This window comes from Canis lupus, chromosome 10, assembly GCF_048164855.1.
Source record: "Canis lupus baileyi chromosome 10, mCanLup2.hap1, whole genome shotgun sequence".
Taxonomy (NCBI): domain Eukaryota; kingdom Metazoa; phylum Chordata; class Mammalia; order Carnivora; family Canidae; genus Canis; species Canis lupus.
In genome coordinates, this window is record NC_132847.1 from 73,229,988 (window position 1) to 73,518,345 (window position 288,358).

Genomic DNA, 288,358 nt, shown 5'->3' on the forward strand with positions numbered 1-288,358 from the left:
CTGTCCAGGGGGAGGTAGAGTCAGACGCGGCCCTCGGGGCCTCAGTCGCTCCGGCCCGTGGGAAAGCCTTTGTCCTGGGTTGGGGGGACACCCTTCTCTGAGAGCCTCCTGCAGACACTGCCTCTGTCGGGTGGTTGGAGCATCCCCGAGGCACCAGCTGCGCGGCCTGGGATGCAGGGAATGCTCAACGAACGCACCCAGGGCTTCCCTTCTCCGGGGCCCCTTGGGGAATACGGTTTGTCTATGCCGCTCCACTGTCTGTCCACTGCCGACAGCCGCCTGTCTGTCCGGGGGCCTGGGGCGCTTAACACCACACCAGCCTTGAGCCGGGACGACGAGGTGAGAGGTGCAGCTGGCGCCTGGTCCCTTCGGTGACCAGCTGCTGAGCAGATGCGGAGCGGCCGTTGGGGGCGGTGGAGGCAGGGATGCTGCAGGTGGCAGCGGGCAGTCCCCGTCTGGTAGGCTTCCCGTCCCCCCAGCCAGTAAGACAAAGTGGGAAGAAGTCCAGAAACCTGTGCCCAGGCCACTCCTTAGCAGTGGGGCCTGGGGGCCGGTCCCTGAGCCCCTGCTACCTGCCAGGCCCCGAAGGGCAGCGGCATGAAAACCCAACCCAAACAGAACATGTGATCCAGGCTCAGGAGTGATCCAGGCTCATGAGTGATCCAGGCTTAGGAGCGATCCAGGCTCAGGAGCGATCCAGGCTCAGGAGCAATCCAGGCTCAGGAGAGCCCAAACTAAGCAGCGTGTATGGGGCCCAACAGGGAAGAGCGGTGGGGTGGGCACGGTCCTGACCGCCGGCAAGGGGCCGTGGGCGGCCAGAGAGCTACCGGCAAGCAGGGCCACCTGGGTGGAGGACCTCCTCGAGGCCAGCATTCCTCAAGGTGCTGGAAGCGATGACCTCACTGACTCGGATTATCAGATAGCACCGAAGGCGCAGAGCAGCAAGCAAGCGAGTCCAGGCTCATGCAAACCCAGGGGTCTCGGGCGCGAGAGCCGAGCGAGGCTGCAGCTAGCCTCTACCCCTTGCCGTGCCCCCACCTACAGCTAGGAGATAGAACAGATTACGATTTGGAAAAGATTTTCTGAAACGTCTGCCATGGCTTTGTTCCTGGGCTTGGTCATCCGGCCTGGTGAAACGAGGGCAATGCAGATTCTTGCCTCAGGACATCACAATGGGATACAGAAAAGAGATGCAACGAGTAGCGAGTAGCGAGTGATTGGCGCATAACAAGCCCGCAATAAGCCATACCTATTACTGTGTTTATTTTCCATAATAAAAGGATGGGCGACATAAAGAAGAGAAAGGGCTGGAAAGGGGAGCAGATTGAGAAGGACCTTTTTTAGGAAACGGCGAAGCCCTTTGCTCCAGGGAGAGACGAGGTCAGAGCTCTCTCTCTGTCACTTAGGGGATGAAGTGCTGGATGGATCGGAGGGAGGGAGGCCCGAGCCAGAGGCCAGCGAGCAGGGCGTGCCGAGGCCTTGCCTTCACTGCTCCACCGAGCGTCCGGGACACCTGGTCTTGTGACAGAAGGAACTGAAAGATCACGAGACCTGGACACCTTGGCTCCTTTTATCTCCATCCTGTAAAGCATGGAGTGAGACCTTCAGGGCCGCAAAACAATCTGCTCTTTTTGGGAGAAAGTGGCAGCCGTGTCTCCTGCGGTCTGACCCAACAATGTGGGCTCTGCTCATTCGTCTCAATGGCTCAAGCACTAGATACATAGAGAACCTGGGTGACAACAGGCGGAAGGTAATTTAATTTAAACAAAAGCCCCAAGTGGAAGAGACAGGAGGCCCTTCTGAATGGGAATGCCGAACGCGCATGGCTTTGTTTTTATTATTTTTGTATCCCGTGGCAAAGGCTCAATCTTGTTATGTCTCCAGTTGCATTTGGCTAAACACCGCGGGGAAGAGAGACACAATCTAGGCCAGTGGTTTTGCAAAGAAAGAAACCTTTCTGAAGAGAGAAAACAAAACAAAACAGGCCTCTTAGTCCCTTGGAGGGTTGGAAAGAGGAGAGTAGGATTATTGGTAATTCCCGTCCTATCATTCACTTCCTATGAGCCGACAAGTCATTCTCTCCCAGATCCTCTAGACCTGGCCCAGAATATATTAGCCAGAGGACAGTGGGGAGGCCTGCTCAGACTAGAGTAAGTGCTGGTGCATATTGTGTGCGTGTACGTGTACGCATGGGTGTGTTATGTGTGCCTGCTTCCAACTCCCCTTTTTTTCTTCCTAAATATTCTCTTTACATCCCCTGCCTATGACTGCTGTCACCTGTTCTTTTATTTGTCTGGGATTTAATCCCATGCCTTGAGGTGCCTGAGATTTGGAAACGGGCCAGCCTGGGTCTGAGTTCCGACTTTTAGCACTTTCTGCTTGGGGGGCCTTGAGACAGCCACACAGCCTCCCTTAACCTCAGTTTGTCCCCACATGAAGTGGGAATAAGGATGATTACATTCTCAGGTTAGGGTGGGAATGGAGTTAGACGGTAGAGGTGGAATGGGGGCACGTCATAAGGGCTATATGAGCACTAGAGCCCCTCTCAATGACTGCACGGACCCCTTGCTCTTCTGGTCTTAAAATCCTCCCACCCCACTGGGCCATGGATTCCCCTGTGTATACAGAGCCCATGCAAGGGAGGCTACTTGCCTCCAGTATGGTCCCCTTTCACCCACCCACCCCACCACTCCATGCGTGACAGGTCTAAGGCTTATCTCTTTTCATGCCCCTTCCTACAATATGGAGCCTCACCATTTCCCAAAACCAATTTCCACCTCCTCAAAACCTTTCTATCCTTCATGGTCCAGATAAAACTCCCTTTTTCTTGGCAAGCCTTCTCTGAGCTGAATAGCTCCCATTGTTTGTCGCTACACTGGACTCCAGTAGGATTTCTGGCCTACAGGCTCCCATGGGTATTTCCCGGGCTCTCCCAAGATGCCAGGCTGTGTGCTGACTTCTACTCTACACGGACTCCACCTCACCCTGAGAAAGAAAGTTAAGGTGACAAGTGGCCATCGAAGCGGGGTGGGGAGAGAATGGGGGGGCAGACAGATGTGGATTCAGCACAAGCCAGAGCTGTCTCAGGAACCAGACCTAACCAGAGTTGGATTGAGCTTCCCTGCAAGCAGTGGCTTCCCCAATGGTGCTCTACTGTGATTGTCAGTGGCCCCAAATGCTGGTGCAGCGGCTGGTGCAAGAGAAGCGTCCAGGGTGGAGCTGCGCTGGCAGCTGGATATGAAGCTCTAGCTTCGGTTTATAGATACAGAGCTGGCATGTACCCAGTGGTCACCAACCCCAGCTGTTCACTAAAGTCTCCTGGGGAGAGGCTGCTTTGGAAAAGTGAGGGACTCATGGGCCCCAACTCCTAAGGACTTAACAAGACTTTTCTAAGAATAGGAAGTACATTTTTTAAAAGCTACCTAGGCAAACAAGGCTTTTCTAAGAATAGGAAGTACATTTTTTAAAAGCTACCTAGGCAACTCTGATAATAAGCAGACTTGAGAAACACTGATAGAACCCAACCAGTTGAGCCCATAGGAAAGAAGCTAAGAACTCCCCAATGTGTCGTATTCCCTTCTAGCTCTAAGAGGAGTTTAAGCATCTCCTATATGTTGGGGTCCAATATTTCAGCACTTGAAAGATTAATTTCAACTACTGCCCTAGAATGATCAGAAGAAGAAGGAACACTGTTTCCTCTAACTCTTACCATGTCGATTCTTTTTTTTTTTTTTTTTTTTTTGAGAGAGAGAAAGAGAGAGAGAGCATGCATGAGCAGGAGGGAGGAACAGAAGGAGAGGGAGAGAGAAAGAGAATCTTATTTATTTATTTTAAATTCAATCTAATTAACATATAGTATATCATTAGTTTCAGAGATACAATTTAGTGATTCATTAGGTGCATTTAACACCCTCCTTAATGCCCATCATCCAGTTACTCCATCCCCCTACTCCCCTCCCCTCCAGTACCCCTCAGTCTGTTTCCTATAGTTGAGTCTCTTATAGTTTGTCTTCCTCTCTGTTTTTGTCTTATTTTTCCTTCATTTCCCCTATGTTCATCTATTTTGTTTCCTAAACTTCACATTAGAGTGAAATCATAAGATATTTGTCTTTCTCTGATTTATTTTGCTTAGCATAAGACCCTTTGTTTCCATCCACGTCATTGCAAATGGCAAGATCTCATTCTTTTTGATGTCTGGGTAGCAATCCATTATATACATCTTTGGATATATATATAGGAGATGTGTATGTATGTACACACACACACACACACACACACACACAACCCACCTCTTTATCCATTTATCTGTTGATGGGCATCTGGGCTCTTTCTATAGTTTGGCTATTGTGGACGTTGCTGCTATAGACATTGGGGTGCAGATTCCCCTTAAAATCACTATGTTTGTATCTTTTGTATAAATACCTAAGATTGCTGGGGGGGGAGGGTAGCACTATTTTTGACCCTTTGATGAACCTCCATACTGTTTTCCACAGTGGCTGCACCTGTTTGCATTCCCACCAATAGTGTCAGAGGAGTCCCTTTTCTCACATCCTCCTCAATGTCTGTTGTTTCCTGAGTTGTTCATTTCAGCCATTCTGACCAGTGTGAGGTGATATCTTGCTACGTTTTTTTGTTTGTTTTTTAAAGATCTTTAAAAATATATACATAGATAGCCTTTTATTGGAGTTCGATTTGCCAACATATAGTCTAACACCCAGTGTTCATCCCATCAAGTGCCCTCCTCAGTGCCCGTCACCCAGTCACCCTGTTCCCCACCCACCTCCTCTTCCACTACCCCTTGTTCATTTCCCAGAGTTAGGAGTCTGTCATGTTTTGTCATCCTTTCTGATTTTTCCCACTCATTTTCTCTCCTTTCCCCTATAATCCCTTTAACTATTTTTTATATTCCCCGTATGAGTGACACCATATAATGATTGTCATTGCGGTTTTGATTTCTATTTCCCTAATGCTGAGTGATGTTGAGCATTTTTTCATGTCTGTTGGCCATTTGTATGTCTTCTTTGGAGAAATGTCTGTTCTGGTCTTCTTCCCATTTCTTGACTGGATTTTTGGTTTTGGGGTGTTGAGTTTGATTAGTTCTTTACAGATTTTGGATACTAGCCCTTTATCTGATAAGACATTTGCAAATATCTTCTCCCATTCTGTAGGCTGCCTTTCAGTTTTATTGACTGTTTGCTGTGCAAAAGCTTTTTATCTTGAGGAACTTCTAATAGTTCAATAGCTTTGTTTTCCTGGTCTTTGAAGATGTGTCTAGCAAGAAGTTGCTGCAGCTGAGGTTAAAGAGGTTGCTGCCTGGGTTGTCCTCTAGAATTTTGAGAATTCCTATCTCCCATTTAGGTCTTTCATCCATTTTCAATCTATTTTTATGCATTGTATAAGAAAGTGGTCCAGTTTTATTCTTCTGCATGTGGCTGTCCAATTTTCCCAGTGCCATTTCTTGAAGAGACTGTCTTTTTTCCATTAGATATTCTTTCCTGCTTTGTTGAAGATGAGTTGACCATGGAGTTTAAGGTCCATTCCTGGGTTCTTTATTCTGTCCCATTGATCTGTGTATCTGTTTTTGTGCCAGTACCACACTGTCTTGATGACCACAGCTTTGTAATATAGCTTGAAGTCCAGAGTTGTGATGCCACCAGCTCTGGTTTTCTTTTTCAACATTCTTCTGGCTATTTGGGGTCTTTTCTGGTTCCATACAAATTTTAGGATTGTTTTTTCCAGCTCCGTGAAAAGTGTTCATGGTATTTTGATAGGGAATTTATTGAAATCCCTACCAGGATTGCTCTTGGAACCATAGACATTTTAACAATATTTGTTCTTCCAATCCATGAGCATGAAATGATTTTCCATTTCTTTGTATCTTCTTCAAGGTCTTTCCTAAGTGTTCTATAGTTTTCAGAGTTCAGATCCTTTACCTCTTTGGTTAGATTTATTCCTAGGTATCTTATGGTTTTTGGTGCAATTATAAATGGGATCCGTTCTTTGATTTCTCTTTCTTCTGCCTCATTGTTAGTGTACAGAAATGTGACTGACTTCTGCGCATTGATTTGATATCCTGCACTTCGCTGAATTCTTGTATCAGTTCTAGTAATTTTTTTGTAGTGCCTTTTGGGTTTTCTACATTTATCATGTCATCTACAAAGAGTAGGTTTGACTTCTTCTCTGCCAATTTGGATGCCTTTTATTTATTTTCATTGTCTGATTGCTGAGGCTAGAACTACCAGTAAGATATTGAATAACAGTGATGAGAGTGGACATCCCTGTTGTGTTCCTGACCTTAGGGGAAAAGCTCTCAGTTTTTCCCCATCGAGAAGGATGATATTCACTGTGGGTTTTTCATAAATTGCTTTTACGATATATATATATATATATATATATATATATATATATATACACACACACACACATATACATATATGTATATGTATATAAAAGCATATAAATTGCTTTTATGATGTATATATATACATATACATATATACAATATATATATATATATATATATTGCTCTTATGATATTGAGGTGGGTTCCTTCTATCCTTACACTACAGAGTTTTTATCAAGAAAGGATGCTGTATTTTGTAAAGTGGTTTTTCTGCATCCATTGAGAGGATCATATGGTTCTTGCCCCTTTTTTTTATTAATATGGTATCACATTAATTGATCTGCAGGTATTGAGCTATCCTTGCAGCCTAAGAATAAATCCCACTTGGTCACAGTGAATAATCCTTTTAATGTACCACTGTTGGATCCTATTAACTAGTATCTTGGTGAGAACTTTTGCATTCGTGTTCATCAAGGATATTGGTCTGTAATTCTCCTTTATGGTGGGTTTTTTCCTCTGGTTTAGGATCAAGGTAATGCTGGCAGAGAGAGAGAGAATCTTAACCAGGTCCTGCACTCAGCGTGAACCTGGATGTGGAGCTTGATCTCATGACCCCAAATTATGACTTGAGCTGAAATTAGGAGTTGGACCCTTAACTTGCTAAGCCACCCAGGCACCCCTTTTATCATGTCTATTCTTGCTTACACATACATTCTACCCACTTTCCAGGCCCAATTTGTGGTTCAGTATAGTCCTAGAGCCAGCGTTTGGTGAGTGATCGCTGTGTCCCAGGCACTGTGTGATAGCTTGACCTGCACTGCTTTGTGGAGTTCTATTGATGACCTCTGAGGTGCATTGTTATTACCCTCACTTTACAAATGAACCTTCAACAGAGAAGTTAATTAACTGGTTTATAAGATCCCATGGCTAGTAAGTGGCAAAGCCAGACTTTAAATCCTGGAGGCATTTATTCCAGAAGCTACCCTCATAAATATCACTACTACACTTCAGTAGTTTAACATATGTGTCTGAATATCTGTAATTTGATTCCAATTTTAAACATGAAGCTTCGTAGGTCATACTTAGCCACTTCCCAAAGCCTTGTTCTTCCCTAAGATAGTTAAAATCTTCTTCCAAATAAATCTGCTTTACTGTTTCAAAAAAAAAAAAATCATTTTGCTTCTCCAAATGTATTTGTGTGTGTGTGTGTTTTAGGGAAAGGCAAACTCATTAAAAAAACATTATGTTTGTCCTTTCCTATTATATAACTGAGATCATGCATCTTCCTACCCACATAGTGAATATTTATTGGTGTGCTAGCGAAAGTTTAACAACCAGTTCTCCAGGGACAGGAGAGGGGGAGTAGAAAACCTTGATAGTGTTGACTGATTTCTGTGGTGTAAATATTTCCATTGTGTCTAATTTCAAGATACCAACATGATGTCACTAAACACACAATTAGGAAGAGATGTTTATGACTAGTTCTCAGTAACCAAATTATCACAAATGGTAGCATTTTCCACCTCCGGCCTTTAAAGTATCTGTTCTTGCTCACGCACAAATCATATCAATTTTCAGGTATGATTTCTGGGTAACTAAAATCATGGAAAGGGACATTTCCAGAGTGTTCTCTGTGTTCCAAGAACTATGCATATCGCTTGAGATGATTACCATTGGTTGAATTTTGACATCAAAGAGTATGTTAAATAGAATTTCTAGACTTATGTTGCCCTTCTCTAGTGACCAGTGTATAACCAACCAGTCCTCATGGACACAGGTTATGGGTAAAGCAGCATGTCTGGACGTAGGCACACTCTCGATTCTGTCCTGGCTCTAGCATGACTGAAGGTATGACCTTAGTCAAGACACGTGATCTCTACGGGATCTGGAATACATGGCTAAATGTGCTGACAATGTAGGAGAACTAAATGATAGACCATATGTAAAACACTGGGTACGTTACAGAGGATCAGTAAATGTTAGCTACCGACCCTCGCTCCTTTCATGAATCATTTATATTTTCTGCATCTGCATCGCCTTCTTTCTCATTGTCTTCTGGCAAAAATGATCTCTGCTTGTTGTTCACTCAGAGCCCACATGCTCTGTTTTCTGTTTGTAGTACGCGTCTCCTACTCTGAGTTGTGCTTCCTCTGTATTTGTGTGATTTTGTTTTCATCCTCCAAGACTTCCTTTCTAAGCCTCTTAGCTTTTCTTTTTTGTGTTACTCTTTTTTTTTTTCTCAGACTGTAACTTCCTCAGCCATGCCTTTCTCCTCCTACTGGGACTGTGCGCTTCGTCACCGGTGGGACCCGTAGTCTCAACACTCTGCTTCTTCCTCCATTAATTTCTCACCATACCCCTCCCCACTTCTTCTCTGTGGATTTCAGACAAAGCCGTCTTTACTGATGTGTGTTCTGTCAGCTTCTCTAGACAAGAGCAGCCTTCACTGTCCTCTTTATTTCTTGCATCTTGTACATCCTTTGCTCCTACTTCCCCCTCCCCTGCTGGACTCCCAAGTGCTTCCTCTGCCTCAACCTGAAATCCACTGTCTTTTTCTTTTTTCGTTCCCAAAGGACTCCAAATCCCTCTTCCATCAGCCCATTGTTTGTCTTTCCTTTTCATTTTTCCCTGAAACTCCTCTGGCTGGGTAGTTTTCCCTTTCATGATGCAAAGGACACAGGGCCAATTTGCATTGATGTATCTGTTTTGCATCATAAAGGTAACACTCCTTTTGTGGGTTTGAGTAGCTGGATTCTTGTCACTAACTTGAGGTGGGGGGGTGGGTATTGTTCCTGTCTCTACACTGAAATCTCTTTAATAAATCCCTGCACAGAATGACAGTTTAGGTAGCGGAAAGAACACGGACGGACCCAGGCCTCCTTTCAGATTCAACTTGTCACAACTGTGTAATCCTGAACAAGAATTCATCTCCCTAGTCCCGTCTCTCCACATCAGTAAGATAGGGAAGCAGCACAGTATAGGGTTTAAGAATAAGGTTTTGTAGATTGACAGATCATTGCCCAATTACTGGTCCATCTCGCCAGCTATGCACTCCTTAGGTTCACCCACTTCCTCATGATGGCAAGCATTTCTTTGAAGGTGAAATATGACATCTATGAAAATAGGTAAATCTCAGAAATGAAGGGAGGATTCAATAAAATCCTGTGTGCAAAATACTTAACCCATTGCCTAGGCCATTGGTAGCACTCAGCACTGGGCTTTATTATTATTGGGATACTTTCACCTCTCTCACAAGTGACGCGGCCCCTCACGCGTGTCTGGTTTTGCACTTGCTATCCTGTTTACCTGGAATGTCCTCTCACTTCTTCCTTGAAATATCCTCCATGACTTTTTTTTCATCTTTTGCAAAGCCTTCTTCAATCACTCCATTGCTCTAAACAGAACCAGTCATTCCCCACTATGTGTTCTCAGAGCACTTTGTGCATGGTCTGTTTGTAGGTCCAATCGTGTTATTTTGCAGCTTACAGTTTACTCACAGGTATATTCCCTACACATTGTTCCAGATCATGAACTTCTAGAGCACTCTAGAGACTATGAGCTTCTGCACTGTGTCTTATCTTTTATTCTGTTTCCCAGTACTAGACACAATGCCTGACAAAAAATACGTCCTCAATACACATTTGTTAATAACTGGAAGAATAGATGCCTACAAATGGTAGGTTATTCATTATTGAGTTTGTGATGAGTAAAAGAATGAAGACAAGGATCCAGTTTCCCAGTGTCTATAATTATGCCACAAGGCTGGGGTGGAGTCATAGGCCATGCAGGCGTCCTGGCCCCAGTGTGGAGGAGCAGGTCAGATTTGGTCCAGTAGGTTGAGTGATTTGCTGCTGAGGCCCTGAACTACTGATCTAGAGCCTTTACCATTTCTATAGACCAGGCACAGACTCGTTCCTAAGCGTGGAGTAGGGTTGGAGCTTGGGTATAGGGGTTAAACGGCCCCAGCCCAGAAGAGAAGAGTGATATAGGGCAGGAAGACAAGCAAGTCACTAGAGTAATCTGATTTATTTGGATGTCTCAAGTAGTAATTCCCAGACAATTTAGAGTTTTGACACCTTATCATTTTTATTTCTTTAAACTTATACTATTTTCTTATACTTATAAAAATGGTACAGAAAACAATGCTAAAGTATAATGAGACCTTTTAGAAAAACAGCAGTGAACTAAAATTACCATGCCTCCCAATCCCCCATTCTTCACTGACACTTCCGTGAATAAGACCAACGTCTTTTGACTATAATGTGTCAGGCACAAGCCACTGATTGGTTATGTTTCTGGGAACAGGGTTTAATCTACACCACAGGATGGTTCAACTATTTGCTTAATAAGCATTTATTGAACACAAAGTCTGATGTAGACACCATGCAACAAATCAAGAATAATAAAAAGTGATGGCCTGGAAGACAGTCCTGAATGAAAAGTCAAGGGCTTGGAATTCAAGGCTGTGACTCCACCCCTTCTTAGCTTTGTAATGCAGGACAAGTCAGAAGGACTCCCCAGATCTCAGTTTCTGCATCTCAGAAACATTCAAGATATGAGCTTTCCTTTCCTCCAACCCCTTCTGACAGATTTGTTGTAAAGATCAAGTGAACTAGTATATTAAAGAGCTTTGAAAAATGAGAAGTGATAAGAAATAACGAAGAATGACATTCAGCAGTGTTTTTTTTTTTTTTTTTCCTCCCCATCAAGTAACATCAACTTCATTCTGAGGAAATCAGTAGAAACCAAATGTGAGACTGGAAAATGAAAGCTGGTACAACAGCCCTAAGACAGTCCCCCAAGTTCTGACTCTGGTACAAATTAGCTGCGTAACATAGTCCTTGCCTGGACCTCGATGACCATATCTTATAAAATGAGGTGTCCAGACCAGAGGGGCTCTAAAGACCTTTCTAACTCTGACAGTTTTCTTCTTGAGTCTACGAAAATGGCTGCCATCTGCCTGAATTTGGCAGTAAGTTGGGTTGATAACTGTACTCGCCTAGACAGGGAAGATGAGAGGACATGACTGAATTCTTTAGGCCTAGGAACACTGATGCACTGGTATGTGGAAGGCTCAAGAAGGCAGAGTTGTCCCAAGTCTCATGTCAGAGGAGGACAGCATGACGTCTGGGGCCCTAGAACATATGCCTTCATGGGTCCCTTCCTACATAAATAAATAAGAAATGAACAGTATGTTTTATGACTGTATTGGGATAAAGATGACTATAGCCCAGGATCAGTTATGTATTCTTATTTTGATATAAGAAGAGTAAAAGTTTTAGTAGCCCTAAAAAATTGTCATGGACCCTAGATACCATTCCTATCGTGTTTAGTGGATATGTTGGCCTTGCTGGGTTCTCTACAAAGTGGTGGTGCATTTTACTCAAAGAACAGGCCGACTGCCAGCCAGCTGAAGCTTGGCTTCCTTCTACCATAGGGAGTTTCAACTTTGGCACTTTTGACATTTGTACTGGATAATTCTTCTCTGTGGAGGGCTTCTCCTGTGCTTGGTAGGACATTGAAGAGCAACCCGGGCCTCTACCCACTAGACCCTAATAGCATACTTGCCCCAACTGTAGCAACCAAAAATGACCCCAGGCGTTCCCAAGTGCTTCCTTCAAGGTAAAGTCATCCCCAGTGGAGAACCACTGTTGTAGAAAGTTCTCTCCAGACGATGCTACCTTTGGCTAATAGCTATGATCTATCTTCTTGGGAAATGCCCTCCTTTATCACTCTTGGAGAAAGATAAAGTCCTTATGTGGATCTCTAAGACTCTGCTCCTGCCCCCTCCACCCCTCTGACTTTCTTCTTGCTATTCCTGTCTTCCACGTGATTCCACGGTCCTGGCTGTGTCCCGGATCTGCCAGACACAATGCCGCAGGGCCTCTGAAATGGTTCTCCCCATGGACTATGCTCCCCCCAGATTATCCACCTGGTGAGCTCTATTACCTTCTTCACTTCTTTGTTTAAATACTGCCTTCTACATGAGGCCTATCCTGGCCGCCCTTTATCAATTACAGCCCCATTCCCTGTCATCCCTCTTCCCTTTTTCTCTCTCTCTGCTTCTGTCTCTGTCTCTATATATACATATCGTTTTTCCCTATAGCTTATCACCTTGTCACATACTGCAGTGGAGCCTGGAACAACACAGGGGTTAGGGGCACCAACCCCCTGCACAGTCGGAAATCCACATGGAACTTTTGACCCCCTCAAAATTTATTATTTTTTTATTTTTATTTATTTATGATAGTCACAGAGAGAGAGAGAGAAGCAGAGACACAGGCAGAGGGAGAAGCAGGCTCCATGCAGGGAGCACGACGTGGGATTCGATCCCGGGTCTCCAGGATCGCGCCCTGGGCCAAAGGCAGGCGCCAAACCGCTGCGCCACCCAGGGATCCCGACCCCCTCAAAATTTAACGAATAGTCTACTGTTGGCCAGAAGTTTTACTTGTAACACAGTCAATTAATGCACATTTCGCATTAATGTCATATGTCTTACATACTGTATTCTTGCAATAACGTGAGCAAGAGAAAAGAGTATAAGAAAATCCCAGAAAGAAAGAGAAAATACATTTATAGTACTGTAGCGTATTTATTGAAAAAATATGTAAACCTGTGTTGTTCAGGAATCGACTGTATAAAATTCATGTTATTTAATTATTTACTACATTTATCATCCATTTGTCTTTGTCCCTGGACTAGAAATATAAAATCTAAAACAGGAACAGACATGCTGGTTTCGTCTGCTGCTGCGGACAACTGCTACATAGTAGGTGTTCAATAAATATGCATTGGGTTGAATTAAAAAGAAAATCGAAGTAGCCCCCTCTGTCTTGGAGGAGGCTCCTGGGAAGTCCCCTTCCTTTTTCGACACCTAATCCACATCTCTGTCTCCCTTGCTGTGTGACAGGTCCTCCTCTGGGGGAGCTGGGGCCTCCTCCTCAAGTGTCCCCCCCACCCTCCTCTGCTCTGGGGCTGTGGGCTCCCCTCCAGCCCCCGGGCCTCCTGAAGCAGCCTTCTGGGGCGGCTGCACCCTCAGGGGCCTGAAAGGCCGGCCTTCACTTCTGGTGGCCCCTGTCCACACCCTCCCCCGGGAAGGAGGGGCTACAGGAGCCTTGCAGACGCCGGAGCCTGCTGAGCCTGCAGCACAGCGGTGCCCAGGGACACAAGGAGCCGCAGCTGTGCATGTGCAGCATCAGTTGCTAGGGGAGGCCTGGAGGTGGGGGGTGGCCAGGGACAGGGCCGGGAAGCCACCGCCTCCGGGCCGCCGCTCACCGGGACACGGCCCTGGCTGACCCAGTTTGGAGCCACAGCGCCTGACGCAGCACTGCCATCCGAGACTTTAATAACTCGGTGACAGACAGAGCGGGTTTGACGCAGACTGGAGCTGACAGCGCAGCAGAGGGAAGGCTGTGCTTGTCGTGGGGAAGCCGCCCAAGGTGACCGCGACCTTCGCCGCCCGGCCCCGCTGGGCGCTGACAGTGGCCGCAGCCCAACTGGTCAGCCTGTCCCTTCTGCCAGACGAGCGTTCCTGCTGCACCTGCCTCCATCGCCCACCCCCAGCCCTACCTGGCCACTGGGCCACTGCGTGGTATTAAAGCCCCTCCGGCCCCCCTCCCCTCCCCAGCTCACCACCAGTTTTGAATGATCCTCAAAAAGCCGATCAGTTGGGGATCCCTGGGGGCTCAGCGGTGGAGCATCTGCCTTCAGCCCAGGGCGTGACCCCGGGGTCCTGGGATCGAGTCCCGAGTCGGGCTCCCTGCATGGAGCCTGCTTCTCCCTCTGCCTGGGTCTCTACCTCTCTCTCTGTGTCTCTCATGAATAAATAAATAAAATCTTAAAAAAAAAAAAAAAAAAAGAAAGCCCATCGGTGATCCCGTAACCTTCGACATCAAACCTTTCCCAGGCTCCCCGTCCTCTAGGAACACAGACCGTTCCCCATGCTTACTCTCTGAGCTACACGGTTAGCTTCTTGCACTCCTCTCTGCATACTTCTTGACACCTCTCGGCGCCACAGGCTCCCTCCCCCAAAACCTAGTTTTATTTTTGTGATTTATTGGATATACACCACACTTTTCATTCCTTAATGTCCTGAAGTATATGATTATTCCATGTGCACTTGGGTGCTCCCTGTGCTGGGGGTCTCACTACCTCACATGACAGCCGTTTCTAATACTGAACTTTAAATATACTTGAAAACTTTTTAATACTTTAAAACTCTGTGAGCCTTTTCCTATGAGACGCAAACTGCGCTCTACAACTTGTCGTTCGCTGTCCCTGTGCCTACTTTCGGGGGTGCCAGAGAATATGTTCTGTCTGAGAACTCCTTTCTGAGGAGGGAAGTCCGTGAAACACATCTTCTGAGCTGCCGATCTGTACCAGAGCACAGATCTGTACCAGGGGGTCCTGTACCCATTTTTCACCAGCTAACATCTTGCGCATCCCAAGCCCCTGCATTGCACCCCTCTGCACCTTCCTCCTATGTCCAGGATCCCTCTTAGAAGCAAGAGGGGGAGAGTCGTACAGGGTGCATTTAAAGACAATAGTAACAATTAGCAACAATAATTAGCAACAGTTCTTGGCCTACAGAAATGGATGTTGTGACCTAAGTTGTGCAATTTGAATGATTCATTCTAGTATTCATTCATTCATTCATTCATTCACTCGATCTCTATATTTCTATGGAGTAATAACGGTCCATGAAATAAAACACAGTCCCCATCCTCCAGCGTTTCCTGGTCTGGAGGGCAAGGGGGCAAGGGAGGGGGCGATCATCATGTAAGCTGCACTTACACTCAGTGTAAGGAGAACAGGGTAGGGGGTGTTATGCGAGCATCCAGGAGGGGCCCTTACCCAGGATGGGGACCCTGGGGGAGGCCAAGGGATTGAGGAAAGCACTGCCCAGAAATCACGTTGGGTCCACACGGAGACAAGGAAGGTCATAGGTGTTAGAGTAGAAGGGCGGGAGTGAGCAAGGACATTCCAGGTGGCGTGAACAGCAAGAGAAGAGCAGGGATAAGACATCAGGGAGCATTCCGTGACCTTGAGGGGCCTTGGGATTCCCTGACGGGCCGCGTGGATTAAGAGGTTAATTCCTACATCCAGATTGCAGCTCAAATGGAGCTCGGGAAGCGAAAGATTACTGGGGCTCGAAGTAGTCAGGACAGTCTCCCTGGAGGTGAAGGGTCCGAGGTGGGCCCCAGGAAGAGAGGACGAGAGATGAGTATCTGTATGCAAATACGTCCGCACATATACATCTGCTTCATATGCATTTAAACCTTAAATTGACTTTCACTTGCCTTCCACTTTGGTTTCCATGGTAACCCTGGCCACTTATATTTCTTTTAACCTCCTTTTCTTTGTTTCAGGATGAGGAGAGCTGCGTGAGGGTTAACCAGTCAGGGGAAGACAGGAGATTTTAAAGCAATTATTTGGATTTTTTTTTTTTTAAGAAAACCGCCAACTTTGCAATTTAATGCAAACTGTGTCTGGTATATTTGCCCTGAAGGATGCTGTAGGGAGAAACAGGAGCCAGAATCCTTTTCGTCCCCTCCTCCCTGACTTCTATTATTACCGTGCACTTACTGCTAATACAGCATCTAAACTTGCAATCTTGGTAACTATGGCAATAAAATGGGTGAGACTCCCTTCCATTATGACTTGAATTGTTAGGGCTTTGCCAAGAGCACGTGCGTTTGCACAGAAGAGGGGGTGTCGCACTCTAGGGAAAACAGTTTTCTCCCACTCTCTGCAGGGAGTTGGAGACTGTTGTCTATCAGTCCACGTTTACATGAAGAATTATCACCATGCCTGTGTCAGAGGATGCAGGCCCCATACTGACGCGGTGCAGTGTACATCCGGAGCGCACACAGCCCCCCTGTGCACAGCCTGTAGAGCCAGGGAGCCAGGGCTGCCCCGAGCCTGGAAGAGATCACCAGCCAGAAACTAGAAGGACTTGATCCAGGCGCCAGAAAATTTTCTCTGTAAAGGGCCAAACAGTAAGTATCTCCGGTTTTGTGGGCCACACTACCTTGGCTACAACTATTGAACCCTGCCCTTGAACGGCTGCCCCAAAGCAGCTGCTGGCGAAAGGTAAATAATAAATGAACAGTCGCGCTCTGATGCAATTTTACTTGTGGCCACCGAAATCCCCATTTCAGATACTTTTCACAGGTCACGAAGTATTCTTCTTCTCTTGATCTTTTTTCTCCCCCCTATTATTTAAAAATGCAGATCAAACAGAAGCACACCTGTGAGAACAGGGCCTGGGAACTTTCAAGAGCCATCTCATTGCAGTGATCCAAGGTCTGCAAGAATTCATTGGGCAAGGTCCTAACACACCCCAGCTCCCCGCCCGATGCTCCTAATGTCTGGCTTGCCTTCCACCTAGACCTAAAATGACCTAAGTGCACACAGTTACCGACCGTCTTAGGGCTCAGTCCCCAGCTGAGGCCCTGGAAGAGCCTGGAGCATCCGGGGCAGCCTCTGCTTCCTTTGGCCTGTGCTGATGCTGAGGGATTAGCGCCAAAGGCCACAGGCTTCCTTCACAGGCCAGCTAGTCTCAACGCGCCCAACTGCATCCCCTCTAGGTCCTTTGAACAGAGGTTCTGGGAACCTGAGATGCTCAGGAGGGAGAGGAGAATGCTCCAGTGCTCCTGGGGGGGGGAGATGGTCACTGGCTTCTAATCTCCCAGGAGCCAGGGGACTTTAATTATCCGGGATACTCCTGGAGGGAAAAACTAGGAACAGTGAGTGGAATTTTCGAGGCATTTTCTCTCTTACAGGTCTTACTCTAGGCTGCTACATAAATACACCTTGTGCCACAGGCAGCTGTGATATAGTGGGGGGGCGGGGAGCTGGAGAGGTCTCGGGTCCTGGATTCAGGGCTTAGCCTCTGTGACTGTGATGCTCCCTCCCTTCCAGCTGGAACGAAGTGGCTCCCTGGCAGTGGGGAATGTAAAGTCCAGCAACAGCTGGCCTCCATTCTCTTGTGTGACCTTGGGAGCCCCCCGGGTGGGGGATGCTTTCCCTGGGCCTTCTCTCCCCATCTGTGTCCCGGGAGCAGCAGTCATCTGCAGCAAGAGACCACCGACCATCGCCCTTTCTGCTCTGCTCCCAAGGAATAGGCACATCTGTTTGTTGGATCCATTACTTTGCAAACTTTTAAGGGATATTTTCCCCTCCCTGCCGGGCCCTAGGAGATTAGGGCAGCTCTTCCTTTGGAAAGAACATTAGCCAGGCCCTGTGCTAAGCAAATGCATTCAGCTTCTCCCTATCTGATTTCTCTTTTTCTCATTTGTCAGCAAAGGAGAAACCTCCCAGCTATTAATCAAACTCCTGGCTGTGGATAGCTTTAATTGCAGAAACCACTGCTGGATGAGGGATGCTCAACTTTTCCAAAGAAAGCCGTCTGCCTAGTGCAGAAGAGAAACAATTAATTACCTGCTCCTCCTGTCCCCAACAGAGATGCAGATGAACTAACAATATTGCTGCTGGCATCAGGTCCTCCCTTCCCCAGGTGGAGGCAAGCTAATGCAAACTCAGACAACACTCATGAAAGTGTAATGCCCAAGTAGAGGTTTAGCTAGAAGGCTCTGGTGGGACCAAAGTTTTGCCTCTCCCTGGCGTCTGTACTTGAAGACGGATACAGACAAGCTCTGGGTCTTCTTGAAGAGAGTGATTGGGGACGTCGGCATGCTTGAAAATCATATCCTCCGAGGAAGGATCTAGTGTGTCGGGGATATTGAATTCGGAGAAGAAAAAATTAAGGTGGAGGGTAAGGGGGGGTGCAACTTAAAAAAATAATAGCCGGGCAAAGAGAGATCAGACTAAATTTGTATAGTCCAGTAGACAGACTGGAATTGTGGGTGGCATTTACGGTTTCACGTAAGAAGAAGCCCGTGTGCTTCTGGAAAGATCTGTCCCCCAAAGGTACTCAGGTTCTCCTCTCTCTAGGTGTGTAAGAACCATTAAGGGCGCGCTAAGACAATTCTTGTCTAGTTTAGGAGGTGTAGGCGGTAACCATCCTGGCTAGGTGACCACCCCGCCCTTGGGTCTTGCTTTACTAGTGCTTTTGTGTTTCACCTCCAAGTTTTCAGTGTTACAGACAACACAGAAGGAAGGGGGTGGGGATGGAGGGAGAGCTGCACCCAAGGTCACAGTCTGTTTGAAGCAAAGGCTTGCACTCGAGAACTGGGGGCTAATGTTGGAATTTCTTTATTATTATTATTATTATTATTATTATTATTATTTTTAATAATAAATTTATTTTTTTATTGGTGTTCAATTTGCCAACATACAGAATAACACCCAGTGCTCATCCGGTCAAGTGCCCCCCTCAGTGCCCGTCACCCATTCACCCCCACCCCCCGCCCTCCTCCCCTTCCTTTTTGAACTCGGCCCCAGTAACTTCTTGCAAGATACATCCACGAAGGCAAAAGAAACAAAAGCAAAAATGAACTATTGGGACTTCATCAAGATAAGAAGCTTTTGCACAGCAAAGGACACAGTCAACAAAACTCAAAGACAACCTACAGAATGGGAGAAGCTATTTGCAAATGACGTATCAGATAAAGGGCTAGTTTCCAAGATCTATAAAGAACTTATTAAAACCAACACCAAAGAAACAAACAATACAATCATGAAATGGGCAAAAGACGTGAACAGAAATCTCACAGAGGAAGACATACACATGGCCAACACGCACATGAGAAAATGCTCTGCATCACTGGCCATCAGGGAAATACAAATCAAAACCACGATGAGATACCACCTCATACCAGTGAGAATGGGGCAAATTAACAAGGCAGGAAACCACAAATGTTGGAGGGGATGTGCAGAAAGGGGAACCCTCCTGCACTGTTGGTGGGAATGTGACCTGGTGCAGCCACTCTGGAAAACTGTGTGGAGGTTCCTCAAAGAGTTAAAAGTGGAATTTCTTTTTAAATCGATTTCCACACAGACATGGATCTGGTGTTCTCTTCGAAGCTGGTGCTGGAACTCCGCTGGTTTTCTCCACATCCCCAACACGCAGCCGCTGCCGGGACCCGGGAGCTGCTTAAGGCCTGGTGGAAAACCTTTGGAGGCCGATTCAAACTGGCACTTCTGCTGTGAGTGCCGGTGGCTCTGTGACACAGTTATGAGAAGAATGAACCTGAGGCCCCGGGAGCTCAGCGGCGAGCACCTGCCTCGGCTCAGGGCATGACCCCAGGGTCCCCAGATCAGAGTCCCGCATCAGGCTCCCCTGCTTCTCCCTCTGCCAGTGTCTCTGCCTCTCTGTGTGTGTCTTTCATGAATAAATAACTAAAATCTTAAAAAAAAGAATGAACGTGACATTGACTGACCTGGGTCTAGAGCTTAGTTCTTTGTTTAGTACGTAAGTGAACTCAGGCAGAAATTCCCAGTGCCTCAGTTTCCCCATCTGTGAAACACGAGTGTCTTCATACACTGTGTCTGCGTAGAGGTGCCCGTGTCTTTAAAATACTAGCTCGGATCCTCTCGCAGTCAGGGTTGTCTTTACTCCTTCAGTGCGTTCCTCTGTCTGGTTACAGGCCTGCAGGCAGAGTGGCTGGTGAAAAGCTCCCCCCGCCCCCGCGTGTCCGAATCCAGGCCTTTGCACCAAGCCTGTGAGTTGGGTAGAGTGCCCCAAGCCTCTGAGCTTTGTTTTCCAGTCTGTGATGGAAGCAAAGTGCAACCTGTGTTGGAAGAGTCATCAGTGACGCTGGGGAAGTGCTTAGCAGGGAGCCTCGTAGGGGCTGCATCATTCTCATATTTAGTTGAGAATCTGCAAAACTACCAAGGAGGAAGAGGAAATGCTCGGCTGACTCTTAGAAGGTGGTGGTTTTCCCTCCTCAGTCGCCTGGGCTGGGTTTCCCTCAGTTCCAGGTCAGCTAGAGGCGCCACCTTCCCCAAGGTCAGGCTCAGGGCTCTGGGTGGGGAGGGTGATGGGGGGAGGTGGGGTGATGGGGGGAGTGGGGGTGAAGGGGTGTGGGGGTGATGGGGGGAGTGGGGGGATGATGGGGGTGGGGGGTGATGGGGGATGTGGGGATGATGGGGTGTGGGGGTGATGGGGGAGTGGGGGGTGATGGGGGGTGGGGGTGATGGGGGATGTGGGGGTGATGGGGTGTGGGGGTGATGGAGTGGGGGGATGATGGGTGGGGGTATGTTGGGGGATGTGGGGGTGATGGGGGTGGGGGGATGATGGGGGGTGGGGGGTTATGGGGGAGTGGGGGGATGATGGGTGATGGGGGATGTGGGGGTGAAGGGGGCGGGGCGGGGTGGGCGTGGGGGGTCCCAGGCAGCCCCTCAGGCTCTCAGCATCTTCAGTCGCTTGAGCTATTATTCTTCCCCACCACACCCCCCTCCTTTTTCTTTCTTTACTTGAAGTATTTTTCAGCGTGTTTGGGGGGTTTTAACATTATTTCTAAAAATCTTGCTGTGCTTTCTTCTCGTGCGTCTATCAGGCTTTCTCAACAGCTTCAAACGGAAAACTTTGAAGTCAGTGAACTTAAAAGGAGAACTGGCAACCGCGCCCGTGGCCCGCAGTCCCCAGGGCCGCCCGCAGTAACCGCGCCAGCTCGGCCGCGCCGCCGGGCCAGGGCGCTGCTCCCCCTCCGGGATGCGCGGGCGGGGGGCTGGGGGCACCGGGGGGCACCGGGGGGCCCGGGGGCAGGAGACGGCGGGGGCCAGCCTGGGGCGCAGGGACCCCCCCCGGGATGCGCGGGGGCCCGGGGGCCCGGGAGGGGGGACGGGGGGACGGGACCTGGGGATCAGGGCGGCGAGCGCGGGGCGGGGCGGGGGGGACCGGGCAGCCCGAGGGTTCCCGCTGGCGCCCGGAGCCCCCGTGAGGCCGGCGTCGCGCAGGGTCCCCGTGAGCCGCGGGCCTGGGAAGGACCCCGCCCCCTGCACCCCCTGCACCCCGCCCCCTGCACCCCCTGCACCCCCGCCCCTCCGCTCCCCGGAGAAGGCGGCGGCTCGGGCTCGCTGGGGGCATAAAGGCCCCGAGACTGAGGACTGGGGGCGCTGCTCTGGGCGCGTCCATCCCCGTAGTAGCGCAGGTCGCGGCCCGGCTCCCCGCGCTGGGGGAGGGGGAGGGGGCGGGGGGGGGGAGGGAGATGCTGCTGGAAGCCAGAGTCGCTCCTCCAGCTCTGGGATAGGAGCCCGCCCTCCCTTCCCCCTCTCCCTCTCCCTCCCTCTCCTCTCCCCCTCTCCCCCCTCTCTCCCCACCCTCTCCCTCTCCCTCTCCCTCTCCCTCTCCCTCTCCCTCTCCCCCTCCCCCTCCCTCTCCCTCCTCCCTCTCTCTCCCCCTCTCCCTCTCTTTCCCCATCTCTCCTCCCCTCTCTCCCTCTCCTTCTCTCCTTCTCTCCCTCTCTCCCTCCCCCCTCCCTCCCCCCTCACTCAGTGACTCCGTCTGACCTGGGGACTCCCGGGGGAAGAAAGAACCCCCGGATAGGAGCGGAGTTCCGACCCGGTTCGGGCCTGCAAGGGGGCTGGGACCCGAGAAGAGGGGGCTACGGGCCCTTGCGTCGCGGGTGCGGGTGCCCGGAGGGGGGTCCGCGCCGGGAGGGGCAGGGCACGGGGGGGGGGGGGGCGGGGGGCGGTGAAGGGGGGGCGCTGGGCCCAGGGGAGCCCGCCTCGCCCTCAGCTCCGGAAGGCCGACCTCTGCCTGGGCTTGCTCCGGTTTCGGTTTCTTCCTTGCCCCACAGATGCTTTTGTTTTCTTTTTTAAAATTTTACTTATTTTTTTCACGAGAGACCCCGAGAGAGGCCGAGACCCAGGCCTAGGGAGAAGCAGGCTCCCTGCAGGGCTGGCTTGGACTCGATCCCGGGACCCAGGGGTCACCACCTGAGCCCAAGGCAGATGCCCAAGGGCTGAGCCCCCCAGGGCTCCCCAGAGCTGAATTTTCCACAGACCCGGCCCGGCCCGGCCCGCACTTCGCTGTGCAGCGGCACCTCCCGGTGCCGTCCTTAGTAGGATTCTTTTTTTTTTTTTTTTTTTTTTTTTTCTTAGTAGGATTCTGATAAGTGCTTTCCCACCCCCAACTCTGCAAAGTCCTCCCCGTCTGGGTGCAGGCAACTGTTGGCTTTAGGGCCCTGGTTCCACCTCCAGGACCCCCGGAGCCGTCACCCACATCATACTGAGCCTGCAACAAAACCTCAGGACTCCTTGGGTGAATGGATGTGGGCCTGGAGGGGCGGCCCAGGGGGGCCTTCCCAGAGCCGCAGCCCTCCAGGACAGGCCTGTTCTGCCCTCCAGGGAGAGAGAGAACCGAGAGACCCCCGTGAACTCCCAAGGCGACCCGGCGAGTGGGGAAGCCAGAGCCCAGCAGGTGGGTCTTCTGACCACGTGGATGCTCCGTCCACACCTGGTGACTCGGTGCCCTCCGAGTCCCCACACCTCTCCGCGGCGCCTTCCCGAGTAGAACTGCATCTCTTACGCCCCCCGCCCCAAGTTCAGGTGCCCCACGCCTTCTGGGCTGTGACAGGCACCGCTCAGCGCCCTGTGATGGTCCTTCCCGTGCTCACGCACAGCACCCAAGGTGCTGGCCGCCCAGACCTTATTCCCTTTGCTGGGAGGAAACTGAATTACTGATGTGGGCACGGGGGTCTGCGTTCCAGAAGGACCCAGACACCCAGGGTCTTTGTGTCTCCCTGGCCCAGCAGAGAAAAGCTAAATTGCATTTGAAAGCCCTACAAGGGGGACGTTAATTGAGGCATAAAAGCGTGTGTCTTTGACCTTCCCAGGACCTGTGGTTCTCCCCTTATCTGGGGCCTGTTCCTGCTGACACGGGTCGGGTCGCAGCCTCCTGCTTTGCACCGTCACCGAGGCTCCGGCTCCGGGTCTCCCTGCTCCACAGTGGGCCTGTGCGCTCAGCTCGCCAGTGTTTCTGTGAGCATTTCTGAGCCTCCTTCCTGGGACTCCCCAGCCCCGGAATAATTTCTCATATCTGTCCCAAGTCCCAGTCTCAACGACAGGACTCGCTGACTTCACGGTGGGATTTGGGGATTTTGTAGGAAGCCGTGTCCACTCACTCACTCACTCACTCACTCATTTGTTCACTTTTAATTTCTCAGTCCCTCACTCATCCGTGCACTTCTCCAGGCTTTCACTTACGTTTTGGTCCCATTTCCAGGCATTTGTTGATTGAGCCAAAGAGGACTGACTACGTGTGACATAAGTTGGATCGAGTCACTGTGGAAGCGTAAGGACTCCTGCATGCACGGAGCTGTTTGAGTTAGTGAAAATGGCTGGAGGGAGCTCGTGCAGTGGCCTAAAATCCCTGTAACGTTGCATTTTCCAGAAAAGTGTTCATCCAGGGTTGTTTGAAGGTCTAGGGCTATATTTAGTGAGCAAGTCAGCTCAGTTAAAAGTTAGTTTTGGGAGTGAAAGAAAGACCTGAGTTCAGACGTCAGCTTTGCCACTTACCAGTGATAGGACTCTGGGCTAGGTACTTAAACTGCTCTGAGCCTCACTGTCTTCATTTTTATTTTATTTTATTTTATTTTATTTTATTTTATTTTATTTTATTTTATATTTTATTTTATTTTATTTATTTTATTTTATTTTATTTTATTTTTTAATTAATTTAGCTGTCTTTATTTTTAGTATTTTTTTCATTTTCAGTGAATTTACTTATTTATTTTTTTATTGTTCAATTTGCCAACATATAGCATAACACCCAGTGCTCATCCCATCAAGTGCCCCCCTCAGTGCCCGTCACCCAGTCACCCCCACCCCCCGCCCTCCTCCCCTTCCACCACCCCTTCCTTGTTCGTTTCCCAGAGTTAGGAGTCTCTTATGTTCTGTGTCCCTCTCTGATATTTCCCACTCATTTTCTCTCCTTTCCCCTTTATTCCCTTTCACTATTTTTTATATTCCCCAAATGAATGAGACCATATAATGTTTGTCCTTCTCCTATTGACTTACCTCACTCAGCATAATACCCTCCAGGTCCATCCACATCGAAGCAAATGGTGCGTATTTGCCATTTCTAATGGCTGAGGAATATTCCATTGTATACATAAACCACATCTCCTTTATCCATTCATCTTTTGATGGACACCGAGGCTCCTTCCATAGTTTGGCTATTGTGGCCATCGCTGCTAGAAACATCGGGGTGCAGGTGTCCCGGCGTTTCACTGCATCTGTATCTTTGGGGTAAATCCCCAACAGTGCAATTGCTGGGTCGTAGGGCAGGTCTATTTTTAACTCTTTGAGGAACCTCCACACAGTTTTCCAGAGTGGCTGCACCAGGTCACATTCCCACCAACAGTGCAGGAGGGTTCCCCTTTCTGCACATCCCCTCCAACATTTGTGGTTTCCTGCCTTGTTAATTTTCCCCATTCTCACTGGTGTGAGGTGGGATCTCATCGTGGTTTTGATTTGTATTTCCCTGATGGCCAGTGATGCAGAGCATTTTCTCATGTGCATGTTGGCCATGTCTATGTCTTCCTCTGTGAGATTTCTGTTCATGTCTTTTGCCCATTTCATGATGGATTGTTTGTTTCTTTGCTGTTGTGTTTAAGAAGTTCTTTATAGATCTTGGAAACTAGCCCTTTATCTGATACGTCATTTGCAAATATCTCCTCCCATCCTGTAGGTTGTCTTGTAGTTTTGCTGACTGTATCCTTTGCTGTGCAGCAACTTCTTATCTTGATGAAGTCCCAATAGTTCATTTTTGCTTTTGTTTCTTTTGCCTTCGTGGATGTATCTTGCCAGAAGTTACTGTGGCCGAGTTCAAAAAGGGTGTTGCCTGTGCTCTCCTCTAGGATTTTGATGGAATCTTGTCTCACATTTAGATCTTTCATCCATTTTGAGTTTATCTTTGTGTCTGGTGCAAGAGAGTGGTCTAGTTTCATTCTTCTGCATGTGGATGTCCAATTTTCCCAGCACCATTTATTGAAGAGACTGTCTTTATTTTTAAAAGAGAGGTCCTGATATCTACCTGGGAAAAGAGAAGACGTGTGGACGTACCCACACGGATCCTGGCACACCACCGTTGGCGCTGGCATTATTACTACTGCCCACGATGAAGGCGGGTTTGGACCACCAGACAGCATTGCTGATGGGTCCCTGTGTCCTCTGCGGAATCACAGATACTCTGATGGTCTCATAAGAAACAAGCTGAAAAATGGGCCTTCCTTGAGGAAGCCGGCAGCATAGAATAAAATGAAACCGCTGATGCTTTAGACTTTCCTTTCACCACCTCCTGGGGGGCGGGGGGAAGGACTGGAGGCCCCTGTGTGTGGGACAGCAGGAGTGACATCAGGGAGAGTGAGAGACACAGGCGAAAAGTGGGCACGATGGCAGCAACACGGCCAGCTCAGGAATGCCTGAACTTCCCTGCCTCCATCTGGGGATGCCTCCCCTGTTGAAAGCACCCATCCATTCCTGTATCTATTTGCAACACGGTTCTGTTTGGCGTGCTAAGTTCTGGATGGGTTTCTGAAGAGCCACTGCCACTGCACTTCTAAGGTAGTCTTCATATGATTGTTCTCTTTTTCCCACCTTGCCTTGCAGTGGCTTTGCTCTATTCAGAGCACCTCTTGCTCGGAAATCCCATAGTAAAACAGATATGGGGTCTGTTGCAGTTGAAATTGGGGTCAGCTTATGGAGCCTGTCCGTTCAGCGCCCCCCTGGCCCTGTCCTGTCCTCCCATCCTAGGTAGGCTTGCGGGGGTTCTGGAGCACCCCTTTAGTTTAGGGACTGAAGATTCAAGACCTCACGTGGCTATTGCCAATGTGCAACCCTGTTTTACCAGAGGATGAAATAATAACCATTTGCACCAACATGCTCAAAACCCAGGATGGGGAAATTTATCAATTCCATAAACAGGCCAGTTTTGATGGCAAGAGTGGGATACAGGGTGGTGGTGGCAGAGGGAAGGCCTGGGGGGGATGTGTTCACACCTCTTACATCACGGAGTCGTCAGAGCAGCCTGCGAGGTCAGGGGAGCAACCTGGTCACTAGCAAGGCACCCCTTGTGACTCTGGGGAGTCCCTCGGCTGAGAAGTGGCCAGGCTGAGATTGGAGTTCAGGTCCTCTGACTGTCTTTCCCGTGGGCACTGCGGGGCTTCCCAGGTCTCTTCCCTCACCTCGAGTGCTGTGTCAGCTGCCCCTTTTGCATCGAGCGTGGGGAAGGGTGAGTGACCCCGAGAATGTACCGCGCACCCACCCAAACGGCCACTTGCCTTTCCCTTTCTGCTTATCATCCCTTTATCGTCATCAGTGGCTGATAGATCTCTGGGTGTTTCAGGGAGATAAATGATCCCTCAGATCTCCCAATAGAGATGTCTCCTCTTGGGAGAAAAGCTTACAACATCCCTCCTAGATGCCAGTGGCCAGAGGATCCAGAGGCTGCGCCCTCCCCCTCCCTCAGCCTTCACGGGCCAGGCTGACCTAGACAGAGCAGAGGGCGGCCGAAGGGAGGACCTGGGGACTCAGGGGCAGCACCTTCCTGGCCACCTACAACTAAGGTGAGTGCCGGGAAGAAGAGGGATTCACCTCCCGAAGCCAATCTCCGTCTCTTTCCTTTGAATCTTCCCCTTCAAGTGAGAAAAGAGGCTGTACCAGGATTTGGGGACAGTTAGGGTTCCCCTGTAGTCAACTGGGCCAGCCAGTCCCTCCAAGTGTGTGTAAACGTGCACAGGGTGGAATGGAGTTTCTCACTTGGGCTTGGAAGGACGTGGAAACCCTGAGGAGAAGGAGCCACCCGTGATGGAAGTGCTCCTTGTGTCTCATTTGACCCTCACAATGATCCTCTCAGGCGAGACAGAGATAATCACCCCATTCTACAGAGGGGGGACCCGAGGCTCAAAATGGCCATGTGCCTTGCCTGAAAGCAAGGTGGCGGAGCCAACACTTCTATGTAATTCTCCCGACTTGAAAGTAGGAATATTGCTAAACTCACCAAAGCTTAATTTTGGAGAGTATTTATCTCCATGGTGATGCCACTGAGTGTGCCCAGGATGGAGTTTGGAGGTCAAGTTGCTCACATGTTATTTCAGTGAAATCGTAATTGGACACTCCTTTTAGAAGGAATAAGAGCATTTCTTCTCAAGTTAACAGCCTCGTTTCCAACACTTGGTGTCAGTTTAATAAAGAAAAACACCGCAAGACGATACAAGTATTTTGGGAAAGACCATGGCCATGTTTACGCAGAGCAAAACTTAAAATTCTCAGGGACACCTAAGATGGCAAAATTTCCTGGGGCACTAGTATCTTCTACGACAATCTTCTGATAGTGAGGAGGATCTCAGTAAGCTAAAGGGTGGGCTGGGAATGGAGGAAGGATATGGGAGAAGAGCGAAGGGGTCTCATGGTGAGGAATGGGGCTCACCAAGCTCAGCTGCCACTTCCTAACCACTTTGCAGGAGTGTATTCTGTTAGCGTGGTGCGGCCTGAGTTCTGGAAGAATTAAAGGCCCTTAGCCCCTCTCTTGTCCAGTCCCACCTGTAGACACCAGCTCCAGATTAGTCTCGAAGGATGGCTCTGGGCACAGCGCTAATGGCCCTGCTCGGACACACTCGTTGCCACCCCACCGCCCATGCCCGCTGGATAAAGTCAGAGCATCCTAGCCAAGGATTGAAGGCACCGGACATCTCGGCCCTAATGAACCTTTCCACCATTAACTCCTAGACCTGACATTCTTCCTCATGAGAAGCTGCTTTGTGTATTTCCCCTTCCCTTTCCAGCTTTCGCCCCTTTTACACCCCGTCATTCTTTTCTCCAGATTACCAGATCCTAGTCCGCCCTTGTGTTTGCCTCCACTCTCCAAACACCTGGGGCTACTGGAGGCCCACCTATAGCCTCAACCTCAGCCTATTTGATGCATCACAAAACACAGAGATGCGCAGCAGAGACTAAGTCAATCTGCATCTGACTAGGTTACTGAGCTGTTGGGCTCCTGCATATTCCTAAGGGGGAGAGGCGCTGACCTAGGGCTCCAGGTAGCATCCCTGAGGCCCTGTCTAAATGAGCACTGGGTGTTATTCTGTTGGCAAATTGAACACCAATAAAAAATAAATTTATTATTAAAAAAAGAAACAGTAAAAAAAAATTTAAAAATAAAAAATAAAATAAATAAATTACCTGCACGACGTGGCAATCCTTCAGGACTGATTTTTGCTTGGTGTCCTTTGGTCCTGCCTCCTCTTTTCACTGGACTAGGATTCCTTTTCTGGAACACCAACTGCTGACTGGTTGGTAACAACTACCTGTGAGGTTTTCCCATACTGACTTCTCTTTGAACACCTCGTAGCTGAGCAGGACACTCTACCTCTGCACCCTGCCTCTCAATAAGGTTCATCATTTGGGTTTCCAACCCCTGGGTGGCTGCTAAGTCTCTGGATTCAGTAAGCCTTCCTGCTGGATTGGGATCTTGCTCACTTATCATCAGCCCAAATGCCGTCTCTTCCAGGAAGCCTCCTCTGACCTCCTCAGTTTCGGATGATTCTTCCTCTACCTCCTTGACAGAACTACCTTCCTGAAGTATGATTATGTGTGGTGGTGGGGTGGTCAACACTTGCAGAGGAAATGAAGGGTCCTACCTGTATAGTCAATTCCCATGGTACAAACATACCCCCTATGGCTGATTTCAAACCACCACCCTCCACCCTCGTTGGAACAGGTGTGTGCAACGGGCTCTTGCCAGCCAGCATGAACCGTCCCTAGCAAACTCTTGTTCCGTGTGTCCTGTTGTCTTTCTGTCCCCACTTGTGTTACAGCCACTCGATTTCTCTGATTCTTGAGCAGGACACGCTCTCCCACAGCTCTGGGCATTTGCAAATGCTGTTCCTCTCCCAGTCACGTTCTCTTGGTCCAGTGCCCCAAGCCCTTACCCTGTAGCTGCCTCACTTGCCCTAAGGCTCTAAGAGGCAGGGCTCAGTATGGTGTTCAGCTCCCCACCATATCCCCAGCCCCTAGCTCTGGGACGGACTCATAGTAAACTCTCAAAGCATGCCTGTTGACTATCCTATCATCTCTTACTGGATGACAACTTTTATCAGCATATTTCCTCTGAAGGATGGGTAGGCTTTTCCTTGATAAGTATTAGACATCAAGTGAACAACTGGATTTTCCTTTTTGCTTCAGCAGAAGGGATGCTCAAGCTGATTTTGCTGCTTAAATGTAAACATCTTTATATGCTAGCTAGCTCGACACTGCATGTCTAGCTCCAGTATGGTTTTTACATTAGTCTGGTCCTTTTATTTCGCTTTTATTTGTCAGTTTTTAAAAATTTCATTGCAGGCATTTTTGAAAGCTGCCTCAAATTTGCTGGGTTACAAAGTAGGATATAGACAGACATAACTCCTCGCTATAGTTTATTTGATCATTGAGCAGACACCCTTGCTCTGCCCTGAAGCAAGATCTCACACCACGCCTGGCAATGGGAAGGAGCAGAGAGAAAGGGTTGGGACTTGGGCTTTGGAATCATAGGGATCCGTGTTAGAGTCCTAGTTTGTCACCAGTTTGCAAAGTGACACCCGACAGGTTAATTGGCCTCTCTGATTTAAAGTTTCTTTATCTGTTACTTGGATGCAATAATGTATTCCTTACAGGGTGGTTATGGAGATTAAATTAAATAATGTGTGTAAAGTGCTTAGTACAGTTCCTAGCCCTTGGTGAGTGCTCCACAAATGATAGGTATAATTACAAATCCTGCTATTGAGAAAGACATGAGTCGTGGAAGAACCATAGCAGGGGTTTGGCAAAGGCCTGTTTATTTGCTGCAGCCCCTTCTGTCTTCCCCCATCCTTCTGATGCTACCCCTTCCCCCCCCACCACCTGTCTCTGAACATCACACACACACAAAAATACCGGTGTTTAGTCTCTGATTTGCTAAGAGTGCATCACTAATTCCCTCAGGGATAGTGCCTGGTTTAAATCCCCCCACTTTCATTTGCTGGGAGAGAAACTTTAATTCAGCACACTGAAGAAAATGCAGTTTGGTACATTTCATCAATTTATTGCCACCTCAATTTGCTCAATTTGTGCAGAGAAGGAGAGGTAAAGGCATGGAAGGCAAGCTATAGAATGTTTAAGATTATCCAGGACCCAAATAGAGGCTCATTCAAGTCGGCTGATTTCAGTAGCAACACCTGCACATCTGTCCCTCCTCCCACTGACTGGCATGTGTGGCTTCCACTTGTCTACCTGGCACACAGTGTCGGCCTATTGGGGTCCTAGAAAATGACACACGGTGGGCCCATTCTGTGGCTTTCCCAACCAACTATTTTGGCTGAATTCTACAAAGCTCCTGTGATCTCCTCAGACTCCCCTGTGAGTTTGCTGTGTGTTTATTCTCAGCGTCAGTCATCGAACACGAATGGAGGACCTGGTCTACGCAGGGTGCCGTCATAGGCAACATCTCACTCATCAGTGATGCGTATCAGACTTTTATTCCAAATGCATTGATTTTCCTACAGTCCTTTAAAATGCCTGGGCTGCCCACGCTAACTTGCCTTTGGTTGTATCTTCCCCGTAGCTCGGAATGACTCCCATCCTCCTCCAAGAACAAAATCAAGACTTAGTCATTTTAGGTCCAATCGAGCCAACAATTAGGAATGACCTTTTTTTTTTTTTTTTCATTATTCCATCGATTCTTTCAGAGGATGTATGTTGTCTTGCTGTGCCACCTCTCTCACTGTAGAGCTATCCTATCTATACCATCTATTGCCGTGACAATCGCTTGACTCGGAAGGTCTTCGTGGGGTGTCAGAGCCCAGGCACAAACAGTTCACAAGTGGGGCCTGCAGTTTTGGGGTAATTTGGGAGCATGAATGGAACATGATCAGCCAACGGTGGGGGGAGAACTGGCATGTGGGATGGATGGCCTGGAGTCAGCTTCTGATTCAGATGCAGCAGTCAGGGCCAGCTAGGGGTAGACACCAGACTGTGAGGACCTGCCCAATGCCTGGCTAAGTCTCTGTGGTGGAGGAAATGGACACAAATAAGGGACAGTGCTCAGCAGTTCTGGAAGAATCGGTGTGGATAATGTCCCACTGTCATAGAAGCTCTCTGATGTTCTGTGATCGACCTCCTAACCACCCCCCCAAACCTCCTACACCCTTCCTTCCTTCATTCCTTGTTATTCTGTGAGGTGCTGTGCTCTTGAACCCGCATCTGCCAATACTGAGATTGCTGGGCCATATCTTGAGCCTGGCAAGGCCATTCAAGTTTCCGTGGAATAAAATCATGACTGTATGGGGACGACAACCGCCTCCATCACCATCATCTTACTCAGCTTTGGCCGAGTCATTCTTTTTTGTTGTATTCCTGAATTTCACTTTCCTCATTTTAAAACGTGTACATATGAATATAAAACATTTGACGGGGGATCCCTGGGTGGTGCAGCGGTTTGGCACCTGCCTTTGGCCCAGGGCGCGATCCTGGAGACCCGGGATCGAATCCCACGTCGGGCTCCCGGTGCATGGAGCCTGCTTCTCCCTCTGCCTATGTCTCTGCCTCTCTCTCTGTGTCTCTGTGACTATCATAAATAAATAAAAATTAAAAAATAAATAAAATAAAAAAATAATAAAACATTTGACGGGAACACAAGTGACGGCTAACAGCAGTTGACTCTGGAGAGAATACTCGAGGACCTGCAAAAATGTAGAATCACTTCCCTGGCTATTGCCTTTTAAATGGTTTGCATTTTAGCCTATTCTCACATTTGTGTAGTATCTCCTTCTATGTCCATGTACGGATACGCACACATGCATACGTGCATATGGGATTTTATCAGACTATAGTTACCACCTGTTATGTTCCAAATATTTAGTGTATAGTACGTTGACGCGTCAAAGGATTTGCTTCCCCAGTAAACAGTGGCTCTCAGAGAGAAAGGATGGAGTCTCGGTCCCCGTGTCATCTGGGTTTCTCTGCAGCCTCACACAGGAGCTGGCATATGGCAAGTGTTAAATAGACATTCTTATCAAATTACTTTTATAAGTATGTCCATCTGTAGAATAAAACGTTGGGCGAGACAGTAACCTTCTGAGATGGGCCTGCACAGCTTGGGAATCTGTATCACTCATGTACCACAAGGGTCTTCGCTCCCTGCGGCAAGATCACGCATCTCCGACTATCTTGTGCCGTAGCGCAGGCCGTCGGGGGGCACGGTTGGGGCGGCCAGAGCCACTCGGGCACCAGCAGCAGTCATGGTCAATCTAGATCCCGGGGAGAGACTCTTCTCTAGGTCTTCCAATGTTTGCTCTGGGTCAGGGCTTCTACGTGTCTGCAGCCAAAGATCAAGGCAAAACTCGGGGGTGGTATCTTGTTCCTGAAGAAGGCAGGTGGTAAGGGTGGAAGGTGTAGACTTCAGGGGAATTCGGATACACCAAGCCTTCCCTTGAGGCACAGAGTGGGAGTTGGTGCCGTGGGGGGCGACTTCCTCCTGAGCGCCAGGCTGTCAGCTTCCAGGCCTTTTTCTGGTGACATCTGCTCTAGCAGCCGGGAGCTGGGTCACAAGCTTCCTTCCTCTGCTGATTCCGTGTCGTGCAGTCCGGAGGCGATGAGGAAGAAGAACGAGGGAGGGAGAGTGTTGTGTACACAGAGTTTAAGTGATGTCTTCGGGGCTTGGGAAAAAATGTAATTCTGTTTGAGCAGTTTGCTGGCAGTTTTGCAACTCATCCCCCTGAATTAGGGACCGAATGAAGTCATTAGGCCCTAATCAAAAGCAGCTAATCAGGAATCAGTGGGAGATCTACCAATTAATCGCGGCTGGAACCCAACGAGCTGAAGTACCCAAGGCTGGATGGATAGAAGTAATGAAATTAGGTATCCGTGCCACGCAACGCCGCGCAACTTCAAGAACCAGTTATGAGCTGCTCGGCCCTTCCTGCCATATAAGACATAGAGTCTCAGTGCCAAAGCAGGGACGGTGGGAGGCAGCTTCGGAGCTTGCCCTGAGATTTTCAGAGGCCGAGATGTGTCAACAGGAAGCAGGAGGATATGAAAAAGGAGATGGGCATGGATTTTTGTAGGTGTGCTAGCACAGTAACGACGTGGTATGAGGGACGTAACGCTACGGTTCGACCATCATGTGTGAGCATTTACATAACGTACACCCAGGTTCTTTGTTGGTACGCCATCCTCTCCATCCAGCCTGTGAAGATGCAGCTTGTTGCAGAGGAGTCTCTCATCCCATAACCAGCGTTGCGTGCGCGTGCTGCTAAACACATAATTATGGATTCGTTTAATTGATTCTGGGTGGAGCAAGGATCTGGACTGAGGCTTTTCAATTCCAATCGCCACACGCGTCCTCCTGGACCACAGAGGCCGAAGGATTCAGTGCCCCGATTTAATCAAAATAAAAGTTATTACCTGCTGGCAGTTCCTGACTCAGAAACGTCCAAGTACTTTGAATCACAGCTTTCAGGGATCTTACAAAATAGACAGTCGAGTCTAAGCCTCTAAATCACAGGTGGAGAGACCAGGGCCAGAGAGTGATGGGAACCTGTCCCCAGGTCCCCCAGCCTATCTGTGGCAAAGGCAGGCCTAGCACTGAGGTCCTGACTCTGGGTTCAAGCCATTTCCCTCAGCATCCGGTGATGATGATGCTTTCGTCATTCATGACCATTCCCTCTCCTACGTGGAATTTCTTTGTCCTCTGTGATTTCCAGAGCTCTTAGTCTGTCTAGATTGGGAGCAATTTAAGATTTGCATAAGTGTTCCTGGAGCCCATGCTGGTGGCCAGGGCAGTGAGTCTGGGCCATGAGGCAGGTGGGAGCCACCCCAGTCTCCATTTCCCATTTAGCAGGAACGGCCGTGCGGCTCATAACTGGTTCTTGGACTCGGGCAGCGTTGCGTGGCACGGATACCTAATTTCATTACTTTATCCATCCAGCCTCGGGTACTTCAGCCCGTTGGGTTCCTGCATTGGGAGGTCCGTGTTAAAAACAAGACAGAACCTGTTTGTGTTGGGGAGATTTGTGAGGTGATGGGCATCTGGGGGAAGTCTGGGCTCTAAGATGAAGTGAGGGACAGCGGTGGTGGGAGGAGAGCTCTGGGGTCAGAAGTGTGTGCGTGACCATGCATGGGCGTACTGTGTCATAGCCTTTACGCGGTTTTGTGTTTAAAAGTAGATGCTTGATTTTGTCATAATTTAAAAAAACACATTCATGATGATGTCTGAGTATGTGTACATGTGAGGGGGTCATTTAAGCACAAACATTTATGTGTTTCTGTGGGGTGTGTATGGACTCCTGGAAGGTGCCATTTTTATAGGGTATGTGGGGGGGTGTTAGTATGCATATCTACGTGCATTTTTTTTTTCACTTTCCCTTGCATGTCATTTTCTTGGATTTCCGTCTCCCATGTTTGTGGGTCTGAGAGCCTGTTATTGTCCATGGGAATGGGTGTTTCCTTGGCGTGAGGAGGATTTAGGCAAAGATTTGAAAGTACACATTTAGGACGCCTGGGTGGCTCAGCGGTTGAGCACCTGCCTTTGGCTCCAGGCATGACCCCGGGGTCCTGGGATCGAGTCCCGCATCGGGCTCCCTGCAGGGAACCTTCTTCTCCCTCTGCCTGAGTCTCTGCCTCTCTGTGTATGTCTCTCATGAATAAATAAATACAATATTTAAAAAAAACAACAAAGAAAGAAAGTACACATTCCAAATTTGAGGGCATCCATGCATTCCAGTGAGTGTGTACATTTTAGAATGGTTGGATAACTTTAATGTGTTTGCGGGGAACGGGGCAATCAGTGTGTTGGTATGTACATGTTTTCATGTGTGTCTGTGAATGGTACATTTTTTGAGTGTGTTTACAGTTAAGGGGATTGCATGATTGACCATCCATATGGGACATGTTTGAGAATTAAATGTGGTTTGTGTGTGTGTGTGTGTATTTGATAATTATGCCTGGACACCAGGGAAAATCCGTGACTGGTACAGGCAATCGGGATATATTGACATTCCAGTGTGTGTGTGTATGTGTGGGCTTGTGTGTGTGTGTGTGTGAGAGAGAGAGAGAGAAAGTATGTCTCTGAATGAATGTTTGTATTTAATTTTGTGTTACTGGTGTCCAGAATTTATAAGAATAGAAGTCACTAAATTATTTAGGTCTTTCTCAGGCTGTGGGCTTATAATAGAGGCATTAATAGAATTAACAGGTAAGAGGAGGTCAGCCCCAGGGAGATATGTGTTTTTTTTTTTTTTAAAAAACCAGATCAATGAACTGAGAAAAGAGGCCATACATATCTTGTGGTGACAAGAATGCACATGGTTTAAAAAAAAAAATGAGCACAGTCAGTAAGGACAAGAAATGTGAACTATATTGTGCTGGAAAGTGTCTTTCATGTACAACATCCGCTTTGCTGTGTCCTCTTTATGCCTCCTGCCTTGTTCCCCATGAGTAACTCCAGCTTGTGATGGCCAAGATAGCTGAGACCTTTTATCCTCTTACCTCGACAGTTTGGAAAAATAGCTCAGTGTGACCTCCCTCATGTAAGAGACAGAGAGGCTGGAGAGAGTCCGCTGCTTCATTTCAGGTGATTCAGAAAAGAAGTCCCAGGGATGCTCCTGGCATTCTCACTTATTTTCAGAGAGTGCTGCCCCAGAGTCCCTGGTTTTGTACATGCACCCCCTGGGGCTGGGAAATCTACTTGCTTAGTTCTCACGGGCCTTGCGGGGTGTAGCGGAGTGGTCGGAGAGTGCCTTGCCTTCTACTTGACCACATTGGTGCGGTAGTTTCTCAGCAGCTCCATGCCCACCGATTGCAATTATGCAATCGCCTTAACTGTAAACACACTCAAAGGATGACCCCCTCACCCCGTCATCCTTTCCAAACTCTCATATCAGTAGAGTATCTGCGATTGCTGCCTAATGTTATAATAGCAGCAGTTGCACCAGGTGTGTGTGTGTGGGGGGGCGGTTAAAGATGGCTGCAAATTCTTTGTCATCCTCCCACTGACAGGTGGAGTTTCACTGCCTCTCTAGGAATCTGGGCCAGCCTTAGTGACTTCTTTGGCCAAGAGAATATGTCAGATGTGATTTTCTGCAACCTCTGCTGCGTCTGTCTCATAAGAGCCTTATGGCTTCTGCTCAGATCTCTTGCCTCCCTGGGAAACAAGTGGCAACTCTACAAGAAGCCGAAGCCCCTGGAGAGGCCACTCTGATCTATCGGGTCTTTGTAGGCATTCTGGTCAGTGGTCCAGCTCCGCGGCAATCTGATGGCTAGCATCCTTTCCCTATGCAAACACTATCCCGGCCCAGATGCCAGGCATATGAGCGAAGAAGCCGTTCTGGAAGTGGACGTTCCAGTCAATGCCACAGGGGTCAGAGAAGGATGACCCAGCTGAGCTCTTCTTGGAATCCTGACACACAGAGTACAATGGTTGGGAGCACTGTGTTTGGGAGTCGTTTCCTCCACAACAATAGACCATTGAGATACCAGTGCTAGAAGACCTGTTAGACATTGAGCCATTGCCCCTTGGTCGGAGAATGTTCCCAGGAATATGTGTGCACTTTTTTTTTAAATTTATTTTTTATTGGTGTTCAATTTGCCAACATATAGAATAATACCCAGTGCTCATCCCATCAAGTGCCCCTCCCCGTGCCCGTCACCTAGTCACCCACACCCTCCGCCCACCGCCCTTTCTACCACCCCTTGTTCGTTTCCCAGAGTGAGGCACTTTTTCATGGTATCTTCACAATGATCAAATGAGTTTGGAGCTTTTATTATTCCCATTAAACATATGACGAAGTTGAGGTGAGGAAACTGCCCTAAATCACATAACTACTGTTTGGCAGAGGTGCCTTCAGTCTAGGACCTTTTCTTAACCACCTTCCTCCTTCATACTGATGTTAGCGTATAGCAAGACATTCTTGGTTTTGCTTGGAATAATCGTCCTAATCACCCCACTCCAACTGACAACTTCCTTCTGATCCTTCATGGTCTAGCTCTATAACCGTAGCTGTTTTGCACCCAAATCCAAGCAGGTTTCCCACAGCAGGTACACAGGCACTAAACTACCTTGCATTAACGGCATGAAAACAAACAAGATACTCAACTTCCCTGAGGCTCCTTTTTCTGATGTGTAAGATTGGTTACAATGGCTTTCTTATAGGTTGGTTGCAAAGATTAAACGTTGTGAGAGATGCTAAAATGTGTCATACACGGAAGAACGGGATGCACACACTAACCTTTGATAACTAACTGCTATCAAAGCTGAGCTGCAGGCCTCCAGGATGAACCATTAGTCGATCACTTTTCACTGCATGTGCCTGGGTATACAGAGTCGTCCAAGGCACCAGTTGTGTCCCATGGAGGTCATATTTCCGTGGGGCAGAAGACAAATTAAAAAAAAAAAAAAACAATATGGTAATGAGAATAATGTCAGGGTAGAGGGGGCCAAAGAGTCTTAGAACTCAGAAAGAGGCCCTTAATCCCTTTGGGGTAGCATGTCATGAAAGAGATCTCAGAGGTGAAATGAGCCCTCTGTGATGAGAAGGAATTAGTGAGGTTGAGAGAGAGAGGGAGGCATTCCAGATAAGAATAAGCTTGAGCAAATATTTGAAGGAATCCAAGAGGAAGATGTGTGTGTGTGGGGGGGTCCCTCCAAGTAGCTTGGTACCCTAGGATTCAGGTGAAGGTGACCTGGGGTAGAGACACATGAGAGACAGGGAGATCTTTGAATTCCAAACTGAGGACTTTATGCGAAGGTCAGTGGGGAGCTGGCAAGGGATTGAGGACAAGGAATGCAGATGAATTGGTCTGCATTTTAGAACCATTAACTTGGGGACCATTTTGGAATGGGGCAAGACAGGGGGTGGAGAGGCTGACATCGAGGATTTTGCAATATAGATCTTTCTCAACTTGTGATTAGGTTATATCCTAATGAACTCATCCTAAATTGAAAATATCCTAGTCAAACATGCATTTACTACACCTAACCTATCACACGTCCTAGCTCAGCCTACCACACCTTACACGTGCTCAGAACACTCAGAGTTGCTTAGAGTAGGGCAAAATCATCTAACCCAGAGCCCGTTTCATAACAAGTGTTGAGCATCTCATGTATTTATTGAGTAATGTACTGAGGGTGAGGAACGGAATGGCTGTGTCAGTACAGAACGGGCGTAAGTGTATCGGTTGTTCACCCTCATGACTGCCTGACTGCCTGGGAGCTGTAGCTTGATACCACTGCCCAGCATCGTGAGATGAGATATCACTGCCCAGTATCACACCACATATCACCAGCCTGAGAAAAGATCAAAATTCAGAAAGTGGTTTCTACAGAATATGGGTTGCTCTTGCATCATTGTAAAATCTAAAAATTTTAAGTCAAAACATCGTAAGTTGGGGGCCGTCTTCACTCTTGAAAAAGAGGTGGTGGTAGAGTAATCCAGGGGCATGGCAGTGGGCATTGGAGAGATGCCAACACAAGGGAGAGGAGGAAGCCTGGTGAGTGATTGCCTAAGAGGGATGGAGTCGGGGGAGGAGCCTGAGTTAGTGCCCTGGCTTCTGACTTGTGTGACTTAGTCCATGGTGCCATGCAGTAATGAGAAGGAGGAAGAGTCTCTTCCCACCCCTTGGGGCGGGACTGTTCCGGTGGGGAGGACAATGGGTCCCGTGGTCCCCTCTGTGGGAGTCGTAGGCCCACAGGAGCATGGATCCAAGCAGGTCATTACAGCACATCAACGTCCGTGATGAAAACGGAACTCTAATTGTGCCAGCCCCGCTCTGGCATACTAAGTGTGGTTTTTAACATAATGCACTGCTGGAGTGAAGTTGTCAGAAAAGCAGGGGGGCGGAGGATGTAATCTGCGAGACTTCAAAGAAAAGAAGATTGAAGCCATTTTATGTGGCTGGAAATGAGTCATTTGTCAGCAAAGCCAACCTGCTGTCAGCCCCACAGGGAGAGACGGCTGGGCACCCTGGGGGGAGGGCTGGTGAAGGTGTCAGCCTCCAGTCACCAGAGGCCATGTGCGGGGTAAGAAGTGTCAGTCACATCACATCCCTGTGCTGACCCGGGTCAGAGGGAAAGCAAGGTCATGTCAGAGCATTTAGCATCGTAACCGAGGAACCTTTTAACCTGCCTCTGTCAGGAAAACCTGATGTGCTCAGCATTATCAAAGACAGTTCAGAGCTTTCATCCCCAGGAGACCTGCACTTTCCAGAACAGTGAGAGGGCAACACTTTTAGGAAAAAGAAGCTAAGAGGTAAGAGTGGATTGGTGGCAGCAGGAAGGAGAGACTTCTGAGCAAGGGCCTGCCTAAGGTCACTGAGAGAACACTACACAGGTGCTACCCCTTTCTCTCCATCCGGCCTTGGGGGCTCGGCAAGGGCAGGGCCTGTGCGTCCCAAGGGCTTGGAAGTCATTCCAGTGACGGGATGACCTCTAGAGGCAGGACTCCTGCTTCCCAAGCTGCTCCATTCCCTGTTAGCCCCTCCCGTTAGGCCCCTCATCTGTCCCCACCGCGCAGGCAGCTCCTCCAAGGTGCCCTTCCTGCTCCCCGCTCCTCCGTGCTGACCCGCCTGCCTCCCTCAACCACTGGGATCGTTTCAAACTCAAGGGGAATCTTCGCTCCCTACGTCTCTACAGCCCGAACGGTGTCGATCCCAAGCCAGACACCTGCTCCCCCTTCTCGGCACTCTAGCTGCAAATGCCCTCTGGAGTTCCCTGAACACAGAGTTCCCTGAACACACGGAGCTTGGTCTCTCTCGAGATCTTTGCACAGACTAGTCTCTCTCCTTGGGTCCTGTCTATCCATCCTTCAGCTCAGCTTAAATAGAGCTTCTCTAGAAAGATACTGACTCTCACATTACATCACCCTTCACCCCCAAGACAGACAGGCTTTCTCTCCCACAATATCTTATTTTGGGGAGGGGGGACATTTTTGATTATTTCGTTGCTGTTATGGTTTATATTCTGAGATCCCTTATGGACTCTGAATTCCGAAAGAGCAGCGATAATGCTGGTGTTATTTGCCACTGCATCCACATGCCTGGAACAGTGCTTAATATAAATGTTCCACAAATACTTGTAGGATGAATGAATGAATTAATTAATAAATGAATAAACTAGTTCTTCAATAATTCTGGTGGGCAGAAAATTCCAGGATGCCATGCACCAGGCAATATCACAGAAGTACCAAAATTCTCTATAGGCAGAGACAAGCAAAAGCTCAAGGAATCTTATCAGTCACTTTTCTGCCACTTTATGCTCTGCTCCCCATTCACACGTTCTTGGCCAGAGTGGTTTTGAGGAACTGAAGTCATAGAACACTTTCCATTAGACCCGTGGTTCTCAAAATCTCCCAGGAGAGCTTATTAAAACACAGAGCACTGGGCCTCACCCCCAGTGTTTCTGACTCAGTAGGTTTAGTGTGGGATTTGAAAATACTCATTTCTAAAAAGTTCCCAGGTGATATTGGTGCCGCTGGTCCAGGAAACACACGTTTAAAAAGAGTACATGGACAGGCCCACAAACCCTAGGGGCAAGGGCTCTACTCTTCACATTTACTATTGAGACCTACACATGCTGTGATAGAAATAAATATATATTTTCCATTGTATATGCTCGCAAGTATTTGTTGACTAACTGGAAGACTCTGAGTGGGCACCCGTGTCCATCACCTGGCTCTGTCCCGGGGCCACTCTTCTCCTCTTACCCATCTCTATTCCATGTCAGATGATCAACATTCCCACAACCTCCTGTTCCCACCAACCGTCTGAGTTCCTCAAGGTAACTTTTATGTTCTACTCATCTTCCCAGAGAAACGATCTACTTGTGTGTTTTTGGTTTCAAATAAGGCCCTGATGACACTTGATAAGCCTCTCAAGTTACAATGCAACGAGTAATGGCAGACCAACCTATTACTTCTCCAAAGAGACCTTTTATCCTAATATCTGATAGAACATTTGTATCCGAAGAACACTGATTAATGGTGGTGGTCAATCTGTGCAATCATAGCTTGCAGCTTGAAATAAGCCTTCACACACACTATTTAAAATGTTTTATTTAGTGAGCCTTTTTAATATAGCATTACAAAGATTGTGGGGCAGGCAATGATAAGACAGCTTAATAGTAGAAATTGCTTCTTTGTACTTTAGAAACATCCACATGGATGATATTAAATGGTGTGCTAGTTATAACAGAATCTTATCCATCCTACAAGGATCTTTATTGAGAAAATATTTAGATATGGTAGGTAAAATTACCACTTGCATCTGAAAGAAAAAAATGCATCCATATACATATAGGTATGGATACGGGTAAAGATGTGTATGTGTGCATTTTTGGGTCGCGAAATCCTAAAACTCCAGTTTTTCTTATCTCACCTCAATGACTTCATATGAATTAAGTTTTATTCTATGAAATGGAACCTATTACAACTTGCATTATCTGTTCTCATACATATTAGATTGTGCCTCTTGCCTCGCACTCATTAAATGAGTATTTAGTAACATTTCTGAAGAACGACTTCTGTTAGATCAAGCTAGAAGCCACTGGGGACTTAAAAGTCTTTTTTTTTTTTTTTTTTTTTTTTTTTTAATGGCAAAGCATCACAATCCCTGAGCAATTTACCAGGTTGATATAATTTGGAGTCACTTCTATGCCTTCCTGTAGATCTACCCTAAGTCTCTAGCTGAACAGAGTTAGAAATTGATGAAATGTTCTACGTGGTGTCACATATACACACAAAGTTCAATTTTAGCCCTGATACTCTCATCTACAGGCTTGGTTCTACTTGAGGAAAATCAAATATTTTCTTTCCTTTTGAGCCAGATAGGTACTTCTGACAATAAGAAATGAGGAAGAAAACTAATGCGCCGAGTACATGCTATATATCGAGTGCTCTTTGTATGTCAGTAATGATCCTCACACCAACCCCAGGAGATAGATACCATTATTCCTTCTAAGCAGATTAGGCAAAGTGTAGGGAAAAAAGAAAAGGAAATGCCTAGGAGTGAAATCATATACCTGAGGTCACACATGAAGCAAATGGTAGAGAACAAATTCACAAAGAGATTCATGTGTCACTAAAAACATGTGGTATGTTTGAGCAGGGTCACTGACTACAGTAGAACCTCTTATGGTGGCTGCATGTCAGCTTTGACAATAACAACCAAGAAACAAGAGAGAAGGGTCAGAAACAGTCGTTTATTTATTTAACTCCAAGGAGACCATGCAGTATCTTTCTTCCTCATTAAATTTCAAGGTAAGGATTCTATGCCACTTTTCTGAGACTTTTCTTTAATCCTCTTCTTCTTTCTTGTATCTGGCTTGGAGAATCAAATTCAGTCCCTCTAACCCACATGTCCTCTGATTCTACCCACAGAAGTAATGTTCTTCATTCAATTATTCTAGAATCCTGTGCTTTTCATCTAGCACTTAACATTTTGCAACTTCACTTATACCTGTTGATTGCCCAGGGTTGAGGGAAGAGATGTGGGAGACTGAAATTCTGGATTGGATCAGGGACATTAGTGTGTCCAATCTGTGATTTCCTTCCAAAGATGAATGATCAAAGGGAAGGGGGAGGAAGGATCGGGGATGACTTAATTGGTATTTCCAACCGATTCTCTTTGAAGCTCAAATTCTCCCCTGTTAAACAAGAATTAAATTACCTCACAGGGCTAATATAAGGAACCAATGAGATAATATAAGGGAGGGTTTGTTTGTTAGTTTAATCCAATTGCTAGTATTGCTATTAGGACAACAATAAAAACTGCAACATAACTTCATAAATCCATAAACCACCTAGAAAAAATGTCTCCAGGCTGAAACTCTTCAGAAGACTGCCCACAAATATCACATACGCTTTTCCTGTTATATTTATTCCTAAATTCTTAGTAAAGTCTAACTTAGTTATACATCTTAGTCTTTTAGAATCAGTGGAGATTTTAACAAGGGTCAGACCATTTTTAATAGATTTTATAGTCAGGAAGGATTGTTACCAGTGGGGAACAGGAAAAAGGTGGCTTAAACTATCCAGGAAATCAGACATTATTCAAGAGTTAGATAAAATCTATTTAGCTGTATCCAACTTCTTGCCAAGAATACACACATCATTCTTATTTATATTCAGTTCTTCCTATCTCCGTAAATTTGCATTTACTAAAATGGCATTTAAAAATGAACACAGTCAAAAAAAATGAAAAATAAAAATGAACACAATCTAAGCCCCTATTTCCCCAACATAGGGAATCTGAAAACATCAGCAGGCTAGTAGTTCTTAGTTTTCCCATTTGTAAAATTAGGAAGTTGGACTAGATGCGGAATAGAGAGACGAGAGACGTGGCAAGGTGGTCCCACATTGTCCAACTCCTTGCCCATGGCTGACACCACTAATGGATTACAACACCTTTGCATGAGGCTAGGAAGTAGCCTCAGGATCATTCTCTCTACTGCTTCCTGCAGCTGCTATCAACCAATTGGAACACTGCCATTGTAGGATTAGATGCTTTCTAAGATTTTATTTTTTAACTCTGACATTTTCAGTATATATAAATGCAATGAGTTTGTCTCACTCCTAAAATTCATTTTGTTAAAAAATAATCTGTTCCTATTCTCTGGAAGGTGATGACAACTTTCAGTTGGTATTTCTCATTCAGTTGTCTGTCTTCTCTGTTCCCCACTCCCTGAATGGTACCGGTGTCTCTCAGCAGGAGATGCCAAGTAAATGAAACCGCCCAGCAGGAAACCCTGTTTGGCAATTCTAACAAGGCTTGAAGAATTGGCTTCCTCATTAGAAACAACAAAAGTTTCCTATCTGGTGAACATGCAAGTTCTGGGCATGATCTCATGGGCACTCTACCTGAACAAAATATTGAAGCAAAAAGAATACAAATGAAAAACAAATACTTGGTAATGATGGGATCCGTCATTCACCTTGACTACAAGAGATAAAAATTCCATTTTCTTGCAATGCATTATCTGGATTTAACAGACTTTAGCCCTAGGAGTAGAATGACTTCACCTTCTGCATGGGGATTACCACTTGATGAGCTCCTACTATGACCTAGGTCCCTCATGTGTATTATTTCATTTAAATCACAAGAATACTAGTTAAGATCTATTAAACCTTTGCTATGTGTCAGGGACTGTTCTAAGCACTTTCCTTGAATCAACTCACTTAGCAGCTACAAGAACGCTATAGAGTAGGTGTTACTAGGGTCTTTAAATGAGGAAAAAGAAGCAAAGGGAGGCTAAGCAACTTGTCCAAAGTCATAGAGTAGTAAATGGTATAGCTTAGAAGAGAATCTGTAAAGTCTGGCTACAGATTCTGAGCTTGTAACCACTGCATTACCCTACCTGATGATGTTCCAAACGGTTGGCTGTTAAGCTAGTTTTCTTATGGGTAGAGGAAACGTAAGAGCCTCTTGCCTCTCGCCAGAAAGTGGTATAGCAGGGCCAGCACTTTTCATCTGTTGTCTATTTAATCCTTAATACCACCCCACATCAATCATAGATGGGAGCATTTCCCCATTTAACAGATGAAGAAACAGAGTTTCTTGCTGGATTATAACTTGCCAGGATCACACAGCTAGTGAATGCCAGAGCCAGGCCCTGAACAAGGCAGCCAAACTCAAGATGCACATGATTCCAGTTCTCTGGGAGCTGACAATCAGATCTAAAAGAAGGAACAGTATAAAGATGAAAAAAAAAATGTCTTCCAGGCCTGGTGGACCAGAGATAACATGGGACAGTAGGAACAGAGGGCGAGGGGCTCAGAGACAGATCAGAGTGGTGGGAGCAGTTTCAAGAATGAGAAGGAACAGTTCAGTGGCTCAATTGGTTAGGTGTCTGCCTTCTGCTCAGGTCATGATCTCAGAGTCCTGGGATCGAGGCCCAGGTCATACTCCCTGCAGTGGGAACTCTGCTGCTCCCTCTCCCTCTGTCCTCCCCACTGCTCATGTGCACTCCCTCTCTCTCTCTCAAATAAATAAATAAAAAATACATACATACTTCTTAAAAAAAGAATAAGTGAAGAGTAGATTAAGGGGTTTTCAAAGTGAGACAATTGTCAATATCTATTGGAGGTGGTTGGTTCTTTTATGGTTGTGAATCATAGTTAAGGATGGGTAATATGGAAATGGGCACCTACTAGTCAATCTATAAGGTGATAATTATTGATTAATAAAGGAAAGGAAAGTTGGTGAAAGACCTGTTTGTTCCATATCTGCTTAATAACTATTTCATCAAATGCAATAAAAATTGTGTCTGAGCCTTACTTTAGAGCCCAGACAGATCCTAGAATTCACTTTTTCCTAACGAACTCATCCTCCTTCCCGTATACCTGCCTCTCTGCCTCACTTTAGTACCTCAGAGTACTCTTGGAACTACTTTCTAGCCCTTAACGGAATTCTGTTCTTTAAGCAGGGCTTTTAGAAATTGTGATCCCTAGTTTATTTTCATTCCATTTCAGCCTTTTGACTTCTCGGCGGTAAATTGCTCTTAACTTCATTCTTGCCATGTCCCCCCAACCTCATTTGTCATAATTGGATTTATGCTTCTCCTCCACTTTGAGATTTGTGGATATATCTCTGTGTGTGTGTATTTCCACAAATAGAATGTATACATATATAGGTTACATGCACACGTTCATTGCTTACTCACAGTTTTGGGGTTTGGGGGTTGTTGGGTTTTGTTTCCCAATCATAAACAATGTTTCTATTCTACTTCCATCCTCTAGAGAAGACCGATAAAATTTGACTCATGAAAAGAGAGAGAGAGGAAAAAAAAATCCAGGAGGCGAAAGTAATATGGGGAGAAAATGAAAGAGATTTAGTGCAGCTATCAACCGACCGTTGCGCTGTCTTTAAGAGTCTGTTGAAACAACATAATAAAAGGTAATAAAGTTTGGATTTATAGCCTACCTGGTGGAAACGGCTGCCTGTTTGTATCTTGCCCACTCACAGCCCACCGTGGGTCTTTGTCTTGAGGTCTTTTCCCCTGGACAGTCACCGCCTCACCTGGGACTTAAGAGGCATAAGGCAACCCTGAGAACGTCCAAATCAGATTGGCAGGTGAATTAAACATCTTTCTGGCTCCTTCCATTCTTCCATTTCCTTCTTTTTTCTGGGATTTAGTGCCCAGCTTTTTTCTTTTTTTTTTTTTTTTTTTTTTGCCTTTAAAAAAATTTTTTTTAAGATGTATTTGGTTTGGTTTGCCTAGGAATGCCCTCAGTGATTCACTCAAATAGGCAAAGGGAACTTTGAACTTGAAAATGGTTATGTGAGCTCCCAAAGGATGAAGGGCTTATTGCTTCCCCTTCAAGTTCAAATCAATTTCCATGAACTTCTAAATCAGCACTAATCAGTCTCTTGAGAGGACAGTGCTACATATTCCCCAGGTAGTTTGGGAAAATCAAAGATCAGGACAAGAGAAAGGATGATGTCTGCCCACAATGTGCTGGACCACATTCCAGGAGGCAACCGGAACAGAGGATGGTCCCGAGTCTATAGTGCTCGCTGGTACTTAGCAGGTGATCAGAAGACAAAGTTCATTCATTCATTCACTAATATTTATCTACAAACAGCATCTGCTTTGCGCCAGCCCTTGTGCCCAGCCAATGACAGGGATACACACGTGAATAAGACCAGAGCTCTCTCTGGAAGATTCCAGACTAGGGAAAGAGATGCCCCCTTTGACGCAAAGTTATAAATGCTGTGTTAAAGTCCATAATGTTGGTATTTATGTTCAGGGTTCAGAAGGTGCAAAAGGGAGGTAGGGACCAAGCTAATCCTAATTGTCTTGGAAGGTTTCAGGACACAGCTGACCCTTGATCCTCGATTCGAGTATTTGCTTGAATAGATAAATAAATTAATACATTGAAAGAACAGGGTGGAAAGAGGAGTCAGAAGTTACAAGTTCAAGATCTAAACACCATTTCCTGTGAGATGTTGCGTAAGTCTCGCCCCAGCCCCGAGTTTTGGTTTCCCCATTTATGCACTGAGATTTTTGTCTGTCTCTTAAGTTCAATTCCACCTCTAAATTCTAAATTACATCCAGCAAGGTAAAGGAATATAAACACTTCTCCAAATCTGAGTTCTTGTAGCAGGTCCAACATCTCTCTCCTGTTTCTCTAGAAAACAAGCCCCATGCTCTTCACACTGTATGTTTAGTCACTCCTCGTTTATAAACTTGGTCTAGCTGGGTGTCTGAGTCTATGATTCTTTGCAAAAGGGAAGTCACAGACACCATGGTCTGTTCCCCACCCATGGTGGTGATTGAGACCAAGAGGGAAGCTAAGAAATTCTGGGACGAAAATGGAAATGGGGCTCCCGTGAGAGGCAGGGTGGAGGGACGCCAGCAACAAAGCACTGAGCCCCTGGAAAAGAGACCTCATTACTAAAGTATGAGTCACGGTAATAGTCTGAATAAATCCCCATAAAGTCAGGGCTAATGGTGTCTGCTGGAGCCCTCATCGTGCCATAAACACAGAGCCAAGGCTGTGCTAATTGTCAGACCCAATCAGAAGGGCTGGGGAGCATGAAATGACGGATTAGTTCGGGGGGTGGGTGAGCCCCAAGCCTCTCGAGGGAGCCTGGCTCTGCCTCCTGTCTGGCTAGGGCTCCTGTGTGGGAGAAGCCTGGCCTCTTTCCCTTCCTCTTCTTCCTGTTCCTTCTGTTTGTTCCCTTTTTTCCCCTCCCTGCTTCTCCTTTCTTCTTTTCCTTCGCTTATCCAAGCTTGGCAGCAAGTAACCTGGGATTTGCTGGACCAGATGACTGAGCCCCCTGCCTCATCATTATCTTCAAAATGCTTTTGCGATTTGATTTGATTCTCACAATGACCTTCTGATGAAAATATTTAAAGGAAATCAAAGTTCAAAACAGCTAAATGACAGGCCAAGGTTGCACAGCTACTAAGTAGAAGATTTGGGATTGCATTCCGAATATGTTTGAAGTCCGGTTCCCCACACAGGATTTGAAACCGGGGTGTGTCCAGAACGCCAGTTGTGGCTCCCTGACAACCTTACAGGGTCAGATGTATCCTCCAGAGACTAAGGGAAAAGCTGTAGCAGCAAGCCTGTCTGCCCCCCTTCCCCTCCCCAGTGCTGATTTATTTACCAAGCGCTGAGCGATCCTCACATGCTTGACCACCCCTCGGTGTTGAGGATGCAGAACCAAGTGACTCTCCCCATGGAGCTCACATTCACAGGTGGGCGCCAGCCAATAATGAACAAGTAATGAAGTACGTATATGATACAACGAGCTCGGATCCTGGTGTCAGTGGTTACGGGGGAATGTATTGGGGAAACACTGGAAATTGTGACAGTTTGGGTTTCCACAAGATCTTCATATAAGCCTCTCTCTCTCTCTCTTTCTCTCTGTGCTTTAGTCTGAACCTGATTTTGCCTGACTTTCTCAATATAGGGTATACCATTAACCCACAAAAGTCTCCTCAAATTCTTATGCCAAATGCCCTCTAAAGCCAATTCTGGTTACTACGCAGAGACGCAAGAGGCCACTGCTGGAGGGCAATGGGCTGTGGCTGCCATCACGCTCTGTCTGGATTTCAGCCTGCCCCGAGCCTCCCAAATTGAGTTGTTTTGTTCTGTTTTCTCCCACTTAGCTCTGTCCCCTTTTCTGCCTATAGCTGGGCTGTGCTGCACAGGCTCAGTTGCCTGTTAATGGGCAGTAGCATCTGGGACCTTACCATCTGGCAAAAACTGCCAGCTTTTAGTCTCAAGAACTTTCCAATGGCTGGTGCTGCTGTTTGATGTTAGGGGAGGATAATTCTCCATGCCCCCTTGCTTGGTGTAGAAGATGGCCCAGAGACGGTGAAGGAAGCACCTGATGGCTGCCTCTGTGACTCTAACCATCTTTTATTCCAGATCTAGAATGCAAACCTCTCCCTCCTTCCAAGTCCTTAACAAATGGCATCTTGTCCTTGGAGACAGACTTCTTTAGTAACAGTGGTCCACCAGTCTCCTGAAGTCTTAAGGCAGAATCTGCCGGGGCCAATCAGGCCTAGAGTCACGTTCCTGCTTCCACCATGTAGCAGCCACACAACATGAACCTTAAGTATTTGTCACAGTGGTATCTGCCATCCTACACGGCAGTATGACCTTGACATTTTCCCATTGCAAACTAGAGTCTAATTTCTAAATTAATCCACACTTGCCTTATAGACACTTAGAAGAAGGTGGAAGGGACATTGCGTGACTTTGATGCTAAGTCAGTGGAACCCAGCTGCCACCAGAGGCCGCAGCCACCCGGAGAGGCCACGTGTAGGTGTCTCCGAATGGACAGTCCTAGCTGCACCCAGCCACGGCTCACCCCAGCTCAGGCTCCAGGCTGTAGGGCAAGAAATCTCTTGACGATTCCGGCCTCTAGCCATGTGAGTCTTCTTCATGGCCTGGATACCTTATAGCAGAGGCAAGCTCTCCCTGCTGTATCCTGTCCTAATGTCCGGCCCACAGAAACCGTGAGCGTAATAAAATGGCTTTATGGCACTGGAGTGGCCTGGCAGGCAGTCGTAGAGACCTGGAGCGCTGTTTCTGTTCTTAAATTGGTGAGTTGGGGTGAGACCGCCAACTGTACAGTGGCGGAAAACATAAATGAAATAATACACGAGGAGTACTGTCAATGTTGACATTTAGAAGACAGTTAACAAATAGAAGCCCCCACCTCTTTTTGACTATAGCGTTTGCAAATGTCCACATAGCTTATTAGAACGTTTGCTTCCCTTCAGCAGGGGCTGAATCATATACAAACTGGAGGCCCTATATCACCTGCTATGCATGTGTCATGTATTGAACATTTTTAAGAAAAAAAAATTTGAGAACTTTAAGAAATTTTAAAAGTTTAAAAATTTTATGAAAAATTTTAAGAAAAAAATATTTGTTGGATAAACAGATGAGTAAGTAAAAAGGAAGAACACTGGATGCACAGTTAGAAACGTTAGCTATCAGCTGTGAAATCTTGGCTAATGCCCCTCCCCCTGGGGATTATTTTCCTTAGTCGTACAATGAAAACGCTGTGGTCAGCCGAGGAACACCTGGCAACTTTTCGCAAATGCTTCAGGAGCTGCTGTGGGGAAGAAGAGCAGATTTCTCCGACTGTCAAGTGGGGTAGTCAAGGCCCTGGATGGAACACGTAGGCGTGAAATGATAAAGAACGAGGTAAGGAGTTGGACATGCTCGGAGGTTGAAGATGTCTTCTGAGCCAGCGAATGTCTTGCCCCAAGACGCGTTAGCGTGGAAACTGTAAGTTTTCTAATGGCTCTGCTTAGAGGAAGGGAGTGCTGGGTTGGGTGGATCCCATCCGCTATGCTCCTGTCTGTAATGCCACTGGATCACTCCTACCAGCGCCAGGGGTGCCCAAATTTGCAAATGTTCTTTTGACCTTCTGGTCTTTTCTATGGTTCCTAGGCCCGTGGGTCTGGACTGGTGTAGAGGGGCTCTGGCTGGCACTGCAGCCTGAGTCTGGGTCACCTGGGGAGAGTCTGGCTTGTTTATTTCAGTGATTCAGGGGAAGGGAGTAGGAGTGGAGAAGTCGGGGGAGGAATATTGATCAGGGACTGAATGTTAAGTGCACTTCCTGAGATGATTACAGGCCATGATTAATGGTCTGTAGGAGCTCACCAGGGGAGCCCTAAGTGTAGAGTACTGGAAAAACCTCTGGGAAGTGTGGGTTCAGACACTGATCTATGGGGGCCACAGAGGCCAGGAATTAGGTTTGCTATTCTTCATAGGAGCATCTACATTAATCTGGTGAGAATGGGTTATGCTGCATTAATAGCCAATTTTCAAAGGTTTTAGAATTAACACCACTAAAGTTTAATTCTCACTTATATAAAGTCCATGCGTCTCGTGAGGGCAGTAGCTCAGCTACCCAGGCAGCTCTGGTTTTTGTGACTCTCTTTTCTCAACATGAAGCCTCAATAGGGGAAGAAGGGAGCAAGAGATTTGGACAGGGAAGGGGGGATGCCAAAGGAACTTGCAGCCCCAGCAATTAACACCCGGACTTCTCTTCCCAGATCATTGGCGAGATCTGGTCACCCGGCCCCTCCTCACTATAAAAAGCCGGGAAGGGTGGTCCTTCCATGTATCCAGAAGGAAAGGAGGCCCACGTATCTGTGAGCACTAATAGTTTCTAATAAAGGAGGAGAGAGAATGAGAAAGGAGAGGACATCTGAAAAGTATCTGAGGGACTAGGACCAAAGAAAAGTAAGTAATGTCATTGAATTTCAATTTCCTCAGAGAGATGATCACGCCCACCCCACGAAGGACATTGTGAAGATGAAATGAGAAAATGCACAGAACCTTAACCCCAATCCTCTGTCAATGACAAGGCATTGAAAGAAAAGGAGTATTGTTTTTATAATTGGTGGTTGTATTACCACAAATGCCTGATTTTATGGGGGTATAAAAGACTATCTGATACAGCTTTCTCTCCAGGACAAGAATTTCTAGGACAGTAGAAGATCCTAAACACGACTATCAGAGTCCGCTGGGAAATTACAAACACGCACAGTTTGATGCAGTAGGACTGAGGCAGCTATTTGCCCCTGTCCCTATTTGGGGGGGCCCAGCTTTTACATGAGCCCAAGAGAAGGCACCCAGTAAGAAACAGGCAGGATGGCTGGACATTTTCAAAATGCATAGGCCAGATGCAATAAATCTGACGCTGCTTTTCGGAAACCGCACGCTAAAAATAGTCATGGTTTTCCTGGATGTGGTGTTATTTTGATGTTGGTCTTTGTGACCTATCTGTTTCTGCATCTCTGCTGTGGTCCAGTCTTTTTTTTTTTTTTTTTAACCTCCTTTCACCATCTATGTCTTGAGCATTCAGAGCCCTATCAGAAACATTCATGCTGTCTTTCATTGATGCTTTGAATCACATCTCCCTTTATTTATTCATCCATTTATCCTTCCCTTTCTTTCCACAAAGCCATCCAGTCTTTTAGTTAGAAAACACACATTTATCAGGCACCTAGTTTTCTCTGGACACTGTGTTGGGCACCAGAGACTCTAAGGGAAGAACACTGTGTAGTAGGGATACAGAAACCAAACACATAATTAGATAAAATAGCCTGAGAATAGGTGGGTGATAGAAGGCTTCTTGGAGGAGACAGCAGTTGGACTAATTCTTGAAGGAGATTTAGTTCGAGTGAGGAAGATGCAGAGAACATTCCAGGTGCACATGATAAAGAAGCCAAGTGTAGGAGAGCCTGGCATGCTTGCAGACCTGCAGGCATTCTAGGATGCTCTTGTTGAAGGAGTGCCTGACGCATGGAGGCAACTGACCTATCCCGGTGGCCGTAGGTAAACGATTTCATCTCAACCTCACAAATTTATTGTAAAAATTAAAAATGATCAATGAGTCTATCACGGTACCTGACACCCAATAGGTGCTAGAAAAATACTATTCTTAACTTTCATTTCTTTACCATTGCCTTGTTTGCCTTCCTAATCCCAGAGTGCCCACCAGAAAGTAGCTATTCAATAGTTTTTCCTTTTTTTTTTTTTTTTTTTTTTTAGATTTTATTCACCTATCTGAGAGACAGAGAGAGCATGAGCAAGGGGAGGAGCAGAGGAAGAAGCAGACTCCCTGCTGAGTGGGGAGCCAGAGGTGGCGCTGGATCCCAGGACCCTGAGATCATGACCTGAGCCAAAGGCAGACACTTAACCCACTGAGCACCCCCACCCCACACACTTTTTTTTTTTTAAGATTTTAATATAGCTTCCTTAAATTTAATTTAATAGCTTGACACCTGGTTACAGTTTTCACTTCCTTTTCTTTCTATGAACCACCGAGGGGCACAAAGAGAGCAGCGTCCTCTCAAAGCCTCCCTATCCTTCTCTGCTTGGGGAGTAGTTCCTACCACCACTATTGCATTCTGTCTCTCTGCCTCTGTGCAAATCTCATCTCACATAAATCCTATAATTAGAGGCTCCCACCCCCTTTGCTGGAGATGCATCTGTTGCCCTAGATTTGCACCCATTTGATTGTGGAGAGATAATCACAGGGGCTGCTACAACCTACAGCTTGGCAAAGACAGAAAGAAACGAAATAAATGTTTGGTTTCAGGAGTAGGGATCCCCGTCTTACATCAGACCTCTACTTCCTTTTTGCCTGCACACTTGAGTTCAAGGCATGGAATCTTGTTTCTTCGTTTGTTTTTCAAAAGCCATGTAAATTAGGCAAGCGGTAGAAATACGCTTTTTTTTTTCTTTAGATTGATAAAGATTGTGAAGCTCAGAGAGATAAAACATGTGACTTCAGTCATGGTTTTATTGCTTCCATGGGGGAAAACAAGAGAGAGTTAAAAAAAAATGGATTATTCTCTTGAAATTATCTGCTTTTGATGTATGTGTGTAAACCTATATATTATTAATTCAAATTAAAATTTAATATGTTAGGAACATATACATATTGAAAAAATCTATAAAACACAGGGAAGCATAAGGAGGAGCCTAAAATCATGCATATCACCATTCAGAGATATTTTTGGTTGATACATGATATGTATATGTGTCTACATAAAACTTTTACAAAATCAGGATTATAATCCATGCACACATGGTTCTTGTTTCACTTACCTTTATACCATAAACATTTCCCCAAGTAATTAAATATTCTTCAAAAATCCAATTTGCTGTGACTCCAGTAATGCCTGGGTCTGTATCACTGAATCATCTCCTGCTTTTCCATTTGAGGGGGAAAAAGGTTCTGCAGCCTTAGAGCCTGTCCCTCGTGTGTCTCCATTTGCCTATCTGTGAAATGGGCCTGAGGGTGTCCTTCTCCCAGGCACACAGCCTCGTTTGGAGTCTCACATGGAGCCAGGGTGATGGGTTTGCCCAGGAATGCAGAATTGGCTTGTGCTGCCTGCATTATCAAGTTGGTGGAGATTCCTATTGCTGTTCTCCATTGGTATATGCATATGCACCTTGCAGGAAGTAGGCTTTTGTCTTCTCTGCAAGCAGGGCTTGCATGGGCGGTACAGTTCACAGGAAGCAGCTCTGCTCCGATTGTCCCCCTATATTGTCTGTCTTGATGAAAAATGACCAGTTATTATTTCCTACCTTTGGGTCTGGGAGGCACGAAAGAAATCAGTAGCCACATAAAATAGCTGCTGTTATTGTAACAGCCTTTTCATTGATGGATTTAAGTGTAAGGTGTTTGGTATCGATTGCTAGCATCTGTCCTGGGGAGGCTGCGCTGTGGGGGAAGCGATGATAATGGTTGGAAGGGCACCACCAGGGGCCACTGCATGCCCAGCGGTTTCCCTAAAGCTGGAAGAGAGAGTGTATCTGGGCTACGGACGAATCTTGCTTTGCAGGATAACTGTACACTCACAAAAGGTGTTTTCAGAGGCAAAACCCCGTAAAGCGAGTGCTGCTTCCCTACTAGATTCTGATTTCAGAGAATTGAAATTGTCATTCCCAATGTGATATTCAGTTGACTCCTTATTCTCATCTTTCGATATTTTTGGTCTTCCTTCTCTGCGATCACCACTTAAACATAAAAAGCGAACCAAGAGCAAAGCGCATTTTATATCTTGAGTGAGTTCTGTAATACAGGAAAACATTTAAATATTTATCTCCCCTTCCCTACGTTATTTCTGTCTTTTATATTCCCTTCCTTTCCCTTTCATGCTTGAATTGTTCCCTCTACCACAGTGTTGACCTTCAGAAAGCAAAAACAAAGAGTGTCTAGCACATGTATAAAGATGAGATGTTAAGCACTGTGAGAAACCAAAAGTTGATTATGACATAGTCTTAGCAACGAGAGAAACCCGCCGACGTAGAATGCTTCGGCGTGAACATGTTCTCACCAACGATAGTCTTAGTCCAGAGTGGAGGTGAAGGTAATGGTGTAGAGGGGATAGGTTTAGAGGACGAACTAAAAGAAGATGACCAAAAATAAATAAATAAATAAATAAATAAATAAATAAATAAATAAATAAATAAAAGAAGATGACCAGGTATGAAAAGTTGAGCAGAAGGAGGGGTCTGGGATGACTGAGAAGTAAGCCTCAGGCAAAGTTGTATTTGGCCACGGATGGAAAGAAAGAGAGTGGTTTCCATCGTAAGAGAAAATCAGTTCTGTCCCCCAAGTAGAAATGGCTGGTCAAACATCAGGGCTCTGGTGCTTAGAACCTGACGGAGGTGGGGATTTGCGAGTCACTGGCAGGCAAATGAAACTGGAATTGTAGAGGAGGCAGGCTCCCCATGGGTGAGGGAAGCAAGAGCGTTCTGATTGTCAGTTTCCTGTTCTGGCCCCAACACCACTGCACCCCCCACCCCCCAGAACAGGCGACCTGTGTGATTGTGGTCTCAGTGGATGGAGGGAGGAACAGACGGGTGGGAAGTCAGGGGAGATAGTGAGCAGTTGACAGAGTATCAGAACCTTAATGTGTTATAATTTCAGAGATCCTATAGGACACCATAAGGTGAGTCCCCCTCCTCTTACAGATGGAGGGATTTGAGCCCCAAGGAAGCAAAGAATCTAGTCCAATGTCTCCTTGTGATTCGGTCTATTTTTGATTCACATCCCTCAGGTTTTTGAATCTGAAGGATTCAGCTCTAAACCCTGGATCTGCTAAACTTACCAGCCACCAACATAGCTAACTTCTTTGAAGCTCGGTTTTCTGATCCATAAATTAACACCTTGCCAGATAAGTGTGAGCACCCTGGTGAAATCAGGTACGGTGCGTGTCTGATATGGTAGTGTTCAGTACACAACCTCCGGTGGTACCCCCAAGCCAGCATTCTCCTTTGAAAAGTCATGGGGATTACTGTAAATCATGCGCCCTCCGCTTAATCGTGTACAGCCTCCATCCTGTGAACCCAGATGGATGGAGATCCACGTTGGTTAGGTCGTTTGGGTGTTTGCCTCAAATGCTAATGATAGTTCACTTTGGCAGAGAAACAAACTTAGGCCAGTGGGGTTCTTGGAATATTAGTCCCATTTGTTAACAAAAGAATCTATCCGTCAACAGGACCTCCTGAGCAGGCATCTCACGAGGAGAGCTCCAGAGGCACAGATGTGACAAGCACTGTCCTCCCACGGGGAGCCTGAGAACCATAACTCCCTTCTCTGAGCTCCAAGATGGCCCAGAGTCTTCTAATACTTACTCCGCCCCCCCACCCCCACCCCTGCCAAGCATACATTTTTTAAAACATGCAGCTCAGAAACAGAGAATAGCTTGCTCAATGTCACACAGCAAGTTTGTGGTGAACACTGCAGAAGAAATCTAACTTTCTAGAACATAGTGAAAATGATTTGCCCCTGAAATAGAGGGATGATGTGTAAAAAAGAGCTAACTACCTCAGCTGTTGAGTAAGCTGACCAGCTTCTCGTTCAGTTTTCTGAGATCAGTGAGGAACGCTTGGTGTGTTTCTCCACTCGTTTTGCCAACGAATGGGTAAGGGTGTGCAACAGAAATGGAGCTGGTGAAATAAATCAGGATATAGGAATTCAGAGATTTGGGATAGAGATGAAGGCAGGGAGAAGTCAATGGGAAACTGAAGTTGAGAGAGAAGCAAAAAGGTGAAGAGAAAGATGTTCAAACCAAGATATGGGGATTAAGACACAGGAACGGTGAGGAAGGAGAGCCCAACACTTAGATGACACAGGAGGAAAGCATAATGAGAGTAGGAACAGATGATACAGAGACAAGGGAAACCAAGAATGAGAAGAGGATTGAGAAGCAGAACCTTCCAGAACAGAGAACGGAGTCTGTACCACGTCAGTATGGTAACAGATGGTAACTAGACTTACCGTGACGACCGTTTCATGATGTAACACCAACGCCGAAGCACCACGGTGTACACCTGCAACTAATGAAATATTCTATGCCAACTATACTTTAATTAAAAAATTAAAAAATATATATGTATTGTTTTTTTAAAAGGAGAGGCAAGCAACCAGGGAAAAGTGTGGTTCTTGCAGCTAGCAACCAGCAGCCAGCAGCAGGGGGCATCAGAACTCCACGGATATTAAAAGCTTGAGGGAGGGAAAGCATATCTGGAGAGACTGAGAAGAGAGAGAGAGAGAGAAATAGGATGTATAGAAAGAGGTGGGACAGCCCGGGTGGCTCAGCGCCGGGGCGTGACCCTGGGGTCCCGGGATCGAGTCCCACATCGGGCTCCCTGCATGGAGCCTGCTCCTCCCTCTGCCTGTGTCTCTGCCTCTCTCTCTCTCTGTGTCTCTCATGAATAAATAAATAAAATCTAAAAAAAAAAAAGAAAAGAAAGAAAGGAGGTGAGACTCCCTCCTTGTAACTAGAAATTAGGAGGATGGGTGAATGGCTCTCCCTCTGGGACCCTGCATTCAGTGGTGTAGACAGCTCCCGCAGGCGTTCTCCTGTTCCGCGAGTGTGGGAGTCGTTGTTTTCCATGATATCAGAGACATTCTCAAAGAGAAGGAGTCCAAGGGACAAGGCCTGTGCTTGGCCACCCGGCGTACACGCTGCCAGAACTCACTTGGTTACACATGGGCACATCTAAGTGGAACAAGCTTACCCCGACATCTTCCCCCATTTTTCCTCCCCAGAGGAGGCAGCAACGGAAAAGTGAGGCTTAGAAAAGAAACAATGGATCAATGTTGAAACACCGGTTTTTCAGTTTTGTCTCTTTCTCCTCATCCTTGCTGGGTAGGTCTTACTCTCCCAGCCTCTTCTCTGCAGTCCCATTTCATCTGAGGTCTCTCTCTTAATCTCTTACCAGAGAGAAAGAGGGAAAAGAAAGAAAAAGTAAATGAAGAAAAAGCTTCCAGTTTGAGTTTTTGAGGTTTCTGATTGGCTCAGCTTGGCTCGGGTGTCCCCTTGACTTGGGCCAACCATAGTCACCAAGGCAATGACATATGCTGATTGGCTCAGCCGAGTGACATGCCCATTCCTGTGTAGGGCTGGAGATATGGATGGAGGACTTGTGGGGGTAAAAGGATCTGCTGGCAGAAGAAGGAGTTAGAATCATGAACCCCGAAACCCCAGCAGCTTAGGTCTACTAAGCACATCTTAGAGGAAGTGGACTGTTACTCCAAACCCCTTTCCTCATGTGTCAAATGGCTTCAGTTACACCCGCCTTGCCCGCCTCCAGGGGTTGCAGTGGTCTGCATGGAAGTCAGAGCAAATCACACTTGCTCGCAGGAATGCAGATGAGCAGCAAGAAACTGAGTATGAGAATCAGGAGACTCGGGTGTTAGTTTTGGCTCAGACACAAATATAACCAGCAATAAAAATTTGAGTAAGTTCCTCATCTTGCTGGATTTAAGTATCCTTAACTGTAAAATATACATGTAAAATATAGAGATTTACTGGGTCAGTATATTTTTCAAGTTTTTGGTGGTCATTAGACCCCTCTGAGTGTCTGAGGAAAGACAGATGCCTTTACTGTCCCCCCTCCGCGTCAAGAAATTCATGAATCCTCTACAAGTCTCTCCATAGACCCCAGGATGAGAACTTCTGGATCATATTGCCCTCAAGGTGATATCTGACTCTATTCAATGGATTGAAAAGAAGGGCTGCGTTCTCAGCAGAAAAGACAATTGTGAATCAAGCAGACATACATCTCTCTTTGGTTTAAATCCTCTTCCCTGAAATATCATGCATGTTTCTCATTATCTCTTTTCTCTGGACTATTCCTCCTCTACTCTTCCTTCTTCTCCCTCCCACCACCTCATCCTTCCTCCACTACAGGTAGTCAAGTGTGGGTGTGATTGAAGTTTCTTTTCCATCTGCATTAGTGGCAGGAAGTGTTGCTATCAGGGAAATGGATGGGACATGTATCATCTCTTATCTGCATCTCCAAGAACTTAAATGATTTCTTTCCCCCAACCAAAATAAATCAAAGGAGAGGAATTTTAATTGTAGTCACCAGGTGGTGAATTCAATACATCCACGTGAGTCTCTGTGCTGGCAGTGTTGTCAGAGGAGCTTGTCTCTCCAGGCAGGAGGATAATGGGATTGCAAGCCTGGAGATTGGGGGGAGGGGAAGAGAGGACTCTGGGGATTATAACATCGGCTCCCCGGTGAGAAGGAAACAGTCAAGCAAGGCCTGTTAAATATAAAGGCCAGAGAAACATTCCCTCATGTCAGGATTTTTAAAACTCACGCCCCACTGTAAACAGTTTCTCCAAGGGACTCATGGGGGCTGCTCACGCTAGCATGGCTCACACAGTCCATGATGGATCATACATATCCATAATTTCCCCCTGAGCAGTCAGTTTAGAGCCATGGATGGAGCTCTCACTTGGGCCTCAGACAGATCTGGCCATATATCCACTCTCACTATTAAATGTTGGAACTTTTCAATTAATAAATATTTACTGAGTACCTACTGCATGCTAGACACTTGTTCTAGACAGTGGGGATACATCAGCAAAAATAGAGATTTAGAGCCCGGTTAAACATACACTTAGCCTATTACCTAGCAATCCCATTCGTACACGTTGAGCTAAGACAATATTTTCACAACAGGACCTGTACGTGAATGTCCCTAGCAGCTTCATTCCTGAGAGCCCCCAGATCGGCACCAAGCTGAATGTTCATCATTAGGTCTATAAACAGATAGACAGATACAGATAGATAGATAAACAAACTGTGGTCTCTTCATTACAGTGGGATACTACTTAGCAATAAAAAGCTACTGTTGTTAAGAAAAATATAAATTAATTTTGAAAGCATTATGTTGAGCAAAAAGCCAGATACAAAAGGGTACATACTGCATGATTCCATTTAAATGGGTTCTAGAAGAGGAAGACTAATCATAGTTCCAGAAATCAAACCAGTTTGTTGCATGGGATGGGGAGTGGAACTTTTTGGGGGGTGCTAAAAAGGTTCTATATCTGAATATAGCACATTTCTTTGCCAAAACTCATCAATCTATACACTAAAATAAATACATTTAATTTCATGTAAAGCATCATGCGATAAAGTTGGGGAAAAGAGAGAGATTTCTTCCTAGGCCACCTAGAGCTGTGTTCTGGTGTTGACGATAAGTCAGCAGGTTCAGAACTTACCTGGTAGTATAGCAGGGCAATAGGTAAGAAGATGGAAGACAAGGAGAGAGACAGAGTTGTTTTTTTATGCGGTATGATCAGAGATGACCTCCTGTAAACTGACATTTGAGAAGACCATAAGTAAAAATATGAGCCATGTGAGGAAAGTCATTCCAGACCAAGGGAAGAGCAAGCGCAAAGGCCTTGAGACAGTGGCATATGTGTCCCAATCAAAGAGAGGGAAAGAGGTGAGGGTTGATTGGCTGAGCAAAGTAGAGAGTGGTGGGGCATGACTCGGGTCTTCAAGGAAAACCAGAACCCAGACACACCAGGCCTTTGAGACCATTGCTCGGACTTCTGGTTTTGTTCTGTGCTGGAAAACCACGAGGATGTTTTGACTTGAGGACGGACACAGGTTGACTAAGGTTTCTAAAGCTTTATTCTGGAGAAAATACTATATGTGGCTAGAGAAAACACACGGAAACCTTTTTCAATAATCTAGGCAAGACATGATGGATTTAAATGGAGGTGATGGGACATGGTCAGATTCTAGGTGTATTTTGAAGGTAGAACTAATTTGTAGAAGGATTTAATATGAGGGATGAGAAAGAGTCACGAGGGATGTCTCCCATGTCGGCCCAAACAACCGGAAGCATGGAATACCACCTGTGACATTAGTTTTTCTGATTTTTAGTCTTTTTATCTCTGTTATAAAGGTACTATACCCTGCTTCACAGAGTTCTATTATGGAACCAGAGAGCCTGCAGGTAGAGTGCCTAAGACAGGAGAAATTCAGTATCTTAATATATATTTGTTCTTTATTAGTGCATTAGAAATAATAGAAATAATCTTTTTTTTTTTTTTTTTTTTTTTTTTGTTTGTGGAGGTCTTCCAAATATATTGTCTCGGTGATGACTATTCCCTGCTATCTGAGAACATAATTATACCCATTTTGCAGGACTGGCACTTAAAGAGGAGAAACGATTTATTTGCTTAGTGTCCAATATTGTTGCAAAGTTCTAGAATCCAATCCAAGTCTCTTAATGTCACGTAACGTAAACCCTCGTGTCCTAATTCCAAACTGCCCCTCTCCGTATTTCCAGGGTCTTCTCTAGATGTTTAGCTCCGTTTAAATAAACATTTCTCAAACATCAATGCTAGGGAGACGATAAAGAAGCTACAGTTATTGCAATCCAAGGTATCTCTCTGAGTCTTCTTGGGAGGAAAGTCATACTGATAGTAAATTAAAAATAAGTATCTCTTGACGAAATAGGTGAATGCCTCACATTTTTTCTGGCATAATATCATTCAATATTAACAGCCTCCCTATAATGTAGGTTTTGATATTCCTGTTTTATAAATGAGGCAAGGCTTTGAAAATTTATATGAGGTCAGACGTCTAGGTAGCATAAGGTTCTGTAGCTTTGTCTGACAAGAAGATTGTTATGCATGACACGATATGGTTTCTCTCCACCCTGGTACCTTTTCATAGTTCCATTCAGGGGAGAGTCAGCAGGCAGTCCCTGGCATCACTAGGTGCAATGCCAGTCCAAAAGTGATGGAAAACACATGTTGGAGACCCCAGTAGGTCTTGAATGTCTGAGTCCCAAGTTCTCAGGTTTGCAGCTGACTGCAACCAGGTCAAGATTTGGAGAAATAGGATACCCAGTGAGTTCTGAGCCTCTAACATAGAGGCCAGGGAAGTTCCTGCAGCTGGCCCAAAGTGAGAAGTTGCTCAGCTCAGATTTGGAGCTTTCTGCTGCCTTTGTGGTGATACCATTAGGCAAATGAGCTGGTCTGAGGGAGGCTGATAAGGCTCAGGGAGAGAATGTGCAAGTCTTTCCAGAGGGGGGGTCCTTTGAAGCAGCCACAGAACAATAAAGCTGCTGGCCTGAGATAGGAAAGGCCTTGAAAAATAACCAAATGAGGGCCTCTTCCTTAATTCCTTGGAGCTGAATTTTATCAGGAAGGCCACTTGTGCTTACAGAAAGCTCTAATCGCTCACAGTGGGACGCAGATTCTCAGTGAGACTGCAGTTGCTGATCAGGTCTAAATGTTCAGGATTCTGTCTAAAGACATGTTTCTCACTGTGCAGCCTGCCTGTTCTGTTCTCACAGCTTCTTTAGAGTTTACTAAGCATCTGGACCATCTGAGAATCATGCTTGCCAAAGACTATCCTTTTCTCCCAGAGGAATTAAGCTTTAAGTTGATCTCTGGGGAGGACAACACCTGTCTCCGTCATGCCACCCTCAACAAGGATATATCAAGCCCATGACTACCTACCCACCCTACCCTGTTCCTCAAGATGGATGGATGGAAACCAAAAGTGTCCAGAGCATCAACTCCTTAAAATTCTCCTCTCCCTTGAGCTCTTCTCTTGGTCATTGGAAAGAACAATGACTTTGGAACCAGAATAACCAAGTTCCAATCCCAGCTCTTTTATCTAAACCTTTCATTAAGTCATGACCTTATCTTAGGATTCTGTTTTCTTATTCCTGAAACAGAGATTATGGCCTTAATTCATAGAATTAGAAGGATCAATTACAATAGTAATTTTAAGGTGCCCCAAATTGTTTCTGGTACTCGTAACCCTAGTCATGTTGGATTTCTTTTAATTCTCATATTCACCAGGCTCTCTTGGCATCCAAGACTTCACTTACTTCTATACTATTGTTTTCTGTTTCCAGTGTCTACCACATTCCTGCAGCTGACCCTCATTTATTCAACTTCCCCATGTAAGTTTCTGCACCATTTCCTCTGGGAGCTCTTGGTCATTTCCCTAAATCTAGACGGGAGGTCCCTTTCTATGCTCGCACAGTGCTCTGTTCTTCTCTGTTATAGTGATTATTAAAATGACAACTCTCTTGGCCATTTCCTGCACTAGGTATTACTCCATGAGAGAAAGGACCATATCTGTCATAGACCCGTGTCAAAGTTATGTGTTTTCCTAGTTTACAGAACTCTTCCATGCTTTGTCAACCCTTAACTCTCCTAATGAAATCAACATCCCTCTGAGCTCAGTTGTATTAATCAGTTCATACAAATAAAGAATATCTAAAGAGGTTAAGAAACTTACTCAAATGATACTACCTATTAGATAATGCTTATAATTTGATTCCATTGATCAATTCCAGGTAATAAAAGTAAACATTCATTACGTACTCCTTAACTGCCACAAAGATATATGAAGGGTTTACACTGAAACTATACTATTTGGATATTTTTACAATAAGTATTTTACAAACACAGCATGATGGTCTCAGGATAAAGAACTCAAATAAGGACACAGAAAGAGTATACAGTAAAGCCTAGATTAAACTTGGTTCTATTAGAGACTGGAATCCGTATTCATTGTCAGCAACTTGTCTCGTATACTTTTTCAAAGGCTCAGTAAGTTCCTTTGCACCAAACAATTCCTTTTGTACTCCACCCAAGGTTTTGCTGTTTTAATTTAAAGATGAACTCATTTTCTCTTATTTCATTCTCCATAGCTAAAAGTTTTTCCTGTTCAGTATTCTTATAAACAAAATCTGTGACTCTTGACGTGGTTGCCAAGAAATTTGAAAATTTTCCTAAGAGTTCCATAAAACAGGAAATTTCTGGGTAATGAGTGAAGCACAGAGAATAAACCTACCATCTCTGTCCAAAGGTTAGCCCTTAAGTTTTATTACAAGCTTATATTCAGAGAAGAAGATGATGAAGGAAAACCAAGAGTCCTTCTCTTTCATTGAGGACATTTTGGGGGGAGTTCAGGATCATTAACTCAGGGAAAAGACTCTTTGTGTGTGTGTGTTCTGTGTGTGCACACGCATTTTTATATAAAGCTTTGTGAGTTTTGTGATAGAAGTTAGTCATGACAGTAGTCTTCAAGTATCAGAGACTGATAAGTGGGAAGTATAAGGACAAAGGTCTTAAATAAAAATATAGTTTATAAGTCCATTACAGCATATAAATAATAAAAGGCATATAGATAATCTTGTGTGAATAGTAGACATACCAAAAGACCCAGGGTCATTTTCTGTATACATTTAGTGATTTCTCAGCTTCCTTTCAATTCTAAAAGTCCAATATTAGGTGAATTTAAATTAGCAACTTCTAATGATATTATGGATAATAAATTTTAAAGAGTTGGCTAGAAATAAGTAAAATATGACCTATTCTTAAGAGCTTTGCGGACCTTTAAATACATATTTTCTTGACTAGTGTGTTGACAAGTTGGTTGGAGGGTGTCTAATGGCCTCACTCATATGTCTGGTCACTCTTTGGGGTTGCTGACGTAGCCACCTTGATTCTCTTTCATGAAACACCCCGGCTAGCTAATTCAGCTTCCCCACATGGTGCTTGGGTTCCAAGGGATTGTGAAAGGAAGCTGCAAGCCTTCCTGAGAGCTCCTTCAGAAACTATGCAACGGTGAGGTCCAAGCCTGTTAGAAGCTAGCTCACATTTAGAGGCTTAACATCTCACAGGAGTAGAAAGATAGATTATATTTCCTAATGAGAGAATGAGAAATTCCACATCGCAAAGGTACATTACACAGAGGGAAGTGAGGAATTTGTGGTCATATTTTGCAATCACACACTTTAGAAGGGGTGTTTCTCTAACATCTTACCTGAACTCTTGCTTATCTCATACCAATCAAAATAATCATCACTTATGCTATACTAATGCATATTTTTCAAGTTTCCAAAGTTCTCTGATATCCAATTTCTCTTTCTTTGATTTCCACAGCAATATCTCCTACTAAATATCGTAAGGCACATTGTTTCATACATTTAAACTTTCAGTTCCTCATTCATAAAATGGAAAATGTTCTTATCCTTACTATGTTTTAGAATTACTTAAAATCCAGTGGGATAATTGAGGAATGGTTAACTGACCAATTTATGAGATTTTAGTGACTTCTTGCATCAAGAAAGGAAACTCCAGGGAATCATCTCCTGAATGCCAAATTCTCAAAAAAGATTTATGAACTACTCAATATGAGAGTCCTGGATACAGTTTAGATTTTTAAATACTGGATTTTCTGGGATATTGTATTGGTTTATTAGACAAAGGAATGGATATATGAAATTAAGATTATCCACAAAATTTAGTTGGTTTAATTGCATGCTGTGGTAGAAAGACTCCATTAATTCTTAGCCAATCAAAATCAAACAGCCTGAAAATATTGAGTTTTTAAAAAGATTTTATTTATTTATTCATGAGAGACACACAGAGAGAGGCAGAGACACAGGCAGAGGGAGAAGCAGGCTCCCTTTGGGGAGCCTGATGTGGACTCGATCTCAGGATCATGACCTGAGCCAAAGGCAGACACTCAACCTCTGAGCCACCCAGGTGTCCTGGGAGATATGACTCAAATCTCAAAACATGCCTTTATGGTTTGTCCACTTACCTGCTTTCTGTTCTCTACACTAAAATTCTTTAAAGAATTTTAAAATCCAGTAGGGAACTTATTTCAGGGACAGCAAGGAGTGGCAGGAGAGAATTATCACTTATCATACCTCTCCCCTGTCTCCAACATCCTACATGATGGATCACTAAGTCTTCTCGGTGAAGCTGTTGTGGATGAGCACACCTAGGCTTGTTACCACTTGCTCAAAGACTCAGCTCATTGGAGTCAGATCACAGGGTCAAATTTAGATCTCCTAACAAGAAAGCTCTATATTTCTGTGCACCCTGAGAATGTTACTTCTCAGAAAAATAGATACCTTCAAGATATTATTCTCTTGTAGAAAAGAAATTTAAAAGATGAGTATGAGGTCATCACTGTGACCAGAAACAAATCAGACAAACCTTTGGTGTCTATGGGAAAAGCAAAGGGAGTGCCTACTTATAAAGTGTGTACTACAGAAGCTGGGTTAAGAGCAAGAACAATAACAATAAAAAGTCCCTTCAATTCCTTAAAGTGGCCCTTCATTAATAATCCCACAGCCACATAATATCTGCCACATTCCCTTCCTTCTCTCTGCATCTTAGGGAAACAGAGAAGAAAGATATTTTTGAACAGAGAGCTCCCCCAGTTCTATTGGCTATATACATATTTCACTTCTTAAAAGCTGCTGACAAACGGCAAGGTTCGTTTTAGTGCCAGCCTACCATAAATTTATTTGCTTGTTAATGCAGCTTCCCCAGTTCATGTTTTTGCTAACTAGGAGCATCAAAATGTCAATCTGTCCTGAGGGGTATATCAACCTCATGATCTGAACTCGGTAACAAGATAAAAGTATGCACTGCTCAAGAGCACACACTACCTCAAGAATCAAGGCATGCTGGAATCCTAATATCAGAGAATCTTACAATGATAGAACAAGACCTGTAGAACCATAGACTAATATACTCTTAGAAGTGGATGGAACCTTAGGGCTCGTCCTGTCTTGTCATGCTTTGTCTTTTTACAATTTTCCCAGCCCCAAAACTTTAATTTCCTTTTATATGGTATTGATATTTAGAAATGGATGAATTCAAAGTCTGGCATTATCCTTTTTTTTTTTTTAAGATTTTATTTATTTATTCCTGAGAGACACACAGAGAGAGGCAGAGACACAGGCAGAGGGGGAAGCAGGCTCCCTGCGGGGAACCCGGTGTGGGACTTGATCCTGGGACTCCTGGGATCATGCCCTGAGCCAAAGGCAGATGCTAAACCACTGAGCCACCCAGGCATCCCAAGGTCTGGCATTATCTTAACAACATCTTAGCCCATTGGAAGACAGAAAGAGAAGAGATGGGTAAAGTAGCATAATTCGATTTCAGTGAGAGGCCCCTGGTACTAAAAACAAAGTCATAAACATGGACATGATTCATCATAATCACTGTAGCAGGTTTTTATTTGTTTAAGTGTGTCTTTGCCTGCATTTCCTTATTTTGGCAGAAAGTCTTTCCTTTTCCTTTTGAGAATCATCTCTCCCCAACACTCGGATACTGTCTAGGAGGTTTGATCAAATCCCCTGGCCCCAGCCTGACGATTGGCTTATTTGATCTCCCCAGCCATAGTTCATGAATAAGCATGGGATCCCAGTTAGCCAAATTAGAGTGAACATTGGACTTTGCTAAAACATGTAGAGAGGAAGTACTATCTTTTCCCTTGACTTGCTGATCTAATGAGATGCTAGCCTGACAGGGTAATAACCTTCTGGCCATCTTGTAATAAGAGCCTGATTGGGAATGAAGCTACCAGGGAGAAAAGCAGGACCAAGATGCTGAAAGACAAAAGCCTGGTGAGGTAGAGATAGGGATACTCCATATTCCTTACCCCTCACAGTGAGGTAGGCCAGTGTGGCAAGGTCAGGTCAATGCTCTCTGAGTAGAAGTGATGTACCCTCTGAAGATAAAGATCTAAATAAGAGGTAGCTTAGGGGCACCTGAGTGGCTCAGGTAAGCATCAGACTCTTGATCTCAGCTCAGGTCATGATCTCAGGGTCATGAGACCTATGTTGGGCTCCATGCTGGGCATGGAATCTGCTTAGGGCTCTTTCCTTCTCCCTCTGCCTTCCCCCTGTTTTCACACACACTCTCTAAAATAAATAAATATATTTTTAAAAGGGGGTAGGTAAAAGCCAAACATGCAACTACCATGAGGCCCAGTCATTTCTAATCCCAGGTATTACCCGAGAGAAATGAAGGCATATGGCCCTACAAAGATGTGTACACAAATATTCATAGCATCTTTACTCATAACAGCCCAAAACTGATAGCAACCCAAATGTTTATCAATAAATGACCTAAAAGTATTGCAACGTGTCTATAAAGTGGAATACTACCCAGCAATTTAAAGGAATAAGTTATTAATTCACACAACAGTGGTGAATCTCAAAATAATTATGCTGAGTTAAAGGCAGACAAAAAAGAATGCAAGATGAATGATTCCATTTATAAAAACGACTGGAAAATGCAAACTGATCAATAGTAACAAGAAAATAGTTGCTTAAGGACAGAGGTGAAGGACAAGGATTGAGTTAGGAGGGATTATAGATGGGTATGATTAAACTTGGGGGTTTATTTTCTTGATTGTAGTGATGGTGACTGTGGTGATGCATGGTCAAAATGTATCAAGTTGTACAATTTATATATGTGTGGTTTATTGTAAGTCAATTTGCTGTAAGAAAGCTGGTAAAAAATAAGAGAAATAGAGCCTATTTTGGCCTGAGTCCTCTAGCAGGGCAGAGGACCCCCCGTCCCAGCAGCGACTAACCTATATCAGAAAGAAGTCTTAGTGCAATAATGTCGTATAATAAATCATTCCAAAATTTAGTGCTTTAAATATTGACCATTTACTGTCACATTTGCAGGTCTGTGGATGGATTGCAACTTGGATGGGGTAGGCTAGATGCCAGCATCCAGGCTGAAGGTTGGATTAAAGTCTGTTCCACATATGCGTCTATTGTTAGAGCAGTAGCTATACAGGCCATGATGTCTGCTCTATGTGTCCTAGTCTGGAGCCGGATGGATTGGTAGTAGTTACCTAAGCCACATTATTTTCATGGTGGGTCACATGTGTGTGGGAGCCTAAGCCAAAATGGATAACTATAGGTATGGCCTTTGCTCATGTGATGTCTGCCAATGTTGCACTGGCCAAAGGAAGTCATGGTTAAGCCCAACTTCAGTGGGGTAGAAAGTAGACTCAGTCACAATGTGGGAGGAATAGAAGTGAATATTTATTTAATGATAATTTATGCTATGGTATATATATATCAATGATATATATATATGATAGTGTAAATTATATATATATATATATATAATATAAAATATATATATTTTGCCAACAAGCAAAACTTTGAATATGGAGCCACTGAGATATCTGGAGGTTCTTTGTTTTAACACATGAATTTATGCCTGTGCTAAGAACATCAGATGTGCACTTGGATCCAATGGTAATTGTAAGTTTCCATTTTGTCAGCCAACACATTTTATTTACTTAACCCTGTTTGAGTTTTGAGATTTCTCTCACTTGAGCCCAAAAATATCCTTACTATTAAAATCTTGCAGAACAATGATGAACAAAGAGCAGAGCCCAGTAAAATAAATCATACCTATCATTAGTTGAGCACTTACTATGTGCCGATTGCTTCACATTAATTATTTCACTTAAGCCTCATCATATGCAGCAAGGTTGGTATTATACACTAATCTTTTAGCGAGAAAACGGAGATTCAATGTCTCATGAAAAACACAGACTCAAGAAGTAAACTTAGATCTGTTGAAACCAGGACCTATACTCTTTTCCAATTTCTCATGTTTTTGCTCATGAGAAAATCAACAAAACATGGCACCAAAGGCATTTACAATATCTGTCTCCAGAGAAAGCTGAAATTAATTTCTTTCTGAGAGATCCAACATCTATCGTGTGTTTTAACTCTCTTCCTCAATTGTTGTCAGTCCTTACCCTTAGTCCTAAAACTTCTTCCTCAGTCTAAACAATGTGGCGTTCATGGAGAAAGTAGTAGACGTGCTATCTAGCAGCAGGACTTTGAGTCCCTGATCTCCAGTTTAGTGGTTGTGAGACCTTTGGAAAACCATTTAAATATTCCTCCGTTACAAAATCAGGAAAATATAGTATCTCCTACCCCTACCTACCTACCTGATTTGACGGTTAAATATGATAAAGTGAAAGCAATTTATAAACTACAAAGTACTTTAAAATATCATAAAGGATGTTATTTTCATCATAATAAAGTTACTAATAATGATCCAGAGGAGCTAATCTCTATTCGTAGAATTTTAGCTGTTGTAACAAGTGGTGCTGGGGTGGGGATTTATAGCTAGAGGAGGGTGTTCTTGCCAAAGGATCCTTAATGCCGACCACATAGGCAGACATTGTATCTGCCTCCATAAGGCAGTAACCTTTGCTACATGTGGTAGATTCAATACCACTTCCAGCTGTAAGGTCTCTAATTACCCAGGGCTTTCGCCAGCAATCTACAGCCCACTCCATGACCATCAAAAGATCTCCCAACACTAGCTGTGATGCTTTTTCTTTTCTCTAAGAGGTCTTTATTAACTCCTCTGCCTCTGCTGGGTCCTGGAGGCAAGGTAGGTGATTAATGGCCCCTGAATTATGATCCAACCAGAAAGACTGTTGGTGGAAATTTATACTCAGAGCAGTAAGCTAGACTTCCTTCAACCCAGGTACTTGACATTCATTGCACAATTTAATTGTAAAGAGTAGTAGTTAATGAGAGCACAGGGGAAGAGGGTGAAATAGGAGCTGAGGTCTGGGCTGAAGGCCAGTGCTCTCAGCAGAGAAGTTACGTCTGCGGGTGGGGGGGTGGTGGTGGTGGAATGAAGCACAGAATAGACAAATTGCAGCATCGGGATGGGATTTTCATCATCATTATATTTGGTCGATAAGGAAGCTAAGGCACAAAGAGACTAATAAGTAAAGATAATAACAGCAACAATGACAACAACGATAACAACTGCCTTTTTGTTTTAGTACCTTCTATGAACCCACCTGTAGGTGGGAAACTATACAAGCACCAAAGCTAATCTCAAAAGCAATATGGTGAAGTTAGGTATCATCGTCTTTATTTTACAGCTGAGAAATTTGGCGCTCAGTGAGCTGAAGTGACTTGTCCAGGATCATGTAGCAAGGTCTTGGCTCTGAGATTATGAGCAGGGCTGGTTTGGACTTGGACATCTCTGCTCCTTCCAGTGCTTCAGTGACATTGCTTCCCACTCTGACTCTTTCCTGCTTCCATCAGTGTAGAGTTTACTATGTGCCAAGCACTGCGTTTATGTCTTATCACTACTGTGCTCAGTTTACCATTGAGGAAATGTGGACTTAGTACGGGTAAGTAATGCACCCGAAGCCCTGTCCTGAACAAGTGGCAGAACTGGAATTCAAGACCAGTTCTGCCCGACTCTGGGGAGGATTATCTTAGCCATTGCTATACCCAGCTACAGCTGCCACTAATAACCGACACTGTCACCGTATACCCAGCATTATGATTCAAACCCCATCTTTTAGGATATGCATGTCTATCGTCATGCTGCCTGCAGATTAGGATGAGATAAATCGGGGACAGGACGTGCTGCCTCAGTTACCACTGCGCCAATAGAGCCAATCCAGTGGCATGAATGAGACCCTGTTTTGGTAACTGACCACGTAATTTATCAAATCCGTGGACTCCACAAGGATCATGAGTTCAAAGTTAAAGAGTCAGCCACTTCCTACCCTGGAAGAACCCTGCTGCTTAATGAAACTATATGTCTTCTAGCTGATTGGAAAATTGAATGAAACAGGCTGCCAAGATGCATGCAAACCTCTGAGCCGAGCTAAGCTTCCCTGTATAAATAAATTGCAAAAATAAAGTATCTTTTTTACTTGCATATAAAAGCAAGCAAATGAATGTCTTTTGCATAATTGCTACAAAGGGCCCCAACCAGCCATTTCCATTTGCAATTTCATATTTCAATAAAGTTTTATTTATTTTCATTTGCAAATGTATTTGCTGCTTGTGAAGAGAAGACTCATTGCTCTGAGTGGTGCCAGATTGTTGGGAGGAGCTTCCATGCCCGAAAATGGTCTTCTTGCTGACCAGGAGACCTTTGAGCTTGCCTACATGCCTTCCCCTTCCCAGCTGTCCCCCTGCCTATTACTGTATTTATGATTTTCTTTCTCTTCAATTACCCAATTGCTCTCTTTCCTGGAGGCTAAAAACGTGTTAATGGAGAGATCTCTCCATTTAATAAATATTAACGGAATACCTACTATGTGCCAAGAGCTGTTCTAAATGTTAGAGAGACAGCAATAGCAAAGTAGACAATAAAACTTACATTCAGGGAATGAAAGATCCAGACAAAAACGTGTGTTTGTTTGGGGTAGGTGTTTGAGGGGAGGCATAAACACTGTTAAAACATTGCATGATAGTGGGCAAAGCATGTGTGTAGGTCCTAAAGGGGAAAGACCTTGTTGTCCTTGTGAAATAGGTAGGTGTATGTGGCTGGAATGGAGAGGGCAAGGGAAGAGTGGGGGGAGATGAATCTAAAAAGGAAGCAGGAAAAAAAATTGAAATAAAATAAAAAGGAAGCAGGAGCTGGAGACCATAGGGATCTTACAAACTACAGCAGTTATATGAGAAACAGCATGTTGCAATGGAAACAAACAAACTAAAAACTAAAGATCCATGAAGCATTTCTTTGGTGGGCAGAATAAATTCCTTTGGAAAGGTATTTGCGCATCAATTGAATTTCTAAGTTCTTCTCACTTACACTGTTTATTCTCCAATGTCTGTCAATTGTGGTAGGAGTAGTGGGCAATTGAGGTGACTCAGGATCCTCGAATGCTCAAATTCAACCTTGACCCAGCCGGTGCCCCTGAGAGCTCTCAGGAGAAGGTATTTCCCCAGAGAACAAAGAGGGAGCAAAGTGTACCCTTGATGTTCTTTATTCAAAGCCCTAGGTGGTTCCAGGATAGGCTAAGCTGGGCCACATAGGTGACTACTTCTGTCCGTGCCAAGGTATCACCACTATGATGAGAAAAGGCAAGTCCAAGGAGAAAATCAAGGAAGAACACATCATAGATAAAATGTTTCTCCCTAAGGCTGAGAGCTTAGCTGATCTAATTTGTCAGCGTGTGGGATTTCCCTGGTTCTGTCTAGTTTCCAGCTGGGTGAGGGCTGGGCAATTTAAACTTTAGCCTTTTAAGGAAGGAAGATAGAAAAAAAAATGGAAGGGGGAAGAAACAAGGTAGATGAAAGAGAGAAAACATTTGCTCCCCAGATCACGGAGAAGGATGCTCATCCCAGGCCTCCAAGGAGGAGGTTAATAACCAATAACCCTTTAGAAGCAGCTCTGGAGCCACCTTATATCTTTGTCTAACTTTCCCTTTAGGAACACTTGAGCCTCGTAGTTTTCATTAAATCAGAGGACAAAGAAAAACTCAAGAGGTAAATACAAGGATTTATGCTATTAAAGCAGGTGAGAGCTTATACAAATCATTAGCAAAATTAAAGATAAAGGACCTGATTTCCACCCAATTTGTAGATCAATCCGTTACAAAAAAAGAAGTTGTCCTGTTTTAGTATCACCAAAGATGAGACCAAGTACAATTTCTTTAAATTGTTAAGTAGCATTCTTAGTTGAATATATCACTAAATGCTGAAATGGAATAAAGACGACTTTCAAACCAGCCTCAGGGGCCCAGATTTATGGAATGTTAGAAAGAACCTCAGGAGGCAATTTCATGGAGTCCCTGACTCTATTTTGCCGGTGAATACATTTAGGATCATATTTAGAACTGAATTAGAACCCATCTGCTTCAGATTCCCTGGCCAGGGTTCTCTCAATGGCACCATGTCCCTCCTTCCAAGAAAGGCTAGGACATAAGGCATGAGACATGGTGTTTGGAGTTTTTCCAAATGGTTGGAAGCTTGGCCCAAGCTACCTCAATATGGAGCTGCTTACCTGGTGATGGATGCTGTGTCCCTGGCACTAACCATCCGGTGCTTATGCAGAAGGACAGTAATTTATGGCTGTTACATATCTGGTTTTGACAGAGGAAGAAGGCCAAATACAAGGCCTGAAGACTTGGCTTCTTTGGGCTTTAGCTAATAGTAATTATCTCTCTTTTCTATAACCACCATTAGATTTCCCTATTTCTATTCTTTGCACATTGCTCTCTCCAATCTCTCATTTTCTCTGTCTTGCTCTTCTCTGGTTATCTTCCAAAGGTTCCAGCTAACCAACCTACCTGGATCTCAAAGATAAGGGAATAGAAGGGAAGGTGACATTATTTAGGTATCTTTAATATATTCGGCATTGGACTAAATACTTTTCAATACTTGTCTTTCCATTTAAGCTGCACAGTAATGCTGTTAGGGGGAGTTTACCTTCATTCACAAATGAGGAAATTTTCCCAGAGTTGAAAGAGGTGGTAGGTAATAAAACCGGAATTCAAATTCAGCTCCATCTGACTCCCCAGGTGTGCTCCATGTATCCTCATTTACATCACCACCCTTCTTCGTCTGTCCAATAGATCTTCTTTTCCTTGTCCTGGGCATGTATGACAGCATATGTACTTAAACACTGAGATTCTATTATGTGCTAAGAAATGAAAAATGAAAAATATATGGAATGTCCACTCTCAAGCAGCTCACAGTTTGTGTGTGTGTGTGTGTGTGTGTGTGTGCTTAGCGCTTTGGATAGATAAAGAATGCATCTTACTAAGTACATCTTAAGACAGAATATTTATTCATTCATTTATTCATTCTTTCAACAAATGTTTATTAAATACCTATTTTATGCCAGGCTTTATTCTGGGCCAATGTTTATCAATCCTGGCTGCATGTTAGAATAACCTAGTGAACTTAAGGGGTGCGTGGGTAGCTCAGTCAGTTGAGTGTCTGACTCTTGGCTTGGACTCAGGTGATGATCTCAGGGTCATGAGATCAAGTCCCATGTCAGGCTCCATGCTCAGTGAGGAGTCTGCTTGAGATTCTCTCCCTCTCCTCCCCTCCCGTGACCCACGTCCTGTCTAATAAATAAATAAATCTTTTAAGTGCACTTAAAAAAAATAAATCCCTGGGTCATCCACCAAATTCTACTCCATTGACATAGGATGGGACCCCAGAATCACTATGTTTTAATAAACCTCCTGGGGTTTTGTAATATGCAGCTGATGGTGAAAAACACTCTTCCAGACTCCAGCTATACAATAGTAAACAAACAGGAGTAAAAGCACTCGGAGAGTTCATAAGATACACATCCTCATTGTTCAGATGAAAGAAGTGGTAGATAAATGTGGAAAGAGGAAGATGAAGCCACAATAGCCAGATTGCATCACAAATCATCTTGCATCTTAAATTCAAAGGATTTGAAATAGAGGGAGGACATAGAGACTGAGGCACCTTCACATTTTACATTTCTGTGATCTGGACGGAGTAGAGAGTTTCACCATCCTGTGAGTTTTAATCAGACTGATTGATGCAGGGTTAGACTTACTTTTCTGAGACTAGGGGTCATTCGCTTACTTAACATCAGTTCACCTTCAGGGGACTGATCAAAGGAGGATGGGAAGAAGAGTTAAGAATTTCCTCCGTAATCTTATTAAGAGCTTGGCTTTCACACTAGATCACACCAACCCAGAAAACCAAGTGAGCACCTTTAAATGTCTTCCAGTTTTGCCCTTATTCATACCACGAGTTTCATTATGTTTATGCTAGTCAAGGCTTTGGAATCAGACAAATCTGGGTTCGAGCTCTAGTTTAGCTTTGACTAACTAGGTGACTTTGAGAAAATGATGTCATCTTCGAGTGCTTCAGCTAACCCACTTGTAATATGGAGTTTAAAATAGATCCACTTTCTGGGGTTCCCATGAAGGTTGAAGAAGACAATGTACCTACTTTTCTGGCTTAGAATAAGTGCCTCCTTAATATTAGCTGTCAGTCTTATTACCTCATTTTTTGTTATTAGTGCATAACTTTGTATATAAGCAAATTCAAATAGGAATCACATTCAAATAAGGAATGTGATTAAGTCTGTAAAAGCAAATGAATACGTGAGTGCAAATAAATGAGATATATGCATTTAATATACTATAATAACACTGTATGGGAAACAGTTTTCTACATTTTTATAAATATTAACTTCTCATAACTCTGTGAGGGTACTATATATATTTTTACACTTTATCATAGAAAAATTTTTAGAGAAAATGTATAATGAACCTCTATGTACCTATCTCCCATCCTCAGCAATTATCCACATTTTGCCAATCTTGTTTTATCTATGGAATTTTACTTATTTTTCTGGAATATTTTAAGACACATTCAGGACAGCATACCATTTTACCTATAAATATTTATTATGAATCTCTAATGGGGAAATATCGATCGCTCGATTGATCTGTCCATCCATCCATCCTATCTACCTACCACCATGCTGTTATTACACCGAACAAAATTAACAATAATTCATTGATATCAAGGACTCATTAAGTTCAAAACTACCTCAAAGATATCTTTTTTACAGTCTGCCTGTTTAAATTGGGACAAAGTCCACACACTGAATTGGCTCATGTCTCTTAAGTTTCTCTTTTCCTGCAATAGTCTGAAAGAGTATTATACTCACTTCAAATAACAGATAAGGAAGATGGGACGCTTGGGTGGCTCAATGGTTGAGCACCTGCCTTTGGCTCAGGGTGTGATCATGGGGTCCTGGGATCGAATCCCGCATCGGGCTCCCCGCAGGGAGCCAGCTTTTCCCTCTGCCTGTGTCTCTGCCTCTCTCTGTGTGTCTCTTATGAATAAATAAAATCTTAAAAAAGAAAACAGATAAGGAAGTTAAGGAGCAGAGAGGTCAAGTCATGTGCTGAAGGTCACACAGCTAGATTAATTTTATCTGTGACCTCTCTCTAACTTCCTACAAACTTAGGGATCCTCTAAGTCTCAGCCTTCAAATATCTAGTTCCAGCTCATTCCAAAAGGTGAGGGAGAAGGTGATCTGAAAACTGTCCTCAGATTTTTGTAGACATGGTGGTGAAGTTTAGAAAAATAAATGCCCTTGGCTTTAGGTCTTCTCATTCATTCCTTTATTCATTCTAGGCATTTGTCAGGCTTCCTGTGGGCCTTACCCTACATTAGGAGTTCTGGATATACAAGGGGAAGGGAAAGTTTCTGTCCTCAAGGAAATCCTAGTCTAGTGTGTACGCTGGGGTTGAGGAAGGAGGGGTTATAACAAGACAGTTCTAATGCAATAAGAAGTACTGAGTCGGAGGGGACAAAGAGTGCTAGCAGAACATCTGCTCTTATGAGGACATACTTCCAAAAGTGAGTTTTACAAGTGAATGGTGATTGGAGAGGAAGAGAAATGGGAAAAGACCCATACAGGCAGAGGGAACAGCAAGGTGCAGAGGTACAAGGAACTTGGGCTGATCTAGTGTCCTGAAGTAGTGTGATCTGGCTTGAGCACAAACGTGAGAAGGGAGAGGTTCGTGGTTAGAGAGGGTAGCGAGGCATGATGGGCATCACAGGCTATGTCAAAGAGCCCCTTGTTTTGAAGATGATCTCTTGAAAGGATATACGGAAGAAGAGATATGGTCGTATTGCACCTGAAATTTCCTCTGGTTCCTCTGAGGATAATGCTGGGTGCTGGAGGAGGAGTCTGGAAACCAGGAGGGTAGGTGGTGGCAGTGACAGAGTTGATGAGGAAATGGAAAACCTAATCAAGTAGAACGTGGAGATGGAAGGGTTGCCTTGGAGGGACCCCTGCTTTCTAAAGTCTGGCTTCCCAGTTTCATGGCCCGAGAAACTCGATCTTATTCTGGAAGATTATGGGGTTCTGAAAGAAACATGGTATAAGGAACGGATGTAAAACAAGGGGGAAGATGATATGGACTTTTGCCTTTTGCCTTTACTTCTTTCCAATTGTGCCTCGTGGACCTGTTGCTTTCTTTACCTTGTGGACCCGCTGCGTCCTCAACCATAAAGTGGGACCATGAGCTCCTCAGAGTTCAAAATAAGCCAAGCCACCCCACACCTAAACGATTCGTAAACTTTAAAGAACTTTATAATTAGGCATTGTATCCTGGATCCTCTGACCACTCTCAAACCACAAGTAGTATTTCTGTGGACAAACAGAGGGTTGGGGCTCTGACAGATTCCATTTCGGAGACAGGCTTTAAACTTCCTTCTATGAGCTTGTAATATGTTAGCAAATCCAATCTTGAAATACCCTCCTAGGCCACATATTTGTCTCTCCCCAATTCTGCTGTCACATGGGTTTCTGATTGGAGTTACAATCTGAGTGAGGAAGCAACTTTGGAAGAGACCTGAGTGCTGTCGGCAGAGGAGGGAGGGGTTGACAGAAAGGGAGGGAGCCGCTGTAACCCACCCCTGTTCGGGTTGGGATTCGGAATGAATATGAAAGGTAAGCAGAAACTCAATTAGTAACCCCTGAACTCGCCCCGCGTTATCTCTGAGAACACACACCTTCTTCCATCCTCTGTCTCCGCAGGAGAGCAGGCTTCCTATCAAGCTAGGGCAAGGAAGGAAGGCTGCAGACCCAGAGGAAACAGAGAATGAAGGAGCTCATGGCTGTTTCTGCATCCTCCAGCATCTCCAATCCAGGGGTTTCTGGAAGGATTAGGCAGTTTCTGACTCCGAGAGCTGGAAAAGGGGTAATTATTCCTTTTATGTTTAGAGTTTCTTTGCATTAAGTGCCTACTATGTGCTGCTCGGTCATTCCTTTCAAAGTGTTATTAAGTGCTGGTATCACTGTCCCTATTTTACAAATAAAATGAAGTTCAGAAAGGCAAAGTAGCCACCCAGCTACGGAGCAAAGCATCAAGGACAGCTCCTGCCTTAACTCATTCAGTTCTCAAACTACTGTGATCTTTTCCCAGTGAGTTGCATTGCGGCTCTTCTCTGTCTGTCTCCCTCCCTGCAGGGCCTCTCTCAGTCAGTGGATTGGGTCTGCGTCATGGAAGGCAGGCCCCCCAGTGTGACAGGTGAGTGGTAGTGACAGGTATCACTGCTAAGCAGAAGCTTTAAGATTCTGTCTCTGCTCTGACATAGCGTATCCTGGTTTTCTTTATCATCAGACCAATGAGGTCCCAGATGGAGATGTCCAGTCAACCTGGGTCTCAAAGTGAAGACAATACAGAGGAAGGTCACAGCCACACATGGGCATATTAGGAAAGAATCCTGAGAGTTTGGGATCAATCATTACACAGCATAGCCTTGCCAAACCAACTAATATGCCATTTAAGGGTAATGAATTAAAAAAAGAAAAAGAATAAAAAAAATAATGGGAATGAATATGGTCAGCAGTTCAGTGTCCTACATTAATTTGTCACAGGCTTTTCCTATTTCATAATCTTAATTGTATGTTGATGGGATTCCAGGCCTTTCCATGAGACTTGGAATGTAGCTAGATGGAGCCTACGCAGGTTGCCATGCAATAACTATCTATTTTGCTTGGCTATAGTAAGCCACTTCGGACAGCTTTTACTTTTTTTTTTTCTACTTGTAAAAATAGAAGTTGTTTTGTTCTGAAAGCAATAATAATAATAATAATAATAATAATAATAATAATGTAATGAAGTCAAGAGAGGTTAAGTAGGTGCCCAACTATTGAGTAGTAAAGCTGAAACTTGAGGTCAGCTCTGTCTACTATAAATTGTCTGATCTTGACCATTGTATTATTCTTCCTCTGTATTTCTGGTTCCATCTGACTTTCCTATATTTTACAGTGACTGCTTTAAAACAACAACAGCTACTTTTAATAGACTGAAGAGTGGCAAGCTCCTCAGGAAGGAGAGTGGGTTAGGGCAGTGATGTGAAATTTCAGTGGACATACTATTCATCTGGAGATTTTGTTAAAATGCAAATGCTAATCTAATGGGTATCTGGTAGGATCTGAGATTCTACGTTTCAAACAAGGTTCCAGATGAAGCTCCTGCTGCTGGTGCTTGGACCCCTCTTTGAGTAGCAAGGCTAAGGGATGCCAGTTAGTTCTCCATGGAGATGGCAAAAAAGTAAAATCACATAATATTGCAGGGCAGTCAGGAATGTGGAGTAGCGTTGGGACTAGGGTCAAGCAAGCCAGGCATGAGGGACCAACATTAAAGAAAGCAAAATAGAGCAAGTGCTGAACTTGTGCCCTGAGGACCCGAGTGCAAGTGCCTCCTAGTTTAATCTGCTATAATTTGTTTCTAGGTTGATTCTAACTCAGTTTGAAAACTGAGTTAAGATAGAGCCCAAGAGTGTACTCACATTTTACCTTCGCATCAGTTCTAATGTCACTGACCACCATCAGGAACAAAGAAGATGTTCTTAACAGCAGTACAAATACAGTCTCTTCTCATCAGACCAAAAAAAAGTTCAAAATCGTATCATGCTTCAGTTAAATTTAAACTTAAAATAAATTATTAGTAACTTTTGGTTTAGGTGTTTATTTCCAGAATTTCTAATTATCTTTATTTTTTACTTATGCTCTGTCCTTTTACTATATCTTCAAGTTTTTCCAAGATTGCAATTATACAGTAGTATCTATCAAATCAAGCCCACCATCAATATCCTATTTTCCAAACTGAATTGAATACTACCATAATAAGATATATGATGAAGTGATTATTTCTTGTCATCGATAAATGGTACCTAAATCTGAAAGCTGAAGTTAAACTGTCCTAAGTCACTTGTATTCTAAAGAGAAACCTAGAAATCATCAATTTGGGGGCCAATGTCATCCAGTGACCCATAGGTCTTTCCAAGAAGCAACAACTGATCCTGTTATCACAGAGACCAGCATCCCTTTTCCTTATTCTTTAGACTACATGAGAAGAGGATTAGGGTAGTAAAGGGGATAGGGATCATCAGAGTCACCTGAGTCATTGCTGGCCTTGTGGAAAGTGTTGTTTTCTTGATAACATGGCTTTTCCCTACCAACGAAAAGGAAAATCTTAAGGAGAAAAGGCAAAGGAAATTCTCAGTATCCTCCAGACTAAATAACAGAAATACAAAAAGAAAAAAAATCATAAAGATTTGGAATGCCTATAAGAGAAGACTGGCTTATTCCTTCCCTGATAAAGGACACAGAACCGGCAAGAATTCCTGGTGGTAGGAGATTTGGAGAGGAAATCATATCTGTGTCCTACTGGGCAGGACAATTCTTTCTTCAGCAAAAGTTTCCTCCATGCATCCCTGCACATCTTAGCCTGTGGCTCAATTTGTCTCCTTAGTGACAGTCCCATCTGATCCTGAACAGTGTTTTAACTTTTCTTAGCCATCATGCCCCTCCTGTTTTCTCTCCTTTCTCTTTCTTCCTTACTTTTACTTAGGTTTTCTGCATTTAAACCCTCCCTTACTTTCATTTTAACAGGAATCTCAGGAGGAAGGTGCTATGTGTCCCCTGTAATTAATGTGTTGAACCCCTAACCTCCATTATGGTGGTATTTGGAGATGGGGCTTTTGGGGGATAATTAGGATTAGATGAGGTCATGAGGGTGGGGCACTCATGTTGACATTACTGTCCTTATAAAAAGAAGAGGAGACACAGGATCTTTCTGTGTGCACACACCAAAGAAAGGCCATATGAAGACATCGCTAGAGAGGTGTCCCTCACTGAGAACATGACTGTGCTAACTCCCTGATCTCTTGATCTTAGCTTTCCAGTATCCAGAACTGTGAGAAATAAATTATTTGTTGTCTAAGGCACCCAGGCGATGGTAATTTGTTATAGCAGCCCAAACTGGCTGAGACCGAAGGGGAGGTTGATACATGGTTTTCATCCCTTATTTTGAATGGCAGGTCTCTCTCATAATATTAGGTTGTGCTTCTATCGTTTGATGTTTACCTATATTACACAGAGTTGTTTATTCTTTACCTAAGAAGCAGAATGATCAGAAGGAAGAAAATGGGCTTAGAAATTTTACAGAACTGGTTTAAATCCTGGCCCTGTCATTTTATGGAATATTGGGAAAACTAAACTATTTTCCTTTTCTGTGATACACTGATAATAAGAGCAATACTAATGGTAACAACACAGAGCCAACAACAATGCTAGCATTGGTTTTTGTCATGAATAGATATTACATACTTAAAAAGCTTACTTTGGTCATTAATTCATTTAGTGAATGTATATTAAGTATCCACTATGTGCCTGGCATTGGGATGGGCAGTAGAGATCCTTACAATGAACAAAAATATTGTCTGTACCTTTGATGAGCTATTGGTCGGGTGTAGGTGTTGGCAAACTTACTGCACAGCCTATGGCCTAAATCCTGCCCTTGACCTGTTTTTGCAGTCTTTGAGCTAAGATTGGTTTTATGCTTTTTTAAAAAAGTAAATGTGACAAAGATTTGTATATAGCTCATAAAGCCTAAAATATTTATTCCTTGGCTTTTTACAAGAGTTTACCTATCCCTGGTCTGATGGAACACATAGACATAGAAAGCCTTGAATAAATGCTTTTCACATACCAAGTCTTAGTCTGAAGTTCCTTGCATGGGTTTCTGGTTAATTTCTGTATCCCTTCAATTCCCCATAGGCTTATTATTGCCCTTTCAGTAAAAATCAAAATTTTCAGATGGTTATAAGCCTTACATGAGTGACCCATGTAACTCTTTAGCCTCTTCTAATTATACCCTTTTTGTACTCCTGCCACACTGGATTTTTTTTCTGTTCAGCAAATACTGTACACATGCTTCAGCCCAGCATATTGTTACTCTTCACTCCCCTCGGTCAGCTAGTTTACTTCCTACTTATCCTTGAAAATTCAACTTTAGGGTCACTTCCTTTGGGAAAATGTCCTTGACCGCACCTTGCTAGCTCAGCACCCTTCCCCACCCCTTTATTTGTTCTCAAGCCTCCTGATACTTACAGTAATTTTATATTGTTTACTGTTGGCTCCACAAGTTAGTTTCATGAGGGCAGGGGCTGTAGGTCTTTTATTCCTTCATCTCCAGCATCTGGCATCCTTGTACCAGTACTCAGTAAATGGTAAAGAAATGAAAGAATGAATGAATGAGTCAATGTCATGGTTGTTGAAAAGAAATAGATCAGAAAGCATATAGGATTCTTGCAGTATGGGAGTGCTTTCTTTCTCAGGCAAATATACCCTCAAATGGAATTTCTGTGTCTCCATTTAAACAGTCCCTCATTCTCCCCGTATAATTAATGGAAGCCCAGTGAGCTGTTTGTGCTGATACATCATCTGCACCACACAGCAAATGCATTTGTTACAGAGCTATCTGGGCCAAAGCTAATGAAACATTTGCAAATGTCCTGATTTACAAAGAGAAAATTGGTTCACCTGAATGACAAGGTTTGTATGTGAGGGAAATGTTCTTCTTTGCAATTTTCTAGCTGCGTTCTGGGAAGCCTCAAAATCCTAAGGAAATATACATCAGCAGTCCCCTCAAGAAAGCAAAGACCAGAGGTCACCTTGGAGGGGATGAAGGTTCTGAGATCAACATTACTCCCATGGGATCCTCACGTGAGCTTCAGGATGCCTGAGAACCCTCAGGAATTGCACACATATTGTACATTTGCACATGTGCACTGTTCTAGAGAAAATAAAGATTAGGTTCTCACTGGAGTCTGTGCCTCCCCAGTGGATGAAACCTAATAATCTAAGGAAATCCAGGATTTCCCTATCTTTGAATCTGTTAATTTTCTTTTTCTTTTAAATTAAGTAGCACACCCGACTTGGGGCTTGAACCCACAACCCTCAGATCAAGTGTTGCATGTTCGACACACTAAGCCAGCCAGATGCTCCTAAATTTGTTAACTTTTAAAAAGAAGATACGGAGTAAGGAACAGAGATGTGTTTAAGTCCTGAGGGATGCTTCATATTTCTACTCCCAACCTTACCTGATCCACTGTATAGATGAGATTTAGATCAATGGTGAGATGACTTGCCCGGGGCTTGAAGGCAAGTGAGACACACACCCAGGACAAAAATTCTGTCCACCTGGTGTCCTTCCCACCACAACCTGCTGTCCACTAATAAGATAATCCTTTCTTGTTTCATCTGTTTCTTCATTCACTCCATTTATCATTTATTCTTTCTCACTGTCCCACACTATCATTCCTTCAACATGAAATTTTAAAACTATTTATCAATCGTGGCCAGATCATTCCTAAGAAAAATTTTGGCTTCCATAAATGGCTGCCCAACAAGGCTGATGAATTAGAAAAGGAAACACAATAGGAGAATCCATTTATCTTTTCCTTCCCAAATGGATCTCTCAAGTGGATAGTAAAGGAATAAAAAAATCATATAAATCCATAACAACCAAGAGAATTGAAGAAGAAGAAGAGATTTGGCACTCCGTGAGGGACTTCAACAAGTTTCAGAAATTGAAGATGGAAGAGTCAACAAAGAACAGAACCTATAAAATAAGTGCCTGCAGAGGGAGACACTGATGAAAAACAAACCAATTAGTTCTAAGAAGTCAATAGATAAAGGCGACAGATATCACAGAGGATGGAGGAAGATTGGGAGGCTGATTGAATGTCTGTGTACAAAGCAGATGAACATCACTCCATGCTCTGAGATTTCATCAATCAGCAGTTGTGCACATAGACCAAGGGCAGGGGATTGGATGGGAAGCTGCATGATTCTAGAAAAAGAAATTTCAAATATGAATTTTTGTGATCAATCAATAAAATTAGTGGCCACAACCCCTTCACTCTGATCTAAAGCCCAATAATAATAAGCCTCTCCCTGACCACAAATCTTCTATCTGTTTTATGCATCTAGAAGAATAACAGGTAGTAAAGGATCAACGGAAAATTCAGAGAAGCTTCTGAAACAAGGGAGAAAATCTGAAACAAATAAATAGGAAAGGAGAAAGCTGGGAGAAAATATACAAGGCAGGGAGTAGAGTAAAACTTCATGACCAAAGCTTATTAATAATATAAGCTGGATGTTGTATCTGCAAAAAGGAAAATAGTATTATAAAAAAAATAGCAATAGATAACAAGAATAAGTCTTATAAATTATAGATATACATATCCAATAAAAGAGTTATAAGATAAAGTTGAAACAATCTTCAGAGAGTAGAAAAAGGCAAAAAAAAAAAAAAAAGTGTCTGGGCCTGCCCTGCAAAAGATTCTGTCAAGAAAATGAAAAAAAAAAAAAAAAAAAAAAAGACACAGGATGAGAGAAAACATTTGCAAAACACTTATATATTAACAATTAAAAACTGTTATGCAAAGTACACAAAGAACTCTTACAACTCATCAATAAATAAACAATGAAGCTGATTAAAAACTGATCCAAAGACCTGAACAAAGACTTTACCAAAGAAGATATCAAAATGGCAAATAAGTTAATGAAAAGATGCTCCCCATCTCTTATTGGGGAAATGCAAATTAAAATAACAATAAGATACACTACACAACTATTAGAATTGCCCAAACCCAGGACACTGGCAACATCAAATGCTGATGGGGATTTGGAGCAACAGAAACTCTCATTTATTGCTGGTTGGAAATGCAAACTGGTCCAACCACTTTGGAAGACAGTTCGGCTGTTTCAAAACTCAACACATTCTTGTCATCATAGGATCTAACAATCACACCGCTTGGTGTTTATCCAGAGGAGCTGAAAACTTATGTCCACACAAAAGCCTGTGTACAGATGTTTACAGCAGTTTTATTCGTAGTTGCCCAAACTGAGAGATGTCCTTCAGTAGGTAGATGGATAAATAAACTTATCCATCTTATAGGTTCCAGTTTGCTCCCATCTCAGGATCCCAGTACCCAGTTCTTGCAGAGCTTAGGGGCCAGCAGCACCCAGTGGTCAGCGATACATCAAACCTCCCCCAGGATCCTCCTGTGTGCCTTTGTTCTGTGTTCTTAGGCGTAGCTTCCCCTCAACCCCCACCGCGGAGTATTCCCCTGGCACTCCGGAGGACGGATTGGAGTGAGTTCTGCTGGTGAAGCCCTGCAGTCAACTTCCTATTATCCACTGAGCTATGGTGCAGCCTCTCCCATGAGATCTATAGCTCACCCTCCAGCTAGAGGAGGGGCTCTTCTTGTGCCATCATATCACTAGGGATAGTGGTCCCTACTTGTATCTACTATTCCTAGATTTTTCAGAGTTGTCTTTACCTTTTTCTGGTCAATACCCCATTACTATACCATGTTGTAATTTATAATTCTTCGTATTAAACTTTTTCTGTTAAAAGTACTATGTGATTTTGGTCTCCTAATTGGACCTAATTGTTATGGTAGGAGATAAAATATAAAGAACATTAAGGAACCAATTTAGAAAGAACGATATACAGATAATAGAAGTTCTATTTAAAAGAAAGAAAGAAAGAAAGAAAGAAAGAAAGAAAGAAAGAAAGAAAGAAAGAAAGAAAATTCCTTAAAAGATAAAGATTCGAAAGTTCCCAATAAATGAACAGATTTTTTAAAAAAGACCTCCCCCATAAACCACATAATCATAACCTCTCATAATTTGACCATTATCAAGAGCAAATAGAAGATTCTAAAAACTTCCACTTTGAGAGGGAAAGATCATCTATGAAAAGCAAAAAGAATTAGAATGCATCAGTGTAGTAGTGATGTTAATAGAATGTTATGAAAGTAAAGATAGGTGGTTACTAACTCTAGTAAAAATATACCCCAAAAATACGCAAGAAAGGAAAAACAAATTTCATGTTCATTTATATAAATATTAACACAGATGTCTTATTTAAATTAAAGTTATTATAACTATGTTTGCTTGCGGAAAGACATAAGTACAGGAAAAATGATGCTTAAAGCTGAAAAAACCAAACAATATTACTGAGAACATAATCTTTAGAAATACAGTGCTCCATATTAGAAAATAATGCCAATGTTGTTTGTGAGGAATAAGGTTTCTTTTGAGCAATAAGAACAAAAAATCGGGTGTGATACTTCTGGAAATAATTTTAAGACTTTCTGGTTATTTTCTTGAAACCCTAGGCATGTATACATTTTGATTAAACTGTAAAATAAAAAGCCAGAAATAAAACTTCCATTGGGGAGATAAATGAGATAAAGAATGGAAGAAATCAGCAAAGTATTTAACAGATAATAATCGTTCAGTGAGTGGCAGTTTCGGTATAATGATTGTTGAAGAAATAAGTTTAAGAAAAACTCTATGATTTACCATTAAATTTGGACTTCAACTTCAAGTAAGGTGTTAAAGAACTGGTAAAATGTGGTTTGACACAAACAAGCATACCCATTCTTAAGAACACAAACTTTTTTTGATATTCAATTTTGAAGAGTTATCATGTGGATGGTTCAAAGGGGTCAATGAGCAGCACTTTACATGATGACTTAGACAAGGTTTTGGCTGGAAAAAAAAAAAATCAATGTTTCCAAGAGTGTTTCTTTTTTATACACTTGCCTTACAACTACCAAATAAATCAGCAAATACTCCTCCTCACATTCACGTAACAGCAACAACACAGGAAATGGTGCTAAAATCTTTTTAAAAATGCATTTAAAATAAACTTGTAAAGGTCTATGTCAATTTATGTGGATGGGGTCTAAATTAACAAGATTCTGATACTCTAATTAACGAAAGATTCAAACAATATTTGGGGAAAAAAGGATCAATACGGAGCTTTTCAACTAGCTCACTTCCAGGACTGAGGTCAGTTGAAAGTGCTTTGACATCATTTGCTGTCAGATAATTGGCTTCTTTACAACAGAGGTCAGGCACGGGCTGACCATGTACACAGGGGTGCCCAGAAATTCAGAGATTGCAATGCCCAGAAACAAGTGACTCACTGAATCTTTAAAATATATTGCTGAAACTAATGTCACCCTCTTACATTTCAAGCACAGCACCACACCGAAGTCCGTCTAATGCAGTGTGATCAAGTTGCATCAGCCAGTTTCAATTTAAGCCTGACAGGTTACATTTTAGCAATAAAAGAAAGTCTTATTATGAAGTGGCATTTACATAGGAGCCTAGCCGGGGACCCTCTGATCCGCACCTCCAGATAATATTTCTTGATCAAATTTTCTGAGTAAGAGTAATAGATACACCGAGAGAGACAGAGAGATTAAACCCACATGTAGTCAGCAATGTTGAAGGATGGAGTGAACTCTATCCCCACTTCGCTAGACAGGGAATAGTAGGGTGTTGCGGTAGGCTTCACATGGCCAATTAGAGTTAGGACTGAACACTTAAATATTCGGCCTGGTAACGAACTTTAGGATAAATATGGTGAGAACTTGGCCCTAAATATCAGAAAGTTTAATTTCCCTCTCAAGCTTACCCACAATTAACTTGACCAACCTTGGCCGCATCACCTCTTTTCTTTTTAATTTTCTCACCTAGTAGAATCATTAAAAAAAACAGCAAACTATCACAGAATACTGTCCTGAGACTCATGCAAGATAACAGGCACAAAGTGGTTTTGAAATGGTAACAAATTCTATTTATACTTAGAGTAATAAAATGGCTGTATGGGAAGGTCTGTATAAAGAGTTCAAAGTTTGAGCAAAAATGAGTTTATTGTCTCATGTAATTGGAAAAGCCAAAGGTACAGATGGCCCCAGGGAGGACTAGGTACTTAAAAGTTATCCAGAATCTGTTTTTTCCTTTATCCTTATTACTTGTATCACCCTATGGTTTGACTTCTTTTTTCTTATACCTTAAAGAGTTTTTCCAGGCAATGGGTAGAGGGAAGGTGGCAAATCGCATCTGTCTCCTGGCTTATACTGTCAGTAGTCATATATAGGAAAGAGAGATCTTGTATCAGTTTCTGCTAATCAATTTCCAGGGTACAACTCTAATTGGACCACATGATCCATGATCACATGACCATATCGGGGTCAATAACCATGGCCAAGGAGAGGGGTTTGTAGTTAGCCAGACCTGGCCACATGAATGCCATGAACTGCATAGAGTAGTCAACATTCAGCTCTTCAAAGTAAGCGGGTGCTATTACCAGAGGAAGGGACAAAGAAACACTGGACAATTGACAGAGACAAGGATCAAATGTCTACCGTCTCTCTGCTCCCAAAGCTCACCATGCGTCACCATGCTCACCATATCATAGTGCTGATTACATTAGAATTGAATGATTTCTTTACTTTTCCAGATCGCATACATGTGTCTGATGCCTTTGTCTACTCTTAGCAGGTGTCACAGGTAACATGCGTTCGTTGCTCAATAAACACAGGTTTAAGGAATGAATCGGTGAATTTCTTGTTAAAACTGTGGAGGAATCTGCTATCCCAGTTTTTCTGTACATGTAGGATCAGCTCCTTTGTGCTTCCACTCTCCGACTCTCAAAGCACTACGTGGGAACTTTTTCTCTATCTGCTTTATCAAATATTTACATGGCACCAATTATGAGCAATGCTGTATGCAAAGTCCTTCAGATGATTCAGAAGAGTAGACTCAGAATTACTTCTGGCTTTCTTAGATGATAAAGGAGAAGCTCTATCTAAAGAATCTTACAGCCAGATTGATGAACCACGTCATCTGATCCAAAATGGATAATCTCTGGAAGCATGTGTCCAATGCTTACATAGTCGACTCATGTGATGCATGACATTGAGGTTCAGAGGGAAGGTGAATGAACACCATGTGGAATCAGTAGAGAAGCTAGATGACCAGAAGGGAATACAGTGTCCTGGAGAAAGCAAGCAAGCAGGAACTAGCATTGAGCCAGACACTGTGCAGCTCATAATCACAGTCTTATTCTAGCTCTCACAGCATTTTTAGCTCTACTTGGCAAGGTGCAAAACTGAAGTTCAGAGAGATTAAATAAATTAGTAAAACAATGAAATCCACGGATGCAAGGTTTATAAGCATGTGTTTATACTTTCAATGTCCGTGTGCTTTCCCTCATGGTGTAATCAATCTTATATATGTCACATCAGTCAGTGTATCTGTGTCCAGATGACCAATCAGGAAGTACAACAGATAGATCAATTATAGATACATTGAATCAGATAATTATAAAAATGTTAAAAGGTGTAGGAACTGGTCATAGATGATAGAATACAAACATGAATGGGAAATGAAGATCTATGAATATATAATTACATGCTATTGATAGGTAGGTTCATATATATTCATATAGGGATGCCATCAATTCCATTTTGTAAAAGTCATTTGGCCAAACATGCTGTGCTTTGGTGCGAGGATAATCAGGCAATTATGGGGAAGCCACAGTCTGCTCCTACGTCTTCCACCACTTCTCTGGCCCCATGTTCTTGCCTTTTCTCATTGTCAGTTTTGTCATCTGTGAAACGAAAATCGTAAATGGCACCCAGCCTATTCTTATGGGGTAGCTTTGAGAATCCTACAAGGTAATTGTTGGGGAAGCACTTTGGCAACTGTAACATGCTCCGTTGCCCCCCTGGGTTTGACCTGGGTAGTTTTGCAAGTTCTTTTGAAAAGATAGTCGGCCCCCTTTCAGGTCAGGAAATGGATTATTTTTTTGAGAGGATGCGTGTGCTTGGCTGCTGCCTGCCCATCACTGAATGCATGTTTTATCAGTTTCCACATCGCTTCTACTTTGCAGCTCAGCTCATATCATCAAAAACCACTCTTGTGCCCTCCATGTTAGCATATGGTCGTTCCTCTGTTGTATCTCTCGCGCCATCTCCAAAGCTGAGCTCAGTAACCGACCCTTTTTTGATGCCAGATGATCTAAAAGCAGCATGAAAAGTCAGGAGAATGTTTTCTCACTCAAGATCAATATGCCTTTAACCTTCCTTTCCTCTATCCTTGGGGAAATGCAATGGTCTCTTCTCACTTTACTGGTAGCTACTGCCCTCCCACATGCCTGTCTTTCATTCTCCTCCCCCACTCCCCTTTCCCCACTGCCTAGTTAGAATTCAGCATGTCTTCCTTTTGTAGCTCCTGTGTTAAAACCCATGATAACATGTTCTGCTGGATGGCTTTTTCCAAACACAGATTCCCCTATTGCTATGGACAGAAGAAGCCAAGGAATTACTCTCTTTGAGCCAGAGGACACAGGTTTGAATCGAGCTCTGTTGTGATAAGCACCATGACCTTAGAGACCTGATTTCACCTATCTTAGCCTTGATGTCCTTTTCTGCAAATTGAGGGCAACACTGGCTGCCTTGCCTAACCCCTTTAAGCACAGAGCATTTATGATGGACAGGCTCTAGATGCTAAATCCTGTATTTGAAAATTTTAGTGGCAAATGGTTTAATTTTAATTTAAAAACACATATGGAATACTCTTTCAATGCTAAAATGTACTTTAATTTTTAAATCACTATCTTAATCTTAATGTAATCTTAATGATAGTTGGGTAAAGTATGTATTAGCAATGTCGCCATAGTATAGATGAAGAATCAAAGGCAAAAAGGGTTAAAAAAAAAAAACTTACCTCAAATTACATATTCAGTAAGTTATAGCACCAGATTTTGAACTCAGGCACTTGGGTTCTAGGACCTGTGATTTTAATCATTATGTTAGGTTACTTAAACAATTCAGTGATCCACTGACAGTATATTAGACCAGTGTCATGTTTTGGATGTATATCATAGGAACTTATTTAGTATTTAGGAGCAATATATTAGTATAAGCTAGGTAATGGCATGGTAATAACCAAGTACTAACAGAAATTTACTTTTTAATTTCTGCAGAGGGCAGTGAGTAACTATCTAGACAAACTCTTCAAGGCAGCATAATCATTTGATGATCCAGGGAATAAGAACCTGATGCTGGTGGACATTACTAACATCTTCCACTCCCACCATAGAATATTATTCATAAGCTAAAAATAGTGAAATAGATGGACAGATTATAATAAGAAAGACTATTAAAGACTATGAAAGCACCAAAAATAGTAAGATACCTAGGAATAAACCTAACAGAACCAGTGAAAGACCTGTACTCTGAAAACTATAAAACACTGATGAAAGAAATGAAAAATGACACAAAGAAATGAAAAGACATCCCATGCTCATGCATTGAAAGAGCCAATATTGTTAAAATTTCTATACTTCCCAATGCAGTCTACATATACAATGCAAACCCTATCAAAATATCAGCAGCACTTTTCATAGAACTACAAGCAAACCTAAAATTTGTATGGAACCACCAAAGACCCAGAATAGCCAAAGCAATCTTGAAAAAAGAGAAGCAAAGGTGGAGGCATCACTATTCCAGATTTAAAGTCATACTACAAAGCTGTAGTAATTAAAACAGTATGGTACTGGCACAAAAATAGATACATAGATCAATGGAACAGAAGAGAAAACCCAGAAGTAAACCTACAATTCAGTGTCAATTAATTTTTGACAAAGCAGGAAAACATATCCAATGGGAAAAAAAGAATGTTTCTTCAGCAAATGGTGCTGAGAAAACACGCAAAAAAATGAAACTGGACCACTTTCTAATACTATACATGAAAATAAATTCAAAGTGGATTAAAGACCTGAGCATGAGACCTGAAAATATAAAAATCCTAGAAGAGGACATAGGAAGTAACGTCTCTGACACTGGTCATAGGAACATTTTTCTAGGTATGTCTCCTGAGGTAGGGGAAACAAAAGCAAAACTAAACTATTGGGACTACACCAAAATAAAAAGCTTCTGCACAGCAAAGGAAACAATCAACAAAACTAGAAGGCAACCTACCAAGTAGGAGAAGATATTTGCAAATGACATATCTGATAAAGGGTTAGTATCCAAGATCTATAAAGAACTTAAAAACTCAACACCCAAAAATAATCTAATTTGAAAATGGGCAGAAGACATGAACAGACATTTCTCTCTAAAAAAAAAAAAAAAAGACAGATTGTCAACAGACACATGAAAAGCTCATCATCACTCATCATCAGGGAAATGCAAATCAAAACCCAATGTGATATCACCTCATATCTGTCAGAATGGCTAAAATCAACAGCACAAGAAGCAACAGGTGTTGGCAAGGATGCAGAGAAAAGGGAAGTCTCTTGTACTTTTGGTGGAAATGCAAACTGGTGTAGCCGCTATTGAATATAGTACAGAGGTTCCTCAAAAAGTTAAAAATAGAACTACCCTAAGATCCAGCAATGATACTACTGGTTATTTACCCAAAGGATACAAAAATACTAATTCCTTTGAAATAGTGGAGATATATGTACCCTTAAGTTTATAGTAGCACTATTTATGATAACAAAGATATGGGAGTCAGCCCAAATGTCCATGAATTGATGAGTGGTTAGGGATGATGTAGTATATATGTAACAATGAAATATTATCCAGCCATAAAAGAGAATGAAATCTTGACTTTTGCAATGGCATGGATGGAGCTAGAGAGTATAATGCTCAGTGAAATAAGTCAGAGAAAGAAAAATACCATGTGATTTCGCTCATATGTGGAATTTAAGAAACAGATGAGCAAAGGGGGAAAAAAGAAAAAGAGAGAGAAACAAATCAAGGGGCCGACTCTTAACTATAGAGAACAAAATGATGGTTACCAGAGGGGAGGTGGGTGTGGGAGATGGATTAAATAGGTAATAGGTATTAAACAGTACACTTGTCGTGAAGAGCACCGGGTGATGTATGGAATTGTTGGATCACTATATTGTATATTTGAAACTAATAGCACTGTATGTTAACTGAAATAAAAAAAAAAAAACACAAACAACTTATGTGTAGAATTATAAAAACCATTAAAAATGAAGAAAGAAATGGAACATGACATAAAATTGAAATGCATACAAAGTTAAAATATGTGCAGCAAAGCGATACACATTTGCAGAAATATGCATAAAGGAAAATATAAATTGATTATATTAAAATGCTTTTATATATGTTTATATATCTATTTTCTATCCATCCATCCATCCATCCATCCATCTGAGTAGAGAGGGAAACAGAAGAGAATAGATTATATGAGGACTATGTATATTAAAAAGAAATCAAGTAAAGGGCTTTGCATAGATCAAAGAAGACCATAAGTCATGCACTGAGAAATGCTAATAGGTCAGTCCTCTAAAAGGGTTGGGAAATCATAGCCCATGGATCCAATCTTGCCTTCCACCTGGTTTTGTGAATAAAGCTTTATCAGAAAACAGGCACTCTCATTAGTTTACATACTTCCTATGGCTGTTTTTGTGATATAATGGCAGAAATGCATACGTACAGCAGGGACAGACCACCCTGCAAAGCCAGAAAGGGTCGCCAGGTGTCTGTATAGAAAAAAGGATCCACCCTGGAGAATAGAAAAGAGACCATACCTTCATCCTCATGTCTGTCAGTGTTCAGTCAAGAAACGAGCCATTCTATGTCTTCTTCTACTTAAAAATGGCTGAATATAGAAATTAAGGGGTAACTCAACCCCTGGAAGCTAAAGGAAGAAAGGTTAGGAAATTGTTACAAAAGAACTCATCCTGAAACACAGAAGTGGGGGCTTCTCAAACATTATCCATGACACTACTGTAATTCCCAAAAACCTTTGGAAAGTTCCTGACATCTGTCTGAATCTGCTGTGGTGAGAGTATGTGGATTTTAAGAGCTTTCTGGCAAGCCTCTGTAAATCTTGTGACATCTCCACATATCTGGCTGCAACTGCCCTAGACGATAATGGTTTCTTTTTTTCTACTTCCCAAATCTAGTATCTCCCATTGTTAAACGTTAAGCTACAACCAAACTGGGCATCAGCGTTCTAGGACGTGCCATTTGGCTTCTCCTCCACAATGTAAAGGAGACATAGAAGAAGGTAGTAGTGATATGAGTTGCTGATAGTCAGTGGAACATTCCCCTTTATTTCTGCTGCCTTGAATATGCTAGGAGTGCAGCAAACATTTATTTATTCCAATGATGCTCTTAGTTCCACAATACTTTAGCTTAAGGTTTTTGGACTTCTTGGAGGACTGTGCTTGGTCATTAGAGGGTCTGAACAGGTGCTGATATTCCCCTCCCAACATTGTGTGTGTGTGTGTGTGTGTGTGTGTGTGTGTGTGTGTGTGTGTGTTTCTAGAAGATAGGAAAACCCATCATTTTTGTTACCTATTAAAGAGTTCCAGGATCCCTTGGAGAAGAACTACCTTACTACTATGTCTGCTAGACTCTGTGTTCCTTCAATGCAGAGAACTCTGTCTTTTTCATATACCTCAGAGCTTTGCACAGGGTCTGACACAGAGTAAAATTTTAGTAAATGTTTGTAAAATCAGTTAATTAGATAATGAACACATATAACAGTCTTTGCAGTTAAAATGGAGAATGCATATCACCATTTTTTCAAAAATCTAGCTACACATAGCTAATAACTACTCAAGTCTTACCCTTTCTAATGTGTTCCAACCCAATTTATCTTAGCACCAGTGGCTGTGAAAGATTAGACCATTGTGCAGATAACAAACATAATACCATTATTCCTGATAAGAGAATGCAAGATTCAAGAGTCATAAGAGAGGAGACAGCAGGCCAAGGGGGACAGACTCTGGCCCCTTCCCTCTGCCCAGAAGGTCATGTCTGCAAAGTTTCCATCCAGCCTGCCAGTAGGAACTGCATTCCCTTGACTACCCTTTCTCTGCCTCTGTCACAGAGATGCCTCTGCTCCCTCAATACCTGAGAAGTTCTAAAAACTGAGAAATAGCTGCTGAGTCATGATCTCCAGTGCCAGACTCTGCTAACAGAGCCTTCTTTGTATCACTAGACTTTCGAATATATGGGTTCAAGTCCTAATATTGCCTTTCTTGCTTATGTCAACTCTGGAGAACTACTTGCATGTCTGTATTTCATTTTTCCACTCTCCAAAAAGGGATATAATGACAAGTATCCTAGCAAACAAGGAGATGCAAAATCATTCAACATATTACATGTCAATAAAATGTAAGCTATTAAAAACAGTATTTATCAAACACACCCCAGGATGCTCATAGCTTGGAAATGTTAATTCTTGGCTTAAAGGAGTTAGTCAACAGCTAATTTGGAGACCCAAAAGGCCAATAGTTACTAAATAGTGAGCTGAAACTAACATTTCCCCTCAAACTCAAACTCAAGCCAACACTTTTTTTTATGAGCTTAATAGCTTTTGATTAGCTGGCTTTCTCTCTGTTTTTTCCTTCCCATTTTCTGGGTTTAAACAACTTCCTTTGCCAGTTAAAACCTAAATCCCTGAAAATCTGAACTGAGCATGCCAGGCATAATTCTGATGGTCATAAACAAGCTCAGGATTTAGCTAAAGCCTCCTGCGTCTGAGCTAAGTGTTCATCCTCCTCAGGATTCCAGAAAGTGCCTAGACGCTCACTTCCTCCGCCCTCCATTCTCTGATCTCTGATCTCCTTGGCATATAATTAGATGGTCAGCAAAGACCACAGAGGATGCAGAGAACCCACAACTATGCAAACAGGTAAATGTGCTGTTCTCCCTACTGAATCCATCATTCCAGCAAATTTCTCTGCAGACCTGTTTTCTCATCATAAAAAAAAGAAGATGATGGTTACCAGCCTGCCAGTCTTGGAGGCTATTAAGGAAGAATGAGTAGTTTTTCCCAAGACATTAGGAAATGCTTCATAGACCATTTTAGTTGGAATTTGAAGGACAAGAAAGAAGTGACCACTGGAGAAAGTGGGAAAGAGTTTGCAAGATTCTGATATTTGCTATTGGAGGTAAATCAAATGTCACCACTAGGAGAACATCAACAGAAGAAAGAGCATAAATCTAGATGTGAAAAGATGAAAATCTATGGCACTTTCAGGTAAGAGAGAGAACTCTGATATGCTTAGATTTTCTAGTGATTCAGGAGAGCAACTGGAGACTGAAAAACTGTGATTAAGACAAACTATGAAGGGTCTCAGAAGCCAGGGTAGGGATATGTAATTTATACTATCCAGGAGAACTCTCTTTTTAAGAGTTTTTAAGAGCATGACTCTCTTTTAAAAAAAAAAGTTTAACTCCTTTCTTAACTTCTCTTTAAAGTTTAGAAGTGTAGTTATAATTAGTGTTTAGAAAATTACTTCACCAGCTGTGTGAAGAATCCAACATAGAAGTACTCTTCAAAATATATTAAGGCACAAGTTCAACTGGTGATTAAAAGGTGCTCTCATGTAGACACCCACATCCACACCCTCAAGACTATCATGCATTGTAGTTATACAACAAATGTTTGTTGAAAGAAAATAAATGAATTAAGGTTAGTAATTTTTTGTTTCCACCAAGCTAATTAAGATTTTTTTTTATTATTTTCCTTTTGATTATTTAATTATATGACTTCCCAGAACAACTAATCATTGATATGCTTGGTGTACCCCCAAGAAGGAGAATAGAGAAAACAGGTGAGTTTTTATCATTTTATTTGTCATGGAATTTCTTTCATCATGTATCCCATGGGGACCAGTGTTCCATGGAAACCCATGGGAAATGTTAGATTAAAAAGAGAGACTGTAGGCAATGAGCCCTTGCAAGGAGCAATTTAGATAACTCAGGAGAGCAAGCCTGATGCCTGAACTACAACAGTGCCAGATGGATTAGAGAAGAAAGAAGGCTTAGGGAACACATTATGAAGGAAATATGGAGAAGGCTTAATGATTCCTTGGATGTCAGAAAAGAGAGAAATGGAACAATCGGAACGATTCCTGGTTTTTAATTTAGGAAAATTGTAGCCTTACCCTATTCATATAACTTACATAATTTAGGGATCCCTGGGTGGCGCAGCGGTTTGGCGCCTGCCTTTGGCCCAGGGCGCGATCCTGGAGACCCGGGATCGAATCCCACGTCGGGCTCCCGGTGCATGGAGCCTGCTTCTCCCTCTGCCTGTGTCTCTGCCTCTCTCTCTCTCTCTGTGACTATCATAAATAAATAAAAAAAAAAACTTACATAATTTAGTAAAGTTATTTATGAAAATCTATTAGAATTGAATGTAGCATTCCCTTTCTTCATTGCTTTCATGAAGTACCCAAAAGTGAGAAAAGGGAGAGTACTATGAAATTGGTGATCACCTGATGGCATCAAAATAGATAGATAATAGATAAGTAGATGATAGGTAGATATTTAGATAGATGATAAAAGGATATGGCATAGATATATGTGTGGATATGTACACATAAATATCCTAATACTTCTTCTTCTATTTATTTTTAAAGATTTTATTTGAGAGAGAGAACACAGAAGAGAATGAAAAGGAGAAGCAGATTCCCTCATGGGCAGGGAGCCCGACGTGGGGCTTGATGCCAGGACCTTGAGATCATGACCTGAGCCAAAGGCAGATGCTTAACTAACAGCCACTTAGACGCCCCTCTCCAAATATTTCTTAAAATATGTGCCAAATATGTAAGGTTGTTATGGCATAATTATTTATAATTTATAAAGACACTTAAAAAAAACTCAAGTGTCAGGCTCCTGGATGGCTTAGGTGGTTAAGCGTCTGACTCTTGATTTTGGCTCAGTTCATGATTTCAGGTCATGAGCTTGAGCCCAGCATCTGGCTCCAGGCTGGCTGTGGAGCCTGCTTAGGATTCTCTCTCTCCCTTTCTCTCTGTCTTTCCATCTCCCCCACTCAGGCACATGCACTCTCAAAAAGAAAGAAAGAAAGAAAGAAAAAAAGAAAAAGAGAGAGAGAGAAAGAAAGAAAGAAAGAAAGAAAGAAAGAAAGAAAGAAAGAAAGAAAGAGAAAGAAAGAAAGAAAAATCTCATTTGTCAAAGAATAGAAAATTAAACATGGGAGTATATCAATACAAGAGAGTACTACTGCGAAGCCATTAAAAATCATGCCTTACAAGAAAACCACAAACATATAGAAGAAAAATCCTCCCATTGTATGACTTAAGTGTAAAAAAAAAGGGGGGAGGTTATAAAGCAGATTATACAAACAGGAATTTTAATAAGGAAAATATGTTTGGATTCTATGCATAGAAAACAACCATAGAGAAGGTGTCTGGGGAGGCGGGGGTCAGTCATATAAGCATCCCACTCTTTTTTTTTTTTTTTTTTTTTTTTTTAGCATCCCACTCTTGATTTCAGCTGAGGTCATGATCTCAGGCTCCTGAGATCCAGCCCCAGGTCAAACCCTGTGTCGAGCTTCACGCTGAGCATGGAACCTGGTTGAGATTCTCTCTCCCTCTACCCGCCCCCCACCTTGCACACGCTCTCTCTTTCTAAAAAAGAAAAAAAAAGAAAGAAAACATCTGCAGAGAAACATAACAGCATTTTAACAGTAGTTTTCCTCATGTATGGATTTAATTATAACTTTTAGTTTTGTCTATATACATTGAGTTTTCCAGATTCCTATGTGGTACTTATTGATAAGCATCCTCACCCATTAATATTGGGGATTTGGGGAGATAATCCATGCTGAGACTTCCAAAGATAAACTTCAAGATAAGTTATGAATTAATAGCAAAGCACATCATCGCGTAGAGTCCCTCAGTACAAACACACACACACACACACACACACACACACACACACACCCTGTCAGCCCCTGTCAGGGTCTAAGCCTTGATGATTAGAGGGGCTTTGCCAGAAATTGAATGTAATGTTTTAACAACATATTTTGTGAACAAAGGGATTCTAGGTCCAAGCAGAGATGTTTGGAGGCCCTGCCTGCAGAGAATAGAAGGAGGCCATAGTTTCAGCTGCACACAGAGGATGAAAGGCTTGGAAACGCTGGCTAATAACACGGTCGGCCCAGGCACCAGTGCCTCTAAGGGGCACATCAGTGATGGCAGCTTCAGGGATGACAGGGACAGAAAAGACAAGGGGCCTCTTTGTGGTGATGGTAGTTGCCAGCCTGGCTCGAGCAGAGATGTCAACGTCATCACTATTGTCCTTCCAGGCTGGGGAAGACCCTACTTTATGAGCTAGGGATCTGGAGAAGAAATGAAGCCGGCCTGGAACTCCTGCTTAGTATGTGCCCCCACAGAGGCATGCATTCCTGCGTCCTGATTATGGCTCTTTTTCTACCATCTGCTCTTTTGCCCTCGACCATCAGACCAAATTAGGGGAGTTTGCAGGTATTAATTCCCTTTTTCTCCCCACCACCAGACTTTTTTTTTTTTTTTTTTTTTTTTTTTTTTACCATTCTGAGAGGTAAGATTAATTCTTTTACTTACACATATACTTACTTACTTATTTATTTACACTCTTAGCTTAGGACGGGGCTTGGGGGTTTAGGAGATGGAAAGGAAGGAAATGGGATTAAAATGTAGGTCAGCTGGTAAGTTACTTACAAATGCCCGAGATGAGAGAACACAGGGACACCCAGCCAAGTCCTTGGAGAGGGCCCAACAGGTAGATGTAAGGAAGGACAGTCTCTTTCTGTGTGAGAGTCACCTCCTTTGGGGTCAAAGCCACTTTCCCGAGTTGCTGAAGCGAATCTTTATTTTTTCCTAAAACTCAACAGACAGCGTCTTCAGAACCTAATTTGATTTTGATTGATTTTTGAAACTTGAAACACTTCTAAACTAATTTTCAGTATATTACTCTTGTCAACGCTTAAAGATTTTGTCAGGAGGAATTTGCTGAACAGACACAGTAATTTTGTTTCTCATGCTGGCATATCACCCCTAAAGAGGAAACCCGGGGAGGGGGCGGCTCTGTTACTACAGCTACTGCTATTAGAATATACATTGCAATTACTTTGCTGCTATTTTGGGGGCTTTCTCAAGCAGTTCATGCTGCAACCCACGGGAGTTGGAAGCCTTGAAATAAGAATCACAGAATCATCAACCCCTCTTGGTCAGACCTGGGATATAAAGGAAGGATTTGAGGCTTAGAGGGGAGAAGGGATTCATCCAAGGTCATATAGCAATTTAGTGACAGACCGGGGACTGGTGAACATCTTCACACTTTTAGCCTATTTTTCTCCCCAGTCCACCAAGAAGCACAGAAGCCACGTCAGCCCTGCAGTGGTCATGGCCCAAGACGGGATTTATTAAATAAATACAGCAGTGACAACTTCAATGGGAGAAGGGGCGTTGACTTGCAGTCAAAACACCAATCGATAGGCAGTAAAAGCCACTGTGAAAGCCCAGCACAATGCTGCTCCTTCCAAAGCACAGGGGCTGTGTTAACAGTGTCTCCCCTTTTGTCTCGCCAGTCATCAGATCCATCGGGGGCCGTTGGAAATAGCAGTGACATTACAAGATAATAACCTCTGCTCATGCCGGCATTATGCCGGGAGGGCTGTCAAAGAGTGGTTTTCTTTTATTACTTTTTACCACCCAGGGTCCATGGCATGGGGACAGATGGACGGGCTCATCTTAACAAATAACCAATGGGGACAAACTGCTTTGTCTCAAACTGGTGATCTTCGCTCAAGGCAGGGGCTTCAAAGCAAGCACCTGCAGGTGCCTGGGTAAAAACACGGGCAGATGCAAAGCACAGAATTATTCAGGAGGGGAGAGAATTGATAGAAGGTTGGCCTATTGTGTGGACAAATGACTCAAGGACTTTCATCTGCTGCAAAAGTACCAGGATGCAGTGGGGGTTCACTATATGTGAAGAGAAATGTCATTACGAGCAGAGGAGAGGCTGAGGAGTCTAGGGTCTGTTGGAGCAGTTTGAATGTGTTTTCCAGGACACAGTGGCCTTTAGAAAGATACTGAGAAGTCAAATTAGTAAATAGAAACTGAAAAAGGGGGTGCCTGGGGGTTGAGCACCTGCCTTCAGCCCAGGGTGTGATCCTGGAGTCCCAGCATCGAGTCCCACGTTGGGCTCCCTGCATGGAGCCTGCTTCTCCCTCTGCCTGTGTTTCTGCCTCTCTCTCTCTCTGTGTCTCTCATGAATAAATAAGTAAAATATTTTTTAAAAAAATAGAAACTGAAAAAGGAGTGGAGCCATTGATATTTCAAGACTACTTAACTAGATACGTAGGAATACACTAATATCCGGTTACTCTATGATTATTATCACTGGGCCCCTGGAACCAGACCATTCCTTTCAGGGAGTGGCAAGGTTTTCCCTGAACAAACTGTTTCTACTCTCAGAGAGTCCTGGGAGGAGGTGGAGACCCAGCAGGTGAGTCAGAGACTGTAACGGTGGCAGTGGGGGGAGGTGCTGGTCTGTCTTTCTCTGGATCTCAGAGCTCAAGCTGCAAAGAAAACTGGATTACCTCCAGTGGCAGGGCTGGCCATGAGGAAACTCCCTGGGGGCAAGTCAGAACATCAGGACTGTAGTGTGGGTCCAGGTCTGAGCTGTAATTGCAAATTAATCTCTGCAGTTACTTCTTTCTATATGTATTAATCTCTGCAGCCCTCCAATTACATGATAGCCTTCTCTCTACTTACTATAGAAAATTAATGAAAGGCCGGGCCTCATTACGGGGCTTTCAAGGCAAAGGAGCTGGGGATTTGGGCACATGTCTCCTCCCCTGCGGGCAGAGTGATGGTAGCAGTAGGGTCACCCGCAAAGGGTAGCTGTGTCCCGTGGAAAGCTACTGTCTCTGGAACACAGCAGCAAGGTGGTTGCAGGTGGTGGCTAGGAGAAAAGGATGCCTGGGAGATGTTCCTTAGCATCCCGTAAGCAGCAACCTAGGGCATCTGCAGAAGCACCCACGAGATGTTTTGAGGGATGTCCTTTGGGGGCAATAAAGCAGGTAGGTGCTCAGACCAGTGTCACTAGCATCAGAGAAAGATATAAATGTTCATAAATGTTCATAAATCTGAAGCCTCGGGGCACTTCCTAGTCTCTCCAGGAATACGAAGCATCTCCAACAAAAAGGTGCTTCCTAAAAAACCCATAAAGATGCTAAGCCTCACAGCAAAGTAGAGCATTGTGGTAGCAGCTCTGGGAAATGGAAGCTCTCTTAGGCTGGACTCATGCAGAGGACACCTGGACGATGCGGTAAACGAGCTAAACACTCTGATACGGAATTTAGTTCTATATTGTCTTAGAGGCAGAAGTTTCCAAACCATCGTCCTGGGACCTGCAACAGCAAAACCACTCGGGGAACTTGTTAAAACTGTAAATTCTTGCCTCCCCCACCCACCCCTCAGTCCTACTGGGTCAGGAACTCTGGGGCAGGGTCCAGCACTCTGTGTTTGAAGGAGCCCCCTCGTAGGTGATTCTGATGACCATTCAAGTTTGGGGACAACTGACGTAGAGCATGCAGTAGAAAGCAAGGTAACAGAAGCGTGGCCGAAGATGTGTCTGCCAGGAACTCTGCGGCAGCTGGGAGTCAAACAATTGAGACTTAGCGATTATTGGATTTTAATACCAATAATAGACTTCGCTTTCATATCATCGTATGACTCACAAAATATTCAACTATTGAATTTTGTCATTCCATCATTTGCAAAAGTACTGCACATTACTTCCATTTTACAAATGAAGCGACTGAGTATCAAAGAGGCACTGCTGTTCAAGATCGCAAGGGTAGTAGGCAGGAGAGGAAATAGAAGCCCTGGACTTCTGATGGTTGACCTTTCTTCCCTGATGATGAGAAATATTCAGGAATCTTCTAAATTTCCAGAATTTCCCTAGCATTTATCTAGCGCCTTCCATGTCATCTGTCATCTGATTAGCAGTGAGCTTTGGAACCCTCTATTGAGGCTTCTGTGTGTGCTTCCGGAGTCACCGGGAAAGGGTGCTGTGATAGACTAGTGATGTCCGCTGTGAACGTCAAATGGGAGATTGCAGCGACTGTGCAACATGTGGCACTACCCCCCCTTACGAGGTGACCTTGGTCTAGTTTCATTCCATTCTTTGGTTAGAAGCTGAGAAATACAACCTGCGGAGGAGTAGGATCTGGCTTGGAGGGTGAAATAGGGATGGGCTGATAAAGAGAGAACGATTATCCGCATCTGCCTTCATCCTGTCTCATTTGCTATTATATGGGTCATGTTAATTCCATCCAGCTGTCACCACCTCGGAGAGAAACCATCAGAAAAGCTCACAGTCTGACATCATCGCAAATACATACCACTGCCCTAGAAACCCATGCCTCCAAAATGTTGGACGTGCTCTTCATGACACACTTTCTCATGCCAACTTCCTGGAAAGATTCGTATGTCCAAGTTCTACCGGGCCTCGTGAATAGACCTGATTCTGTCCTGTTAGGAACAAATGGAAATTGTCCATTTGCCAGGTTTGTCCTCCTGACCGAAGAAAAAACCACGAAGAAAACAGGCAGGCCAACAAAGACAATACAATCGACCAACCAGAAATTCCTAAAGCATCAAGTGTTTGGGAACATCTGACTGTTACTGTTGGGTGTGAGTCACTTGCAAACTCAGGCTTGGTTTTTAATTGCTCCCAGTTGCCACTTTGCTCTGAACAAACAGACCAAACCTTTGTCCAAATCATGTGTGATAGAGCAACATTTTCATTTCCTATAATGCCAGCAATGAACATTAGCTTTCTCTCTGGCTTTTGCTAATTTCCAGGGACTTCACTGCAATTTGGAGAAAGGCCTCTCCCCGCGGAGGTCATGGTTTCCAGCCCCGTTGGCTTCCTGGCCCTGCTCTGCGGTCCTCCCCCTACCCTTTGCTAATATCATATCTGCAATCATTACTCCATTTTGCTGTGATTTTAATTAGAGGACATGTGGTATCTTTTAATATTCTTCTGCACATTGAGGCTCCTGAGCACTTGTTACCAACCAATGCCTCAATATAATTTAGAAGCTGTGGCTTCATAAGCAAGTCCTCCAATCTTTTGATATTAAATTTTCAAATTAATCTCTGCTGTATGCATCACTGGTGATTATCTTGGCCTAAATTATGCATCCTTCTTAAAGTTAGAAAACAACAGCCCTTCCCATCTGACAGTGGATCTATGCAGATACCCTTATCTCTAAGGAGACGTTTATTTTTAACCCTCAATGGTTTATAAACAGGGATCTCTGTGACTCCAGCTGTGTTTGCTAGCATCCCACTCATGACAATAATAGGAGCAAAAACTGATCCTGAGTCCTTTCCTAACCCCTCTTATGGCCTCCCATTGTCTCCAGGAAAAAACTCAAGCCCCCGTTTATCCTTCAAAAGATAAATATCGGGTGACAGTGATACGATTATATTAATAGAAAAAATGTATGGGGTTAACTCCATTGCATTCCATTTTATCCTTCAAAGGGAGAGGATATGGAATGGTAGGATGTACATGGTCTCTGGAATTGGAGGGACTCTGATTTATATCCAGTATTCAATATTTATTGTTTATCCCATTTTTAGCAAATTACTTCCTTTCTCTATACCTCGTTTTTATTGTCAGAACCTATGACATTGTCATGCCAGCATATACAAGGTTATCAAAAGACAAACTTCCTGTCCTTCTAACTTCTCTCCCCACCCGAAATATTTACCTTCAGAGGCAATCCTCAAGGCTCGAAGGATTTAATTTAGATATGGATAATTAAGCCACATAAATACAGATTCTTGGGAGTTTTTGTAGTTTTGTTTTTGGAAGTGGGGTTGAAAAGAGTGAATGTCCTTCATGGATTATAAGCACAAAGAAAGAGATGAAATTAGTTATGTTACCTAATACTCCCAGATGTGGTTCTGTGTGCTCTTGGTTTGAGACCTCTGGCTCCACGCTGAAAAGCGGACTGCACAAGGTGGTTATAAATCCTCTTAGCAGTTGTTTTGAAGCAACTGTCCCATCAAATGATCTGACCATCTTCTAGTAAAAAGGAGTAAGAGAATCTGATGCTTTTTCATGTCTGAAGCTCTATATGATCATACAATGGTTGAACAGTACTGGAAATTTCAATCAATCAATCAATCAGATCTCTAGACAATTATGGTCAGACCATAATTCTCAAGCTCAGACCAAAGTATGACCAAAAGAAGGGATTCAGCACTCAAGCCACAATAATTCTCAGTCTCTGTGCTTGACAATATTGGAAATAGGCATACTTTCCTCTCCCCAGGCTAAACAACTTTAGGATGATGTATACTTACCTGTTTCTTTGCTAAACAATGCTGAGAATAAAATAATTTATAATAAACAAAAATAACTTAACTGCTTGCTTTAGGAAATATCTGCACCCAGTAGATAAGACAGTGAACTGAATAAACAGCTTATTTTTCAAGATTGATACCCTACTCATCAGGAATTACTTCAAGACCCTCTCCTCACTGCACACAGCAATCCAAAAGTGTTATGTTACAATCTCTAACAATTCCAACGAGTTTCTGTCTTGCAAGACCTACCCTAAATTCATCCATCCCAGGCCCCCAAACTTTATATATTTCTATTTTAAGACACTACTAAGTCTCTGTGTCCTTTCCTGCACAAAAATCTAATAAGCTTAGTTTCCCTTGATCAATAGATTTTTCTGGTAGTCTATTGGGGAATCAACAGTTGACTCCATGAAGTACTTTATTATAAGACTAATTGTATTTCATGTTTAAAAATGTGGTTTCCACTTTTTCATCATTTCGTGCATTTCCCCAAGAAATATCTGTTGAGTGCCAGGAACTATTCTAGATACTGAAAACAGATATCCCTGCCTTCGCAGAATATTCATTCTAGGAAGGCAAGAAATACATATTTTTTAAGATAACAAGAACAATTATATTACCATAATTGTGTGATAAGTGTGTTCAAGAAAAGCTACCTAGGGTGAAAAAAAAGTATGTCAAAGGGGAAACTATCTTAGCTTTGCATGGAGGTGTGTGTTGAAGAGCATGGATGATATCCCCGAGGAAGAAACATTTAAGGTGAAGAAGTCCAACGGGAAAGTGTCAGTGATGGAAGCAATAGCATGTCTAGGACTTCAACGTCATTCAGAGCTTGCCTTGGTGTGAAGAGGGCCAAGAGTGAGGGCCAATACAGTGCAACCAAAGAGAGTGGGAGAGAGTCTCTCTAGAGGTTCACAAGGTGGTACTAATCAGACTTGGAGACATAGGAAGTATTTATACTTGTAAATTAGTTGGTGCAGGTGGTTCCACTGGTTCCAGCAAGTCTTTACAGCATCTCACACTCAACACCTGATGATTTTGTCCATGTTAGCACATCCTTTTGTTCTCTCTTCTGTAGCCATCTCGTCTCTACACTTTTACTTTTTTTTTTTTCTTATTTTACCAAACTTCTCAAACCCCCTGTTTGTTCTGTTCCCTTTGCTATACTTTATCTAGGACGGGGCTCCATAACCAACATTCCCACCTATCGGGAGCCTCTTGGGGACTGGAGGAGTTCTTGCCTCCATGGTTTTCATCCCTTGAAGACAGCCTTTAAAAGAATGTAGTCAATGAAGTCTTTCCACAGCTTAAGTAACCTAATGCATTATTGACTCTTTCCAGACATAAGGTCCCCACTGCTGCCAGCATTAATGAAGGAACTTTTCCTAGTTCACAGAGTTAATGGGCCTCTGGCCTTGCTCACTGTATTCCTGGAGCAGTTTACTCCCTGGGGAAGTGTGAGTGCCTCAACTGTATCTCAGGTTGCGAGGTGATTCCTGTTCCAGGAACATAAAGAGAATGGATGGTAGTTTGTAGAATGACTATAGCAGTTTGGAATTTGTTAGATGCTCGCACCATTTCATAATGAGATTCATGTTCATGCCACACCTCGATGTTTCCTATTATAAACTTTAAGGCAGGATTTTCAAACTTTATTTTAAAATATTGAGCCTTTACGTGCAATCAATTCTTATTCAGAAGTCCCATGTATAAAATAGAAAAAAGCAAAGCCTTCCTGCTGAAAGCTAAGAGCCAACACACTGGATTTTCCCTCAGTGCTGCTAACTCCTCAGAATCACCAAATGACCCCAGGTTGAAACAACCCTGCTTGACTTGGTTGCAGCAACATGATTGATGACAGAAACCCCAAATCCTCCTGCTATAAAAGCTTAAGCATTCTTAACAAAATGATGCAAACTTTCTTCTAAAAGCATAGCCTAGCTTGCCACAACAGAGGGAAATCTCGCACTGCCATGAATAAAAATGAATAGATATGCATGAGCTAACACTATAACTGGGAGTGAGGGTGGCCCCTAAACCTAGGGACTAGAGAGTTAACACATCTTCAGAAACAGGAGGCATGACCTTGGGCTCACCAGTGGTAAAAATGAGAATTGGATTCTAAGATCCAATTGGTCCTGAGATTAAAGTGGGACTCCCTCATGGAAAGAAGAAGGTATATAAAACCATCCTTTAGCATGGTCTAAATTCAAGAAAACATGTCCATCTGTTGCTAGTCTCTCAGTGGAAAAAAATCCTCTAAGAATCTATGAAATTAAAATCAGAACCCTGTTTCACTTTTAAGTGTAGGGTTTGAATATAAACCTATCTTTACAGTTTGTGAAGTCATGGGTTTTACTATTAACTTATTAATGATCACAGGTCTGTGGTCCACCTTCAGGCACCTGGAAAATTCCAACATGGTTCTTCTCTCGAGAGATATGTCCTCACCTCAGGCTGCACAGGAGCCTAAAACCCCAAATCAGAAAATGCAAGAGGAAATGATCCAGCATGAGCAAGAGGCAACATATGCAAGAAACGGCTGACACAGCAGAAGATCTACTACCATTTCAATTAATAGAGCCATAGGATATAAACTATAACATAAGTGTATTTTAAAAACTAGGAACCTATAAAGAGAATGCTAAAAACATAAGCAGTGATTAAAATACAATGATAAAATAAATATTAATATGCTCATTTGATATCAAATACTCATCACACTGTAGAACAGCAGTTTAAACACAGCCAGAGAAAGAATTGAACAGGACCTTGATTTTTACCTGTAGACTATGTACCGAGCCAAGTTACGCTATCTCGGGTTCTCCCACATGCTTGAAAATAACCTGGGCCAAGAAGACCTAGATCTGAGAAAACACTACTTCCTGTGCATTTTCTTATAAAACTGCCCTAAGCAGGATCCCAGGGTGGCTCAGTGGTTTAGCGCCTGCCTTCGGCCCGGGGCGTGATCCTGGAGTCCTGGAATCGAGTCCCACATCGGGCTCCCTGCGTGGAGCCTGCTTCTCCCTCTGCTTGTGTCTCTGCCTCTCTCTCTCTGTGTCTCTCATGAATGAATAAATAAAATCTTAAAAAAAAAAAAAAACTGCCCTAAGCCAGCCAATTAGCAGTACAGCCTTTATACACTTTGTGAAGGACATTTTTATGACTTTCTTCCTCTGAAACTAATGCATGCCTATCAATAGATTCTGAAAAGGTAAGGTCTCTTTTAGATCAGAGCAGACACTCTTTGGGTCTCACATTTCTGACTTTGAAACATAACATTTCCTTGTAGATGGCCTCATCTGCAACCTCTTTAATGGACACAAGATGCTTTAAAATCTGTATGGACATACTTAATGGTCAACAAAATCTCGCATTCTAGAATAGCAATCTAACTCATGCTAAACGCTGTCACATTTTATACTTTCATTAAATCTAAGTCTCTTTACTCAAATATTCTGCATTGTTCCGTTTAATCTCAGCAATCACCCTCATAATTAGGTATTTTTTTCCAATATACAGATAAAGAAAGTGAAACCTATCAAGACTAGTGAATTTTCCAAAAGTAAGCAGATCCCAACTCCAAAGCTCACGTATTCAATCATCATATTATACCACATACTTTGAATTCTGAATCATGATTAATGTTTAATCAGGCTTAATGTTGAAATTCTGAGCAGGAGTTATAAGACCAGTTGACAAAGAATTTGAATGTTTGTTGCTTTGTTTTATTTTTACCTAATCCAGGAGTAAACAACAGAAACTAAGAGGACAATTTAAACCTACCACTGTTAGCGGTTCTGTTTAAAGCACAATTGCTGGAAACTTCAGTTCAAATTTGACCTGAGAATCAACTTATGGCAAAAATGCATCTCTCCCCAAGCTCCTCTGAGACCTCCTCAGCTACGCAGTACAATGGTTGTATTTAAGGATGTGAAGAGTTCATCACTGAGAAAGAAATACTGGGGCAAGAAGAATGTAGGGATTGTAAAAAAAAAACAAAACAAAAAACAAAAAAATTTCCTTGTTGGGGCAAATATAATAGTAAAGGGCAAAAAGGAAATAGCATTGTAGGTCATTGCTGGAAGGGCTGCTGGTGCAGAGAGGGCTGCACAGAAGAAGCAATAAAGAAAAAGGACTTCAAGGAATGTATCTCTCTCTCTCTCTCTCTTTCTCTCTTTTTTTTTCCCCCTTCATAGCAACCCTTTTTCTGGGTTTCTTTTCTCCATCTACCTCAGGAACCAAATGAAGAGTAAACTATCCAGGTGTTTACAACTCTATAGTCTTCCAGGTCTTTCTTTGAGTTTCTATTGTTATTAATAATCTCATCATGATAATTGCTACTTACTGATTCAGCTCCTATTTTCTGAGCCTCTTGCATATCCTTGGTATAGAGTCTTCAGATGTGTTAGTCCCTGTCAACATACCAGTTCTTAAGGCAACTGTCACTTTTTTGCTTTTACGGATGAGGAAAGTGAAGTCAAAGAGGATAATGTGTAAGTGGAAAGATAAGGATTGAAAATCAGGTCCTTCTTTCTATGATCCATGCTCTTAACTATGAGGATATGCCACCTGTGCACATCAACAGGTATCAAGTAACTTTACCAGAGAGGGTGCTATGGTAAACAGTTTTGAGAAATGCCAGATTAATATAAGTAAACTGATTCATTTGAAAACATGCAGGAGAGATTTCTCAAAGATCGGTATTTCCTAGATGTGACTACAGGGTCTTTTTCACAGCACACGTCCCAAGACTACTGTACTGTGGAATGCACATTTGGAAATGTTTTATAGACTGACATTTTATTGGAGTGAACTCTACTTAATTATCAGTGCCAAAGTGTAGGTGCTCATAGTGCGCAAAATCAGATAACCAGCTCCGTTATAGAATATTAATTTGTCCAAATTTCTGTCTGCCTGCATATGCTATAAATTTCACTGAACATCTGGAAGAGACTTGTCTTCATGTAACTCCATGTTGTGTGGGGAATGTTAATGGCACCTATACTTTCCTTTCCAAGAAATTTCATGACTCTCACTTTTTTTTTTCCTCCCTCAAACACCATACAGACATTTCTATTCAATCAGAGACATTTCACCAGAGCCACTCACCTGGTATGTTTCAGAGTCCTTTCCTTAAACTCAAGTTTCAAAACTAAAGTGTGTGAAAAACTGACCAAACACAAAACAACAACAACACACACACACACAAACCCCATCAAACAAACCAAAAAAGCCAAACAAGACTTAACTTAGTAATTTTTATCAAAATGAGAAAAAAAGTTACCAAGTTCTCACAAGTGGCCAACCATTTCTAGAGCTATTTCCCTGATCTGGACTAAACATACAGTTGATACTCACAATTTGCTTCTGTCTGCATTTCCCTCAATCTATCGGTAATTACCATCATGGAGATAATCAATAATGAGAAAGAAGAAAGATTGATTGAATGGGGAAAAATGGAGTTGTTCTCTGACAGATGTGTAGAAGAGGCTCAAAGTATTAAATGGAAGTGAGGGTCCTGTCTTTATTATTGGACCTGGCAAATAGCCTATGGGATTTCCCTAATCTATAACAGTCTATGTTTGTGAAACAGAAAAAAGTAAAGAGAGATAATTCTATTCACCCTGTCCTTTGCATCTGCAGTATCCTTACAGAAAACACAGTGACTCCTGGACCCTGAGAAACATAAAATGCACGAGTAAAGTAACCCTGAAGATCATCCAATACAAGGATTTTAAACACTGTGTTTCATGGAGCCTTAGGAGAGATGCAAAGTGTGCTGCAGAAAAAAAGGCTTCAGACCTCTGTCTTTCGCTTCAATGAAAGCAGCTCCATGTCTCCACTGGGCCGGTGGGGGCGGGAATTGAAATATCATTAAGGTGGGACTTCTAGTCAACATGGTATTCGGAGTTCACACCACTATCTCCGTGATCTCATCTAACACATGAAATGGCAAAAAAAAAAAAAAAAAAAAAAAAGCTTTATAATTGAGCAAGTGCAGAGACCTATTCTAACTAGACACTGAGAGAAATATAAGACAGGCTGAGAGGGGGTGGGAGTTGACCAAAAAGAAGCAGAAGCTCCAGACTGGCTGGCAACATGGTTAGCACCAGCAGGCACAGGGGGTAGCACTGTGGGTGTCTCACACCCCTGAATGTGAAGGTCAAGCACACGTGGGAAGGAGGAAATTGGTAAGGATTGAGGGGTGACCAGGCTCTGTGAACCGACCTCATTCTAGGCCTTCTGAACAAGCAGTTACAATTGGGGGTGGGGGTGGGGGGGCATTTCTAGGTGGGAAACAGGCAGCACCTGAGCAGCCAGTAATTTGGGGAGAGGTTGGGGGCAAGGAACTCCTTCTCCTGCCCCATCCCACCCATTGTTCAATCTTAATTGAAATAGCAAAGACTCACCGGAAGCTTCCAGTCTTAGAAGATAGAAGCTGGTAGCCTTGAAGGTAAACTCAACTGGAAATAAGCTGGTCAGCCATCATTACAAGGTATGTGAGCCCTGGCACCACAAGGTATGTGAGCCCTGGCACCACAAAGGAGAAACAACAAAAAGAGACAAACAGGGCTGATAAGATCAGAAAAGAAACTTGTCATAAGCATGATTCACATTCTCAGTGAAAAAGGAAGGCGGAGCTTCTATGAAGCACAACCAAGAGGTTATAAAGCAGAGAGCACAGGGGATCTCAGTAGTGAGATGGAAATGCTTACATAATGGGAGTCACAATGGGAACAGCACAAGAGACAGACAATGTAGAACAGATCGAGTCAAACAGAAACCAGTGGTCTAGAAGATCACGCTGTAAAAATCTCCCAGAATGTACCTGTGCCATGTGAGATGCACACCCACATCCCCTGCAAGAAAGGATTCAAGGTCCAGCTGCATGGGGTGCGTGTACCTGAAAATCTCCAGCTGTCAGCTTTATAAATGGCTACTGGGGCTCCTGAGTCAAAGTCATGCTATTCTCAGGGCACCTCCTGGCCTTTGACACAGCAAGGGTGATATGTGGGGGCTCCTCTAATGAGCAGTCTTTGTCCTGGAGTGCCCTTCTGAGATGGCAGGGATTGTCAGGTAAGTATAGCCACTCCCTTGTGACATCATAGGTATTTAACCTCTTTAAAGTGTTTCTACTCTTTTTTTTTTTTTTTTTTTTTTTTGAGAGAGAGAGAGAGAGAGCAAGGATCCAGGGGGAAAGTGCAGAGGGAAAGGGAGAGAGAGAATTTTAAGCAGGCTTCATGCTCAGCATAGAGTCCCACAAAGGGGTTTGATCTCACAACCCTGAAGCCATGACCTGAGCCGAAATCAAGAGTCAGACACTTAACCAACTAAGCCCCCCAGGTGCCCCACAAAGTGTTTGCCCTCCTAATTCCATCACAACATCTGGTGCCTGGAAAACCAAAGCTGTCACAGCATCAGAAAGGTATAGAGATGTGTGAGGCATAAAACAGAAGCTAAGAAACGTGGAGCATGGATACACAGGTATGGTAGGCAGACTATGACAAAATAAATTTAAAATAAGAATTCTGGGGGATCCCTGGGGGGCTCAGCGGTTTGGTGCCTGCCTTAGGCCCGGGGTGTGATCCTGGAGACCCGGGATCAAGTCTCACATGGGGCTCCCACCATGGAGCCTGCTTTTCCCTCTGCCTGTGTCTCTGTCTCTGTCTCTCTCTCTCTCTGGGTGTGTGTCTTTCATGAATAAATAAATAAAATCTTAAAAAAAAAATAAAAATAAAAATAAAATAAGAATTCTATATTCAAGGGGAGGGAGATGGGGAGATGAATGAACTAGGTGAAGGGGATGAAGAGGTACAAACTTCCAGCTATAAAATAAATAAGCCATGGGAATGAAAAGTACAGCACAGGGAATATAGTCAGCAATATTGCATAAAATTGGCATGATGACAGATGGTAACTACACTTATTGTGGTGATCACTTTGTAATGTTCATAATTGTCAAATCACTATGTTGTACACCTGACACTAATATAATATTGCATGTCAACTATACTTCAATGGAAAAAATAATTCTATGTCCAAATATATTATAATTTAAATGTGAGAGAGAATAATGATATGTACAGATGGACAAGTACTTAGGAAATCACCAGCAAAAATATTTAAAAGTAATGATTAGAACATATACTTAAAGAAAAATGAATACAGAAGGAAGTAATGCTAGGTAATGAGTACTTATGAATAAAGAAAATAATAACATCTGGTGTCCAGATTAGACATGCAAATATACATATATACATAGTTTCTATAACAATCTGGAATTAAAATGCTACCAAACAGGTGATAAAACTTGGAGACAAGAACATAGCTAAATTTTGTTTCTTGAATGGATGGAAGCTATAAATACTGATTAAACTCAGATTTTGCTAGAAAAAAAAGTTCAGGCACTATTTAAGGAAATCACTAAAATAACTGAAACACTATCAATTTAACAGAGCAGGGAAGAAATTTTTTTTTTTAAAGACAATAGACAATGGAAATAAATTAATTTTAAAAAGCCAGTGATATACTACTTACAAGAAATATTTCTCTCAAACAAAAAGGAAAAACATATACACCGGGTCTTATAAACCAAAAGAAAGACTAATTATCTTACTGTCAGATAAGCTGGAATTTAGAGCTAACAGGGTGAAAATATAATATTTCATATTAATAAAGCTAACAGTACACCAAGAGGGTGAAATATTTATGAGCTTTGTCTCCATCCAACAATACAGACAGAAAAAGGCCAAATGGAATTTCAGATAATTCCAAGTAATGGTGCATTATACTGAGTATATCCTCTGACAAAACAAAACAAAATGGAAATAAAGTGGGTAAAATCTCAATATCATGGACAAAAATTCTTGTTAGAAAAGTGATTCTGTTTTTTAAGAACTTTGCAAACCAATGATTTGATTTGATTTGTTACAGGTGAGAGCCGCGAACCATCGTGGTTTGGACAGGCTGGCCATATGATGTAAAACAGAACCCAGGCATACAAATCCAAACAAGACAGCAAAAATCTAGCTGTTGAAATCACTTACCAACAAAATTAAACTGAAGATTTCTTTTTTTTTTTTTAACTAAGCTCTAAGCCCAACATCGAGCTCGAATTCACTACCATAAATCATGCTCCATTGACTGAGCCAGCCCAGCACCTCTAGAGAAAAATATTTTTAACATAGATTGTATAAGAGTAAAATAAAGTGAAATTAAACAAACAAAACACAAACTGAGAAGATCTGATTCAGCTATCAGTGCTGTGTTTTTCTAATGTGGAACGAGATCCTTTGATTTCAAAATGAGTGTCAAGAAAGCCGGAAGACAACTGAACACTGAAAAAAAAGTCACCATATTTGTGGGATAATCCTGGATAGTAGAAAGTGCCTATGAATCTAGAGTGTTCGTGGTTAAGTCAGAGGATCATTTTACCAGTCTATGAAAGCTGGTATTTTTCCTTGCTAGGATTCTGGGTGAGTCATAGCAGTAAATGTTCAGTCTCACTTTTTTCCTTCATGGGCACCTTTTCCCATACAAGGCTCAAATTTAGAGAACAGTGGGGTCAGGGTGATCAACAGTGTCAAGGCAAAATAAATAAATAAAGGATAAACAAGCCAATTGCCTTTACCAATGGGCAACCATTGTTATCTTGGAGAGAGAGATTAATATCAGAGAAGAGGGGCATAAGCCATGCCTTGGAGAGTTAAAGGAAGCTATTGGGGAGGACATAGAGGCAAATTGCTTGACTAATAATATATTAATTAATTTTCTTGGAAAAGTTAGGCCAAGGAGTGGATAAGGGAATAAGATAATAAGTTATAATGAGGTGAAATAATGTCTTTTGAAAATTATAAAATGACTTGTGTGATTCTGAAGGATGAGAGAGAAAAGGTGACAGATTGGTTTAATTTGGAAATATCTGCAGATGGAAGGAAGCAGTGAAAGTGTAGACTGTCCTAATGACAGCGTGAGGGACATGAGGGAGAACCATGTTATGGGAATCAATAGCAGTGTGGCCGTGGGGATTTTGCTGACTGAGGCTAAGAGAACCTGGCTGGCTGTAGGGGTAAGACAGTAGAGCATCTATGAATACCCAATATTTGTGGGATCAACACCATCACCATGATTATCCCTGATACTGATACTTTGAGGATAATGGACAGATATAGCAGCCTATACGTTGCTGCTGCTGCTGACCTACCTTAATACAACTGAGAGGGGACATGACATAGGCGCATGTGAGTGCATGTGTGAACACACGTACACACTAGAGCGTCAGAGAGAGAGAGGCATTTTGGTTTTCTGAAAGTGGAAGACATGGAAAATGCTCTCCAACACCTCCTTTCTGATTTGGGAAAAATAGCAAAAAAAAAAAAAAAAGATGTATGATTTGCGATGACATAGTGGGTTTTATTTCTGAAAACAGCTGCACTCTAACCTCTATGTATGGAATAAGGATAAGCTAAAGGCAGACAGGCGGACAAAAGGGTTGTGTGGAACTCTGGGAGAAGGAATGCTTGCTTTCTTCTCTCTCTCTCTCTCTCTCTCTCTCTCTCTCTCTCTCGGGAGAGCACAAGCATGAGCACAGGGAGGGGCAGAGAGAGAAGCAGGCTCTCCACTGAGCAGGGAGCTGGACGCAAGGCTTGATCCCAGGACCCTGGGATCATGACCAGAGCTGAAGGCAGATACTTAACTGACTGAGCCAGCCAGGTGCTCCAGAAGGAATGCTTTAATGAAATTATATTGAATGAGTGTTTAAGAAGCCTAATAGTCTAGCCTTGTCACCTCCACTAGTTATGGCAAGTCATTTATCGTCTCAATACTTCAGTTTCCTCACTTGAATTACAAGAGGCTGGTCTGAGTCATGTCCAAGGTCCTTTGAAGCTCATCCTGCTTCCTGCATAACTACTTAATTAATTGTGTGGCTCTGGATTCACTTGGAACTATCACATAACCATTTTAGACTTCAGGTCTCACTCACACACACAAACAACACACCCTTTATTTGGGCTCTGTGCGGCATGGACACCCTGTGAGGATACCGTGTGCATCGGTCCTTTAGCAAGTGGACTTCCTGCCCGGCATCATGCTAAGCACTTTACCTACATTTTTAGCTTTTCATTCTGACAACCACCATGGGAGACCTTTGGAGAATAATATTACCATACCTTTTTTTTAAGTATGGAAAACTAAAGCTCGGGGCAATCCCTCTGTGTAGGGATGATCTGAAATTCAAAACTGGGTCTGCCTGGTTCCAAAAATCCATCTTTTAAGCCACTTGCTATGTTAGTCTGTCCGGTCATAAAATGGGGTGAGATGTAATTCCTTTTGTTGATGTATGTTTCAGTGCTAACTAAAAACAACTCAGTGACCCAGACCTTTTCGTTACTCAGTTGTAAAAGCCTCTGTGGTAGCATATCAGTGAAGGTAAATATAAAATGGGAACCTTCATAGAAACGTTTATCTGATAAGTCAGTTTGAAGTATGTTTTCCAGACACATTCAATAGATAAATGCATCTCTTCCTCTTAAAGTTATTTATTGAAAAATAATGCAATCATTGGAGTAAATGAAAATTGCACCAGATAGGCTCAAATTTATATGGATGTACACCATAAGCAGTTTCATGGAAAATTGCTTCCAAAATTACATCCTTAGATGGGACCCCTAGAAGGGGTCCCAGAAGAACCCCATTAATAATGCTCCTTGAGGCCACATAAATTCATTTAGGATCTTTTGCTTTATGCAATTAGATATAGTAGAAAGCATCCAGCTTCTTAGAGATAGACTTAGTTAAGAAAAATATAGTGGGTTTTTAAAATAATCACTCTAGGCAGATGCTCCTACAACTGAAGGAAGATGTATCTCCAGTGAGAGAATTTGACCCAAATTATTAAAATCATGATTGGAATAGTGATAAGAAAAAGTTAAATAGCAATTTACCACTTACTAATGTGTCCAATTCCATAAACTCGTGTAATCTTTAGAGCAACCCTGAGAGGTGAATGAAACAGCTTTGTCCTTCCCTTTGTAGCAAGGAGGAAATCAAGTCTCAGAGATAGTGATTGATCCGGTCAAGGATAGGGCTAGTACATAGCATAGCTGGGACTTGAACTTTTGCAATTATTAGAGGAAGGGAAATGAGATTTTTAAAATATTTATTGTGGATCAGGGCCTGGGTCAGATTTTTACATGTTATTTCATCCAATGCTTCAAATTATATTCTTAATGGGTTTCTATCATGAGGACAAAGAGAGAAAGAGCACACACGAGAGCAAGTGAGTGCAAGAAGGAAAGCGAGAGAGAGTTGTTCAAGGTCACTCATTTATCTTCTAACAAATATTTATTGAATTGCCATGAAATATTCTTGGTTCACTGGATACAGTGATGAACAAGATGGACAAGTGTGAGTAAATGAAGGGGTCAGAATTTACACCCCGTTCATAAGAACACAAATTTATACCCTGTTCGTGGGCCCACAGAGATGACTACCATCTTCCTTCTGCTTTTCGTACTTAGAAGTATAGCATACCTACCCTGCGAAAGACCACAAATGGGTATTTGCATCTCTGCAGCTACAGAGAAGACCAAATAATGCCCAAATCCTAAACGATGACAAAATAGTGGTGGAGACTGAACTCACTTGCAGGAATCGGGGGAAAGAATCTGAGCCGACTGCCTCGTTTGCTGTCCCTGGCTTGGTGTCTTCCTTCCCTTTGGTGGGAGCACACTTGTACCCTCTTCCCTTCGCACGAGGTACCCTAACATAGTGCCTGATTCCTCCTCAGTTCAAGTGATAGACAAATGCAACCAGATGAGGCAAGAATGCCACTCTCAAGAAAGAGCTGGGCAGAAAGCAATGGCGGTTAGGCTTTGAGCCAGTCTCCTTGAACCTCCTTGATCATGATGTGTCTTTTCCGGTCACAGCCCTCCGAATCTTAAGGTATCATTAGTAACAGAATTCAAGAAACTTCACGGGAAAAAAAGTGTCTTGTATATTTCTGCCTCATTGACTCTCCATCTCATTTCCAATCTCATCTGAAAACATATCTTTTTCTCTCCTGACCGCATCTGCTAATTGCCCTCTCCCACGGCTATTATTTAACTGAAATATATGTGATCACTTTAACAAGGGTATTTAACTTCATGGGGTTGTTGAGATGCTGTTTTTAATAGTTTTAGGTTGAAATGTAAGTGGCTGAGGTTCTTAACCAGGAAGGGTCCTTATGAAAGCCTCATCAATCTTTTATCTAGAAGCCCTCCCTAGTCTTTTAAACCCATGCCCCTGAGAAGATTGGTTGAGCTTTATATTTATAGCTTATATTATGAAAACAAAATTAGTTTAGTTCCCAAATATGCATTTTTAATACGAAAGCTTTCTAAACTGTAGTTTTCCTATACTGTCCCCCGCCCCGGAACAGTCCATTATGACCTCCTCCCTGCTTAGTTTCAAATCTTGGTTTTAACCACTTTGTAACAATGTGCACCTTGACATGCTATTTATTTATTTATTTATTTATTTATTTATTTATTTATTTATTTTTAATTTTTTTATTTTTATTTATTTATGATAGTCACAGAGAGAGAGAGAGGGAGAGAGAGAGGCAGAGACATAGGCAGAGGGAGAAGCAGGCTCCATGCACCGGGAGCCCGACGTGGGATTTGATCCCGGGTCTCCAGGATGGCGCCCTGGGCCAAAGGCAGGCGCTAAACCGCTGCACCACCCAGGGATCCCCCTTGACATGCTATTTAAATAGTATGTCTCAATTTTCTCATCTTCAAAATGGGAATTATATACTTATTTTGAGGCTTCTATAAGAATTAAGTGAAATTCTGTCTAGAAAACTCTTTTTACAATGAAAGAGTTACGTTAGTTCTTATGGAGTGGAGAAGCACATATGATTCTCAGCAGTAATTATAGTAATTACAGTACAATGCAAATTCCATGAGCAACGAGTCATTGTCTACTTAATGCTATATATTCCTCACACCTAGAATTATGCTGGGCACATAATGAGCAATCAACCTCTCTGTGAGTGAGTACCTTTCACCACCACAGAGTTGCTTACAACTTAGAAAGTGCTTGCAAATCTATGATACCATAAAATTCCCTCAACAGTATTCTACACAAATATGGCAAAGCATTTCAACCGGACATACAAAGGAGGGGTAGTTCACTATAATTCTGCTGCTCTGGGGTACTGCCTAAAGATCCACGCTACAGTGGATCACCCTCGACGTCCTTCTTCTTCTCACTACTCACAAACAGTGAGTGACCACATCCTAACAGTTCTGTCTCCCAGTTTTTTCTTAAAATATCACTGTTGCCATTGACACTAGTCAAACGGTTGGTATTTATCTGGGTGGCTGCAGCAAGTTCTGTTTAATAGCCTTCCAGATGCCACTCCACTCACTCACTTGCTCATTTCTGATATTCATGGGGCATCTACACCCAGGAAGGCACTCTGTTAGGTCCCCAGGAGAAGAGGTAAACCGGATATGACCCTTGCACTTACGCACCCTCTTTAATTCTAGTGGATCAGTAGGTGGACCTCTTGCTAGTGTCTACTGATCGGCCCCCTTGACGTGACATTCACGATCCTTCACTCAGTTACCTCTTCAAACTCCTTCATTGCCTTAACAATCTATAAAGCTGACATGGATCTTGACACATGACCCCCAAAGCCATAATCAGACTTTTGTTTTTTTTTTTTAATTCCAAGAACAAACCTCGCTTTTCCATGCTCCTGAACTTGGTGTTTTCTCTCTCTGAAATGTTCTGCTCAAACCACTCTTGCCACTTCTCAATCAGAAGTAACTGCAATGGAAATAGCTATGCTATGAGTGATCTCTCTCCTAGAAGCATAGTGCTAAGTACCATTTGTGGGTGTACATATATATACCCACACACATAATTACCTCTTGTGTAATTCTTAAAAGACCATTTTACTTATGAGAAAATTGAAATGGAAAATGGGAAGTTAATTAACTCACCCAAGGGCACAAAGATAGCCAGTGGCAGAGTATCATTCCAAACCTGGTTTGACTTTAAAGCCCATGTTCTTAACTGCTCTGCTTTATGACAAGTGAGCTTCTAATCGTCCTCCAAGACCTAGTCCAAGGGCATTTAATCTCTGAAATCTCTCCTGACTTATCTAGGCAAAGACAGCAGCCCTGTCCCTTACATTTACTTTACACACATCTCTATGGTGGTATCCTTTGCATTTACCTTATATAAACATTTGCCCTCATTATCTGTTTAGAAACCTATCTCTGCTTCTTTGAAGTCATTGGTTTACTTATTCATTCTCGTATTCCTTCAGTTTAGCATCATAGCTACTCAATAACAGGTGCTCATTAAGTGGGTGATGAATGACTGACTGACTGAGCAGCACTTCCTGTTAAGAGCAGCGTCAATATGAGAGAAATAAGTGAGTTAGGTAGGTGGCAGTAGCTGATGAAGTCTTGAAGGCTCTGCTCACCAGGTCATCATGCAGGAGGAGTTTGACCTGACTGGAGAGAAAACCCAATCAAACATTGCTTGAAATAGTGGAGACAAAACATAAAAACAAAAACAAAATCCAGCTTGCTGCGCTTTACATTTTTCATCTAGTGGTTTTGGCATTGCACTGACGCTCAGAGCTACAGGTCAGGGCTAAGTTCACCTGGGCTTAATTGGAAAGTACATAGGTTTGTTTTGGGAATGCTCTAGGGAGCAGCTGACCAAGAGACCTCTGCTATCAACTTGAAATATAGCTATATGAGGATTTTTCAAAAAATAAAAATTTACTGTGTTTTTTTTAGCAACATGCCTTCCATTTTTCTTGGCTATGTTTGGGATCTTTTTAGTTTAAAACAGAATGAAGACAACATGCACCAATTTGATCTAAACACTGTTAGAAGTGATGTGGAAAATATGTAGCCCAACAGCAGTAGATTGATTACACTAATGGCCCCAATTCTTCACCCTTCAAATCTATACCCTTTAGTCCAATCGCTTTGCAGTGCCTCCCACTCTGATTCTGAACCAAACTGTGTGACTGGGCAGGTGTTCAACTTTCCTGGTTTGCTCTGGAATGTCTTGGTTTTAGTATTGAAGATCTCACATTGGGAGAGGCTCCTCAGGCGGAGGGACATCCCTCAGTCAGAAACACCAGGATGGTTGACACCCTATTGGCCAGTGGGATGTGGCATAACAGAGACTAAGAAAGAACTTGCTAAGTGGGCTTGTCTTCTCTTTTGTGGTACTTCATCACCATGAAAAAAGAATAGCCTTCAGGAGAATGAGAAACACCCCGGGGGAGGGAAGCCAAATCATTTAGTTTCCCCAACCCTGGACAGCCTAAATCTGCCACCAGCCTAAGAACTCTTAGGCCCTGTGAATAAACACAAAGATATGTTAGATATGAATCCAGGCTACAGAGACACTTAAATATGCAAATATAAGCAGAATTATAAGTAGCACATGATTTTTGCCTTTGCATACCTGAAGAATATCATTAGGGGAGCAGATTCATTTTTTTCTGTGCTAGCTGGGTGAAATTATGACCAGTGTAGAGACTCTATGTGAAGATAAATGTAGACGAACTTAGATTTCTTCATGAGGAAGAATTTTTTAACAATCGCAGCTCTTCGAAGCTGTCCACAGTTGGCTTCTTGAGGCAGTAAAGAGCTGTCCTGCAGTTGGGATGTTGGTGCTGATGCTGGAAAGAGGGCTGACGTGCTGAACATGAAACCAAACTCTGGGCTCTGCACATATCTCATGCTCATAAAGTTGGTCCTGGCTGGGAGTAAACTACTCCAGACAGAGAAATTGGTATCTACAAAAACATGGATACATGAAGAGGCTTGATGTGTTTGGGGTCTTACTAGATTATGGCATATGCACATGGATATGATGCATAAATGGGTTTGTAGGTGGAGATGGAGACGGGCAACAAAGCAGAAGTGATAGTATGGTGGGTTTGTACCATGTTAATCCTGCTATCTAAGTACTGATTTTCCAAGGATCCCTTTCCCTGGGTAATTGAGGGTTACTATGGGCCACCAGAGTCATTTTATACAACATGTGAAAGGAGGAAGTGAAGTGGTAACCACATCCTGTTTGGACATGGAAGGTCTATGTAGGATACCAGGGGCTGTTGCAGATCAAACAGTGTTGCTTATCTCCCAGTCTCCACTGAGGCACAGGTCAAGGGCTGGCTCGCAATTCCTCCGGCTCCCATTAGATTTCCTTAAGCTTTTCTAGCTTCCCATGATGAAGGGTACCAGCTTCTCCTGCTTCTCCTGCAGAAGACCCACATACTCCATTAGATTTGGAGGGCTGGAGGCATTAAAAGTGCAACACAGGTTCCATTTCATCCTTATAGGTTCCAGTTTGTCTTTGTAGGATCCAGGTTATCCTTGGTCTCCCTCTCTTCATGTCTATTTTTCCTTTTTGACTGCCTGCCATGCACACATCACTTCAGACCTAAATACCTACCAAAGAATCCACCTTACGCAGACTGTACAACCAGCACCCAGAACCATATAAGGTCAACTTCCTATAATAAGTCCCTAGAGCCAAGTCACTCTTAGTGGTTCAGCTTCTCTGGTCAAATTCTGATTGGTACTGATAGACCCTAGAAGATAAATTGTATATGACCTTTAAGGAGGTAGCCCACATGGGATTAAAAGACTGGGTTATGAAGTCAGACATAACTTTAGCTTGTAAATCCCCTTCCTTCCTGCCATTCTGTGAATTGTTTACCCTTAGCTTGTGGTATAGGAAACCTCCAAGATGACTCCCCATGACCTTCAACTCCCGGTATGTATTCCCTGTGTAGTCCCCTCTCATAGTATATCAGGGTTGGGGAGTATGATTAATAGAATACTGCACAAGTGATGGTGTGTTACTTCTGAGTAAAGGTCATAAGGACACTGAAGTTTCTGTCTCTCCCTCTCTTGGTTTATTTGCTCTGAAGGAAACCAGATGCCATGTTTCAAGGATACCTAGTTGTTACAGCTATGTGACTGAATTTCTGAGTCAATCCTCCAGCCCCAGTCGAGCCTTTAGATGACTTCACTCTGCCTTGTACTTATACATTGTACTTTAATACTTCATTGTAAACTCATGAGAGACTCACAGCCTGAACCACCCACCTAAGATGCTTTCAGATTCCTGACACTCAGAAACCATTTGAGATAATATTCGTTGCTTTAAGCTTCTAAATTTGGGAGTAATTTGGTATGTAGTAATAAACAACCAATATCTGGTATAATAAATAACAATTTCCTAGAAAGTAAAATGGGGGGAACTATAATACCCACCTTATTGGGTTGTTGTCAAGATTAAGGGCACACCTGTATAGAAAGCATTGATTGCTGTGTTGGGCATGTGGTAAATGCATAAATGAATGCTGTTCCTGCTGCCCCTGCTATTAGTGTTATTGCTGTTTTTGTCATGTCTTCCAAACTTGGTGTTCCACGGTCCCTTCACTCCAGGCTACAGGGGTAGGTATAAGCTTCATTGTGGAGATGATACATGTATTGGATCTTAAAATCTACCCTCTTATAAATTTATGGTGTCTGCCACTTGAAAATCACTGGGAGTGTGGTAGAGGTGGGCATGGAGAAGAACAGCTCCATACTTGGACTGTGTTAGGGTTGGTCTTCCTGGTGCAGGGAGAGCACACCCTTAACCCAAAGGAAGAGTCTTAACTTGAATTCAGAAAGCAGCTGACAACACCAGCTCACGTAGGTCCACCAGTGGCCCAAGGGCTAGAGAATATTAAAGATTGGGTATTAAAATCTGATGCCTGCCTCTTTGGGAAATTAACTTAGTTGGTGATAGAGAGTTATTGGAAAGTTGCAAGAAGCATGGGCACCTTCCCAGGACTTGATGGTGCAAACAAATTGAATGGCATTTAACATATCTAATTGTTAATGAAATGGAGTATTAATTGTGGGGTGTTAATTCCTTCCCTTCAGCAGTAGTTGCTTGCTTTGACTGGAAGTATTTGCATCAGAATAATAAAACATTGGGGCTTAAAGAGGTTTTCTAGATGAATGCATCCTGTACTTTTACAAATGTGGTAACAGGATGGAGAAAACTACAGGTATATAGATAAAAATAGTGCTGAATCTCTATCTTATTCTTTCCTGAAGGGGTTCTGGGCTGAGAGCTAACTTGCATTGAATAAATTATTTATTTTCTCTAAACCTCAGTTTCCTCATCTATAAAACAAGAATAACATGTATTTTGTTATAGGTATTATGAGGATTCAAAAAATGCTTGGCCCATAGAATGTCCCACATAAAATGTAGTTCTAACATTCTTTGTTTTATATGTAGATTTCTCAATGTTATGGTCTTTATACCAAGCAGAAAAAGATATATGGATATTGTTGAGGCTGTTCATGCAAATAATGAGCTTTATCTAAAAATAGTTGCTTGCATTTTTTCAATGAATCAAGTAAAATTGCAAGATTTCAAAGATCACATTTTTACAAGCATCACTTTCCAGCTCTGCAATCCCTGAGGGTCAGGCCACGGCGATTACTTTCTCCAGGTTAGCTTACAATAATAGAAGAGAGGTTCAGAGGTTCCTTAGGAGGAGAATGGTATCTATCAACAGAGATCAAAGGCCACCTCTACCATTTTTAATAACATGACCAGAATGTTATTCTAAGTACTTGATCCTCAACGATATGAGAATTAATCTCCTTTGGTTTTCTGAGTCCCACCATGTTTACCTTACTCTTTGGTTTGAAGTCTTCTTCCTCAAGAGCTGGGGAATTTTCATCCTACAAATGTTCCACCATTCATATTCTTTTTCTCTGGGAAATAACATTGGCCTAGTCAGATTATTATGACTAGGGGCATCTAATATGAAGGGAAAGGAATTTAAGAGAAAGGAAGAAGAACATGAAATAAGATAGATGATGTTTCAGAGAGGTAACAGAAGCAAGAGCTGAGAGCTGAATCATGGGCAAAATTTAAGTCACTGGAAGGATTAGTGAGAAGTCTGGATCTGGTACAAAGAAACCAAGTCCCCAAACTGGGAAGCAGTCAAGCAAGAAATTACAAGATAGTGCTTGGGAATATGGTCAGTTCATGTAATGGTGCAAAGCAGGATCCACCATGACTGTCTTATATCCATTGTGTTTAGCTTCTCATTTGGGGAAAAGGATTCAAACCGACTTTGTTGAAGACTCAATAAATTATATATATATATATATATCAATACATGATCACAATATATTTATCAGACTATTCTGCAATAGGCATTACTCTTTCCATTATCCAGTTGAGAAAATTAAAGCTTAAATTACTTGATTCCTCACAGTTCCATAATTAGTGAACACAGGAGCCAGAACTTGAATGTTGGATCTATACCTGCATAAGTACAAAGTCTGGATTCTCTCTACTATCAAGATTAGCTTAGAGTACTATTAGAATTACAGATAGAAATCAAGTAGCTCTAGTTAGATATCTTTGTGAAGTGGCAGTGGAGGTGACTGAGATGAGAACTAGGATGGTCAGCTTATACGAGGGTAACAAGTCTATTTTTAGATGGAAAATGGCAGCATTTCACTTCTTTGTGTATTCCTCTAATATCATGATGGACAGAGACTCTCTACCATTACTTTGAGTCTTAAGACAGCATATATGAAATGAAGGCTCAGAGTTCATGCAAGATATTTATCTCTTGGAAAGAATGGACTACAACCATTTGAGTTGAATCCAGTATACTTATGTTCAAAAATTCTTCCCTTGGAGGCAGGGAAGTGATAAACGGTGCTTAGAAAGATTTTAAACCAAAATTGTATCAAGACAGTTTAACTTCTCAGTGGGAAAGTATGAAAGGATATTTGGATAGTTTTAAAAGACCTGTTTAAATCCTGGTTCTGCTTTTAACCAATGATGTGGTTTGGGGCCCTGTCTCATTTCTCTGTGCTTACTCATTCTCTCCCTAAAAGTTAAAACAAGGGCTCCTGGGTGACAGAGTTAGTTGAGCATCTGAGTCTTGGTTTTGGCTCAAGTCATGGTATCAGGGTTGCAAGACTGAGCCCCCTGTCAGGCTCTATACTCAGCACAGAGTCTGCCTGAGATTCTCTCTCCCTCTGCCTCTCTCCACTAATGCTCTCTCTCTAAAATAAATAAATAAATATTTGAAAGGTGGAATATAACTGCCCCAATTAATATTATAGATTTGCTGTGAAGAAATATAATGAGAGATGTGTGAAATGATCTTATAAATTTACTGTGCCCATGTTGAGGTTGACACTTTTCCCTAGACACCAAAGGCCAAGGTCCCCATTTGCCTGGTACTAGAGGATGCCCAGAGAAATGGAAATTAGTACTTACACTCTTTATCTAGAAACAAAAGGACACAGTGCCGCCCCATGAGAACGGTGAACTGAAAGTCAAGGTGTCTGGGCTACTTCTCACCTCTTGGAGTCATTAACAATGTGACCTGGGAAATTATTCCTTCCCCTGTCTGAGACTTCTTTTCCTCACTTGTTAAATGGAGAAGATAATCTAAAATCTACAAGACTGGTTTTCAACCTTGGCTGCAAATTAGGCTCTCCCCGGGTACTTGTAAAAGACTAATGCCCAGGAGGCACCCAAGATTAATTAAGCCAGGATCCCTGAGATATAATACAGGCATCATTATTTTTGAAATTCCCCAGATGATTCCAACACACAACCATGTTTGAGAATCATTGATCATCTTAATGGTTTTAAGGTCAGAGCCCTTCAATGTCTAATATTCTAGTGTTTTGAGAGAACTTCTGGTTACCTCCTGTTTGGTTCATCTTCAATTCCTTGGTAGAGTTAGGTAATGTCATCGAGAATTACACATACCAGTTATATTAATTTCCTAGGGCTGCCGTTATGAAGTACCACAAACAAGGTGGTTTAAACAACAGAAATGTATTGTCTTACTAATCTGGAGGCTGGAAGTGTGAGGTTATGGTGTCAGGAGGGTTGGTTTCTTCCGAGGGCTTTGAGGGCGAATTGGCTCCCTGCCACTCTCCCTTGGTTCTGGTAGCTTCCTGGCAATCTGGAATCCCTGGGCTTGTAGAAGCTTCATCCCAATCTCTGTCTTCATCTTCCAATGCATTCTTCTTGTGTGTATATCTTTGTCCAACTTTCCTTTTTATGAGGATGCCAATTATATTAGATCAAGGACCCACTCTACTCCAGCATGACCACATCTTAACTAACAATCTCTACAGTGACTATTTATGAAAAAGTTCACAAACTTAGGTACTGAGGTTTGAAAAATCAGCATGTGGATTTTAGGGGGATGCAATTCAATTTATAAAACCAGTACCTGGATTTCAGCAATTGCAAAGGGCGTGAATCATGGCAGGTGACCTCTTAAAACTTCCATATTTGATTCCAAAGGAGGACTCATTCTCATGCTGAACACAGCACATGCTTACACTCTCCCTGAGCTCTAACCCCACCCTTGCCACGTTCTTAGAATTCTATACTTCTTGACTGTACCTTCCTGTCTCTTCCGGTGATCCCTCTTTGGCAAGAGGGAGACCCTGGCCCCTTTCTTTGCCAGTTTACGGATTTTCCTTTAAGTATCACAACCCCCTGCCAACCACCTCTAGTTATTAAAATGCAGCTCAGGACGTCTCACTCTGGCTGTTACATTATCATTCCTCGTTAGAGACTCCTCCAGGGCCTGAGACATCCCTGCACTGACTTTATAATTACAAAGTCAATTTCTAAACAGACATTTGCAAATAAGTCAATTTAAATACTGAGATTTGCAAACAATAATTAAGCAGTAGCTTCTTTTTAAATATCTCTATATATAATTAATGCCTGTGGGCTTTTCATTTTACCTTGCAACCGGGTAGTTTGCAATTGTTTGTTGAGCTAAAGGGTTCTCTGAAAGCAAATCAAAGCACTGGGGAGATTTGGGAAGCAATTGAAGAAAGGTTTTTTCCTCTTCCTCCTTCACCCTTGCTTTACCTGATTGGCTGTACTTTTCATCAGTTGGGATTATGATAGGGGAGGGAGGCTGGAGAAGAATCATTTTCTACAGTAAAAATAGCAACAACAATACAGGATTCTGGTCTGGTGACAGACTAGCTAACATGGCTTCTTAAGATATGCAATCAGGGAGTCTCCATGCTGGAAGCCTCAGCCACTGCTGATTTCAGCACCACCCAAACAGAGAGAGAGCTCTCAAGGGCTCAGCTTTGACAGTGCTTCTCCCTCGTTTATAAAATCCACAATGAGGAGGGCCTGGCTGGCTTAGTCAGTACAGCATCCAACTTTTTATTTCAGCTCAGGTTATGATCTCAGTGTCATAATCTCAGGGTTGTGAGATCCAGCCCCATGTTGGGCTCCATGCTCAGAGAGGAGTCTCTTTCTGCTCCTCCCCACCTCTTGTGTGCCTTCTCTAAAATGAATGAATGAACAAACGAATGAACAAACGAATGAATGGATGGATGGATGGATGAATGAATGAATGAATGAATGAATAAATAAATAAATAAATAAATAAATAAATAAATAAATAAATGATTTTTGAGCTCTTTAAAAAAGATCTACACTGAATTCCTATTACCTGCAGGATAAAGTTCTGATGCTGCCATTAATGGTCCTTCACAATCTGGCCTTATTCTCTCTTATAACAAGTTTTTATTGTTGTTGTTGTTGTTTAAGCCTACTAGATGCTAAGGAAGATACTAAGTACCAAGGGCATGCTGGTACCAACTGATGTCTAATAGGGATAGAAACCCTGAAGAAGTAAATACATGGATGATGAATGTTACGAAAGAGGAAATAGGAGTAAATTCAGGTTGGTCTGTAGACTTACAAATGTCACTTTAAAAAAGCAGTATTTTAGCTGAAATCTCAAGGATGAGCAGGTTTTAACAAGGTGAAGATTAAGGGGGAGGTTTTTCCAGGCAGAAGAATCCCTGTTAGAACTCAAAGATGAGTGAAAAAAACAGGGCTGAGGAGTAGCTAAAGTGGAGAGGGTAGGACATAAGGTAAAGATCTAGACAGAGAAGCATGGAGTCTTGAAAGCATTGTAGGGCCAGGTTAAGAAGTTTGAACTCTGTCCTAAGGACAATAGGGAGCCATGGAAGGGTTTCAGGAAGTGATGTTACCAGTTTGGCTTATGCTGCCCCAGCTGTGCCCTCAAGCCCTACCAGACAATGTCTCTCAGATAGGTGGATAATCCAGAAACTCTTGAGTCTGTTTTCCCAAGCTCTCCTCCAGTAAGGAGCCTCTCCCCAATATTCTCAACCCCACTAAATACCTCAACCTCAAAATCTGATTCAGAAGGCACAGACTCTTTAAAACATCTTTAATCCCACTACCATTGCCTTATAAGAATAGATTACCTTCTAATCAGTGCTTCTAAAACATTTTGTTCAACTCTCTAGTTCAACTTATACCATGCATATATTTATCTATGCATATAATAATGCAACTATATAAATGTATGTCATACATGCAACTCTCTAGTTCAACAGTTTTTATACTAATGCATATTAATAGTAAAAGCTTTCATTGTTTTCAAGTTAGTGTATATATCTCTACAAAATGTTAGCAAATAGTAAACACAAATAGCTTATTATAATCACCATCAATTTTACCACTGTCATAAGCACTTTTCAAAGAGAGTCCCCACAGGTACTGTGGCAGAGGCTGAGATGTTTTGCCTTCGGAGTGTCCTCAAGCACAGCCATAATTCTCCTTAGTCTGTTGGCAACTCATTCAGTTTATGGGACAAGAGCTTCTGTATAGCTGTCCCTCTGGAGGAGTGTGACTCACAGAGGTTAGCATTGCCCAGAAGAGAGGTAGAGACTCAACACTCCAGAGTTCATGAGGGGTCAGAGTCATTGATTGCTCTTATCAAGGTGCTGATAGTCTCAGCTTAAAATATAGGAAGGGGAATCCCACTGACCCCTAGGACCTTGTTTCAGTCTGTCTCTGAATAAATGTCTCTTTACCCATGTCCATTCTTATTAGTAGGCAAGTACAGTTCAGGCTCAGGATCTGGGCCCTAGAAAAGTCAGCACCACGCTACCTGTGTAAAGACAGCCTGGGGAAATTAAGGGTATGACTAGCTGAGGGACCTCCATTTTCTCCTTGAGTCATCTTATTTTTTTGATCCAAACCAGTCAGTGTCAGGGATAAGTGACCTTCAGTGTGGGCTGCAAATCTCTGAATTCAGATACCTAACAGATTATGAGTGACCCCTGTAGTCCTTTAAAGTAAGTATTTTGTTCCCTTTGGTGATGTATTCCAGAGGCTTTGGAATTAACTTCTTATGATTTTTTTCTTAGGAGACCCATCATCTCTGGAAGGGCATTAAGTGCTGATGGGAAAGGGTAATAGATACAGATTACAGATACACAGTTCCCTAAAATCCTCAACGCTCCAATGTAGGAGTAAATCATCAATGATCTTCCCTAATTCTGACCCTGATGCCCATTCATTTCAGCTGTTGGCTCATATTCTAGATGCAACGGTCTGGGATAGTCAGATACTGGTTCTGATTAAGATTACTATAAAGTTCATTTAAAAAAATATTTTATTTATTATTTTGAGAGAGACAGCACAATTAGGCAGAGCAGCATCCAGAGCACAAGAGAGAAGCAGGTTCCCTGATAAGCAGAGAATTTGATGTAGGGCTCTATCTCAGGACCCTCGGATCATGACCTGAGCCAAAGGCAGACACTTAATTGACTGAGCCACCCAGGCACCCCTCAAGTTCACTTTTTATAAAATGGGTAAATGGTAAATAAATGAACAAAAAGCTACTAATCTTACTTCCTACTATGTCCAATTAACTAAGAATCTTTTCAAGTAGGTACAGGCCTGGGAACTTTTTATATCTCCTAATGTGATTCATTTTAGAAGCACTCGTCCAGATTGCCATTCATTGAAAGCCATTTTTATTCTGATTCAATTGCCTGTGTCACGTAAAGTACCCAAAGTGGGGATCCAACGCAGACAGAAACAGACGACCGATGGACTAGAGATCTAACTTTGGTGACCTCCTATGTTGGTCAGCCATCAAGAGACTCAAAGGAGTGCTCAAGGTGATGAGCATGAGCAGCATTTCTGTTTCCCACCAGGTCTTGGCAGCTTTGAATCAGCCCTCCCTCATCTGATAGGCACATGTATCTGCAGGAATCCCACAGGAGTAGTTTTCTGGTCCTTCTCCGCCTACTCATCTCTTCCTTCTTGGTTACTCTTTCTGTCTTCCTTTTCGGTTTCCTTTCTTTGCTTCTGCAGAGCCTAAGAGCACCAGAATGAGGATACAAATGTTGTGTGTGGTCACTGTATGCCATTGGAAGAGTCGCTTCATTTCTTGTGCCTCCTTTTCCCTCCATATTTAGTTGATTGGATTCAATCTCTGTTTCTATACTAATTATACTGTGATCTTTTATTTATTTTTTATTTTCTATTCTTTTTCCTTCTCCTTTGCTACCTCCTTCAGTATAAATTTTTAAAAGTTGAATTTTGAATAAATGGAGGATAATTTAAGTTCATTTTGTACCTGGCTTTGGTCCAACTTCTAAGGTTCTCAACTAAGCAGAAAGTTGTGGTACAGAAAAGTCAACACTTAACAGCTAAAGGGAGGTGTTCTGTTTCACTCCCTTTACTGGGATTTCACATCCTTTGCCTTTCCTATGAAGTGTGGATGTCCATTTTTTCCCACCTTCAAATCTCTCTTGCCCTTCCTCATGCAGTCAGGTCTGTCTTACACCATGGATATCTTCTGATCAACCAAACCCTCCTTGAATACTTTTCTTTGAGGGCCAACTATACCATTTACATCTGAACCTTAACACATCACATTTAAGTATAGTTTCACACCCCTTTGTTTGGTGTGGTATGTCTGAGCCTGTGAACATTATTTATAAGATGCCGGAGGATAGACATTTCATTCTTTTCTTCTGTTTTCACTCCTCAGGGTGTCAAGCTCAAAGTAAAGCATGCAATGTGCACTTAAGATAGAATTTGAGAATATTGCAACTTTTCCAACTTAAAAATAATCTCTTTCAATTCCCACAATTTACACACACACACAAAAACTGTTAGGAAAAAATGACTCTAAGAGTCATCTTTAATGGCTGAACCTGACTAAAAGCTAGGTCTCCTCAATCCACTTCACTTTTTATATATCTTGCTGTTTGATTTATTTCTCCAATACCTAAGCATGCTCCTGATCCCCAAAAGTATTGGTCACTTAACCCATTGTACTTCCACTTCTGTACAGCTTCATAGAGATATATTTCATCAAGACAAACTCCTGATGCCCTTCTCCAAGTCACTTTTAAATTACTGTATGAATTAGTCCATATAGATGTCTCCTTTGTGAAGGAGGCATTGATAGTTTAAGAGAAGGGGCTTTCAGCTTAGTATCTGATGATCTGCCCTCAGTTCTCTGTGCCTTAGTAACGCTATGAGCACAGGCTTACTACTTCACGCCTCTACACTTATATTTCCTCATTCATAAAACAGAGTATAAATACCTCATTTAACAAAATACTGTAATGTTTGGATAAGGTTTGCCCTTTGTTAACTGTGATGAGCTCCTGAAAAATTAAATATGGGTTTTCACTATAATTGTAAACAATAATAAAGTAGAAAAATATTAGCAGCAGTTATGGTAGCAGCACCCTCATTTTGTGTCATGAGACTTCACTTGGCGGGTGAGAAGCCATCATCAATATTGGCGACAATTGCATATACCTCCTCTCTTCTCCTTATGTGTGTGTAAGGCCCATAACTTAAAACACTTGCTGCTATTCAGCACAAAAACAAATAGCAAAGCAACTCTGGCTGTGATGTATTTCAACAGCATAACTTAGGCTTGCCACCATTCTGTTAAATTATGAATATCTATCACCTGATGGAGTCAATGCTTTTATTTGGAATGGGGAAGGAGGGAGGCAAAGAAAAAAACACAAGAAGATGTGGTTGCTATAGCGATTGACAACGGGTATCCTTCGAACAGGGCTTAGGGATGCTGATGCAGCTAAAACAAATGTTTGTGTTTGGCCACGGTGGAGACGGTGACGGATTATGGAGCCTTGGCCTTGAGCCTTGATGTAATCCAATTCTAAATAAATCATAAATCTAAGTGCAGACTGGTAAGGCAAAAGGAATACCAATGCCGGCCAAGGAGTAGCGAGCGGGCAGTGGTGGCCAGGATTGATTCTGGGGTGTGAAGCGGGGAGCGCTGACAGGAGGAGGGCCATGACCAGCCTGCAGGGATGTACCTCCTTCTCTTCTGGCCTCGCCAGCCTCCACTGGAGCTGCCAGACCTCAGTGGTGCGAATGAGAGATCACTGCTGAATTAGCCACAAGGCCACGCATCCTGCTGCCGCCTAAATTTTCTTGGATGAAGGGATTTTTCATCATAAAAGGTGCTGAATTGCTAACATTTGGGCTAGTTTCACGTATCCCTCACTTGGAAGAACCCAGAAGTTAGCTGAGAGTTTCTCACTGGCCGCAAGTCTGCTGGGGTGTGAGAAGGTACTATAGTTTAAGCTCTTGGATACGGAATAATCCTATACCCGTGTGAGGGGGTAACAGGAACAAAGACGACTGTTAATGCAGAATTCTGACATTCTTCCTCATTTTCTGTTTTTGAAGAGAAAGAGACAATGAATGAATGGTGGACTGGAGAACCAAAATGTTGATTTTACATATGCTGGAAAGGGCAAGGCTGCTCTGGGGAGGAAAAGAAGAATCTAGAAGAGTGTGAGCAGGGATTAAGAATCACATAAGCCATGGTGGACTGGGTGAGTATGAAAGAATTTTAGCAAGTTTGTACAGAGTAGGGGGCATTTAACAATTGTTGGAAAAGTTAAAGAATTGAGTTTCAAGAAATTTTTATTGTGTTTTAAGAATGAACTCCTTGTTTGAAGAATCACAAGAGACTATAAAATAAGATGAAAATTTCTTGGATGGCAGACCAGAGTTCCTTACAAATGCAACATATTGTACTAAAATGGAGTAGCTAAACATTATTCAGCTTCATTCTGGAAGATACATCTGGGGTTTGGGATAAAAAGTACGATATTCTGATTCAACTCCTTTAAAAAACCATCACCCTGCAACTGAGCCCAGAGGGTATTTTCTTCAAGGCTGCCAAATTAATGGGCCTGTGGCACACAGGATAGATGTTGATCCAACACGAGCAACAGTGGTCCTAGGAATGCCTCCTCATTGCTGGAAAGACATCATGGACCCCACTTTGAAGTCAGAATTATGGTACTTAGGCAATATAGTTGGGCAAATAAACACAGATGTTCACTGAACTGAGTAAATCTAAGGGAGATTATTGTGAAGCAGTGTACACAAAGACAGGATTCGATTGCAAGAGATTATTGAGGTAGAAATGCCTATGAGGGATAATAGGGAACAAGCAGGAGAAGGCAGGGAGAACCTTCAGTTTGGGATGCAGGTCTGACTCCAGGGAAGGAAGACAGGAAGGAAGGAGAATTGGGTAAGAACATCCTCAGTCTGTATTTGTTTAAAAAGGCTTCAAGATGGGTCAAAATCACCCATCAGAGGAGTGCTGCAACCCACAAAAATGAGCTGGCAATTGTACCTTCATTGGGTTTAGTTATTGGCTGGGAGCGTCCCATAAGAAGTATGGTGTCAAGGGTGACAGATCCGTGGGTCAATAACTGGGGCCATCTGTCAACTAGGCTCCTCACAATGGGAGCCATGCATTTCCATGGATACCACAGTGAATTTTAGACTGGATATATTTACTATTTTAACCTGGCTCCTATGGAGATTCAGTATCTTAAAGAGTTATAGACCATTCTCAAAAGGGACAGGTGATCAGTGGTAAGCATAATGGACTAATTCAAGGCTTTGTCCTAGGTCAGATTTTTAAGACAAGATTCTGAGGAGTAAGATCCAGCTCTGTGGTATTCTATCAAGCACACTTTGGAACGGATATTACAGGCTACAGTATGATAGCATCTTGTGAATTTGGAATCTGCAAATCAGAAATACCACCATAGAAAATATCAATGTCTCTCTTTATGCATAATATTTAACACCATGTGACTCATTCAAATTAAAAACAATTTATCAATAATTCCATAATTTCAAAGTGGGGTCTGTGTGTTACAAACTGTGTATTTGATAGGGCTACAAAGCAGTTCATGACTTCAGCTGTTAAACAGAAAGACCTGATGCCCTGTGTCAGGATTAATCTTCAATTATTTAATATTTTTAAAGTTATGATCCTTATACAAAGACATGCATGCATCTTCAAGAAACGTGATGATGTGCAATGATAACTATAATGGCAATGTAAGGAGAAAAAGTAAGTACATGAAACATTGAGCTGTGGATAAAACTTGCAGTGAACCAAGAGATTGAGGAAGGAGGAGAAATATTGGCAATTAAGTAGGTCTACAGGGTCCAGGATTAGGATTTATTTATGCACTCTATGCAATCTATTTTGGCGTGGGCTGCCTGACTGAATCTCCTAGAAAAAGTAAAGAGAGACTGCGATGTTTGTGTCTAGTTGATAGCTGCACATGGGCAGGAAAGGGACTTATGAGTTGCATACTCTTCCAGAATGGAGAGACTTTTGCAGCTGATAATTGGGCAGCAGGTGGTAGAAGGTGGCTTGGAGGATCAGAAACTCCTAGACCAGGTCACTGCAATAGCAATTTATAGCCCATAGTTATAAACTACTTCAGATTTCACTACCTATATGAAATGTCTGAATTTTTGCTGTTAGTAAAGCTAATTAGAGGAAGGAAGAAAAAAGAAAAAAATAAGGGTGAGCATGATGTCTCCCTTGGAACAAACAAAATAGTGGAACTCAGACTGAAACTCCAGATAATGTGCAGGAATTCAGAGATACTACAGACGCCTGACGTGGATCCCCCAAAATGAGACCCACATAGACCCAGGTAGACAAAATGTGACCCAGATAGACAGAAATGAGTTGTTACAACTCCATCCACTGGTGCTTCAGAGACAGCCAGAAGCTGTATCTCCTAAATCATATCCACTATGAAAAATGGGCCCTAATAGAAAATGTTCCTGGCGTACTGTGGACCCATGAAAGGAAGGGGAAATGTCAGGGACAAACTGAACCTTAAGAGAAACAGCAACTAACTGTGGGCAAAAACTTTATCAACATTCCATCTTCCTTTCTTCTCAGGAGAAATACAAACAGGATTGGAAGGTGACTGAATATGAAACCAACACAATTGACACTCTGGACTTGTCTAGGTCACTCACATCTAGGTTTGTTAGACATCGCTTCAATGGGCATAGCCAATGTCTAGCCCTTAGAAGATCCCACTGGATCCTGTAAGAGAGGATAAGGGAAGGAAGTAGGGGTTTACGCTGTGGATGAGAAGGACCTATGGCTGGTGCTTGTAGACATGTTCCCTTCTTTGAGGACCTTCTTAAACATTTCACTGAAGTTTTATTATAAAATGTGAGTATTCAGAAGCTCCCTTCTTTCTTGCCTTCTAAGAAAATGATGTTCAGAGTTAATGGGTACAATGAAAAATCAGAAGGAAGGGAGAGAATACTTGTTTTAAACAAGAAAGGGCAGAGAGTTATTTTTAAGATAAAGAGATGAGCATGGATTAGAATTTGAGAGCTTGAGGCTTTTGAAAAGGGGAAACATTTAGGGGCAGTTCCTACTCATCTTAAGTAGAAGACAAATACATTGAGAAAAACTACTTTAAGGAGTTTCTTTTTCTTTAAGTATTATGCTTGGCATCTATTTTTTAGAAACTTTATTAAAGATTTAAATAGCCTTTTCAATTTTCAAATATTTGTTCATATAAAATTAGAGTTTCTTCTAAATGTGACACTGTGCTGAGGCAAGCCCTAGAATAGCCTAGCTTTATCTTGGTTATGCTGGCATAGTATATAGTTGAGCATCTATCTTTTTCCAATAAGAATTATATTAAAGTATAAATTATCCAAATTCCATTCTTAACTGGAAGTGTTCACTCTAAATCAAGGGAAAGTCTAAATATTGGAGAAGCAAGTCAGCTGTATAAAGACTCAGAAACAGAATTGGAATGGAAATTGCAGGGGTTACCAGGGATTTTAAATTAGAGCCTCAGGATTGGAAAAGACATTGTAAAATCATTAAGTTCAACCTCCTAGCCAGTCAGATTTGCCTCTGCAATCAGCATGACAGATGGCCACCTAGCCTTTGCTGGAACCCTTCCAGTAATGGAGAGATCTCCACCAGGGCAGCCAATTCTGTGTTTGGACATTTCTTATCATTATAATGTTTCCTGTATTTAACCTAAATTTGTTCTCTGTGACTCAGAATTATTGGTCTTCCTTCTACCCTCTGGGTACAGCAGAATATGGCTGAGAAGAGAGGTTCCACCATTTACTAACTATTGACCCAGGGCAAATTTGTAATACAAATAAGAATTTCTACAACAGACAGGATAACTCCTAAATCATAGGTTTATTTTAAGGATTAATCATGTTAGTGTGTAGAGTGGATCCAGTACAGTGCCTCATACATAGTATGTTCCCAAAAAACTGTTTTAAAAAAGTGTATCAATGGTACTAATGCAAATACTAGTAGAATGTAAAGATCCATGTCAGATGATTCTGGATTTTCTCTTTCCTGTCAAAATTCACTTTTCTGGCCTTATGTTGCTTTCAGTAATGAGTCTCTATCTTGGAATGAGTCTTATCATAGGGAACTATGGCCCTGATTTTGCAGTCTGGCTCTGACCATGTAAGTTCCCAAGCTTTCTCTCTTTGTTTTGTATGTTCTTAAATTCTGAACTTGATCTCTATCCATCTAACTCAAGCCTGGCAAGTGGACAACTCCTTTCTGGCTCCACTCAGTGTCTGCGTGGAGCATGAACATTCACATTTCCTCAGTGAGAAGGACTGAGACCTTACACTTGATACATCTTAAGAATACTATAATGGTTCATGTTCTTCCCATAGATGTCTTCAAATCTGCATACACTTAAAGCTAATATAAGGGCGAAAGCTCCTGGGTTGGGGTGGTGGTGCTAGAGCTCAGATGCTTCCGGGAGAAGAGTTAGACATCATCTCAATGCCCATGTATTTATTTCCATTAAAGAGCTGTGAGAAGTCATTTTGCTTGGAAGCCATGATAGACAAAGCCCCGCTCCTCCATCAGGAAAGGAGTGGCTGCTCTGCTGTAGGAAGAACTGTCTTCCTACAAACGCCTTCCAATTATCATTTTCTTCAGAGTCAGCCTCAACTGCAGAGAACCACCTCATTGAAGTCATGTGCTTCTGAGGTCAGTTCACTTGTGACTAATTAGGGATGCAAAGGCCTGACCATTTCAGCCCAGTATCAGAACTCTCATGGGCAAAGCTCACTCTAGAGCTTTCTACAATGTTGAGAGAAGCTTTGTTGGGCCTATATAGCAGCTCACCTTCCTCCTACACCCAGTTCTACCTCTACGCTCATTCTTTCACAGGTGTTAACTCCTAGAAAGATCGTGCTGCCCCAAAGTCTGCCTCATCATCTGTATGTAGTGAAAACCACCACACGAACAAGAAATGATTTGTTGTTCTTGGTGTTATTTCCTCTCACCTCCATCCCAGAAGCTTCTGGGAGAGGGGACAATAGAAATGACACATGTTCTTTCCACCCTGTGACAGAGTTAGATTTGAGATCATAAAGAAAGAGTGGAAAGTAGAGTAAGTCAAGCAAAACTATTTAAGACTCTAGGGGTAAATCAGCTCTGCTTTGAAGGCTACCTGATGAATTTTAAATTGTGGACAGGTCCTTGCCCCTAGTAGTCCGCAGTGGGCCAGAGTGCAGCTTGCTTACTCTGTGTGCTTGGGTAGTCACCAGGTTTGGATAGCCACAGCTAATGAAGCAGGGACGGCAAGAAGACACCTTGAAGAGAATAGATAGTAAGTAGACTTTCTCCTAAACCTATGCAAAACATCACCACCCTGGTGGTGGAGGAACTGGGGAATACAGAAGAAGAGACTCAGAATAATTGGGATCTGGGCACTGATATCAACGTTGCAATATTTGTACATATTTACTGGTGGGGCGTCATGTATTTGGATTTTAATCATAGGAATAAATGTGTGCTGTAAATATGTTGCATAGTGGAAAGCAAAAACAAAAACAGAAAAAACAAGGAATCAATAAGCAGAAAAGGTTATAAATGCCTAAAAATCTATTTTTTTAAAAATCAACTCCAGGAGTTTGAGACTTATACATGGGGGCTCGTGGGTGGCTCAGTTAGTTAAGTGCCTGCCTTCAGCTCAGGTCATGATCCCAGGGTCCTGGGATCAAGCCAGACATTGGGCTTGCTGCTCAGTGGGGAGTCTGCTTCTCTCTTGCCCTCAGCCGCTCCCCTGCTCATGTGCACATGTGCATGTTCTCTCTCCTATTAAAAAAAAAAATTAAAAAAAGGAAACTTGTATCCGACTCAGAATAAGTATACAAAAACAAAGTTGAAAAGAAGACATCTATGAGACATAGAAGAATGAAATTGAGGATCTATGAATTGGCAATCATTAAATACAGATTCTCTGATGTGATATAGTTTCAAGTGTTATGATGTCATAGCATAGTCTTATTGCAAACATTAGGAAATGATCTTTTCTCTAAAATCAGAAATCATTACTAAGCACGGCAATAATTGCAGAGACACTAAAGAAGACTGTGTATGTTCTGCAAAGCCTGATTAAGTAAGCTTCAAGGACACAGAAATAAATGCATTGTGATCTGTTCTCTGCAAAGGGTCTGATATATTTAGATTTTCATTAAGATGGGCTGAAACACAAAATGTCTTCAGTTATCCAGGAAATGTAATTAACCACTTCCTAAGATTCCTACTTAATCAATGCTATTTTCCCCAATATATGGTTAATTGAACTGTCAGCCTCTGCTGTGGTCTTGGGTATGTGGATAATTTGGGCCAGTAACATCGGGGATATTCAATTTCAAGGTCAGTTTTTTTCCTATTAAAATAGCTCCCTATTTTGGCTATACACTTGCATACTTTATGTGAAACATATTCATTCAACAGCCACAGTTAAAAAATATATTTAAAAATTAAGATGCTGAAATAGTGAGATATTTATTGAAAAAATATGACAGGGTTTTACCATTAGAAAGATCCAAGGGGATTCTGCTGGCTGGCTCAGTGAGTTGAACATCAGACTCTTGATTTCCATTTGGTTATAATCTCAGAGTCATGGGACTCAGCCCCGTATGGGGCTCCATGCTCAGGGTAGAATCTGTTTGTTCCTGTCTCTCTGCTACCCCCCACCCCCCATCATTCTCTTTTTCTCTCTCAAATAAATAAACAAATAAAATCTTACAAAAAATGTATAAGTTGGAATTCCTCTTCTTAAAGGTAATAATTAATGGAAGGAGAGTTAGTTCTTAGTTTCTTGGTTAAATGAAGCTGATATTAATCGGTATTTCATAGTATTGTGAGATACCAGAAATAATGATGTTTGCATAGCACCAGACATAAAGTAGTTAATAATTAGTGGTTATTATTTCTATTATTGCCATTACATTTATTCTTAGTCTTCTAGATTGTAGTCAAATATTAATAAAAAAAAAGTCCTCACAATCCCATGCATATAAGAATATCTCATGACTCCCACAGATACTGGTATGCCCATGTTTAGGAAGTATATTATCAGAGTGGAGAACATCTGACTTGTATGGTCAAGACAAGCAAGGTGATGTGTAAGGAAGGCCCTTTCCATCCTACTCCTCAAATAAGACTCCCTGGAATCTCTGAGGACTTCACTGTAATGACCCTGGACTTTTAAACCCCTTTTCTAGGAGGTGATGTCATTGACATCCCTACCTGGGCAATGACAATGGCACAACCAACTTTTCCTTTCCAGACGCTGCTGCTCCTATCAGTGAGTGGGAACAAAAAAAGTCATTTGTCCATTTCTTCATTCATTAGATTTCCTCAGAGCCTTCTAAAGGCCCAGCATCCTGCTATTTATTGGGGACACATACCAAGACATAGTATTCACCCTCAAAGAACACACAAATGGAGGTGGGAGACAACAGGATGGAACAAACAAAAATCTGTATTTAAAAGACAGATTTTGAAGTCAGGCAGATTTACTGTCTAATTCAAGTCTTGCTTTGATCAAGCTGTTTGATTTGGGGAAGTAATTGTATGGCTCCCAGGCTTCTGCATTAAAATGGGAATAGTACCTGCCATGGGTCATTGAGAAGACCTCACGAACTAATGGAATTGAATGCTTAGAGCAGTGATTTGTACACAGAGAGAGTATAGTAAATATTAACAGCAGTAGTAATAATGAAAAATGATTCTAATAACAATAATTATTATTTGATTATCCATTGGAAGTGTCTGAAGCAGACAGTACAGGGATGGGGGAGTGTATTGAAAATTGAGGCAGAAGAAGTAAGCAAAAGCCAAGTTATGAAGAGTTTTGCAGAGCCCAAGGGGGCAATGAAGGATCTTTTCAGAGTTTTAGAAAGAGGAGCTCTAAACAGGAGAAAACAACTTGGCCTTCCACTTCTGAAAAATTGCTTGCCCCTAGGGTGGAATTTTAAGTGCCTGCAAGCCCAGGATTGGTCTGTGCTCATGACCCACAGGTGTCCCCCTCCTTGATGTGTCGTGAAAAATTAAAATGAGGACAGTTCAGTCAACAGAGTGTCTGTGAAATTAATGAACCCCTTTGCCTTCAACACCTGGTAATTATATCTTTCAATTAAACCAACTCTCTAGCTGTCTACGATCTTATAAATTAACTTACAGCCTTACATCTTTGTAGGCAGCCAGATCTTTTCAGGCCTCAAATCTAAGAGGCCAGAGATAAAGAGAGGTCAGGGAGGCTGAATGTTAGGACTCATTTCAAATGTAGGACTCTCTTTTTGTTACAGAGGGACCGGAGTTTCTTCCCTCTCAACTTGGCCTCCAGAAACAAATATACTGTTTTTTATATAACTAATAATCAGCTTGAGCTATATTTCAGCATATCTCACGGCTCCCTAAAAAGGGGGAATTGAACTAATGCAGCCTGTTGAGTTTAGTTCAGATAAATTCATTAATTCATTAAATTTTTGAGAGCAAGAACATTTTTTAGGAATTAGAAGAAATGCTCTGGGAGGGATGGATCATCTCTGTCATGGAGAAAAAATACAAACTATGGTTTAAAAAACATTGAGTTCACATGTATATTCCTTCATTGTTCGTCTAGCAGACAATTTTTCTGCTTTTAACATGAGCGATGCAGTACTGAAGATTATAAGAAAAGTACAGGAAGATTTAAGAGCATAGTGCAGGGTTCATCAAGGGGTCTAGAGCTCAGTGAGTCACTCCAAGAAGTGGCATTTACACTGAGACCCATGGGCAGGGAGCACAAGGACAAAGGTATTAGGAAGAGAATAAAATTGCAGGCAGGAGTACATGGAGGGTTCATGGAACAGAGCTTGAACTGGAGTACAGCCTAAAATGGAGAGGTAATATGATGAAATAAAAAAGGCTCACACTATGAAAGGTCCTGTAATGGTTTGTAGGAGGTTTGGATTCTGTCTTAAAAGTAAGAGAAGCTGTGTAAGGATATTAAACTAAGAGTTTTCATGACCCTGTTGGTCATGGTATTTTTCACGTTATCTTTACACAATCACCATCCTGGCAGAGGCAGTAAGACCTGAAATGGAAAGACAGGTTTGAAGATTCGTATGAAAGTTCAAGAGGACTAGAAAAAGGACAGTGGAGACAGAGGGAACTGTAGAGCCATAGAGTGGGTGACTGAGGGGATATGCATGGTGAGGAGGGGAATATTTTTTAAATGCCTTCTAAGTAAAGTAAGTCAGATAGAGGAAGACGAACAATTGTATGATCTCACTTATGTGTGGAATTTTTTAAAAAGGCTCATAAAACAAAATAAAAAGATTGGTGGTTGCCAGAGGTAGAGGATAGGTATGAGAGAAACGGTGAAGATGGTCAAAAGGTACAAAGTTCCAGTTATAAATACGTTCTGGGGATGTCATGTATAACATGGTGACTATAGCTAATAACACTGTATTGTATATTTGAAAACTGCTAAGAGAGGAGATCTTAAGAGTTATCATCATAAGAAAAAAGACTAACTTTGTGAGGTGACGGATGTAACTAAACTTATCCTGGTGATCATTTCTCAGTATATACGTAGATCAAATCATGATGTACTCCTTAAACTTATACAAAGTTATATGTCAGTTATAGCTTAACAAAACTGGACAATAAAAATTAAAATTAAATTTTTGAAATGACTACTAGCTCCCTGGTTGAAGTTACAAAGTAGATGCACAACATGTTACCAGCTACTCCTGGAAAAAGGTTCCCAAAAGAAAGATGGAAGAGCTCCTTAGTAGGGAAGTGGCTGTCACTTACTACAGGTCTGTCAAATGGATCATGGGGGCATTGTCTTCTCTGATATTCTTCAAATTGAGCTCAAGTATTGGAATCATTGTGTATGAGCCTTAGTCAACTGTCTAGTAATATATAACATATATTAACATATATATATATACAACATATATTAACACATATAAATAACTCCTGGGATTTATGTAGAAAATATAAATATTTTTATAATTCTTATTTTCTTCTCTCATCCTAAAAAATGCTCTAAGCCTTGATTCAGGGAGGAGTAAAGAGAAATTAAAAGAGAGTTAAAATGAATTGGTACAAACTAAAGGTCAAAACCAGGCTTCTCCATTTGAACCCTCTGCTGTTCCCACAGGAACATGAACTTTAATGATCAGCTATAGGTATTTAAGGAACACTGACTATGTATGCAGATGTACTCTGACCTGTTAAGTTTGGTTTTCTTAAATTCAAGATTTCATCAACTGATTAGTCTTCAAATCTCAGGTGATAAAAATACTCTTGAGAGGGACTACATTGGAGCAATCTATATAAGGGAAGCTCAACAAATGTTATTATAACCAACACTTAATGGGGCAAAGTATGGTAGTCCAGATCCAGGGCTCATGTTCTGAATGCTTATCTAGGTTAAATATGGTGGAAAAGAACAGGAAGTGATCTGGGGGCATGAAAACATCTGATAAATCTCCAAACTTCTTTAAAATAAACGGCTTTGAAGTCAGCCATAGCTGGGTTGAAATCCTGCTTCTTAAGCTAAAGGCTACAGGCTATTTATCTAACTTCTCTGAGCCTCAGTTTTCCAATCTATAAAATAGGGTTAATGAAGAGGACTCAATAAAATAATGTATGTGAAGTCCCTGATATAATATCTAGCATATACTTTGCACAATTACAGGAACTGTTTTTTTCCTGTTTACTGGCACCTTGACTTGATGATATTCACCTTATTTATCTTCAATGATTAATTCATGAATTACAGAAATTATAATGGCTTAATTAAAAACTTTTACTATTTTTCTCATGACTTTTATAATATAACCATATAATTGGCTAACGTTGGCTGATTATTTACTCTGTGCCAGGCATTGCACACTGTTTTGTATGCATTCATCACTAGTTATGATTATAACAATCAGAGGATCTATAACTCCTCTTATAACCCACCTTTTTCTTTTTAAAGATGAGATCACTGAGTGTCAGAGATGTCAAGTGAATTATCTAAGATCACGAAACTAAAAAAATCCACAGAATGGGATTGAATGGGACTGAAAATCATAGCTATTTGACTCAGCAAACTTGCATGAACTATTATTCATTTTTTAATATCCCTCAAAATATTAAATTTCTTTTAAATTTTTCCTATAACTAGTACTTTTCGTTAATTCAGACTTTATTGTTTTTACATTGGAGATTCCATATATTTCAGTGTGAATCAATAAGCATTTTGGAGAATACAATGATGAGGTTTTTTTTTGTTTTGTTTTTTTGTTGTTTTTGTTTTTGTTTTTTAATAAGGGTATGTCTTGTATGTCTTTCATAAGCCAGAGGAAATGGCTCTATGAAAGGATTATCATTACCTATTTCTTCACTTTTCCAAAAGGAATGCAGGATCTGTATTGATTCTAGAACAATATCAGAACCTAGTTACCTTACAGGACACGTGTTGTGTGCAGCCACAGGTTTTACAAGCAGATGGCCTGTGCTAAACAGTGTTTGTATGAATTAGCTCTGGGAATAACTTCTGCTCGGGGTATAAAAGAAATTAGGAGGTGAGCCAAATTAAAATTAGGCAATAGGCCTATGCAAAATTGAACTCTTATGCCTCCTCTTCCTACTGTATGTGTACGCATGTACTAAATACAAACCTGTGCAGACACACACCTATGCAAATACATCCACACACGTGTCTTCTAAATCCACTCTGTATTCCAGAGAAGTTAAAACAGTGTTTTCATGACATTCAAGATGCTGGACTAACAGACGGACCTGATAGATGTAAGACCTTGAGAAATTCACTTAACATTTCTGGGTCAAATATCTGTCATCTATAAAACAAGGCCACTGAGGAAGATTATCTTTGCTTCCTGTTTTATTTAATGTTGTAAGCACAGGAGTCTGAAAACCTCATACTACCTAATACTGCAGAATTGGACTATGTTCACATAACTAATCTCCCAACACTCCCTGATCTTCCAATCTATAAATAATATTCCTGTCTACACAGCTTTGAAATATTGACTAAATCCATTATCAGACTGTACTAGTATGCAAAAATAGTCATATTCAGGCTTTCTATACCTACATCCGCCATAAATTTACTCTTTCTCTACTCCTTAAACTTGAACTGGCCTTATGACCTATTCAGACCAAGAGACTGTCTTGGATTTGACATGGTGTAAGTCCCATAGCCTAGACATCAAAATGTTTTGTATGTTTCTACTCTTCTGTCTGAACCCTGAGAAGCTACAAAAGAAGCAAACCAAAACAAACCAAAGAAACCCCCCCAAAAAATTCCCTCCAAAAAACAAGTTCAGTGTAATATCCTGGAGGATGAGAGTACACATGCAGCAGAACTGAGTCATTATACCTGAAGAGACAAACCAACACTCAGATGATGTGACAGCTGACTGCAAATGTTTGAGTGTGCCCAGATAAAACCAGAAAAAAATCTCTACTGAGCCCAGACTAAATTGTTGACCCAGAGAATTATGAGCTAAATTAACAGTTGTTTAAAGCCCAACTTTTTGGAATCATTTGTTATGCAGCAAAAGCCAACTGATATATGGAGCTTTCTACATGACTTTTATGAAGATCTTTACACATCGTTCAAGACTTGGTTGGATTCTGTTTCTTCAATAAAGCCTACTCTTGTAATTTCAGGCTACATTGAACATATTCACTCATTGAACAAATACTTAGTGATTGCTCATTAGTATTTTACTGGTAATAAACTTTGGTACTTCATCACATTAAATACTGCCTGCACTAGATTATGTTAGCATTTTACCATATTAGGCTATTTCCTGTATCATAGCAACTGGATGGCAAAAATCCACATTTCCTAAACTTTTCTGTTAGCCCATTCAAATTAAGATTTTTTACCAGTGAAAAATATTTGCAAGATATCTAGAAAGCTCAAAAGAAAGAGAAGCCATTATCTCTCTGGTAGTAGTAGATGGCAAGTGTAATATTTTGTCATTGACTTGCATATATTCTCCTATAAATTGCTTACTTCAATGGTTCTAGCATAGCATCTGATATAATTGGCAGAAATTATCTGATATTTTTGTACTCCTTGGATTTCCAAGTGGTATCAGTCTCTTCCCTGACCATTTCTATTTCTACCTGTCTTCCAAAGGTTTTGTCAGAATTTAATTCCCTGTATTAAATTCTTTCCTGATTGAAATACCTATATTGGCTCCTACTTTCCACATTGAACCCTTGAGAGGTTTTCCAATATATATACTTTTTAAAAACATATAATTATTTAGAGGTAATAGTTGTCAAGTAAGTAACTGTAAATAATATGGCTCATCACTCTAATTTTCTTTAGAAAATGGGTAGACTGAGATCCAGAGAAATGAAATGACTTATCCAAGTCCATCATGATATACTGTCAGAGTTGCTATGGTCATTGATTGGCATAATCAGACCTGCAAACTTACAACTTAGAATAAAACACAGAGGCAGATGTCCATTTAATAACAGCACAGGTTCTGTGGAGGGCAATGCAGGAGAGCTAGGACTGAGTGGAAAGTAGGGGGCAGTAAGAGTGCCGCGTTTCCAGAACATCCAACCCACTCAAGCAGAACAGCTTCATTTTAATGTAGTGTACGTATATGGCTTCCTTTTAGTATTTTATTAAAAAATAGATAAAATGGGGGATCCCTGGGTGGCCCAGCGGTTTAGCGCCTGCCTTTGGCCCAGGGCGCGATTCTGGAGACCCGGAATCGAATCCCACGTCGGGCTCCCGGTGCATGGAGCCTGCTTCTCCCTCTGCCTATGTCTCTACCTCTCTCTCTATCTCTGTGTGACTATCATAAATAAATAAAAATTAAAAAAATAGATAAAATGGATTAAAATACTTTTCAAACTATTGTATTGATTGGGGCAATATGTCACTTATAGCATTAGACATGATTGACAATAGAGTAGGTGACACATTTTTTACAACTATTTTTTGAACAGACTTTTCTTTTTTGAAGGAATAGATGACATATAATAAGCTGCATATACAGCTAGCTGTATATGTACGCATAAAACCATCACCACAATCAAAATCACAAATATTTCCGTCACTTTCAAAAGCTTTCTTGTACCCTTGGTAATCCATCGTTACTCTACACCTATTCTCAAGAAACCCCTGATCTGATTTCTGTCACTATGCATTAGTTTGCATTTTCTAGAATGCAATTATTTAAATGGAATCATACACAGTGTACTTTTCTCTGATATCTTTCACTCAGCATAACATTTTTGAGATTCATCCATGTTTTTTGTACACATCATTAGTTTGTTCCTTTGTATCGCAGAGAAAATATTGTTGCATAAATGTACGAGAATCTATTTATTTATTGATCTGCAAAAGGGACATTTGGATTTTCAAATTTTCAAGTTTTTTGAACTTTACAGAAAAAGGCTGTTATACACATTCATGTTCAAATATTTGTGTGGACATATGATTTCATTTATTTGAGATAAATCTAGAGAATATGAATATCTAGGTCTCACAGCAGGTGTGCATTTAACTTTGTAAGATCCAAAAACCTGTTTCTGAGGTGGTTGTAGGTTGCTCCGCATACTAATATTTAATATTTTTGTTCTTTTTAGTTTGAGCTATTCTGGTAGTCAATAGTATCTCATTTTAAAACATAACTAAAGGCCATACTTTAGATTCTTTTAGTTTTCACCTAATGTCTTTTTTGTTTGCTTTGCAAGTGCTCAGGAACCCATTTAAGGATAGCATATTATATCTAGTTATCATATCTACTTAGGCTCATCTTGGCAGTAACAGTTCCTCAGAATGTTTTTGACCTTCATGATTTTCAGTACTGGTCAGGAATTTTATAGAATGTTCTTTATTTGAGATTTGTCTGACGTTTTCAAGATTAGTTGGAATGGCAGTTCATGATTAAAGAGGAATTATGGGTGTTGAGGTGGAGACCACAAGGGTGAAGCATCATTCTTATCACATCATATCAAGAGTACATGCCATCAACATGATTTGTTACTACTGATGTGAATTTTGATCATCTGGCTGAGGTAAGTTTCTTCATGGCGAGGTTACCCCCTCCCCTTTTAATATCACACTCTCTGGAAGGAAAATACTGTGTGCAGCCCACACTTAAGAAGTTGGGAGTTATGCTTTATCACCTTGGAGTTTGTACACAAATTATTTTGAATTGCTCTGCATTGAAGATCTACTATCTCCAGTTTCCTTATTTATTTATTCAATCAGTTATTTATATCAGGTATTTTTTTTTGTTATTCTTCTCTGTCCCTTCGTTACTAAATGCCACTGATGGTATGTAATTTCAGTAAGATTTGATGGCAGTAGCCTATTTTATGTCTGTTCCTGAAATCTAATACTGTGCATGGAACTTAGTATGTGCTTGGTAAATCTATATCAGTGAATGAGCTAAATCCAGAAGTAAAGTATCTCTTATTGAACTCAAAGTCCTCGTGAGGGAAGAACAAATCTTTAACATCAAAAAGCTTTCAGTGGGATACTGACTCGAATATTAATCACAATGATACAAATAGTCGTGTTATTCGAGCATTTAATGTGTGAAAATCACCATGAAGGTGTTGTACTATATTAACTCAATTAGTACTAACAAAGCCTCCATCATACATTGAAACTGACGTCCAGAGAAGTTAATTGAACTGCCCAAGATTTTACAGCTGATTAATAGCAGAACCAGATTTCAATCTCAAATTCTGATTTTCTTACAAACTCTGCCCTTAACCATTGCCCTGTACAACAGTGCTTCTGTTGCCAGTTGGTAGTGGCAAATGCATGATACTAAGCTATTGAAAGAATATTAATTGAAGCAGCTGATGATTTTAAAACCAAAGACTTAGGTTAGAATCAGGCTGTACCATGCAACAGCTCTGTGAAATTATACAGTAGCCTTCAACTTGTTGAACTTCAACTTGCTAAATCTGAAAAAAAGAAATAAAAGGGAAATAACACTCTTTATGTTCTTAATTAGCATGAAATGTGATTCACTGCATTTAGTTAATAGTGTTCTTTCCTTTAATTCCTTAACATAGCTTGGAGAAAATGAAAATCGGTAAGGTTTTCTGCCCTCCCTTCAACATTTTATTTCCTTATTTTTCTCTCTGAGCTTCTTTGTTTAGTTGCCTAAGAATGATTGTCCATGAGACATCAAGTTCTATATGGCTGGCTAAAGAGAAAGGAATAAAATTTGTTAATGTTAAATCTATATTAATCCCATAACTTCACTCACTGGAGGACCTGGGATGATCCCATCAGTATGAGCCACAGAATTTGTTCTTTAGCAGAGAGAGAACATCTTGATAATAGTAAGTTGCAGCTGATACATGACCATCACCTTTAACGGCAGGTTTGGAATGGTCAAATGGGGTAGTTCAGCATAGAGTGTAAGACTCTGGAATAAGATAGACATATGTCAGCATTACTACTTCCTTATCTGGAAAACTGAGATTAAAAGCAACCATCAACATTAAAAGATTTTTGTAAGTTTATATATTTATTCAGCAGATACTGATTGAATCCTCTTCTAGGAAAATAAGATAAAACAATGAACAAGGAAGATGAAAATCCCTATGGCCAAGAAAGAAGGAAAATGAAATTCATAAGCCCAGCGGCTGGGAGGTTGATAGATGAAGTAGTGGGATATTATGGACATTCTTTCCCGATTGTGGCAAAAAAAGTAAATGTTTTAAGGAATTCTAGTAGACAGGATAATTAATGCTATGTTCTGGAAATAAACAGGTTCCAAACTTTAATAGCTTAACATAGCAAAAGTTTATTTCTTGCTCACAACACATTCCAACAAGTCAGGGTAGCATGGAGGCTTTCGAGAGGAGACTCTGATCCATAATATCATTCGGGGACCAAGGGCTGACAGAGAAGCTGTAATCTTCAGTAATCTTCAGTGATCATGGTACCAAAAAGTGATCTGAGCATTTGTACCCTTCCAGCCAATAGGGAACAAGACGGAGTGGGAGACCACGCAGGACATTTTATGGGTACTCCTGGGTAAGACAGTATTCAATCACATGGCTCCAATTAACTACAAGTTAGGTTGGGAAATGTGGTTTTGCTTGTGCCCAAGAAGAAAATGAAACAGGTTGGGTAAACTCATAGTATTGTCTGTATCTCCGGAACCAAATGGGATAATGTTTGTAAAGCACCTGGCATTGCCTGGCACATAATAAAACTTCAATAAATGGTAGCTATTACTACTACTGGGATTTTAATTTGTTAGAATATAATGCACTTTCACTGAATTCAGGTAATTACAGAATGGAACATTTTGTTCTGTGTCAACCCATTTGATTATAAGAATAGCAATACCATATTACATTTGCATTACATTTTATTGTTTATGAAGCACTTACATAGATATGATCTCATTTTGTTTTCATTTTTTCTTCCCGGTACCATATGAAATAGGTAGATAATATTCCTGTTTTAAATATGATCAAATGTGCTCAGAGAGTGTTATATTATGGCCAAGATATTACAGCTAATAAATGATAGCAACAGGATTCAAATTCAGTTTTGTTTAAGCTGTAAGGTCAAGGTTTATCTCATTGCTCCATGCTGCCCAAATCACTAAAATCCACAACTGTTCTCTATTGTTGAAAGTTTCACTATCATGCCAGCAAAATCTGGGCTATTCTGTGAGTTCCCGAGTTTGTTCTTTCTTATGATCATGAGATATCTTTCATAAGTTCTTAACAGTGCACTTCTTACTTTGGGAGGATGCACAGTTCCAAAGAAATGAACATTTAAGTTTTGGGATACCATATATTAAGGATGTTGAAAAACTAGATCATGTCCAGAAAAGAAAAAGAACATGAGAAGATCTGAAAAGAATATGAAATAAGTAATTTGTGATAAACTGTATCTATTTGTGTAGAAGGATAAAAGATCAAGAAAAGATTCAGATCAAATATTTGAAGGATCACAGAGGAGGGTGCAGTTCTGCACCCCCAACGTCTCTAGATCTATGAATCGTTGAAGGATGTGTTTTTCTTCTTTATGTCCCTACTGTTTTGTCCAGTGCCCAGCACAGAGCAGGGATTCAGAAAACACTAAGAGGTGGGAGTTTCTTTCTGATGCACAGGATGAAGCTATTTGTTAGAAGGAGCAAGTGTCATCTCCTTGTAAAGAAGGGATGTTGAAGGAAAAGTGCTGTATGATAATGGCATAGGGTAGCTTATGAGGTTGTGAGCCCCTCTTCTCTGGAATCAAGTAAATGTATATCCATAATTCCTGCATGAAGCAGGGAATTGTTAATCAATCTCAGACTCTCTTGACTCTAAAATGCTCTCGACATTTTGACACAAACAGTGTCATTTCATAAAAGACATTTGTGACCATGTGGAATGCGATTCTACCTTCATGTGTCCACAACTGAGATGCTCATTAACAACAACCAACAAACTTCTCTTGGGGAAAGCAAGAAATCTTCCACTGGATCTTCCTGGACTGTCTTATTATTAACTTCGTATGTCCTATCTTTGTGCTCCATTTTATCTTTCTCACCACATACAGCCCCCTTTCCCCACGGAAGACATCTAATTATTTCTTGAATGTCCCCAGTGTTTTTCTATATTATTTTCTTGGCCTAAAAGATATCTGCTGTTAGGTCTCCTCACACTCTAATGATGTTCTGTGTCACAAAATACCCTTTTATTCCATTTTTAATAAATATTTCCTAAATTTATTATGGTTATACTTTTACTTCCCCTACTACTGCAGCCCCACATAGGTGAGAATAAATTTTCCTCTTGATATATCTAAGCTATCATCAATTAAAATGCACCTTTGTCTGGCCATATATTACCATTAATAACCTTTTGGGTTCCAACAGCAATCATATAATATTTCCCAAATAGCCTCTGTAAGTATTGTCTTATTTGGCCTCTAAAGGTCCAGTGAGTCACACAACATAAATCTAATTTTCCCATTTGGCAGATAAGAAAATTGAAGCAGAGTGAGATGAAATGACTAATCCAAAGTGAGCCAGCTTATTTCTGGAAATTTCAGAAATAGAATCCACATCTTATTATTCTTGCCCCTGTGCTTTCTCCTTCTGCATGGTTATCTTCTAGGGTCTCTTTCATCTCCATGCTTCTTGATGGCATGACTTGCCTTTGCTTACTCCTTCATAAGGATTCTTTCTTTATTTCTGTTGTCCTTTCATTTGGGAAACATTGCATATTGGCAGGTAAATGGAAAGACAGAGACAAACGTGAGACCCTCATTAAGAACCTGGGCATTTCTTTTACAAGGTGTGGCTTTAATGGAAATAGTTTTTCTATCCTACGTGGTGGATGAAATTTTCATCCTAGGATCAGGATGGCTGCTTCGGATCTAGTGGAGAGGGATAAATGAGTAGATCCCAGAGTAAGGGTGTCCTGATGAAGATGATCCCCTGATACTCCCTACAGTCTGCTTCATAAAACTTCTCAGGCTAAAATGTACACCTACCTTTAGAGTCTGGCCATCACACAGACTGTGGATCCTCAGAAGAAAGAGTATGCAAGCTCTTACACTGGGGAATAGGACCTGACTGAAGCAGGGTGGACTGTTTACAGCCCAGGGGATGGCATCATGGATTAGGGGCGCAGGAAATAGGCAATGCAGGGGACAAAGGGTAACGGTCTTGGTCTCAGCCAAGCCCGTGTGCTGTCCAGGGTTCTGATCGAACATCATCTCTGGCATTTGACCTGTGGTCTTGAATTCTATTTATCAATGGAAACACAACTCACTTTTCTACTGATTCTGTGTTGACATTTGCTTATAATTACTTTTCAAATGCCCAAATAAATTAAACCCTTTGCGATTCCACCCTCAATGATAAAGGCATTAATTTAGTTTCTGATTCAAATCTTCTTAGTCTAGACGTGGCTATTGTTTAAAACTTGAGCTACTTTGTACTCCACTTCAGCCCTAACTTAAGCCTATCTCTTGATTTAGCCATTTTATTGTCGGAGAACAATTGTTTGGTACCTACCATGTATCAAACGATGCTAGCTAGGGTTTGGAGGTTTCATCGCATCCACTGCCTCCTTATTCAAAATGGAGCAAAATGTATTCAAGATTAGCTTTTGTTTTGCTGCCTGACTTTCAAAGTGATTAGTAACTGGAAATTCAAAACTACAATGATTCATGACACCCTAGGCTGAAATAATTTTTTACTTTACTATCTTCTTCTGTACACTTTAACATAGGATTCTATCCTATAATCATGAAGCAGGACAATGGCGATAAGGACACAGGATTTGGACTCAAACAGTGTTCTACTGTATCAACTTTGTATCAACCCCTCATTATTCTTGTAAGCTTTGGCAATTTTGTCACCTGATGCCTCAATTTTCTCCTTTGTAAAACAGCTGTACAATAATCACTCTATAGTGTTATGTGGCAGTCAAATGTGATAATTAACGGAAAGTGCAGAATGAGGCATATAGTAAGTGCTCAACAAATGGTAAAATATTACTATATATGACTCCCTTATCATTTTTCTCTTACTTCAGACAGCCTTTGCCACTCTAAAATTCGTAGTACATAGTCATCATGTATTTTATCATTCCCCCTGCATTTTACATTTATAATCTTATTTCCTTCTCCTGATGGGGACCTATAAATTTTCTATTCAAGTAATCCCTTCCAATATACTTTCATACATCTATTTACATATATGAAAGTCTTACAAATATATGGCTTGTGGAGTGGGTGTATGGCACTTAAATTATGACAAGTCATATTACATTATAAATATTGCTTTCATAGTTTTTTTCCTTAATATTCTATTTTGAGGAACAAACCACATCACCACATACACAGTTGAGTTCTTCTGATCATTACATAGTATAAATTGTAGGTATGTACTTCATTTTATTAATCTGCTGTTTTATTGATAGACATAGATTGCACCCAACTCTTTACCTCCTCATATGAAGAAAAGGGCAGTGTACCATAAAATACATGGCTCTTAGTGGACCCATAAAAGCTTTTCTGGGAGGTACACATAAGAGCCCAACTGGTAATATTTCAAAGTATGAACAAAACTCATAGGATGAAATGCTAAAAAAGGAATAAAATATTTTACTTAGCTACTTGGGATGGGATGGGTTCCATATGGGATGAAGGGAACATGACTTTTTTTTTTTTCCCCCCAAGTGGCTTATTAGCTTATTAACTCACATCAGCAGTTCATGAAAGGTCCCATTTGACCTATCATCACAAGCATGCTGGATCAGGTTTTCTAATGGCTGCCATCCTGATTGTGTAAAATCACATCTTGTTACTGTTGTAATTTGCATTACTCTGGTCAGTATGGAGGTTGAACATTTCTTCCAAGTAAGCAGTCTTTCAAGTTTTTCCTCATGTGCTCTTCACATAATTAGTCCACTTTTCTTTTGGGTTTCATAACCTTTTCTTGCTGTTTTGCAGGAATTTTAATTAATTCTTTTTCAGTTATTAATTTGGCAATTATCTTCTCTGAGACTGGCACCTGTCTGTTAACTTTGTCTATGCTATCTTTTGTTAAAAAGTTATATTTAATTTTTGGTATATTAAAATCCACCAATGTTTTCCTTTGTGGTTTATGATTTTTAGGTCTTGATTTTAGAAATGCTTCCTAATCTTAAGGTCATAAAGATATCCCCCTTTTAAACTTGTATTACATATCCTCATTTAGGAAGGTAATCCACCTGGAGTTCACTCATGTATAGATTGTGTTGTAAAGTCAAGCTTCCTTTTACATCATTAAAGTCATCGGCTTTGTGCCTCTGGTTGTGAAAAGAGGTACAAGGCAAGCAGATAAGATACCCATCAGGTATGAGTAAAATTTATTTCTGTAACTTAATCTAGTCTAACTATAATTCTTTTATGATATCCAAAAAGCTCTGACAATCTCAGAGTTCAATCTCAGGGTTTTCTTTATAATTTTTAGTACTTTTGTATCTCTAACCAATCATGTGGATAAAAAGAACTTTAATTGAAAGTCAGAGATCTAGCTTTCTGCATTCCCTTGGCCACTAGCATTGTTGTTGTTGAAGTTAGGATACACACTTGTAAGATGCAGGATAATGGAGCAGATTAAGAACACAGATTTTAAAAATCAGAACAATAAAGACTAATTTTAATTCTGATTCAGTCCCTCATTATTCCTGTAACCTTGGCAAGCATTCCCCCTTAAGCCTCAATTTCCTCATCTATAAACTAGATATGAAATACTTACACTGGTTTGTGAAAGTTGAACAGGCTTTATTCATTATTGAACTTGTAATTTTTTTAAAAATATATTTAAATTCCAGTTAGCACACAGCATATTCAGGTGTACAATATAGTGATTCAACATTTCCATACAATACCTGGTGTTCATCACAAGTGCCCTCCTTAATCCTTATCACCTATTTAACTCATCCCCACACCCACTTCCCTTTTGATAACCATCAGTTTGTTCTCCATACTTGAGAGTCTTTTTCTTGGTTTGCCTCTCTTTTATTTCTCTTTGCTCATTTGTTTTGTTTCTTAAAGTCCATATATGAGTGAAATCATATGGTATTTGTCTTTCTCTGACTCATTTATCTTAGCATATCTTCAAGTATGTTGTTTGCAAATGAGAAGATTTCATTCTTTTTTATGGCTGCATAATATTCCTGTGTGTGTGTGTCTGTGTACCACATCTTTTGAGATTTCTATTCAATTTCCAGTGAGTAATCAAAACTACAATGAGATATCACCTCACACATGTCAGAATGGCTAAAATCAATAATGCAAGAAACAATAGGTGTCAGCAAGGATGTAGAGAAAGGGGAACCCTCATGCACCGTGCACTCTTGGTGGGAATGCAAGCTGCTGAAGCCACTCTGGAAAGCAGTCTGGAGGTTCCTCAAAAAGTTAAACTAGAGCTATCCTACGATCAAGCAATTGCAAAACTGAGTATTCACCCAAGGAATACAAAAATACTAATTCAAAGGGATACATGCACCCCATTGTTTATAGCAACATTATGAACAATAGCCAAATTATGGAAACAACCCAAGTGTCTGTCAAATGATGAATGGATAAGGAAGATGTGGTGTATATATATGCAATGGAATATTACTCAGCCATGAAAAAGATTGGCATCTTGCCATTTGCAAGGGCATGGATAGAGTTAGAAAGTATAATGCTGAGTGAAGTAAGTGAGATAAAGACAAATACCATATGATTTCACTCATATGTGCAAATGAAGAAATAAACTGAACTTGTACAGTTTTGTTATTGGAGTCACATTGCCTGGCGTAGGTCTTCGGTATTTGTTGGTTGAATCATAAGTCATAGCTTAGATTTTAGGCTATATTTTACTTCTTAAAACCTTCTGACTTTCCATTTATTAGTAATTCCAGCTAATGTGTACAAAGCTTACACTTACAGACACTGCTCTCCATCCTTTGTATACTTAATTTATTCTCATAGCAATTCTCTGATATAGGTGCCCAAAATGATCCCATCTTACAGATGAGAAAACTAAGGCAAAGAGATTATATAACTTGCTAGGGTTTCATAGCTAGTAAACAATAAAGCCCATACTGAACCCAGACACTTTGGCCTCCAAGGTTTATGTTCAAACCATTGCATGTGGCTGCTTTTCTTTAGAGTCTGAATACTTGATTATTGGGGGCCTATAATTTGAGCTTAACTGTGAGCTCTGCCTCCTACTAACTGTGCGATCATAAACAAGTGTCTTAACCATACTAAGCTTTGATTTTATTTTCTGAGAAATAGGAAAACAAATCACCCAGACTCACAGAGTTCTTGTGAGGGCTAAATGAGATAATCCACATGAGCCACTTATTACAATAAGCACCCAATACACATTTTTAATACTAGCATTATTGCAACTATATGTGTGTTTTATTTTGCCCATAATCGAAATAGCTAAGTAAAATATTTTACTTTTTTTAGCATTTAAAATACGCAACGTACATTCAAAATGTAGAATGGTAAATTTTCTCTAGAAATTTCAGATCTGCTAAATGGTATACTGCAAGAAGTACTCCTATACCAGCATCTCCAGTGTGAATATGCCACCACATAGATCGATATCTAACATACTGGTTTCTAAGGAAAGACAGCTTAGCCTGTCTAGACCTTTATAAAGGAAGGGGGAGTACTAGGTTCTATTCTTGTCTTATTCTGATTCTGACCATCTATGGGTCTGTACTAAAGATCAGGTTATCTGGGTGAGAGTTAAGTAGCGATGATCTTAGACTGTTTTAATTCTATTTTTACTTCTATAAGAGTAGATCTCAATATCTCCCTGGGCTACCCCTGTCTCCTCTTCCCCACCAACTCTGACCAAGGTCATCTTGCTCTCTTTGGAGGCTCAAGCCTCCTGCCACTGCTTTAATGGCTGTGGCAAGCAGAGAGCGAGTTATGAATTTGAAGTGTCTGTCAGCTACTAAAAGCCTGTGAATTAGTGTTTCCTGCCCTTGTCTGCTAGGCAGGACGCTTTCATGGAGAAAGAGCTTATCCTTGTGAAAGGGCTGACCTGCCACTAATCTGCTCTGCTATGCCGGGCCCAGCACCCGTCCTTCATGTCCACCATGGAGATGTCCTCTCTGTTTCAGACAGGGCTCTCCCCAGTTCCCGTGTCATATTCAGTCTTCTCCCAAGTCAGAGGAGTTTTTCAAAAAGGAGGTTATTCTCAATTTAAAAACTTCCATGAATTTTGTATCAAAGGACATCCCTAACATGTTTCCACTCAGAAATCTTGAATCTCCCCACTTTCCTGGCCCTAATTCTTTCTGCTTTGTCAGGTTTATTTTGGGGCTCTATGAGTCTGTATACTTTCCTTGGGACTGCTGGGGAACATGTACTCTACTCTTAGTGCTTTGTACCATTATGTCCCCTTGATAGCAGATGTTCTGCAAGTCATTTGCACTCCAAAATATGACTTCAATTTATGGCAAGATGGGCATTTGTCTCTTATAAAGAAGTTTTAGGAATCACTGAGCACTTGCAAAGTGTACTATTTAGGGAGGAGAGCATTGATTGAGGGATAATTATCACATCATTGCCTACCGTCATGTAAATTCCTGCAGAACTTTGTACAACCTTTAGTGGTGTTCCAAGCATTATCCTATCATTTACTCAATGTAACCTCACACAATCTTTTGTTTCTGGAGAAATGCTTGAAAAGTTTTACTTTCCCTACTTTATAGATTTATAAATTGAGGCTTAGATTAGCTCATGAGTAGTACATGCCTGGTGCTCTTTACCTTTGGAGCATGGAATATTTGATAGACTTAGACAATGTTCCCTTGTTCCCTTGAGCTATCTCCTGGCAATTGTTCCAAGTACTCAAAAAAATCAGGGGCAGCCCTGGTGGCGCAGCGGTTTAGCGCTGCCTGCAGCCCAGGGTGTGATCCTGGAGACCCTGGATCGAGTCCCACGTCGGGCTCTCTGCATGGAGCCTGCTTCTCCCTTTGCCTGTGTCTCTGCCTCTCTCTCTCTCTCTCTCTATGAATAAATAAATAAAATCTTAAAAAAAAAACAGAATCAATCATGCTATAATCAAGTATCCTAAGCTCCTTCTCTATCTTAGGGAGTTGTCTGTGCTGCTGGACGCAGGTTATAACATTTAAGAACATATATAAGGAAACTATATAATGTTTGTCCTTCTCTGATTGAGTTACTTCACTCAGCATAATACCCTCCAGTTCCATCCATGTTGAAGCAAATGGTGGGTATTTGTCATTTCTAATGGCTGAGGAATATCCCATTGTATATATAGACCACATCTTCCTTATCCATCATCTGTCAATGGACACCGAGGCTCCTTCCACAGTTTGGCTATTGTGGACATTGCTGCTATGAACATCGGGGTGCAGGTGTCCCGGCGTTTCACTGCATCTGTATCTTTGGGGTAAATCCCCAGCAGTGCAATTGCTGGGTCGTAGGGCAGGTCTATGTTTAACTCTTTGAGGAACCTCCACACAGTTTCCAGAGTGGCTGCTCCAGTTCACATTCCTACCAACAGTGCAGGAGGGTTCCCCTTTCTCTGCATCCTCTCCAACATTTGTTGTTTCTGGTCTTGTTAATTTTCCCCATTCTCACTGGTGTGAGGTGGGATCTCATTGTGGTTTTGATTTGTATTTCCCTGATGGCAAGTGATGTGGAGCATTTTCTCATGTGCGTGTTGGCCATGTCTATGTCTTCCTCTGTGAGATTTCTCTTCATGTCTTTTGCCCATTTCATGATTGGATTGTTTGTTTCTTTGCTGTTGAGTTTAATCAGTTCTTTATAGATCTTGGAAACTAGCCCTTTATCTGATATAGAACTGGAGGGCATTATGCAGAGTGAAGTAAGTCAATTAGAGAAGGACAAACACTATATTGTTTCATTCATTTGGGGACTATAGAAAATAGTGAAAGGGGAATAAAGGGGAAAGGAGAGAATATGAGTGGGAAATATCAGAAAGGGTGACAAACCATGAGAGACTCCTAACTCTGGGAAATGAACAAGGGGTAGTGGAAAGGGAGGTGGGTGGGGGTGGGGGTGACTGGGTGACGGGCACTGAGGGGGACACTTGACAGAATGAGCACTGGGTATTATGTTATATGTTGGCAAATCAAACTCCAATAAAAAAAATACAAAAAAAAAACAATGTTTAAAACGATATAATATTTCCAGAAAAAGATCTCAGAGCATTTTCTTTTTTTTTTTTTTTTTTAATTTTTTTAAATTTTTATTTATTTATCATAGTCACAGAGAGAGAGAGAGAGAGAGAGGCAGAGACACAGGCAGAGGGAGAAGCAGGCTCCATGCACCGGGAGCCCGATGTGGGATTCGATCCCGGGTCTCCAGGATCGCGCCCTGGGCCAAAGGTAGGCGCCAAACCGCTGCGCCACCCAGGGGTCCCCTCAGAGCATTTTCAACTTAAGTATAGTCATTTCTCTAGGCCATAGAAACAATGAGACCAGACATGAGGAAAGCACCATGCTGGACAAGGTAGAGAATCAGTCCTTGGTGTTAGGAACCTCTAAAAGTCAACTACTCACAAGAGCTGGCTGGTTGTATCTTTAGTGTAATAGGGGACTGATGTGACAGCAACCAATACCATGCATTTAACTCACGTGAAGCTTCACTAATGGCAAGCTATTCTTGTCTGAGACCTAACAGGGATGGGATAAGTCCTTTTTACAAAACACAGAACAGAAAGTCAGGAGAGCACTAAGGAAATTCACCCTGACATGGTCAAGGCTGAGAGTCAACTTATATAAGTTTGTTTATATTAACCTAATGCTTGTAGGGGTGCTCCTTTTGAACTGTTGCCCGTCTGTGTCCTGTATCTGAGAGTTACCACAGTCTGCTGCAACCCCTCACAAGAATTTAGCACTGGTTCTCAATCTTATTTCACAGAGGCAAACTGTATTGCCTGTTTAAAATGCCAATCTTGGACTGTATTTCCAGACATTTGAAAATTTTTACTTTACATTTCTAATAAGCAGCTCAGGTGATTTTGATGTATATAGTTCACATTCTACATATTGAGAAACAATTCATTGCTCATTGACCTTGAATTAGGTGACATATTTGGATGGGGCAGGGGGGGAAGCTTGTTAAATTTATGAAATAATATTATTTACTTAGCACTTCACAATGTACTTTTATATATATTATCTCACATAATACATCAACCATGAGTTTCATAAAATGAATATTTGTATCTTCATTTTGTTTTTCAAATGATAACTCATATGAAATATGCCCAAGGCTACATGACTAGTAAGTATTTGAGATAAGACAAGAATGCAAGAGTTTTCTCTCTAAAGCCAGTTGTCAATGCTGGCAGTATGTCCAGCATCACCTAATGAGCTTTTGAAATATGCTCATGCATAGGCGCAAACCAGGCTACGCAATCACAGATTTGTTTTATTCACTCATGCTCTGATGTTTTCTGAAAGTCTTCTTCTGAATAATTTTAAAACCAGAGGTGAGAATTACCAGAATTTAGATAATGACTCTATCCATGTACATATATAACTAATATTCAAGAGCAGGGATCTTTTCCATGAACCCAAATGCATTGTCTCCGGCAGAGGCCAGATAAACAGATCTCAGCTCTGGCTAAGGTCCAGCATAATGAAGTGACTTTGGGCTCTAGGGACAGTTGTTGACACGGCCCTCCTCTGGCCTCCCTTTTGCAAACTTCATTCATGTAATTAATGCAACTGCTTCTCTGACTCCCTCTGAGAACTTCAGGCGCTGAGCCCCATTGCCTCAGCAGTTAGTACAGTCTTTCCTGGATCCCTTCTCTGTGCCTAAAAGATGACCCCTCCAGGGTAGAACTGGGAAAGGGTTTCCTTTTTTCACTTCCTGGGAAACTAGAGCATCACTGGCATTTTTACCCCTCGCCTTCTCCTCTGGGCTTGTTGGAGCAGAAATCCCATGTGCCAGTGGACAGGCACTTCACCTTTTCTTTAAATGAATGTGACTTGTCTAATTGTAAAAACAATACATGCTAATTATTTTTTTTTACAAGATTGTATTTATTTATTCATGAGAGAGAGAGAGGCAGAGACACAGGCAGAGGGAGAAGCAGGCTCCATGCAGGGAGCCTGACATGGGACTCAATTCCGGGACTCCAGGATCAGGCCCTGGGGTGAAGGTGGCGTTAAACCGCTGAGCCACCCGGGCTACCCATGAAATGCAATGAATTCTGACCCGAAAAGAAAATAAAAGCACAATTTGTTCCCCTAATCCCATATCTTTATCATTATATGAACAACCCTTTAGATATCTCTCCTGCTGTATGTAAAACAGAAATGCACACAAAACATCCATGATACAAATTTCACTACATCAAAGCAATTCTTGGAATTTAATCATTGCTCAAAAAACATTTGTTACGTTCATAAACACACAGGCATACTTACCTATAACCTGTTCTTCCACTTATCAAAAATGCCTAAACTTCTTTTCTTGCAATTACATATAGGTTTACATCATTATTTGTTAAAAAACCTTATAAATCTATTGAACTGTTTGTTATGGTGTATTCAACTAGTTTCCTGAGTAATATTTAGCTTACTTCCAGTTTGTCAATATTTCAATCTCTTTCCACCCCTTCCCTCCCTCTCTTTTTTCTTCCCTCCTATTCTTATGCAAACTGTTCCTTATAATTTATTTCTGGAGTAGAATCATTGGGTTAAAGGATCTGCACATCTTCAGTTTGATCTATGTTGTCAGACTGCCCTCCAGAAATGGTGCTCTCATTTATCCTTCCACCAACACACACTGCCATTTTAAACATGTTCTGCTCCATCATGTATCACAGCAAAAAGACCCAATGGGTTAGAGGATAAGTGGATGTTAAAAGCAATGTCTTTCCTCTCAGTTTGTCCCTTTAAAACAACAACCCAGAGAAGTCCCACAGGAAGTTATTATATCTTTCAGGTTCAGCTAGTGGCCACTTAGAATCTAGAGAGCAAGAAAACTATAGCTCTAGGTATTTAGGACACCATGCTTTTTAAAACATTACTTCCACTGCTCTGAACCATCCTTAATTGAGTGTATAGATGAAGAAAAGGATGTAGCAACAAGGAGAAGGGTACATTGCATTTTCTCATGAAAACTAAATTCAATTATTATGCACATTAGATGATGGCTTGACTCTAACTTAAAAAGAGATGGAATCTATCAAATAGCCATTTGACCTTGAACAACATATTTAAGCTGGATAACAAGTCATGCGTGAAAGCAGCAATGGTTTTCAGTGGGGACTTCGTATGAAAATCTTCCATGGTGAAGCTCTCTGGTCTTAGTCTTCAGGCAATGTGGTAGAGTGGTAGAGAATTAACTTCCACAGTACAATGACCTGAATTTATGTGCCTGTTTCTAAACTTGTTTTTTGTTAGATCTTGAGTAATTTACTTAAATTCTCCAGGCCTTTTCTTCTTTTTCATATACATACACACACATACACCTTAAAAGTGTTTCAAAGCTTCAGCTAGTTTTGGCACAGAACACTCTAGAGGAGTGTTGAACAGATACTGAAACTGTCAGTAAATGAGAGGTATTATAATTCATGTGTTAAGTAATGTGTCTACGAGAACACTGCACTTGAGGTTTGAAGGGTTCAAGTCTAAATTTTACCACTTACGAAATGTGTGGCTTTGAAGAAGTCACTCTGTTGAGAATGAAGCAAAGTCAAAGAAAATGCTGAATCCTTATTTTTTCCTCTTCTGTAAACTGGCATTCACAGAGTATGCTCTGTCCAGCTCAAGATATATTGGTGAACTCCAGAACTGAAATACATAAAATATGCAAAAATCTGTTAGGCCTATAAATTTCAATAGGAATATTAAGGATTTAGAATTACATTCCCAATATTACCAAGATAGTTCCTTTACAGCTCTATATTTCCAGGATTCCTTAGTTTTAAGACATCACAAGAAGATGGACGGTCTAGGCTCATCTATGCTTGTGTGTTTGTGGGTGCAAAACATGTATACCAGGGACAAAAAGGGAGTTAGCAGAATGTCACAGCTAGAGATAAGACTGTCACTTACTAGCTGCATATACACAGATAATCATCTAAATTTTCTCAGTCTGAGTTTTTTCATAAGGAAAAAAATGATGATGGCAAATGAATTCATGTAACTGTATACGATTATCATGATCACAAGCACAAAACAAGCACTAAAAAGCTACTACTCATTGAGCACAAATTATGTGCCAGATACTAGCACTTGTGTTTCCTCTCTTTTAATAACTCTTAACACTCAATGAGGCAGGTTGTTATATCTCCCACTTTTCAGATGAGAATAGTGAGGCTGACACAAGATAAATGACTTGTGCCAGTGCAGAAAGCTAGTAAGCAGACACAGGTAAGACTCATCTCAAGTCAGTTTGACTTAAAAGGCAGGGACCTTGCTACTTAACTTCTAAATAATATTACAAAAGAAAGCCCTCCTTCTACCATCCACTTGTAAAGTCAAGTCTATTTCAGACTTTCTTTATTTTGTTCCTTCCCCAGGCTACAAATAGAACAATTCATATGTGTGTAGACATCTATGTATAGACACATATTTGACAAGTCTACACATAGGTGATTTAAGGCAACAAATACCAATGTTTTGTGAATATAGGATTGGAGCATAATATGCAGAACCTAGAAATGGGTTCTTCAAAATAAGAGTTGTCAGACCATGGGAGGAATATGACAAAGTTTATAGAGTTTCTTTAGATTAAAAAGTTTCTCTACTGAGTCCCTAGTTTAAGACATTGCTCAAAATAGATTTTTTCCCAAAATACTTGCTTATGCAATAATTAAATCCTTTTTTACGAGGCACATTTAAGATTACCAAGCTGAAAGATAGAGGAACTACTAAAATAATACCTCCAAAGGACTTATAATTTCTTATGACTTTTAGAATCTTTATCCCATTTACTCTTCCTACTAATAATCATTGTATTTCCATGGGAAAAAAGGAACTGGGTGAGCACCCAGAGTCTCAGTTGGTTAGGCATCTGACTCGTGATTTTGGCTCAGGTCATGATTGAGGGTCATGAGATGGGGTCCCACATCATGCTCCATGCTCAGTGGTGAGTCTGTTTGGGATTTTTTCCCTCCCCAGATCCCTTTACCCCTCTCCCTTCTCATGCTCTCCCTCTCTGAAGTGGATAAAATCTTAAAAAAAAAAATCTAACTAAATGCCTGGGGAGGCAGAGTAGGGGAGCAGTGCACTCATGGAATGGCCTTGGCTATTAGAGAGAAAGTACATTTGAATAAAAAAAATCAATCTCAGAAACTTTAAAAGTGTTTAAGGGTTTTCAGATGAGGGAAAAAAATATTTACTAAAATATCCCAAGGTTGATGTACATGTAATCAGCCCTCAAAGTTCTGGAAACATCACCTTACTCAAACCCCCTCATTTAGGATGCTTAAAGACCACTGAAAAGCAGCTTTTAAGGACTGAGAATGTCACAGCTGGATACTAGATTTAGAGTTAAGGTAACCTGCCCACCCATGTGTCAGATGAAAAACAGGAAAGAATAAATAAGCTTCTCAGGGCTTTTTTTTAACCATGTTAAAAAAAAAAAAAAAAAAAAACTACCACTGTTTCAATATCATATTTGATAGAAAGGAGCCATTTGTGACAGGAGCTACCCAAGAAAATAAACAGAAGACAACTTTATTTTTCCTCCACAGTTCACTCAAACACAAGCCATGGACATATTTCCCCCCACACTTCTTGTATAGAATTTGGGGGAAGGTACCATATCCCCCCCTTTTTTAGAAAATAAAGTAGTCCTTTGGTAACTTTCAGTTAGAATCAATCTACTTTCTGTTATTAAAATCTACAGCCTGATGCAAAAATCCCAAAGCTGCCAAATCTTAGCTAATTTAGACATTTCCCCCCTGAAAGTTATATGGCTTTCAGTTTACATCTATAGTGGGCAACAGGATTATAATAAACTGATTCTCCCTCCCTTTGCTGCTTTTTATCTCCCCCTTGTAAACCTTGGTTTTTGATCCCTCTATAGTAAACCTCAGGACAGCAGTGGAGGTATGGTTTTTGGTGGCCAGGTTCATTATCATCTGCACTTGGCTGAAAGCTGTCTTTTTCTTTCATGAAGAGTTTCAGGACCTCTGGTTGGACACTCCTTCTACAAGTGACCCATAGTTGGGAGTTGCAGGGTTTGGGAGGAATAGGTAAATACACCCACCAATAAATATCTTCAATATATTCATCCTTTGAGGTCTCTTTGATCTAAATCCTTATAGAAGCTAGAGTTGTAACACTAGCATGAAAAAAACCTCATGATTCTATAGCATTCACCCTAATTCCTCTACTATCTCTCTTTAAAATGTGAGGATTCTGGGCACCTATAGGTAATTTTTCTGATCCTTAGAAAGTCAGATGAAACTGAGAAAAGAAAGTAAATTTTAACAACTCCTACCAAGAGTGAATGTGTTGTGAGTGTTTTAAAGATCTATTATGGTCTATTAAGAGGCTTGTAAATGGATTTTAAGGAGGACATTTAGGTCATCACTCCACTTTTTGACTAAATAGTTATAAAATCAGTGGGTTTTTTTTGTTTTTTTTTTTAAGGTTAGAGTTCAGGCATCTCTTTTGAGAAAGTAATACAAACTATGGACATATACCCTGTGTAAGCAAACATAAGCACTGATTTTTTTCAGAAAATTCTAAGGGCAGGGATTATAATACAACTCCTCAAGGTCTATCCATAGACCCTGGGGAAAAAAAAAATCAGTGATTTGGCTGCTATTCTTTCCTCTCCCCTCCCCCACTACCTCTCTTCCTTCCTTCTATAATAACTTAGTTAAGTGTCATTAGCAGTGGTGGCTGGGCAGAGGAGTAGAGTCCCAGTGAACAAGATGGCCATAGAGGGCAGTGGCCCAGTGGATTTGGGATTAATCAAATGAGTAAATATGTTCAACATAATAGAGGTCAAGTTTCTCAACGCTGGAAAAGGGAGTTAAAATACGGAAAGGGAGTTGTAATAACCTACGGTATTGTACTGAAATTAGTGGAATATAAGCTATTATATTAGTTGTCTATCATAGCTGTAACAAATTATACAACCTCACTAGCTTAAAACAATGCAAATTTATTACCTTATACTTCTGTAAGTAGGAAGTCCAACCTGGGTTCTCATTGGGCAAAAATAAGGTTATCACTAGAACTAGGTTCCTTTCTGGAGCTTCTAGAGGGAATTACTTCCCCTACCTCTTCCAGTTGATAGAGGCTGCCAACATTCTTTGGGTTATGGTCTCTTTCTTCCACCTTCAAAGCCAGCATCTGTGGGTCAGGTCTTTACAATGCTCCAATTCCACCTTCTGTTGTTAATCTCCTTCTAATTTCCAACTTCTGCCTCCCACTTCCACTTATAAGAATCTTTGTTCCTGAAGGAGAGGCTGGGAAGATGGCCGAGTAGAAGGACCCTAAGCTCACCTCCGTGGAAAGATACAACCAAATGACACTCACATTAGTGTAAATAACCCAGAAAATGACCCAAAGACGGACAGAACAAACTCCACAACTAAAAGTAAAGAAGAGGCCACAATGAAGAAGGTAGGAACAGTGGAAATAGTTTGAGAGTAAAGCACAGCTATATGCAATCAGGAGTGACTCAGGGGCGCAGTAAAGGGCAAGATATGGACTGTCATACCAGGGACCCTTGTGGGGAAGACAAATCCCTGAAATACTTGGCCTCCATAGTGAGAAGGGCAGACTCTTGTGAGTTCTTACAACTAGTAGGATTTAAAACCCGGAAATTTAAAAATCAGCAGGTTCAGCTCTGGAAGAGCCCCCCAAGGGCTTTAGGAAGCTGAGTCCCCATTCTTAAGGAGATAATAAGACAACAGCCAGCAGAGATACAGCCTAGAGGCAGCAGTTTGAAAAAAAAACACCTGTTGGGGATCCCTGGCTGGCTCAGCGGTTTAGTGCCTGTGTGTGATCCTGGAGTCCCAGATCAAGTCCCACGTCCATCTCCCCGCCTGGAGCCTGCTTCTCCCTCTGCCTGTGTCTCTGCCTCTCTCTCTCTCTCTCTCTCATGAATAAATAAATAAAATCTTAAAAAAAAAAAAAAACACCTGACGCATATGGGAGGGTAAATTATTTACTCATCTCAAAAGCATGTCCTAGAGAGGCATGTACCACAGGAAGATCCTTTCAGGAGCAAAGCAGCTAACAGGTGCCATTTCTATCCCATGTGCGAAGAGGAATAAGGAATGGGCTCAAGCTTAAGAGAGCATCAACTTAATATAGATTGCTATATGCAGAGGATGTTACTTGTTTTGTGATTGTATTTGTAGTTTTTCTCTGATTCTTTCTCTTTTTTTATGGTTTGCTTGCTTTCTTTAGTAATGTACTTGGATTCCTTTCTCTTTATTCTGTGCACAGCTATTACTGGTTTTTTATTTGTTACCACTAGTTAATATCAAACATAAAGGAACTAACTGAGAGTAATACAATAATATTAGGGATTTTAATACCCTACTATATGTTTGGATAGATCATCCAAACAGAAAATCAACAAGGAAACAATGGTTTTGAATGACACACTGGGCCAGGTAGATTTAATTGCTATATTCAGAATATTTTATCCCAGAACAGCCGAACACACAGTCTTTTCAAGTGTACATAGAACATTCTCCAGAACAGATGACATATTAGGCCACGAAACAGGTCTCAACAAATTCAAAAATAAGGAAATTATACCATGCATCTTTTCAGATCACAATGCTATGAGATGAGAAATCGACCACAAGAAAAAAAAAATCTGGATAGAGCACAAATACACAGAGGTTAAATAACATGCTACTAAACAATGAATGAGTCAACCAAGAAATCAAAGAAGAAATTTTTAAAAATTACATGGAAACAAATGAAAACAAAAATGCAATGATCCAAAACCTTCAGGATGCAGCAAAAGTGGTTCTTAGAAGGAATTTTATAGCAGTACAGACCTATCTCAAGAAGCAAGACACATCTCAAATAAACAGCCTAACCTTACACCTAAAGGTGTAGAAAAAGAACAAACAAAACCCCAAACCAGCAGAAGGAAGGAAATAATAAAGAGTAGAGCAGAGATTGATAAACCTCTAGTGGGGGGTGGCAGGGGGAAGAGTAGTAGTAGTAATACTAGTAGTAGGTAGATAGATCCCTAAAAGCAGCTGTAGTAGTAGTAAAAGTAGTAGATAGATAAGTTACTAGAAACATAATTCCCAGAAACATATAATCTACCGAAACTGAAGTAGGAAGGAATAGAAAATTTGAGCAACTGATTACAAGCAATGAAATTGAATCAATAATCAAAAAACAAAATTCCAGGACCAGACAACTTCACAGGCGAATTTTACCAAATTTATCTATCTATCTATCTATCTATCTATCTATCTATCTATCTATCTATCATCTATCTTAAAGATTTTTATTTATTTGAGAAACAAAGAAAGAAAGGGGGCACAAGCTGCTGGGAGGGGAAGAGGGAGAAGCAGACTCCCTGATGAGCTGAGAGCCCAACTCAGGGCATAATCCCAAGACCTTGATTTCATAACCTGAGCAAGGCAGATACTTAAATGACTGAGCTATCCAGATGCCCCTCTACCAAACATTTAAAGAGGAGTTAATACCATTTTCTCAAATTAAAGAGGAAGGAAAACTTCCAAGTTCATTGTATGAGGCCAGTGTTATCCTGATACCAAAATCAGATAAAGACAACACACAAAAAAAGAAAACTATAAAGCAGTATCTCTGATAAGCATCAATGCAAAAATCCTGAACAAAATACTTGCAAACAGAATCCAGCAATATCTTTGAAAAAATAATTGACCATAATCAAGTATGATTATTCCTGAGATGCAAGAATGGTTCAAAATCCACAATCGATGTGATATATCACATCAATAAAAGAAAGGATAAAAATCATATTATAATTTCAATAAATGCAGAAAAGCATTTGACAATGTACAACATACATTCATGATAAAAACTCAACAAAGTGGGTTTATGGGAAACATACCTCAACATAAAAAAGGCCATCTGTGAAAAACCCACAGCTAACATCATCCTTAGTGGGGAAAAACAGAGCTTTTCCTCTAATATTAGGATTCCTTAAGACAAGGATGTCTAAGCCTAAGATTCCTTAAGACAAGGATGTCCACTCTCACCATTTTTATTCAACATAGTACTGAAATACTAGCTATAGGAATTGGACCAAAAAAAAAAAAAAGACATAAAAGGGATATAAATTGGTAAGGAAGGAGTAAAAATTTTACTATTTGCAGATGACATGATTACATATATAAAACCTTAAAGATTCCACCAAAAAATTACAACCGATAAATGAATTCATTAAAATTCCAAGATTCAAAATAAAGTACAGAAATATATTGCATTTCTATACACTAATAATGAAGCAACAGAAAGAGAAATTAAGAAAATAATTCTATTTACAACTGCAGCTAAAATATAGAAATACCTAGGGATAAACTTAACTGAAAAGGTGAAAGACCTGTACTCTGAAAACTAAAACATTAATGAAAGAAATTGAAGATGACACAAGCAAATGCAAAGACATTTTATGCTCATGGCTTGAAAGAACAAATATTGTTAAAATGTCTGTACTATGCAAAGCTAACTACAGATTTAATGCAATCCCTATCAAAATACCAACAGTATTTTTCACAGAATTAGAATGAACAATAACAATCCTAAAATCTGCATGGAACCACATAAGACCCTGAATAACCAAAGCAATTTTGAAAAAAAAAAAAAAAACAAAATTGGAGTATCACTATTCCAGACTTCGAGTCATATTACAAAGTGGTAGTACTTAAAACAATATAGTACTGGAATGAATATAAACACATAGATCAATGGAACAGAATAAAAATCCCAGAAATAAATCCACAGTCTTAAATTCAATCAATCTTTGACAAAGGAGAAAAAATACACAATGGGAAAAAGTCTGGACAGCTACATGCAAAAGAATGAAACTGGATCACTTCTTTCACATACAAAAAAATAAACTCAAAATGGATTAGAGACCTAAATGTGGCACCTGAAACCATAAAAATCCTATAAGAGAGCACAGGCAATAATTTCTTTGACATTGACCAAAGCAACATTTTTCTAGAAACTATTGAAGCTACATTAAAATAAAAAGCTTCTGCACAGCAAAGGAAACCACCCACAAAACTAAAAGGCAACCTATTGAACGGGAGAACACATTTGCAAAAGGCATATCTGATAAAAGTTTAATATCCAAAACATAAAGAGCTGATACAACTTAACACTCCCAAAACAAAATCCAATTAAAATATGAGCAGAAGACATGAACAGACATTTCTCCAACGAAGACATACAGATGGCCAAGGAACACATGAAAAGATACTCAATACCACTCATCATCAGGGGAATGCAAATCAAAATTGCAATGAGATACCACCTCACACCTGTCAGAATGGCTAAAATCAGAAATCCAAGAAACACTGTGGGTAAAGATGGGGAGAAAAACATACATTGTTGGAGGAATGCAAGCTGGTACAGCTACTGTGGAAAACAGTATGGAGTTTCCTCAACAGGTTAAAAGTAGAACTGCCCTATGGTCCAGTAATCACACTACTGGGTACTTACCCACCCCCAAAAAAAAAAAATAAAAAAAAAATAATAAAACCACTAATTCAAAGGGACACATGCATCCTGCTGTTTATCACAGCATTATTAATGATAGACAAATTATGGAAAGAACCTAAATGTATGTCAACTGATGAATGGATAAAGAAGATGTGGTATATACACACAATGGCATATTATTCAGCCATAAAAAAGAATGAAATCTTGCCATTTGCAGCAACATAAAGCTACTAAGTATAATGCCAAGCAAAATAAATCAGTCAGAGGAATATAAATACCATAGGATATCTCTCATGTGGAATTTAAGAAACAAAACAAAACAAAAAAAGAGAGACAAACTAAAAAACAGATTCTTAACTATAGAGAACAGATGGTTGCCAGAGGGGACATGGGTGGGAGAATGGGTGAAATAGGTGATGGGGATTAAGGAGACACTTCTTGTGATGAGCACTGAGTAATGTACAAAATTGATGAACCACTATATTGTACACCTGAAACTATTATAATACTGTATGTTAACTATACAGGAATTAAGGTTAAAAAAAACTTTAATAAAAAAAAGAATTTTTATTATTACATTGGGTCTACCCAGATACTCCAGGTTAACATTTTAAGGTCAGTCAAATAACAATTTTAATTTTCCTGCAGCCTTAATTCTCTTTTGCCATATAACCTAGCCTATTCAGTCTCCAGAGATGTGGGCTTCTTTGGAGGGCCATTTTCAGGGCCAATGTCACATTTGTGATATTCAACATAGAGATAAATATATAGAGAGATAGCTAGAGATAAAGGTCTATGCAGAGGAAATACATACATGTATTTTCTAGCTCTGTTCATTGAGAAGGCATGAGCACACTGACAGCCCACACCTCCTACAGTTGTATTCTCTAGAAAGCTGACTTTGAGACGGGACATTTAGAAGAGACTGCTTGTGGAAGGAAGGGAAAAGCAGCAGAATTGGGCAAAGAAAGAAGTTAACCTAGAATGCAGACCCAATGAAGGCTTCAGCTGGTCCAAAAGGGAGCCCTGGAACTGAGATCATAATTCAGAATATTCCCGATTTGAAGCAAGGAGTCCAAACTTTTAATAATCAGTAATTCACTATGGGGGTATCTCCAATAGCAAAAATGACTGAGAGCCCCAAGATAGCTTTCTTCAGTTGAGGTGGTCCCTGAAAGGGTTTGACACTCAAGGGGTACTTGAGTGTAGCATTTCCACAGCAGTTGGAATCCTTGTAAGGTACCACATCATCCAGCACAGTGCATGCATCTTATATACAGATTTTGGTTTCACACCACTACCCTCCACTACAAAGGAGGGATCTTTGAAAAATTGGCTGATTCCAAAGCTGGGGCAGAAGAAGTACAAGTGCCTAGAATGTCTTATTGTGCCAATAGTAAAGGAGGGCTCAGAGAACCATGGAAATATATTAAAATCAAAGACAAAAACAGAGTAGAATCCATCTCGAGGAGATACTACTAGCCAAAGCCAAAGTAAGTAAAATAAATAATAACAGATTATTACACTTTGAATAAAATAGGGATAGATGGTCTCATACTGACATAAATGAACAAGGTGGAAGAAGAGAAAGCATCTCTTTACAGTAAAATGCTAAGGAATAAACTTCAAACAAATGGAATTTCAAAAAAAAAAAAACACTATTTCAAGCACCTGAATAATAATGGAATAAGGCAAATGAAAAAATAAATGAACACTAAAACAAGTGGATAAAAGTATGAGATATTTACATATCTTAAATATTTCCCCACAAATGCTTCTTTATTTCAATGAGAAAAAGAATAACTGCAAAAGAGAAACTTGGGAGAAACCACGTTAATCAATGCTTCAAACTGGAACTGTGTACCACCCCACAGAATGCATAAAGAGCACATTAATTCTGTCTTATTTCTGCCTCCTTCCCCCCAAATTAAAAGGTCATAAGTTAAATCTAATTATTTGAAAAGACCAGGCAAATCCAAATTGAAGAACATTCTAGGAAACAATTGACTTTGAATCTTCAAAAGTATCAAAGTTGTGGAAGTCAAGGGAAGACTGGCCAACTGTTCCACACTGAAGGAACCCGTGATCCTACACGTAATCCTTCTGCTACAAAACATCTCACTGGAGCAACTAACACACACGTAATGTGTTGTGTATTGAACAGTAGGAAGTAGATTGTATCCGTGCTAATTTCTTAACATCGAAGGCCATACTGTGACTACATAGGGTAACATCATGTTTGTAGGAAGACATCTTGAAGTATTCAGGGGTAATGGGACCCATGCCTACGACCTGTGTTCACAGGATTCAGGGCAGGGGATGAGGGTGGTGGGAAGAAAAGCTCTTTGTTACGCAACTTTCAAAAATACTTCAAAATAAAAAGTAAAAAAGAAAAAATGGTTTCAATATTTCCAAGGATATAAAAAGTGGTCATTTTTGATTCTTTGGAAGCGGCCATTATGAATCTTAACATCCCTGTATAAATAATGGGGAAACTAAGTTGCAAAGATCGGTAACTTTACCCAAAGTCATGCAGCTAGTTCTTAGACTATATGGAATTGTCTAATACTTTAAGAAAAACTTCTCTGTCAGGCATGACCAAGTCCAAAATAAGAAAGAGAAAAAAAAAAAAAAAAGGAAAAGGAAAAAGTAAGAATCAACAATTATAAATATTCTACCTAATACCTTTAGCCTGGTATTAAAATTGACTTATTTATTTTGTGATAGCTTTCCAGGTATCTTCAAGTACAATGAAGAAGAAAAGGCACTGATGAAATGCAAAAGTATTTAGTAACAGTGTTTGATTCATGCATTACCCTTATCCCCCATACTATAGATGGAAGGGTAATTATAGCCCATTACCAAATTACTTGCAGTTATCCCTTGATCTTGTAGTTAATACAGTGAACTTTCATTTGCATAAATGTTATTAGCATATTTCACACCACATTCTGATCTTTTTTAGGAGTAACTGTTGCCTAGTTAAAGTATATCAACTTGGATTTTTTTTTTTTTCCTTGCTTCCTTCCAGCCATTCCTGGGCAAGTTTTGCCTTTCAGATCTGACAGCAGATTCAGAATGAGAAAGGTGCTACAGCAACCTAGAGTATGAGCTGCTAAACTATGAGGTTTTTGAGGGTAGAAAGTGACTTTCATTTATCTCTCTATTGACAGAACACAACATAGCCCTTGGCAGGAAGCTGGATGTTTGCCATCTTCACCTAAAATTCTCCCTGACATCTAATTGACATTGTAATTGTCCAGTACAAACTCATTATTTTTATAACCCCAAAACCTTCTCTTTGTAAGGGCAACACTATCAACCTATATATTCTGCAAATCCTGGAAGTCATCCTCCAAAGTATGTTTCTTTCTCTCTAACCAACCACCTACCACCATATCCTATTAATCCACACTCCAGGATATCTCTCAAATCCACCCAATTTTCCCCATCTCTCCATAAACCAACTTAATCTATGCTATGATCATTTCACATGGGAACTATTTTAATAATATTCCAACCGGTTTCCTTACATATGTATTTGTTTTCTTCAATTCCTTTTTCATACAGTACAGTTATCCTTTTGTAACAGATCTATCCTAGCTGATTCCGGATTCTTAATATCCTCCAAACAAGATATGAACTTTTAATCATGTCCCTATGCAATATGGCCCCAGCCTACTCTTGCAATGTACACTTCTTTCTCTCTTGTTCTCATTTCCCTTGCCACACTTGAATATTTTGAGGTGCTCTTATATGGTATTTGTGCTTCCTCTAATGTCCATATTCATACTTCCTATACTATAATTCACACATGTGAGTCCTATTTATCCTTCAAATCTCAGATTATCAATGATTTATCTTTCTCCAGCTATCCTAGGTCAGTCTCAATAGTTGGTTCTTATTGCAAAATCATCTTGTTTTTTGTAGAACTTACAGCAACTCAAATTAATTAATTATGCAATTATGCCTGTCTCATTCTCTAGATTAAAATACACTGAAAGAAAGAAATATCATTTACCACTTACTCCTAGTGTCTAAAAGAGTTCTTGGCAAGCAGATTTCAATAATAATCTATCTAATAAATGTACAAATGATCTAAACATTGCAGATATAGTCATCAGAAAACTAAAGTCCTGGTTCTGAATGTGTCTATAATTTTCTGAATAACATTGGGAAATCACTCCCTTCATTATTTAGTGGGATCGGTTATATGAGGGTACTGGGGTATAATCATGGAATTTGAGATCTGGAAAGTCAGAGGATAACCTAAAAGTCTCTCCCCCCCCCCCCCCAAATATACTAACATACCTGCTTCTACATCCACATACACTCTTTTATTTTCAGCTCTAGTAGATTAGCTGTGCTTGTTCCTCTCTTAGGTCAACACGTCACGTCTTACTAAACATCATTTCCTCCCTGCCAAACTTGTTTCCTTTCTACTTGGCCATTCCCATTATCATACAGCCATGCTGTGATATATGAGTTTTGATTTTTTTTTTTTTTTTAGAACAGGGAAACCAAACTAAACAAAACAACCCATAAAACCTTCCTTGTTATCAAATTCCATGAAACTACTGCTGTATTTCCCTATTCCCCTAAAATAATGAAAACAAAATTTAAGAATAAAAACCTTCCTCGCAAGAATTGTTCATACTTTCCCCATCTCTCAACTTTACAATCTTTGTCAAATCACTCTATTCAAACTTCATTCACCAAAATGCACTGTAACTACTTTTGTCAAGTTTTCAAAACTTCCATATTGCCCAAATGCAATGGTAATTTCTCAGTCTTTGTCTTGCTCTTTTACCTGTACAGAGTTGATCAGTCTTTCTTCTAGATATATTTTCTCTTTGGATTCTGGAGCACTGCTCTCTCTTGGTCTCCCACCTATCTCACTGGACATTTCTCTTTTAATTTTCTGTTTGTCTTGATCAGGAAATATTGAAGTTCTCAAAGGCTCAGTCCTTAAAATTTTCTTTGCACTAGTTATCAAATCTGTAAGTATATGTATATTTTTTAGGATCTTGAACTTATAAATGAAATTTAAAATATATTTGTATACTGTATACATGCAAGTCTTATTAAGATAATAGATGAATTCAGGTGTTAACTTTGGGGCAGAGCAAACTCATCCAACTACTAAAACATAGCTCAGTAAAAGCCCTGAACTCTGATTAATCAAATCAGTTGTTCTTTCTCTCTTTGGAGAAGGAACTTATTGTTAGAAGGATAGGGGCAAAAAAAAAAAAAAAGAGAAGAAGGGCAATAAGGCACCCTCCACATGAGAGTAATAGTTCAGAACCAACCATCTTGGCACTTATGTGCATAATTCATTCCCACTGCCTCATTTTTTATTGAGACTGTGCAATGTCACACTTTTGTATTGGTAATGGGTCTAAGTCATTAACTAGGAAGAAGGAAGAAAAGTTGTGATGGAGATGAGAAAAAAAAAAAAATAGAAGAAGGCTTGACCATCTATGGAATTAAGACTTTTTTCCCCCTTCCTTGGTTCACAAATTGCAAAGGCCTTGGTTCACAAATTGCAAAGGCTTTTGAAAGGCTTCTCCCTTTTATAAATTGTTCTTGCTCATGTGGTTCTCTTTCTGACAAAAATGCTCTACCCTCGTTTTCTCATCCTTTGTAAGTGCAACCTGATAAATCAGTTCAAGTTAATACGTTGGTAACTGCAGTTGTCAGATCTCAAAGTTAACAGTGGACAAGCCCTGGACTGGGATTCAGAAGACCTGAGCTTGTGTCCTAAGTGAAGACCAACCTTAGAAGTCACCCTAGGTTCAGTCATCAAATCTAAGCTTTGGTTTCTCATTCCTAAAATGGGAATAATATTCCTAGCTATTTCTGTAAACATCAAATGAAATAATAGATCATGTTAAATTGCTTTGCAGTCTGCAATAGGCTTCTAGAAGTTCTAAACCCTAGTTACAAATAAGAATAACATAGGGAGCTTTCAAAAATACATAATTTTGAGCCTCACCCCGGAAATTCTCTACAGATGGTATGTGGAAATCTGTATTTTTAAAACAAATCTCCCAGGTTAGTGAGCTGTGTCTGGCCTGTCAAATTTGTTGTTTTTAAAAAGAGTTTTAAAAAGTGCATTATAAAGCTTGAGAGATGAGGGTATTTGAGGATAATAGCATGCAAGTTTGTTGCTTCCCCAGCTGATATCTTTATAAGGGATTCTTGAGTTCAGGACAGCCTGTTTCTTATCTCAGAAGAAGTGACACTCCACGGCCTGATGTCATTCATTCCATGGGTCATTCTGGAAGTCCTGAAGGCGGATCCGGAGACTTGTGCTGAAAGTATCAGCTTGTCCTGAGTGTAAAGCAGAGCCACAGGATTGATGTTGTCTTTTATAGTGTTCCCAGCTTCGAGAGAAGCTCTAAGACTTTTAATGGACTTAAAAGCTTGGCTCTGATAAAGTACCACTTAACACAAATTAACAGGACAGATGAATGATCTCAGAGAAACAGCCTCTTCACTTGGCTTTTGATAGACTCAGAAGTTGAGAAACATGAACAAGGAACATAAGGGGGAGAGGTCAGCTGAGATAAGACTCTAATCCGGTTGTTCCTGTTTTAACTTGTCTCTGATAATAGTTCACAGTCATTCACTCAACAAACACTCCCTGTGACTCGAATCTAATCAAACCATGCTTTTCCCCACTGAGGGCTTATTCCTTGTCCTCATATTACTTACAAGCCAGACGGGGAGACGAGGCATGTGCATGCATACTCTTAACCAACCTTAAGAAGTGATAAGTATTCTGAAAGGGTGGTGCAAAGCAAAAGATCACATCGGTTTGGATGGATGGAAGGCAGGAAAGTTTAGTTAGAAAGTAGAAAACTGAGCTCATTTTTGAAGGAGTAGTGATTTTATAAAACTCCCAAATCTGGCTCAAGCAAAATGCAAGGGCTTTTTAATGCAGAGCTATAGAAATATACTCCCCAGGGCAGGGAGAAAAGTTACTAAAGCTCATGGGTAGGAGGTAATGGGGGCGAGCCGTAGTGGTTAGGGGGTGGAGGGACCTGAAGATGACTCAAAGAGTTTTAAAGTAAGAATGAAAGAAATTTAGCCTGGGCTCAGGAATGGGAGTGAGGCAAAAGGAGAAGAACCTTATTTATTCTCAGTAGGGAGGACAAGTGGAGGAAGACTGGAGATGGAGAAAAGATAGGTTATGTTAGTCGCACTATAATTTTTCACTGGATAGAGGTTATGGTTTGAAGATTTTTATTCTGAAGTATACCTAAAGAAGTCATTTTAGTATGACTTTATCTTCACGATACAGAAATATTTTTAAAAAACAAAACAAAATAAGAAATACCTGATTTTAACAAATGTGTTCCTTTGGGGAAAATCTGCTGCTTTTTCCCTCACTATCATGGAGTTAGTAGACCTAACAGGAACATTTTTTTTTCTCTTAAAGAATCTCAAAATAACTTTCTTTTAATGGTCCAGGGTAGGTATCTGAGACAGTGAGAAGGTGTGGAATGAGCAATGGTGACCTGGTAACTGAGGTGGGAGGAGTACTTCCCCAGCATGATCAAGAAGCTGGGGAACCTGAAGACCATGGTTGATGGTGGTTCAGGTATTATTAAGGAGGCTGACCATTTTCTGAGTTGCTTTCGCAGAAAGGGAAACTGAAAAGATAAATGAAGTAGAACACGGGAGGCAACTGCCTGGCCTAAGTATTGTAGGCTGGGCCAGTATGGATGGATGAGGACTCTCAGCATCACTGGTTAAATGACAAAGTCAAAAGCTAGTTAACCATATACCTTAAACCAGGACCAAGGACTAGAGCCTCTGACTCCAAGATTTTTTTGTTTCTATTCTGGGTTATATGAAAAGAATAAGGTGGAGGAAAATAGGACCATTCTTGGAGATTTAGACAGTCAGGGCCAGCTTCATGGGCATGGGACCTGTGCAGGTGCAGGTCCTCTCTTGCTTTAATTCCCAGTGTTGCTCTTTTGAAATTCTTAATAATTTTGAAACAAGGTGTCTTGCATTTTTATTTTGCTTTGCATCCTGCAAATTATGCCCCTGGACCTGCCTGATTTACCAATTTGATTTTATGGAATGCACAATGCTGAGCCAATAAGAGATCGCTCCAGTCCACTGCTGGCCACGAATACGTGCACCTGGCCCCTACAGATCAGAAAGTGGGGAGGCAGCAAGACTGAGGATTATTCCTGTTTTAGAAAACACTTGTCCAGTTTATCAAGGTCTTGGATGGGTATTTATGGTTATACATGGCTTAGAAAAAGCTTTGGGCTGAGGCACCAAAAGACCTATCCTATCCAAAAGACCTATCCTATCGAGATTCTGAATTATTTTGCACAAAAGAATTTAACCTTCTCAACAAGAGTTTGTTTTGTTGGTTGTTGGTTGGTTTTTGTTATTTTATAAAAGTCACAATTAAGGGAAAAAAACAGTCGCAATGAAAATAAAAAGGTAATAATCTTGTAGGCTACAGCACATAGCAAGATGATCTCAGAAAAGCAGCCCATTGTTAACATCTCTGTGTAGTTATGAAAGTGGACAGGTAATATAGTCACTGTGGGCACAGGATTTGGAGTCAAAGAAACACAAGTTCCAATCTGGACTGTTGTCTAATCGCTGTGACCTTGGATTAACGACCCAAGTGTGAATGTCATTTAGTTGATTCATCTGTAAAACGGGAATACAACCAATATCCAGAAAGGTTATTTTAAGAATGAAAAAGAGGTAGTTTATGTAAAGTGCTTGGCTTGGTCCTAACTCATAGTAAGAATCCATTACGTGATAGTCATATGACTAATCATAAATACAGGGACACGTTTGATCTGGACTCATGTCCAAGTATTGGAGTTCACAACCCCTTCATCCAGGAAGCTTAGTCCTGGGCTCCGAAATAGACCTCAGACTTTCTACTAGGATTGGTACGCATTTTGAGTGGAGTGAGGAGAGGGATAAAGCATTTATTTCCACCAAGTGGGAGCTGTTCTCCGTTCAGATCCAGAATTTCGCCCAGCAAGACCTGCTATGCATATTCACAGCACCCAACAGCTTGTTCCGTCATGCCCAAAAGATGAATTATTGCACAGGCCCCCGACATTCCACTTGCAAGCTGTCCATTCCTGTACAGAAACCTGATTGGGACTGTGGCAGAAGGTATAGGGCGATGTTTAGGATTGGGGGAGGCAGGGATGAAAACAGATGGTGGTTTGGCAGAGTGATTAAAACACTAGATATCTGTTTTAATGAATTGGCCACCCAGCAGATAAAATACTGCAATAGTGAGTCCCCATCTTCTCAGCCAGTAGCTGGTCTTATTTACAGGGGGTATATGCTGCTGGTTAAGCCATGCATTTTCCACTGTCTCCTTGAATGTCATGGGATGCAGAATTATAAGGGCAGAGAGAGACATTTAGATAAGCAAGAAGAAATGGATGGATCAGTTCCTTCCAAAGCTTGCACCAATCTGGAAGACCCACGGAGCAATCAGGTTTTCTGTGTGCCCTTTGGTGAGTCACTTGACCTCTCTGGGCTTTCCTATGTTAGAAAAATGCAGTTGATAATCTGGTCTCCTAGCTAGCTCATAGTTAAGCAAAAATGAAAAGTTAAAGTTCAGGTCATAATTCACTTTGGAAGAAAGATACTATGGTAACCATTAAACCATGTTGTAAAGTGACCAGCAGGAAACCAAAACAATCTGATATGCGACTGTTGACCTTCAGGCTCAGAATGATTTTTATGCATTTGGGAGCTAATATTTCCACCTGCAAATTAGGAACTATTATGTGTAATAATGATTTAATGTCCTCCACTTAGCAGGAGGACAAGAAGAAACCCGCTGACATTTCCCTGCCTGCAAAAGCTAATTTGGAGTTGTATATTAATTAACGGTATTGATGCAGAACAAACCAATTGGAATTAAGAATCCCAGGTTAATGCTAGTTTTTCTGATTTGGTGGCTGAGGTAATTCTCCCTGGATTTGTAGGTTTCTAACTTTTTTTTTCTCTTTCCTTTATAGGCACACTAACCTTAGAATGATAAAATTGTCAATAAGCACACTTTCTCTTATCTCCCTCATTTCCTTTATGATTCTCAGCTTCTTTATCTGTAAAATGGGAATTGCTGAGCATATTACAGGATTATTGAGGATTGAGTGTAACAGGCATGAAAATACTTGGTAAATTATAGAACACTAAGGTGATACTAGTTAATCTCTTCATTTTATTATTACAATTATTATTGGATTTTTTGGTGAATTTTAAATGAGATTGGGCGAAAGCCAAGGATTAAAGACCTGTCAGTATTTGAAAGTACTCCTAAAATATGACTTTGTAAAAACAACAAAAAAAAAAACCCACAAATATGTGATGAATGAATAAATCAATCTTCTAAATGATCATATTGTGGCACCCTGGTGAACCTTGATCTGTCGTAAGGAGTATTAGTGTCTTAAAAATAACAAAGTATAAAAGTTTACAATAGTTTACTTTTCATGATCATGTAGATTTAAGTTTATGCACTATTATTGTCACTCATCTGAATTCTAATATGCTTTTCTGAGAAAGAAGTGGATTTATAGTTAATTGGGTGGCAATTTCATACAACCTTGAGTAAGATCTCAAGAATCTGTTTCATGTTAACATTCAGAACTCATGATCTAGTCAGTTAAGTGAGTTATATAACTTTGAAGATTATTATTTTCAATTATAACACTATAAAAAGTCTTATGGGTCTATTAGGCTGATAGGCAGGTTTTGTCTGAGAATAGTTTCATGTCACCTTCTGCATAACAATAGCTTCAGAAGAGAGGCTACTTCTAGCTCACAAATAATAATGGCCTAAGTCACAATTTCTATTCAAGATGCTTTCTTAGCAGCTCAGTATTCAGATGAACCTCACAAAATTTGGTTAAAAAAAGCAAAACCCCAAGCTTAGGTCAAATGACTGGACACTGTCTTTGTGCCCTTGATTTGTACCTGTGTGACACGAAGTTACTGATCTCAGATCACTGAGTACTAAGAGTACTAAGTGCTCTTAATTACAAAATGTGGATTATGGATTTGGGTTAAAATGAAATGTTAGAATATGGAAGGAACACAGCAAAATGTGATGGGGAATTACTATCATTACCAATAGCATCAATGTTTTTCAGAGAAATGTTTTCCATGCATCAGGTTTACCTAAGGGAAGCGTTTTAAGAGGGTACTGCGGGGGAAATGGTTTTGATAGTTATCAGATGGGGTGATAATTTAGAGTGAAAATATGTTATCCAGGGCTGCTTTGTGGAGGTGGAATTCAAAGTGTGTTTGTAGACATTTCTTATTTTAGGTGGTCATAGTCTTTCCTCAAAGTGCAATTGCTCTCATGGGTTCTATTAAGTAAAAACTCTTCATCCAGTCATTCCTGGAAAGGTTTTGAGGGGGTAAGAGAAGTTCAAGTATCCTGACCTACTGTTGTTATGATGTTCTCTTGTTTCTTTCTAAGCTCCAAGTAGAGGGGATTTGATTTTAAATAGTTCCCACTCAGTTGTAATAAATCATCTTCCTTGGTTATAAGCCCTTTTTTTTCCAGATATTTCCCCAACCAGATAATCACTCTCTTCCCTGTGACATATTTCTAATATGTACTTATTATATTATAATTGCCTATTAACATAACTGTCATCTCTATTAGACTATAAGCTCCTTGAGGCATGAGCCATAATTTAATTTTCTTCAATGCCTACTATATAGCACACATATTATAATAGACACCCAAATCTTATTTGATGAATGCAAATTTATGGGGTTCATTTGTTAGCTGTCACTCAAAGATCACTGGTATTTTGTGGCAGAGACAAAGAGACCTAAATGAAATAATTCAAACATTGAATATTGGCTGCTATGTCTCCTGATATCCTTAAATTGAAAATAAAATTAGCTTGCTCTAGCCACAGATTTAAAAACTAAAATAATTTCCCACTTTTCCAGGAAGAGAAACATAATCTTATAAGCCATGTGTTCAAAACAATGTTCACTAAATATGTCAGTGAAAACCATGAGATAAGAGTAATAGGTATATAAGAATTTACCAGCATTTGTTATCAAGTCAGATGTAATGGGAAAAATATTTTTTAAGAGGGCCCCCAGGTCAAATTTATTTGTGAAATGCTAAATAGAGTGTATCAGCCTCTTAAAGAACTTGGATGCACATTAAAGACTCAGTGAAGTCCTGCATTTCCCAAGCATTTTTTACTGCTAAATCAATTTTTTCAAGTAATACCAAGGAGCTTTACAAACCAACTTTAGTAATGAGAAAAAAAATCAAGGCAACCATGAGCAAGTAATGTGCCCATCGATATTCATGCTACCGAGGTACATGGTAACCTACACGTGTGTGCGCGCGTGTGCATGCTCTGCTGCAGAAGGTGAAATTCCAGGATTAAATGAATTTGGGGACTTTCTTTGCATAAGCAAGAAGGCTGATGAATAGAAATATTCAATAGGTGTAGGGTGATGTTCCTGAAAGTTGTAAAAACAAGTTTTGAAAATGCAGCGTCCGGTCAGTACTTCTTGTGGAGATTCAAGGGAAAATCGTCCAGAGTGCCAGCTCTAGGAGTGTAAAGACCCTCTTCATTCTATCTTTAGGGGCCTGTTATAGTGTTTGGTATGTAACAGCAACTCAAGAAATATTTGTGGAATGAATGAAAACATACATTAGGGTCATTGCATCCCATGGTCACAAAATTGCCCACTTATCTATCAGGCCAAAACTTAATTATCTTCCAAGATCCAGATCCAAAATCACATTTTCTCTTTTAGTACATTAGGGAAAACCAACAGATATCTTCTCCATGATGAAAAGAATAGGAGAAATGTGCATGGGTACCGTTTATTAAGCCATCAATATGCGCCAGACTTCCTAAATATGTTGCTTTAATTCTTACAACATCCTTAAAACGGACTCTGTTGCTGCAGTTTCTCATCTGGGAAACCGGTGTCCCACAAAGGTAAAACGGTACACCCAAGTTTACATAGCTAATAATTGATAGATCCAGGATCGGGAAATGGCTTCTCTGCTTCCAGGCTGTACTTCTCCAACTATGCCATACTGCCTCCCACACTTTAAAAAGCAATGTAATACACTATTTTAAATAGGCATCATTTGCATTATTGAGCAGCTGTGTGGCTCTCCAAAATTGACTTGTCTTCCAGGCTGCATGGAAAATAGTATCTAATCCATATTAATTATAAATACATAACCCTGTATTTTAAATACTGGCTAGTTGATGAGTTGTGCTGAGCTGATTTTTTAGTAAGTGATAAAGGTTAGAATCTTTGACAGGCAATCATCTCTTAGCAAAAAGCCTAATATTAATACTGTGGTATTTAAAATCTTGAAGGGGCCTTAAAAATTCTTGGCCCAGTGTTACTTACAGCGCTGTTTGAGTTTTGGGCAAGAATGAGCTCTGTCATATAGGTCTGGAAAGGGCTCAGTATTCAGTGTCCTCGCCATGTACCCTCCCCTCCAAGCCAGTAGCACCTCAGTCATTGTGGCAACCAGAAATGCTCCTCCTGTGCCAGTAACTCTAACCATGCATTTGAAAGGCCCCTGCAGTCTAACTCCCTCCCGTGTGGATCTTGTGATAACAGGGATTATTGGTGATCTGGGCAAGACCACACACTAAGGAGCAGAGCCAGGACCCTTCTGTGTAATAACATCCACCGTTTCCTGAGGAATCGTGTGCCACGCCCTGTCCTAAGGGGCTCACATTACCATCTCCTCTGTTCCTCATAATTTCGCATAGTGGTTTAGAGCAGAAGCTCTGAAGTTAGATGGCCCAGTACTGTCTCTGCCACTTACTAGCTGTGTAAACTTGAGTTAGCTGGTTTTTCTGTGCATCATTTTCTCTGTAATAGGAGGATAACATCTCAGGGGTGTTGGGATTACACTTGTCAATCTTAAAAAGTGCTTAGACAAAAATCCTGCACATAGTCAGTGTGCAGTACTTTTGGCTTCTCATAACGACGTTACTGTTTCCCTAGGACTGCATTGGGAAGACCCTAACGATAGGGAAGAAACAGATGAAAGATCTCCTATCTTGAGCTGACATTCTGGTTGAAGAAAAAAAAAAAAACAGTAAGAAAACAGTTTCTTACTAAAACTGTAAGTTTGGAGTGCCTGGGTGGCTCAGTGGGCTAAGCATCTACCTTAGGAGTGGGTCGTGATCCTAGGGTCCTGCTGGGCAGGGAGCCTTCTCCCTCTCCTGCTCCTCCTGCTTGTGTTTGTGTGTGTGAAATAAAGAAACGAAGTATTAATTAAAAAAATAAGTATTATTAAAGTATTATAAAACGAAGTATTAATTAAAAAAATAAAACTATAAGTGATCACCTGATGAGGCAGGTGATTTTGAATCAGCTATGTTGGGATGACAGCTATCAATAGGGGCTAGGGCTAGGTCAGGGAAGGCTTTAAAAAAAAAAGAAAAAAAAAGAGCTAGAATCTTACCTTTGCTCTGAAAATATGGGCCAGAAGGATGTTAATGAAAAAAGGGAAGTGGGTATTGGATAAATAACAAGAGCAAAGGTATTTAAAATCAATGTACTTTAAGATATGTGTGTGTGTGTGATGGAATGGCAGGTGGCAGACAGGTAATATTCATAGCAAAGAGCAAAATGTAATTGGATAATGGAATATGAGCAAATATCAGAATGTACAGCAGATTTGGGGCTGACTCAGGGGACTTTCATTTTCTCCCTTGGAGAAAAGAGCTTATCCATTCATGGCCCTTTAACCACAATCCCAAGAATAGTAAGAGTGAAACTAATCCCAAGATACTGAAGAGGCACTAATTGCTTCAGTCATTGTGGCTGGTAATTTGGGGGTATGCTCAAAGGGTTGGATTCCTTTCCCTAAAGGAAAAAAAAGAGCAATGTTTGGCAGAGATGTAAGACATTAAAGCAAAGAGGAGGAAAGAAAGAATTTGGGTGAATTATACAGAAGACAAGACAGCTTGGGATAAAGAAGGTAGAGAAGGAATGTAGGGAAGACGGTAGGAGATGCACGGAAGGGAGGGGGACCAGAGGGGTTGATGAAGCCTAGTGTTCAGCACATATTTCTTTGTGCACAACATGGTAGCATCGTCCCCAGAAATAGGGAATTATCGAGTGGTGTAGACGTGGTCTCCCTTCTTAAGAAGCTGACATTCTTACAAAGTCTAAATAAAGATGTAAGTAAATCCTCTTGAAGTGATAAACTGCTCTGGTAGCCTAATGTGGGGAGAAATTGCAACCCAGCTGGACAGAGTAGGGTGGGTCATCTGCCCACCGAAGAGGAAGAATCAGTGCTGTATTAGAATATATTAAATATGCATTCATGTCCCAGTTCAGTTCTCCAGGAGCTCCTGGAGCAGATAGTGAGCAGTGCGTCCCTCCCCTACAGGCCGGTGTTTTTGTGTTGACTCTCAGGTTGCACATTAGCATCATTTAGGGAGCCTTTAAAAAGACCAATACTGAGCCTCATCCCAGATCATTTAAATGAGAATTGCTGGAAGCTGGGTTTAGGCATGCGCGTACTTTTATAAAAAGCTTCCCAAGAGACTTTATGGAGCAGCAGGTTTGTGAGACCTTTGCTTTCCTTAGCTTGTAAGATGGCAAGGAAGTCAGGCTGCATGATGCTTAAAGTCACTCCCGGTTCCTAAATTGCATCAGTCTGTTCATCTTGTCATCTGCAGGATTCCTCTCTCCTATTATAGGGGAAGACACTGAGATTTAGGAAGTGACTGTGACATCCCCAAAGGCAAGCAAGCCCTGTGACCACAGGGTTGCAGAGTCCGAATGGGGACCCGGCTTCTGCTAACCCTGACTTCCTCCTCCATCACTTAGTCAGTGATCCTCCTGGATAGACTCTCAGTTTGTTACCAAGGGAAAGGATTCAGGCAAATGCTCAGAGAGCCTGTGAAAGCAAAATGCATGTCGTCAGCCCTTTGGATCCTGCATCAGTGATAGCGGCATCAGGGCCATGGAAATGATCTTCCCGGTCAGCCCTTCTCCAGGCTTTGCCCTCTTCAAAGAGGAAATCAGGTGCCCTTCAGTCCAGCTGGGACTAGGCAAGCAGAGAAATGTCCTGCTGATCCCCTGGTTGAACAGTGGAGGGAGACAAACCTCAGAGATTGCCCTGATGGGGTTTTTGACCACTGAGGTCTAGTTTTCATTTTCTCTGAAATACTGTTTTTATGAAAACTATCTATAAATGACCCTCACCTCAGTGTTACAAAGAAGATTAGATTAAAAGTGCCTCAGGGAGACTTGGGTGAGCAATCTCAGAGTAACTAACTTGGGAAAGGGAGGAGGAAAAAGGAGACTGGAGATCCAGCAAGGAATGGGCCCTGGAACCAGCACGGTGTCTGTCGGTCAGTGGGCGCGAGTGCGCCAAGGTACGTGTGCACCTGTGCAAGGGGGTGGGGAGCTTGTTGACAGGGAGGTGCACTGGTGTTGACAAACATGGGGTAACATCTGAATTCACGTTTGGGGGCCAAGAGTCTAGTCTTTCATGGGGCCGACGTCATTCTGCTATTTTTTTCCCCTTCGCCTGGCTTTCCTCAAGGGAATTTCTTATAAAGTGTGCACTCAGTGCAAAGCTGTGCGTTTCAAGAGGGCTGGCTTCTGATCGGTCCACTCCACGTGACACGGATCTAGCCCAGTGCCTAGTCCACGACAAATACCATGCGTTTGATCCTGTTGAACCCATTAGTGCACACTCACCCACCCAGCCCAGGAGGCTTCCCAATTTTTTTCTTAAACTGCCTCAATATTTAGATGGCCCATCATTAGAGGCAAGCGGATAATATATTTGCCTGGATGATAGCAGAGCTTCATCATAGTCCACCTAGCGGCACATGGTACGGGGTTCTCCTACGGTGCTTTTTGTTTTTGGTACCTGATGCTCATCTCTGCTCAGTGTGCCTCTCATCCTCTGTGAGCCTGCAGACAGTGTTTTATCTAAAGAAATCACCTTTATTCTAGGCAAACCTGGCTCCCAGATATATTGCCAGGGTTTCTGCCAATTTGTGTTAATTTTCACAGCCTCTAAACAACTGGCAAAATACCTGCTGATACAGCAGCTGCTGTAATGCTCCCAGGTAATTCAGGTATTTCTACGTGTTACTGGTTCATCGATGATGCCGTCTGAGCTATAAACAGTCAGTAATAATGGATATGTTGCATTCATTCATTCATTCATTCATTCATTCATCAAACATTGATTGCCAGGTACATCTGGATATTCAAATTTACTTTCTCATTACTAAAATACTGCCTTTTAAAAACATCAATTATAAAATACAAAATGGTCACTCGTAGACAATCCTTCTCCGAACAATTAGTGGGAGGCTCCACAGACCAGGATTATGTAGTTTTGCTTGTTTATTGATTGGTTTCTGTTTTGTTTTACTTTACCTAGGAGAAGATGGCGACAGAAAGTCAACACAGTCACATTCACGAGAGTAAATTCATTTTGAGTTCATGAAAGCAGCATTCTCCCAACCTCCCCACATATAAGACCTTAGAGAGGTGTGAACAGCCCCTAGAAGGATGTGTGTGGATTCCTATTATCTGCGAAAGGGGATGAAACAGGACTGTTAAGGGTTGGAAAGGTGATACATTGCAAGTCCTGTTGTGTGGAACCCCTGGGGGAAAATGGGAAAGTAGTTCTCTGTCTGCAAGGGATGAAGACAGAAAGCAAAGACGACATCGTTATTGATAAGGCCCGTCTTCCAAGCACGGCTGCGTATGGGAGTGAAAGAAGCAAATACCAAGATGTACAGATCTAAGAACTCCAGTGAGGGGACCTGTAGCCGGTTGTAGCACTAAAGGAGTAGAATGAGCCTTCCTGGAAGGCCTAAGAACCTGTTCAGGGAACTGGAGCAGGAGTTGACTGACATCATCTGTAGGGCTGAGTCTCTATTCTTACAAGGCTGTGTGTGGTAGTGAGTGGAGCTGGCAGTGGCTGACTTCTGCTAAGGAAGCTGGACTTTTCTTTTGAACCGCGTGGGCCTCCAGATTTCTCCCACAGTTTAGCTGAATGGAAAATATGGAACTTACTGCCAGTTTACAATAGGGGCCTGCATCTATTTGTTTGAAAATTAAAAGACTGATTTCCACACATTGGAATCCCGAGTCTATAGAAGTGTTCATATGGGACATAGGCAAACTTTCAGGCAATTTAGGTAAATTTAAACCTGTATTGACAAGGGTGAGATCACATCTGTCTCTCAGTGTTCTTGCAGTTAGAATCTTGTTCCACAAATATTACAAATCTTGTCACCATTTTATCTACAAGTCCTCATCTACATTTCTCACTCCTGTGTGTTGTCGCTGATGGCATTCTCCTTATGGAATATTTTATGCTTTGAGTTCTAGGACATCTAACTCTCTTGATTGCTATCTTCCCGTTCTCCACTCTCCCTATTTGGCATTATGGGTCTTTTGCTCCTTGCCAAACTTGAAGTTGTCTATGGTCATCTGAACCAAGTCAGAATTTGTTTTTTGTTTTTTGTTTTTTTTTTAAGTATCTTATTTATTTATTCATGAGAGACACAGAGAGAGAGAGAGAGAGAGAGAGAGAGAGGCAGAGACACAGGCAGAGGGAGAAGCAGGCTCCATGCGGGGAGCCCGATGTGGGACTCGATCCCGGGACCCTAGGGTCACGCCCGGGCTGAAGGCAGGCGCCCAACCACTGAGCCACCCAGGGACGCCCTCGCCAACAGAATTTGAATGGAAGGGATTTGTATATTTTCTAGTCAGCAGCTTTTAGAACCCTGCCACAGCAATGGGCAAAATCCAGGCAGCCGTGCCTCTAACAAGCTAGATCCTGGACTGAGGGTGACATGGAACTGAGCCCTCAGCTGACCTGAGGTGGACATGGAAAATGAATGAAAATATTTTTTGGCTTAATTTACTGAGAGTTTTATATTGTTGATTACTGAAGCACAACACACCCTATCCTGGCTGATGTAGTGGAGGGTATCTAGAAATCAGACTCTCCGGAAGCAAAACTCTGAAGTATGTGGCACTGGCCTCACCTAGTAATTGTCTGACAGGTGGCAAGAAAACTGGTCAGTTTTGCAAAGGAAAAACGTTTGGTTAAAAAAAAAAAAGATCTGTGGTACCGTAGGGAAAAGATCATGTATCTTACAAACTTGTGAGTCTAAGAGAAACAGCCATGAAAGAGAATTTAGTACTTCTGGATCCATCTGGCAATGTATTAATAAAGAGATGGTTTCAGAAAGGTATTGCCCGACTTGTAAGTGAAAATAGAAGGGAATAGACAGAATTCATTAATTCAGGGATTTTTAGAATTGGAAAAGGAAATTACTTCCCAATACCAAATGGCAAAGAATAAAATTGAGAAGGCTTTTGAGTAGTAAAGGCTGATTAAAACTCAGACTTGTAGCAAGGATAAAAATTAAAGATATGACCTTTGTACCCATTGATATAACCTCTGAAAGGATGAAATGTTTGAAAGGTCTAGAACCAAGTAAAGATGTTATAGAGTAAATTCATTCAACTACATGAACAAAATGTCTCAGGGAAAAGAGTGTGGCTCGAAGAGGCGCAGAGTACACATGACTAACAGAGATGGACAGAGGGAGGGTGGGAAAGAAGAAAATGGGCCAGATGAAAGGAAGAAAAAGTGAAAACACAAAGAAAAAGATTGTATTTAAGGAGCTTGTCTAGAAGAGAAATACATATGTTGCTACTGGCACACAGAACTGGTGGAATTGAGTAAATTAAAAACAAACAAGCAGGCACCTGGGTGGCTCAGTGGTTGGGCATCTGCCTTCGGCTCAGGTTGTGATCCTGGGGTCCCGGGATCGAGTCCCACGTTGGGCTCTTCGCAGGGAACCTGCTTCTCCCTCCCCCTCTGTCTCTCTCTGTGTCCCTCATGAATGAATAAATAAAATCTTTTTAAAAAAATAAAAACAGGGATCCCTGGGTGGCGCAGTGGTTTAGCGCCTGCCTTTGGCCCAGGGCGCAATCCTGGAGACATGGGATCGAATCCCACGTCGGGCTCCCGGTTCATGGAGCCTGCTTCTCCCTCTGCCTATGTCTATGCCTCTCTCTCTCTTTCTCTCTCTCTCTCTCTGTGACTATCATAAATTAAAAAAATTTTTTTTTAAATAAAATAAAAAAAAATAAAAACAAACACGCAAACCAGTTTTTAGCTTTCAAAGGGTTGCGCTATCACGATGAGTCACAGACCTAGAAAACAATCTCAAGGTTAATGTAACTCAATAAACAAGTGGAGGAAGCTAGAAATGTTAAGCTTAAAGAAGACTACGTACACCATAACACGTATTTTGGAGCAACGAAGAACTGAAGTTTAAAGGAAATCAGTTGAAATAGAGTCTAGAGTTCTATTTCCCATAGAACAGGGAGCACATACGAGCGTTAGGACACTTAAACTCAGTGTAAGAAGGCCACTCCTAATGAGTGCTCTCCAGCGACTGAATAAGTTGCCCTGAAAGAACTGAGCCATCTATCACTGGCTCGGCCAGGCCAGTGCTGACTGCGTGGCTCTGGGAGGCAGAGGGGAGTAGTGTGTAGTATAATTCATTGGATGACACGTTAACAGAGTTATTTGTACCTTTCATATATTAATATTTGCCAGCCAGGCACAGGGCTAAATGACCTCACATACATAATTACCATGGCTCTCTGCAAATTTATGAGATTCCTATCTACTTCATATAACTAGTAATATTCAGAGGTAGAACTTGAAGCTGGCTTTATTTGAAATCTCCCAACTCATGGCACCTGTGAGTCCATTATCCACACAGCTTCTGCTTGTGGATATTCTCCGTCTAATTGTTTTTAATGAGATGGCATAAAGGATTCTTATTCCTCACCGGACAGTGCTTCTCAGCAAAGATGTAGAGGGATCTAGTAGAAGGGATTTTGCAATCCAAGTCAGAAGACTTTACCTTCTTGGGCTAACCATGTTTTACTGGATGGCCACGGGCTGAAACGCGAACCTGTTCTGTATCTTAATTTGCAGGGGAGTTTTCCACTGATCGCTGCCTTTCTTACAAGTGTCCAGAGAGGCTAAGATCACATTTCATGAAAGGTTTTATTTTATTTTTTATTTTATTTTTTTATCTTTTATTGGTGTTCAATTTGCCAACATATAGAATAACACCCAGTGCTCATCCCATCAAGTGCCCCCCTCAGTGCTCATCACCCAGTCATCCCCACCCCCTGCCCACCTCCCTTTCTTCCACCCCTTGTTCGTTTCCCAGAGTTAGGAGTCTCTCGAAAAAAAAAAAAAAAAAAAGGAGCCTCTCATGTTCTGTCTCCCTTTCTGATATTTCCCACTCATTTTTTCCCCTTTCCCCTTTATTCCCTGTCACTATTTTTTATGTTCCCCAAAGGAATGAGACCATATAACGTTTGTCCTTCTCTGATTGACTTATTTCACTCAGCATAATACCCTCCAGTTCTATCCTCGTCGAAGCAAATGGTGGGTTGAGGCAATTTGTTGTCTCTGATGGCTGAGGAATATTCCCTTGTATACATAGACCACATCTTCTTTCTCCATCATCTTTCGATGGACACCGAGGCTCCTTCCACAGTCTGGCTATTGTGGACATTGCTGCTAGAAACATCGGGGTGCAGGTGTCCCGGCCTTTCATTGCATCTGTGTCTTTGGGGTAAATCCCCAGCAGTGCAATTGCTGGGTCTAGGGCAGGTCTATTTTTAACTTTCATTTCACAAAAAGGCTTTTTAAAAAGAGAATGCAATCTGCTGGCAGATGTTTGAGTTGAAATTTTCTTAGCTCACAATGGAAATATTTAACGAGACATACTTGTGATCTACCTTCTGTGTCTGTCGCACGTTAGCAGACCACTTCTCTCATTTCTGCTCTTCTGCAAAGCCGGCTGCAACCAAGACTTCTCAGCTTAGGAAAGAGGATTCTTTTGTTTCTTAGTAGAGTTCCTTGTTCACATTCTTCTTCAGCAACATCTGCCAAGGTTCTCATCTAAGTTCTTAACCCACTTGAGAGAACTTGGCCCTACGATACCCCATTACCATTTATTAAGCAGTTAGGTACTGGGCTCTTGGCTTGATTTGAGTAGGTCAGTCCTGTAAGTTAATCCTCACAGGAAGTATATAAATCGGGTTTTATTTTACAAAAGAAGAAACAAAAGAGATTAAGTAACTCCTCTGGAGTCTCACAACTAGTAAGTAGCAATAGGAATCCACCTGAGTTATTTCCATCATAGATGGACCACTTTCTCTTCTACTTCAGCCAATCCACATCTATAGCCCCACTGTCTATGACCACTTCCAGAGATCATATCACACGCACATTTGTCCCTGCATTGCTACTTTAGTTAGGAAAATCTCTATTGATTCCCATGGCCCATTAGCAGGTTTTAAAGAATAGCACCGATATATCACCATGGAATTCAAAGTTAGGCTGGAATGGAAGGTCTTCCAATCGTCTAACCCCAGTGTAATTCCACACAACTACCACTGCTCTCTTTGACTCATTCTCTGCTCCAGCTGAATGGAATTTCAAGTTCTCTCCCAGCTAGAATGCAAATGTCATGAGAGCTTGGCGACTTTGGCCTGTCTTGTTCACTGCTGACTCCCCAAACCCTAAAATAGTGACTGTCACAGAGTAGACATCTAACTACTGCTGAATGAATGAATGAATGAATGAATGAATGAATATGCTGTTCTATCCTATCTCTGGACATCATCTGGAATGCCTTACGCTCATCTGTACCTATGTGACTCCTACTTCAATATTCAAGGTCTAGTTAAAAGGCCACTTCTCCAATTCTTAAATTCTCAGCCTGAAGCAATCAATTTAGGGTTATTAGGATCTTAGTCCATTTGGGCGGCTACCACAAACATACCATAGCCTGAGCAGCTTAAACATTTATTTGTCATAGTTCTTCAGGCTCACAGAGTGCTATCTCCTCACTGTATCCTCACATGACAAATGAGGTGAGAGGGCTCTCTGGGGTCTCTTTTACAAGGGCGCTAATCCCATCCATGAGGGTTCTACCCTCATGACCTAATCACTTCCCAAACACCCCACCTTCTAATACCATCATATTGGGAGTTAGGCTTCAACATATACATTTTGGGCGATACAAACATTCAATCCAAAATGGCTAGTAAATATATACAATTTCTAATATTAGACTGGCTTCTATGGGCTTGGAGGTAGGAAGTAGCAACACATGTGCCACATATCTCTCACCGTTGAATTTGTCTCTTTAACTTTCTGTATAGAAAACTCGGAGGCAGCAAGAAGACCGTGCCCCAAGATCACATAGACAGCAGCCAGTTACTGGCAGGAACAGAAAGAAATTCAGACTTTACCCTCAATCCAAATTCAGTACTCTTTCCCATTTATCTAAAGAGTAATGAATTATAAAGCTTCCACACTTTTGAGTGCTAAAGGCTAATTATTATGTTTAAATGCATATAAAGATACATCCATATGGTATATTTCCATAGGTCACCATGTGAGAAAGTGTAAGTGGGAAGGAGCTTAGATAGTTCATTGGAAAGACAATCTGTCTGTATATGTGATGAGGATGGTAAGAAAGCAGCCAACTGTAAGCTTTTTTTTCCCCCTGCACTGCCTGAAAATCCATGACAGACATGGTAGCTGATAAGGCTGAGGAGCAGTGGGAGTCCGATCCAGCATGTTTGAATGAAAGGATAAAACAAATGAAACAAACTTTTTTGAAGCCAGAGCAGCAGTAATCCTTCTTGTGTATGCTTTAGTGAATTTGGCCTCCCAGATAGAGGTTTGTAAAGAACAAAGTAGCAGCCCATGGATGACAATGGGAAAACCAGCTTTACAGGCAAAATCTCAGAAGGAAGGTGGGGAAAAGGAAGAGAAAAGGAAGAGCAGGGATTCAGTGTGGAGGACGGATGGAGGCATCTGTTGTTCATGGCTTCTGTTTCCTTACACACAATTCTATTGTCCTGACAATATATTTTTAGAAGGGTGATTCTATGTTGCGTAGGGAAACGGTAGGTTACCAGGTACAACTTTTAAGTTGACAGCACCTTACCTGTAAAAACGTAAAGGCTACAGAGTGTTATTTTTAAGTTAGGTTCATTATCTCATTTGATTCTCAATAAAATCATGAGGAAGGTATTGCCTTTTTTGGGTGGGGGGAGGTGAAGGGTTTAAACTTAGCCTGATATTATAATGAAGGAAATTGAGGCAGCAAAGCGGCCACTGTGGTAAGGCAAGCACAGCAATGCTAGTCCAAGTCTTACAAGTGTGTTATGACATGAGACCAGCCTAGTGGTTCCCAAATCTGACCTTGTAACAAACAGATATTATTTTAACTGGTTGCAAAAATGTAAACTTGCCTTTTGCCTCAGTCCCTTCCACCCCTCACTTCCTGACCACCCCCCTTCTGCTTTTCTCATCTCTTTCATTCTCTCGCACATGAGCATTCTGGCTTCCTCTCTATCTATCTTAATCCTCTTCTCAGTCTTTCTGTTTCCACTGGACAGAATTCATTAAGTAAATTATTTATTTAGAGAGGGGGAAGAGACAGAGAGAGAGAATCTTTTTTTTTTTTTTAAGATTTTATTTATTCATGAGAGACACAGAGAGAGAGGCAGAGACACAGGCAGAGGGAGAAGCAGGCTTCCTGGGGGGAAGTCCTGGGGGGAAGTCCCCGATGTGGGACTCGATCCTGGGACCCAGGACCCCAGGGTCATGCCCTGAGCCAAAGGCAGATGCTCAACCACTGAGCCACCCAGGTGTCCCAAGAGATAGAGAATTTTAAGTAGGCTCCACACCCCATCATGGAGCTCAATGGGGCTTGATCTCACAACCCTGAAATCATGATCTTAGCTGAAATCAAGTGCCAGATGCCTAACCGGATGAGCCACCCAGGTGCTCTTCACATTGAGAGAAATTAGAGATTTTTGTTTATTCCAACTCTATAGGGTATGGTTTGGAAATTTTAAAAGGTTAATGTTGTTTCTTCTAGCAGTCCAGAAAAAAAGAAAAGAAAAGAAAAGAAAAATCAAGATTTCTGGATGTATTTATGTCCTATAACATATGATAATTGTGATGTTTTAAATTTCATGATTAATAAAGAAAAATGGGTGTGCTATATACAAAAGCTACTGACACAAGCTCCACTCAAAGACTGGAGTGATTGTAAGGGCAGGGACCTAATGAGACCCAAAGAAATAAAGTGAAAAAGATTCTGGGAAAGCAATGAGGCCTAAAATATAAACGGACACACACCTAAAAACATTTCTCATATTGAGTCCTTTAGGTTATTGCTAATAAAGCATGTATTGTGTTTCTGCAACTGTAGGTTCCTATTGATATTTTGATCCATCAGAACGGCATCAAGCGCCAGATTTACTGCACAGCTCTGAAGTTCCTTACAAGGCAAGGAGAAGATCAAAGAACACTGACCTGTACATACAGAACTAAAAGGATAACAGAGAAATAAAAACAAACGTACTCCATGGTATAACCTATACCGGGAATCTAAAGAAAGGTCAGCTCGTAGAAACAGGGACAAAAAGTGGCTGCCAAGACCTGGAAGGTGGGAGAAAGGGTGATAAAGGGCACAAGCTTTCAGCGATTAGATGAATAGGGTCTGAAGTCCTAATGTATAACATGGTGACTACAGTTGCTAACACTACAAAGTACCATTGAAATTTGCTAAGACAGTAGAACCTAAACATGCTCAACAACTTTTTTTTTTTTTTTTAATGTACTACTGATTTCTGCTTCTTTTTTCTTTTCCTGGTAAGCTGGACCACCCTGGGATGCAACTATCCAGGGCTTTAAAGTCCAGCCATGCATTTGTACAAAGTCACACACTTTAAACTGCTAAGAGATAAAGTCTTTTAATTCTTGGCCCAAGCACAAGGAAATACACTCTCTACTTGTTAGCTGTGAAGCAGACAACTTAGAATTCTCTTCTTTAATCTCTGTGATATATATATTGTTATGGCCCCTATCTGGAAAAAAAAAAAAAAAAGCAGCAGCTAGCCGACACTTTTCCCTAGTTCTAGATGATCTTATGCTCAAATGCCACTTGCAAATTGAATGCATGTATATCCAAACTCATGGTCAAAAAGTGGTATCTACAACATTTGGGAATTTTAAACAAAATCACAGGATGTGACCGAAGTAGAGCAGGTAAGAATCTAGCGCTTCGTGGTGTAACAGAATCTCTAAAAGCAGTAGATACTGTTGGTTGGTGGAATCCGTGGGTCACCAGATATCACACCTTCAGTTTCTACTCGTTTTCTCCAGATCTTTTGGGGGTGGTGGTTTCATGCATGCCATGTTGTGAGTTGTCACTGCCAGCTTCTCCTCCCTCTCTATATCATCCACAACCTGGAACAAACGTTGCTAAGGACAAACTATGCCCAACGAAAGAGCTCCAGCCAGCTAGAAGTATGTGGACAAGATCGCAACCTGAACTTTGGGAGCTGTTTTTATTTCACAAGCTGCTGTTGTCTTAAGCACTTACGATGTGGCCTGGAAAAGACAAATAGTCTTCTGAAAATATCTCTACAGGAAGAGCCTTCTCCCCAGTACCTATAAAACATTCATAACACCTTCATTGTGCTGTAAATCCTTAGCAGGAGTTGATAACAGTGCATGAATTTTTAATGTAACATTTATAAATGGTTATTAAAACTATCCTTAAAGTAAAGTGTCAGTTTATTTTTAATTAACTGCTGGCTATTTAAGCTCCCAGATGGCCTGGGGAAAGACCAATAGGCCCACATGTCAATTATCCTCCCTGTGGCCCCATCTTTAACCCCTTGTGGTCTGCTGTCACACAGAACAATGCATGTAAGCTCTAAGGACTTAAATAAACTGCAGATATGGTCTTGGGAACATTGTATTTCTTATAAAATAGTCCTGGAATATCTGTCAGCTACCATGGCTACCACAAAACCATGTGGTAAGCACTACCTGTTCTGAATGCTTACAGCCCAAACCCACCTCCATATACCCATATCCAGCAAGAGAGAAAATCAGGGCAAAGAAGAATGATGAAAAGATTCTAGAACACTAGAACGGAGACAGGATTCTAACTCGGGTTCAGTGGCATTCTACTTTCATGGTATTGAGCAAATTTCAGCTCAAAAAGTACAAAAGGAATATACTTCTATATCTGTAAAGGTAGGGATGGTGCAAACTGCTCTGCTTTTCTCAAAAGGTTGTAAGCATCAAATTAAAAGCGAGGTATGAACATATTTTACGAACCATAATAAGCAGTCCACATGTATGGTCTCCTCTTTATTGTCTTCCAATTACCGATCACTGTCCTCATGGACTCTTGGTATGGATTTCCCCAAATTCTGAATTTGCCTTTTCTTTCTAGAGCCCAGAAATCAGGGAAACCCATTGTGTCCATATTAGAACTTTAGAGTTCTGATCTTTCCTATGGCTGGAAAGATTCTTTCACCCAGGGTACAGATTCTTTCTACAAAATCCCCTGAGAATGACTGTGTGGCTTCTGGTTGCAGTCCCAGGAGCAAGGAGCTTACTACACATTATAATTAGAAAATCCAATTGTTACTGAGATCACTGTGACTCCTTTGGGGCCTCAGATTCCTGATATATGTGCCTTCTGATTTCCACCGAGGTGCTTGGAATAGACGACACTGTCGGTTATCCTGGCTCTGTTTGCCTGTATCACATGCCCCAAGAAGCACAACACCCAACAGTCCTATCTTTCCTTCATTTGCCTCAGAATGTGGCAACATAACCCAGTCCAGCACGGGAAATATAAAAATCCAGGAATGTGGATCTCATAGGATACATGTGAATGTAGGAGTCTGTGAACACAGGTGTATGTGTCAGTACAAATATTCAAGTTTCCAATGTTAGACTAGAGGATCCATTAGTATACTTAAGCGGATGGAAAATTAAATCTTCTGGGGATGCACCCAAATTCCTTAGAATGGCATTCAAAGCCCTTCATAGTCTAGCCTGGGATGTACTGCTGGTTTCCTTTCCTATCATGCCAACTCCACCACTCAGGGCTCTATGAGGGCTGAATTATTATTTTTCTTAGTGAACCACATTTGCTTTATGCTTCCTAGAATTTGTACATACCACCTGCTCTGTCAAGAGTGGTCTCACATCCTTCTGTACTTGAAGAACTAATAATTCTTCAATATCCCTCTCAGGTGCTATCTCTGGGAAGCCTTCTCTGCCTGTGTAACCAACCCCTTGTGCTCATTTCTATGATGGCATTTGTCACATTACATGGCAATTTCTTGCTTACATTTTTTGTTTCCTTCATGAAAACTTGAGCACTGTAAGAGCAAAGTAAATGTCTTATGTGTCTATCAGCCAGTTTTAACACAGTGCTAGACACAAAGGAGACACTTGGTAATTACCTGTTGAGTAAGAGTGCAAATTACATTTGAATGCAGGCTTTGCAAGTTCTATGATCAACATTTAAGGGCAAAATGACTAATTTTCATTTGGATTATGCTGTTGAACATCAACCAAGAGTTTATTTTGTGGTCAGAAAAATGATGATGCATTCATTCTAATTTAGACGCAGTACACGGAGTACTGCAAAAAACAGTGAGTCCTAACTAGAAAATGTCTTTTGCACATAGAACTGGTTTGGGCTGTGACTGTATAGGCAAGGCTTTTCTGGGCATAAAATGACTAAAAGCTTATGAAAAAGAAAAAGAACATGCTAGAGAAAAGTATGGCCTTAGAGTTAAACAAAGGAGTAAATTGAACTTTCCCCATTCTAACTGAAATGATGTGATTGACCAAAAAAGAACTAAATCTATGGAGTAAAAGAGAATGAGAGAAGAGTTGGTAAATAATGAGGAATGTCAACAAAATTACATTCATTGAATAACAAAAGGTAAAAGTGTGTGGATAAGTAGTGACTGACCTGGCCTGCCAGAGAAGTCTGAATGACTGGCATCACGGAAACCTGGAGAAAGTCGGGAATTGGAGATGCCACGTAGCAGTAAAGTCAGGGATGAACAATAGGACTGGTAATTAAAAGAGTTGGTTGAAAGTATTGAAGGAACAGTTAGAGCCTCAGAAGAACTCCTTCAAAAGCCTGATTGCCCTCTCCAAAATAAGACAGGAGACTTAGTCCCTTAAAAGTTTAATTGAGATTACCCTAGTCTCAGACACAGTAGGTACAGCTGAGGCTAGACAAAGGGCAATGCATGGGAAACAGAAGTAGTGATTAGAAGTCTGTCTTCCTCAGCTTCCAGAATGCTGGAATCAAAACTTATGTTCCCCAGATATTCATCTCGAGGAAAGTGACTGGTCCAACAGAAAAAATCTATGTGAGCAGACAGACATCTGCCAGCATAAAGGCCAGGACCTGGTCCAACCACCTTTCAGTGAAGCCCAATGGATTGATAAGCTGCACCACACATGCTGCTCTAAAGAAGCTTCTTAGTGAGATAAATAGGTAAGATAGAGATATAAAACTAAAGCTTATATGAAAAAAAAAATCAAAACAAATTTAGAAGAGGAACTCCAAGGAAACAGAAATAATGTAGAGAACAGAAAGAAATGCCTAGAAAAATATAATTGCTCCTTTGAGAAAATAAAAGACATTTGATCATTGAAACAAAAAGCAAGGTTGTAAAAATGTTATGGGGAAAAAAAAATCTTGAAATTTAAAAAATGGTAGCAAAAATCAAACGCATTTATAATTCAAAAGAAAGAGACAATAGAGTCACAAAAATCCCCCCAAACGTAACTAGAAAAATAAATAGAAAATAAAAGCTAACATAGAATATTACTACAGCAAGTCTACTATCTGACTAAAGTAAGTTACAAATAACAGACAAAATGGAAGAAAGGTATTTACCAAAGAAATAATTCAACAAAGGCCTGTGGAGTACCCAGCATATCAAAGCATATCATTATAAAATTTCGGAACATGACAAATAAATCAAATATTCTTAAAGCTTCAAAGAGATAGAAAACAGCTCATATACAAAGGACTGGGAATCAGAATGGCATTAGGCTTTCTAAAGACAATATTGGAACCTGTCAGATGGCAGAGAAATACTTTAGAAATTCTGAGAGAAACTGATTTCAAACATAGAATTCTATACACACACCATGATTCAGTATTAATAATATTTCAGACATCAAGGAAGTGACTCACATACTTAACCCTTGTGTACACTTTCGCAGGAGGATGGAGGTTGCATGCCACCTAAATGAGAGAGTAATCCATGAAAGAAGATCCAAGAATAGGGAATAGGCTTCCCCCCATGCAAAAAGTGAAAGTGGGTCCCAGTACGAGGGAGCATCCTGGGTCAAAAGCTAAGAGCAGCCTATGGACCAACAGTGCTGGTTAAAAGAGCTGGAGGGCTCCCGGTAGATTGCTCCAAGACCAAGGGAAGAAAAGGAAACAATGGATTAGTATTTCCTGATGCATTTTAGTACATTAAGACATTTGAGATGGAATTAGTGATAAGAACACGGAAAAGGGAGCCAACAGAAAAATATGAGTCACTTGCTAATTTTAGGAGAATGTATATGTGTATATGCATATACACACACACACGATTGCGATATGTTGTATGCTTCAGCTGTGAATTATATTTATATTGTCATAATAATATAAGCTGTGAGTATAGATTTAGCATAAAATTGATATAACTATATTGAGAGGATGGAGAAAAGAATTTTAATTGACGGCTCAGGTAAGAGAGCCAAATTCTTTTCTTCCAGAGTATAATTTCAAGACAGCTATGCGTTTTTATAAACAAAATGCCAACCTTATGTTTTAGAGATGAGATAAATACTTGAAGAAACAAAAAAAAAAATGTTGAAAGAAGTTCACTCAAGGGGAGAAATGAGGTAGGGGACTACTTTATATTTTGTTTTAAACTTGAATTATTGACTTCATAAACTATAAATGTTTTGTTTAAATGCATTAATAAAGGAGGGGAAGAAACATCTAGAAAGATGAAAGAGTTAACCAGGAGATAAGCACAGGATCATAATCAACATCCTTTTAATATGGGAGCGGATGAAATTCCAAAAATATGCAGGGAGGAAAGATCCACAGTGAAAAATGCTTCCCAGATTTAAGTCGGGTGAGGACTAAGCAAACGTCATTGAATTTGGCTACTGAAAGGTCATCGATAGCCATCAAGAGGGTCACCTGGGGCTGCTTCAAATTCTGGCTGGCAAGGGTTTTCAGATAAATCATTGATGTAACCTCTCCCTCCTCCCATCCTTCTGCCCTCACATCACCATTCATCAGATCAACTCAGCCATAGTCAGCCTCTCAGAATTTCCGGATCTTATAGGTAAACAAAAGGGGGATAGAAGTCCTTCCTACTCAGGTGAGGGAATTGCTGCTTCTCCCAGGGACCAATCCATCAGCAAGTGTTTATTTAGCATCTCCTGTGCTTTGTGTACTGGCTGCAGGAGGAGGAAAAACAAGAACGGAAACAAACACAAGGTTTTTGCCCTCATGGGACATATGCTCTATTTCGAGCAGAAAGGCTCACTATCAGATGAAATGAAAGAACAGGAAGGGCATGAAGAGTCAAGTGATAAAACGTGTAATACTGACTTGACCTGCTAAAACAGCTGGGAAGCTCACAAAGGAAGTCTAGTCTTGAACAGAGACTTGTGGGTACCATGGACTGACAAGGGGAAACGGGGGATGAAGGCAGGGAGGGGATTGCTGTAGGAGATAAGGTTGGATGTGTTTGTCTAGAAACACTGCAGAATTCAGATAACAAACTCCTTTCTGGGTGAATGTGAACCTCTCCTTCTGTCTCAGCTCTGCAGTCATAGGAGTTCCATCGAAGCCAACTTCCCTAGGATTTAAAGGCAATGATTATACATGCCTGCCTTAGGTGATGGCACTGAGGACTACATCATACAGGAAAAGGGGGGTTTGGAATTGTAAATTGGTGCAAAAAATAAAAAGCAAGCTGTGATAGAATCTGGGTGTGGGACTCTGTGACTGTCATTGCTCGATTATTCAATGGATTCATTCCATGCATGCAGGTTAGGTGCTCAGGTTTGGGAAGAGAGTAAGACAGACACTGTACAGCTAATGACACTACTGTGTAGTCCCACAACGTGGCCCATCAGGGTTTGCATTATTTGACTTCCAAGGACTTCACCCTCTCGTGTCCCAGAGCTCTTGGGGAGTCATCACACAGGCCTTCTCTCATTCCATGAAGCCACTCTGCTTCCTCCTTGTCCAGAGACTTCGTGTACTTCTCTCTGTTACTGTTTCCCCATCACTCCTCTCCTTTTTTTTTTTTTTTTTTTTTTTTCATATCTTAGTGAAAATGTCCATACCTCAAGGATGCTTTTCTTGATATCTCAGTTGAGGTCAGGTCACCCTGCTATCATCATAGCATCTTATGACTCTGTAGCGTAGCAGTCAGTAGAAGTGTAAATACAAATTAAATATGTGATTTAAATTCTATAGCTCCAAAAAAACATTCTATAGCTCCTTGCTAGAACGTACATCTTAAGAGCAGAAATCTTTTCATTTTTTACCATCGTAACCCTAGGACTCAGGATGATGTCTGGCCATAATAAGGCTTCAATACACATTTTCTGAATGACTGGTCAGACATATGTAAAAACTATTTTCAGAATGTTGGTCATGGACAGCAATTTATCCTCATGAATTTCTAACTTTCTTTAACAACCTGTTACAGATTCATCTTCGGCAGGTTTATCCAGCCATCTCGGATTCTATTTTTATATACTTGCAAGTTCTTTAAGTTATCTCAGAAATGTCAGACCCAGAATCAAATTACATAATCTTTGTCCACTGTCACCGGGAATCAAAGCCTTTTCTTTTCCTCTATTTTTCAATTTACTTGTAAAATCAGAGGGTGAGAGGAAGGCTACTCTAATAGGGGCATTTATTGCAGTATAGAAATAACTGGTAATTATGCTCTCTAAATGAACTTGACTCTATGGCTGGTGTCAGGTTTTGCTAAGTGCCCTGGGCCCAACTGAGACTAATTAGGCCTGCATTAAATATTAAAGCTTTCTGACACCCAGGTTTTGATGGTGACAGAAGAAAAGAAATCCTGGAACCTAATCTGCACCCGACAGGAGTAATTTATGTTCACTTCTTATAACAAAAGAAAATCCAATCATGAAGATGGCTGGAAGATATATTTAAGGGAGAAGTTAATGTAAAAAAAAATTGCATAAACACACACACAGTACATAAAATAACACAAAAATGTCAACAGATAGTTCCTGTTTGCCACCAACTACATCAAATGCCTGTTGATTGTTCTCCTATAAACTTGTATTTGCATGGGAAATAGCTTTTTGCCTATAAATGCATTTAATATAGTGTAGGGGCACAGAGTCAGCATGAACCTTTGGATGGTGAAACTATGATAATGCCATTTCCACGTAGGAAAGGCCTATTGTATACAGAGCTCATATACTATCTATCATAAGACCATAACTTTTTGTTCCTTCAGCTATTGAATTTGTAAAGGGCAATTTGCTTTTTCTTCTAGGTGAAGGACAGCTCAAGGTTAGGAAATGGGGTCTACGTCCCAGCTTGTCCCTAGCTGGACATGTGGCCCTATAGGCCCTTCTGCTGTCTTTTCTGCTTGGCCTGCTGGTGACACCCACCTCTGAGAGCATTAGCTACAAATGAGATAGCACAGGGACTTTCACCATCCACAGGTAGCAGACCTCCAAACAAATCTTACTGTGTGTGTGCTGAAACAAAACAAACCAACGGGCAGTACGTCATTAGTACAAATATATTTCATGAGCCCAAATGTATGCTGTTTCCCTATTTGGAAGCTCCTCGGTGAGAAAAAAAAAATAGGTTGTTTTTAATGTAATGTTTTTATAATGGAAAAGTTCAAACATACAGAAGTAGAAGCTATTGAGCAAATATCCCCCAAGGTGCTCACCACCCATATTCAATAATTGTCAACTCATGGCCAATGCCACATCGTTTCTCTCCCCAACACCCTGTTTTAATCAGCTGCCCCCTCACTATACCATGTCTTTTTTTTTTAAGATTTATTTATTTATTTATTCATGATAGACAGAGAGAGAGAGAGAGAGAGAGAGAGGCAGAGACACAGGAAGAGGGACAAGCAGGCTCCATGCAGGGAGCCTGACGCTGGACTCGATCCCAGGACTCCAGGACTGCGCCCTGGGCCAAAGGCAAGTGCCAAACCGCTGAGCCACCCAGGGATCCCCTATCATATCTTTAATAAACATTTCAAATGTACACTGAAGATATGAGGACTTCCTAAAAAACGGTGATGTCAAATTAAAAATTAACATTAATTCCTAAATAAAAATGAGGTTACTTTGATGAATATAGGAATGAAAGATTGGAGAAGGTCATTATTGTTGGGTCAGTCTCAGAGTTCTATTTGCTTTTTTAAAATCTTAGAATAGAGAATTCTGATAGCATAGAAAAGTAATTTTAAATGGTAACAGTCTTTCAGCAATGCACCTGACAATACATATCAAGCGTATCTTTCAAGTGAGCAAGATTAAGGAAAGAAGTTTTACACTAAAACATGTTAACTGAGCAACTAAGGTTAAGAATCAAAGTTTTCTCATTTTGTTAAAATGTGGCTTATAACACTTGGGATGCATTTTATTATTTTTGTTGTTACAGTTTTCAATAGGCTAGTTGGTGTTTCTTAGAGGCCTTGTACAGGACTCTGCGCAGAGTCTACCCTCAATAAGCATTTATTAAATGAGTAAAATATTTTAAGTAAATATTTGTAAAACACTGAGATTTCTATTGAAAACTCTTGACAATGAGTTTTTTTCTACTTTGTTTATTATTATTATTTTATTTATTCATGAGAGACACAGAAAGAGGCAGAGACACAGGCAGAGGGAGAAGCAGGCTCCCTGCGGGGAGCCCGATGTAGGACTTGATTTCAGGACCCTGGAATCATGACCTGAGCCAAAGGCAGATGCTCCACCACTGAGCCACCCAGGTGCCCCTCAATTCTGTGATTCTTAGTATATGGGTGGTGGGTACTAATTATGGTGGCTTGAGGAAGGTACATCGTTTGGAGAAATAAGTTTCCAGGTGTATTCTAAGGACCTATTTCAAAAATTGGTAACAACTTAGGTTGGTGTCAGTCTCTCTCTCCAAATTGGGCCACCACACTCATGTTAAAAATAATTAGAACGTGGGTAGTCCTCCAGCTCTTTCAAAGGGCATACTAAGGAGGGCCTTTCTAAATTTATTGAAAGAGAGCTTGATTTCCCTATGAAAGGGCAGTGTAATCAACTTGGAGAATATTACAACCCATCGTTCCTTGCCCTGAGTACAACAGCTTCCCCGCCAGACTTATTTATTTATTTTCCAATTTTCTTCCCCCGCCCCCTCCACTGAAGTACATTATGAAATTATGGAAAAGCCATTTTCTAGCCAAAGGCAGCTGGTTGCCACGGGTTACGAGAGCCTTATCAGTCCCCGGGGTGATGTGCTGACTGAAACCGAGGCAGGAGGGAGGGGCTGAAGAAGAGAGGCGGAGGGAGGCAGACCAGACCTAGTCCTGCACACCTGTGCCCTTCTCTCCTCCAGGGTGGGTCTCCTGCCAGCCTGGCATGGGATGGGAACTTGTCTGGGGCAAGGCAGTGGTGGGGACACACACACGGTAAGGGAGTGGCCTTTGAGGTGCCTAGAGAGGTGTTTTGATGATGAGCTGACTGAAAACATGTTGGAAGATGGAAAGTAGTTCATTAAAGACTGGATCTCTCTCTTTCAGCTGCCCCCTGCCCCTCCCACCAGTTATTGAAAAATAATAGCAAATCAGAGTGGAAAGTCACTATAGTTTTCTATGACACTGGATTTCTTCCACATCCCCCTACATCCATCCAATCTCTGAATTCCTGGACTGACAGGGAGATCACTCCTTCTCAGCCACTCCGTTATAAGGTTATTCGCATTAATATTAATAATTACATCTAATATATATTGGACAATTGCTACATCTTAGGGTCTGGACTAATTGCTTTCATTTTATACTACAAATAATTTATGAAGTTGATATACCAGTTTTTCTCAGATGAGAAAACTGAGATATAAGGTCATATATCCAGAAACTAGAAGGACTTGAATTGAAATTTATGTTTGAAGAATTTTTAAGCTTGGCTCTTTTGATTGTTCTATCCAGCCTACTGTATGCTTTATTTTCTCTTTTTTAAGATCTATAACTCCGTTACTCTAGTTTCATGTCTTCACTTCCCTCACCTTCCCAGTGACCTTCTGTGTCTCACTCTGTAAATATGTTCCTTAAATTATCATGTCCTGAAGTGTTTTAGTTTACATTGTCTGATCACACATGTTCTCCATATTCTATTTCTATTACTTCATTCCAAATCAAATATATTTTTTCTGATCTCCACATGTATTATATTCCTGAACCACATTGAGTCGGCTGAAAGCCCCGAGCCTATTTCACCCATGCTGAGTTTAACTTATGTGCTTCCCATCCTCTATAGTTTTTTAAGTGAAGAGTGGCAGGTGGTTGCATTTCTTCATGTGAAATCCCATCTAATTGGTTAGCGTTATCAATCCAGGTTATGGAAACCTCTTCAGATACAAATCTTTTCATGTAACCTATTTGATTCAACCAACTATGACTAAGCCCTTGTCATGAATTAAAATATAATAATTATAAAGAAGGTAGACAAGAACGTAGTCTCACGCACAGAAACCGGAAACTGACAGGAGTCATACATTTTTCCTTCTAGATTAGCTGATAAAGGATATTGGGAACAGGACACTGAAAGAAGATGTCTTGTGGGGAGAAGAATGGCTAAGAAAACCATCAGTTTCCAGCAACATGGTTGCTGGTGGTAAGAAGGGTAGAGGAAGGCACTCTGCAAAATCAGAGCCTCAACGGACACTGTTTCCATAACGCTGAGTATATTTTTAAAATACTTTAAAAATCAGATAACCATGAATTCAGCTAGCAAACAGCAGCACCTATCAAGAAGGTATCAAGCATTTTTTTAAATCATTAATTCATTCGACATTTTTTGTCATAGTTGCTGCTCTGCCCTCATGCAGCTCATAGTCTAATAAGGGATTAAAAGTAAATCCACAAAAAAAAAAAAATAAATAAATAAATAAATAAAAGTAAATCCACAAACTGTGGTAAGTACTATTAACTAACTTAATTGGGTTTTTAGAAATAAGAAAACAAGTGGAAAATTTAGACAATTTCAGAATGCTTCTCTGAAGGAATAAGTTTTGAAGTGAGACTCAGAGGATATATGGCTTTATTTGGGCAAAGAATTGGGGTGGGGGTAAAAAAAAAAGATTGCTTCTGGTAGAATGAGGAAAAATTGGAAACTTTAAGGGACTAAGAGAGGACCACAATAGCTGAAGGGCAGTGAGTGAGGCGCCTGCTGAGCTATAAGGTGTGAAATGCAGACGGAGCCAGGTCACACCGGCTTTGCATAAGGAGTGTGTATTTTATTCTAAGTTTAATGAGAATCTACAGAAGGGTTTAAGAAAAAGATACAACTTCATTAGATTCATTTTTAAAGAAGATAGCTTTGCCTGTGAGATGGAAATAAGTGAAGGCAGTTAGGAACGAAAATAAGGAGATCAGTTAAAGGACGTTGCAGGGTCAGAGATCAATGGAGAGACGGTAACTGCTTATACTCAAGCAGTACAGTTGAAAAATGGGTGACACCGAGAGCTAATTTGCAAGCAGATTCTATGGCCCTCGGCTTTAGATTGCATGTCAATGGTGAGTAAAATGTCAAAAATCATAAAATTCCAATAATCACATTTTTTTCCTCAAAGTCTTTATAGCCTTAGTAAGGAGAGAATATGCTCACAAATAAGAGACAAACGTAAAAAGCTTTGTGGAGTGCAGAAGAGGCCTAGGTTGTACTTCACAAAGGTGGTGGTATGTGAAGCATGTCTTTGAATAAGGCTAGATTAGGATGCAGAGATGCAGGAGGGAACGCAACTACAACTATGCAGATATGTGAGTACTTTCACCTCTGTGGGTATTTATGTAGTCTTGTATTTGGTATGATATACCGAATGCCTACAACATGTCAAGAATTTTATACTTTTTTATCAATATTCTGTGCACAAGTAGTTATTCGTGTTTAATCATTTTACAGAAAGAGAAAGCTATAAAGTTTACATAAGGAACCCAGTAGAGCATGACCCGTGTAAAGGATTGAGCCTATTTTGAACCTAATTCTGCTGGACCTAAAAATTTAAAATTCATAATTGCAGCATCTACCTCCCTAGCATGCCTCCTTTTTCTTCATAATACTTAAACAATAGGTATCATGTTAGACAGTATATTTGCTTTTATTTGCTTCTATCACTAGAATTCTAAGCCCTGCTGTAAAGGCCAAAAGGTTCCTGTTTTGTTCAACACTAGATCCTCAGCATGCAGGTAGAACTTATACTCCAAGTTATTCAGAGGAATGAAGCTGAAAAATGGATGATTCTAAGCCCATTTTCCTCTGACTAACCAAGGTCTTCCATTAAATTCAAGTATATCAGTTTTTAATGTTATTGATCTAGTTTACTAACTCAATCTATATTTGATATTATCCTGCTTTCTTTTTATTACATACCAGTCAGTCAAAACTAATTTATTGACCCATATGCTAGGCTCCAGGGTGACTATGAAGACATACAGGACAGACTGTGCCCTCAGGGAGCATATGATATATTTGAAGACACATGACATAATCTTTTGAAAGGTTAAGTAATACTAACACAGTGATATAATCAATATCCCAAGACTGCATTAAGACCAAATTGAAGTGCCAAAGAGAACAATAAGGATAATAAATATTACGGGAGATAAGAAGACATTATTGAGGATTGAGTTGATCTATTTTTGTTTCATAGAGGAAAAGAACTTTGACCAAGATATTAAAGATAGGTAAGATCTCCTTAAAAAGAAGATATTAGGGTAAGTCAGGCAAGACACAAGTAGAAGCAGAGCATATAGGTGAACCTAAATAAATTGGAGGGACAATGCATAAAAGGGCTGGCTGGGTCAGAGAATGAGGAAACATGAGTTTCCAGGATACTATGTCCCAACTGTGAGAACTGGAATTCATAAAATGGAGTTTCCAAAAACAGATCATTATTAAATCCTGATTTGCAATGATCTCTCAGTTTTACTTTTGAATGTCTTTACTATGGCAAGGTAGGTGAAGACAATACCTCAACATCAAACACGGGGAGCAGGTTTTATCATGGACACTTACAAGCTGAAGGTCAGAAAGATCCCTTGTTCTGTAAACATCGTGCAGAGAAGGGTCTGGGGCCTGAATAATTAGCTGGAAATATAATTGGTTTGAGTCTTGGAGCAAAGGCCTTGTACTGTTACTACTCCACAGTGCACGAACAATGACAACTTTGAAGGGGAGAGAAGAGCACCCTCCTCAATTGGCTTTCTGGGGCCAATGCCAGCTGTGCAGGCACTTGAGGATGGCTGCCTCCAGCACCCATGACCTTGGTAAACTTAGATATGAGTCACTGGGAAAATGGAATCAGGCCCCTTTCCAAGCAATTTGAGTCCTTAGGGATAGTCCCCAAAGCAATCCTACATAGCTCTCTCACCAGTGTGTTGATGAATTCAGTATCTCAGGTATGCTCTATTGATTTAAAAGAATGAATATTGATTGATGCATTTATTTATTCAAAAAGGTGTATGTTTTACTTCAGTTTAAAGGCATTGTAACCATTATGTGGCAAGCACTAATAAATGCATTAGATACACATCAGTGAATGAGGTAGGACCCATACTCAGGGATGATAATGGAGTGCAGGAGTGGGGAGGGGTGGTGGTCACATGATGTGATGAGGGTCCTAAGAGGTTCAGGAACTGGACACTGTGGAAGATTGAGGAAGGGCACCTCAAGGATAATGAACATCTAGCCTGAAATACGAAGAGGAGCTAGGGATGGAATATGGGAAGAAAGGGCTTTCCGGGTGGAAAAATTGGCATGAGCAAAGGTCTAGAGGTGAGGAGAAACAGCCCATTCGCATGGCTGCACGTGACTCCTTGAGGGAGGAGCACAGGGAGAGATGAAGAAGCAAACAGGGCCCAGATCACATAATGTTCCAATCCTGCTAGGAAATTTGAGCACTGTACTAAGAAAACCTTGAAGGGTTTCAATCAGGGGAACAGAGTGGTCAGATTATGTTTTTAAAGAGTCTGCCTAACACTGCTCTTCAATAAAAATGTAATATGAACCAAAATGTGAATGACACTTGTAATTTTAAACGTTCTAGGAGCTTCTAAAAAAGGAGATAGATTTAAATAATTTTAATACAGTTCATGTAATACAATGTACCTAACGTTTTATTGTTTCAACATGAAATCAACACAAACAACATTAACGGGTTTATTCTACATTCTTTTCTTTGTACCAAGAATTCAATATCCAATGTATATTTTATACTCACAGCACATCTCAGATTGAACTAACCACTTTTCAAGAGCTTGATAGCCACATGTGGCTGGAGGCTACTAGAGGCAGTGCAGGCATAAAAGGTGATGGATAGAAAAGAGTTTGGGGTAGAGAATGGTTGAGGGTGGGGCAGGGACAAGACCTGAAGGAATCTGGAAGCCTAAAGCTTATTATTGTGGGGCACTCAGGCACGGGTAGGTCTGCATGGAGTTGGTTCTGGGCAATAGATCCATCTAGATGGCAGCCATCAATTAGCTTGAAGCCTTGAGCAGGGACTGAAACCAAGATTCTCAGTAACATCCACTGAAATCTGCCTCCAGAAGGTCCCCTATATTCTGTTGTTTGATCCTGAGTACATTCCAGCTTCTCGGAATGTTGTCCCAGCAGGAAGAGAGGACAAAGGAGCAGGAGTGAGCTGCGGAAGCAGGCAGGCAGCAGCAAGGTGGAGTGAGAACCAGGCAATAGGACTGGGCCTCAGGGCAGATGGTCGCACCCTGGAAGGCAGAGTATGACAAGACTATACCAGAGAATATCTTGAATGGAAAAGCAAAAGGAAGAGGAAGAAGGAAGGTAAAGGGAAGAACAAAAAAGTATATAAAGTCTCAGTACTTATCATATGCAAAATAGAGCAACCAAAATATAACATCACAACCACGTAGGCGGCTATATATGTAAAACCACCACTCCCTCTCCCACACGCCACCCCCACCCTAATCACCTTATTATAGTTAGGGGTCCCTACTGTATTCCAGTTATACTGAGTGATAATCAAACCTGAAATCCACTGGGCTCACTGCCCTCACATTGCTGAAGTGCAAATTCTGATTTCACAGGGCCCTGCTGTTTTTAAACCCATCCTTGCTGTGAAGGGAAAAGGGAGCAACCACCCTCCCTCTGTGTTGTTTTGAGTTAGAGGGGAATGCACAGCAAGATCATGCAGCTGGAGGAGTTGGAGCTAATGCAACATCTCCTAGCTGATGAGCACGGCCCTTCCTTCCCTGGGGCACACATGTTAACAAGGTGCCTTGGTAAGGACAGGTTTAGTAGAGTCACAACCACCACCCGTCTCCAGCTCACCTTCAGACCCTGTTGCTCAATCTGGCTCCTCTCCCTAGATTCTTCTTTGATGAAGAGAAAGGAAAGCTCTCGCTCACACACAGACACACAGACCCTCCCTGCGATTCGTCCCTTTCAGGTGTGCTCTTTTCCCCACGCCCACAGAGAACCCTAGCTGCCCTGCCAATCCTTGGATCCAAGTAGATGCTGTGTGGATGGAAACTGAAGTACGGCCTTCAATTCCACATGCCAGAAAAGTTTTAACCCCAGTTCTGCTCCGATCAAAACACCTGAATGCACTTTTATTCTTTTGCTTCCACATTTCCATTTTATGAATGAGAAAACCAAGGTGTGGGAACATCAAGTAACATGTCTGATGCAAGAATGTGACAGAGCGAAGATTCACAGTGAAGTCTGCCCTACTCCATAGTCCTTTATTTTTCTCTTGGACAACCCTTGTCTTGGTATTGAGAACACGTGGAACAAATCAAGGATGCAGCCAGTAAAACTGGGACACACTGTGGTTATAAGGTCCGAAGCTTAGGATCAGAACTGAGCTTCAAGGCCAAGGCAAAGAGCACAACACCGAGGGAGGGATTGAATTCCCAGTGTTAGAGCACACAGAATTCTGCAACCATCCTTCTACCATCGGATGACGTTTAGAAGGATCATGATTTATTTTTATTATTTTTTAAGATTTTATTGATTTATTCAGGAGAGACACTGAGAGAGAGGCAGAGACACAGGCAGAGGGAGAAGCAGGCTCCCTATAGAGAGCCTGACATGGGACTCGATCCCAGGACCCCGGGATCATGACCTGAGCCCAAGGCAGACGCTCAACCACTGAGCCCCCAGGCGTCCCGAGGGATCATGATTTAGTAGCATGATAGTTACGATCTCAGCTGGCCTCCAAAGCTAGACTGTCTGAATTTGAATCATGACTCCACCACTTTCAGGCTGCGTGGCTTGGGGCAAATTACCCAATTTCTTTGTGCAATTTCCTCATCTGCAAATATGGAAAAAGAGCACCTCCCTCATAGAGTTGTTTCAGAATGAATACTTGTTATAATTTGATTTTAAAAATGCCTAGTGCCAGTGCAATTCTGACATTAACTATCTGGAGTTACTGCAGACCTCACAGGCTAAGGGTGGTCTTCCACAGACACCCTTCCTGCAGACATCAGCCACAGTATCCGGGGTTCCCAAGCCACTCACCCTTCTGACCAACTGGCTACAAATTTAGGAGTTTCCGCCATTCTGTCAGGCTCAATAATTCTGTAGAGTGACTCACAAATTCAGGAAGGCACTATAGTATGATTACAGCTTTGTTATAAAGGATAACAAAGTCAGGGCGATCAAATGAAGAGAACATAGAAAGAGATCCGAGGAAATCCCAAATGTAGAGCTTCTATGTCCTCCGGATACAACACCCTCCTGCAAATCCATGTGCACCTGTAACCTAGAAGCACCCATGTTGGTGTCCCTGGCATGGCCAGTCCCCATCCCTAATCTGCCTTGGATCTCCCCATAATTTCATCTCGGTAGCATAAAGTCACCTGTGGTCTGAGAGGTCCACTATGAATAAATTCCAAGGGTGTAGAGGCTTTCTCCCAAGAACCAAAAACAAAGGCCAACAAAATTCTTTATTATATAACAAGCTGGTATCCAGTAAATGCTACATGAATATTAATATATACCAAGGGTTGGCAAACATTTCTGTAAAGGGCCAAACAGTAAATACTTTGGGCTTTATAGACCACAGAGTGTCTGTGACATTCTTGCCTTTTTTTTTTTTTTTTTTTATAGCCCTATAAAATGTAACACTCATTCTTAGCTCAAGGACCATACAAAAACAGGTCATGGGCTGGCTCTGGCCCACTGCCATGGTTGGCTGATCCCCGATATATACCATTGTTAAGTTAATGTAGGCACTAATAAATACCATATAATAAGTACTTTTATTATCGTTGGGCTGGTGCTGTTGCTGTCATCATCATTATCATAATTATCACTGAAGCAGGGGCGGGTTTTCAAAGAACATGGCAGAGAAGATTGGGGAATTCAGTCAGCTATCTATTTCAACTGTTGGGTTCTTGTCATTGTGTGAGACTGGTGCCCTTCCAGCCACAGGAAACTCTGGGTCACGTTTTGATAGGCTGCCCCAGCTACGGTTTGGAAATAAGATGTGTAAAGAGAAATCATTTCTGTTTCATGCATTGTCTGACATTTTATTTCTTGTTCCATTGTATTGGTTCACTGAGTAACTTCATCTAAAAGGGAATGGCATTCTGCAAGGGCTGTCTGCATTGTCAAAAAATAATTTTTAAATTCTCTGATTACCACTTTGGCTGAGAGGGTCTTCTCTCCCGTCTTTATTTGTCATCTCCCAGACTGCCGTCCTTGCACTCATTGTTTTCCCCTGAAAGTATGTTCCATTCTCTACTTTGCTCAGGTGAAAAGGGGGCATGACCATAAATTAGGTGCCAGGCCCAGCATTTCACTCCTATAATTCCCAGGGCTGGAACTGGTGCGATAGGAACATTAGCGATTGCTTACCTCAAGGCTCATGTAAATTAGCATTAATAATGAAGAGGGGGAAAAGGAATGGTCTTTGAGATTCAGAGACTGCTCAAAATTTTGGCACGGGGCTTTTTGCAATATTGACTAATGAGCAAGAACTGGGGAAATCATTTTAAAGATTTAAACCACTTGTTTTTTAATTCATGTGAGCCTCGGTCTCATTTCATTCTTAAATATTTGCCCTCCTTCCCAGAAGCCAGATTTGCTTCAGGAGTGGACAAATTATGTGGCATTTGTCTAAAATGATAGGTCTAATTATGGCTCTAAAATTCTGAAATATTTTTAAGCTCCTGCTAAAAAGTCAAATGCAAATAATTCATAATGATTTTAAAATTGATTTGAGGTCCCATTCCTCTATGCTGAGCCTGGGAGGGGGAGGATCAAAAACTAAGCAAAAAGAAAAAAAAAAAAAAAAAAAGACTTCCTCCACTGGAGTACCTCCCGAGCTTTTTGGGAGTTGGATGAGAGTTTGAGAGAATAGACAAAGCAATACAGAGGGCAAAGGTCATTCAGTAAATGCATGCATGTAAACAGAAAATGGGTCAGTGATTCTGATTAGGCAAGAGGCTACAGACAGAACCTAAAAACAGATATTTCTGGAATCTTGATATTTTGCAAATGTAACTTTAAAATATGTCCAAGGTGGGTGTCCCTCAATCCAAAACATGTACTTTTGCAGAACTGAGAGTCACCATCCTTTTATGTCACATCATGTGATCCCTGTATCAAGAGGACATCCTATGTTAAACCTTATGTCCTTTATGTAAAGCAGATGAATGTTTTTAAATGTGCAGAATCAGCTCTATAGTTCCTGTGGTTTGTAAGAATGGCCCTCTGTGAAGAAGAGGCTGCTTAACGTGAGAAATCCTGGGCAGTTACCACGGAAGTCTTCATAGCGGACATCATCAGGGGGATGGAGCCACGCATGGAGCTGTAGGTACGGGTGGTGGTTAAATCAGAGGCAACTAGGAGCAATGAGGCTGCCTCAGATCTCTAGGTCTTTATGCAGGCTGTTCCTTCTACCTGGAATCTGTTTTCTCTCCACTTTCCCAACTATAATATCTACATAAGCACATCCTTTAAGAATTATCTCAAGCAATACTACCCTTGCAAGGCATTCTCTGCAGCCTCCAGTTTGATCGATGTGTCCACCTCTCCTTTTTACCTTTTGGTAGCAACCAGTCCATACCTCTGTCCTAGTGCTTATCACCGTATTGGGGACATTGATTTCCTTGTCTATTTCTCCCTCCAGTCTGCTTCAGTGATTTTAACCAAATGTGCTATAGTGTCAATGCTCAACGAATGAATATTAGATGACTGGATGAATGAATGGACTAATGAAACACTGGGTAGATGAAGGGAGACCTCTACTCCCCTCAGTAGTGGTCTGAATCCTGGTAATATGAAAATAACATTTCGGCTAATGAGGCAATGCCTATATAAGAAAAGTCTAGGTTGTATCTATTCCCAGGGGAACTGGTAACCACAGATCTGAAGTTGTGTTTTGGACAAAACGAACAGTGATATAAGAGTTTGTACACACCACTTCTCTTCCTTTATTATCTCTTGTTCAGTCCCTCTGAAAATTTTTTTTTTTTTTTAATCATGAGGTCCTTCTTTACCCTAACAATTTCTACTTCTCCTCCAGGCTTCCAGAAGAGTTTTGTTTGTATGAGTGACTATCACAATGTTGTGAAGTTGTTCTTAAAAGTTTTGGGCATGTGAATTTCTTGACCTCCTGAAGCCCATTTGCAGATTCCTAGAGTTCTAGATGTCAAATAAAGAACATTATAGTTTTAAAAAATTATTAGATTTAATGGAATCCTGTCTCACATTTAGATCTTTCATCCATTTTGAGTTTATCTTTGTGTATGGTGCAAGGGAGTGGTCTAGTCTCATTCTTCTGCATGTGGATGTCCAATTTTCCCAGCACCATTTATTGAAGAGACTGTCTTTCTTCCAATGGATAGTCTTTCCTCCTTTATCGAATATTAGTTGGCCATAAAGTTCAGGGTCCACTTCTGGGTTCTCTATTCTGTTCCATTGATCTATGTGTCTGTTTTGTGCCAGTACCACACTGTCTTGATGACCACAGCTTTGTAGTACAACCTGAAATCTGGCATTGTGATGCCCCCAGCTATGGTTTTCTTTTTTAAAATTCCCCTGGCTATTCGGGGTCTTTTCTGATTCCACACAAATCTTAAAATAATTTGTTCTAACTCTCCATGGTATTTTGATAGGGATTGCATTAAACGTGTAAATTGCCCTGGGTAACATTGACATTTTCACAATATTAATTCTGCCAATCCATGAGCATGGAATATAAAAAAATAAATAAATAAAAACAAAAATAAAAACAAAAAAAATAAATTATTAGATTTTTTCTACAGATTTAAAACTATATAATTTTGTATATTTTAATGCGTGTATATACACGTGTGTATTTATGTGTACATACATATACATATATGTGTGTATATATTATACATATAAATATATCAGTATTTCATGATCAGAGAAGATCAGTACCTAGTTGCTGAGATAAAAGTATAGCAACAATTATCTAGTGGTGGAAGGTGATGGGGTCAATCTTAGAGATAACTTAAATGTTAAATCTGGGCTGATCACATAATTGAATGAATCCTGGATGTGGGTGGGTAGCTGGGTACTTGGAAGCATTTTCTGAATTCCTCTTTCTACAAAAAGAAAAGTAAAAACTGATAGCAGGTGTTTGTACAAATCTAGGTTTTATGGATATTGAATGGTGGGAGAGTTTTCTTAAATCAATTTAATACCAACACTTGTTTTCACTGAGCCTCAGTTATCTACAAAATGGGAACAAATTCCTTTGCCTTGAATACATAATAGATCTATGGTGAGATCCAGGAATAAATGTGAAATCGTTTTGTAAGCTGCTAGATGCTACCAAGGTTGGCAGCATCATTAGCATCCGTTCCTATTCTCTGCCAAGGAAACCATAACTGAAATCGTGTCCATGTAATAATGGATGCCAGGGGGCTCCCAAACAATATTGTTCCCAACACTGGACAAGTCATACAGGGCATTGTGATAAAATTAATGAATCACCAACATAGAATGAAATACTTATAAAGGTAGTGATAGAGATACCTACTTTTCATTATTTTGGTGAGATAGAGACCAGAGGAATTAAGCCTGCTTACAACTCCTGCTTCTTGGTCCCTAAGACACTGAGTAGCTTTGTTATGAGCAGTTTCCACAGCAGGAGGAAATCTAATTGAAAAACCTGGAGAAAATCCTCCAAGTTTCCAATCTCTAAACTGGGAAAGTAGGAAGAGGTCCTAAAACACCAGTGAGATTCTGATTAAGGTTATGGATGGTTTCCACCCCCTCTATGGGTTATGCACCCAATTCCACCATTGGGAAGGTCCCTCCACCAACTACCGATGCTCTGACACCAGCTGGGTGTCCTAGCACTAATCTACCTGGAGACAGCATCTGGACCCACAGGTTAAAGGGTCAGTTCTCTAAGACTGTGACTCTTCCCACCACACTTCAGATGTCAACTGCAAGTCCAGGCTGTCGCTTAAGCTTCTTCCTGACTGGCGATGGCTCACAAGTTGCAGTGACCTCCTCTTTGGGTTTAATTTACTAGATCAGCTCACAGAACCCAGAAAAAAAACGTTTTACTTACTAGATTACTGGATTATTATTAAAAGGATGTAACTCGGAAACAGCCAGATGGAAGAGAGGCATGGGGTAGGGGGAAATATTGTGGAGCTTCCATGCCCTGAGTGAACCACTCTCCCCAAATCTCTGCATGTTCACCAACCTACATGCTCTCAGAACCCCATTCTTTTGGATTTTTATGGAGGCTACACTACCTAGTCAGGATTGATCAAATCATCAGCCTTTAGTGACTAAATCTCCAGTTCCTCTCCCCTCCCCAGAGGTCAGGGATTGAGGCTAAAAGCTCCGACCCACTAATCACCTGGTTGGTTCCCCTGACAACCAACTCCCATCCTCAGGTGCTTCTCAAAAGTCACCTCACTAACATAGCAAGAAACACCTTGGTCACACTCATCCATTAGTAAATCCCAAGGGTTTTAGGAGTTCTGTGCCAGAAACGGGGACAAAGACCAAATAGTGTTTCTTATTATGAATCACAATATCATACCCTCTAAAAGAATCATCATATGCATGCCTCTTTCATATATTTTCAGGCATCTGTGGATTCCTTAGAGTCTTTGGAACCCAGATTAACAGCCTTCAAGTTCTATTATAACCAGAGTTTTCACTTATGGTGAATGAAAGCCACACTATATGGAGTCTGATATATAATACTAACATATTACACTATACCATGCATTATATCTCATGTAATCCTCACAACAGCCCTAACTGGTAGGTCCTATTATTCCCTCAAATGCAAAGGAGGATATTGAAACTAAAAGAAGTACAATGATTTATCTGAGATCACAGTGTAGAGAGGTGGGAATTGAACTAGAACTACCTGTTTCCAAAGTGAACAAGGAAGAGCTGAGATATTTTAGAAATCCATGTTGCTACTATACAGAGTGAGTATAACTCACTCCTCCTGCCATGAGGAATGAACAATGGGAGAGGAAGCCAGAGGCCCGAGCTCTGCCCCTATTCTCTGTTCCCTCAACCATGGAAAGAGCTTGGGAACACAAGTGGCTTCATTAACTGTGTCTCCCTGGGGATGTGTGACAGCCCGTAGGGTTGTGACTGTGGGTTGAGAGCAACAAAGGAGTTGACCTCCGAATGTGGAGGGGGCATCCCCTGGGTCTCTGAGGGGCCTGCAGGTTGCAGGTGGCACTAATTTCACAGGAAAGAAAGGTGTTTGCCAAAGGAAGGACAGATGGTTCCAGTCACCAGTTATTTATTTCTATAATTAGCTGCATGCTGTGATCTCAGATCATGGAGAAATTACTACTTTCTATGGAATTCCTCCCATGATTAGGGAAGAAATGGGAATTGGAAGCCAAGGAGAGGATATATGCGGCATGGCACATCCCTAAATCTCTGGGCTTGCAGCTAGCTGTGCTGGGAAGGAGGGTGTGGCCTGGAGTAATAATCTGAATCATCCAAAATGATTGAGTTTTAAGTACGAGTCTATCACGATTATGTGTTTTCACATAGAATTTATCCTTTCCAAGTTTCCTGTTCTTCATCCAGTAGAGAGGGATATTTTGAGAAGGAAATTTGACCACAGATGCAATAGACTCCTGTTGACTTATATGATTGGGCCCAAGAAACACATTAAGACTCCTCCTCTCCCTCCACCCCCGCAAAAGATACCTAAATCCAGTATATCAGACAAACAAGATATGAATCTCAATCAAGACACCCTACCTACTAGCTAACTAGCTGTGAACAAGGGACTTTAAATCTCAGATGCTCACTTTCTCCATAAATGGAAAAACTCCAGCCGCCTCGCAGAGGTGTTGTGAGAAATGAATGAGAATATACATGAAATATTCCTAAATCAGTGATTGCTGTAAAGTGGGTACTTGATAGATGGGCACTAATTATTTTAATTTAGCAGAGAAGACGGAGACCTAAAAACAAAAATATTAATCTTCTGTGACACAGAGTAAGTCCCATGCTAAACTGAACTAGAGGTGGTCATCAAGATCACTGAGGGTAAGGAAGGAACCGTTACTACTGAGAGCATTCTCTGGTCCACTTTTCTTTTTTTTTTTTTAATTTTTTTAAATTTTTTTCTCTGGTCCACTTTGAACAACAGCTCTTGTTCTCTAGAAATTCTCTTGCAATGATGCGGATTTCCGTGACCAGCCTTGTGGATTGCAGCTCTGACCCCAACTCTCACCCCTTTCAGTATGATCTGGCCTTGCATCTTGCTCTAGAAGTAGGATTAGAATTGAGAACAAATGAGTGTCTCTACTTCTGATGTGCTGCTCAGAGTTAGCGCCTCACACATCATCAAATAACAGGGTTTGGACATAAATTGAATAAAAAAGAACCACCCTTTTTATGTAAGCCAAGAAAGAGAAACAGACTTGCAAGACAGCAAGCTCCTGTCTGCCCACTTATCTGTGTATCTTAATTGATATTTTCAAGTCAGTTTTCCTCTAAAGAGCTTCGGGCACTCCGCATGTATTTGTCACAAAACCTCCCAATGACTGTGGTGCAAGAAAATAGTCCCAGTAATAGCACCTTATTTACGTATTTCACCAGGCCATGTATATTTTGTTGCTCAAATCACAACCACCCAACAAAGTGGGTGTAGGTAGAGTGAGAAGAAAATTAGGATAATATAGATTATACCTCAAACTCACTGCAACTACGATCTGGCTATCCTCCTCCCACAAAAATCTGATGACCCCTACCCTCAGTTAATGGAATTCTCATCTATACAGTTGGGCAAGCAACACATTTACAGTCTTGCCTAATACCTATGTTCCCACCAATAATCCCCCGGGTGCAGTTTGTAGAGTGCATTAGAGGGAGGACAAAGTAAACGGTGCTGGTGTGGAGATAAAATAGAAGGATACTGCAAACGTCTCAACAAAGTTTAGTAGTGAGTTGGCTTTAGGATATTAGTGATGGGCATGAAGAGAAACAGAGTCGAGAGACGTTTACAGAGTTACATGGTTTTACACAAAGTCCCAAAGCTAGCACATGACCGAACTAGGGACCTAACCTTAGTCCTTGGAACCTAATTCCAGGACAATTTCTTCTCTCTTGCTGTTCTAAGGCATGTTTTTTAAGAGGAGGACTAGGTCAACTGGAGAGTTTGATTTTCAGGTGTTTTATATGTAAAATGGAACTAATAATGCTATCTAAACTCATACGGTCATTGTGAGGATTAAATTAGGTTACATATAGAATGTTTACACTTTGTCAGCCTATAATGAAAGCTCAAGAAGGGTAGGCACGCAAGTGTATCTATGCTTCCGTATCTTGCAAAAATAATTATTAATGTACATTAAAAAGACAAAGCAACAGGAGGAAAATTAGCACTCTAATATTCCTACCGCCTTCTGCATCTGCCCTATGCTTTCTCATTTTACAGAAGCCAGGACCCAATCAATCTGAGTCTCCCATCACTGCCTCCCACCTAACACAGAGAAGAGGTTGTGAAAGGGCTTTCACTCTGTCCAGTCCTCGGTGTGTATGTGTGTTTCAAATTAATTTTTGTGAGACAAGCAGAAGCTGCTGCCTTGATTTGTCCTTGGAAAGAGCTCTGCTTTCCTTGATTGAAGATGTATTTTTACAGCGTAAATGTGCAGGTCAGAGTAATTTTTTGACAGGTAAAATACTTAGCTGTGACTGACCATGAATCTTCCCACCCACCCCCTACATCCCCTTCCTTGTCCTGCTAATATCTGTCTCTTCATCTAACTGAAGCCTCATATCTGTCTGTCATGGCCTCTCACTGACTGGCGAGCACCCTCTGTGCGCCTCCTCTCTGCACCTTCTCTGATGCTTATCCTGCTGAATGTGGAGTCTGGCTTTTGAATGTACTCTCAGGCCTTGACCTCTTAAATCCCTGCTTCTTAAATCAAGATATGAGTAACCGCTGGGAGATTTAGGGAGGTGGTGTCACAGCGGGGATTGAAATCCCAGGACACTTTACCAACATGTCACATAACTTTAATGGAATAATATTTAACTTAAAACATGTACATATCTTTTTTTTAATGCAATAAATTCAAGCAAAATGCTAGATCTACCATTTACCAGTTTTGTGACCTTGAGATATTCCTTACCCATGCAACTGCAATCTTATTCTGTAAAATATCACCTAGAAATAAATAAAATAAATGTGTGTAGCACTGATCATCACTGACTTGCTTAATAAACACTGGCTTTTCACGTTAAAAAAAATCCAAGTTACAGATGAATAAACTGAGATTCAGAGACAATTATTTGCTCAAAATCAGAACTGACAATGATGACCTGAGACTTGAGCATTAGACTGGCTGGTCTAATTCCCAAATCCACAGCCCAGACCAATTCAAAGCTATGCTTGGGTTGTATACACTTTGGGCTATACCCAAGAACCCCACATGACTATGATTCACTCCTGTTGCCTTTAAGTCTATGTGGTCAAGATCTGATCTTAGTGTCTTGCTTTCTGTTTTCTTGCATGGAAGATTTTGAGTTGGTAAAACCAACCAGCCATTCAACAAATGCTCTGTCAATCTAGAGCGTTCTGGAACATGGCTTTTGCAAATCTAACCCCTCCAAGCTTTAGTCCCACTCCCTTTCCTCTTCCCCTTCTTGTTCACTACTCTCTTTGTAAGTTCCACCCCATCCCTTTATATTACCATGTTCAGTTTCCTTGTTTATTCCTCTGATAAAAACGAAAAACAAAACAAAACAACAAACAAACAAAAAATATGTCCAGCTTCATCTCCTGCTCGAGGCTCCCATCCTATTTTTTTCTGGAACGCTGATGACACCACTTCTTCTGTTTCTCTAGCAAAAACCCTGACACTTCCTATTTTACCACAATACTTCCTCTAGAAAGCCTTCTGTGATTTGTCCCTGCATCCCCACTACAACCAACAGAGGCAGGGCAGAGCGAGGTTTAGTGCCTCTCTGTGCTCTTATATCCCACTGACTCCCTTAATTCCAGCAATTCTCCCTTAGTATTATATTTGACTACCAGTCTTTATCCCCAACCAGCTTCTTGAGTCCCATGATCGCATCTTGTTCACACTGGATGGTAGGCCACTATCAAAATGCCTGACATAGTGGGTGCTCAATAAATATTTCTCAATACCTGATTTAAATGTAATTACTTTGTCTGCCAAGACAGGATTAAATGTGCAAGAATTATATTAGGGGAAGCCCCTGTGAGAGAAGATGGAGTAGTAATGCAGATATGTTCAGAGAGCCCTCAGACCGAGATAAAAATCCAGGCCTGAGTGAAGGAGGGAGAAGAGGAAGTGTCCTGGATTATGTGCAGCTTAAGGGAGGTTCAGAAAAGGAGAACAATGTCTCCCAGGAGTGGGCCTGCCTTAGCAGCTCTGCCGTACTCAGTTGCTAGCTGGGAGCAATCCTAGGAGGCATGGTCAGGGCAAGAAGGCAGGGATGGATTTTAGAGCACAGCAGCTAGGGCCTCTGTCAATCACTCTCCCTGAAGGTAGAGCTCTGTGCACATTTTTGTGGTGGCCACAAATACTAAACTGAGGTTATTACCTACTTAGCCATGCTTCCCTTGATTATTCTTTTATTCATCAATATTTACTACATGGATCGTCTATACCAAGACTAATGTCATAGACATATGGATGTGAAGGAAAAAATACTTGTCCTTAAAAAGTTTATATTCTAGCAAAACACATGCACAGATCACTGCACTGCACTTGTAAGTATAGAGTAGAGATAATACAATTCTGTTGGAACACAGAGGAGAAGGTTGCTTATGGCAGATTTGTCTTTCAGGACCTTGGAGTTCTGCAGAAGGCAGATGGGAACAAAGAAGTTCTGGGCAGAGGAGTAAGTGGAACCTCAACCAGTCTAGAGGCTAAATCATGAAGTGACAATCATGGGCAGGGAGTCAGGACATACGGTCAAGGGCCAGCTTACAAAGGGACTATGCTGAGCCACACCTTGAGTTAGGGTTGTGGAGGCAGAGAGGTCACATCGACCTGAGGCATCAAGGAATTTAGACCCTAAAGAGAGAAGGAGCCAGGCAACTCAGTAACACAGTGTCCCAAAAGTATAAGAAGCAATGATACTCCTGAGGAGGATAATGACCCTGGTCTGAGAGAAAGGAAGGAGAAATCAGAAAAGGTTTGCAGAAATAAGTAGTAAAGCCTCAGATTTTATGTTTTTATGTCCCTTTTGGAGAATTTGAAGGCTGCTATGGAGTCTTCATTTATAGAGAGGAAGAAAGGAAGGGGCCCAGAGTCCAAATATCTTTCATGGGGACCCAACAGCATTGGGCAACATTTAAATCGTGCCATTCCCAGACTTAAACTCATCATGTATAGAAAGACATTCAAACTCATGATCCTGACCTTCATGGTCATATGTGACCTGCCCTTTGCCTGTCGTTCCACCTCATATCATGCAAATCTCTTCCCCAGCCACACTGAATGGCCTAGTACCTCAAACACAGTCCTGACTCTAGAAAGCTGACCATGGATGTTGCCTCTCCCTGGGATGCACCTTCTGCCCCCACCTCCCCGAACTTTGCAAGGCTGACTCCTTGGCGTTAGGACCTAAGCTTAAATGCAATCTATGACCGCACGATGGGGTGGCCACCAGTTTCTCTTCATTGTATCAGCCCAATGTATTTTACCATAGCACACATTACTACCTGGTTGCATATCTTTTTTAAAAAATTGTGTATTTGGTTATTGCCTACTCCCTCCAAATGTAATCACCTTGAAAATCTCATCTGCCTTGTTCACGGGTATATCTGCAGCATCTCAAATAGCAGGCATCAACATGTATTTTTTGAATGGATGAAGGAATAAATACAAGAAAGAATAAATGGAGAACTGTCCTCATTTCCCAGGTCCTCTGCTTTTCATGCTGTTTCTATGGGCTGCAGGGAGGAGAAAAGCAATCACCAAAGGGCACACATGCTCCTGAGAAAAAGCTCGCTTTGAAAAATGAAGTGTTCCTTGTCATTAGCTTTCAGTCAAGCATCACATCAGGGGACTTTTGCATCAGGTGCTGTGATTGGACCTTGAGGGGCCTGTGATGCGGACCTGGCCCTCCTGTGAGCTGGAACAGATGGTTCCTTCACACACATCTAAATAAAGCTGTAATGGTGTTGGCCCACAAACACAGCACAGGTGAGTCTTCCTTTACAAAAGGGAAGATGTTTCTTGGGCGTTCTGTGAAAATCAATATCTACAATGCCACTAATTTTCATTTTAGACACAGTTTATCTTCTTTTAGGGCATCTCGTCAATGGACTGCCATTCTTTCTCATCTATTCTAATACTAGCTAGTCCCCAGAATATCTCCCCTCCTCCGCCCCCACCAAGACACCCTGCACACTCTTAGCACGGTTATCATCACAGAGCATCACTCCCGTAACAGAGCACCCCTCGCCCTCGATATCTGAGTAATGAGTCCCCCTCGATTATCTGATCAAGATAGAGAATCACACACACGTCTATAATTAGGCTGTGCTTTGATTAGCAAGTTGATGGCATAACCACAGCTGATGCCTTACAGCATAAGAAACATCTTGGAGAGGGAAGCCTGTGGATTGTTTAAAAAGAAAGCCTACCAAGAAAACCACAAGGTTTTGCACACACCAAAAAAGGAAGATGGCAGTGCAGAAGATTATGATATACAATAATAAAAGGGAGATGGTTGTTCTCTCTCCCACTCACTCAAGTTGTAGGGATTTGGCAGAGTTCTTTGCAGCACCCCCACGGAACCAAGAACGCAGGTGAGGACCTGTTAGTATTTTCCACATTTGTTTCATTCCCTTTCTTCCTCATAGACTTGTTGGAGGAACATGTCTATATTCACAAGCATTATATCCCAATCACTAAGCACAGACAGTAGGGCTTAAAAAAAAGTTTCTTGAAATAATAAGTAGACGAATAATGGAGGCGATGCTCTAGTGTTGACAAGAGATCAATAACACTACATCAAGGAACAGAACATGGAGGGCAGTTGGGGAAGAAGCAACTAAGAGGTGCCCACTTTTCCCAGCACTGGGCATGCCATGAAGGCCTTTCAAAGATAAGACACAGGGACACAGAGAATCCTTGGTTTTATGTTGCACTAGTTGGAAATGTCCTTTATGTATTTTGTCTATTTGTTGTTTGTAAGGTCTGGATTTTCTAAAGACCTTCATGGTTCTCCAAGTTTATATACAGCCCAGTGCTACAGAACAACGCATGGAGGTGAGCAGGCTTTGAGCATGAGGACTGAGACATTATTTCGTGGCAAATCCCAAATTTAGGAAGCTTGTGGATAAATACAGACCCACACACGAGAAAGGTTACAGAGCAACTGCTCTATGAAGTCCCTATTTTATGCCGTGCCCTGAAGAATCGGTTACATCCATCAATCTCAGGCAATCCTCACAGTAAATTGGAGAAGTAGGTTTTTTTTTTTTTTTTTCAAAAGAAGAATTTGGACTTCAGAGAAGTAAAATAGCTCTCCCATAAATAGCACATACAAGTTAGACCTGAGACAAAATCCAGGTTTCGTTTTTCCAGAGAAGTACTATTTTCCTTCTCAATGGTATCCCTAAAACATATTAGAAGTGGATTATAATCTTCCCTTCATATACTCATGTAAATCTTTCATGGCTTTTACTGGCCCTGATTTTTGTGTTTCCCAAGGCACATCCAAAGACACCTGGAAACAAGGATGGCAAATACCTTGTACATGTGCCATTTCTCCTACTTCTATGGGAGATACCACCAATTATGGAGTTAGAGTTTTTCCCACTGCATTCAGATGCAGCCTCAGAATCCTTCACCATGCACAGAGCTCCAAATTCAGTAACAATTAAGACTCTGCACAAAATGTGTTGTCCTTGTGTAGATACTCTGGAGGAGACTGAGTGCATTAGGAAAGGGATCAGATCGGAACTTAGAAAGCCTACACTTCACCAGACCACACCTTTCTTTTTTTTTTCTTTTTTTAAAGATTTTATTTATTTATTCATGAGAGAGAGAGAGAGAGAGAGGCAGAGGGAGAAGCAAACTCCACGCAGGGAGCCCAACCTGACTTTCGACAAGCCAATTTTCTCTGAACCCCAATTTCCCCACTTTTAAAAGGAAAGTTTTAGACTAAATTAACTCTAAGTTCTCTTTCCCACTACCACTGTGGAAGTGACAGAGGTACTTATAACAATTTACTGGTCTTTGGGGATCCCCGGGTGGCTCAGTGGGTTAGCACCTGCCTTCGGCCCAGGGTGTGATCCTGGGGTCCCAGGATCGAGTCCCACGTCGGGCTCCCTGCACGGAGCCTGCTTCTCCCTCTACCTGTGTCTCTGCCTCTCTGTGTCTCTCATGAATAGATAAATAAAATCTTTAAAAAAAATTTACTAGTTTTCTACATATCAAAAGTTTAGCTAACCTGATAAATTAATTACTGCCAAGGTTTTAACAAGTCCCTTTATGTGTTCACCCTATTAGGTAATGATCTTACCTTTTAAAAAAGTTTTCACAGATAAAATGCTTATACCCAAAAGATGGACTCTGACGATGGAATTTCACAGTTTGTGGAGAGTGATGCTCTGTAAGCAAGGGCACACGGTTCTTTAATCTCTTCTTTCAAATTACTGAGAAGAGGGAGGGTTTCTGGAAAGGAGGAGTTCCAGTTCCTTATCATGTTTCATAATGTAAGCAATGATGAAATGCATTCTGTTGACATTGATGGACAGAGTTTTGGCTCCAAAAATCTCTTATACCAAGACTAAGGTGACTTTTTATGCACAGATAAGGACAGAGATCACTTAAGGAGGGCCCTGTGAGCAGAGATAAATAGTATTAGCAGGCCTTAACCATACTTCTAAGTCCAAGCCCCAGGACTAGCATACTCCTCCCCTTTTAGAGTCCTCAACTATAGCATGTCCCTGGGGAGACAGTTGGCTACTTCCAGACCTGCACATCCAATAGAGCTGCCAGGGGACACATGTGGCTATTTAAATTTAATGAAAACTTTAAATATTTTTAAAAAAATAAAAACTTCAAAAATTTAGTTCCCAAATCACTCTAGCTGTATTGCAAGTGCTCAGTAGCCAGTGGCTAGTGTCCACCTTTTTGGCTGGCACAGATAAAGAAAAATTTCATCAGTACAGAAAGTTCTATTGGGCAGTGCTGTTCTACATAAAGATGTAGATACTCTACATCTACATTTGTGATACTCTGTAACATGAAAATTCTTTTTTAAAAAAATTATTTTATTTATTCATGAGATACAGAGAGAGACAGAGACAGAGACAGAGACAAAGGAAGAGGGAGAAGCAGGCTCCCCACAGGGAGCCCGATGTGGGCCTCAATCCCAGGACCCCAGGATCATGACCTGAGCCAAAGGCAGATACTCAACCACTGAGCTACTCAAGTTCCCCTAGAACATGAAAATTCTGACAGTGCCTTTTGTGTTGGCAATACAAGAGGTTTTCTTCCTCTCTAAGCTCTTGCTTTTCAGTGCTAGTGAAGCATTGTATGGGGTGTCTAGTATGGAGGCGTATGTTTTTGTTCCACTTCACCTTGCTCATTCTCAAAGTAAACAGTATACAGAGAACCAGAGGAAGCCCTAAATATTTCACTTGTATATCAATCTTAAAAATTATGCCCTTGTTCTGATCATTATATGGTCCTGAATGACACTGTTGCTTAGAGTTGTGCTTCTAATGCCATTAATTATTTCTATCAATTATCAATAAATGCCCTTAAGCTCGCAAAACATTTTAAATGAACTCATTATGCAAAGTCTTTAGGGTGCCAATAAACTCACATTTCCCACTAACCTAGTTATAAGTTTATCTCATTTCTTTAGGAATGTTTTGATCTAGAAAGATATTTTCTTCCCCCCACACCCTCACAGGTTTTCTACTAGTGAAATAATGTGGCCGCATTACCCTCCCATCCAAATCTCATTTATATTTTCACCCTGGGCCATTTCTCACTCCATTGAGTTCATTCAGAAAGGTCTCCCATTTTTCAGGAAAAGTTGTTAATAATGAAACTGGGAATTGGTTTTGGCAAACATATTCTGGGTTCCGTACTTGATCAATAGAATCAAAGATTCTTCAATTAACATTTCTTTTCTCTAGCACATTATAGTAGAAGAGAACAAAAATTGCAGTATTGTTACCCATAAAATGTTTTACTGGCAGATCAGCCTCCTAGTTTTCTCTACACAGTCCTCACCTGGCTACCTATGTACCTACCTACCTGATGTAGGTGTTTCTAAGATCCCATATAAGTCCCCAAAAAAGGGCTAAAAGGGACTCAAATTCAAAAGAAGCACTGAATTTTGTCTAGTATTAGCTAGGATGCACACAATGTGAAGGTCTAGATGGAACTACTCTTGTGCCCATTAACTGCTCAGATTTCAAGAATTTCATAGTTGCTGGTGAATTTCTACACTTCATTACCAGTATCCATATAGGAGAGAAGTGGGGTGAACTGCAGCAATGATTTTCGATTTACTCAAGGGGCAGCCTCGCATAGTAATTAAAAGCTTGGACTTCTGGCCTTTAAATTCCAGCCCTGTTCATATACAGTATATGATCCTGAAGGAGTTTAAGAAACTCCCACAGTTCCCTCATCAGCAAATGGGGAGGATATTAATAGAACTTATCACATTGGGTTAGAAAGATCAAATGAGTTAATACACACAAACTACTTAGAAAAGTTCCTGGTACTTGGTAAATCATCAATATGATTAGCTATGATTATATTACTTAGAATCTGAGGACTCCAGGAAATAACCTCAGGGAGAGAGGGGAAGATTCGTTGATTCACACCCTCACCCCCCAAATTTAAATTATTCCACAATTGCAGAGATAATAGAAAAATTCTGACATTAGAATTGACTGAACTAGTATAGATCTTCCTTTCCATTATGAAAGTACTAAAAAAAAAAGGCATAACAAATAATGATTTTAAACATTAAGCACAATTTCAATGAGGGACATGTGGACAAGGTAGGGAGAAGAGAGAAATACTTAGGTGGCAGATACAAAGAAATAACTTAAATCCAATGAAGTAAACAAGAAAATCCAATTTCCCTAGGGTGGTGTTAAATATGCAGATGCAGGTTCTAAAGACTGGCAATCAGGGTTTACTTCCAATTGGAGCAGAAGTAGCAATTTTGTGAAATTCCAAAAAGTAGCAGAAAGTAAACTGGGACATTCCATAACTATGAAGCCTGCAAAGAGCTTCTACTTACTGTTGAAAGGGGATCAAGAGGAATCCACCTACCAGAGTCTAAGAATCAGGAGGAAATTCACTAGGGTCCTATATGGGTAGAGAAAATCTGCAATTAATCAAAATTTCAGATCAAGGTCACATGTGGACATAGAGTCTGAATTCACAGTGTCCGTATCACATTGAAATCTCAAGATCAGAAATTAATACTTAAAAAACAACTGGTTGAGGATCAGTAAATCCTCTGATCCATAGCCAAATGTAAGACCACTTTACAAAAACACTTTCACAACCAAGGCACCTGCGCTTTCATGGTACATGAGCTTTCAACAACATTTTGCTGAAGATGAGTTCAAGTAACAAAGAAAACCCTAGTCCATCCTTCTGAAGGGAGAGTAAGAAAACAAAACTAAGAGAATTAGAAAACCATGAAATTGAGATAATAGAAAAATCTGGGGATGACTATAAAATAAGCATAATTAAAATGAACAGAGGTAACAATAGAAACCATAACAGATTCTACAGAAGAAAAATTGAGGGGCACCTGAGGGGCTCAGTCACTTAAGTTCTGCCTTCAGCTCAAATCATGATCTCAGGGTCTGGGATGGAGCCTTGCTTCAGCTCCCTGCTCAGTGCAGAGCCTGCCTCTTGCTCACCCTCTGGCTCACCCTCACTCATGCTCTCAAATAAATAAAAATATTCAAAAAAAAGAGGAAAAATTCGTCTGACAAATCTATCTCAAACAAAAAAAGATCCAGTCACAAAATTATGAAAGCAATATACAGAAAATTATAAACTTGTTAAAAAGGTTTAAGTGGGGGCAGCCTGGGTGGCTCAACGGTTTGGCATCACCTTCAGCCCAGGGAGTGATCCTGGAGACCCGGGATCGAGTCCCATGTTGGGCTCCCTGCATGGAGCCTGCTTTTCCCTCTCTCTCTCTCTCTCTCTCTCTCATGAATAAATAAATAAAATCTAAAAAAAAAAAAAAAAAGGTTTAGTGGGAGGAGAGACAGAGAGGGAGAGAAAGACAGAGAGAATCCCAAGCAGGCTCCACACTCAGCGAGGAGCCTGACATGGGGCTCAATCTCACAATCCTGAGATCATGACCTGAGCCAAAACCAAGAGTCAGATGCTTAATGGACTAAGCCACCCAGGTTCCCCTAAATTTGCTCAAAATTTAAAATTTATTTCAACTTGAAAATGTAAAGAATGACAACTTTTAGCATGTAAACTGCTTTAAGCCTATTTTCCTCTCCACTGGTAAAAATGTTGCATGCATGTATGTGTATACACATATGTATATACGTATCTACACGTATGTCGGGTAGCTTTAGAAGTAATTCTATAATTAAGGTATTATCTATACTTAAAACTTTTAACAGCAGTTGATAGATCTGATAGTTGCTTATACATTTTGGTCATTTGTCTAAAACCTTACAACATTTATTTGGATTTTCTTCTATCAATAAATCCTTTCCTTTTCTTGGCATCACAAATAATACCACAAAGACAATGTATGCCTGTGCATATTTTGTGCGGGTGTATTCTTTGCTGGAGGCGAGAATTCTGCAAGTAGAATTGTGTCAAAAATTACACACATTTAAATTTTTGGTAAACATTTACAAACTGGCCTAAGAAAGAAAGAAAAAAGAAAGAAAGAAAGAAAGAAAGAAAGAAAGAAAGAAAGAAAGAAAGAAAGAAAGAAAGACCACTCAGCCTACTTAAAGCTCTAATCATACCAGTCTTATATTGCTGGATTATGAAATTTTTTGTTTAAATAAATAAAAATCCTGGGGCCCCAAATAACTTGAAAAGGTACCAAGCAATCGAATTTGAGGTCTCTTCCAACTTTGACAGAGTGGACATAGCTGAAGAATGGGGCCAGAAACTCACTCTTTTCTTTGCAGCTCCATGGGATATCCGTGGCTTAAAAACCACAAGGGTGTTTTATGATCTACAGCTTATTCCATGAGACTCATATCTTAGAGCTTGGTACAACCTCCTTCAGTAAGCTCCAGAGGGCTTGCTTCCCCCCCCCCATCACCAGCAATACACTTCGAGTCTTGCACCTGCATCTCCTTTTCTGGACACTGGAGACTCCTGCTTGGCCATTGTGGGTGGCTTCAAACATGTTAAAGCCAGCCAATATCCCTCTAAGGAGCAGTTCATCTGAGAGTGATTCAGAAACCAATAAAGATGGCAAATCACTTTATGGAAATCAGCTTTTAATTATTCATTGGCAATTTGACTGCAATCCGGCAGGTGTCCTGATAGGATGAGGATGACTTGATAAGTAGATTTTTTTCTTTCCTCTGTAAAACACATTCATTCTACACATCTCTCCCAAAATCCACCTGAAATTTTCCAACTCGAAGAGGCCATGGGAAAGAACCAGTCCATTGCCTCCAGAATGAGTAATCTCAGTAAAGATATTATTCATTTACTGAATGATTCTTACCCTATGCTAATAAATGATTTATGGAAGAGACAAGAAAAAGGAATGGTTTAAAGAGGAACAATATAAAATAATCTGATGTAACATCATTCTTTTTTTTTTTTTTTAACCTTTCCTCTTCCACCCATTTCCTCCAAGGCAGGCAGTGTGGTATTATGGGGAAAAAATGAATTTTGAATGGGTAGACCTGGGCTCACACTAAAATGCCCCCAGTTATTGGCTGTATGATCCCAACAAATCCATTAACCTCTCTGTGCCTCTATTATGAGGGTATTAAAACACTGGATGAAGAATGAAAATATAATGTGTGTGCCTGGAAAATTGTCGTTTTTTATAAATGACAGAGGATATGATCATTATGCAGCAAACTGTTCTTTGAAGTGTCTTGGAAGGCTAATCTACAGCTAGCTGGGGCCTGAGGCCATATAACAGTTTACAAACTGTCTACAGGCCCATTTACATCTGATTTCATCCGGGAGGTGAGGAGTGCTGAATTCAGAAACTGCTCAGTCATCTTTTCAAACTCCCCCTAGTAGCAAAAGGCACCTTAAACGAATGGCCTATACATTCAAGCTTTGAGGATAGAATGGAGCCTCCCCCTTTCCCTTTAACTCTATCATTAGGGCCATGGCCATGAAGAGAATAAAATAGGATACAGGGGAAATCTTTCTTCAGCTCTGATTTACTCTTCAGATATAACAGTGGCATCCTTGGAATTTACACTTGGAAAAGATGTGATTATTACTCATTGTTGAGTGTCCATACATGAGAATATGAACAAAGAAGGTCTTCATAATCTAACCCCTAGCTTAATATGTTGGTTTCAATTCATTCCCTAATTTAACTCCTCAAGACCCACTAGCAAAAGTCCAGTTCATTCCTGTGATGCTTTCCCCTCTCCCATCATGTCCTTTTCCTCCACCCACCCTCTCAGTGCTCCTGGTTCTTTTTCAGAGAGTGCAAATTGTTTTGTGAAAATCTAAAAGGAGACAGAATAGAAAAAAACAGTTTGGTCATTTCGGTTTATGAAACATTCCACACTTATTTTTGTTCATGATCTAACCCCTTCTTACCTCTCTAGCCCAATCTTTCACCATTATTTTACTCAGGCCATTTGCTTTGTGAGGATGGAAAGGGTTCCCGGTCTATCAAAAGTTATATTATTATGGATCTCTTCCAAGTTCTAGAGAGTAGACAGGCAATAAACTCCACTCCAGGAGTTGAATCTCATGCAAGATTGGGTCGGTGCTAAGTGCAAAGTCTGAAGGGGGAAAGCATCTAAATAAGGACCAGAAATCAGAGAGAAGAAAAGGCAACATCCATCTCTGAGAGAAGAAGAACCTATGAGGACTATGCACTGTCTTGTAAGGCCGATGCGCCTGCGTACCCTACATGGGGAACGAGGACTGGGACTGTGAATATGTGCTTTCCTTTGGCTCTTCCCATATCTGGAACCCACTCCCTCTTTTCCTTGGAGAAAATAAAAGGGCCTGAAATTTTCATAGAGAAGTGGAGGGTGGGTGGAGGGTAGCCTGTCTCTATTAGAAGGAGATAATAAGAGAGAAGAAGTAATGAGAAAGGCAGAGAAAAGGAGGCAGAGAAAAATTAAAAAAATAAAATAAAATAAATAAAAATAAAAAAGAGAGAGAAAGAGCCAGGGAGAAATGAAAACAGGAAATTGGGAGAAGAGATGCGGAAAGAAATACAATGAGAAAGGGAGAGAGGAATCACGAGAGGCAGATAGAATAAAACAAAACCACGCAAAAAGAATCATTTAGATTCTTGGGCCAGATGGTAAGTGCACCAGCAAAGGATCAAGGAAAATCATACTGTGTCAAAGTCAACATCAGATTAAATTAGAAAATTTTGGAGGAAATCATGGTAAAATTAAGTCTAGAAGAATAGAAAGAGGAGGGACAAGAAGGGGAGGCCCCAGACAGCTGGTAACTGAGGCAGAGCGGACAATGAGGGATTGAGGAAAACAACGACAACAAAAAGTCAAATGTAGGCCCTAGAGGGTCTTGGGGTTTAGCAACAGCCCACAAGAGGTCAAGAGGAAGGAGACTCAGACTCTGATGTCAGTCCTCTCATCCATGATCAGTTTGACCTAAGCAAGTTGAATCAACCCTAGGGACCTCTGTGTTTTTATCTGTGAAATGTGATGGATGGTCTAGGTGGACTGTGAGGCCCCCCTAACTCAGAGATGGGTTTGAAATCTCAAAGCTGAGGCCAAAGATACAAGATGGATGGAAAGTCAGGATGACCTTGTAGACAGCCTGATAAGCTGAGTTGTGACAAGATCCCTTGTGTGTGGAAAACCCTCATCACAGGGGACCTCAAGGACAAGTTGACAGTGACCTAGTGGAAAGGATGGTGGACCGACTGGATTGGTCTCTGCCAGAAACTGCGTGGCTTTGGGCAGTCTCTTGACTTGCCGTGGGCTCTGTTTTCTATGTGCCCTGTGCATGTGGGTTTGTGTGTTTAGTGTGGGAAGCTGGGGAGATGGGAGGTAGAGGGATTGGACCACATCCTAAGTAGCCTTCTCAAATGCATGCCAGGGACAAAGCAGCCAGGAGAGCGGCCAGGTGTGTACTGTGGGGAACCAGGACGGGGAATGGCTGGAAACGGACTTCAACTACTCGTACGTGTGAGTATGAAAGTCAAACATTACCAGATCTAATGTTTTCAAGAGAAGTCTGAGTTTCTGGAATATGCCAAACGTAACGGCCAAACAAAACCCAAGCGAAGATTTCAGTCTCACGAAATATGAATGGCGCCACCAGGTTGCATGCAGCATGCAACATCTGGAATAAACACTCTTTTTAAGGGCTGTTGTACGTGCTCCAAGTTCCATGAGTCTATCACATAAGGAAGAGAGTTCGGAGATGTGAAAATGAAAAATCAGGGCTAAATGACAGGAGGAGTGAATCAGAAAAGATGCTTAATGCCATTTTCTCTTCTATTCTTTGCTTCTGTTCCCATGATTAATTGGTTTAATCCTCCCATTTCAGTCCAAAGCTCCCAGAAGCAGTGCCTCTTCCATGCTGCTCACGTCTCCTCCTTATTTTCTCTACTATCCTTGTCTCTGTCCTTTCCCTCCGACAACCTCTCTCTCTTTCCATTTTAAAAATCCATCCTTGTTCCTTATCCCTAGTCTTTCTCTCTCTCTGCTGCCTCCATCCCCCTGCTCCTGTCCTCGCTCCCCATGACTCAGAGCCCTCGGGTAGCACCAGCCCCTGAAGGCAAGTGAAATTCTACTATCCGGGAAGTTAAAAGTATTTCTGTGGTGGGATCTTTAATCATTTGAATCCCTGATAGGGATAGTTCTTTTTGTGTCTCCCGGCAATAAATCCAGGCAGTATCTAATCTCTGATCTTAGAGAGAGGAGAATTAACCAGCTGAGTGTGACTAGAAACGAAACCCACAGAGAAGGGAGTGAAAAAGAGACCACTTTATCTATGTGTGCGCCCAGCATAGTAACGTGGAATCCGTGGGCAAGGGACAAAGCCCTATGCTTGGGCACTCTTTCCTCGTCAGTCTACGACGCCTCTTAAAATGCTTGAGTTCTCCCTTCTTCTAAAAGCATATGTTGCCTCCATCATTCTTACTGTACCTCTAAGAAACCCCCTGGCTAAACCCCCTCTACTTACTTAGATGGCCTTAGTCCTTTCTTTCCTTGTTTTCTCTCTCTAGCCTGTTTCTCTCTCCAAAGGTTCTGTTTTTGTTTCCCCACCAGATCATACACAGTATCTGTCTCACTCGACACCGTAACTTCCTTGTTTTGCTGCATGTCTGGCATGAAGTGGGTACTTACCGGTCTGCCTGAAATATCTCCCCATCTCTCTCTCTCTCTCTCTCTCACTCTCTCTCTCTGTCACACACACACACACAATACGCTGACGCCCTTCTCACCTCACTCACTCTGAGTGGTGCTTATAGCTTCCCAGGGTCAAGCAGGACTCCACTGACGATGCCCTGCCTACGGTACCTGGCCCATCCCTGGGCCCTTTAAATAGAGGCCAAGTGCTCTATTTCCTCTGCTGCACCAAACACGCCTGGATTCATGGCAGAGACTTCATTTTATACCCGATTTCTTAGGAGTGAAATGACTTCTTACATAGGCTGTGCCTCTCCTCATCTGCGTGAACTTGGCCAACATACCTGAACTTTCTGAGACGCAGTTTTCCCATCTCTAACATGAGGACTTCATGATCTCTCAAGTCCACTGTCTTACTTTTAAAATATAATTTTAGTGTGATTTTATGATTCTGCTTGAATACTTTTCTTGTCTAAGTTTTAGAGAATTCCTCCTAGTAAATAAAAGCAACAAGAACATGTGGCTCCGCTTCATTGCTCAAGAGGGCATCCTGCTTGGGACCGGGAGGAGAAGAGAAAACAAAGTTAAATACAATAGAAAAATAATTAATAAAGCAACAGCAATCCTTTATGTATTTATCCTACCGGGAAGAAATACTGCTCCAAACAGCAGAGCATGTGGGAGGAGAGGCAATGAGAGGCCATGTCTGCGGCCTCTCTCAGCGAGTCCTATTCCTTTTGTTGGGGCTCAACGTTTCTCAAATGTGAAACAAAGGTTTAAAATAAGCCATTTTTGCAATTTTCTCCAGGCTGTGACATGCTAGGATTGGACAAAAAGCAGTTTACGACTAAATGGTAAGGGTCCAAACTGGAGAAGAATTAAAAGTAAATTATCCTGATACATGAGCCATAAAGTACCATGTTGCAAAGGAGACTCCAAGTTGGGGCTTTACCATCCAAACACAGGTGTTCACACTTGGCCCCCACCCGGATCTGTAAAAACTCTTTTCTCATATATATACATATACTTTCTTTGGCTTGTCTTGCAGAGACTCTGACATCTTGTTTACTTCTAATACTTGAAATAAAGAATTATTTCAGATGCACATTCTCTTTGACTGTCAACACACTTAAAAGAACATGTTCAATACATCAAAGGCACCGACTAATTTCAGAAAAAAAAAATACACAAAGTAGACAAAGGTATCTTTCCAGAAATATGTTTTCCTGCTCAGATCAAAAAAAAAAAAAAAAAAAAAGATGCACACACGAGTATGCACTGATACATCCCAAAGTCTCCATCTCTCCACTTTTTCTCTATTTCTGCAGAGGTAACATAATACCCATCTTCATATATGGTTTTCTGGTTTTAATTTTTGAATTGCATTTCTCTTTTCTCTGGTTTCTGTATCTTCTTTTTTTTCTATTTTCTATTCTTTTCTCCATATGAATTCCCACTCTCTCTCTCTCCCCTCAGGTCCATAAAGAGAAAGAGAAATGAATCTATAGATACATGGCAATGAGGTCAACTTTATAGGTGCAACATAGCTGTGCCTCAGTGAGACTGAATATCTGTAGCAAAACTCAAAACAATTAAAAACTGGTCTCTCCTGCTATTTGGTAGAATGAATATACGCATCTCTCTCTATAACTCAGCAATTAATTCCATACCTGGTTACATCCCCTACACAAAGACGGGCAAATTGAAAGTTCGTAGTGACACTAATTGTGACGGCCAAACAGAACCCACCCAAATACTTCTAAAAAGGTGAAAAGTAGATGTTAATGGTCTCACAACAGACTGGGACTGTTCATGGCCTCACAATAGTTAGGACGACCAACAAACAGGGTACATGACTTTGATTTAAGCCCTGCAAGACCGTGTGGGGCCTCATTCTGGTTTCTAGCCTCCCCTGCCTCCCCTACCCACTGCAACGCTTGACAGATGCGGGAGGAAAATTAGCCTGGCATCGGGTCACTTCCCAATTTAAATCCCTCACGCCGTCCCACAGAGCTTCTGACGTTTCACCGCTTTCCTTTTTGCTCAGCAGTCTCTCTGCCTGTTGCAAGCCTCATCTACAGCCTGTGCCTAGACTTGAGAAATGTCCCAGGGAGTCCTGGGGGGAGGGGGCGGGAAGCAGTGATTCTTTGGCCAGGAAAAGTTTTGTTTTTTCTTTGTTTTTTGCTCTCTCTGAAATTTAATTTCTTCTACAGTTTGCCTCTTCCATAGATTTTTTTAGCACTATTAAAAAACGTTATTTTTGTAATTCGTAGTGTTCTCACCGCCCCCCCCCCCGCCCCCATATTACAACAAAAGCAACAGTTGGCCTTTACCTTCTCTGTCTCGGTGAGAAGGAGAAATCTTTTCCAGTTTGAGTTCTTCTACTTACTAGCTTTGGAAATTCAGGCAACATTTCGGACTCAGTCCTTCATCTTGAAAAAACAGATAAAATAAGACCTCCTCTGTAAGGCTTATGGGAAAATTTAATGGGATAAGACATGTGATATGTTCTAAATGATGCCTGGCATTGGATAAAAAAATTTTTTAATGGCATCCATAAACTCATCTAGATTTTATAGATACTAAAAATTACAGAATTTGGGGAGGGAGCTACTTTAAAGCAAGCATATAAAATTACTAACAAAATAAAGAATTCCAAAAAAATATTTAGTTAGAAAAGGAAAGAACTCATAATAAGCTCAACTTTTTTTTTTAAAGTCCCCAAACCCAGAAAACAATTATTTTTTTTCACAAAATGATTAACTTTCATATTTCTGTAATAATTTTAACTCAATTTTTTTCTTTTGGCTTTATTTGATCATGTCTTTTATGATAATGCTTTTGTAACATTCTCTATAGAGAGAATAAAAGGCAATTTGATCTTTTCTCTGATAATGTTGCTTAAAATCTGTTTTCCATTAAAGATAATTTAGAAAAAATTCTTTTTCTTTCTTTTTTTTTTTTTTTAGAAAAGTTTCTTTGTGCTTCACTAATTATTGTAATGTCAGGTAAATTTTTAAGATTTTGGTCAAATTTATGAAAACCTTTAGAAAGTTTGTTTCATATATGAGCTGTCAAATATAAAGGCATTTTAGATTTTCTCACATGCTTTTTGCACCTTACAGCAGTGAGGACTGCTACCGAACGCCATTCCTGCATTGGAACGACAAGAAATAACTTCCATGAACACAAAAGTGACTCTGAACCATCTAAATATATTTCACTCAGACCCATTGTGCATCATCAACTCAACTTCCCATGACCCAGCCTCCAAAGAAGCTTTCGGCTCCCCAGTCACCAACCAACACGAGAAAACACTACATGATGGAAATTACAGCGAAAGAGCCGCTTTAATCAATAATGGTAAGACTTACTGTTGAAAATTTTACAAGAAAATATGTGACCATGTGAAAAACTCCCAGGACCTTAGATGGATCCAGGCAAGGAAGAAGGACTGGAGCTTAAGCTTCATTAGCTTCTCAGTAAACCCACCCACTAGGAGCTGATATTCATGACTTTTCCTTGGGTGGGCAGAGCAAGCAGACATTCTCCCGCCTGCTTGAACCTGCTTCCCCAGGTCCTGCCAGCTTCTGACGGTCTGCCCAGCTGTTGGTACAGCTGCAGCATGTTCCTGAAACACAAGTCTCTAGATCTGTGCTGTCTAGTGGGACAGCAACTAGTCACGTGTGCCTATTTAAATTAGAAATTAATTGATTTGAATACAATCTAAACTCAGATTCTTAGTCATATGAAACATTTTTCAAGGGGTCAATCTCCACCTGTGGCTAGGGGTTAGGGGTTACCACACTGGTCAGAGTAGATACGGACATGCCCATCCTCACAAAGTTGTGTGTGTGTGTGTTTTGTTTTTTGTATTTTTTTTTTTTTTACAATTGGATGTTATTTTTATTCCATCAAAAGGAATAAAGTACTGACTCATGCTACAACGTCATGAGCCTTGAAAACACTAAGTGAAAAAAGCTGGTCACAAAAACCACACAATTGGTTTACATTTATAGGAAATATTCAGAGTTGGCAAATCCATAAAGATAGAAAGTGGATTACTGGTTGCCCCACGACACTAGGGTAGGGGCAGGTGAGGGCCTGGGGAGCAGGTTGGGGGTGGGGAGGGGGTGGTGAAGGGAGAATGGGGAGTGGCTGCTAATGGGAACTGCACTGGCTTGAATAGTGCGGCCCTCCAAATGTAGAAAAATGTTCTAAACTGATAGGTGGTGATGGTTACATAGCACATCACAGAAAGTTCTCCATAGGACTCTACCACTCTACAGACACCCAGCAGATAGAAGTCCCACTTCAGGGCAGCCCAGATGGCCCAGCAGTTTGGCGCCGCCTTCGGCCCAGGGCTTGATCCTGGAGTCCCAGGATCAAGTCCCACGTCGGGCAACCTGCATGGAGCCTGCTTCTCCCTCTGCCTGTGTCTCTGCCTCTCTCTCTCTCTCTCTCTCTCATAAGTAAATAAATGAATAAAATCTTAAAAAAAAAAAAAGTTCCACTGTCAAGCAGTTTTGGGAGATGCTGTATCAAACACCTCCCTTTGATATCAGTAATATTGAAACATAAAACTCCCATCATGAAAAAACACACCCAATTTCTTTTTTCCAAAACCTATTGGATAATGGGATCCCTACCCCTTTTTTTTGGGGGGGGGAGACTTTTAGGTTTTTTTTTTTTTATATTACTCATATTTCTGGTCTCACAATTTCTACCCAATCACATAAAAACAAACTAAAAGACAATTTCTTTCTTAAATCATTACCTGATTAATCCTTTGCATTAATTATATTTCCTAGTCCTCACAATTTTATGCAGATACATCCATAATTTTATGTCACACATGGAGAAGTAGTGTTGGCTGGGGTAAGAAATTTATGTATGATGACACACAAATCCCTGCTAGACCTTGAATCTGCTGCTCTGAGTCCTCACAAATCCCTCCTGCAGTCCTTCTTTTGTGTTTGACTAAGTGTCAGGAGAGCTGGGGTGAATCCAGCGGGCGGGCGGGAGTGGTTGAGTCACAGAATCTCAAAACAGGTCCTGATGTTCTGGTTTTTGGTGGTGGTGGTGGTGGTAAGGTAAACAGGAGGAAAAGAGGTCATTCTAGAACAAAGTTAATAGTACTGACATCTTCTTAGCTTCCTGTAATCTTTTATGATTTAGAAAGTATGGGGATCCCTGGGTGGCGCAGCGGTTTGGTGCCTGCCTTTGGCCCAGGGCGAGATCCTGGAGACCCGGGATCAAATCCCATGTCGGGCTCCCGGTGCATGGAGCCTGCTTCTCCCTCTGCCTGTGTCTCTGCCTCTCTCTCTCTCTCTCTGTTACTATCATAAATAAATAAAAATTAAAAAAAAAAAAAGAAAGTATGGTTTCTCCAAGTTTTCCTGCTAGCATTAGGTCCTTAATGCCAACTTTCAAATGCAAAGATTATTGCTATCCTCCCTTTACTTCTGGAAAGAGAGGACTCAAGAACAGAATTCTAGTGGAGAACTGGAAGTTAAATTCACCAAGCAGTCTTCAGCTTTTTGGGGGTTAGATTTGCAATATTCTGCTCAAATAAAATTTTAAGTGGAAACATAAAGGGACAGGGGAGCTGCTCCAATGTGCTTGGTCTTCCCCCTTCTTGCTCACAGGTGCCATGGAACCCTGCAAGGCCTCAGTGACCCACTAGGATTTTACTGCATAGAGTTCGGAAATAATTATAATAGATTCTGTAGCCTCTTTGCTACTTATCCCAGGCAGTGTCCCCAAACAGGCTGAAACATATGAAGGAGAAACCTAAGAATAGCAATTCAATTATGTGCTCTAAAAAGAAATTTTGAAGTTTTTGATGAGTAATCTGAAAACTTAGACTCATTCTTGTCAAACTAATGATTCTTTGGTTACCCTCTCGGAGACCGAATATGGGGTAGAAATAAAACATGCCATTCACCCATGGGATGACCATGATCTCTATGTCAATGTCTACTTATCAGAGCTTATAAGAACCCCTAGGCCCTAAGGAAATTCATAAAAGATATATGGTTGAAAGACAATCTTTCCTCAGGGTTAGTTCACATGACAAATAGTGAATCTAAAAGTATATGAGATTAAAAGCCTGAAGACCAGATAGATGTTCTGCACCTAAAAAATCCTAGTAACTGAATTAGCACAACTTGCTCAGCCTTTCTGGTATTCAATAAACCACGGCTCTCTCTCTCTCTCTCTCTCTCTCACACACACACACACACACACACACACACACACAAACTCACACATACAAGTGTCTTTCTTGCTCGTGCTCTCTTAACGTCCTTCAGGCTTGAAAAGCTTATCGTTGGAGAGTGAAAGGGGCTGGCACGCGTTATAAACTGTAAAGAACGGGATAGATGTGATACATCTTTGCTGTCTTCCCTCTCTTTGGCACTAGAGCTCAAGTCAACGTTGTCAGGAAGGTGGATCGCCACGGGCAGAGTCTTGGTTACATTGGGCTTTAGCATGACCTGGCTTTGACACAATTTGCCTTGGGCAATAAGTTTGGGGATGACCAATGCAGCAGGTCTCTGAAAGCCCGTAAGGAGATTTTTTTTTCTTAGAGACAGAGATTGCCCCTTCTGCACCGCCTGCCTACATTTGAGGAGTTTTGTCGTTTTGCAAGGTTATCCAGGGAAATAGGAAATTGCCAAAAAGAATGTGGCACCAAGAGTGAGGTGTTTTGTGGGAGTCCTGTGAGCATGTGTGTGCATGTGCTTCTACAGGGGGGGCATTGTGATTCCTTTGTTCTAAAGGGCAGTTCTCCTTACAAGTGGCCAATCAGTCACTGTCACTGGGCCGGGAGGAGGTGGGGGTGGTGGGGTGAGGACATGCCAAGTTTGCCCAGAATACTCAATGCGCAGGACGATCCCCGCAGCTGTTGCGCACCCAATGTAAATACGGACAGCCCCATTCATCATGGGGCTCCCTTCCGCAGCACATGTCCAAAGTACGGCGATGATTTAGTGCCTGCAGCTGGAACTGCTCTATGTTTCTCCAAAACAGTGGCGTTTAAAAATGAGGAGGTGGAAATGGAGAGGCGGCTGGGGTTACAGAGAGGGAAGGACTAATTTCAGGTTTCTGAGAAGAGGAAAGAAGGGTAACAAGGGCTAGCTCCTCTGGTAGACCACCCTCTTGCTTTAATTCAGTTTCCCCCTCAAATTCATTGGCTTTGGTGTAACTCAAGCTACAACTTTTGAACCAGTGTTGCATCTTCCTTAATGCTAGCTCTTGGCCTTCACCTTATTTGCACTCTAGGTACCAGGACCTCTTCTTTACAGAGCATTGATCCAGATTTCTTGGAATCGTCTGTGTGGACAAACAATGTATAGACCCCGCAGGACAGGATGACAAATAGCTTGATTTTTTATTAGAAATGTGATTTTTATCATCCATGCATTTGTTCATTCACCAGATACCTTGTAGCATCTACCTCATGCCAGAGTCTCTGTAGAACACTATGGGAACAAAAGATAGAAACATAAAACCTGACTCAGACATTTATATTTCAGTAAGAGCAACAGTCTCACAAATATAAATTTTTGATGTCTGGCACATTATACTTAGTGAATGCTGAAAGACAGAATAAAGAAGTTTTTTTTTTTTTTTAAGATTTGAGAGAGAAAGAGAGAGAGGGAGAGAGAGTGTGTGTGTATGTGAAAATGAGCACCAGTGGGTGATGGGGCAGAGGGGGAGAGAGAGAGAGAGAGAGAGAGAAACTTCAAGCAGACTCCCCTCTGAGCACAGGGCCCGACAAGGGTCTCCATCCCATAGCCACAAGATCACAACCTGAGCAGCAACCAAGAGTTTGTATCTTGGTTGTATCAGCTGACTGAGCCCCCCAGGTGCCCCGAGAGGTTATCAAGTTTTGCAGGAAAATATATATATATTTTTTTGAAGATGGAATGATCTTTTTACAAGAGTTTCCTAAGTGAAGTTGGAGCAAAGTACATTTCAGATTCTCTAGAGTGAAATGTGTCAATAGAGTGAAGGAACCAGGAGAGACTCTGAAAGGTTTTCAAACAGGTTATAACATGATCGTGCTGGTTTGTCAGAAAAGCAACTAGACTGTAGATGAGAGGGATGAATTTGCGAAGGGGAAGCAGTGGAGAAGTTAGCAGCCTCCCTTTGGACAGTGCGGAGCCGAGATGCTGAGAACCTGCTCCAGGGGAGAGGGGCTAGGAAATAAGGAGGAGAGACGTTCTCTCTCTGGGTCAGAGGAAGAGTTTTCAGGAGCTGCTGAGCATGTGGATGGGAGAGCTACAGTTCCGAAGCTCCAAATCTACCTTTTACTCTGTTCTTTCGATGCTGGGACTGGATTTCTGAAATGACACTTATTTCGGACACCCAGTTTCCTGGAAGGTCCCACCACCTGAAGAGTAGGACAAGGCACAAGACAAACGGAAGGGACTTGCTGCTGCTTATTTCGCTGCCTGTTCTTGTCACCAATGACCCAGAAGTTAACGCTTTACCCCGACAGCACAACGGGTTTCGAACTCCAGCTCCTCGGAGCCCTCACACTGCCCCTGCGCGAGGTAACAGTCAGCTGGCCAGCCCCCTGCTTCTCAGTGCTCCGTAGAGTTGGGGCTCCAGCCATCCTCTAGCTGAGGGTCTGGGTTATAATGAGCCCAACCTTTCCTCTTTGTTCTCCTAACCAAAGGGATAATAGCGGATTCCTCCAACCTTTAATTCCGCAGATGTGTGTGCTCTCGTGCTCTTTCTTGCCTCCATCCCTTCTCCCCCCTCTTCTCTCCACATCCCCAGCACCTGTAAAATAAATACCCTATGCTAAATTTCTTTCAAAAGCACCTGGTGTGGTATAGGTTTTCCAGCCTAAACCCTGACTGATGCAGGAGTCATTGGTGATTCAAAGGAGCCCGGTCGAGGGGTTTTATGGAATATGAACTGTTACAAAGATGACACAGGAGACCAGTTTTGTCAAGGCAAAGCAATGAATTTGATTTGACATAGGCCTTGTGATGGGCACAGAGAAATGCAGGTCTGAAATGGAAGAGAGATATTATAGTCAGAGAATGATAATAGAAGTATATAAATAAAACAATAATCAAAACTTTAGAATAAAGGAGGATGCTCTGAAAGAGACAGGTTATTTTGACAGTATCATAGAAATGTTGAACCTGCCTCAATTAATGCGGTGTGTTAAGGCTTCCACCTGCGATTTAGACAGACACGGTAGTATTACAATATGGGAACATGTGAAACTTGCCCTCATATTAGAGGGTGTGTCTCGAAGGCTTCTAGCTTTATAGGAAGCTAATTGATCCCTTCTATAATCATTTACTCCTATTATTTGGTTCTCCTCACATTCTGCAGGGACAATTTTGTGGGGGTCACATTCTCTCCCTTTCACACTTGAAAAACTCAAGTGTCCCATTAAATCCAACTGTTAGCACTCCAAATCAGATCATCTCTACCTGAATCCAAATAATACAGGTGTTTCTCATACAGCAAAGGGATCGATATTCCAGAATGGACACTCTGGATCAAAAACAGACTTTGGGTAACATATGTACATATCCACGATAGGGATGGAGTATGGAGAGACTTCAAATCTCATCCAGAGATGTTGGATTCACAAAGCCCTATTGACTACATAACAGGAGCAGCCTTCTGGAAAGATCAACCTGGCTGCGAGGAGGATGTGGTTATGAGGAGGACAGTGATTCAGAAGGGTTGTGCACAGCGACAGGTATGTGGGGGATTGTTGCAATAACCACAGCCTCCAATAAGGTGCTCTCTCAATTAGGATCATGGGAGTAGAAACTGAAATCAAGAAGCAGATATACAGGGAATCCAGTATATGCAGCCTTTATAGGAGACAGATAGGTCAGGTATCAATATAAGGTTTCATACTGACTAACCAGGGAGATTAAAACTGCCTTTCAGTGAATCTAGAGCTGGTTTGTCAAGAAGCTGTTTTTTTCAGAGAGAGGTTTGCAGATGTTGATTCTGTGTTGGGAAAACTGATAGTGCAGCCTCCCAGTGGCAAAGTTCGGTCAGTTTGGAGATGCATGAATCCTTTGTTTTTTGGAAAGAAAACATTTATGGTGTCCCACACCCTTGCTGGAGGTCCACTGGCAGGCATGTGTGCAATTCCCCATCTTCCTTATCTAGGGTTAAGAAATGGGGACAGGGGTGGGGGCGGTCTCACTTATAAAACTTTAAGAAATGAATTGTTTTAAAGCTTTTGTTTTTACCCCTAAGCGAATCCTATTAGAGCAGGCAGTATGTATGACCCCAGAGCAGAGCTGTTCTGACTGAAGTGAGAGAGGAGGCTCCTTGGAGCCCTTTCTGTGCAGCAGAAAGGGCTTGTTCCCTCTCGACTGGATCCTCCAAGATGCCACCTGAGACCTCACTGTGGAACCTATATCTTCCCAGAACACAACTAGGAAACCCCTGAGCTAAGTCCAAGTTTATACAAGAAGTAATCAAAATCTAGGAAAATGAAGTCAGTTCTGGTCATCTGAGTGAATGGTAATATCTGAGGAAGCTCCAGGGGAGACCTGGTATTTCGACTCAGTGCTATCACTTTTGTCACCCAGAATCAAACATTCACATCCTGAGTTCTAGAGAAGGGTAATTTTCTGTGTCAGGTGTGTGCTAGTCAAAGAGCAGGGCACCTCTCCTCACCCAGAAGGACAGTTCCGACCCCTTCAAGCCAATTTGTTCCACGCACCATGTCCTCCTTACCAGGATTTCGGTAAGGACTCAGTGCCATGAGTCACCTAAAACAGTCATGATGACTTGAGCCTCCATGGTAAGGGTTGCTTCTCTGGGAAGAATGTTGACAGTGTTAAATGACTAATGAGGGCCATCAGAAAAAAACGTCTGGGTGACTGTCGGACAGATGTTTCCACACGTGGTGGCAGAGGGGAAGCAGCAGCATGGGATGAAGGCAAGTACACTGAGCTAAAAGCTGCAGGACCTGGATTCAATCCCAGCTCTGCCTTTACCATATTAAAAAAACCCAACAACCCATAAATAATTATCTCTCATGTCGTACATGTAGACCTGCACATATGGAAGTGAACATTAAGATAAATGATCACCTAACACATTTTGTCACCAGAATGTTTTTGAACGGATGTCAAACCTTGTATCTTCTTTTAGAGAGTCATAGGCGACTAGAGTTCAGGATCGCCCCTGGGAGAAACCTAAAAAGATCATGATATAATCTCTTTATTTGAAGTGTCCAGACAGGAATGGTCTAAGGAGGTGACCACCCCTAGGTAAGGTTTTCCTTTAGTAAAAGAGTCATAACTAACATTCAGTCCCTGATTGACTTTCCACTCCAGTGCTTACACCCTGAATGAAAAGCTCATGTCTGTGTGCATTTGAGATCATTCATTTAACTTATATCCTGAAAGCTTACCATATGTAAATTTCTGAGATCTGTGTTACAGAAAAGACAGTGATAAACAAAATCAGATGGGATTCTTGTGATTAAAGTATCAGAAGCCGACACAGGCTAAATTTAAAAAGTGGGGACTTTGAAAGAATATTGGGTATCTTCCTCAATCCAAAGTGCTGAGTGACTAAGACTCAAGAGAAGTGGGGAACAAGGAAGTTCAGAGGATTTAGGGGAAAGGAATACAATTTTCTCTCTGTGATACTATCATCAGTATGGCTCATCTCTCTCTGCTTTTGAGATGACAATTTTCCAGGAGAGAGAATCTGACTGTTCCAATGGAGTCAGCTCTCCACTTCAGGATAAAACAGCTATGGCCAGAGGTGTGCAAACAGATAATAGAGAGATTGTGGTTGGGTCTCACACCTAGGAGTTCCCAGAGATTAAAGAATTATTATGAGTTAGGAAGCCCCTCTTAAGGAGGATGTAGCTCAATAAAACAGAGCACCTGCCACTTAAAAAATATTTTTTAAAAGATTTGAGAGAGCAGACGAGCGCACATGTGAGCATGCACACAAGCAGGGGGGAGGGGTAAGGGAGAGAGAGAAGCAGACTCCCCAGTGAGCAGGGAGCTGGATGTGGGGGATCCAAGGACCTTGGGATCATGACCTGAGCAGAAGGAAAATGCTCAACCAACTGAACCACCCAGTCGTCCTCCCCACCCACCCAAGCACCTGCCTTTAATGAGTTTACTATTTACTCAGGGTGATGAGCATGTTAAAAAGAACTGTAACAAAAAGCCAGGAATTTATATGACACAATAGAAGCACAAGAAAAGGACTATATTAGCTCAAAGTGGGGAGAGCATTTTTGAAAAAAGGAATCAGAATTTTCCATTCACAGATGTCCTCTCAAATTTACCCATTAATTTGAACACCTAGAATTTAGATCTTTTCAACTGTTCTCTAAATTTCCTTTAAAAAAGAAATAGGAAATTATTTTTACCTAAGTAACATTTGAGAATGTTGGCATAATGAAACAATCCCAATTTGCAACAGCCACATTTACAAAACTACTTTGAATAGAAAACTTCTTATCTATCCCTTTAGAGCAATCCAAGAAAAAAAAAATAAAAAAATAAAGGCAAAAGCCAGCACATGAATATGACTATAAAGGAACAGTAAGAACTTCTATTTAGAAGAAAAGGACTTGGAGCCCAGGTAGAGAAGATGGTAGACCCACAGCAGTCTTAACGTGTACTCTGAAATCACCCTTGGTGACCTGGCAGGAATAGTCATTAGCTGGTTTGGGGGATGTGTAGCCTCAGACTCTGTCATTCAATGAAGTAAATGATTTAAGAATAAGAAACATGCTCCTTAAGTGATTAAAGAACTAAGATTTTGAAATAATGGGCATATAAGTGGAGTTCCTGTTCAGTATTTAAAGCATGTCCTTCTTTTCTGATATAGAAAATGAAAGCTCTGGAGGAATGAGGATCATTGCAATATGTTACTCACCAACATGCCTCCGTTTTCTCCTATCTGTAGTCCAGACTACTCTTTGAGAAGAATCTGACTTCCTTTTCACAGCCTTCTACTGCGTTCTCCATGTTACTGGAGTAGATTCCAAATTCCTTAGACAACTTTGAGAGCTCCAATAACATGGATGGTTCTTAACTATCTTTCTGATCTTGTTTCCACTGCACTGCTCCAGGAATACTAAATTCCTGCCATATTTCACATTTTCACCCACTTTGATTCTGCTCATGTTGATCTCATGAATGGGAATACCTTTTTATCTACATTTTAGGACTGTGCTACTATGATTTAGAAGAAATATATATTTGAGGGCACCTGGGTGGCTCAGTTGGTTGGGCTGCTGACTCTTGATTTAGGCTTAGGTCATGATCTTGGGGGTTGGGCTTGTGCTGGGTGTGGAGCTTGCTAGGGGTTCTCTCTCTCTCCCTCTGCCCACATCTACACCCCCCCTCCTTGGCCTGCTCCCACACAGTAAATTTTATATCCATATAAAATTGTACACACACACACACACACACATATATATATATATACACACACACATTTGGTTTTCATTTCCATTTTTGGCATAGAGCTCCTAACTCTCTTGGAATTTCCTAAGGGAAGAGAGTAATCAGAGTGTCTTCTGTTATATAATGAAGTGGCTTTTAGAAAACCCCTAGGGTTGGGGGCTGGTTTCCAGGGGACCCAACCATGTGATTAAAGGGCTGGAATTTCAGTCCCATCTTCTTCTGGGGAGGGGAGAGGAGCTGGAATTTGGATCAATTGCCAATGTCCAATGATCTAATCAATCATACCTTTGTAATAAAGTCTCTGCAAAACCCTAAAAGAACAGTATTCAGAGAACTTTCAGGTTGGTGAAGATACGGGGAGAGTAATGTGCTGGAAGACAAAGCCCAGAAGCTCCATGCCCTTTTCCAACACCTTGCCCTGGGTGTCTCCTTCAGTCTGGTTCTTCCCGAGTTATATCCTTTTATAATCAATTAGTAATCTGGTAAGTAAAATGTTTCCCTGAGTTTTATGAGCCAGTCTAGCAAATTAACCAAACCTGAGGAGGGGATAGTGGTCTATAGCTGGAAGGTCAGAAGTACAGGTAACAACCTAAGTTTGTGACTGGAATCTGAAGATGGGGAAGGGGAGCAGGGTGGTAGACTGAGTGCTCAATCTGTGGAATCTATCTCCAGGAGACGGTGTCAGAGTTGAGTTGAATTACAGGCCACCCAGCGAGTCCCTGGAGAACTACTCAGTGCTATGTGGAATCCACCCCCTCCCCCACATTGGAATTGGTCTTAGAACCATAAGGATTTAGCTAGAATACTTCCATCCAAGAAATTTTTTGATTCATAGCCATTTGTGGTTGTTTTATTCTTTTTGGTTTATTTTGGTCTTTTCTGTATATTTATTTCTGGACCTCCGATGAACTTTAATCTCCCTGAATAAGGACTGGGGACTGTACTGGAAAAAGAGACAGGCTTAGACTTGCATCACAGATTTCCCATTCCCTGGGTGTGTGACCTTGAAAAAAGTCACTTAATTTATCTGAGCGTCCTCCTATTTCCTTTGTAAAATAGGATAACAATCGCAGATTCTCAGAGATATAAAGTACATATATGATTATATATGATTTTAATTACATTTGTGTATACATGGAACTATTGAAATTATTTTAAAATTCTTATTTCTATCTTAATCAAGTCTGTTTCAGTGAAGGGGAGAGGAAACAAATCCAAGAGAGTTTTAAGTAACACAACTACTGGAAAGGGAAGGATGCCGATGAGCCTCAACTACAATGGGGAGCAGAGATGTGAGTTCCACTAGAACTTTGTTGGCTTGACTTGAATCAAGTCCTCACAGCTGACATGACCAATAACCTTTGGCCAGTGGAGTGAAAACACAGAACATAGTACCCACTTCTTTTGTCCTATGGAATAAGCACTTTCCAATAGAAGAGTCTTTTGTGGAAAACATACATATGAAATCAAGTTCTACACCTTAAATATACACAATTGTGAATTCTACCTCCAATTTTGCGGGAAAAAATAATATATTTAAGTGTTCGATTGCATTCAGAAGTCCTTTGCATGTACCTAGCCTCTCCATGAGCCATTCCCAAGAGTGCCTTGGTTGCTCAACATCACTTGCCAGGCTGGTTTACATACAGACTGAATCTGATGCAGCTGCCTCTCCCGTATGCAGTCTGTAGATTTTTGGTTGTCTACATTTCTCTTATCCTTAGAGTTTCTAGAAGTCCCAGCCATTGCTTCTTTCTTAATTGTACTATCAAAATGTAGTTCTGATGGAGGTGACTGAAGCACTGTGATGTAATAAGTATGAATTTCGGTGCCAGTTCTAGCTTTGTCATTGATCCGCTATGTGGCTTTAGGCTAGTTTTGTTTGTTTGTTTTAATCTCTTCAAAATTCTGAGTCTAACTGATAAGATGATCCTAAAGGCTCACTCCACAATGGGCTCTTTGGTTTCTAGACTTCATAGTCTTATAGGGAGATATTATGCATATACCATTTAAAACATCTATTGAGCATCTCCTATATTCCAAAAACTTCAAGGCTTTCGAAATACGGAAATAGGAGAAGGTTTGATTCCAAATAGGCTCTCCATTTTCCTTTTCTTTCTTTCCTTAACAGCTGGCTTACCTCAGGGGCTTGAGAAAAACACCTGGATTATAAGGTAAAAATCACTCCTGCCTTCACTAAGCACAATCCCAGGGCATGAGCCCCCTGGAGTTGAATAAGTGCTCTATTTCTTTCCATTTGTATTTTCTCCATCTGTTCTAATTACATCCCCTCCTTGGGAGTAAGAGAACTACTACTGTCTGTTGCAATGTAAAGGTGAGAAAGGTTAATTAACACTGAAGACAGATCCCAATTGCCTTACATCACACCCCTGTCCATATGCATTAGACTGTGAGAGGGTGTCCTCCCTTCTGTGACCCAATACTGCTTGTGCCTGGTCCTCTCAACCTCTTGCATGGGTCCCCTCTTTCTTGAGTTACCTCCGGAGCACTGCATCCAAAGGCACTCATCCATATTAATGTGACAAAACACCTTAGTCATAGGGAGGGGAGCATGTCATATCTTAGAGTAGAAAGGGCCAAGCCAAACTGCCTTCAGCATGCTCAGATCCAACCAGCATTAAAGTCTGCAGCCTGAGTGAGTTAGTCATTTATCCACACAATGGCTTAGAGATAATGCTATAATCACTTTACAGACTGAGGTTAAGAGACTGAAGGAGATAGAGTGATTTATCTCTGGTCACACAACCAACAAGAGCCAGTTTCAAACCCAAATTCAGTGTATTTTCCACTACACATTGCTCTTTGCTTCCAGTTCCCCTTTATGTCTATGGTGTCCCTCCCCTTTGCCTTCTTCCATTGCTTCTAGTTTTCCAGTAACTTCCATTATTAAATGCCCTGTGTTCCGGTCTTACAGGCCTTGCTTTTAACTGTGTCACATCTTCAAACTTTTTAAAAATATGTTCAATGCAAAACACAAACAACCTAAACCATAAATGCTGTGAAAACAGGGACTTCATTGTGGTTCACCATTGAATTCATCGCAGCTGGAAGGTGCATAATTAAGAATTATTCATCGAATGACTTAGTAAAGGCAAACTGTTGTCTGTTTTTTTTGATACAAAATGATATTTACTGAGTACATACAGTGCACTGCAAGGTAAAGAACCGCAGAAGAAGACATCGCTAAAGGATTTTAAAGTCAACTTAAGAAGATAGCACAAATACAAAATTTAGTGTTCAATTATTCTTTCATCTATTTACCAAATATACATTATCTATTCTGTGCTGGGAAACATGTTTTTTTGCTTGGCCTCAAATAATAAACACACCCATGTTCTTAATCCACAAATCTTATTTGTAGAGATAGACAACTAAACTGAATATTAAACTCTGGACAGATAAATGCTAAAGATGATGGTGTAAATGGGGTTGTGGAAGGAAAAAGCACACAGGTCTCATACGTTGTTTGAAAGTCAGAGAAGACATACTGGAGAAAGAGGTGTCTAAGAAACAGGAGAAGTCAAAGAGACAAAGAAGGGTTAGGGCACAAATCATTTCCAGAAGCAATAACATGAAACCAGAAATGAAAGAAATAATAAATTATTTAGCATGGCCAGAGGGTAGGGTTTGAAGTGAGGAATCCTAAGAGATGAAGAAAGCTAGGTAAGTAGTGATCACTCAGGACTGGCTTTGCACCCTGTAGTCCTGGAACAAGCAGCACCAGCATCACCTGGGAGCTTGGGAAGTGCAGCATCTAAGGCACATAATTTAAGGTCTTCACTCTCAGGTCCATGCAAAGTATAGGATTTGTACCAGCACTGCCCTGACAACGAGTGCCTCCGATTGTTCACCTGTGGGATCTCAACTCACCTTAGTCTGGACCTGCACCCTAGACACACTGCATCAAAAGCCTAGTTTAACAAGACGCCCAGGTGATGTGTATGCACATTAAATTTGAGAAGAACTGCTTTATAAAGGGTTTGTAAGCCATGCTTGGGTTTGGAGATTGTCTTGGGAGCAATGGTTGTTATTTATAGGCATTCGAAGGGAGAGACTCCTTGATTTATAAAGGTCTGTGGCTGTGTGGGGAAGCAGCAGCCAGTGAGGGGGCTGTTACAGTGAGTCTTAAACAAACTAAATCTGAAAGATTCTTTGTTTCTTTTAAAATTCTACTATAGTTCTCTAAGTATTACTATAGTGATCCAGGGCTGGGGGAGTCGTCAGATTTGAGGGGTATTTGAGCAGAGTTCGTGGATAGCTGGAACTGTGGAGGAAGGATGAAGGAGAAATTAAGAACACCTGGCTCAGGCTGCGGCAGGCAGGTGGTTGGGAGTACCACACATTGAGGTACCGAAAGACAAAAGAACGGCGTGGAGAGAATTGTGAGTAAACACCTGGAGGTGTTTGATAAATTTTAGATTATACAACATGTCCAGGTCATGAGGAGAAAGGAGGTACAGAGATGGAGTTCAGAACTATCATCTCTAAAAATGATAAAGCTGTGAGAAGAAATAGTTTCTAGAGTATATAAAATGAAAGGTTTTTTTTGTTTTTTGTTTTTTTTTTTTAGTGTGGAATACCAACACTATCCGAAAAATTATTTTCAATTTGTGACTTATTTTCACATTCAGTGTAACATTTCATTTTTCTTTTAAAGGTTTTATTTATTCATGAGAGACAGAGACACAGGCAGAGGGAGAAGCAGGCTCCCTGCAGGGAGCCAGACGTGGGACTCAATCCCGGGTCTCCAGGATCAGGCCCTGGGCCGAAGGCTGCCCCAATGTATCATTTCAACTAAACTGACGTTTTTGGGGGGAGGTAGACAGGAAAAGATTATTATCTTCATTTCAGGTGAAGAAACAGATAAAGAGACTGGTGCTTGCAGTCTTGAAGTTGTTTTGGGCAGTAATCATCTAGCTGAACCCACACCCGGAGCAGCTCTGATCGTGTTGGAGGGCATGCAATTAAGAGAGAAACCGAGAAGTGATGTAGATCACAGTGGTTAGCAAAGGCTTCGTGGAAGAAGTATCCATTATTTCACAAAGTGTTACTTATGAGTGATAGAGATTTTGCCCAGATATTTATGGTTTAATATTTTAACAATTAGTATTTTTGCTAAATGTTTGAGAGTCCTGAAAAACTATTGGTAAAAGAAAAATAAGTGCTCCTTTGTCTATTCCATTATTATTGAAGATTTTACAATGACCTGGGCAAGATATTAAGAACTAGTTGCTTTTAAATCTTGAATGACAAAATCTTGACAGAAACACCCCTTAATCATCCTATCACTTCAGGCCAGACTAATTATGATGATACAAATGTGTACTTTGGGGCAGAACAGCAGCTAATAATTCTACCTACATTAGGCAGTTATTTGGACAGGAGAAAGATGCAATAACTGATTTATAATGCGAGCCATGATTAAGACGAAACTTTTGACTGTATTAATCTTACCTACAATTCTTAACCTTGGGTGACACAGAATCAACTGTAACAACATTCTGAATTCTTATAAACATTTTCTGTTAGTCACAGAATTACAACTACATCTTAATCTCTTACAAGTGACCTAAGGTTCTAGGAACTATAATAATTACCATTTACAATTACATAGTTTGTTATATTTTTAAAGTACTCTAATACAGAACATTTAATTGGATAATCACTGAAGTCTTAGAAGGAGAGCAAGATGGAAATTTTTATTCCTATGTTTTATTTTAAAAAGATGGGAGAAAATGCAGCTTATGGAGGATAAACCTTGCTTGGGTTAAAACAGTAATTAATAGCAATAGTTTTAATATAAGTAATTTATTAAAAGCATAAAATATGCCAGGAATTGAGCCAAGTGCTTTGCGATCATTATTTCACTTAATCCTTACAATTATTATTATCATCTGGGATCCCTGGGTGGCTCTGGGACCTCCTGCCTTCAGCCCAGGGCGTGATCCTGGAGACTGAGTCCCACATCGGGCTCCCTGCATGGAGCCTGCTTCTCCCTCTGCATGTGTCTCTGTCTCTCTCATGAATAAATAAATAAAATCTTTTTTAAAAAAACCTATTATTATCCTATTACAAATAATGAACCTAAACCTTGAACAAGTCAAGGAAGTCGCGCAAAATTAAACAGAATATGTAATGGAACCGGGAGATGAAGCTAGTTCTAGTTCACCATAACACTTTGCTCGTTGAAGTCTCTCAATAATCCTGATGGATATCCATTACAACAGGGTACAGTTGGGGACGCTGAAAATGTATAAATTGCTGTTTTGCGAAAATATAGAGAATATTAAAATGAATTTTAAAATTTCATTTTTAAAAATGAAAATGAACAGATTCCTTAAAAATTCTATAAAATATGACATGATTCCTTTAAGAACTTATAGTTTGGAGGGCTATAAAGAGATAATTTCAAAAACAACAGGAGTGCTCTAACAGAAACAGGAACGGAGGGGAAACAGACTCACAGATTATATCACAGAAAAAGTCTCACAAGGCCAGTTAGCAATTTCTTGGTCCACAAAGAGTGAACGGCCAATTCTAGGCAGACAAGTCAGTATATAAGGAAAAACAAAATGCATGTAGTTGTAAAACTGTAAATCAGAGAATTAAAAAAAAAAGCATTTTAAATAATTGCATCATGCTTTTAAGGGTGAAATGATAGGGTGAGGTTATTGGAACCAGGTGATCACACTTTTAGTCAAAAGAAGCATAAGAGAGACTAAAAGGGTAAATGAACATGGAAGTCTGTTTCCTACAGAGTCAGATAACTGCTCCGTGTACGCGAAGCTTACCAATGGGCCTGTTATGGACCGAATGCTCATGTCCCCTCCCCAAATGCCTAGGTTGAAACCCCACTCTTCAATGTGATGGTTTATGGAAATAGACCCTTTGGGAGGTAATTAAACGTGGTCATGAAGGTAGAACTCTCATGAATAGGATTATTGCCTAGGAGATCACTAAAGAGCTTGCTTCCTCTCCCTGCTTTCTACCATGTGAAGGTGTGAGAGGTAGGCAGGATTCAGCCCAGGAGAGGGCTATCACCAGAGCCTGACCATGCTGACCCCCTGATCATGGACTTCCAGCCTTTGGATGTGCAAGAAATTTCTGTTGCTTATAAACCACCCCACTTACGGTACTTGGTTATAGCAGACCAGGTGGAAGGACGGTGCCCGAGAGGGACAAGGTAAGTGGTTGCTAAGGAGCCATCCAGGAGCCAGACAAGGAGACCCAGACTTAAGGCAGCAGAGTGGGCACAGAGTTGAGATTATGTGTTTGGAAAGACTGGATGAACAGACTTAGGAACCAATTTGCTAGCCTTCCCTCCATACAGCTCAGCAAACTTATTTCCTATATTATGTGCCCCAAACTATTTTTATCAAGGTTTTCCTGAATACTAAAGCTTTTTTTTTTTGTTTTTGTTTTTGTTTTTGAACTCTCTTGATAGTTCTCTCAATTTCTCATTTCTCTTGCCGTTCAAATATTATAGTACTTCCTCTGGCAAGGTGCTTAGCATAGATTCATTAATTCCCAAGTTATATGTGTCCGTATCTTACCATGACTGGTCTATAAATGTCTGGAGAAAAGGATCAGTGTCTGATTAATCTTAAATCCATCACAAACCTAGCTCAATGTCTGAAGCATAGGTAAATATTAAACATTGGTTTAAAAATGATTATGCAATTCTTACCTACTCCTTCTAATGATGTAAATAATCTTGAGCTTTACAAGAAACTTAATGCATTTGATATCCACTCCCATAACCCTTCATAACTCCTATCATAATACTCATCATTATTAAAATTTATTTCTAGACTCTGTTAATTGTATGATGATACCCACTGCACTTCTTACAATGTTTGAATTTCCATAGATTCTTATCTAATTAGTGAATAAACAAGGCATTAATTATTTTGTCTCATGTGTTATCCCTTTTGATTCCCAGATCTTCCCTTCGTGCTCTATGCAAACGTACATATATGTCTTTGCATTGCTTGCCTGGCGACTTCAGCTCCTTGGAGCACATTCAAACACCAGAAAGGAGCCCAGAGAGAGAGCTATCCAGTGAAAAAGGACATTAAAACATCCTTTTTGATTTCAAGTTACATAGTGAAGTCTGAAAACACAGCTTCCAAAATTAGCATTGCCATCTTAATGAATTCATTTGACAGGAGAAATCAGGCTACACAGAGCGACATGTTCCACCAGGGGTTGGACAAAAGTCTCTTGGCATTTTACCATCCCCCTCCCCCCAACACATATGCTGTGCTTCGAATGTCTAGGGAAGTTCCATGGACGCGTTAGAGAAGCTCAAGAGAAAACTATCTGCTATTCAGCTCCTGCTAACTTGAAAACACTACACAGGCGCACGGTTTCGTGGTCTATCAACTGAATTAACACACATGTATTGGCGCTGGGCTTACTTGTGAAAATGGGAAAGTTCCTTCGAGTGAGGAGGTTTGAATAACAGCCTAAATCCAGGTAAGAGCTCTTTTTTGCTCTTCCTTGTCCACTTCACCCACCAATCACAGGCTTCTGAGTGAACTCCACCACCTGTGTTCCCTTAGGCCGGTTAGCGCAGCTGCTGCCATTCTGCTCAGGGTCACCGTTCAGCCTCCCCCTCCCCCATTATCAAGGCACCCTCACTCCTCTGTCGACGCAGTGTCCCCTACCCCCACTACCGGTAGCCTGAGAATGCCTCTGAGGTTTGATCTTGTTGTTTCCTTTGGAACCTGCTCATCTGTTTCTCCAATATGCTTGAGCGAGTGTGGGTTTGTGTGCATTAGACAAGCCAGCAGCTCCCGCCTTCCAGGAGCAGTCAGTCTCCCGTGGGAGATGAACAGTCAGCACTGCTCTAGCTCTTGGGCTCTCCAGCCTTTCCCAGTGTCCAAGCAGTCTAGTTGATTTTTAGTGCCTCCCAGTAGCTGAGGGTGTGCTAAGACCTGACCTTGTCCCAAAGTGGGGATGACCTCAGGCAGTAGCTCCCTGGGTACCAAATATACCCAGTCCCATGGGACCACAAGCCTAGGTCCCCCTCCCCCCCCCCTTACTGGTGCCAGGTTATCGCTGCAGGTGTTCCCTGGCAGCACTTGCAAGAATAGGGGATGTACAATATAAGCTCCTGCGTGGTGGGAGACACAGTCAAGTGACAGGGAGGCCGACGGAGGGTAGAGACCTCTAGAGGGAGCCCACCTGACCCGCCCCTTAGGGGAAGCTGCAGGACCAGCAAACCCGCCAGCCTCACCCCGCTGTGCGCGCCGGGCCCGCCGGGAGGCTGCTTGGGAGGCCAACCACTGGCCTGTCGGCGCCCGGGGGACCCGGATGGCACGCAGACCCGCGCCCTCGAGCCCTGCAGGGGGGTTACGGTCACCCCCCGCCCCCCGAAGATTAGCTGGAGGCCTGCCCCTCGGGCTGCAGCCTCCACAGGTCCCGGGATGCTCAGGAAGACCCGGCCCTCGAGGCCTCGTGCGGGGCCCCCTCTCCATTGGAGCCCCCCCCCCGCGGGCACCTGCGCTCCGCACGCCGGGGACAGCGCGTTGGTGGCATCCACGGGAAAGGCGGGGGGCAGGGGAAGAAAGAAAGGGGGGAGCATGGAGTTTGCAGAACAAAACGGCAGTGCTCACCAGCTGGAGCCTGGCGCGGGAGCGGGAAGGTGGCGCCTGCCAGCCTCCGTCCAGGAGGACGCCCCGCCACACCCACGCGGCCTCCAGGTGCCCCTCCAGCCTCGGTCCAGGAGGACATCCCCGCCCCGCGGCCTCCAAGTACCCCTCCGTCCAGGAGGATGCCCGCCCCACCTGGCCTCCAGGTGCCCCTCCAGCCTCCGTCCAGGAGGACGCCCTGTCCCCGGCCTCCAAGTGCCCCTCTGGCCTCCGTCCAGGAGGATGCCCGCCCCTCCTGGCCTCCAGGTGCTCCTCCAGTCTTGGTCCAGGAGGACATCCCCGCCCTGCGGCCTCCAGGTGCCCCTCCAGCCTCGGTCCAGGAGGACGCCCCGCCCCGCCCCCGCGGCCTCCAGGTGCTCCTCCGAAGGAAACCTGCCCCCGCCGTTGTGCCATCACCGGCACACGAGCCTCCCCGGCACAGGGAGCCGGTCCCCCGCGGCCACCTTGCTCTGGGCCCCCAGGTGGGTCCGTCCAGGGGGCCTCTGGGGCTCGTCCTCGGAGCGCAGTCAGCAGCAGGGGTCTCAGGGCGGCGAGCCCCGGGGGCCTTCAAAGCTACAGGTTTGGAGGCTGGGCTCTTGGGGGTAAGTCGGGGGTGCCCAGTGCGGGGTTCCCGGGGAGGAGCTCCGGGTGTGGGGCTGCGGCTCGCTCCGCGGCTGGGGCAGGGTGGGCTTGCGGGGGGGGACTGTGGCCCTGCCCGGCCCACCTGCCGTCGTGCGGGGTCCCCTCCTGCGGGGATGCGCAGGGGTCACTCGGACAGGTGTTTGGGTGAGGAACTTACCCCACATCAGCTGTAGGCCCTGGGTGCTCAGGGGGCCTGGGCCGAGGCCCCGGGCAGTCGGCGGCCCTTCCCGTGGGCTCCTCCGACCCCGGGTCAGGGTCAGGGGTCTCCCGAGGCAGCCAGTCAGGCCGCACACCTGGGCCGCGTGTATTTGGTAATGACTCCCTTCCAGCGTGGCTTCAGCTCGTGGATATTTTTGTTAGACAAGTATCTCAGCCCTGCCTCTTGATACCAACTGCCTTAAAAAAAAAAAAAAAAAAAAGTCATTATTTTGCAGACCTTCTTGCCATTGCAAATAATATTCTCTCTGCCTGAAATGGCCTTCCCTCTGTTTGTTTACATTCATAAATCCAACTCCTCCTTCTCCGCTCAAATCTGTCCTCCTCTGTAATGTCTTCCCTTATCGGCTTATAAAATGAGTTATTTCCATTTCTTAGCCATCCATGGTCTGTGGATGGTTCCTATCCATAACCCTACCCAGATGCTAAGGCATTTGATTGGGGGGGCGCACCGGGTCCTTTGAACTCCTGATGCTCTGTGTTCAGGTACAAGTGAGAGTCCACAGTAGAAACTAACTATTTGCCGGATGATTGTATCCATGTTCCTATGGATATGATGCAGGTGTATCTTACTTGCAGATATGGCCCCAGTAAGATGCACCTGTGCCGATTGTCCCCGTCTCTAATACAGGTTCTGAGCATCCATTATTCTAAACTTCCTGGGCGGCTCCCATACTTCAGCTGATACAGAGTCAACCTTCATATAGATGGCACCTCTGCTCTGGTGTGATCACCAAGAAGCTATAAAGAGGAATTAGTCAGCCTAGGTGGATAATTGATGGATGTCAAGTGTCCCTTTGTATAAAAGACTTGCTTCTAGACCGATTGCCTGAGGGCTCAAGAGGCTCCTAGTAGACAACCCAGATGCCTTCTTTATTATTTCCTCTGAATATCTGCATTTTCATCCAAAATTAAGGCACCAAGGACAGCTTTGAGTGAAGTGATGGCCTCGGGCTAGAACATTTAATGAGAAATCTTCTTTTTAAGGGTCATCTTCTGATACCTTGTGCTAATCACGCCTGGCCTTGAAGTGATGGGATTGCTGTGCACCTACGTCCTTTAAAAACAAAAACAAAACCCCCACACCCTACAATTTACCAGGGCTTACTCATTTTAGGGGTTTTTGACAACTTGATATGCTTCCTCTTAATTAGTTAATGGTTGGTTCAGGCTGTGACAGCCCCCAGTGAGGCTTACAGCTTCTACTCCATGCTTATGGCTTTGAAATATAGGCTGTAAGGTCAGAGTGGTTAGGAAAGACCTTAACAGGGAAGTAATATTTGTTATCCCTGATGAGGGGTTCTCTCCTCTTCAAAGAACTCCTCTCCTCCTCAAAGAACTATAGAAGGTATTTTTTTTCCTACAGCCTGAGAAACTGACTGGACATCTAAAAGTAAAAGATTTAGTAATGCCATACTCAAATTCATGAGTGATATTCATTGCTGAGCTAGAATGACAACCCTCGTTTTTGACTCTCTGTCCAAAGTTCATTTCACAAAACACTATGCTGCTGCTTGCAAAATCCACCTGTTCTAAGTTAAAGGGGATAAAATGCCAGTCTGAGGCTCAATAGGATGACAGGGGAGAAAATAAGCTGAAGGAGCAGCTGAACTTGTTGATTAGTATTGCTTAATGCAGCTCCACACCCACTTATACTATCCCAGCCCACTGATCAGCATTTTCCTTTTGGGCAGACTTCATAGCCAAGAAATCAATACATCATTAGCCTGCAGCATGTTGTTTTCTGGGTATCAGGCAAGCTCCTGGGAGCATTATTTGAGTCATAATGACAGGGGTTGGGCTGTAATGAAAGTCCTGAATTATGCCACATTAAGGATCTCCCCCCTCCCCCCCCCCCCCATGAAGCTGGTAAGCTGCTCAAATATTCCCTTGTGTGGCTACAGACACAGCCATCAAATATTTAGCATGGATTTTGGCTAATGTGCCTTTTATCCCCAAGATATTCTCTTAAAGCAGGTAGCTGGTATTAAGACCCTTTAAGAGGTGAGGAAAGAGAGCCTTGAAGAGATTAACTGGACACGACTTGCATCCTGGAGTAGCCAAATCAATCTCTTAGATCCCTTTACTACACTAGCCACTCCCTGTTTCCTTTGGCTTTGAGAACCAGCAGGGTTTTGAAAATTCACTTCACGGACCGTCTCCAGCTGCTCTATCCCCAGCCAGAGAGCTCATGACCACCGGCTGGCATTAAACTTCATCATTCTCTGCCCTCCTGAGTCTGCCCGTTTCTGAGACTCTGAAGTCCCCTCTTGCTCAACGTCCCCCAGCCCTCCTCTCCTTCCTCTCCTTCCCCCTGAATGACTCATTTTGTTTACTGAGCAGAGAAGCTAATAGAAGGCAGCAGAATTTAAGCTTCCCTGGGACTTGCTTTACACGCTGACAAAATCATTCTTTTCTCTCTCTGTTAAATATTCATGGCTCTCAGATTTTTAGATACAAAGGTACATTTTGTTTTAAAATGTGCTGATCCAAGACATACTGGTTTGCATTGATTTCCTCCTCTTTGCATTTCTATTGCATTGGAAATAAAGAGGTCCTCATTCACTTCTTCTGAAATATGGACTTGAATTTATCTTTGGTTTTCTATTTTAATTTGGTTGCTGTTTGGCGAAAGGGCTGATGTTGGTAGACATTTTACATGTTTGTGTGTTTTTCTCTTTTGACATTGTGCGCGTACACAGGCACGCAGACAAGCAGAGAGGGGAAAAAAAACCACAGCGTCTTTTCCAGGCATCACAGCCTAATGTTAATGTAATTTGAAAGGGATTTTAGCAAAGGTTTGATCTGCCACAGATTTCAAATATTTACAATTTAGAACAAAAATAAAATAGAGATAAATTTACAGAGATGAAGAACAGACTCATCCTGGAAGAGTTCAGAGACTTTGGTTCAAGAAATGAAATGGGAGCAGAAGTGCCTCCATCTTAAAAAAAGGGAAATTATGTGGCGTAAGAATTATGGAAAGAGAATAAATGGGGGTGGGAAAGAGGAGGGATAAAAATCCTGATTAATCCAGGGCACTTGACAAGAGTCTTACAACGTACAGTGCAGATGAACAAAAGTAAAAGGCTTTCAGATTCTGGAAATTACATGGGGATTTTTTTTTCCCCCAAGCTGCTCTCACACATATTGCCATATGAAACTAAAAGGGAAAACAACCAGTTGATAAGAAAAAAGGCTGAATTTTTTCTTTGTATAGTAAGAGGATGTACTGTCTTGGCAGACTCTTTGTAAAGTCTTGGAGTATAGAGGATAAATTTAGGATTTTTATGAGATTTTGGAGTCTTTTAGTAAAAATGTGACTAGGATTGGGTAAGGATTCTGATAAAATTGTCTAGAGCTGGTGAACACTTAGAAGACTCTTCGGGAGTCAATAATTATTTGATACAATGGATGCGTTTAATCACTTGATGCTTATTTAAATTATTTTTTCTTGGTAAAGGACCTGGAATAAAGAATGAAATCATTTTTTATGTTTATATTCCCGGGCAACAGTTTCTTGGAATAGTAAAGCCATGTTGAGGAAGGCAATGGGTTAGTAAAGTCCTGTTGATAGAGACCGTAAGATATGGGTGTGGGAGATTTGGAAACTGGAGTATACACTCTCATAATTAGGAAACACCTGAAAGTAAATGTGGCCGAGTCTCAACTTGATTCTTGAATTCCTTTATGACATGCCAGCCAAGTGTTTGTTCAACCTCTCAGAGACTGAAACCAGTGCAAAGCTGTAGAGACTCTGGCAGGGGTGCTGGTAGATATATGTACTGAAGGTTTGGAAAATTAATATAATTGAGGTATTCTCTGGATCTCTACTTCTCTTTCCTTTTGTTATTTTAATAAAGACTGATTTCATTGTCCTTTACTCTCTCTTTTCTCTCATAGTATGTGCTTACTCATAGGACCTGCATCCTCCTCACAAAACTTGCTCAGATTCTGCTGGCCACCCCCACCTTCCTCCCCTACAGTCTACCTCACGGGCTTTATGAGCACTTCCATCTTTGCTTCCTCACAGTTATCAGTGTCATTCTTTAAGTGTGTGTGTGAGTTCAGATTCTCAGAGTGAAAGTCTAATTTGTCTGGGTTTATGCTTGATACAAGACCATTTCATGGGCTGCTGACCAGTCTGTGCACTGGCAGTATTGAGGGAGAGGTGACCCACTTTGATCAATCAGTTGTAGCCCTGCTGGGACTGGGTTCTGCAGTAGGACACCAGCGTGGTAGCTCCTCGAAAGGACTATACCAGGATAGTGTCTGTAAGGAGTGCTGTGAGTGGGAAGATTTTACAATGTTTAAAAAAAGAAAAAAAAAGATGAGGATGTCAATATCCTAGCAAACATGTCTAAATCAGAGGAAATTTACCTACCTTGACTATTGAAGACATTGGTCTTGGAAGACATGTTTTCAAAACTCCTGCCATTAACTTAGATGATATAATCTTAAATCCTAGGACATGGATGCACATTGGGTAATCTGTCAAGACACATTATAGCATTATGTGTCTAAATGTTTATTTTTTTAAATATCTTTTTTTTTCTTTTTTTTTTTTTATTTACTTGAGAGAAAGGGCAAGAGGGCAAGAGCTGGAGTGAAAGTCCCAAGCAGACTCCCAGTAGAGCTCAGAGCCAGATGCTGGGCTTGATTCCACAACCCTGAGATCATGACCTGAGCCAAAATCAAGAGTTGGATGCTTAACCAGCTGAGCCATCCAGGTGCCCCATGCAAGTATTTATTAGCAGCACATGAAAGGCTAAGTTGAAAGTGGACCCCAAATCTCTGAATACTTTACTTTCCTTTTATTTTCAGATAAAATTTTGGTTTTTTAGTCTTTTATTCCTGCAACTAAATCCTATTCAATTTTTCATAGCATTTATGAAAATCAATTATATTTGTGGGTTTTTTTCTAATTTTTACTTGTATCCCCCCATAAATTACATAACACTATGGCAGGGACCTTTACTGTCTTGTTCACTTATTCCTAGTGTATAGATACCTGTTGAATAAAACAAAGTAGAATCAGAGTACTGAGGGAAGCAAGGGAGGTAAATTAATTTTATTATTCACATAAGGTCACCAGAAATAGTCTGTAACTAAAGATATAAATAGGATATACATAGTACTTTCCACTCTGGCAACTTTTCTGTTAAGGATTTAATGTGAGATTCCTTCCAAAATTGCACTGCTATAGGAACATGGATCATAAATACAAAACTTACTTGTGAAGAAGATAATGGGAAAAATTGTACACTTTCCAATTTCAGAAAATCTTCTCCCCGGGGGGATATTATTTGCATGTTTTTCAGTTAGAGATGAAACTTAACTACAAATGCTTTAGGAAAAGTAGAAACTAACCTACTAATAAGTAGTGCCTAGATTTTAAAAATAGTTGTGCTTTCAAATCATGGCTCTGGATATTATCTGTGAGGCTGTGTACAGATGGCTTCACCACTCAGGCCCTCACCTTCTTCATCTGTGAAATGTGCATCCCACCTACATTACTAAGAGAGGTAAATGACACTAGAGGATGCCTGATGCACAGTAACAAATAATAGCCATAATTTTATTGTATATTCTATGTTATTTAATCTTTGCCTCATTAATCAACACCAGTGACATGAAAACATTGCCTGTAATTTTTATATGAAAAATTAAGGTTCAGAAAGTTCAACTTGTTTGAATGATACATCTAGGAAAAGACAAGTGATTTATAAGAAATCAAAGATTGTGATTTATAAGAAATACTTGGTCAACCATATGACCAAAATATATTTCACATAAATATTTGGTCTTCTCCCACAGTTCCTGGCTCACAGCTCCCAAAACCCTAGAATTTCCTGAGCAATGAGAACATCTTTTGTTATTATATTTGGTCTCTTGTCCTCAGTTCCTGAAATGCTCCAGAGCCATAAAGGTGAAATGGAGGGTCTTGTTATTCATAACAAGCCCCTCTCCACCACAACTGGGTTTATGTTAACGAGGTGACCTTTGGAAAGCACCTAAGATTGGGGCCTGGTTGTGGAACCAATGGGGGTGGAAGAGTGGAATTTTCAGTCCCATCCTCTGATATCTGGGGATTGGAGAGAGGCTGCAGGTTAAATCACTCATTTTTGGTTAGCCATTTAGTCAATCTTGTCTATGTAATGAGGCTTCCATAAAAACCCCAAAGAAGGGGGGTTTACAGATCTTCCCCGCTGGTGAGCCAGTATGCTTCCATGTGCCACAGAGCTGGGCTTCCAAATTCCATGAGGCAGAAGCTCCTTTTTTTGCAGACCTCCCCATATGCATTTCTTCATTTGGCTGTTGATTTGCACCCTTTAGTAGTCTTTGTAATAAACCAGTAATCTAGTGAGTAAACAGATTCCTGAGATTTGTGAGCTGCTCTAGCAAATTAATAGAACTCAGAGAGGGAGTCCTGAGAACATCTAACCCTATAGCTAGTCTGTCAGAAGGTCAGGTAACGAGCTGGATTTGGGATTGGCATTCATAGCAGAGAGCAGTCTTGCAGGACTGAGCCTTTAACCTGTGGACTCTGATGTGGTCTCCAGGTAGATGGTGTCAGAATTCAGTTGAATTGTAGGACAATCAGCTGTTGTCTCAGAATTGCTTGGTGGTGTGGCGGGATTCCTGCTTACATTGGAAATTGGGTAAACTTTCAACAAGAATGGGATTTGAAGGGTACCTGGGAGGCTCAGTTGGTTAAGCATCTGACTTCAGCTGGAATGGAGCCCCGCATTGGGCTCCCTGCTCAGTGGGCAGTCTGCCTCTCCCTCTGCCCCTCACCCATGCTTGTGCTTCTTTGGTCTTTCTCTCAAATAAATCAATAAATTCTTTCCAAAAAATGGTATTTGAACCTAGTTATTGATAGAGTTGAAGAGAAGGAGAATGAGGGAACTGAGGGGTGCATGGGTATAAAATTAAAACTGAGGGTATAAAACTGAGGGTATAAAATTCAGTGATTTGTGAGTTTTAATAAATAAGACTTATCCTTGCAACAAATGCAGACATCTATTCCATCAACTAAAAATCTCCAAATCTGCCTTTCCACAGAACCTCTGGGTGATTCTGATAACATTTATTCAAGACTTACTCTACCAGGTGTTGTTCCAAGTGGTTAAGTGCTTTGCTCGATGTCTCACAGTTGGTAGGTGGCCAAGGCCGATCCAATTCCAGAGGCCTTGTTCATAACTACTTCTGATTCAGGGAAGCCAGCAGAGTATCATATCAGTGTGCATCCCATTTTGAAAACACACAGAGATAACAGAATGTGGAGGCTCAGACACCGTGGCTGGCTGTCGAGGTGCCTGCAACAAATCAAGCAGAATCGATCCAAAATTAACATGAAAAGCGACCATGATCAATGAAATCAAATGCATAGCCTAATACTTGGCACAATATGTTTAATAAATGTTTGTTGAATAAATATTTATGAAGACAGTATCAAGTTTTCAATCTTAGAGAAGAGAGACAAAACATTCACGTAGCCATGAGACTACTGAAACCCAGAATTAGAATAGACTTTAACAGTCATCAAGACCAACCCCTCTGTGGATGCTACAACCCTCTCCCAATACGTCAGGCCCATAGTGAAAGAAAAAGCAAAAAAAAAAGCAAAAAAAAAATTTAATTAATTAATTAAAAAAAAAAAAAAGAAAGAAAAAGCAGCCTCTGGCTTGTATAGAAACAAGAGAAAAGACCAAAATCTGACCCATGGAGAAGTAAGAGAGCTTTAAATGCCAGAGTCAAGTAACTTCTGATTCTAGCTAGCTGTTTGACAGACAAGAGGGAGAGAAATAAATACTGCAGTAATGATGTCTACAATCACAGAAGTTATTCTCTAACAGCAAAAAGAGACTCGTGGACATGTGGGGCCAATGTGAGCCTATTGATTTCTCTCACGGTTCCTTTTTATTGTTCATCTCTTCCTCTTAGTTCATGCAGCCAGTGTCTCAGGGACTGCAGTCCCTCTTGGGCCTGCCAATCTGATCGCTGTTGAGCAACCATGAAATATGAAGGTCCGTGAGCCCTTTAATTGGACAAGTCCCAGTTAATAATGCAGGAGAGATGCGGAGCATGGAGGTCGGCAGGCAGATGATAGAAAGGCCAAACGAGGGAAAAAGAGAAAGAATCCATGAATTCGGTCTTCACAGAGTGGGGAACAAAGGGAAAAATAGTCATTACACAAACCTCCGTGCAAACACACTGGTGGTAGATTTGACTTGAGGAATAAGCTACCAACATGGTCAAGTAAATGAACTTTTCTAGTCATTTGATATCAAGATTATCTGAGCTCAGGAATTGCTGGTGAGATTGCTAGTATTTATGGTCTATCTGATGCTCACTGGGTAAGACGAACAATTTTATACCAGTTGTTGAAGCCTTGAATTCAAGTGATCTGTTGCTTAATACCACATTTCTAGTCCAGAGGTTCTTTTATGTAACGCATAATTAATTAAAATATAAAATTAAGGTGCATATTTAAGATCAGTCCAAAGTATAAAATAAACATGATCTCCAGAGAGATTGGCTTATTCCTGGCTTGAAATAAGCAGAGAAATGTTCATCGTAATTTATAACTGAAATATCAGGGTAGTTGAGAGGCATTCAACGCACCTTATTAAAAACGAATAAGCCAAAACTGACATTTAAAAAATTTATTTACTCAGCCCTTTAACAAATGGCAAACATTTACAGGCTATAAAAGTGTGCCGGATGCTCAGGATTCAGTGATGACGAAGGTGGGCACGTGCCCTGTCACTGTTAGCGTTCGGCTTAGTGGACGAGAGAAAGAGAAGAGAAAGCAGAAATTTGCCATCTCAGGGGATAAGTGTGATGAGGCAGTGAGCGTAGTGCTTTATGAGACCACAGGAGAGCATCTCAGTCAAATGCAGGGATAATTAAGGCTTCCTAGAGGCAGCATCTGCTAGCCAGAGGCCGACCGTGTGAGGGAGTCAGCCAGACAAACGGGGTATGGAAAAGCATTCCAGGCAAAGAAAATAGTATGTCCAGAGACTATGGCACATTAAAAAAAAAAAAAGTATAAAATTCATTCTGATGATAGTATTTTGGACTGAAGATTTCTATCCATCTGAAATGTGTATGTTGTATCCCAGTGTGATGGTATTTGGAGGTTGGCCCCCCAGGAGGTAATTACGTTTAGATGACATCATGAGGGTAGAGCCTCCTTGATGGGATTAGAGCCCTTATAAGAAGATGAAGGGACCAGAGGGCCGGGTCTCTGCCTTTTGAGGATGTAGCAAGAAGGTAGGAGGAGGATTCTTACCAGAACTGAACCCCACGCTGGCACTTTCTACAACTAGGAGAGATTAATGTTTGTGACCACAGACCACAGCCTGAAATTCCTCAAAAGTCCTGCTACAGCGTGCCTTTTCACCAACAGACTGGGAAGACCTTTGCAGGCTCTCCTACCTCACTTCCTAGTGGCCCCGCTAGGAAGCTTCAGCCCTATTATAACAACAGCTCCTGGAGCCCAAGATCCCGTCTTGTACTCCAAACCCCTATTCCGGTAACTGAGATTTTGCTCGATCTGAGCAAGGTGAACAGTGTACCTCTCTTTGGCTCATAGCATCCAGGCCCTGGTTGTTGAGTGTTTGAGTCCCAGCCAAGGAAAGTGTAGAAGCATCCACATTCTCCTCTCAAACTAGGGCTCTACATTTTTTTTTTTTTTTTCCTGGACCTAGCAGAAATAGAGTCCTTTCCTGGACCTGGGGCCCTACTGGAGTTTTTTTACCTCTGACCAATCATTACCTGCCCGTTCAACTGAATATCCGTTTATTACCAACTCACCTCCTGATGTTGCATCCCACCTGCCCATAACACCTGCTGGACAGCCCAGGTGTTGACCATGCTTCCTCTTAGGCTTCACTTATGAAGCCTATGTATCCTTTGCTTTTAACTCCAGCATCTGCAACTGGATCCAACTCTTTAGGCCTTCTGAATGTCCTATCTACTCTGTTTACACTCTCTAGACTGGCCTGACTATAGTGTTTCTAAATAACTTTTTTTTAATAACATTTATGAAGCACCACAAGGACAGCTAAAATATTGCCTGAAATGAGAGTGTCCAAATACCAGACAGGCGAGAAAGAACAGTAAAACAGAGTAAGGTTGGGTAATTCATAATGTTTGTGAATTAAGAGACCGAATGGATTTTGGTGTGGTCTAGCAGAGAGGTATAGTTGAGTTAGTGCTTCCATTTATTTAATCAGCAGACATTTAGAGGATAACTGCTTTGTGCCAGAAACTACTTTAGGGTCTGAGATCTTGGCTGCAAACAAGATAAATTTATGTGGAGATTCTAGTCTAGAGAAGAAGGGAGATCTAAACTTTGAATTGTTATCTAGGATGGAGTAAGAATGTTCTGGTGCTACACAAGCTGGCTCTTGAGAAACCATCTGCTAAATGTGGTCCACAAATGATTCTGAGATTTCAGGGAATCCCCACACCACATGCCCTTTGAGACCCCTTTCAGCTCTGAAAATCTCTGTCATGTTGGGTTCTATTTTCCAGGTATCCTAAGGCAGAAGGTACAGATTAGAGCCAAAATAGCCCCAGAAGAATTGCTCAAGTTGCTTGCTTAGAAACATGATGCCACAGGTAGAATCAACAGCAAGGGCGAGGGGGGAGGAGATGGATACGGCAGGAATGTTTCTACTTTATCTGTTTGGTGACATCTCATCCCTCATGGAGACTGTTTTTGTGAAATTTTTTTCTCCCATATATAGCGTAGAGATATTATTCAATGATTGTCAGCAGTGAGAAATGTACAGAGAGATAAAGAGAGAAGTTTGCTTCTCAGTGACAATGTATAGGATCTATTTCCTTTATCAGAGAATCTGGGCTCTAACGAATGGATCCCATACTGCCTATCCATCATCTGCACAGAAAGTACAACAAGCACACCACCTGGTTAGCCAGCGACCTGGGCCTTCTCCCCTGCGGAGGACTGCCCCATCTTTGCTCCTTCGCCACAAGTAAGTTAGTCTAAAGAGAGAGGAGATGGGGCCTTTGGAGCTGCCAAAATGATGCACTGGGGAAGTTCTGGTGCTAACCTGGAAGTGATCCGCTTTCTCTTCTAGAACATCAGCTGAGCTTGTGTCCTCAGGCTGGTCTGTCTTCATTTTGCTCTTTCAGATCAACCCCCTTCCTACTCATTTGAATTTAAGAAAAATGTTTTTCATGTGTTTGTAAAAATAAGTTGTCTCCAGATAATAAGACATCTGGGAATTTTTCCTTTTTTTATTTATCAGTATATTCTAAATGATAGATATTCCATAAGTGGTTCTCTAAAAGAACATGTTTTTCTAAGTTGGTACGAGTGTGGGAGTGTAGATTTAGTGTAACCTTTTTGTAGGGTGGTTTAGAAACATTCTTGACAATTAAAGTATAGATGCTCTTTGTTATTGCAGTTCTCTTTCAAGAATATTTCTTAAAAGTGTTCAAAGATATACTTACGAGAATATACATGGCAGCATTCACAAGACAAAATTGGAAATCGCCTAAATATCTATCAATAGCTAGTTCATTAAACGATGGCTGTTCCACATAGCCAAATACTCTGTAACTATTAAAAGAAAATGCTAGATCTATACATGCTGAAATGGAGAGATCCACTAGGTTATTTCATTCAATGCAAAAGCAAGGTATAGAAGGGAACTTCTGGGATTCTGTCTTGTTTTGTTTCTTGGTCTACCTGGGTCCAGCTGGTTACATCTGTGCACTGACCTTGTAAAAAAAAAATCAAGGAGTTATAAACTTCAAATACATACATGTTTCTGTATGCTTGTTATACTTCAAGAAAAATGATAAAACAATGTACAGAATATTCTATGTATTGTCTTTTGTAATTCCAGAATAGTAAGTGTTTAGATTAATTGCTTTGGTATTTACACAAATTCTAGGAAACACAAGACGCTATAAACGATGATTACATCTGGAATGGAGAAAGGAAGTTAGGACATGTAGACTTTTACTTCTGGTTTTATGTCTTCTGCGCTTCTTGATTTGTTTAATTTCTTTTTTTTTAAAGGAAAAGGGGTAGTTAAAATAATTTTAAATACTGGGTACACATTCCTGGGAAAAGTAAAATAGCTTCTCTGTCTTCACTCAAAATCAACTCTCACGCTCTGCGATGGTTTTCCTTTGCTGGATCTTTGCTGCCTACCTCTAGAATTCATCACAATGCATCTGCAATGCTCGGTTTTCTTCTTTGGCCCACCAACCTCTCTCTCCACATCTTTCAAGGCCTCCATTCCAAATCTAAGTGGGTGAGCATCTGTTAAGCAGCTGCTGCTTCCAAATTGAGAAAGGGCCACACTGCAAGCAAGAGGCCAGGGCAAGAATCATTCTGAGAGGAAAATGGCTTGGCAGGGTCCAATGCTCTGGGACCCATCTGAGAGGAAAGATCATTAATGTTAATCTAACTGAGCTCAGGGTGGGAGGAAGCAGAGCTGTAGTTTCTGGAGGAAACGGCTTGAACTAAGGGCTGGTTTCATTTGACAGAGACAATGAGGAATCACTTGCCTGTGCTAAATGGAGACACGATTATCCATAATTGATACATGATTTTCAGCTGCCTTCTTTGTTCTGGTGCAGAGGAACCGTAAAGGAACAGTGAGGAAGTGGGGTCACAGAGCCTCACAGTGCCAAGGACCATTCCCAAGCACGCGGTTGGGATTTCCATTCTGTTTGGAGGAATTGTAGGGTTGTTTACACAGAGCTGTTTACTTTGAGGTTCTTGGGTAACTTTAAAATCATATCAGCTAAATACCAAAGATTCCATTCACCATACCCTCTAGTGTTTGAGAGCAAGGGATTGATAATCAGATTGACTGATTTATGCATAAATCCTGATTTTAACACTGGCTTTGTGACCTTGAGAGAGCATTTGAGCTTCAGTATCTTCATCAATAAAAGAATAATATTATATATCTCATAAAGTAGTTTTCAGTTATTGACATTGCTGATGTTAATATTTTTTACATGTACAGAGTGCTTACATTGTGCACAGTACCTATGAGGTAGATATAACCATTTTGTAGGAGAGAAATGGAAAATATAAGGATATGGCTCAGATGGAGCAGAGATGGGATTTAAACACAAGTCTGATACAGAACCCAGAGGACTTTGGTGTTGGGACTATGTCGGTTAGTCCTATCAAAATGACTATGTTCTGCTGAGATCTCATGAAAGTAAATGTGCCTAATGCAAGCTTCTGTCAGCCCCTCAAAACTGTGAAATTAATCCCCATTTATAACATCCATTCAGAATCTCCAATGGCTCAAAACATTAATAAAATTCTCAAAAACATTGAGATTGCTCCACTAGTGCACTCATATTATAACATCACCCAGGTAGTAACAGATGGCACTCATCGATCGATTGGCTAGACTAGACCAGTGCTTCTAGAAGGTTCCTCTGGAAGATGGGAGCATCATTATCACCTGAAAGCTTTTAGAAGTGCACCTCAGACTTACTGAATTGAAATGGTTGGACACTAGGGATGTGATTTGACCAGCCCTGCATGTAATTCTCATGTACACCCAAGTTTGAGAAGTACTGGGCCTGGAGCAAGATGTTAGGGCAAATCATTAGCTATTAAAAGGGAAACAGGGAGATGAGGTCTGTATCCACATTACTAGAAAAAGGGGGTTCTTCCTTTTTTTTATAATAAATTTATTTTTTATTGGTGTTCAATTTACCAACATACAGATTAACACCCCGTGCTCATCCCGTCAAGTGCCCCCCTCAATGCTGGTCACCCATTCACCACCACCCCCCACCTTCCTCCCCTTCCACCACCCCTAGTTCGTTTCCCAGAGTTAGGAGTCTTTTTTTTTTTTTAATTTTTATTTATTTATGATAGTCACAGAGAGAGAGAGAGAGAGAGAGAGAGAGAGAGGCAGAGACATAGGTAGAGGGAGAAGCAGGCCCCATGCACCGGGAGTCCGACGTGGGATTCAATCCCAGCTCTCCAGGATGGCGCCCTGGGCCAAAGGCAGGCGCCAAACCGCTGTGCCACCCAGGGATCCCGAGTTAGGAGTCTTTATGTTCTGTCTCCCTTTCTGATGTTTCCCACACATTTCTTCTCCCTTCCCTTATATTCCCTTTCACTATTATTTATATTCCCCAAATGAATGAGAACATACAATGTTTGTCCTTCGATTGACTTACTTCACTCAGCATAATACCCTCCAGTTCCATCCACGTTGAAGCAAATGGTGGGTATTGGTCATTTCTAATGGCTGAGGAATATTCCATTGTATACATAAACCACATCTCCTTTATCCATTCATCTTTCGATGGACACCGAGGCTCCTTCCAGTTTGGCTATTGTGGCCATTGCTGCTAGAAACATCGGGGTGCAGGTGTCCCAGCATTTCATTGCATCTGTATCTTTGGGGTAAATCCCCAACAGTGCAATTGCTGGGTCGTAGGGCAGGTCTATTTTTAACTCTTTGAGGAACCTCCACACAGTTTTCCAGAGTGGCTGCACCAGGTCACATTCCCACCAACAGTGTAAGAGGGTTCCCTTTTCTCCGCATCCTCTCCAACATTTGTGGTTTCCTGCCTTGTTAATTTTCCCCATTCTCACTGGTGTGAGGTGGGATCTCATTGTGGTTTTGATTTGTATTTCCCTGATGGCAAGTGATGCAGAGCATTTTCTCATGTGCATGTTGGCCATGTCTATGTCTTCCTCTGTGAGATTTCTGTTCATGTCTTTTGCCCATTTCATGATTGGATTGTTTGTTTCTTTGGTGTTGAGTTTAATAAGTTCTTTACAGATCTTGGAAACAAGCCCTTTATCTGATAGGTCATTTGCAAATATCTTCTCCCATCCTGTAGGTTGTCTTTTAGTTTTGTTGACTGTATCCTTTGCTGTGCAAAAGCTTCTTATCTTGATGAAGTCCCAATAGTTCATTTTTGCTTTTGTTTCTTTTGCCTTCGTGGATGTATCTTGCAAGAAGTTACTGTGGCCGAGTTCAAAAAGGGTGTTGCCTGTGCTCTCCTCTAGGATTTTGATGGAATCTTGCCTCACATTTAGATCTTTCATCCATTTTGAGTTTATCTTTGTGTCTGGTGAAAGAGAGTGGTCTAGTTTCATTCTTCTGCAGGTGGATGTCCAATTTTCCCAGCACCATCTATTGAAGAGACTGACTTTCTTCCAATGGAGAGTCTTTCCTCCTTTATCAAATATTAGTTGACTATAAAGTTCAGGGTCCACTTCTGGATTCTCTATTCTGTTCCATTGATCTATGTGTCTGTTTTTGTGCCAGTACCACACTGTCTTGATGACCGCAGCTTTGTAGTACAACCTGAAATCTGGCATTGTGATGCCCCCAGCTATGGTTTTCTTTCTTAAAATTCCCCTGGCTATTCGGGGTCTTTTCTGATTCCACACAAATCTTAAAATAATTTGTTCTAACTCTCTGAAGAAAGTCCATGGTATTTTGATAGGGATTGCATTAAACGTGTAAATTGCCCTGGGTAACATTGACATTTTCACGATATTAATTCTGCCAATCCATGAGCATGGAATATTTTTCCATCTCTTTGTGTCTTCCTCAATTTCTTTCAGAAGTGTTCTATAGTTTTCAGGGTATAGATCCTTTACCTCTCTGGTTAGGTTTATTCCTAGGTATCTTATGCTTTTGGGTGCAATTGTAAATGGGATTGACTCCTTAATTTCTCTTTCTTCAGTCTCATTGTTAGTGTATAGAAATGCCATTGATTTCTGGGCATTGATTTTGTATCCTGCCACGCTACCAAATTGCTGTATGAGTTCTAGCAATCTTGGGGTGGAGGCTTTTGGGTTTTCTATGTAGAGTATCATGTCATCGGCGAAGAGGGAGAGTTTGACTTCTTCTTTGCCAATTTGAATGCCTTTAATGTCTTTTTGTTGTCTGATTGCTGAGGCTAGGACTTCCAGTACTATGTTGAATAGCAGTGGTGAGAGTGGACATCCCTGTCTTGTTCCTGATCTTAGGGGAAAGGCTCCCAGTGCTTCCCCACTGAGAATGATATTTGCTGTGGGATTTTCGTAGATGGTTTTTAAGATGTCGAGGAATGTTCCCTCTATCCCTACACTCTGAAGAGTTTTGATCAGGAATGGATGCTGTATTTTGTCAAATGCTTTCTTTGCATCTAATGAGAGGATCATATGGTACTTGGTTTTTCTCTTGCTGATATGATGAATCACACTGATTGTTTTTTTTTTATTTTTTTTATTTATTTTTATTTATGATAGTCACAGAGAGAGAGAGAGAGGGGCAGAGACATAGGCAGAGGGAGAAGCAGGCTCCATGCACCGGGAGCCCATTGTGGGATTCGATCCCGGGTCTCCAGGATCGTGCCCTGGGCCAAAGGCAGGCGCCAAAACGCTGCGCCACCCAGGGATCCCCACACTGATTGTTTTACGAGTATTGAACCAGCCTTGTGTCCTGGGGATAAATCCTACTTGGTCATGGTGAATAATTTTCTTTTTTCTTTTTTTTTTTTTTTTTTAATTTTCTTAATGTACTGTTGGATCCTATGGGCTAGTATCTTGTTGAGAATTTTTGCATCCATGTTCATCAGGGATATTGGTCTGTAATTCTCTTTTTTGGTGGGGTCTTTGGTTTTGGAATTAAGGTGATGCTGGCCTCATAGAACGAATTTGGAAGTACTCCATCTCTTTCTAACTTTCCAAACAGCTTTAGGAGAATAGGTATGGTTTCTTCATTAAACGTTTGATAGAATTCCCCTGGGAAGCCATCTGGCCCTGGACTCTTGTGTCTTGGGAGGTTTTTGATGACTGCTTCAATTTCCTCCCTGGTTATTGGCCTGTTCAGGTTTTCTATTTCTTCCTGTTCCAGTTTTGCTAGTTTGTGGCTTTCCAGGAATGCGTCCATTTCTTCTAGATTACCTAATTTATTGGCATATAGCTGCTCATAATATGTTTTTAGAATCGTTTGTATTTCCTTGGTGTTGGTAGTGATCTCTCCTTTCTCATTCATGATTTTATTAATTTGAGTCTTCTCTCTCTTCTTTTTAATAAGGCTGGCTAATGGTTTATCTATCTTATTAATTCTTTCAAAGAACCAACTCCTGGTTCTGTTGATCTGTTCCACAGTTCTTCTGGTCTCGATTTCATTGAGTTCTGCTCGAATCTTAATTAACTCTCTTCTTCTGCTGGGTGTAGGATCTATTTGCTGTTTTTTCTCTAGCTCCATTATGTGTAAGGTTAGCTTTTGTATTTGAGTTCTTTCCAGTTTTTGAATGGATGCTTGTATTGCGATGTATTTCCCCCTTAGGACTGCTTTTGCTGCATCCCAAAGATTTTGAACAGTTGTATCTTCATTCTCATTAGTTTCCATGAAACTTTTTAATTCTTCCTTAATTTCCTGGTTGACCCTTTCATCTTTTAGCAGGATGGTCCTTAACCTCCAGGTGTTTGAGGTCCTTCCAAACTTCTTGTTGTGATTTAGTTCTAATTTCAAGGCATTATGGTCTGAGAATATGCAGGGGACGATCCCAATCTTTTGGTTTCAGTTCAGACCCGATTTGTGACCCAGTATGTGGTCTATTCTGGAGAAAGTTCCATGTGCACTTGAGAAGAATGTGTATTCAGTTGAGTTTGGATGTAAAGTTCTGTAGATATCTGTGAAATCCATCTGGTCCAGTATATCATTTAAAGCTCTCGTTTCTTTGGAGAGGTTGTGCTTAGAAGACCTATCGAATAGAGAAAGAGCTAGATTGAAGTCACCAAGTATAAGTGTGTTATTATCTAAGTATTTCTTCACTTTGGTTATTAATTGATTTAAATATTTGGCAGCTCCCACATTCGGGGCATATATATTGAGGATTGTTAAGTCCTCTTGTTGGATAGATCCTTTAAGTATGATATAGTGTCCCTCTTCATCTCTCACTATAGTCTTCGGGGTAAATTTTAGTTTATCTGATATGGGGATGGCTACCCCTGCTTTCTTTTGAGGACCATTTGAATGGTAAATGGTTCTCCAACCTTTTATTTTCAGGTTGTAGGTGTCCTTCTGTCTAAAATGAGTCTCTTGTAGACAGCTAATAGATGGGTCCTGCTTTTTTATCCAGTCTGAAACCCTGCACCTTTTGATGGGTCATTAAGCCTGTTCACTTTCAGAGTTACTATTGAAAGATATGAGTTTAGTGTCATCATGATATCTATTCAGTCCTTGTTTTTGTGGATTGTTCCACTGAACTTCTTCTTAAAGAGGAATTTTAAGAGTCCCCCTTAAAATTTCTTGCAGAGCTGGTTTGGAGGTCACATATTCTTTCAGTTCCTGCCTGTCTTGGAAGCTCTTTATCTCTCCTTCCATTTTGAATGACAGCCTTGCTGGATAAAGTATTCTTGGTTGCATGTTCTTCTCATTTAGGACCCTGAATATATCCTGCCAGCCCTTTCTGGCCTGCCAGGTCTCTGTGGAGAGATCTGCCCTAATACTCCTCCCCATAGAAGTCAGGGATTTCTTATCTCTTGCTGTTTAAGGATCTTCTCTTTATCTTTGGAATTTGCAAGCTTAACTATTAAATGTTTAGGTGTTGAACGGTTTTTATTGATTTTAGGGGGAGATCTCTCTATTTCCTGGATCTGAATGCCTGTTTCCCTTCCCAGATTAAGAAAGTTTTCAGCTATGATTTGTTCAAATACATATTCTGGCCCTCTGTCCCTTTCGGCGCCCTCGGGAACCCCAATTAAATGTAGGTTTCTCTTCCTCAGGCCGCCGTTTATTTCCCTTAATCTATCTTCATGGTCTTTTAAATGTTTGTCTCTTTTTTCCTCAGTTTCCCTCTTTGCCATCAACTTGTCTTCTATGTCACTCACTCATTCTTCCACCTCGTTAACCCTCGTCGTTAGGACTTCTAGTTTAGATTGCATCTCATTCAATTGATTTTTAATTTCTGCCTGATTGGATCTAAATTCTGCAGTCATGAGGTCTCTTGAGTCCTTTATGCTTTTTTTTTAGAGCCACCAGTAGCTGTATAATGGTGCTTCTGAATTGGCTTTCTGACATTGAATTGTAATCCAGATTTTGTAACTCTGTGGGAGAGAGGACTGTTTCTGATTCTTTCTTTTGAGGCGAGGTTTTCCTTCTAGTCATTTTGCTCAGTGCAGAGTGGCCAAAAACAAGTTGTATTGGGAAAAGGAGAAAAAGAGAGGAGAGAAAGAAGGAAAGAGAAGAGAAAAAGAAAAAAGGAAGAAAAAAAAGAAAAAGAGAAAGAAAAAGAAAGAAAGGGAAAAAAAGGTGGGGGAAGCAAACAAATCAAAAAGCAAAAAAAAAAAAAACAAAAAAACAAAACAAAACAAAAACCACGGGGGAGTATCTTCTGATTCTGTGTACTTTAAGTCCCTTGACTTCCCCTGGAACTTGTCCGTCTAGCTGGTCTTCTGGGGGAGGGGCCTGTGTGCTGATTTTCAGGTGTTAGCAGTTGGGGGAGCTGCTCAGCCCCCTGTCTGGTGCAGGGCTCAGTGGGGGGTTGTTCACCCCATGAGGCCCCAGGAGGAACAGCAGCAGTGGCTGCCGCAGCTCTGGAGCCCTAGAGTCAGCCCCCGCAGTAGCTCCGGAGCTCTCCGTCTGCAGGGCCTGGAGGCTCCAGGGCGGGACCGCTGATCTGCTCAGCTCCGGGCAGGCAGGAGCGTCCTTGCTGTCCTGGGCCCTCCCGGCCTCTGCCTGTCCCGGGGGGAGGCCGGATCCTGGGCTCTGTCCCGGCGCCCTGTGCTCCCGGGCCTGAGCTGTTGGATTCGCACTCCCGGCCACGCAGCCCAAAAGGGGGTTCTTCCTAGAGAAACAGCGTGGTCCCTTTCTCTAGATAATTTCAGCCTTAAGCTATTTCTCTTTTATATGTTGTTTGGGGAAATAGAGGGAGGATGCTATAAGCAGGAGGAGGGGGATTACAGTTAACTGCTTCCTAAGACCTGGAGTGTGTTTTTTCAAACACCAATAAGACTTCAGATAACCTGAAAAAGATTGTCTCTTTTATTTTCTTTTTAAAAATAAGAACTTTCTGAAAGTGTTCTGTAGAGACAAATGTATGCTCTAGACCCGGAATCAGGAATTTGGGGTCTAGTTACCTACTTTTCTTTCTCTTTCCCATCTCTTTCAGCACCCTAGACCATCTCTCCTCCTCTCTCCAGTTCTTCCTTCTCTATCTTAATTCCTTTTAAGTCGCTGGCCTGTTTTTGGGAATTATTTGTAAATAAAGTAGACAACGCCCCCACCCTCAGAGAGAATAGAGTGTGAGGAAATAGAAAGAAATGGGTACATGCAAAGCAGTGTGTTTCATGGAATGATCAAGAAAACTCTTTCTAGAGAAAGGGTTGGCTATAGTGAGCCTCAGGCAAGAATTTTGGAGTGAGGTGAGAACTAAAGGGAGCATGAGCAAAGAAGTCGAATGATAAAGAAGGGGCAGGGTCCCTGGGTGGCTTAGTCAATTTGGGTGTCCAAATCCTCATTTCAGCTCAGGTCATGATTTGAAGGTTGTGGGCCGAATTGGGCTCTGTGCTAGGCATGGAGCCTGCTTGGGATTCTCTCTCTCTGCACTCCACCCTTATTTAAAAAAAAAAAAAAAAAAAAAAGTGAACATACAATGAATTTTAAGATCTTTTGGCTTAAGCAGAGAATAAAGTGGTAGTAGCGCTTGGTATGAAGCCTAGGAAACTAGCAGGGGTTGGAAATGGGGGGCCTTGAGCAATCAAGAAAGCCTCTTCTCTCCAGAGATAGACATCATTTGTGGGTAGAAGAATGTTAGTATCCTCCTCTTCTTCCCTCCATCTCCAACTAGGATTTATCAAGGGAAGTAAGTAAAGTAGACAATGCCCCCACCCTCAGGGAGAATAGAGTAGGATGATCCCTTCTTTTTGCTCCAGAGGTATTGGGTAAGAAAAGCATGAAAAATTGTGATAAGTGAGACAGAAACCATATTTTATGGGAATTTAGAGATAAGGATGCTAACTACTAGCTAGAGAAATGGATTTATGGCAAAGGCAACATTTGAGTTGAGTCTTGACGGGATATGCTGAAGAGAAAGAGGAAAAAGAAGCAGGTATGGAATGAGTTCTGATGAAAACCCACGATTTATTGGGTGCTTACCAAGTTCTGGGCACTGTTATAGGCATAATAGGCATGTATATCAACTTGTTTATTTCTCACAAAAACCCTAGGAAATGGATACCATTATTTTTGCCCATTTTATGGAGTAAGAGACAGCAGCACAGGGAGGTCAAAGAGCTTGCCCAAGGTTCTCTAACTATTAAGCAATAAAGTCAGGGTTTGATTCTAGGTAACCAGCCACAGAGGAACTTAATCACTAGGCTCATGTTAGTGTTATAGTTGATTAATTAATTATGCCTCCACTTTTATCCCAAATTAGTTTTAAGAAGTAAATAGTTTGACTTGGCTGGAGCATAAGGTGCTTGAGGGGAATTATTTGGAGAAACTGGAGATTATTTGAAGAAATTCAAGCCCCAGAGAAGGGGATTGAAGTCTCTTTTGGGGTACACAGGTGAGGAGCAAAGATTTCTGAGAAGAAACATTTAGAAGTAATAATTCCATGTGGTAGAAAGGAGCCCTCTGGTGCCCTTATTTCATTGCCTCATGGTTTTATGAACTGAAATAAATTCTGCTCACACAAACCACTTCAACATCTTTTATTTTTAATCTTTCCGACATAGGAGAACAAATTTAACAATGAGATTCTGTTTCTGTTCTGTACATGTGGAATAATTAAATTTGCATCCCACTTCAGTGTTGGATCTGCTGTTTGAAGGGAAATGTATCAATTGGACACATGCCCCATGATTTCTAGTCTGCAAATAAGGCATTTGGAGGAGGGGGAAAAAAAGGCAACATTTTTCTCCCAAGCAGTAATCACAGTAAAATCTTCACTTAGTGACAGCTTGTTTGTGGCTGGATTAATTCCCATTTGAGAGGGGCCAAAGGGGCAGGGAATTGAAGGGAGGAAACCAGAGAGAGGCGAGGCATAATTATGGAAAGTCCCAGAGGACTCTGAAAACAGAAGTTTGCAAGGGAGCTCCACTGCACAAACCTGAAAAGGATCTTGGTCAGGATGCCCCCAGGGACCTCTTTCCATCTCTGGTTTGTTGCCAAGGTCCTAATATCCTTTTTCCATATAGAACCCAGGGACTTGGCCTGATTCATGGAAGTTACAAATGTTGTGGAGGACAATTAATTGATGTATGAGTCTGGGCATGAGGAGATGCACTTGGGTATAAATCTCAGTCCTGCCACTCTGCATGTCTTTGAGACCTCCAGCAAGTTCCTTGCCATCTCTGAGATGTCTTCTTTCCCTGTGGAAACATGCAGGATTGTTAATTCTACTTTATATTGAAGGTGCAAATTAAAAAATAATAATAATGTATAAAAGCTCTTGGCACATATTAAGTCTCAAAGGATGTTTCCCTAGCTTATCTTTCTATTTAGTATCACTCCTGCATTTCCATTTCTTGACCGCATATACCATTCACTTGTTTAAATAAAATCTACTTCTAAGTGGAGAGAGAAGGGAAGGTGAAATTGATGCAGAAGGAGAAGCTCATTTAAATGGCAATAGTAAAAAAATAAATAAATAAATGGCAATAGTCTTGGATATTAATTGAGATAATTTCACTAGTAACTAAGGATGTCGTAGGCAACAACAAAATAAACTTGGTGATTACTCTCATTCTCTTACTGATCTCAGCATATCTTTCTTTCCCCTGGCTCTTTCCACCATTCCAAGAAGTTAAATTGAACAGTTTTTTATTTCCTACGAGCCTGTAATTCACATGAGAGCACCAACTGTGTGTGACTTGTTCATGCCTGTACCACTTTTTCCTAGCCCAGAACTTAGAATGATGTTAAAAAGGCATATGTAGCATGAATGAGTGAATAAATAGATGATTTTTTTCTCTGCCTTTATAATCTTCCAAACCTTAGTTTTTTGAAAGAACATCGAAAGAAAAGAGTAAAGAATGACTGGTCTGGCGGGGATAAAGGTGGTGACCAATTCTTACTTGGTCAATCAGAGGGACATCTGAACCTGCCCCTCTTCATCCCAAATTCTGGAGATAAAGAATTCTGAGTGAAGATAAGTTTGTTTTGAACCATTTGTACTAAGTTGAACACTAGCCAGGTCTGCAAAGTGCATAAATAATGGACAATAACAATATTTTCCATGATTGAAAAGCATTATTTGTTTTGTAAACACATTGGTCTCAAGCATTGTATCTTTCTCGCCTTCTCTTCTGTCTTCTCACTGAGGTATGGAGAGTGAATCCGGGAGACCACTGAGGGATGATAGCAGTGGTCCAAAGGATTTATGGGGATCCCTGGGTGGCTCAGCATGTTAGTGCCTGCCTTTGGCTCAGGCGTGATCCTGGAGTCCCAGGATTGAGTCCCACATTGGACTCCCTGCATGGAGCCTGCTTCTCCCTCTACCTGTGTCTCTTCCTCTCTTGCTCTCACTCGCTCTCTGTCTCTCATGAATAAATAAATAAATATATTAAAAATAAAAAAAATAAAATAAAGGATTTATAATGGCAGCCTTCACTAGGGGGGAAGCCAAGCAAATAAAAACATGATACATTTGAAATTCTTTTTTGGAGCAGACCTGAAAGAACCTGAAGAGCTTTGGAGGCAGGAAATGGTGAAAAGGAATGAATTAAGGTTGACCTCTAGGTGTTTGAACTAACAAGTAGATATCGGTTCTTTCTTTCTTTCTTTCTTTCTTTCTTTCTTTCTTTCTTTCTTTCTTTCTTTCTTTCTTTCTTTCTTTCTTTCTTCTTTCCTTCTTTCTTCTTTCTTTCTTTCTTTCCTTCTTTCTTTTTCTTTTTGTCCTTCCTTCCTTCCTTCCTGTGGAGGGAGGGGGGCTGGTAAAATATGCAGATCACTTTTCTTTAACTTTTTCTATTTGGAAATACTGTTTGAGATGCCTGTCACCTCAAAGAGAAAATTTCTGTTTGTCAGTTGGCATCATGAATCTAGAATTTGAACTTCTTTGACATAAGGTATTTAAAGCCATGATATTGGATGGATCTGCTTCGTAGGAAATCTTACCCTCTTCTCTTTTGAACATAGGCTGGTCTTAACCACAAGTAGACATATATCCCTCTTGCAATGAAGAATAGTGTGTATCCCAAACTCATGGATTCAAGGGAAAATATTGGTAGAAGTTAAGGATTTGAAGGAAATATTCCTGGAGATAATGTTCAGAAATGGCTTAAAAGTTTGTGTCATCTCCAAATGGACACCTAGTTGGCTTGATTGTTTAAATGTCTGCCTTCGGCTCAGGTTGTAATCCCAAGGGCCCCACATCGGGCTCCCTGCTCAAGGAGGAGCCTGCTTCTCCCTCTGCTTGCTCTCTCTCTAGTGCTCCCTCTCAAATATCTTGAGATATTTGGAATATCTTGAGACAAAAAAAATCATAGAATTTTGGGTTATATGGAAGTTTAAGGAACTTTTAGACTATTATCCCTTCGAGGGAATAACTCTATATGACATACGTAGTAAGTTCTTGAAAATCAGTGCTTACACACTTCCTGTGTTGGGAGCCCACTGCCTTGTGATACAGTTTGATTTCATTTGCTTTTATTAATTTGGATTATAAAGAATTCGCATAATTTTTCCACAAGATAATGCTGTAGATACTTGAAGACCATGATTGTATCTCCTTCTCTCCCACCAGCATTCCTGTCCCTAGGATTTTTCCAGCTTTCTCCACCATATCATTTTAGTCCCTTGACAATCCCTCATTTCTCTTTAAATTCTAAATGTTCTCTTTAAATTCTATACTTTTGTATATAGCCCTCAAGAGGTTCGTATTTTAAGATGTGTCATGACTTTACTAACACCATTTCTGATGGTCAACAGATGGGACATTGGGTTGAAAGAGACTCTTGGAAGGATTGTGTGATGACAGGGGGACATTGAAGGTCACAGACATAAGTCAAATGTTTCAGATCCACTTAGATTATATTTGTATGATACAACTCATTTTCCCAATTGTGGAGAATATTTTTGCGGCTTATGTTTTGGATTCATCTCAAAGAGCTGGAATTTTCTGTCTTTAACTTTCTGGCCATCTACTTTCTTCTTATGGGAAAGAGAAAAACTAATCCAAAGAAGGCAGAGACACTAATAAAAATTAGTGTTCGTAAATGGGATCTTCCTTGCCTTCTCTTGCCTTTTATTCATGTAGTGGGAAACTCAGTTAAGGGGTACAGGACTGAGTGCTGTCCTATTTTTTTTTCTTTCTTTCTGAGTTTGGCCTTTGAATGAACCAGCAAGCTAGACTTAAGTGCTTCATCTGTGCAGCTGGCTGGATAATCAACTAGGTGACCACTCCAGGACTTCCTTAGTTTGCTCCCCTTTAGCAGACATGTCTGAATATACGGATTCCAATACAGAGGTTTAAAGCAGGAGGGAGGTTGGAGGTCTGGTTTACCTTCAAACCCAAGCTATATTCTTATAATTCCCTACTTGCTAAAGCTTTACAAAATGAGATCTGGGTGGTCACACATTGATTTATAAACAGGTGTTTTGCTTCCTATTTAGTTAATTTTCTTTTAATATACATGGCATTGGTCAAAAATGCCAAAGGCAGACCAGTGAATAGTACTCCAATTTCCCCCAACAAGCATGAAACATGATTTTCCATCTTCTACAAGTGAACCTTATTGATAAAGCTTCCTGATTTACACAAATTCACATTGATTTCCTTTCTCTGTTTTCTTTGTCATTTATAGCCCATAACCATAGGCTTAAGTGCTAAATTATTTTCTGCCTCAAATATGATAGTAATTGTTT

The 288,358-nt window shown here is 41.5% G+C and overlaps 4 long non-coding RNA genes across 6 annotated transcripts; 2 read left to right on the forward strand and 2 right to left on the reverse strand.

The window, feature by feature from the left end:
- The first annotated feature begins 20,123 nt into the window (after nucleotides 1-20,123).
- LOC140641947 (uncharacterized) lies at nucleotides 20,124-25,523 on the forward strand. Of its 2 annotated transcripts, XR_012038540.1 has the most exons (5): nucleotides 20,124-20,255; nucleotides 22,598-22,670; nucleotides 23,086-23,230; nucleotides 23,475-23,543; nucleotides 25,269-25,523. It is a non-coding gene; the product is annotated as an uncharacterized lncRNA (long non-coding RNA). The 2 variants fall into 2 exon arrangements; XR_012038541.1 differs by lacking the exon at nucleotides 23,086-23,230.
- A 53,095-nt stretch (nucleotides 25,524-78,618) lies between these two features.
- LOC140641948 (uncharacterized) lies at nucleotides 78,619-84,445 on the reverse strand. The gene is made up of 3 exons (XR_012038542.1): nucleotides 82,565-84,445; nucleotides 80,569-80,624; nucleotides 78,619-80,043 (listed from the first exon to the last, which is right to left on the reverse strand). It is a non-coding gene; the product is annotated as an uncharacterized lncRNA (long non-coding RNA).
- Nucleotides 84,446-88,158: 3,713 nt separating this feature from the next.
- On the reverse strand, nucleotides 88,159-112,563 carry LOC140641950 (uncharacterized). 2 transcript variants are annotated; one of them, XR_012038545.1, is made up of 4 exons: nucleotides 112,411-112,563; nucleotides 93,897-94,006; nucleotides 91,055-91,119; nucleotides 88,159-90,346 (listed from the first exon to the last, which is right to left on the reverse strand). It is a non-coding gene; the product is annotated as an uncharacterized lncRNA (long non-coding RNA). The 2 variants fall into 2 exon arrangements; XR_012038544.1 differs by lacking the exon at nucleotides 112,411-112,563 and adding an exon at nucleotides 99,831-100,410 and having other exon boundaries at nucleotides 88,160-90,346.
- On the forward strand, nucleotides 112,007-190,437 carry LOC140641949 (uncharacterized). The gene is made up of 5 exons (XR_012038543.1): nucleotides 112,007-112,583; nucleotides 134,144-134,292; nucleotides 136,689-136,970; nucleotides 186,330-186,423; nucleotides 189,745-190,437. It is a non-coding gene; the product is annotated as an uncharacterized lncRNA (long non-coding RNA).
- Nucleotides 190,438-288,358: the final 97,921 nt, after the last annotated feature.